Source organism: Pseudorca crassidens, chromosome 19 (genome assembly GCF_039906515.1).
Source record: "Pseudorca crassidens isolate mPseCra1 chromosome 19, mPseCra1.hap1, whole genome shotgun sequence".
NCBI lineage: Eukaryota > Metazoa > Chordata > Mammalia > Artiodactyla > Delphinidae > Pseudorca > Pseudorca crassidens.
This window is the reverse complement of record NC_090314.1, coordinates 9,298,720-9,539,117: the sequence shown is the minus strand read 5'-3', so window position 1 is coordinate 9,539,117 and position 240,398 is coordinate 9,298,720. Positions and strand designations below refer to the sequence as shown.

At 42.7% G+C, this 240,398-nt stretch overlaps 5 protein-coding genes and 1 long non-coding RNA gene across 7 annotated transcripts; 1 reads left to right on the top strand and 5 right to left on the bottom strand.

Annotated features, from left to right (window-relative positions):
• The first annotated feature begins 11,968 nt into the window (after positions 1–11,968).
• LOC137212305 (uncharacterized) lies at positions 11,969–193,908 on the top strand. Of its 2 annotated transcripts, XR_010937440.1 has the most exons (5): positions 11,969–12,027; positions 33,505–33,608; positions 141,745–141,839; positions 188,295–188,372; positions 190,864–193,908. It is a non-coding gene; the product is annotated as an uncharacterized lncRNA (long non-coding RNA). The 2 variants fall into 2 exon arrangements; XR_010937441.1 differs by lacking the exons at positions 11,969–12,027; positions 33,505–33,608; positions 141,745–141,839 and adding an exon at positions 185,152–185,486.
• Positions 19,008–46,235, bottom strand: MYH8 (myosin heavy chain 8). Its single transcript, XM_067715540.1, has 38 exons — positions 46,026–46,235; positions 45,188–45,331; positions 44,946–45,102; positions 42,570–42,597; positions 42,361–42,469; positions 42,185–42,277; positions 41,987–42,050; positions 41,224–41,322; positions 41,029–41,132; positions 40,517–40,655; positions 39,313–39,431; positions 39,086–39,235; positions 37,417–37,587; positions 36,213–36,522; positions 36,037–36,104; positions 34,312–34,399; positions 34,109–34,226; positions 33,626–33,749; positions 33,398–33,534; positions 31,660–31,915; positions 29,754–29,996; positions 29,485–29,661; positions 29,263–29,408; positions 29,088–29,178; positions 28,612–29,001; positions 28,051–28,177; positions 27,597–27,715; positions 27,274–27,470; positions 25,933–26,116; positions 25,683–25,848; positions 25,463–25,587; positions 24,209–24,517; positions 22,812–23,015; positions 21,705–21,830; positions 21,451–21,621; positions 21,162–21,266; positions 20,505–20,600; positions 19,008–19,272 (listed from the first exon to the last, which is right to left on the bottom strand). Exons 1-38 carry the CDS (start codon positions 46,233–46,235, stop codon positions 19,123–19,125), a joined length of 5,814 nt encoding a protein of 1,937 aa, XP_067571641.1. The 3' UTR covers positions 19,008–19,122.
• LOC137212301 (myosin-1-like) lies at positions 80,757–95,531 on the bottom strand. Its single transcript, XM_067715541.1, is given in 29 exon segments — positions 80,757–81,028; positions 81,824–81,919; positions 82,020–82,124; positions 82,209–82,379; positions 82,470–82,595; positions 82,924–83,127; positions 83,215–83,523; positions 83,897–83,975; positions 83,977–84,019; positions 84,110–84,275; positions 84,558–84,741; positions 85,462–85,568; positions 85,570–85,665; positions 85,825–85,943; positions 87,744–87,870; positions 88,481–88,870; positions 88,957–89,047; positions 89,293–89,392; positions 89,395–89,434; positions 89,517–89,693; positions 89,786–90,028; positions 92,168–92,423; positions 92,519–92,655; positions 92,744–92,867; positions 93,166–93,283; positions 93,364–93,451; positions 94,518–94,588; positions 94,683–94,989; positions 95,085–95,531. Coding segments are annotated over 29 exon segments (4,659 nt in total). The 5' UTR covers positions 95,517–95,531; the 3' UTR covers positions 80,757–80,875.
• LOC137212510 (myosin-4-like) lies at positions 95,593–100,337 on the bottom strand. The gene is given in 9 exon segments (XM_067716001.1): positions 95,593–95,732; positions 95,936–96,074; positions 96,228–96,330; positions 97,372–97,472; positions 97,559–97,673; positions 98,446–98,473; positions 99,370–99,523; positions 99,637–99,780; positions 99,880–100,337. Coding segments are annotated over 9 exon segments (1,128 nt in total). The 5' UTR covers positions 100,084–100,337.
• On the bottom strand, positions 106,424–132,191 carry LOC137212292 (myosin-2). The gene is made up of 40 exons (XM_067715524.1): positions 132,099–132,191; positions 131,906–131,948; positions 130,234–130,457; positions 130,001–130,144; positions 128,323–128,479; positions 127,306–127,333; positions 127,108–127,222; positions 126,929–127,021; positions 126,236–126,299; positions 126,018–126,116; positions 125,459–125,562; positions 124,746–124,884; positions 123,958–124,076; positions 123,720–123,869; positions 122,439–122,609; positions 122,003–122,312; positions 121,459–121,538; positions 120,513–120,600; positions 120,304–120,421; positions 119,530–119,653; positions 119,305–119,441; positions 117,220–117,475; positions 115,407–115,649; positions 115,117–115,293; positions 114,889–115,034; positions 114,715–114,805; positions 114,239–114,628; positions 112,972–113,098; positions 112,160–112,278; positions 111,822–112,018; positions 110,923–111,106; positions 110,676–110,841; positions 110,449–110,573; positions 109,972–110,280; positions 109,681–109,884; positions 109,227–109,352; positions 108,966–109,136; positions 108,778–108,882; positions 108,563–108,658; positions 106,424–106,708 (listed from the first exon to the last, which is right to left on the bottom strand). The coding sequence occupies exons 3-40, from the start codon at positions 130,435–130,437 to the stop codon at positions 106,556–106,558; spliced, it is 5,829 nt and encodes a 1,942-aa protein (XP_067571625.1). The 5' UTR covers positions 130,438–130,457; positions 131,906–131,948; positions 132,099–132,191; the 3' UTR covers positions 106,424–106,555.
• A 13,004-nt stretch (positions 193,909–206,912) lies between the features above and the next one.
• Positions 206,913–228,153, bottom strand: LOC137212299 (myosin-3). The gene is made up of 40 exons (XM_067715539.1): positions 228,098–228,153; positions 227,249–227,460; positions 225,382–225,525; positions 224,782–224,938; positions 223,710–223,737; positions 223,235–223,343; positions 222,556–222,648; positions 221,815–221,878; positions 221,634–221,732; positions 220,689–220,792; positions 220,464–220,602; positions 219,725–219,843; positions 219,492–219,641; positions 218,607–218,777; positions 218,205–218,511; positions 218,020–218,090; positions 217,355–217,442; positions 217,153–217,270; positions 216,642–216,765; positions 216,417–216,553; positions 216,075–216,330; positions 215,646–215,888; positions 215,377–215,553; positions 215,122–215,267; positions 214,952–215,042; positions 214,171–214,560; positions 213,953–214,079; positions 212,762–212,880; positions 212,394–212,590; positions 211,840–212,023; positions 211,062–211,227; positions 210,650–210,774; positions 209,834–210,142; positions 209,515–209,718; positions 209,313–209,438; positions 208,268–208,438; positions 208,071–208,175; positions 207,810–207,905; positions 207,572–207,709; positions 206,913–207,055 (listed from the first exon to the last, which is right to left on the bottom strand). Exons 2-40 carry the CDS (start codon positions 227,450–227,452, stop codon positions 207,029–207,031), a joined length of 5,823 nt encoding a protein of 1,940 aa, XP_067571640.1. The 5' UTR covers positions 227,453–227,460; positions 228,098–228,153; the 3' UTR covers positions 206,913–207,028.
• Between the last annotated feature and the right edge of the window lie 12,245 nt (positions 228,154–240,398).

Sequence of the window (240,398 nt, the reverse complement as noted above, 5' to 3'; positions counted from 1 at the left end):
TTGTCCTCCATCAGCATGTACCCTCACCTCTCCTGACCTAGGTGTCATGCCCGAGGTGGTGACTGCCCTCTGGCAGCCTCATCACACCAATGACTCACCACTCACTGTCAAGCAAAGCCCCTCAACGCACGCTGCGTGCGTGCGGTTGCTAAGTCAGATCTTGTCCCCATATTTATACAACTGGACTCTGGGACCCAGGGCTAAAACCATTTATTCTTGGCTGATAAAACTTTCCCTTGTTAGGTCTCATCCAACTCTCTTGGCATGACTCATGGTGTCCCTGGAAACTCTACCCCCAGAAAGTCCCCTAATTATCTTCTTCTTGGTTTTGAGAGCTTGACCTCCTTCCAACCCTACACAGCTGTGTCCCTCCAACCATCCCCTCTGTTCCTGTCTTTAGGGGTCTTCCAATGGGGATGGCCATCCCAGTCTACCTAACCTCCAGCACCACCTTCTGATTGCTCCCCAACCCCTCTTTCTGCTGTCAGTGCTCTATGACACTGCTCTCAACTTTCATCCCTCTCCTGGGAAGTTCTCAGCTACTGCATCTTGTCAGCAATGGTGTGGTCATGACTTAATTATACTTTGGTTTCCTTGGTCCTAATTCATCTAGAATTACTTCCAATAAACACAGATTTTGAGGTGGGGGAGTAATTTTTTTTTATTACTACAGTGGACATAGGTTTGAATCCATTTCTCCTTATTCTCTCAGCATTATTTGTGAGTGAAGACACAGCTGAGTGGATTCAGGGGTGCGGACTCTGCTCAAAAAACAACAAAGTTAGACTTGTGTGAAGACTGAATCTTGAGCCTACGAACATCATGTTTGGGGCCAACCTGAGTATATTGACCTGGAGCTCGTGTGTCACAGTTCTGCAGTGTGTTTTATTCCTGTTAGTGTGATGAGCAAATTTGGGAAGCCCTTCTTCCTTAGCTGCATATTTTGTAATCTGTCTTTAGAAATACTTAAGTAATGGATTTTAATTTCATCAATTTCAGATTCCTATGAGTGTGGCAAGAATGAGAATGTGTAAAACACTGTTTGCTAATTTCAGTGATTGTATTCCCAATCAAGATGAAAGTGACTCTTACCTTCTTGGTTTCCAAAGCAATGGTTAGTGTCTTTCAGGAATGAAGTGGCTTCTGAGAGAGTGATTCCAGAAATCAAAACCAAACCAAACAAAGAACAAATGAACTACGAAGAGTTTAAATAAATCTAGAAATTGTACTTTTCTAAGTTTAGCTACATTTAAATAGTACACAGCGGATGGTGTGGGCTGGAAATAAATTTTCTATCTTTCCCTTCGGTTAAATCATCATTCTTTAAATAATTGGGTAATTACAGCATTGATTAACAATTTTTTTGGGTCTCTTCTGTCTGTGCAAAGTACCATGTCAGCTCCTTAAGGGGGTATAAAAAAGGATAAAGACAGTCTCTACCCTAAAGGAAGGCAAAATTTAGGAACAGTTAAGAGAAATGCTCAAATAAATCTTTGAACAAGGAAGAATAATACAAATTCTGTAAGCATCTAAATCAAGTGTTATGGGGACTTAGAGAGATGATGCTTCCCGCTGAGGGTAGGGGGCTGTGAGGGGTCAAAAAACAAAGGAAGGACGGAGGGGAATGATCCGGATTGTAACTTGGATGCTTTTAGACCAGAAGTTGAATTCTTTGGCAATGAGGGAAAAGTTGTGAATTATGGGCAAGACTTCTTTAAGAGGTCTAGGAAGGGCACTCTCTTAAATATCCTACATTCTCTTGGAGAAGATGAAGGTAGGGTAGCTGATAACTTATTTGGGACTAAGGAATCTCAGTCCAGAAGTTTATAACCTACATGAAGATCTCAGGATACCATAAGAGTCTGAATAATTTTCAATATCAAATTTAACTTAAACTTCCCATTTGCCACACAGTACTTTTATGGAACCTGGGGAACATGTCGTGAAATACCATTTAGGCAGGAAGAGACATTTCAACACTTGCTTTCCTACTTTGGTTGCCTACCCTTGGTCTCTTCCTTTTATGAGTCTCTAATAATCTCCAGCTATATCCTGAAATTCTCACAACTTTCTCAGGAAAAGATTAAATGATTAAGTATCATATTCTGAATCCTTGGTTCAAACGAAATCACACTTGGAGGCAGAACCTCCGTTTTCTATTGCCAGCTCTGTAAAGTAGCTGTTGTAATTTCTTTGAGCTTTGGTTTCCTTCTGTAAAATGAGGCAGATGGACCAGAAAATCCCCAAGATTTCTCTTAGCCCTGTGAATGTATGACAGAAGGTATTCTGGTGAAGATGATGGCCAGAAGCCAAAGCGTCGCAAGTCTCCTAAAGCTATTAGAATCTCTCTGAGGGTTGCTCCTGCAGTGTCAGACATGACCCAGCCCAAAGTCCACAAGGCATGCCATGCATGAGCAGTCTGGAAACTGGTCATTAGTAAGCAAACTAGGATGCATTCTGAGATGGATAAAATGCATGAGAGAATTTCTTCCCGCAATCATCTCCCAGAGATCCTAAGAAAAAAATTTACGTAACCACAAAAATTTCAAATAATACTTCAAGGCAATCACAGAAGAGAGATCACACATTAGCATGTTTATTTGCTAACTGCAGTTATAATACTGACCTAAACAATTAGAGGGGTAATACGCATTATATTCAGCTTTATATCCTGCAGGTTAGTTGTGGGTTTTTTGGTGTCATAATTGCTTAGATTCTTGTCTTTTTACTCTTTGTGGAAGCTTCTTGAAAGGCCTCGCCATCTTGTCTCCCATATTGCCCTTAACACAGTTCCTTACGCTTAGTAGACCCTCAGCAAAGACTGCTGTGTTGCATTCTCTCCTCTCCAGGTAACCTGATCAGGTATGATCACAGCTACATGGAGCAGAAAAGCGGGCACTTGTGAGCACTTACCTTGCGATGCTGCGGTCGAAGCAGTTTCGAAAGTGTGGTCCCCCCAGCTCCCTTTATACTCCCCAATGTGCAAACCCAGCACTCTCACTTGGCTGTATTTGGGGGATCACCATTTACTCCTTAGATGTAAAGGCGTCGTAGCCCTGATCTCTCACTCTTGTTAGGTTACTTGGATAAATGACCAGCGGAGGCTGTGTAATGCCAGGTCAGCTGCGAAGGGATTTTGACGTTGGACACAGATCTTTGAGACTTAGAGAGTCCTAGAGGCTGAGCAGAACTGGGGCAGAGTGTGCTAAGAAGGTCAGTGAAGGGCAGAGGCACAGGGTGAATTGTCAAGCGATGGGTGATCAATAGCATGGATGCTAACTACATCTCCTTTACCCAGCATCGTAAACGTGAGGTGGTGTGCGCCTCTTCTCAGAAATCTCCGGAAAACCTAAGATTGGCCATTTAACACATCCATTCTTTTTTTTTTTAAACGTTATTTTTTAATTGAAGTATATTTGATTTACAATGTTGTGTTAGTTTCAGGTGTACAGCAAAGAGATTCATATATATATATATATATATATATATACACACACACGTATATATCTATATATTCTTTTTCAGATTCATTTCCCTTATAGGTTATTACAAAATATTGAGTATAGTTCCCTGTGCTATACAGTAGGTCCTTGTTGTTTTTCTATTTTATATATAGTAGTGTGCATATGTGAATCCCAAACTCCTAATTTATCCCCCCCCTTTCCCCTTAGGTAACCGTAAATTTGTTTTCTATGTCTGTAGGTCTATTTCTGTTTTGTAAATAAGTTCATTTGTATCATTTTTTATTTTTTTAGATTCCACATATGAGCGATATCATATATTTGTCTTTGTCTGGCTTTGTCTGTGATAATCTCTAGGTCCATCTAACACATCTATTCTTATCCATTAATTTATTTTGTTAAAAAAATCCATTGTAGATGGAAAACTTTCTAAAATATATTATATATTATCTTGATTTATTTAATCTAGTATCTTGAATAGACTAACTTTTCCTTGATCACTCAGGGGCCTGGGAGGTGATGTAATAAAGTTGTCAGGGATATTATAGTTTCTTCGTGGATTTTACCCTACACTAATTGTTCCTAGGTTGCAATGAATTTTTGTCACCTTTCTAGTTTTTATATCTACACCTTCAGGGCAAGATACTCAGCTGTATTCTGTCTGTGGTTAGTGTGTTTGCCTCTGTGAGCCCAATCTTCCTTTTCCTAATCTGCTATAGAATGGGAAACAGATGAGCAGACTAAAAGAAAAAAAAAAAAGAAAAAAGGAGTCAGAAGTTCCATGGGAAGTTCTAGAAGTTCAATGAAAAGACATGGTCTTTGTGACAACTCTTACGGTTGCTTCGGGTTGTTTTTTGGCTGAAACATAAGTAATGTTTGACTAGGTAGGAATTACCATACATTTTAGAAGTTAGAGCCATTTACAGCAATACAGTTTGACTTGTTTATGTTGTATATGATCAATGTGTACTGAATTATACTCAATATTTTGTAATAACCTATAACGGAATATAATCTGAAAACAATATAACTGAGTCACTTTTCCATACACCTGAAACTAACACAATATTGTAAATCAATTATACTTCAATTAGAAAGAAAAAAAGATACTCTAGTTTCCCAGTGGGTAGTCTCATATAGGTGAGGCATTTCCAAGGACAGTTTGCATTAGTCAAAATGAAATTGTGGACAAAGGAGAAACAGACGGGGATAGGACTTCCACGTAGCATTTTCCGAAGTAGATTTGACAGAATGCTGACTCTGAGAGAAACTGTGAAATAAAAGGTCCCGTGTCTAAATGAGTTCAGGAAATGTGGCCAACTCTATTCCCTGTTGTTGGAGATTCACCATAAATACTAGCATGTTAAGGGGCCTGAGAAGCCTTGCAGTAAAAAAACACGAAGCACTTTTTTGTACCTGGTGATTTGATGTTGGAACACCATCTTACTCCCTGCTTGAGAAAACAAGAGGAGAAGGCTGAAGGCTGCAATCCACAGAGAACTTGTCTCATTCTTAATACCATTTGGCCCAGAAGAAAGCAACAGAGAGTGATCAGGCATAAACACAGCTGCTTTTATTCAAGGGACAGTATTTTGTATGTAACAGATGCTCAGTCGATTTTGTTCCTGTGTGTAAATGAATAAGGACGATTCATGGGGAATCTGTGTTGAAAGATGGCTGAAGTGATAAGGCAGAAAAGAATGGAATCAGACTCAGTCTCACTTAATAGTAATAGTTTATATTTATTAAGAACTCACTACGTGCCAGGCTTTATCCAGATTGGCTCACTTAAGCATCATAATAGTTTTGTGGGGTAGGTGCTAACATCATTCCCATTTTTTTTTTTTTTTTTTTTGCACACTGCTCCACAGACTCATTTATTTATTTATTTATTTTCAACATCTTTATTGGGGTATAATTGCTTTACAATGGTGTGTTAGTTTCTGCTTTACAACAAAGTGAATCAGTTATACATATACATATGTTCCCATATCTCTTCCCTCTTGCATCTCCCTCCCTCCCACCCTCCCTATCCCACCCCTCCCATTTTATGGCTGAAGAAATTGGGTCACTGAGAGTTTAAATAAACTGGCTAAGGCCACACAACTAGTAAGTGACAGAAATGGGATTCAAATCCTCTCTGGCTCTAGAGCCAATGCCTATGACCTTTCACTTTTGCAAGCCCATCACTTTTGAGTGCTGGCAATGGGGAAAGGAGATATGAAATAGGGACATTGCTCCAAAGGAGGTGATAATGGACATGGGAAGAGAGTACATAGACACGAAAAGATAAATTACTTTTCCAAGGTTAAGTGCCAAGATGAGTGAGATGCACAGTGGACTAGATGTATGGACAAGGTATTTAAAACCCACAAGGTATGTTGTGTATGTAATATATTCTCAGAATTGTTATTAATGATAATGATACTGCTTTGGAGGAGAGAAGAGATCTGAAGGGGATGGTGACTGTGGAGATAATAATAATGCTTTTCGTAATTCTTTCCAGTTTACATAGCATTTTTGTATATTTTATTATGTTTATTTTTCTCTGCAAGCCTTAGGGGGTTATACTGTTTATATTCTTATTATTCCCATTGTCCATATGCGGAACTGAGGCCTAAGGGAGTTAAGTGATTGACCAAAAGGCCCCACAGCTAGTAGGCAATGGAGCCAGAATTGGCATCACAGGTTGCTGATTCCAAAGCCTCACCTTTTCCTCTATCCTCTACTCTCTCTTAAAGGAGGCAGATTTTAAGAGTACAGGGAGGAGGTTCCAGGCTTAGGGAACTTAGGGATTGTGGTTAGAAACGAGACTTCCCAGGGTGTGTTTCAGGAAGGTGGACTGGGCAAGCCTGGGTGGAAGGGTTGGGGGTAACATGGAGGTGAGGCTGGAGAAGTAGGCTGGGCTTGTCTGTGATGGGCTCCCAATGCCCATGGAAGGAGTCAGGACATTATTCTGAGATCATTGGGGAGCCTTTCAAGGTTTTAAGCAGAAAAGTGAACATGTGTGTGTGTGTGTGTGTGTGTGTGTGTGTGTGTGTGTGTGTGTGTGTGTGTGTGTGTGTGTGTAGACACACACATACATCTAAGATTAGTATAGAACTGATGGTAGAATAGAATGGAGAGGGAGAACCTGAGGTCCTAGAACCACTTAGCAACTATTTAGAAAATCTTGGTATACAACTTGCCAAGATGATTATACGGGCTCTGATATGATTTATGGGAGTAGGTGGGCAGTTAGAATTAACCCCTGGATGACCCTATAAATTCAGATCTGTGTTAAAACTCTTCATGGCACCAGAGGGCTGGCTTTCACAGTGATTGTGCCCTGGTATCTCCTGGTCCATCCAGTAGATTCAAGAAGCGTATTGTGTGGGCTTGAAGTTGTCTGCCTCACTGTCCCGTTTAGGCCTGGCAAAAAGAGAACCCCAGGAGGTGAAAGGAATATGTTTAGCTCATTTAAGACCTCTCTGAGCTCTAGACTTATTATTATTATTTTTAATATTTATTTATTTATTTAGGCTGCTCCAGGTCTTAGTTGTGGCATGCGGGATCTTTAGTTGTGGCATGCACGTGGGATCTAGTTCCCCGACCAGGGATCGGACCCGGGCCCCCTGCGTTGGGTACGTGGAGTCTTACCCACTGGACCACTGGGAAGTCCTCTAGACTTATTTTTTGAGGCCCTATCCCACATTAATATATTAAAATCCTCTCAACATATATTAAACATGCAAGTAATATCTATTTGCATTGAATATAAAAATAATCGTGGTGTCAAATGAAGAGGGCCTTGATTAAGCAGTACAGAAATGAGATGTAAAAGGAAAGAGAAAACCCAAGGGATACCCTGAAGGCAGGATCCACAAGACTTTGATGATGCTGGGTTTGAGGAGGAAAAAGGAATCAGAGGATCCTACCTTTTGTCCAGCCTTCATTGCAGCCTAGAAATCTAGGGGCATGATAGCAGCCCAGGAGAAAGACTGAAAGGGGAGAAATATGAATTTAGATTTTGGACAGATTGAGATGGAGATGATGGTGATATCCAGCTAAGTAGGTAGAGATAAGGGTTCAGAGTTTACAGGAGACATTAAGACTGAAGATGTAGGTCTGTGAGTGTGAGGGTGTCACCTCTATACCGTTGGTTGAACTTATTAAGGAAGTTGGGTTCTCAGAGAAAGGCTGCATGTTGAGGAGCTGAGAAGCGGAAATGAAGACAAAGAGAGTGGGAAAAAAAAAGGTTATTCTTCAGGTAAACAAATACCTGAGTGAGATCTTGTTGGAGTCGAAAGAGCCACGTGGATCCACATGTCACTTCTGTCATTTACTGCCGTAAATGGCAAGTCCCGTCACCTCCCTTCGCAGCTGTGATGTTTTCCCCTTCCGCTGCAAAATCAGAAACATAGTTCTGTTTCTGCCCAAGTCACGAGGATAGTGTGGGGATCCAATGAGGTACTGTCAAGATGTGGCTGTCTCCGCAGGCAGTCTGCTTCCAGCCGGTGCCAAACAGTATGCTTCAGTCTGTAACAACCTTGACACAGACCTTGGCAAATAATCCACTAGCACAAAAAACGTAAGTGAGCAATGCAGACATTACTGGAGATTTTGTAGAGCAGACTAGAAGAGGATTATATTACATCCCCTAAAGTATTCAGTTTCCAGCAGCAATGACTTCTGCGAAGTCCGTTTTCCTTCACACTGATGCAGGTGGTGATTTCCTTTCTTCCCCTGAGGTGTCTGCCCGACCCCAACGGGTACTCAGTTGTTCCTCTGTTACATGGAGCCATTTAGCTCTGCCACTGACCTGCATTCCTACTCATCTGGTTACTCAACAAAATAAAAGTCCTCAAGTAAAGAACACCACTTTTATCCTTAGAAAGTTTGGTGATCACCTATTTTTACTCACATATTCCCTTTGGGAGCTTCATCTTTATCCCACCACTATGCCCTGTAGTCCACAGCTCACACCCCACACCATCATTCCATCTCTCCCAGCCCTGAGAGGAGTTCTGTCAATGAGCGTTTTCTCCAGTCTTGTTACAGAATCATTTTGTCAACTCTAAAGTGATGGGAACTTTATTCTTAGCGTCAGAAGAAGTTAAGGGAGGTGGTATTTTCGAGAGGGTGGTATTTTCAAGAGAGAGGATGTAGTAAAAAGCTCTACAGAGAAGATGGAGAAAAGGAGGACCATGAAAAGGGCATTGGGTCAGTCAGAGAGGTGATCCTGACATTAATGTCAGCAGGATGGTGGGGGTGGAAGCTTTGAAGGCAAGGATTAAGGAGTGAGCAGGTGTTACGGAGGAGGAAAAAGTTTTCCTGATTTCCCTGGGAGCAAATCTCTCCACCAATCGTTATATAAGGTGCATTCAGAGGAAATGCAGATTTGGATGGAGAAAGCAGCAGCAGGGCCAAATAGAGAGGCCCAGGAAACAAGTGTAATCAATCAAGTTCATTCCGCAGAGAAGAAAGGGCAGTTAATTGTGCTGATAGGAGGCTCATCCCTTACCCTTTACAACTATCTAAGAGCTTATGTAACAGATGAAATTTCCAAAAGCAGCAAGAAGTTCCCCAGCCAGAAACAGACACTTCTGGGCAAAAGTCACAGGACAGGTACATTAGTGAATGATACAAATTTATATTTAATCGCCTAATTAAAAATATTGAGTGAGAATATTAGATTCCAGAACTAGAGGGGAAACTTGAATATTACCTAATCTAACCCTGATGGTACAGAATCAGAAACTGAGGCTCTGGACAGGTTACCTAATTCATGCTAATTAATTAGACAGACCGCCCCCCCCCCTTCCCATTCTACTCTCAGATCCAAGAGCGCTAGTTCAGAACTCTTTCAAGTGCAATACATAACCTTCCACACTGCTGGCATTTATACACTACAATTTTGCAAAGCAAAAAGTTGATGGGGGATTATCCAGAGAATTATTTCAACTGATTTTCCTTCAATCAGTGAGGACATAGATTTATCAGTTTTACAGGTTGGAAAACTGAGGCTTGGGAAGATCGACTAGTCATACGGCTAGTAAGCGGCAGAATGGGAGCTAGAACAAGTCTGGTTTGACTCCAAGTCCAGTTTGTGTTTTCACTACAAGACAGCTGTTTCTGGCTTTGCAAGATCCTGTTAAGACACTAACGCTCTCAGTATTATACATGCTTCTCAGCATTACACACAAATGAGGCATCCTTCTCTGAAAACATCATGGAGAGAGTGTGTGCATGGCGTGGGAACACTGTGTTCAGAGGAGAAATTCTACCAGTTAGGTCTGGCCAGTAAACTGGAGACTTTCTTGTCTGGCCTCATAATCCTGACTGATGCCTGTGAGAGTTAGGGTCTACGTCATTTGCCCTTTTTTGTCTAGTAGTTGTATTTTGGTTTCTTCAGTGCTTAAAGTCTCATTAGAACTAAGAAAAGCGTGATCAGTTACTTTTAATTTCAACTGTTGGGGTATGAAACAACATAGCCTAAAAAAAAAAAAGATTTATGCCCTTGGCTAGGCATAGCCCAAATGTATATTTACATTGTTAAGAGCTGCATGATAATGTAGTGACTAAGAGTGGAATTTTTTTTTTTTTGGTACTCGGGCCTCTCACTGTCATGGCCTCTCCCACTGCGGAGCACAGGCTCCGGATGCGTAGGCTCAGCGGCCATGGCTCACGGGCCCAGCCGCTCCGCGGCATGTGGGATCTTCCCAGACCGGGGCATGAACCCGTGTCCCCTGCATCGGCAGGCAGACTCTCAACCACTGCGCCACCAGGGAAGCCCTAAGAGTGGACTTTGAGAGTCAGAATACTGAGGTTCAAATCCTGACTTCACTATTTAAACTATTTGAATTGGCGCAACTTATTCTACTTTTCTGAGCCTCAGTTTCTTCATATGTAAAATGGGGATAATAACAATACCTAACTCATGGGGTTCTTGTGACAACTGAGTTAATAAATGCATGATAGGCTACTTTTTGAAAGTGACATGGAGTGGGTGAGGCCATGTCAACAGCAGAGCCTGAGACTTAGAAGCCAGGAACTTTCTCTAGAAAACGTACCAACCATTGCCTGTGCCAGAGGGCTCTGGAAGCCAGGACAGCATCTTCTACATTGTTCTTTCATCTCGTTTTTGTTTCTGTTTGGTAAGGCCCATCAGCTGACCACAGCCTGACTACTGTCCATCCAGTCCTCCCATTCTACCCACTACATATAGCCAATTTCCTCTCCAGATGGCCCAGAACACTTTTAAGTCACTGCCACCCCCCACCTTCTCATTCCACACACTCACAACCATAAAACAAGACGAGGAAGATGGAGCCTAGATACCTCAAAGCAGGGTTGACCAACCTTCCTAATTTGCTTGGAATTGAAGAGATTCTTGAGACTTCAGTTTTAAAATCAGGACAATCCTGGGCAAACCCAGATAAATTTATCACCCTACCCAAAAGGTGGTTGGGGGTATGATGGCAAAATCCTCAAACTTGACCAAGATGGGGCTAGATGGAACCAGCTTGAGATCTCTCACAAAACCAGGATGGTGATGAAATTCACATATGGAATTGCTAATTTTGAAGCTGTAATGCACAGAGCCGGTAACAGGGAGCATGCACTTATTCAATTGTTTATTCATCAAACATTCATTGAGGGCTTACTACATGCTGGGAAGATTTTAAGCACTAGGGAACAGAACAGGCAAAGTCTCTGCCCTCATGGAAATTTTATTCTAGTGTGTGCCTATGTGGGGACAGACAACAAACAAAGATATCAAATGTCAATTAGGGATAAATTCTCTGAAGGAAAGGACAATTAGGATAAGGAAACAGTGGCTGTGTGGGTTTGAAATAGATCAATCAGGATAAGTTTCTCTAAAGAGATGATATTTGAGCACTTAGAGAAAGAGCAAGCCAGGAGAATGTCAACGGGGCACAGTATTCCAGGCAGAGAAAACAAGTGCAAAGGCTCTGGGAGGGGAACGTGCCTGCACAGGAACAGAATAAAGGCCAGTAGGGCAGGGATTAAAGGAGCCAGGGATACAGTAGCAAGGAATGAAGTGGCAGAAGCGGCTAGGGGCCAGATGCTTAGAGCCTTGCAAACTAAGGTAAGGATTTAGGGTTTTAAATGCCAGCTGTTATTATAAAGGTAACGCTATGCTTCCATATTCTCTGCTGAGGGTTGGCTCTGTTATCTGCTGTTTTTCTACTCAGCTTTGCTTCGTTCTGTCAAACAAAAAGTTTAGCGTCTGCTCTTCATTTAACAAATGGCTTATAAAGACACTGTTCCAGGCATTGTGGATTAGAAATTGGTTCTCTCAAACAGCTTACCATCTAGTTAGGGGAGGGTGGGTGGAGCACATTATTGAAAACACGTGAAAAGCATCAGCGGCCGTGGGCTTCCAAGGAAACACCTGATAACTACCAAGAAGAAACCAGGTTTGAATTTCCCAGAGAGGTGAGGAGTTGCTTCCGGTGCGCCCCAGGGCATCATGGGAGGAGTGCGCCACCGGGGAAGGGAAGGCTGGACGGGATTCCGCCATGGTTGGGACCAGCCGGGAGACGCTGAGGGGCCGTAGCCGGTGAGTGTACGTTTGGAGTTTGTGAGAGAGGCAGGCTTTCCTGGTGAGCTCCGCGATTCCAGAGCGTTACTGTGTGTGTGGTGGGAGGGTGTGAAACTGGAAGTGGTGAGGGAATTCGAACCCCCGGCTCTTGACGTGACTGGGCCGCGAGGAAATTTCTGAAAATTCTCAAGTCGCCAAATTCCATTTGAAGTTTTTCAGTACGTTTATAGGCATTTGATTACATTGCATATACATATACTTAGGGCTAAATCCATTTTGGGGTACTAAAAACTGTGGGTATCAATAGAATTATTTTTCAGAATATACCGGAAAAAAATATGATTCTTTTGTTCCAAAGATACCACCTTCCCATCCATCCTCTTAACATTTTTCGTAATTTGAGGGCTCTTTCTGTGTTGTACCTCAGTTTCCCCGAGAGAGAGCCATAAGCCATTATTTCTGTGAGGAAATAGCCCCACCTCTTGGAAAGGTCAGGCTACTATAATATAAGAAAAGCCCTGTTTTGGGTGTGTTCCCCAAGGGGAATGTTTTTCTCCTTCATCAGCGAAGAGGCTTTTTTTTTTCTCTCGTGGGCTCCGGAAGCAGCATCTTGGTGGCGCTTGGAGCCAGGAGGGAGGAATCAGGCTGGTAAATTCCATCCTTAAGTAAGTTGAGGTTCTTTCCATCTGCCCACAGCTGATTCTTCAGCTTCCCACTTAGGAAAATGTGACCGGCTAAGTCCGCAGTGAAGGTGCCTGGGGACACTGGTGTCAGTGTAACATGTGCCCAAACCTCTGTCACAGCCAGGAGGCAGAATTTAAGTTTGCTCACTGACAGCTGCTGTGTTAGCCCCGGAATGTTAATGCTTACCGAAAACTTGGATGAAAGGCAACAAACAGCTTTTAGTGGTTGTGCTAATGGTCTCATCCATTAAATGACCCTTTCCTCTTCACCTTTCTATTGTCAGTTATACCGATGTCTTTGATGAGAATTGGATATGAAGTCCTGTTAAGAAGCACGTTACTTTTAGTGATTGTATTTAAAAAATATGAGCCTTTAAAAAAATTCCCAAAGTGAGGAACACATTGTAGAAAGATTGAAAAACATAATCAGACATACTGAAGGAAAAATTTAAATCACTTCTAAGATTTTAGCATAGAAGTAATCTCTACCTAAATTTGGATTAAGTCCTTTTACACCTTTTTTTTTATGTTTGTAAACACATACACACTTTTGTTTGTTTTTTTTAAACGTGCTTTAAACAAATACACAATTAGGGTATCAGCCTGTAAGCATGATTTTGTGTTCTGCCTTTACAACTTAACAGATTATGGGAAATTTTATAATATTAACTCTTCTTCTACATCATGATTTTTAATAGTTACATATCATTCCATCCTATGACAGTTTTCTATTTTGGGGCATTTAGGGTGAGCTAATTTGTTTTTCTTTTAAATATTCCTGTAAACATATGTGTGTATATGTTTATGCATATCTTTATGATATTTATAGAATAGACTTTCTGGGCAAAGGCCATGACTGTTTTAAGGTTTGCAGTAGTATAATGCCTGTTATTAGAGTCTCCACAGTAGTGATGTGGCATAAGAAAACAGTAAGTATTCTCTAATGATTGTTGCGGAACCCAAGCTCATATTGCTTGCCACACAACAGGTCAACAAATCAAGAGACGAGTTGTTGGGGCAGGGAATAGTGACTTTATTCGGAAAGCCAGCAGACCGAGAAAATGGTGGACTAGGGTCCTCAGGTGAGATGGTCCAGAACCAGCTTCCCTGAGGTAGAATTCAGGCTTTTTTTTATACTAAAAGGGAGGGAGTGTTGTTAGCTGTTGCAGACTTGGTGTCAGAATCCTTTGTTTTTGCAGCTGTCCAAGTAGGTCAGATCATGGTGTTTCTGTAAACCTCCAACAAGACAAATGTTATTCTCTGTTCTGCAACTTTTTACCTCTATATGAATGGAAAAGTGTTACACTTGTAAAGGCCAGAGCCTTGAGAATTGACTCTCTTGTATATTTCAGGCTATAGGCAACAATTAAGTTGTAGCAAAAACAATAGAGTAGGAAGGTTAAAGTAAAAGAAACAGATCTAATATGGAGTCAGTTTTGTTATTCCCTAGTACATGAGCATGCTGATTTTCAGCTGTTGTAAATATGCAATAGTCAGTGCAACATGACTGCAAAGTAAAATGACAAATACTGCCAAATTTTCAGAATTTAATGAAGTTGTTGAAAGTGGTATTAGACTGCTTGAATTTTGCAAAGCCACTGGCCAGGGTGATGCAGCAGCACTGAACTAGTTAATAATTAAAGTTCTGAACATTGACAATGATGATGATCCAATAAGTGCTTCAAGAGAGTGAGTTTAGGATCAAAGGATTAGGAAGACCCTTAAAATATCAATGAAGACATCATACAGTTTTTGCAAAAAAGGACATTCTTTATGATTGCATTGCAAAAGTTAAAGGGTGCCACATCATACAGGATTGTGAGAACGATGTTCCTTTCCTCTCAACTCCAACATTGATTCATTCTTTGTTCTAAGAATTAACAGAGATGCAGTTATAACGTAAATCTTGTGACGTATAAGAAAATAAATTTATTTCAGTACTTCTGGCTTTTTATGATAAATCCCAATCAGACTTTCCCCCCACAATTTACTGTGTAATTTTGGACTTCATTTTAATTAATTTAGATTCACCTTAAGTGGTTGTTTTCTGAGGTACATGATTGTTGATGTAGAAAATCACAAAGAATTTCCCCCCAAACTCAGAACTATGAAGTGAGTTCAGTAGGGTTTCAGGGTATAAACATACAAATATAAACAAATATAAACATACAAAAATCAGTTGTATTGCTTTATGCTGTATGCTAGCACTGAACATGTGGACACCAAAATTAGAAATACAGGGACTTCCCTGGTGACGCAGTGGTTAAAAATCTGCCTGCCAGTGCAGGGGATACAGGTTTGATCCCTGGTCTGGGAAGATCCCACATGCCACGGAGCAACTCAGCTCGTGCACCACAACAACTGAGCCTGTGCTCTAGAGCCTAAGAGCCACAACTACTGAAGCCCGCGCGCCTAGAGCCCGTGCTCCACAAGAGAAGCCACCGCAATGAGAAGCCTGTGCACCACAACAAAGAGGGGTCCCCGCTCCCTGCAACCAGAGAAAAGCCCATGCGCAGCAACAGAGGCCCAATGCAGCCAAAAAAAAAAAAAAAAGAAATACAGTACAATTTACAATTACTTAAAAACAAAAAGAAAGAAAAAGAAGAATTTAGATGTAAATCTAACAAAACATGTACAGGACTCGTATGCTGGAAACTGTAAAACAAGGAAGAAAGAAATTGAAGAAGATCTAAATAAATGGAAAAACATACTTTATTCATGAATTGGAAGAATCAACATAGTAAGTAAGCTAATTTTCCCCAAAGTGATAAATAGATTTAATGTAATTCCTATCAAAAATTATAACTCTGGCTTTAAAGTTTGACATACAGTATCCTAATTATTATTTTCCCAAAGCACTATAATTGTAGTATTTCCCCCAATGAAAAATTTTAACAGCTTTATGGGGATATAATTGATGTATGACGAACTGTACATATTTAAAGAGTCTCGACATATGTATACACTGTGACACCATCATCTGAATCAAGATAACGAACATGTCCATCACCCCCAAAGTTTCCTCCTGGTCCTTTGTAATACATCCTACTGTCCTTCTGTGCCTCCCATAAATCCTGCCTCTCTATCCCTAGGCAACCACTGGTCAGCTTTCAGTCACTATAGATTCATTTTTTTTCTAGAATTTTATATAAATGGAATAATAGAGTCTACACTTTTTTGGTCTGACTACTTTTCAATCAGCATCATTATTTTGAGATCCATCCATGTTTTTGTGTGTGTTAATAGTTTATTTTTATCATTTAAAAAATTATTTTATTTATTTATTGTTTCTGGCTGCGTTGGGTCTTCATTGCTGCGGGCGGGCTTTTCTCTCGTTGCGGCGAGTGGGGGCTACTCTTCATTGCGGTGCGCGGGCTTCTCATTGCGGTGGCTTCTCGTTGCGGAGCACGGGCTCTAGGTGCACGGACTTCAGTAGTTGTGGCTCTGGGCTCTAGAGCGCAGGCTCAGTAGTTGTGGTGCATGGACTTAGTTGCTCCGTGGCATGTGGGATCTTCCTGGACCAGGGCTCGAACCCGTGTCTTAACCACTGCGCCACCAGGGAAGCCCAATAGTTTATTTTTATCATTTTGTAGTATTACATTATATGGATTCACCACAATGTATTTATCCATTCACCTGTTAATGGCCATCTGGGTTGTTTTCAGTTTGGGGCTATTACAGATAAATATGCTGTGAACATTTGTGTTCAAAGTTTCTGTGTGGACATATGTTTTCATTTCTCTTGAGTAAATACCTAGAAGTGGAAAGACTGGAACAAATGGGTAATTTCTTAACTTTTTAAGAGGCTGCCAAACTATTTTCCAAAATGGTTATGCTGTTTTACATGACCACTAGCAGGTGTGAGAGGTCCAGTTCCTCCACCTTTTGGCCAACACGTGGACTTTTAGTCATTGTAATAGGTGTGTTGTGATATCTCATTATGTTTTAATTATTATTCTCCTAATGATTCATGATGAGCATTTTTCATGTGCTCTGCGTATATCTTCTTTGGTGAAATGTTTGTTTAAATCTTTTGGCTCTTTAAAAATTGGGTGATTGTTTTCTTTTTAGTGAAGATATAGATTTCTATATGTACTCTGGACACAAGTCCTTTATCAGGGGTATAATTTGCAAATACTTTTTCTCAGTCGGTGGCTTGTCCTTTCATTTTCTTTAACAGTGTTTTTCAAAGTGCAGAAACTGAATTTTGATGAAATCCAGTTTATCAATTTTTTCTCTCATGGCTTGTGCTTTTGGTGTTGGTATCTAAGAAATCTTTGCGTAAACCAAGGTCACAAAGATTTACTCTTATGTTCACTTCTAGAAGTTTTTGTGATTCTACTTTTGGTTTCCTCTTTGATCCAAAATTTAATTTAGGAGAGTATTTTGAATTTTTTTGTTTTAAACTTATTAATTTTAGACATTTTTGCGATTGAGGCCTGTGCAGTTTATACTGTAAAGGAATGAAGCTGATAGGGGTTGGGAGGCAGGGGAGTGTGGATGGTAGAAGGTGGAAGAGGGACAGGAGTGCATAAAGTACAATTTTTGTCTAGATTGCATTTTTGTTCTCCTGTGTCCTTTCTTTCTAGATACCAAACTCCTCATGTTTATACTGCACTAAATCTTTCTTGTCTTATTCTTCCTCATTTCGTAAGTCCTTTCTCTCTCTTTCTCTCTCTCACCCACTCATCCATTCAGTCTGTCGGAAAACCCTATGTGCACTACCTTCACAGTACATCTAGAATCCATCTGCTTCTCGTCATCTCCCAGTGCCTATCTCTCTGGTCTAAGCCACTGTCATTTTTTATCTTTTATTTTGCAGTAGGCTCCTAACTGGTCTCACAGTTTCTACCTCTGCCCCCTTCAGTGTATTCTCAATGCAGCAGAGTGATTCTTTTTTTTTTTTTAAAGACTTATTTATTTATTCATCTTGGCTGTGTTGGGTCTTCGTTGCTGCACATGGGCTTTCTCTAGTTGTGGCGAGCGGGGGCTACTCTTGCTTGCGGTGCAGAGGCTTCTCATTGCGGTGGCTTCTCTTGTTGCGGAGCACGGGCTCTAGGTGTGCGGGCTTCAGTAGTTGCGGCACGCGGGCTCAGTGGCTCGCGGGCTCTAGAGCGCAGGCTCAGTAGTTGCGGTGCATGGACTTAGTTGCTCCACAGCATGTGGGATCTTCCAGGACCAGGGCTCGAACCCGTGTCCCCTGCATTGGCAGGCAGATTCTTAACCACTGTGCCACCAGGGAAGTCCCCAGAGTGATTCTTTTAAAATGTGTGTTAATATCACTCCTCTGTTCAAAACACTCCAAAGATTTCCCATCTCACTCTGAGTGAAGAAAAAAGCCCTCAGGTGGCCCTGAAGCCCTGCATGATCCCTGGGGTCCCAGGTTCCTCTCTTATGCCATAACTATCTTGCTCATTCTCCTCTAGCCCTGCTGGCCTCCTTCCTGTCCCTGGGACATGCCAAACTGCCCCTGCCTCAGGGCCTTTGCATTTTCTTTTGTTCCCTCTGCCTGGAATACTCTTGCTTCCTTCAGGTCTCAGCTCAAATGTCTTTTTATTAGAGAGGCCTTACTTGACTCCTCTCTACAGAGTACTAACTGCCTCCCTCTTACTTGTTTTATTTCTCATGAGCACTTATCTGACACATTACACAGCTTCTTATTTTTTTTGTAGATCTTTTAAAAAATTTATTTTATATTGGAGTATAGTTGATTAACAGTGATGTGTTAGTTTCAGGTGTACAGCAAAGTGATTCATTTATACCCATACAAGTATCCATTCTTGTTCAAATTCTTTTCCCATTTAGGTTATTACAGAATACTGAGCCGAGTTCCCTGTGCTATACAGTAGGTTCTTGTTGATTATCTATTTTAAATATAGTAGACACAGCTTCTTATTTGTTGACTGCCTTGCTTTCCTTGCAGAATATAAGTTCCCAGAGGGAGGGAACTATGCTTTGTTCACTGCTATTCCCATAGTACTGAGAGCAGTGCCCGGCGCATAGTAGCTGCTCAGCAACCACCTGTGGAGTGGGTGCATGAGTGTGCCCTGTCTGAAGGGGTAACCTCAGTGAGTGTTTTCCTTAGTAATTGGTATCAATCTAGAGAGATTTAATAAAATTAAGTCCAGTGAAAGATAATTGTGTGTGTGTGTGGTGGAGCTGGAGATTGGGAAAGGGATGCTGGGTGGTGAGAGAGGTACAAATATTGAATGTTCCACAAAGCCATATATAATGTTAAAAAAATAATAGCTAGGTGAGAACTGTGTTTGAGAATAAATAATTTTGGAAATAACTGAGTCTGGTTCAGTTTATCAGTTCACTGTAGTTTTTATTTATTCAGCATTAAGAGAAAAACATCACAAAGCAAGTGACCCAAAATAGCACATTTTGTGCATTTCTTCAGCCCCTTGGCAGCATCATGCAGATGTGTTCACTCTGGACTGACTTTTGTGTGAACCTCCCGGCTCTTCACCCGCAGCTTGTTGACCTGGGACTCGGCAATGTCAGCCCGTTCCTCGGCCTCCTCCAGCTCGTGCTGGAGCTTGCGGAATTTGGCAAGGTTAGCGTTGGATTGTTCCTCCTAAGAAAAAAGTTGTGAGAGTTAGACTTTGTGGTTCTCATTGCACTTGTCACAAACAGGATTATTTCCTCAACTCAGATATTTCCTTCTTATGGTTTGTTTGTCATATCTGATTTCAAATCCAGACAGAGGGCTTCCCTGGTGGCGCAGTGGTTGAGAGTCCGCCTGTCGATGCAGGGGACACAGGTTCGTGCCCCGGTCCGGGAAGATCCCACATGCCGCGGAGCGGCTGGGCCTGTGAGCCATGGCCGCTGAGCCTGCGCGGCCGGAGCCTGTGCTTGGCAACAGGAGAGGCCACAACAGTGAGAGGCCTGCGTACCGCAAAAAAAAAAAAAAAAAAAAAAAAAAAAAATCCAGACAGAACTTGTAACTTCAATTACATTTTTCACTCTAAAGAATGAAAGAAGAAACAGTTTTGAAATGGAAGAGACAAGCTCATTATGTCAAATCCATGTATACGTGAAATCTATTTATGATGTATGGACTGGGTGGAAAGGAGGAAGAGACCCACGTACGCTTGGTCACAGGGGTTAGAAAGTAAATGTAAAGTCAAAGTCTAACTTTGGGAAAATGCCAGTTGAAATGTTTTTGCCATATATTTTGATTCTGGTATACAGAGATGCTGTGGGTGGGGGGATGGGGATAGGAAGAAAGTATGCCCTCTGTTGGTTGGACTTACTACCGTTCGTGCCTCTCCCTTTCGTGTTCCCTTTTCTTACCTCTTACCCACTACATTGTGTCTGGGAGAGTGGGGAACAACCAGGAAAAGTGAAGCTGGAGAATCTTCCAGCGCATCCTAATTTGCTACAGCGAATGTGCAGGGATAAGTCCCTGCTGATGACACTGGTAGTGAGGGAAGGAGTCAGCTGGGGTGAAAGATTTCTGTTTGGCTTTTGGAAACAGTTGATTTTGTGCATTTCTAGAGGGAGAGGAATATTTATCATGGTGGTAGATTTTCTGCTGGATGTTCTTTGCAGCTATCAAGTAAGGTGGGTTATTTGGAATTTTCTTTTTTTCCCCCGACCCCTACAAATTGCTTAATAATAAAAATGTCTTGAAGTCTTATTCTATAATTAGGATTTGGGGGGAAATTCATATTTATATCATCTCTTTTAAAATAAGAATGACGTATTCTTACTTGGTCTCTTTCTTTCTCATTAACACATTCTCTTAATACACTTTCTACCCTCAAAGAAGTTTTCTTCTTCCCTCAAGGGCTTAAAGATACTTACAGCCTCCTCAGCTTGTCTCTTGTACGATTTCACCTTTGCCTGTAATTTATCTACCAGGTCTTGCAGCCTGAGAACATTCTTGCGGTCTTCCTCAGTCTGGAAGTTTGAAAAAAATGGTCTGCATTGAATCCAGCGAAATAAACCCACTACAGGTGGTGAAGTAAATCACTTTGATATGATGGCAGGTGGGCCTGGGGTAAATGTGGTCAACTCTGAGGCTTCCTTCGTAGTATTAACAGTAGCCACTCTTGTTAAATGTCCACTGTGTGCAGGCACTATATTGGAGAGTTATACACGTCTCTAATCCTTACCTCCCTACTCTGGTGAGTAGATGTTTTTATTCTGTTTTACAGGTGATGAATTAAGGTTTAGAGTGTTACGTAACCTATCCAAGTTTATAAAAGTAAGAGAGGCCAAACCAGGACTAATACCAGTTCATCTGTCTTTGAAACCTATATTCTTTCCTCACACTGTTTTCTAAAGGCCTTCCTGATTTTCCTAGCTTAGGAAAGGGTCTGTGACAGGTGATTGTGCCATTTGCCCCTTACATATATATCAAGTTAATATGTAGCTATTTGTGAGTACCACATAGTCACCAGGTTTTCAGTTTCCCTTTGTGCAGGAAGTCTGGATATTCTAGAAAGCTCTTCCCCTTACCTGGTAGGTGAGTTCCTTTACTCTTCTCTCGTGTTTCCGCAAACCTTTAACAGCCTCAGCATTACGTTTCTGCTCACTTTCAACCTCTCCTTCAAGCTCACGTACCTACAATCAAGAAAGATATTTATATAGTCAGTCTTGGGGGATGTTAATTAACTCAGGACCTACTGAAGATACTGGGTGGCTGTCCCCAGCCATAGGATAAGGATGGGAGCCAATATACAAGAAGAGAGAAGGATGGGGGAGTGCCGTTTTCACTTCCCGGATTCAGAGAGATTGAGAGACGCACCCTGGCCTCCAGCTTCTGGATCTGCTTCTTCCCGCCCTTCAGGGCCAGCTGCTCAGCCTCGTCCAGGCGGTGCTGCAGGTCCTTCACCGTCTGCTCCAGGTTCTTCTTCATCCGCTCCAGGTGGGCGCTGGTGTCCTGCTCCTTCTTCAGCTCCTCGGCCATCATGGCCGCCTAATTAGTAAATAAACCAGTATAATAAACCTGGTAATGGCAGGTAACACACAGTTTCATGAAACAAATGCTCATTTGCTCACATCAGTGATGGCCTTCTTGGCCTTCTCTTCTGCATTGCGCGATTCTTGAATTACTTCTTCCACTTCACTCTGGAGTTGTGAAACATCATTTTCCAATTTTTTCTTGGTGTTGATCAGGCTGGTGTTCTGTTAAAAGTAGTGGAAATTTACAAGACCTGCAGTTTGCACACTTGGGGTTTTACAAATGTATTACTCGTTGGCTTATGCAGGGGACCTAATGGCAACATTTCACTGAACTTTAAATATTTGTTCAGTGCAAAATGTTAATCATTTGCACGGTTGGTTCCCCCCGCCCCGCCACTGCCCCAATGTCCATCTGATTTATGCATAAGGACGTGGAGGTTCAAGAATGTCTATATTAGTTAATTGCTCTTTCAATTATATGTCAACCAGACATTGCTAGTGTTCTGTCCTTAAAAGGTTGGAAATATTAGAATAGAGTAGATTCTTTTTGTGAGAGCCTGGTACTGAGAGTTTCTCAGTTAGAAGGAATCTATTCTCTGTTAACTTGAACGGTTTGCTCCCTTGGGGAATACTGAATTACTCTTACGAAAACACTTCCTTAAAATTTCAACCCAGTGGTTCTCTAAGGGAAGCAATATCACCTCAGTGGGTATTTGGAAATGTATGGGGGTGGATATTTTTGGTTGTCAGAATAACTAGGGCGTGCTGCTGCATTTAATGCCCAGGCTGGTCAGTGACGCTAAATGTCCTGCAAGGCACAGGGACTGTAGACATAGCAATGGTGAACGCTGAAGTGCTCCTGATGAGAAACACTACGTGGAACATTTTCAGATTTTGGAGTCAACAGATATCTTTATTCAAGTTTATTCCACACTATGGTTTTCAAAATAATCTAGAGTCAAATCTTATTTTTAAATAAAAAAAGTAATACCCCTGCCCCGTTTTGGTAGAAAATCTTAAAAAGAACACACAGCAAAAAATCATCTATAATCGCATCACTTCAGGGTAATTGCAATTAATATTTTAAAGCATCTCCCCGATCCTTTTAAATATACACATATTTATAAAAATAGAGTACTTCCATATTATAATTGAGTCGTCACTTTACGGTACACCAGCGTTTGTTTGATGTGAGGGTCTCACCTGGGTGTGCAGGAGCTGGACGCGCTCGCTGGCGTCCAGGAGCTCCTGCTCTGCCGTCTTCCTGCTCCTCTCCGTCTGCTCCAGGGTGGCCCGCAGCTCCTCGATCTCAGCCTGCAGCAGGTTGGCTCTGCGCTCCACGATCGCCAGCTGCTCCTTCAGGTCCTCCTGGCCCCGGAGGGCATCATCCAGGTGGAGCTGGGTATCCTGTTAAGTTAATAAAAGACTGAGACACCCTGAAGAGGATGTGCACATCCCAGGAGATGAACTGGAAGAATGGGTTGGTGCCAGGAGCGGGAAATGACAGGCCTGTCATTTGAATGAGCATGAAAATGGGGATGTCACCTGCTTAGGTGAGAGAGGATTATCAGGAGACTGATTCTTGTTGTGTTTTATGCCATCAGCTGGTTATTTTTCATGTGCGAGTCACCAGTATCTATAATTTATGGAGCATTTTCCATATGCTATACCCAGCACTTGACATCTGTCTTCTCACTTCATCCTCACAAGTAACCCTATGAGGTGGGTAGTTTCATTCTTAATTTGTAGAAGAAACAGAGGTTCTGAGAGGTTATAATAACTTGCCTAAAATCAGGCAGCTAGTAAGTGACAAAACTAAGACTCAACCTCAGGCCTATTGGTGCCAAAGTCTTTTCATTTCACTCGTATCATAGCTTATCTCTGGGCTTCTGTTTGTTCTTTTATATAACGTTTCTTTAAAAGTAATATATTCGGGGCTTCCCTGGTGGCGCAGTGGTTGAGAGTCCGCCTATCGATGCAGGGGGCATGGGTTCGTGCCCCAGTCCGGGAAGATCCCACGTGCCGCGGAGCAGCTGGGCCCGTGAGCCGTGGCTGCTGAGCCTGCGCGTCCGGAGCATGTGCTCCGCAACAGGAGAGGCCACAGCAGTGAGAGGCCCATGTTCCACAAAAAAAAAAAAAAAAAAAAATATATATATATATATATATATATATATATATATTCGGACTTCCCTGGTGGCACAGTGGTTAAGAATCTGCCTACTAATGCAGGGCACATGGGTTCGAGCCCTGGTCCGGGAAGATCCCACATGCCACTGAGCAACTAAGCCTGTGTGCCAGAACTACTGAGCCTGAGCTCTAGAGCCCGTGCTCCGCGACAACAGAAGCCACCGCAATGAGAAGCCTGCGCACCGCAACGAAGAGTAGACCCTGCTCGACGCAACTAGAGAAAGCCCGCCTGCAGCAGCCAAAAATAAATATATATTCTATGTGTATTTATTTTTAGCTACCTCCATACTATGAACTGTATAATTTGTTAAAAGGAAAAAAAAAGATGGTGTAACAAGAAGGTGTTGTGATGAATGGGAGATGGATGGGTCACTTCCCTGACTTGTCTGGGCTGTTAATGTGGACCCATCTACCTTCAGGATCCCTTGGGTGTTTCTGTAGTTCCTCAAGCTCTCTGCTGCCAAGCGGTTGGCGTGGTTCAGCTGGATTTCCATTTCATTCAGATCTCCTTCCATCTTCTTCTTGACTCTCAGGGCATCATTCCTGCTCCGGATCTCAGCATCCAGCGTGCTCTGCATGGTCTCCACGACTCTAATGTGGTTCCTCTTCAGCTGGTCAATTTCCTCATCTTTTTCAGCGATTTTCTTATCAACTTCAGACTTGACTTGGTTCAACTCCAGCTGGATACGCAGGATCTTTCCCTCTTCATGTTCAAGAGATGCCTTAACAAAACAGTGATCAATTAATTAATAATCAATTAATAATGGGAAATGAATATTTGGAGGGTATTCCCTTGTGAGCCAAACTCTTACTAATATCAGTTTGTCTAATATTACAAAGTACAATAAAAGAGCTCTAGGACCCTACTAGGTAAATCATCCTTTAATTTATTCAGTCATAGACTTTATTGGGCAACTCTTTAATAAGGGTGCTTTGTAAAGTATAAAGGGCTATACAAATATTATTCATATGAGTAGTAACGAAAATTATATGATTAAACTTATGTGTAGTAAACAGGAATTCTCTCCCGTTCTATAAATTAAAATGTTCACGTGATATTACTAATTCCTGTTGTAGAAATTCTCAGTTTTAAAACATATATATAATTTTGATTACAAAATATGTGTCCATTGTAGAATGTGGGGTAATTTATAAAAACAAAACTTTCCTATTTTTCCTCCACTTAGAGGCACAATTTTAATGTGGTACATTTTTTTCTAGTTTTTTTCCTATTTATATATATTTATACATGATAAAGTTATATTGTATATGCAAATGTGTGTCTTGCTTTAAAAATTATCCTCTACCATAAATATTTCCCCATATTAACTACATTTAATGGCTGTAGAAAATTGCATCATATGGATGTTCTATAGTTTGCTTTACCTTGTTTTTGGATTGGACATCTTGTGTTTAAACTTTGCCTCCATTTAGGATAATTTTCTTGGGATAGATTCTTAGAAATAGAACTGATAGGTCATATTATTACATTTTTAAGACTTTTGATAACTATTGCCAAATTGCCCTTCATAAAGGTTATATGAGTTCAGATTCTCACCTGCTCTGTAATAATGGATCCATCTCATAGTACCATTGCCCAATGAAAACAGTGGTGTTTCCACCAATGTTTATCTTTGATTTTCCCCCCACAACATCAATATACATACCTCTGCTTCCTCTAAGGCAGCCTGAATTTCACATTTCTCTTGTTCCACTTGCTTCTTTATTTTCTCCAGTTCATGGATTTGCTTCCCTCCCTCAGCAATCTGCTCAGTGAGGTCAGAAATCTCCTCTGTGGGTGAACAGAAGAGAGAAGTGGTCAGACTGATATAACATGGAAAGGTCTTTCCAGGGCCATATAGGGTAGGGAAGTTCAAGAGCACTCACGCTGCAAGTTCTTATTTTCTCTCTTTAGCATTTCAAGGTGTTCCAGGGATTCCTCGTAGGCATTCTTGACCTTGAACAGCTCCGTACTGAGAGAACGGGACTCCTTCTGGGAGCCCTCAAGTTCAGCCTGGGTTTCCTCATACTTCTGTTTCCATTCTGATAGGACCTGAAAAGCAGTAAATTGTCAGCTAATGGAAGGAGAAAGAGAGACTAAGTAAAACATCGATGGAGTTTGAGCAGGCTGGGCCACCTTGTCAAAGTTCCTTTGCTTCTTATCGAGAGCTGCGCAGGCAGCATTAGACCTCCCCATGTCAAGCATGAGGTCCTCCACTTCATTCTGGAGCCGCTGCTTGGTCTTCTCAAGGGAAGCGCATTTGGCGTTCACGGCTTCTACATGTTCCTCAGCTTCCTGCAGACGCTGGGCCAGCTTCTTCCTAAAAAGTTAGCCAGGCAGTTAAGGAGAGAGGTCAGGAACAGGGGCAAGTGCTAAACTCCTCAGCCCCCTTTCATAGTCCTTTTTTCTACAATGTCAAGTAGCATGGTTTTCAAAACTGTGGTAGCCAGAACTGCTTTCTAGATGGATTAAACTGTGAAAAGGTCCAAAGCGGTGAACAGCTGGACTCAAGTCCTTTTAGTTGTTGAATTGTTAGAGGCCATTGTTGGAGCTGACACTGTGTGTATGTATCTTACAGACATTGTGTGTATGTATCTTACAGCATATGATTTCAGGATTTTCAGGGCTTCTGATTGAGTACGGTATGGAGAATGATTAGCCAGGGCAATTCTATTGATTGATTTAGATCTCATCTCATTCCAAAAAGGATTTGAGACTAACTAGATATTTTATTGGTCACAGATATACTGGGCATATTCTTTTGCTTTGTCAGACTTTCCATTTTATTTTATATACTTTTCTTCCTAGAGAAAAATAGTCAGTTTCTTCTAATAATATATATTTGGTCAGTCTCACCTGAGAGGAATGGATAAATAAATCAGGATAATTCATGTAGTCTAAGCAAAGGCAGGGTTTTTCTTTTTATTCCTTCTGAATTGTCTACGTTCTTGCTTTACTCCCAATTGTGTGCCAACTATACATGCCTAATGTACACAAAAACCTTTAGCCCTGATGCTCTAGAAGATCTACCTGAAGGTCTCCTTTGGTCTGTACCCAGACTAAGGCTTTGCTTTATTCAGACTAACTCTGAACATTATGCACAGTTCGGATGGCCTCCAGCATGAGTTTTAAGAGATCTGTCTTTGTACTACAATACTTAAGAAGGTGGTCTCTGGAATCAGAATGTCTTGTTCTAATCCCAGCTGTACTATTTATTAATCATATGCTCTTGTGTTAGTTGGTTAACCTCTCACAGTCTCAATTTCCTCATCTGTAAAACAGGGATATGAATAATAATGCAATATAATGTTGCTAAGAAAACTAAATGAGTTAATATACGATAGTATTTGACACACAGCATGCACTTAGGGTAGCTTCTGCTTTTGTTATCATCATCACAGCTGTTTTCTGGGAGTTGCTGAGCTGGGCAGCTAGGAAACCATGTCATGTCCCTCCTCTAGAGTTCACAGCACACACTTGGCCTCCTCCAGCTCCTCCGTGCGCTGGATGGCGTCCGTCTCGTATTTGGTCCTCCACTGGGCCACCTCGCTGTTGGCCTTGGACAGCGCCCTCTGCATCTCAGCCTTGGCTTCCTGTTCCTCCTCATACTGTTCCCGCAGCAGGTCACAGTCGTGGCGGGAGGACTGCAGGGCGTGGGCCAGGGCGCTCTTGGCCTGTGGAGGTATGAGTTCAGTGACTTAAGTCATTTCTTCAGTGATATTTAACTTACACACTTAAAGGAGAACCTAACTGAATATGTTTAGATTTGATCAGTCAAGAATACTTTTGGTAAAACTTACTTTAGTTTCTTCCTCTAGCTGACATTTCAGCTCCTCAATCTGCTGCGTAGATGCTTGTTTGGTCCTTGAAAGCTGAGAGACCAAAGCATCTTTCTCATCCAATTGTCGGGAATATTCACCTAAGAATTACCGAAGTAAAGGAATTTGTTTATGGCATAAACAAACAAGCCTAAAGTTTGTATATATAATTATATGTACATGACAAATATATACTTTATCTAATTATAAATATTGTTACAGAACTGGCTAGATTAAAAAGCAGTATTGCTATTGTAGTGTAACAAATAAACTAGTCTACTGATTCTTTCTTGCTTTTTAAAATTTTTTTCTAACCCGCTCAGTAAATTCCTATAGTTGATTACTCCCCTCTAATATGGGAGTATTGCTATAAATTCAGAACCCCCGGAATTGCTTTTGTCTAGGCCATAATCGCGGGCCTGAGGGAGATCTCTACCCGCTTCCGTCTGCAGGCGTGCTCTCTGAGCCGTCAGGTCACTGAGCAGCCGCTGCTGCTCTTCCTCCTTTGTCTTGAGTTCACTCACTTGGTCTTCTAGAGCGCGGCACATCTTTTCAAGGTTTCCCTGCGGCACAGGTACCCATGAAAGATGAGACATTGAATACAGTAAAAAAAAAAAAAAAAAAAAAGTTACCACTGGATTCTTAAAGTATTTTTAGAGTGAATAAATTTACGTCAAGTGTGAGTAGCAACTGATGGCGCCAACTCTGTGGAGCATGCTAGGATTCAGCTATGACGGGTGCATAATCTCCCCAAAGTGCTCATTGTTGGAACTCATTCATTTATCCCAATGATACTTGACACTGACAAAGTAGATTTTGAAATAATCTTAACAGATTATATCCAGCATTTAAAAAAAATGAAATAAAATGGAATATATTAGAATACAAAATTTTAGATCAGTGCTATAAACTGCCTACAAACAATGTTTAACGCCAGAGAGCAATGAGGGTTCTTACAGGTTATTAACTCTGCTCATTTGAAGACAGTATTGGGTACCTTGGCTTTGGAAATGGTCTCTGCATTACTGCTAAGGTCGTCGATCTCCATCTTCAGCTCACTCTTCTCCTTCTCCAGCTTCTGCTTGACCCTCTGCAGGTTGTCAATCTGCTCCCCCAGCTCGGCCACACTGTCCGCGTGCTTCTTCCTCAGCGTGGCCGCCGTGGCCTCGTGCTGCAGGGTGGCCTCCTCCAGGTCCCTGCGCATTTTCTGGAACTCGGCCTCCCGCTTCTTGTTCATCTCAATCTGGGCCGAAGTGGCCCCGCCGGCCTCTTCCAGCCTCTCGCTGATCTCCTCCAGCTCCCGGGAGAGGTCCGAGCGCTGCTTCTCTGCTTTGGCGCGGGAGGCCCGCTCTGCCTCGATCTCCTCCTCCAGCTCCTCGATGCGGGCCTGGCAGTGACACAGCACATTAACATGAACTCACCTCAATTTCAGTGTTTTTGGGTGCAGAAACAAATGGAGGTGAGATGACTCACCTGCAGCTCTTTGATTTTCTTCTGTAGTTGAATTTCTACTGCCTGCTCATCTTCAATTTTGCTTAGCAGATTGCTGATTTCAAATTCTTTCCTTTAGACAGAAGAACAAGGTGTATTAGTGCCCATAAGAATTGAAAGATGATGTCGCGTAGAATTTTTTTTCTGGCGTTCCTACTTTTTAAATTTCTCATCAAGTTGCTGTTTGTCATTTTCTATATCTACTATGGATTCTTGGGCCAATTTTAGGTCACCCTCCAGTTTCCTCTTGGCTCTTTCTAGATCCATTCGAAGTTTCTTTTCTTGTTCTAGAGACCCTTCAAGCTAATGAGAAAATAAACTTTGTTAAAAATTTAAAGTATATTAAAAAAAACCTTTCAGATGGATATTAAAAACACACATCATCCACTTGCTGTTCTAGCTTGGCTTTAGCTTTGTTCAGGGTGTTCACTTTGTCCTCTTCTGCCTGCAGGTCATCCAGGGTCTGCTGGTGGGCCTCCTGGAGGGCCTTCTTCTCCTTGGTCAGCTTAGCTATGACTTCGTCCAGGCCTGCCATCTCTTCTGTGAGGTTTTTCACCTAGAAAGGTTAAGGAAGAGATTATCTCTGCTCTAAAGCAGCTTAGTTAGATGGCAGAGTCTCTATATGCTGTATACAAATATATTTCATACCTTGTTCTCTGTGGCATGTTTCTCCTTCTCAACCTTGGCCAGTGTCAGCTCAAGGTCATCTATGTCTTTCTTCAGTTCCGAACATTCGTCCTCCAGTTTCCTCTTCTTGGCCGTCAGCTCAGAATTGATCTCTTCCTCATCCTCAGCTCTCTCAGTCACCTCCTTGATCTTTGCCTCCAGCTGGATTTTGTTTTTAATCAGTTGCTCACACCTTTCCTCTGCATCAGCCAAGGCGTCAGCTTCCTGTGGAGAGATTTGCTGAGCTGGTTAGAGAATTTGTTACTTATTTTGAAATTGTTCTTTGCACAAAATAGTAGTGTTTACTGAATGCTAATGAATTTTTCAGTATGAATATAAATTAATTGAACATCATTCCATCGTCTGGAGAGACATAGCTAATTAGATATGGCACTATAGATTTAGAAGCAAATTAGCCTGAAAAATGACTGGATTGAAGCAATTGACTATTTTAAAAAGTATTGTGTAGAAGAGTGGAAGGACCAAAGGAAGCCTGGGTTCTTGTCTCAAATTTGCCTCCATATGTATGACCTTGCACAAATTGATTTACTCCTCTTACCCTCAGTTATCTCATGTAATTAAAGAGGATTGGAATAAATGATTGCTAAGAGCACTTCAACTATATTATTCAAAGATTTTTGACTTAGATTGCCTCAAACAACTAGTTGCTACATTGAATTTTAAAAAGAAAAACTACGTAACGTTATGCCTATAAATACATTTCCATGAAGCATTTTTCATATACTCAAAACCTCCCTGATAGACCATAACAGTGCTGTATAATTGCCCAGGGCTTCCATTTCCATTTCCATTTTAAGAATTACCTATTAGTCTCAAAATGAATATTAGACTATATAAGAACTTGTAATTTTGAGAAACTACATAACTCAGTGAGGTTTTTATAAATGATTAAAGGACTCATAAAAATCAGTTCAGCCACGACCTTATTACTCTGGGCTGGGGAATTTCTTTAACTTCTCAGTGTTTGTTTATATCTTAAGTTTTTAAAATGCTTAAACATTTGATAATGAGGACTTCGAGGGTTCCTTTGCTTTTATTTTTAATAGTTATACACTCAGTATATATTTACTCACTGACTAATGATAATACCTATGAAAAGAGGTTAAGATGAAGAGGCTGTGATTGGGAAAATGTAACCTTCATATAAGTGAGCTTACCAGAAGGAAAAGTTGAAAATAGCTTAAACGTTTTAAGAAAACTATCCTTTTTTTTTACAGATTTCTTCATGACATTGTTGGGCTTGTTGGGCCAAGGAAATGGGAGGTTGTATTTGGCCACAGTGCTGATACCAAGCCTGCCCCCACCCTGATGACAACTTCTTCTTTAACCAATGAACAGAGACCTTGAGAACTCAGGATCAGTATCACAGGAAGAATCACAGAGGTCACTAGCTCTGTCTTCCACTGTGGTAGTTCAGTTCAAGTAACTGCAAATGAATTTATTGAGCTAAATCCTGGGGGTTGAGGAAAAGAGATACAGAGAGCAATAAGAACAACTGTCTTTTATGAGTGTAAATACAATCTCATACACTTGTATTCAGGAAATAGGGCCCTTAAGACTGGGATGAAGCAGGCAGGGCAGATGAGTAAAATGACTGAGATTTGGGGGCTTTGCCTTTCAACTGCTTCCTTCATGCCTGTTAAATTTGTGGTATTGTTAAATAAATTCTTCAGTCTCCCATTTTCCATTTGCAATTTGGAAGTAGTTGGTGCCTTACTTCTTCACAGGAATATTGAAAGTTAAGTGAAATACTGAAAAAAGCAACTAGAAATTTTCTTTTAAGAAAAGGCCATTTGTAAATCCAGAGTGTATGTGAATTCCAGAAAAGCTTCCGTGACATGGTGCATTCAGCACACAGAGTACTCACAGATTGAACCTGGAGCTGCAGCTCATTTTTCTCTTTCAAGAGAGTCACCATTTTTTCCTCCAGTTCCTTCCTTTTGGCCTCTGACTTGGCGAGTTCATCTTTGGTTTTCTGGAACTCTTCCTTCATGGTGGTCATCTCCTTCTCGGTTTCTGCGCTCTTGAGGAGGGGCTTGATCTTGAAGAAGAGTTTCATCCAGGGCCAGTGCTTGACGTTCATGAAGGCACGTACATTATACTGGATGCAGAAAAGGGCTTCTCTGAAATGACCGAAAAGTATCAATGTAGGTTGATCCATTAGAGACAATGTTATTGTTAGTAGTAATTTTTTACATACAAACTGCCCTTTTAATGACCCCCCCCACCACATGTAAGTGATGTATCAAATTCTGTATATTTTATATGCAGGACACAAAACACACACACCCTCACACTCAGAGCGGTCCTCAGTATGACCACTTTGCTAATGTGCACTGCTCATACTGAACTATTGTGTGTTCTCAAGTCCCTGTCACATTAGCAAAGAAGCTGACTTTAGAGGAGGAATCCTTTGTATATATGAGCAACACATACCATTTTAAGAACATTTGAGAAATCACAATATTAGTGACTTGGGAGTGGGTGTGGCAGGTGTAAGTTAATTGTGCTGCTTGGCCTTTGGCATCCTGATGTGACCTGTGAAAGGGCATGGCTTGCTTTCCTAATTGCCCACCTAAATTGAGCTTATGGTTTACCCTGTTTTCCTTGAAACCTCTCCTCTTATTTTAATCACTGCCAAATTATCTACTCCATAAACAGCTTTTGTTAGTTTCTTCACATAATAGACTGGCTTTTCTCAAGTCCTTTCAAATGCCTACTTCTTACCTGCTCAGTTAGATTGTTAATGTCTGCAGAGCATTTAGCATGGATTGAGCTACGAAATTTGTTTTATTTAAATAACATTTTAAAATAGTAATAAGAGATATTCCTTCTGCACACTGTAGCAATAGACTGGCAAGGTTTACCTGCCTTATAACAATGTGTGTGCCTCTTCAGGCTTGTTAAAATGGAGATTCTATTTCTATAGGTCCAATTTATAAGAACCATATCTCTGAGAAGGCAGATATCATGCCATAAACCATAATGTTGACACATGGAAAAGACTTGGGAACACTTACACCACAGAAGTAAATGAGTACAGATGAGCAAAATGAATGCAAAACGTGTGTGTAAGGACAGCAGTAGTGCTGGGTGGATGGGTTGGATAACGTTAATTAGAGGAGGCGGAAATGGAAGTCTTGAATTGGTAAAGAGATAAATTAGGCTGAGAGGGGAGCGCTTGTGCAAACAGGAGAGAAGGAGATAAGCAAATTGTTTAGCCTGGCTGGAAAAGGCTGTGCGGTGGGAGATGATAGATGAGGTAGGGAATAGAGAGTGGCCTTGACAGACACACAGGCAACTTGGATTCGATGTGGGAGACCGTGGGGAACGGCAAACAGATACGGTATGATGGAAATAGTGTTTACTGCAAATGATTCCTGCTGCTGTATGTGAGATGAATGAAAGGGAGAAACTGAGGGAGGAGAGACATTTTGAAGAGAATCCCAGTGTGAGGGGTTAAGCAGAGGCTGATGTGTTGTAAGAGTGAGTTTGGAACTGGGTGAGAAGTGCATATTAACCACAAAATGAAAGAGTTAATGAATAAGGAAGAGCGAGGTAAAGTCCCTAAGAGACCTTACAGTCCTTATCCTCTGCATGGTTACCTCCTTTGCAACATCTTCTGATATTCTGCCCTCATTAGGAATCCCCTACAGATGGCTTGAGTTCTTGTTATAATCTGGGCCAACTTTTCATCTCTCATTTCTTCCAGAAGACCCAGCAGGCCAGCTTTGAAGAAAACCTGGAGAAAGGGAAAGTTACAAATCATCCCCAGACTACAGGAGATATGGCTATGGCAGAGGACTTGGATCAGGTGTAAGTAACAGCCATACCTTTGTATGTCCGAATTTGTACTGGGTGTGATCAATATCAATAGAGGCAAGAAGTTTCTCAGAAGCCTTCTTGCTGTCAATGAACTGTCCATCTGGAATAGCGCTTGCATTTAAAACTTTGTATCTGTTCAGTCGAAGAAAGAAAGAATGATTAGGAGGGTGTGATCATATATGAAAACCAAACAACACCAAAAAAAGTCAGTAAAAAGGGAAAAAGCAAAAGTAGAAAATCCAACTGTCCTTTTAGGTTCAGATAGTAAAACAATATGATTTTTCCACAAGCTAATGCATGCTTCTGTCCTATTTTTAAGAAATGCCACCATCTCTAGCCTGTATTCTGTTCTAGCACCACAAGACTATATTATTTGACTTAATTTCATCGTATTGATGAAGCAGGATACGTAAAAACAATGAACAGAGGGCAACAGTGAAAATGATTAATTAGTCACAGCATTCAGTGAAATATGACAGAGGGAGACTGGCCTTTGTTTAAAATCCCCATATAAGATTCTGCTTGGGAACCCCTTCCTGCAGATGCGGATGCCCTCCAGCACACCGTTACACCTCAGCTGGTGCAGGACAAGCTCATGATCCATGGCGCCTAAAAATAGATCAGAGTACTTACTACTGGGCACTGAATTTTCAGACTTGTGCCTGTGTGATTATTTCATGCTCTTAGATCTTACCAGGAGTTTTGGTTTCGTTGGGAATGATGCACCGTACGAAGTGAGGGTGTGTGCTCCTCAGGTTGGTCATCAGCTTACTTAAGTTTTCCTAGAAAACCAGGTAGAAGGGACTTGATGAGAAAGTTCTATTTCAGATTACTTTTTTTGGTAATTATATGGAACGAACCTAGGCATTTTCCTAACTATATTAGGTAAAAGTCTGTGAGGCTTCAGTTGCTCTGTGTTTTAAAGGTCTCAAGAGTTCTAGCCTGCCAAAAACTGAAAGGCTAAAGTGCTGGGAAGAAATGCAGCTCTCCCTGGTATTCATTTATGACACCTAGGATCTATCCTGTAAACAAACTGCAAATTCAGTAGCCTTGACACACAGGAAGTATTCTTGACCGGGAATCAGAGACAAAGGACTACAGTCTCACTTTGCCACTAATGAGCTGCTTGATTCTATAAAATCCCTTTTCTCTTTCTGGGCCTCATCTGAAAATAGTTGAGATTACCTCTAAGGCCTCTTTCATCTGTCTCAGTGCTAATATTTTTTACAGTAGTAGTTTACAGTGGTAACCTAGGTTAGCCACTGTCCCAATGTTTGCCATTCCTTCCTTGAGTGTATTATTCTCTGGGACCTGTAACCTCTTGGTTTTTGTTTTGTTTTGTTTTGTTTTTTTTCTGAAGAGTCTAAAATCATAAGACTGTATGACCTTGTGTGAGTGGATCTTGAGTACCTGAGAATGATCACAGTCTGAAGCATATGGGGGGAGTTATTCCAGAAATAGAGTAACTGACTATGACACACAGTGGTGTTTTACTCCACCACAGAAGACTAGCAAGTAGCTATTTCTCAGTATTTCTTAGGTATATTCGTTGAGAAGGCAGAGTTGCTTTATTTTTCATATCTCAGTTAACTATTAGGAAATAAACAAAATAAGTAATGTGAGTTTCTAATCTTGCAATTATGTACAAGGATAAGTTGATGAAACACGGGCATATTTGGTGAAATAATGCAAATTGGTAGTGAGAAAAAAAGAACAGGGCTGTTTTCTTGTTTAGGTCATACATAGTATCTGCATTTTAGTCTTAAAAAGAACGAGACTTAGCCACAGAAATCCTGACAAAGCAGCCATTAGACCAGATGCTCCATATGTTCCCCTGTAGAAGAGCCAGCTGTTAAGCCATCTAAGAGAATCACATTATTTGCAGTAATGTTATTATTACTGTTATTCTTAAGAGATATTTTTCTATCTTAATCATCCATCTAAATCACTAGGTTTGGCTTTAGATAATTTTCAGCTATTAGAAAAAATTAAATCCATCTCGGAGGACAAAGATGTGATTTGGTGGAAGGATGTCCTAAAGGGTGTCTTGGGCTCAATTCTCAAGGGGGGAACTCAGGAACATTCTCAAAGGGCAACATTGGTGGCTTTCCACAGGGAGACCTTTGAAGTTCAGCTGTGCTTCCTTAAAAATCGGCCTTATTATATAGCGAGAAAGCTTCTAAGGGCATTTTGGAATTCCTGAATACATTAGATGAGCATAGTAAGGAGTAAGAGGTAAAGCATTCAGCCCTACAGGAGGAGTATTGTTTTGGCTGTGCCCTGACAAAGAAGGAATACCTGAAGTCATTCCTATTAACGTTCCACTCCCTCCTAATTTATTCTAAATCCTTTATCCTTATCCTAATTATGATAAGTCATAGGAACTGAATAGATCTTTCGAATTAAATTTGTACTTTACCCTGAAAAGGGCTGACACAGTCTGGAAAGAAGAGCCCTTCTTCTTAGCACCTTTCTTTGCGCCGCTGTCTAAGATAAAAAGAAAACCCATCAATGAAAGTAGAATCCCAGAGGCTGGAATGGTATGTGAACATTCTGTGGGGATAGGTTAATTTAGATCAGGGGCTCAGAAAGTACCGGCTTCAGCACTAGCATATGTGGAAAAGAGACTGGCCAGAGTCTTCATTGCGGACTTCTGGTACAGCCCAACCACAGTGTCGTTCAGGGGGTCCTTGTTCTTGTCCAGCCAGCCGGCAATGTTGTAGTCCACGGTGCCCGCGTAGTGGATCAGTGAGAAGTGGGCCTCGGCCCTGCCCTTGACCACTTTGGGCTTCTGGAAGTTGGCAGACTTGCCCAGGTGCTGGTCATACAGCTTGTTCTTGAAGGAGGTGTCTGTGGCCTTGGGGAACATGCACTCCTCTTCCAGGATGGAGAAGATGCCCAGTGGCTGAATTCAGAAAAGTAGACATTGGTGTCAACCTATCTTGTCTCAAAAGATATAGACACAGTGGTTGTCATTTGATTGAATTATGAGCACTCCTAATTAAATACATTTATAAAGTAAACCAGGGTCATAGCTCAAAGAGGTCTTTTTGTTGTCACTAGAATGACTTTTCCACCATTCTTTCTCACATTAAATCCGTAGCATTATTTTCAATTAAAAGAGTAGCTGGATATAAACTCCAAATGTCAGCACTTCATAAGTGGGGACGACTTATTAAAATGTTCTATGATTACCACATTTTCCCCTGTTTGGTGAATTAATCTATTGTCAGAGTTTTGTTTTTCTATGCAAAGGACTTACTGACTTAGAAGGATGTTTACTTTATATGCAATAACTTAACGGTATAAATAATGCAAACCTTATTTAAGACATTTTGTGCCTTTAATCCCTTAAAGATAGATTATGAAGAAGCATAGCAATTTGACTCTTGACTTCCAAACAGATTACCTTTGATATAAGCCCTAGCTGTGTTACCTGTGCATTAATTTTGATTTAGAAAATAGTTATTTCTATTGTTGACATCTTGGATCATAGTGGAGATAGATTTAGAACAAATGAGGTAGTTCTTCTAGTGAAGCAGACCATCTCAATAGAGATGCTGCTTTAAACTTGGATCTGAGCCAGTGTTAGAACAGAACTTATTATGACATAGTGAAGGTAAACACTTTCTGATTCTTCTTACGTAAAAGTTGAAAAGAGAAAGTCATTTCTAAAGTAATTTTCTAACTTGTTCTAATATCAGTCTAGTTAAGATTACAGTAATACATTCTGGAGTTGCTTAAGGCACTTGGGAAAGTTATCCTTTCAGTTCGGGTTTCCTTTAGAAGTCAAGCAGACCTTCTCGATGAGCTCAATGCAGGCGGCCAGGTCCATCCCGAAGTCGATGAACTCCCATTCGATGCCCTCCTTCTTGTACTCCTCCTGCTCCAGCACGAACATGTGGTGGTTGAAGAACTGCTGCAGCTTCTCGTTGGTGAAGTTGATGCACAGCTGCTCCAGGCTGTTGTACTGCACAAAACCAAATTTCCAACATTAAGTGGATTCTTATAGCAGTAGAATTCATTACTGAAGAAAAATCTTTTATCGAAAATATGTGGAATACAGTAATGAAATAAAGTTTAAACTGATTGTTGTCTCTTCAGAAATCCCAGGGAAAAAAATGATCATTTTTGACATGAACCCTTTTCATGATTTCTGAGCATTATTTAAAGGCACAGCTGTCAATCACATAGCAAGAGTTCTGGTAGAATCTACCTCTTTCCACCTCTGAAGACTGCATGGGCAAAAATGTGCATTAAAAGTATAAGCATGATCCTATGAGTTATGGTTCAGATTTAAGGGTGAAAGTAATTCATTGCAAAGCCTCACTTCTTTTACCACCACCCCCCCCCCAATTCAAGATAAAGGTCACATTTTCACTTTTGGCGTCACATTATTAAGGAAAGCTTTTCTTAAGACCTTTAGTTGATGTGCAGAGTGAAATTAATAGGCTAATTGCTCTTCTATTCATACCAAACATTTGGTAAATCCTCATTGTCAGGTCTGTGAAAGGGGGGACCTGATGTGGTATAGAAATTGAAGATCTGATGGAGTCTTTTTTTTTAAATTTATTTATTTAATTTATTTTTGGCTGTGTTGGGTCTTCATTGCTGCCCACGGGCCCTCTCCAGCTGCAGAGAGCAGGGGCCACTCTTCGTTGTGGTGCGTGGGCCTCCCACTGCTGTGGCCTCTCTTGCTGCGGAGCACAGGCTCCAGGCGCACGGGCTTCAGCAGTTGCAGCATGTGGGCTCAGCAGTTGTGGCTCACGGGCTCCAGAGCACAGGCTCAGCAGCCGCGGCGCACGAGCCTAGCTGCTCGCGGCATGTGGGATCTTCCAGAACCAGGGGTTGAACCCGTGTCCCCTGCGTTGGCAGGCAGACTCTCAACCACTGCGCCACCAGGAAAGCCCCATGATGGAGTCTTTATAATAATTGACACCCTCATTTTATAGATGATAAAGCTGATGGCCCAGAGGGGAAATGGTGTGTGTCAGATGAATCTGGAAGAGGGAAGACTATGAACTGTCACTGCGCTTCTACCTCTAGGCCGTTTCTCCTCCACGGGAGGTGCCTTGTGTATGGACCAAACGTTGCATAGCCAGGTTCCTTTCGTGGCTTTGCCTTATATGGCTGGAGGATCTTTAGCAAGTGTTTTGATTTTCTTGCATCTGTTTCTCCACATGTAATTAGAAGTAATATTAGTTACTCCTTCATGGGTCGTTGTGAGGATTAAATGAGGTAACATTGTGAAGTGCTTAGTAGAGTGCCAGAAATACAGGCTTCGTGATAAATGTTAGCTATTATTATTACTTCTGTTATTATCTAGTTATCTCCTAGCTGTTTCGTCCTAGGTGCCATGCTGGAGAAAGCAATGTAGACACTACAAGTGTAAATGAATAATAATACTCAGTATATCAAAACCCAAATTGCCTTTCTCCCACTTTTTATTAATATGAAGATAAACTCACATCAAAGATCTCAAAGCCAGCGATGTCCAAGACCCCGATGAAGTACTGCCTGGGCTGCTTGGTGTCCAGCTGCTGGTTGATGCGGGTGACCATCCACAAGAACATCTTCTCGTAGACGGCTTTGGCCAGAGCGCCCACTGCATTGTATACCTTCATGGACAGAGTAATGTTTGTTGGCACTATGAAAGGCCTGGGATGTGTGTGATTCATTGAGGTTGTGCACTTACCTGCTGCACAGTCTGGCCTTTGGTGACGTATTCATTGCCGACCTTGACCCTGGGGTAGCAGAGGGCTTTGAGTAGATCAGCAGAGTTCAGACTCTGGAGATAGGCAGCTTTGTCAGCAACTGCAGAGACACAATTCAAGGAATGTTGTTTAACAGCAGATACTTCTTCAAGGTAGTCTTTCCATTTCCTCCACCCACTTTCGTTATTATTTAAATAGAAAGGTTTAAATAATTCTAGAGAAGATCAGGTGAGGCTCTCTGTATATTAGAGCATATACTTGCTAATAAATGGTCAGTCAGTTACACTGGCCTTTAGTGATTTGTTGCAAGCAACTCCTGAGAAATTTAACAACAATAAAAATATGTCCAGTGTTTATGGAAATAATTTATGTAACACAAAAGCCAGAGTCCCTGCTCTTAAGACACAGTAGGTGGGGGTGGAAGGTAAGATAAATACACCTTATCTCAATTTAGCTCCTCCCAATTTAACCTCAGCGAATTAGTTTCTTTATCTGAAAACGTGAGGATTAAATTTTAGTGCATGATTCCTACAGAGTCCCCTTCTAAAATTTTGTCAATGACTATGATGTAAATGAGGGAGAGAGGATGTCGAGCCAGGGTGGTCAGGAAAGGCTTAAAGGAGCAGATAACTTTAGCTTCCGTGGTGGATCCTGTAAGTTCCATGTTCTTTCCATACATAGAGTATGATTTTTCTTTCTCAGTTTCTTTTTTATCTTGTTGCCTAGATTGTCTGAGGGTTAAATGTAGACAACACACACACACATGTGCACAGATGTCCTCCAACCCCAGCTCTGTGTTTGGGCAAGACCCTGTATCCCTCCACTAGGTTTGCCCAGCTGGTGCTGAAATAGACCAATATGCCAAGTTATCCTATATACCTTCTCGCCATTGCTAAGGCAAAGCAAGCTCACGGTTCTGTCTCATTCCCTCTCTAATGATCTGGCCCCAGGTTGTGCTTTTTAGATATATCCTTACAAGTGGCTGTTAGGGTTCATTTGGGCTGCATAGAAAGATGGAGATATGGAGATGTGAGGAGGGAAAGGGGGTGAGGAAAGCATGCAGTGTGTGTAAATGTGTACATGCCCCTCAGAAGTCCAGCTACAAAGGAAATGTGAGTTTAGAATAACCTGTTTTTTTCTTGCTGTATTCTCTAATTTAAACCCAGATGGAGGTTCATTTGGTACCTTCGGTGCCATCTGGCTCCGCTTGCTCCTCACGCTGCTTTTGCTTGAATTTCATGTTCCCATAATGCATTACTGCCCCTGTGAGCTTGTAGATGGACACTTTCTCCTCGGGAGTAAAGCCCAGGATGTCAATGGCTCTCTGCCAGGAGAAATGACAGGGCAAAGTTAGGGCAGAAGAGACTAACATATTTTGGAGAATTTACACTATATTCTAAGGTAACCACACTTATGGTGTGGTTGCTATTGTCATTTCCATACATAATGGATTTTTTTTTTTTTTTTTTCCGGTACGTGGGCCTCTCACTGTTGTGGCCTCTCCCGTTGCGGAGCACAGGCTCCGGACGCACAGGCTCAGCGGCCATGGCTCACGGGCCCAGCCGCTCCGCAGCGTGTGGGATCTTCCCGGACCGGGGCACGAACCCGCGTCCCCTGCATCGGCAGGCGGACTCTCAACCCCTGTGCCACCAGGGAAGCCCCATAATGGATTTTTTAAAAGTGAGTGTGTGTCTTACATCAGTGGCCATCAGCTCTTCTTGGTCATCGATGCTAGGGACTGTGATCTCCCCTTGACTGACGAAGGCATAGTCATACGGGTTGGTGGTGATCAGGAGCATGTCTGGGTGCATAGAATTCAGGGTGTATGGTTTACATTAGAAGTTGTTAACAAAAATATTAACTTTTGTCTGTGAATTTAAGTTCATCCTTACCAATCAGATCTGGTTTCTTATTGGAAGTGATCTGATAAAAAATATGGTAGCTTCTTTCTGCCTTTAACTGGAAAGTAACTCTAGACTTTTCTAGAAGATCTGGAAAGAGAGGGAGATAGACACTGAATTAGAAAAAAATATCAATGCTGCTGAGATATTAAATGAACTTCAGTGTCTTTGGCTAAAATTGGGGCCTAAATTACGTTAGGCTCCATTGAGATTTCAACGTGATGATCGATCCTGTTGGTACTACATGTAAGAATTCCAAATACGTATGGCAATTACTCAAGGTTCTCGCCATCTAAGAGCAGAGAGTGAAGTATGCATGCTCTAGTAAAAATCAACTTTGCACATGGATGACCTCTGTATTATAATTGATCCTTAATATCCCCTCCTTCCTCAGATCACCTTGGATTCTTTGGTGAGGGACTACCTTGGAAACACCTACCAAAGCCCAGATCAAGAGCAAATCACAGAAATGTATTGTAAGCCTATAGATAACTCATAGGAGTCCATAGATAGTCCTACTGCTTTCCCTGGAGAAAATGTCATAGTTGCTTCTGAGGCAGGAATTGCAGAATGTGTTATAGAGCCATCAGTCTGAGACTGAGGTGAATAGAGCACACAGCGATTATGGATAAGTCTGGCATTAGCTCCCGGGCAACACTGCCAGCAGGCTCAGTGCTCAACAAGTGTTGCAAAATATCCCTGCAAATGACATCACTTGTTTCTCTGTTTGATTTTCAATGGTCCTGTTACTCACATGTTTCAATATCAGCAGAAGCCAGTTTCCCTGTGGTACCAAAGTGGATCCTGATGAATTTACCCTTGCAAGTGAGAAAGATGATGTTATATACAAAACTGTTAGCACACGAGTAAGAAGAGATTGAGTTAATAACTCAGACATGCCTTTTGGGGCATTTAAGGCCTGAGAAAACCCTTCTGTGACCCAGAGACTCACAAAGCGAGAGGAGTTGTCATTCCTCACAGTCTTGGCGTTGCCAAAAGCCTCCAGCAGGGGGTTGGCACTGATGATTTGATCTTCCAGAGTCCCCTGTAAAGGCAAGAGCAGTCCTCACATCTGGGGCTTCCTGTGTGCCCTGCCAGTCTTGATTCTGACACACCTGTCAGACCCACCTGCATTTTGCCAGTTTCATCCTTCTTCTTCTCTCCAGTAACTGCAATTGTTGCAAAGTACTGGATGACACGCTTCGTGTTCACAGTCTTTCCTGCCCCAGATTCTCCGCTGTCAAACAGAAACCAGAGAAGAGATCAGAGCTACAGCTCACATTGTCGACATCTAAGACAATCACCACAAACCAGAGAAGAAGAAAAAAGTCACATACGTGATCAGGATGGACTGGTTCTCACGATCTGTAAAAGAGAAATCAAGACCATCAGTTTTTAAAACTAGTACGCATTCAATACAAAGATTATTGACTCTGTAAAGATTAATCAGTTTATCCTTTTTAACATTTTGAAGATGTTGCCTGTGATCTTGGTTTTGTGTGTAGCTCCCAGATAGTACTTGCCTCTTGGAGTAAAATTTGTGAAAATAAGAGGCAAAGAATCATGTGTTTCTTCTTAAAGTATTATTAATTTTAAAACTTATGGGAACTTTCAAACGTATACAGAGGTAGAGGCAATAACGTATAAAGAGCTCCTATGTACCCATCATACATACAGTTTCAACAGTTATTATTTGGCCAACTTTGTATAACCTGTACTCCCATCCTAAACTCACTTGGTTATTTTAAAGAAAATTCCAGGCATCATATAATTTCATCTGTAACTACTTCAGTAAGAATCATACAATTTTGAAGTTTCATTTAACAGATGAAGAAACAAACCCAGAGAGAAATAAGTGACTTTTCTAATAGTTACATAGCTTATCAAGATGTTTAGGTCTATTTGACTTCCAGCTTATATATTTTTCTGCTACCTGGCCTCCTCCCGGTTTTTCATATTAATTTGACAGCTGGTAATACTAAAAAAGGAAGGGATCTGGAATTGTAAATGTTGGTGTTCATTTACTTATTTTCCTTTTTATTTTATACACGTTTCTAAGTAATGAAAACAAAAATTGTCACTAGTTATATGACTGATACGTTGGATATATACCAATTTTCTGATTTGTTAAATCTTTAATTCTATACTGATACAGATTTTAGAGCATTCTCAAATCTAAAAAAATCTATTCAGAGAAATAGATGCTAATTTGGGTGCTATTTAGATGTAGATATAGACTTTAGAGAACTTCAAAGCTCTATTCAGGGAAGTAGAGACAGATTTTGGAACATACTCAGATTGATTTCTTTTTCCAATAGAAGAAAAATCAAGAAAGATCATATCACATCTAGTGGGAGCATAGATAAGAAAACAGTGTTCTAGTCTCTAACCGGTCAAATGCCACAGTTTTGGGTGTTTTTTTTACAAAAATCATGTTTGGAGATAAGTAATCTTGAATTCAGAGCAGGCCCAAAACTTGGGGGAGTGGGGACCTCTGTAGGGGTGGTGGTGTACATAGCAGTGTAAATGCAACTGCTAAGTGTTAAAACCTCTGGAATGAGCCCACATTTGGATAATTTCTGGAAGGTAGCTAGCTTCTGCTGACAACCAAAGAACAGGTTCCTGGTATGATATCCTTGTAGAACTGCTGGCCAATTTGTAATGGAAGATTCCTATTTTATCACTTTCTCTTCCCTCTTCTCCTTTAAAAGACAATTTAAAAACAGTGCATAAAAACAATCAAATAAAAAAACAAAAAGGAGCAAAATCCTCTCCAGTTTCTAATATCTCATGGAAGAACAGGCAACTCAGGAATTTAGAATATTTCCAAAGGCAGTACATTTGGTGTGTGCCGATAAAAGGTTTTCATGCTGTATTTGGGCCTACATTTTGCATCAAAGCCATTTGTTTATGCTTTGATAAGACAGGAATAACAGACTTTGATATAATTTTTAAAAAATATTTTCAGGACTTCCCTGGTGGTCCAGTAGTTAAGACTTTGCCTTCCAACGCAGGGGTTGCAGATTTGATCCCTGGTCAGGGAGCTAAGATCCCATATGCCTCGCAGCCAAAAACCAAAACAGAAGCAATATTGTGACAAATTCAATAAAGACTTAAAAAAAAAAATGGTCCACGTCAAAAAAAAAAAAAACTTAAAAAAAAGTATTTTCAAAGAAAGAGGGATTTCTATTTTCTTCTATTCTTGTAGGAAAATGCTTCAAAATCTTTGAGAGGAAAGTCATGGCTCGCTCTTTACTCCTGTTCTACCCCAAGGCTAGTGATATTAGCTGTGTCTTTTAAAGATAAGGAATTCACAAAGCTTTCCCACTATGGCTGGTAACTGTTTTCCTTGATTGCTGTAGATGTGGATATTTAAAAAAAATCTACTTGAACTTTTTTTCTGTCCAAATCAGAAAGTAAAAAAATGTAAGAAAGCAACAACAAATATGTTTACAGAGGTCTACTAATTATTTCAACAAGGCTTCTGGTTACCAGCTGGGTTAGCTTCAGTAGGTCAATGAATTCAGTGAGCTTCACTTTACTCATCTATAGAATGGCTGCAGGGAAGAATATGTGATATTACAGCTCTGAAAGTTTCTTGAAAGCAGTGAAGCCCCATGTGGCTGCAATGTATTATTGTAATCAAAGCCCATAGTCTGTTTGTTAAAGATTCTATTTCCACATTTCTGTAAATAGATGCATCACTCACTCACCAGTCAGCATGAACTGAAAGGCGTTGTCAGAGATGGAGAAGATGTGGGGCGGGGCCTCCTGGCGCTTTTTGCCTCGGTAGGCAGCCACCACCTCAGGGTTGTACACCGGCAGCCACTTGTAGGGGTTGATGGTGACGCAGAAGAGGCCCGAGTAGGTCTGAGAAAATCAGAATATTCAACATGTGGGATTTGTTTTTACTTGGAGAGATAGGTGGAATAAAGAGATGTTGAAAGGCGCTCACATAGATCATCCAGGCTGCGTAACGCTCTTTGAGGTTGTACAGCACTGCTGGCTCGTGCAGGTGGGTCATCATGACCATGTCCTCGATCTTGTCAAATTTGGGAGGGTTCATGGGGAAGACTTGGTCTTCTCTGACAGTTAGAGTCTGGCAAGTAAAGTAAGAGACAAGTTTGTTATTAATGGTTGGAGGGAGGATTTATGTTTATCTGCTTTAATTATAAGACTGCAGTTGTGGACACTTTCCATTATATTATTCGGTGTCCTTTAAATAAAGGCATGAAAATACATTCATCTTAGCGTTTGATGGTAAGAAAATCTGTTTCCTCTGATGAGCTAGAATACGTACTACTCTTTAAAAATTACTTTTCTCCTCCCACATTTCCTTGTCCCAGGTTTATTTATCAGTTTATATCATTTTACTTAAATGGGTTAAAATTTTCACTTTTCCTGGCCATTTATTACAAGAAACTTCAATTTGGGGGGAAGTAATGGGGATATTAATACATTGTTTATCTAATTAGATAGTAATTGTTTTGATAGGAGAAGCTAGTTTTTATTTCTCCCAAGTTTGGGGATTTAGACTGGGAAGTGAGGAATTGAAGGAAGATGCTGGAGGCCAAGCCTAGTGGCTTTAAAGTCCTTTGGGTAGTTGGGAAAGGGAGAAATGAGGTTACTGCTGAGAATTTCTTTTACCTCCCAGATCTGATGTCTGTTAATGGACCAGAAGGGTGTCTGTATTGGCAATAGGCTTAGAGATTCTGAGCAAGGAAGGCTTCAACTTGAAGCGAGGAGGTGGAGGAATAGGGCGGGGAGTATTTTCTCCTTATGTTTTTACTTACTGCTCCACATTCTGTCTTTACAGTTACTTTCCCTCCTTCTTTGCTTTGTATGATGCTCTTCACATAGGATTCCTTGGGCTCCACCGCAAAGACTGATGATTTAGCATCGAAGGGCTTGTTTTGGGCTTCAATCCGCTCCTTTTCCGATTTTCGAAGGTAGGGAGCAGCTTCGCCAAAAACAGCCATCTCGGCGTCCAAACTCGCACTCATGGCTGCGATTTATTTAGAGAGAATTTTGCCTTGGGGAAAAAATCAGGGAGAGGAGACATAGAAACCGGAAGTTATACATGTGAGCTAGGATTTGAAATGAAAGAAATGTTGAGGCTCCATCGCCTGCCTGGGCTGTAACTGTTCTTCCAAGCTGTTGCTGACCAGTGGTTCTCATACAGTAACCCTAGCGCAGCGCTGCTTTGGAATGAGACTGCAGTCTGAGGCTGCACTTTCAGGGCTTTGAAAATGTCCTTCCCAGATGGCATGTCTTGATCTTCAGGGCTAGGGCATCGACAACTGAGTGAGAACGGAATCCTTGCATGTTTTATTCTCTAGACTGTAACAATATCTATAGCTAAGACTGTTGTTGATGGATTGTTTTATAGCAACTGTCATTCTTTAATCCCCACTTTTCCTTCTGCATAATGTTTGCATCTGCCATTTGCCAGGACAATCATAGAGTTAGGAGGGAAAGTTTGTTTTGTGCAAATGGGGATTGATATTTTCCAAGCTATCGAAAACATCTTTGCCTTTTAGGTGGCCATTTTTTCTCTCATAAGCCAAATAATTATTTTTAACATCTACTTTATGTTGATATTTGGTGTTATATCTCTCGGTGGGGCATTAAAAACCCCATACTAAATTCTTGTCATTCTAGGTTTTTTGTTTTTTTTTTAATCATTTGGCTTGTTACCAAGAGACTTAGCATTGCCTTAATTCCAAAATCTCTTTTAACATTCTCCTTTTGGCATGAGAGATTTCAACTGTCAGTTAACAGATCTAACCACAGAGAAATGAGAGCTTCAGCACGAAGAAGTTTCTTCATCCCACATAAATTCCACAGGCTTCTTTTCTTTCCGTCCAGAAAAAGAAAAGAGACAAAAATTTAAGAGTTCATCGCATGTATGTGAGCCACCGTCCTCCGTTGATAGATGTGTCTCTCAGTGTTGGCGTGTTACTTCGGTTGGGTCTTTCCTTTGCTCTCAGGCAGTGAATTACTTGGGGGGAGGGCCAGGATCTCTTCTAAATTAGGTACGATATTTAGCCCTCTGTGGGTGTAATACTTGTGATTTTTTAAACGAACAATAACAAACCTTTCTAAAAACTACAGTGAATCATGAAAAGGTAGCTAAAATACTATGGTTTTAATAAGATGTTTGTTTTTGTTTACATTTTTACATTAAGAATTTTTCTGGGTATTTAAAAAATATTGGTAAAGTGGATAAGTATTCATTGCTTGTCAGGAGGGGGAGGTTAGCATGGAATAGTCCATTGCCCCTGGACAGTTCTAAGTGCAGCTGAGAACTCACTGTCAAAATTCATTCTTTCCTAAATGGTCCTTTAATCCTGGAATTCAGATGAGGGTGGTCTCTGAGAACAAGACATTCTGAAAAAATGATTTCCCAGCATTTATAAGCAGACATTTGGAAGCACAATCTATTTACATAACTGCAAAAATATGGAAATGCTGTACAGTGAAGAGCTGTTCCCAGCATCGTTAGCCTAAATAAATTCCCTCTGTCATCAATAAATGAATAAAGCAGAGTCTTACCTCTGGATTCCAGATGAAGATGCAGGTTCAGAAGCGTCTAACACTGTAAAACAACAAGTTTCTTATTAGTGAAGCTCTGAAAGTCCAGTAAGATAGTTATAGAATTAAAATATTTCCCTGGTCTAAAACTTGGCTGTATGAAAATAAAAGTCAAAGTTGGGAGGAACAGTCTCATGCTCAGAGATGGGCCACGGGGTAAGCTGTTTCTGCCCCCAGAGTCCTTCAGGTCCCAAGGCCCCCATCACTTACCTCTAGGTTCTTGGTGGAGATGAAGCAGGAGGGCTCCTTCGTGCTTATATAGGGGCTGATGTGCTGATGCTGCAGCTACCTCCTCTTTGTTAGAGCAAGACATTTGGCAGCATGAACCCTCAGAATAATTTGTACTGACATTTGTCACGTTTGGATATAATTAGAAGTATTCATATTATTTTGAGTATGTGAACCAATCTCCTATAAATAACTTGACAGCGACCAATATGCTGGCAGAGAATGCTTTCTAGTGTGCTGGGAAGGTAATCTTTGACAGTGCCTGGTGGGGCCTCCTAAAAGCTATATTCGTTTTGGCAAACTCTCTCGCACATGCCTGTGGTGACTCAGTGATCACATACTCAGCGACGCATTGCTTTCAGGACCCTATAACCACTTTTCTTTCTTTGGTACCACAGGAACCCCCACCTCCTCCACACCCTTGGGCCACTGCCAAGGCTCCCCCTTGGAGTCTGGGCTCAGGCAGCAGGGCCAAGGTGAGAGGAGATGCTATCCTGAGTCTCTACCGTCGGGTCAGTGCCCATCCACCCAACACTGAAAAAAATGATTATTTATTACAAAATAATACGTATTCATTGTAGGAAAAAATACAGATAAGCAAAGAGAAAAAATGTCTATAATCCCAATATGCAGAGGTAAGATATAAACATATAAGTGCATATATGTATAAGATATAGACATATAAGTACATATATGTCTTACAACCTACTCTAAAAATTATATCACAGGTAATTTTCATACCACTAATGAAATTTACACCCTTATTCTTTCTTTTTTAAAATAATTAATTAATTAATTTTGGCTGCGTTGGGTCTTCGTTGCTGCGGGCAGGCTTTCTCTAGTTGCGGCGAGCAAGGGCTACTCTTCGTTGCGGAGCACGGGCTCTAGGTGCGCGGGCCTCACTAGCTGTGGTATGTGGGCTCAGTAGCTGTGGCTCGCGGGCTGTAGAGCGCAGGCTCTGTAGCTGTGGCGCACGGGCTTAGCTGCTCCGTGGCTTGTGGGATCTTCCCGGACCAGGGCTCCAACCTGTGTGCCCTGCATTGGCAGGCGGATTCTTAACCACTGCGCCACCAGGGAAGTCCCTACACCCTTATTCTTTAAACAAATTATATTATGATCATTCTTTTAAAATTAGAATCTTTTCTTTTTTTAATGGCTAGGGATATTGAGGTATAATTTATATACAGCAAAATTGACTCTTTTTAGGTGACGGTTATATATAAGAGTTTTTCTGCTGCTATTTAAAAAATATTTTTAAATTTACAATAAAATTCACTTCTTTTGTTTTATAGTTCTATGAGTTTTTGCATGTGTACTCTTTCTTGTAACCACTGGCATAGACAGGATGCAGAACTTCATTTCTGTGAGTTTCGATAAACATGTGCTGTTGTGTAACCTCTTACGTTCTAATTATATGAAAAATTAAAGCCTTGTAGATTAGACAAAAATTAATTGGATTGCATCTAATGTCTCATAAAATATGATATTTGATGTATACTTTATATCTGGTTTTCGAATAATTGTAATCATAAATGTGAATTAAACTGTTCCATTCGTAGATATAAGGCCAAGAGAATTGAAAACATACACTTATACAGAAACTTGCACATAAATGTTCATAACAGCATTATCCATAATAGCTAAGTGGAAACAACCCACATGTCCATCAACAGACAAATGGATAAATAAAATGTGGTATATCCATACAGTGGTATATTATTCAGCCATGAAAAATAATGAAGTCCTGATACATGATACAACATGGATGAACCTTGAAGACACTAATGCTAAGTAAACGAAGCTGGATGCAATGTGTTCATATTTGAATAACAAGAACAGGCAAATCCACAGAGACAAAAAGTAGATTAGTGGTTGCCAGACAGTGGTCTGGAGAGGAGAGATTAGGGAATGACCGCCAATGGGGTTTCTTTTTGAGGTGATGAAAATGTTCTCGAATTAGGTAGTGGTTATGGTTGCACAACTTGGTGAATCTCCTAAAACCACTGAATTATTCATTCAAATGGTGAATTTTATAGTATGTGAATTATATCTAAAAAACTGCATTGGATTTTACCAGTGTTTTTTCTGTATCTATTGAAATTATATTTTTTTCTTCTCTCACTTGTTAATATAATGAACTGTGTTAGATTTCCTCACTTTTACTGTTCTGCAATTCATGAAGTACAACCTATTGATGTAATGTTTAATTTCCTGCTGCTTTTAAGTTTATGCATTTTTTTAAAAAAATGTGGGATTTCTGCATCTGAGTTCATATGGGACTAGGCCATAGTTGTCTTTTCTTGTGCTATCCTTTTCTGGTTCTGATATAGGATCGTGCTAGTTTTGTAAAATGAGTGCCTCCCATTTGTTTCTATTTTCTTCAACAGTGTGTTTAGGATGTGAATAATCTGTTCCATGAAGGCTTAGAACAGTTCCTTCAGGAAACTCTTTTTACCTGTAGCCCCTTTGGAGGAGAAATCTTTCACTGTAATTTAAGTTTTTTCATGACTATTGATTAGTTTGTTCAGAATTTCTACCTTTTTTTTTTTTTTTTTTGCCCATTTGGAGAATTTATATTTTCCTAGAAAATTGCCCATTTCATGTGGGTTTTTAGATATTTTTATGCCTTTTTATAGTTAAAAAACCTCCTGTGTAGGCATTTATTCCTTATAATTTTTTAACGTATTTTAATTTTTTTCTTTTTATTTTAAACCATATTTGCCAAAGTTTTGTCTTTTGTGTTGGTCTTTTTAATTTAGATTTACCAAATAAGTTTTTTTCTATTTTATTATTTTCTGCTTTTAATCTTATTCATTCCTTTATTTCTTTAGGTTTATTATATTGGTCTTTAATCTAGCATCTTGAACTGAAAGCTAACTTCATTTATTTTCATTCTTTCTTATGATCTTGCATGTTTATATATGGTTATGAATTTTTCTTTGGTTACTACTTTGGCTAAATCCCATGGGTTGATATGTAGTACCCTTGTATGATTGTCCTTCAATTATAGTTGTTTTAAAGCTTCTATTTCCATTTCAACTCCCAAATTATCTAAAGTATTTTTTTTTTTTAATTTCCAGATGTATAAATTTGGGCTTTGGGAGGAGGATTCTCTTTTAGCTGATAGTTCCTTTTATCGTATGTGTGTGTGTGTGTGTGCGCGCGTGCGCACATGCAGTTTATTTCCTGGTAGGTCCAGTAGGAATGAGGGATCTCATGTGTTTATTTTTGTGCATGTAAGTAACACAGTAATTCAGATAGCATCCAGAGCAGAATATTATCAGCACCCCATAAACCTCTCTTGATCCTCCTCATTATAACTCTTATTTCCCTCTCCTAAAGGTAACTATGATTTTTACTTTATTTTTTATTAAGAAAATTTTTTTTACCATCTTTATAGGAGTATAATTGCTTTACATTGTTGTGTTAGTTTCTGCTGTATAACAAAGTGAATCAGCTATATGTATACATATATCCCCATATCCCCTCCCTTCTGCGTCTCCCTGCCACACTCGTTATCCCATCCCTCTAAGTGGTCACAAAGTACCGAGCTGATCTCCCTGTGCTACGCGGCTGCTTTCCACTAGCTATCTATTCTACATTTGGTAGTGTATGTATGTCAATGCCACTCTCTCACTTCGTGCCAGCATACCCTTCCCGCTCCCCGAGTCCTCAAGTACATTCTCTACCTCTGTGTCTTTATTCCTGTCCTGCCCCTAGGTTCTTCAGAACCATTTTTTTTTTTTAGATTCCATATATATGTGTTAGCATACAGTATTTGCTTTTCTCTTTCTGACTGACTTCACTCTGTATGACAGGCTCTAGGTCCATCCACCTGACTACAAATCACTCAATTTCATTTCTTTTTATGGCTGAGTAATATTCCATTTTATATATGTGCCACATCTTCTTTATCCATTCATCTGTTGATGGACACTTAGGTTGCTTCCATGTCCTGGCTATTGTAAATAGTGCTGTAATGAACATTGTGGGTACATGGCTCTTTTTGAATTATGGTTTTCTCAGGGTATATGCCCAGGAGTGGGATTGCTGGGTTATATGGTAGTTCTATTTTTAGTTTTTTGAGGAACCTCCATACTGTTCTCCATAGTGGCTGTATCAATTTACACTCCCACCGACAGTGCAAGAGGGTTCCCTTTTCTCCACACTCTCTCCAGCATTTATTGTTTGTAGATTTTTTGATGATGGCCATTCTGACCAGTGTGAGGTGATACCTCATTGTAGTTTTGATTTGCATTTCTCTAATGATTAGTGATGTTGAGCATCCTTTCATGTGTTTGTTGGCAATCTGTATATCTTCTTTGGAGAAATGTCTATCTAGGTTCTGCCCATTTTTGGATTGGGTGGTTTGTTTGTTTTTGGTATTGAGCTGCATGAGCTGCTTGTAAATTTTGAGATTAATCCTTTGTCAGTTGCTTCATTTGCAAATATTTTCTCCCATTCTGAGGGCTTTTTGTCTTGCTTATGGTTTCCTTTGCTGTGCAAAAGTTTTTAACTTTCATAGGGTCCGATTTGTTTATTTTTGTTTCCATTTCTCTAGGAGTTGGGTCAAAAAGGATCTTGCTGTGATTTATGTCATAGAGTGTTCTGCCTAAGTTTTCCTCTAAGAGTTTTATAGTGTCTGACCTTACATTTAGGTCTTTAATCCATTTTGAGTTTATTCTTGTGTATGGCGTTAGGGAGTGTTCTAATTTCATTCTTTTACGTGTAGCTGTCCGGTTTTCCCAGCACCATTTATTGAAGAGGCTGTCTTTTCTCCATTGTATATTCTTGCCTGCTTTATCAAAGATAAGGTGACCATATGTTCATGGGTTTATCTCTGGGCTTTCTATCCTGTTCCATTGATCTATATTTCTGTTTATGTGCGAGTAACATACTGTCTTGGTTACTGTAGCTTTATAGTATAGTTTGATGTCAGGGAGACTGGTTCCTCCATCTCCGTTTTTCGTTCTCAAGAATGATTTGGCTATTTGGGGTCTTTCGTGTTTCCATACAAATTGTGCAATTTTTTGTTCTAGTTCTGTGAAAAATGCCATTGGTAGTTTCATAGGGATTGCATTGAATCTGTAGATTGCTTTGTGCAGTATAGTCATTTTCACAATGTTGATTCTTCCAATCCAAGAACATGGTATAGCTCTCCATCTGTTTGTATCATCTTTAATTTCTTTCATCAGTGTCTTACAGTTTTCTGCATACAGGTCTTTTGTCTCCTTAGGTAGGTTTATCCCTAGGTATTTTATTCCTTTTGTTGCAGTGGTAAATGGGAGTGTTTCCTTAATTTCTCTTTCAGATTTTTCATCATTAGTTTATAGGAATGCAGGAGATTTCTGTGAATTAATTTTATATCCTCTTACTTTACCAAATTCATTGATTAGCTCTAGTAGTTTTCTGGTAGCATCTTTAGGATTCTCTATGTGTAGTATCATGTCATCTGCAAACAGTGACAGTTTTACTTCTTCTTTTCTGATTTGCATTCCTTTTATTTCTTTTTCATCTCTGATTGCTGTGGCTAAAACTTCCAGAGCTATGTTGAATAATAGTGGTGACAGTTGGCAACATTTTCTTGTTCCTGATCTTAGTGGAAATGGTTTCAGTTTTACACCATGCAGAACAATGTTGGCTGTGGGTTTGTCATGTATGGCTTTTATTATGTTGAGGTAAGTTCCCTCTATGCCTATTCTCTGGAGAGTTTTTATCATAAATGGGTGTTGAATTCTGTTGAAAGCTTTTTCTGCATCTGTTGAGATTATCATATGATTTTTATCCTTCAATTTATTAGTATGGTGTATCACACTGATTGATTTGCGTATATTGAAGAATCCTTGCATTCCTGGGATAAACACCACTTGATCATGGTGTATGATCCTTTTAATGTGCTGTTGGATTCTGTTTGCTAGTATTTTGTTGAGGATATTTGCATCTATGTTCATCAGTGATATTAGCCTGTAGTTTTCTTTTCTTGTGACATCTTTGTCTGGTTTCGGTATCAGAGTGTTGGTGGCCTCGTAGAATGAGTTTGGGAGTGTTCCTCCCTCTGCTATATTTTGGAAGAGTTTGAGAAGTATAGGTGTTAGCTCTTCTCTAAATGTTTGATAGAATTCACCTGTGAGTCCATCTGTTCCTGGGCTTTTGTTTGTTGGAAGTTTTTTTGTGTGTGTGTTACGCGGGCCTCTCACTGTTGTGGCCTCTTCCGTTGCGGAGCACAGGCTCTGGACGCACAGGCTTAGTGGGCATGGCTCACGGGCCTAGCTGCTCCGTGGCATGTGGGATCCTCCCAGACCGGGGCACAAACCCGTGTCCCCTGCATCGGCAGGCGGACTCTCAACCACTGTGCCACCAGGGAAGCCCTGTTGGAAGATTTTTAATCAGAGTTTCAATTTCAGTGCTTGTGATTGGTCTGTTCATATTTTCTATTTCTTCCTGGTTCAGTCTTGGCATGTTGTGCATTTCTAAGCATTGTGCATTTCTTCCTGATAAAGTCTTGGCACGTTGTGCATTTCTAAGAATTAGTTTCTTCCAGGTTGTCCATTTTATTGGCATAGAGTTGCTTGTAGTAATCTCTCATGATCCTTTGTACTTCTGCAGTGTCAGTTGTTACTTCTCCTTTTTCATTTCTAATTCTGTTGATTTGAGTCTTCTCCCTTTTTTTCTTGATGAGTCTGGCTAATGGTTTATCAATTTTGTTTATCTTGTCAAAGAACCAGCTTTTAGTTTTATTGATCTTTGCTATCGTTTCCTTCATTTCTTTTTCATTTTTTTCTGATCTGATCTTTATGATTTCTTTCCTTCTGCTGACTTTGGGGTTTTTTGTTCTTCTTTCTCTGATTGCTTTAGGTGTAAGATTAGGTTGTTTATTTGAGATTTTTCTTGTTTTTTGAGGTAGGATTGTATTGCTATAAACTTCCCTTTTAGAACTGCTTTTGCTGCATCCCATAGGTTTTGGACCGTCGTGTTTTCATTGTCATTTATTTCTAGATATTTTTTGATTTCCTCTTTGATTTCTTCAGTGATCCCTTGGTTATTTAGTAGCATATTGTTTAGCCTCCATGTGTTTGTATTGTTTACAGTTTTTTTTCCCTGTAATTGCTATCTAGTCTCATGGTGTTGTTGGAAAAGATACTTGATATGATTTCAGTTTTCTTAAATTTACCAAGGCTTGATTTGGAATCCAAGATATGGTCTGTCCTGGAGAATGTTTCATGAGCACTTGAGAAGAAAGTGTATTCTGTTGTTTCTGGATGGAATGTCCTATAAATATCAATTAAGTCCATCTTGTTTAATGTGTCATTTAAAGCTTGTGTTTCCTTATTTATTTTCATTTTGGATGATCAATCCATTGGTGAAAGTGGGGTGTTAAAGTCCCCTACTATTATTGTGTTATTGTCGATTTCCCCTTTTATGGCTGTTAGCATTTGCCTTATGTATTGAGGTGCTTCTATGTTGGGTGCATAAATATTTAGAATTGTTCTATCTTCTTCTTGGATTGATCCCGTGATCATTATGTAGTGTCCTTCTTTGTCTCTTGTAATAGTGTTTATTTTAAAGTCTATTTTGTCTGATATGAGAATTGCTACTCCAGCTTTCTTTTGATTTCCATTTGCATGGAATATCTTTTTCCATCCCCTCACTTTCAGTCTGTATGTATCCCTAGGTCTGAAGTGGGTCTCTTGGAGACAGCATATGTATGGGTCTTGTTTCTGTATCCATTCCGCCAGTCTGTGTCTTCTGGTTGGAGCATTTAAGCCATTTACATTTAAGGTAATTATCGATATGTGTGTTCCTATTACCATTTTCTTAATTGTTTTGGGTTTGTTTTTGTAGGTCTTTTCCTCCTCTTGTGTTTTCCTCCATAGAGAAGTTCCTTTAGCACTTGTTGTAAAGTTGGTTTGGTGGTGCTGAATTCTGTTAACTTTTGCTTATCTGTAAAGGTTTTAATTTCTCCATCGAATCTGAATGAGATCCTTGCGGGGTAGAGTAATCTTGGTTGTAGGTTTTTCCCTTTCATCACTTTAAGTATGTCCTGCCCTCCCTTCTGGCTTGCAGAGTTTCTGCTGAAAGATCAGCTGTTAACCTATGGAGATTCCCTTATATGTTATTTGTTGTTTTTCCCTTGCTACTTTTAGTATTTTTTCTTTATATGTAATTTTTGATAATTTGAATAATATGTGTCTCAGCGTGTTTCTCTTTGGGTTTATCCTGTATGGTACTCTCTCTGCTTCCTGGACTTGATTGACTATTTCCTTTTCCATGTTAGGGAAGTTTTCGACTAAAATATCTTCAAATATTTTCTCAGACCCTTTCTTTTTCTCTTCCTCTTCTGGGACCCCATAATTTGAATGTTGATGCATTTAATGTTGTCCCAGAGATCTCTGAGACTTTCCTCAATTCTTTTCATTCTTTTTTCTTCTGTTCCACGGCAGTGAATTCCACCATTCTGTCTTCCAGGTCACTTATCCGTTCTTCTGACTCAGTTATTCTGCTATTGATTCCTCCTAGAGAATTTTTAATTTCATTTATTGTGTTGTTCATCACTGTTTGTTTGCTCTTTAGTTCTTCTAGGTCCTTGTTAAATGTTTCTGGTTTTTTCTCCATTCTCTTTCCAAGATTTTGGATCATCTTTATTATCATTACTCTGAATTCTTTTTCAGGTAGGTTGCCTATTTTGTCTTCATTTATTTGGTCTTGTAGGTTTTTACCTTGCTTCTTTGTGTGTAACATATTTTTTTGTCGTTTCTTTTTTTTTTTTTTTTTTTTTTTTTGATGGGTGGTGCTGTATTCTCATCTTACTGGTTGTTTGGCCCAAGACATTCAGCCCTGGAGTTTGCAGGCAGTTGGGTAGAGCTGGGTCTTAGTGCTGAGTTGAGGACCGCGGGAGGCCTCACTCCGGGGTCTCACTCTGATTGATATTCCCTGGGATCTGAGGTTCTCCGTTAGTCCAGTGGTTTGGACTTGGAGCTCCCACCACAGGAGCTCAGGCCCGACCTCTGGCCTGGGAACCAAGATCCCGCAAGCGTGCGGCAGGCGAAGTAGTGGTCCTCCAAAGACATGGACATCCGTATCCCTCGAACTGCCTGGCTGATGCACGGCGATGGGGACCTGGCGCCACTGGAGGGTCAGGTGGTGGCCTGAGGCACACAGGGTGGCCTGGTGTCCTCGGGGTCAGAACCGGGCCATCTGTGCCGCCCGTGCTGACCAGCGTGCCAGGGACGCTGCATGAGCTTGACAGGCATCTGCACCCCGGATTCACATCCGATGCCCCGGATTTGCTCTTAACATTTTCTTAATTGTTTAGGGTTTGTTGTTGTAGGTTTTTTCCTTCTCTTGTGTTTCCTGCCTAGAGAAGTTCTTTTAGCATTTGTTGTAAAGTTGGTTTGGTGGTGCTGAATTCTCTTAGCTTTTTGTGTCTGTAAAGATTTTAATTTCTCCATCGAATCTGAATGAGATCCTTGCTGGGTAGAGTAATTTTAGCTGGAGGTTTTTGCCTTTCATAACTTTAAATATGTCCTGCCACTCCCTTCTGGCTTGCAGAGTTTCTGCTGAAAGATCAGCTGTTAACCTTATGGGGATTCCCTTGTATGTTATTTGTTGCTTTTCCCTTGCTGCTTTTAATATGTTTTCTTTGTATTTAATTTTTCATAGTTTGATTAATATGTGTCTTGGCGTGTTTCTCCATGGATTTATCCTGTATGGGACTCTCTGTGCTCCTTGGACTTGATTGATTACTTCCTTTCCCATGTTAGGGAAGTTTTCAACTGTAATCTCTTCAAATATTTTCTCAGTCCCTTTCTTTTTCTCTTCTTCTTCTGGGACCCCTATAATAAGAATGTTGGTGTGTTTAATGTTGTCCCAGAGGTCTCTGAGACTGTCCTCAATTCTTTTCATTCTTTTTTTTTATTCTGCTCTGTGGTAGTTATTTCCACTATTTTATCTTCCAGGTCACTTATCCGTTCTTCTGCCTCAGTTATTCTGCTATTGATTCCTTCTAGAGACTTTTTAATTTCATTTATTGTGCTGTACATCACTGTTTGTTTGCTCTTTAGTTCTTCTAGATCCTTGTTAAACGTTTCTTGTATTTTGTCCATTCTATTTCCAAGATTTTGGATCATCTTTATTATCATTACTCTGAATTCTTTTTCAGGTAGACTGCCTATTTTCCCTTCATTTGTTTGGTCTGGTGGGTTTTTACCTTGCTCCTTCATCTGCTGCGTATTTCTCTTCTTCTCACTTTGCTTAACTTACCGTGTTTGGGGTCTCCTTTTTGCAGGCTGCAGGTTCGTAGTTCCCGTTGTTCTTGGTGTCTGCCCCCAGTGGGTAAGGTTGGTTCAGTGGGTTGTCAAGGCTTCCTGGTGGAAGGTATTGGTGCCTGTGTTCTGTTGGATGAGGCTGGATCTTGTCTTTCTGGTGGGCAGGACCGCATCCAGTGGTGTGTTTTGGGGTGTCTGTGAACTTAGTAGGATTTTAGGCAGCCTTTCTGCTGATGGGTGGGGTTGTGTTCCTGTCTTGCTACTTGTTTGGCATGGGGTGTCCAGCACTGGAGCTTGCTGGTTGTTGAGTGGAGCTGGGTCTTAGTGTTGAGACAGAGATCTCTGGGAGAGCTCTCACCAGTTGATGTTACGTGGGGCCAGGAGGTCTCTGGAGGTCCAATATCCTGAACTCAGCTCTCCCACCTCAGAGGTTCAGGCCTGACACCTTGCCGGAGCATCAAGACCCTGTCAGCCACATGGCTCAGATGAAAAGGGAGAAGAAAAAGAAAGAAAGAAAAATAAAATAAATAAAGTTATTAGAATAAAAAAGTTTTAAAAATATTATTTAAAAAAAGAGCAACCAAACCATTAAACAAATCTGCCAATGATAACAAGCACTAAAAACTAAATTAAGATAAACATATAAATCAGAAAGTAGTTAGTCACATACAGCAAACCCCAAGTCTACAGTTGCTCCCAAAGTCTACACCTCAGTTTTGGGATGATTTGTTGTCTATTCAGGTATTCCACAGATGCAGGGCACATCAAGTTGACTGTGGAGTTTTAATCCGCTGCTCCTGAGGCTGCACGGAGAGATTTCCCTTTCTCTTCTCTGTTCACACAGCTCCTGGGGTTCACCTTTGGATTTGGACCCACCTCTGCACATAGGTCGCCCTCTGGTGTCTGTTCTTCGCCCAGACAAGAGGGGGTTAAAGGAGCGGCTGATTAGGGGCCTCTGGCTCACTCAGGCCGGGGGGAGGGAAGGATACGGACTGTGGGGCGAGCCTGCGGCAGCAGAGGCCAACATGACATTGCACCAGCCTGACACGCGCCGTGTGTTCTCCCAGGGAAGTTGTCCCTGGATCACGGGACCCTGGCAGTGGCGGGCTGCACAGGCTCCTGGGAGGGGAGGTGTGGATAGTGACCTGTGCTTGCACATAGGATTCTTGGCTGCAACAGCCGTGTTAGCATTTCATGCCCGTCTCTGGTGTCTGCGCTGATAGTCGCGGCTCGCTCCTGTCTCTGAAGCTCTTTTAGGTGGTGTTCTGAATCCTGTCTTCTCACACACCCTGAAACAATGGTCTCTTGACTCTTAGGCAGTTCCAGACTTTTTCCTGGACTCCCTCCTGGCTAGCTGTGTCGTCCTAGCCCGCTTCAGGCTGTGTTCATGCAGCCAACCCCAGTCCTCTCTCTGGGATCTGACCTCCGAAGCCCGAGCCTCAGCTCCCAGCCCCCGCCCGCCCCAGCGGGTGAGCAGACAAGCCTCTCAGGCTGGTGAGTGCTGGTCGGCACTGATCCTCTGTGCGGGAATCTCTCCACTTTGCCCTCTGCACCCCTGTGGCTGCGCTCTCCTTTGTGGCTCCGAAGCCCCCCCCCCCCGCACACCCCCCATCTCCACCAGTGAAGGGGCTTCCTAGTGTGTGGAAACTTTTTCTCCTTCACAGCTCCCTCCGAGAGGTGCAGGTCCTGTGTCCCTATTCTTTTGTCTCTGTTTTTTCTTTTTTCTTTTCTCCTACCCAGGTACATGGGGAGTTTCTTGCGTTGGGGAAAGTTTTGAGGTCTTCTGCCAGTGTTCAGTAGGTGTTCCGTAGGAGGTGTTCCACATGTAGATGTATTTGTGATGTATTTGTAGGGAGGAAGGTGATCTCCACATCTTACTCCTCCACCATCTTGAAGTTCTTCCCAATTTTTACTTTTATGTTAATAGTTTCTCTGCTTTTCTTTATAGTTTATTATTTTGTATGCTTCCATAAACAATGCATATACATTTTCCTTGCCCCCACCCTATGCATATACATTTTTTACCTGTTCTTAAGCTTCATATGAAGACAACTTTATTTATTCTTTAGTGTCTTGCTTCTTTTGCCCAACATTATTGAGAGATTTTTTTCCGTGAAGTTACATGTAACTATTTTATTTTCATTACTGTACAGTATTTGATAATATAATTTATTTATTCATTCTACTCTAGACAGAATTTGGGGTTGTTCCCAGTTTTTTCTATAGTTTAAATTTTATTTATATTTTGCAAGATGAATAGTGACCTTCACGTCTGTGATATTTTGTTCTAGAAATAGTTGATACTTCTTTTGTGGCTTTGTACGTGGGTCAGGTGTTGTTCCTCCCCTTCCTCCTTCTCCTCCTCTTCTTCTTCTAACAGGTTCATTCAGGTAGAATTTTATATACCTTAAAAGTCATTAATTTTAAGTATATAGTTCAGTGAGTTTTAATAAATTTATGCAGATGTGCAGCCATAACCACAATCCAGTTTGTTTTTTTTCACAATCCAATTTTATAACACTTTCATCAACTGAAAAAGTTCCCTTTGCCCATTTGTAATCACATTCCAGCCCAGACTCCAGGCAACAACTCATATGCTTTCTGTCTCTATAGTTCTTTTTCTAGAAATTTCATATAAATGGAATCCTACAGTGTGTAGTCTTTCCTGACTGGCTTCTTTCCCTCAGCATGCTTTTGAGTTCATCCATGTTGTTGCATGTATCAGTAGTTCATTCATTTTTGTTGCTAAGTAGTAGTCTATTGTATAGATGTGCCGCATTTTCTTTATCCATTCAAGTTGATGGACATTTGAATTATTTCTAGTTTTAGCTATTATGCATAATGCTAATGATAATATTCCATACAAGACATTGTGTGGGCATTTGTTTTCATTTCTCTTGGGTAGATAACTAGGAGCTGAATTGCTAGATTGTATATGGCTACTTTCTTAAGAAACTGCCAAATTCTTTCCCCCCGTGGCTGGACCATTTTACATTTCCACCAATAATATGAGGCTTCCAGTTTTTTTACATATTCACCTACACTTGTATTGTCCTTCCTTTTGGTTATAGCCATTCGAGTGAGTGTAAAGTGGTATCTTACTGTGGTTTTAATTTGTATTTCCTTAATGAATAATGATTTTGATTACTTTTCAAGTGTTTATTTGCCATTCATGTATTTTCTTTAGGTGAAGAGTCTATCCAAATCTTTAGCCCATTTAAAAAATTGGATCATTTTCATATTTACTTATTAGAGGTCTTTATGCATATATACATATATAGATATATGTTTTGATATAAGTCCTTTATCAGATATATGATTAACAAATATTTTATTTCAGTCTGTGGCTTGTCTTTTCTTTTTCTATTTATTTATTTATTTGCATCTGGTCTTAGTTGCAGCAGGCGGGCTCCTTAGTTGTGGCATGTGAACTCTTAGTTGAGGCATGCATGTGGGATCTAGTTCTCTGACCAGGGATCGAACCTGGGAGCACAGTCTTATCCACTGTGCCACCAGGGAAGTCCCTTCATTTTCTTAAGGGTGCCTTTTGAAGAGCAAAAGTTTTAAATTTTGATGAAGTCCAATTTATCAATATTTTCTTTTATAGATCATGCTTTTTGTGTCATATCTTACAAATATTATGCTTCCTTTATGCTTTCTAAGTAAGTTTTAGAGGCAGCAAACTGGCTGGTGTGCGCATTTTATGGTGTGCACAGTGTTTTAAATATCCATGTAACTAGCCAGATGTTATTTTTGTATAATTTTAGGCAAGTCACCTAACCTCTGTAAGTTTCAGTTTGTTCATCTGTTAAAAGAAAATTGTAATAATTTCCCACCACCTCACAGGATTAATGAGAAATATAATTAATCCTCACAGGATCAGTGAGAAATACGTGTAAAGTATCTAGCATAGTATCTGGCACTGTAGAAAGTATTTGATAAATATTGGCTATTACCACTCTATTTAAAACCATGTAAAAGATAGGGCTCTATCACCATGGGTCATGGGATATCACTGGAGTCTTTTAAACAAGGAACTGATGTTATAAGATTTCCATTTTAAACACAGTTATGGTGGCAGCATGGAAGATGGATTAGAGGAGTGCAACAAAGATAAAGAATCTCTGCAGTTGTTGTACTATTTTAGGAAAGAGCTAAGAACCTAAACTAAGCCAGTAGCTCTTGGAAAAGAAAAGAGGTGGGGAGTGGGGAATTGTAGACTTGACTGTGCTTGTTGCTGGTGACATAGAAATAATTTTAGATGTTTAGGAATCCTTTAAATTTATCCTACCCCAAGACAACGAAAACTAAACTGAATTTCCTGAGATTAGGGTAATGTTTCTCAGTGGAAAGGGAACAGACTTGGAACTAATAGGCGAAGGATAGAGCTATAATTCAACGGCAAATTGCAATATTAGAGTTTGTAGTAAAAGAACGAAAGTTTCCAGGAATAATAAACTTTTACCAGACGATGAAGTAGCAAGCCACCCTACCTGACATCAAACATATTTTAGAAATGTGGTGATGAAAACAGTGTGAAGTTAGTGTAGGTGAAGACAAGTAGATCAGTAGAACATAATATAGTCCAAAAATGGGTTCTTGCACGTATAGAAATTTAGTATATGAAAAGGTGGCTTTTCAAATCACTTGGAGGGAAAGAAAGGACTATTCAATAAATGGCATTGAAATTTAAAAAAAAAATTAAATTAGGTCCTTGCCTGACACATTTATAAAAATAAATTCTAAATGAACTGAAGTCTTAAGCATGAAAACAAAGCAAAACCGTAAAAATCAAGAGGAAAGGGAGAGACAAGCAAATAGAAAAAATAGCCAAAAGATACAAATCGACAGTTAATGGAAGAGGCAATATAAGTGGTCAATAAACTTGAAAATACTCAACCTCAGGCAGTGTAAGACCAAATAACAGCTGGTATATTTCACCTCTCAGGTTGAACAAAACCAAAAACAACCAAAATTTCAGAAATGGAGACTTGATTGAAATAAAGAGGCATTATCTTGGGATTTACTAGGGCTGTAGCCCAGGAGACACAAATCCAAGAAGCACTTGAACGGTGTTCCGCTGGACTACACAATGGGGCCGGCGTGTATAGGCAAAACCCCCACAAGGTCGCATAAATTGTTTGTCAGGAAGTAGGATTGGAGAGGTAAGAAGTAAGGTGCTTGTTAAGCAAGGATTGGTTGGGGTCTGAAATGATTACATGGTGGGGAGAGTACTTTGAAACTCTAAGGTTGTAGCTAGTAGCTGCTAGCTGGTATTGTTTTGAAAACGCCTGTTGGTGTCCTTGAGTTTGATACAGTTCAGAGAAAATTCAGGTTCTTTTGTAGGAATGTGTCTGAAACCACATCCACAATGTCTGCCTGGCTCCATTTTGGATGCCTGAACCATGGTTACTCCATTTTAATTTTTCAGTGATCTTAAATATGTCATCAAAATTGATAGTAGCAAAGGATGGTGTGGGGGAGTGGATGCTGTCGTATCCTGTGGATAAGGGTGTAAAATTCCAGGGCGATTTGTTATATCTTTTGAAATTTAAAATTGCAATAATTTCCCTCTTACTCTCTTTTCTATGGAAGCACAGGGGGACAAGAAGTATGCCAAGGTTATGCATTTAGCATTTCTTCTAATAGCAAAACTTTAGAAACAGATGTCCTTTCAGTTACTTTGTAATAAATTAAGTGGCCACCTGTTGAGTGGTGGTGCTCTGGTTATGTGGTGAGTGGTTGAAACCTAACACTTTAATCTAGATTTGGATCAAGATAATGTATTTTCCACTTGTTTTCTTTGAGATACAGCCCTGAAAATAGAAAACCTTATTTAAAATGACAAACGATGAAGTAAAGAGTTTTAATGGGCAATGTTTAAGAAAACTAAACTATGAGCTATATTTTGCTAAAGCTTATTTATTGGTATATTCCAATCTTTCTCCAATGCAGATCTCTCTCTTTTTAAAAAAATTTGTTCATTTATTTATTTATTTTTGGCTGCGTTGGGTCTTTGTTGCTGCATGTGGGCTTTCTCTACTTGCGGTGAGCCGGGCTACTCTTGGTTGTGGTGTGCAGGCTTCCCATTGCGGTGGCTTCTCTCATTGCGCAGCATGGGCTCAGCTGCTCCGTGGTGTGTGGGATCCTCCCGGACCAAGGCTTGAACCCGTGTCCCCTCCACTGGCAGGCGGATTCCTAACCACTGCGCCACCAGGGAAGTCCGCAGATATCTCTTATATAATTCTTGTGTGACAAGTCATTTCTTTTAACTTAGAGCAAAAGCTCTTCCAGGGTCTGGCTTATATCCCTTGTCCTTGCTCTTCTCGCTGGTATGTGCTTACAGTTAAGCCCAGAGTCAGCATTAGGTTACTGTATCTAATGATCCTTCTGCTCTGAGAGCCCTTGCCAAAAATTAGTTTACAATTTCCAAGACTCTCTTTGCCCTAAGGATTTCTCTATATTTCTCTCAAGTGAGGAAAAGCAGAGGAATTATAGCCACTTAAGGCATCTCTACCTTTCTGATATGAGACTGTAGTTATCTCATCTTCAGCCAAAGGAAACAACTACTCTCTTTTCATGACTCATGCCAAAGAGGGATGTTCTTTAGATACATCTATGTTCTTCCATGTAGTTCATTTCTTTTTATTGGTGAGTAGTTTTCCATCGTGAGGATTTACCGTATTTTTTTCACCTATTCTCTTGCCAATGGATATTCTTCCTTTCTGTGGACATATGTTTTATTTCTTTTGGTTGAATCCAAGGAGTGGAATAGCTATATCAAAAGGTGTAAAAGTATGTATTTAATTTAAAAGAAATGGCCAAACAATTAAAAAATACTTGAACCATTTTACATCCTCACTAGCAATATATGAGAAATGTAGTCGCTCAGAATCCTTGTCAACATTTATCATTGTCAGTCTTTATAATTTTAGCCATTCTTATGGACGTGTAGTGGAAGCTCCTTGTGGTTTATTTTTTAAATTTTTTTTTTTTACATCTTTATTGGAGTATAATTGCTTTACAGTGGTGTGTTAGTTTCTGCTTTATAACAAAGTGAATCAGTTATACATAAACATATGTTCCCATATCTCTTCCCTCTTGCGTCTCCCTCCCTCCCATCCTCCCTATCCCACCCCTCTAGGTGGTCACAAAGCACTGAGTTGATCTCCTTGTGCTATGCGGCTGCTTCCCACTAGCTATCTATTTTATGTTTCGTAGTGTATATATGTCCATGCCACTCTCTCACTTTGTCACAGCTTACCCTTCCCCCTCCCCATATCCTCAAGTCCATTCTCTAGTAGTCCATTCTTTATTCCTGTCTTACCCCTAGGTTCTTCATGACATTTTTTTCTTAAATTCCATATATATGTGTTAGCGTATGGTATTTGCCTTTCTCTTTCTGACTTACTTCACTCTGTATGACAGACTCTAGGTCCATCCACCTCATTACAAATAGCTCAATTTCGTTTCTTTTTATGGCTGAGTAATATTCCATTGTATATATGTGCCACATCTTCTTTATCCATTCATCCGATGATGGTCACTTAGGTTGTTTCCATCTCCTGGCTATTGTAAATAGAGCTGCAATGAACATCTTGGTACATGACTCTTTTTGAATTATGGTTTTCTCAGGGTATATGCCCAGGAGTGGGATTGCTCGGTCATATGGTAGTTCTATTTTTAGTTTTTTAAGGAACCTCCATACTGTTCTCCATAGTGGCTGTACCAATTCACATTCCCACCAGCAGTGCAAGAGTGTTCCCTTTTCTGCACACACTCTCCAGCATTTATTGTTTCTAGATTTTTTGATGATGGCCATTCTGACTGGTGTGAGATGATATCTCATTGTAGTTTTGATTTGCATTTCTCTAATGATTAATGATGTTGAGCATTCTTTCATGTGTTTGTTGGCAGTCTGTATATCTTCTTTGGAGAAATGTCTATTTAGGTCTTCTGCCCATTTTTGGATTGGGTTGTTTGTTTTTTTGTTATTGAGCTGCTTGTAAATTTTGGAGATTAATCCTTTGTCAGTTACTTCTTTTGCAAATATCTTCTCCCATTCTGAGGGTTGTCTTTTGGTCTTGTTTATGGTTTCCTTTGCTGTGCAAAAGCTTTGAAATTTCATTAGGTCCGATTTGTTTATTTTTGTTTTTATTTCCATTTCTCTAGGAGGTGGGTCCAAAAGTATCTTGCTGTGATTTATGTCATAGAGTATTCTGCCTATGTTTTCCTCTAAAAGTTTGATAGTTTCTGGCCTTACATTTAGGTCTTTAATCCATTTTGAGCTTATTTTTGTGTATGGTGTTGGGGAGTGATCTAATCTCATACTTTTACATGTACCTGTCCAGTTTTCCCAGCACCGTTTATTGAAGAGGCTGTCCTTTCTCCACTGTACATTCCTGCCTCCTTTATCAAAGATAAGGTGACCATATGTGCGTGGGTTTATCTCTGGGCTTTCTATCCTGTTCCATTGATCTATGTTTCTGTTTTTGTGCCAGTACCATACTGCCTTGATTACTGTAGCTTTGTAGTATAGTCTGAAGTCAGGGAACCTGATTCCTCCAGCTCCGTTTTTCGTTCTCAAGATTGCTTTGGCTATTTGGGGTCTTTTGTGTTTCCATACAATTTGTAAAATTTTTTGTTCTAGTTCTGTGAAAAATGCCAGTGGTAGTTTGATAGGGATTGCATTGAATCTGTAGATTGCTTTGGGTAGTAGAGTCATTTTCACAACGTTGATTCTTCCAATCCAAGAACATGGTATATCTCTCCATCTATTTGTATCATATTTAATTTCCTTCATCAGTGTCTTATAATTTTCTGCATACAGGTCTTTTGTCTCCTTAGGTAGGTTTATTCCTAGATATTTTATTCTTTTTGTTGCAGTGGTAAATGGGAGTGTTTTCTTGATTTCACTTTCAGATTTTTCATCATTAGTGTATAGGAATGCCAGAGATTTCTGTGCATTAATTTTGTATCCTGCTACTTTACCAAATTCATTGATTAGTAGTTTTCTGGTAGCATCTTTAGGATTCTCTATATATAGTATCATGTCATCTGCAAACAGTGACAGCTTTACTTCTTTTCCGATTTGGATTCCTTTTCTTTCCTTTTCTTCTCTGATTGCTGTGGCTAAAACTTCCATAGCTATGTTGAATAAGAGTGGTGAGAGTGGGCAACCTTGTCTTGTTCCTGATCTTAGTGGAAATGCTTTCAGTTTTTCACCATTGAGGACGTTGTTGGCTGTGGGTTTGTCATATATGGCCTTTATTATGTTGAGGAAAGTTCCCTCTATGCCTATTTTCTTCAGGGTTTTTATCATAAATGGGTGTTGAATTTTGTCGAAAGCTTTCTCTGCATCTATTGAGATGATCATATGGTTATTCTCCTTCGACTTGTTAATATGGTGTATCACGTTGATTGTTTTGCGTATTTTGAAGAATCCTTGCATTCCTGGAATAAACCCCACTTGATCATGGTGTATGATCCTTTTAATGTGCTGTTGGATTCTGTTTGCTAGTATTTTGTTGAGGATTTTTGCATCTATGTTCATCCGTGATATTGGCCTGTAGTTTTCTTTCTTTGTGACATCCTTGTCTGGTTTTGGTATCAGGGTGATGGTGGCCTCGTAGAATGAGTTTGGGAGTGTTCCTCCCTCTGCTATATTTTGGAAGAGTTTGAGAAGGATAGGTGTTAGCTCTTCTCTAAATGTTTGATAGAATTCGCCTGTGAAGCCATCTGGTCCTGGGCTTTTGTTTGTTGGAAGATTTTTAATCACAGTTTCAATTTCAGTGCTTGTGATTGGTCTGTTCATATTTTCTATTTCTTCCTGATTCAGTCTTGGCATGTTGTGCATTTCTAAGAATTTGTCCATTTCTTCCAGGTTGTCCATTTTATTGGCATAGAGTTGCTTGTAGTAATCTCTCATGATCTTTTGTATTTCTGCAGTGTCAGTTGTTACTTCTCCTTTTTCATTTCTAATTCTGTTGATTTGAGTCTTCTCCCTTTTTTTCTTGATGAGTCTGGCTAATGGTTTATCAATTTTGTTTATCTTGTCAAAGAACCAGCTTTTAGTTTTATTGATCTTTGCTATCGTTTCCTTCATTTCTTTTTCATTTATTTCTGATCTGATCTTTATGATTTCTTTCCTTCTGGTAACTTTAGATTTTTTTTGTTCTTCTTTCTCTAATTGCTTTAGGTGCAAGGTTAGGTTGTTTATTTGAGATTTTTCTTGTTTCTTGAGGTAGGATTGTATTGCTATAAACTTCCCTGTTAGAACTGCTTTTGCTGCATCCCATAGGTTTTGGGTCGTCGTGTCTCCATTGTCATTTTTTTCTAGGTATTTTTTGATTTCGTCTTTGATTTCTTCAGTGATCACTTCGTTATTAAGTAGTGTATTGTTTAGCCTCCATGTGTTTGTATTTTTTCCAGATCTTTTCCTGTAATTGATATCTAGTCTCATAGCGTTGTGGTCGGAAAAGATACTTGATACAATTTCAATTTCCTTAAATTTACCAAGGCTTGATTTTTGACCCAAGATATTATCTATCCTGGAGAACGTTCCATGAGCACTTGAGGAAAATGTGTATTCTGTTGTTTTTGGATGGTATGTCCTATAAATATCAATTAAGTCCATCTTGTTTAATGTGTCATTTGAAGCTTGTGTTTCCTTATTTATTTTCATTTTGGATGATCAGTCCATTGGTGAAAGTGGGGTGTTAAAAGTCCCCTACTATGAATGTGTTACTGTCGATTTCCCCTTTTATGGCTGTTAGCATTTGCCTTATGTATTGAGGTGCTCCTATGTTGGGTGCATAAATATTTACAGTTGTTATATCTTCTTCTTGGATCGATCCCTTGATCATTATGTAGTGTCCTTCTTTGTCTCTTCTAATAGTCTTTATTTTAAAGTCTATTTTGTCTGATATGAGAATTGCTACTCCAGCTTTCTTTTGGTTTCCATTTGCATGGAATATCTTTTTCCATCCCCTTACTTTCAGTCTGTATGTGTCTCTAGGTCTGAAGTGGGTCTCTTGTAGACAGCATATGTATGGGTCTTGTTTTTGTATCCATTCAGCCAGTCTCTCTTTTGGTGGGAGCATTTAATCCATTTACATTTAAGGTAATTTTCGATATGTATGTTCCTCTTCCCATTTTCTTACTTGTTTTGGGTTTGTTATTGTAGATCTTTTCCTTCTCTTGTGTTTCTTGCCTAGAGAAGTTCCTTTAGCATTTGTTGTAAAGCTCGTTTGGTGGTACTGAACTCTCAGCTTTTGCTTGTCTGTAAAGGTTTTAATTTCTCCAACAAATCTGAATGAGATCCTTGCTGGGTAGAGTAATCTTGGTTGTAGGTTTTTCTCCTTCATCACTTTAAATATGTCCTGCCACTCCCTTCTGGCTTGCAGAGTTTCTGCTGAGAGATCAGCTGTTAACCTTATGGGGATTCCCTTGTGTGTTATTTGTTATTTTTCCCTTGCTGCTTTTAATATGTTTTCTTTGTATTTAATTTTTGACAGTTTGATTAATATGTGTCTTGGCGTGTTTCTCCTTGGATTTTTCCTGTATGGGATTAGCTGTGCTTCCTGGACTTGATTAACTGTTTCCTTTCCCATATTAGGGAAGTTTTCAACTATAATCTCTTCAAATATTTTCTCAGTCCCTTTCTTTTTCTCTTCTTCTTCTGGAACCCCTATAGTTCAAATGTTGGTGTGTTTAATGTTGTCCCAGAGGTCTCTGAGACTGTCCTCAGTCCTTTTCATTCTTTTTTCTTTATTCTGCTCTGCAGTAGTTATTTCCACTATTTTATCTTCCAGGTCACTTATCTGTTCTTCTGCCTCAGTTATTCTGCTATTGATTCCTTCTAGAGTATTTTTCATTTCATTTATTGTGTTGTTCATTGTTGCTTGTTTCATCTTTAGTTCTTCTAGGTCCTTGTTAAATGTTTCTTGCATTTTCTCTATTCTATTTCCAAGATTTTGGATCATCTTTACTATCATTATTCTGAATTCTTTTTCAGGTAGACTGCCTATTTCCTCTTCATTTGTTAGGTCTGGTGGGTTTTTATCTTGCTCCTTCATCTGCTGTGTGTTTTTCTGTCTTCTCATTTTGCCTATCTTATGTGTTTGGGGTCTCCTTTTTGCAGGCTACAGGTTTGTAGTTCCTGTTGTTTTTGGTGTATGTCCCCAGTGGCTAAAGTTGGTTCAGTGGGTTGTGTAGGCTTCTTGGTGTAGGGGACTAGTACCTGTGTTCTGGTGGATGAGGCTGGATCTTGTCTTTCTGGTGGTGTGTTGTGGGGTGTCTGTGGACTTATTATGATTTTAGGCAGCCTCTCTGCTAATGGGTGGGGTTGTGTTCCTGTCTTGCTAGTTGTTTAGCTTAGGGTGTCCAGCACTGTAGCTTGCTTGTTGTTGAGTGAAGCTGGGTGCTGGTGTTGAGATGGAGATCTCTGGGAGATTTTCGCTGTTTGATATTATGTGGGGCTTGGAGGTCTCTTGTGGACCAGTGTCCTGAAGTTGGCTCTCCCACCTCAGAGGCACAACACTGACTCTGGCTGCAGCACCAAGAGCCTTTCTTCCACACGGCTATGCGCACATTATGGGAAAAGGAAGGCTTTAGACACCGAAACTCGCCCCTGCTGAACCCCGCAGGCCCTCCTTGGAGAGGGATGGAAAGGGGCGCTCGCTCGGGGGTGGGACGCCTCCAAGTCTCGGGCTGGGGGCGGAGCCTGCTCCTTGTGGTTTTAATCTGTATTCTCTAGACCAGTGATACTGAGCATCTTTTAATTTGGTTATTGGACCTTCACATATCTTTTTTTTGAAAGTGTCTGTGAAAGTCTTTTGCCCATTTTTATTGGACTGTTTGCTTTTTTATTGGTTTATAACATTATATAACTTTTATGTGTACAGTATTACATTTCAACTTCTGTATGCACTATGGTGTGCTTACCACCAAAGGTTTAGTTTCTATCTAGTCACCATATAGTTGACCCCCTTTACCCATTTTTCCCTCCCCCAACCCCCTTCTCCTCTGGTAACCACTACTCTACTCTGTTCTCTGTATCTGTGTTTGCTTTTGTTTATTTTGTTTCGGTTGTTTTTGTTTGTTTAGTCCACATATTAGTGAAATCATACAGTATTCGTCTTTTTCCATCTGATTTATTTCATTTAGCGTAATACCCTCAAGGTCCATCCATGTTGTTGTATATGACAAGATTTCACCTTTTTTATGGCTGAGTAGTATTCTATATATTACCACATCTTCTTTATCCATTCATCCATTAGTGGACACTTAGGTCATTTTCATATCTTGGCTGTTGTAAATAATGCTGTGATGAACATAGGAGTGCATATATTTTTTTTTTTTTTTTTTTTTTTTTTTTGCGGTATGCAGACCTCTCACTGTTGTGGCCTCTCCCGTTGCGGAGCACAGGCTCCAGACGCGCAGGCTCAGCGGCCATGGCTCACGGGCCCAGCCGCTCCGTGGCATGTGGGATCCTCCCAGACTGGGGCACGGACCCGTGTCCCCTGCATCGGCAGGCGGACTCTCAACCACTGCGCCACCAGGGGAGCCCCGCATGTATCTTTTTTAATTAATGTTTTCATAATCTCTGGATAAATACCCAGAAGTGGGATAGCTGGATCATATGGTAGTTCTATTCTTAACTTTTTGAGCAATCTCCATACTGTTTTCCGTAGTGGCTACACTAATTTACATTCCCATCAGCAATGCATGAGGGTTCCCTTTTCTTTACATCTTCACCAACACTTGTTACTTCTTGCCTTTTTGATAATAGCTGTTCTAACAGGCTTAAGGTGATGTCTCACTGTCGTTTTGATTTGCATTTCCCTGATAGTTAGTGATGTTGAAAATCTTTTCATGTGCCTGTTGGCCATCTGTATGTGATCTGTGGAAAAAATGTCTAGTGAACTCCTCTGCCTATTTTTTAATCAGGTTGTTTATTTTTTGGTTGTTGAGTTGTATGAATTCTTTATGTATTTTGGATATTAACCCATTAATGGACATATGATTTGCACATATCTTCTTTCATTTGGTAGGTTGTCTTTTTCTCTCTCCTCTCTTTCTGGTACTCCCATTACACATATACTGGTGTGTTTAATGGTTTTTCATGTTTCTCTGATTTTTTTTTTCCATTTTTTTCTCCTCTGTTCTTTGGTTTGCATAGTCTCTATCACTCTGCCTTCAAGCTTGCTTATTCTTTCTTTCTGTTCAAATATACTGTTAAGCCCCTCTAATGAATTTTTTTTTTTTTTTTTTTTTTTGCGGTACGCGGGCCTCTCACTGTTGTGGCCTCTCCTGTTGCGGAGCATAGGCTCCAGACGCGCAGGCTCAGAGGCCATGGCTCACAGGCCTAGCCGCTCCACGGCATGTGGGATCTTCCCGGACCAGGGCATGAACCTGTGTCCCCTGCATTGGCAGGTGGACTCTCAACCACTGCCCCACCAGGGAAGCCCCCCTCTAATGAATTTTTATTTGTTATTGTGCTTTTCAATTCCAGAATTCAATTTGGTTCCTTTAAAATAATTTCTGTCTTTAAAAAATATATATTTATTTATTTATATTTTGACTGCACTGGGTTTTTCTTTTTAATTTATTTATTTTATTTATTTATTTTTGGTTACATTGGATCTTTGTTGCTGTGTGCGGGTTTTCTCTAGTTGCAGTGAGCGGAGGCTACTCTTTGTTGCAGTGCGCGGACTACTCTTCGTTGCGATGCACCGGCTTCTCACTGCGGTGACTTCTCTTGTTGCAGAGCTCGGACTCTAGGTGCCCGGGCTTAAGGAGTTGTGGCTTGCTAGTTCTGGAGCGCAGGCTCAGTAGTTGTGGCGCATGGGCTTAGTTGCTCCATGGCATGTGGGATCTTCCTGGACCAGGGCTCAAACCCATGTCCCCTGCATTGGCAGGTGGATTCTTAACCACTGCGCCACAGGGAAACCCCTGCACTGGGTTTTAGTTGTGGCATGCAAGCTTCTTAGTTGCAGCATGTGGACTCTTAGTTGCAGCAAGGGAATCTTAGTTGCGGCGTGCATGTGGGATCTAGTTCCCAGACCAGGGATCGAACCTGGGCCCCCTGCATTGAGAACGTGGAGTCTTATCCACTGGACCATCAGGGAAGTCCCAATAATTTCTGTTTATTGATAGTTTCTATTTGATGTGAAATTGTCATCGTGCCTTCCTTTACTTCCTTTTATCATGATTTATTTTATCTCTGTGAACATATTTATAATTGCTATTTTGATGTGTTTTCTGTTAAATCCAACATCTGGTTACTGTCACAGGCAGCTCATGTCACCTTCTTTTTTCAGTGTACAGGTCATAATTGTTTCTTTGTATGCCTCATAATTTTTTGTTGGAAACTAGACATTTTAGATAATATGTTGTAGCAACTCTGGGTGCTGCCACCATTCTCAGGGCTTGTTAGTTTTATTTGCTTATTTATTTTTTTTAACTGGCTGACTTATTTTAATGAAGTTTATTTCCTACCGATAGGCTTAAACCTCTGATGTTACTCCCCTTAGAAGTGCAGTTTTGGTATGCCTACAGTCACCTTAGGATGGCGGTGGTTTTGATAAAGCTCTTTTTCTGTCTTTTCCTGACCACATCTGACTGTTAAACTCCACTAATTTCTGGCTGATTACTTTATTGTTTTTAATAATGCCCTTGGGCATAGATTGTTCTACAGATTAATCCAATAAAATTCTGGCTCCTTTAAAAAAATAGCTTCTGAGGTCAGTGTTTGATATTTGTTCTTACACCTGTAGGATTCCTCCTAACTAGTATTCCATAGTGTCTCCTGAATGCTAGCTGGCCTACAGGTTAACCTGTATCATGCATCTTTCCCAATTTCCTTTCACAACTTCTGCTGTCCTTGAGAGTGAAGTTAGGCTTGAACTTCTCTGCCCTCTTTTGCAAATGAAATCAGTTCCTTTGGGCAAATATTAGGAGCGCTCTGTTTTATGACCTGCTTCTCCCCTCAGGCAAAGTCTCTGAGCCAAGGCTTTGGAGCTGGTGGTAGGCACAACTGTTAACTTCTCTGCTAGTGACACTCCTACTCTAGGAGCTGAGCACTTGCTGGTGCCTGAGGTCCTCTTGGCTTATCCCTCTTGGAGTGGAACCAGCACCTTAGAAAGCAGATGTAGGTTTAATCAGGGCCTCAGTGCTCTAAGCACACTGGATCCATGAAAGAGCCTTTATTCCATGAGGGATGGCTGGGAAGGAGAGAGCCCCCACCTCATGACTGCACTTTCCAAGGAGTTAGCCTCAGAAACTGGTAGCTGGAGGGAGAATGAGAAATACTGATGTCTTGTCCTTCCTGGGAAGAAAGTGCTCTGTCTGGGAGCAGCCTGTGTTCTTCTTGGCTTTAGTAATTGGGAGTGGAGTCCCTTTTTCTCTGAGCTGGGAGGGTGGAAGAGAGGAAGTGATCTTGATTCAAATATTGCAGACCCTTAGGGACTTCCCTGGTGGTCCAGTGGTTAAGACTCCACACCTCCAATGCAGGGGTCGGGGAACTAAGATCCCACATGCTGCGTGGCAAAAAAAAAAAGTCACAGACCCTTACCTTTCTTACAGAATTTTTATAGATTTTCTTGATAGACATTTCTTCATTTGCTGTTTTCCCTTAGGACCATTTCCGAAGGCTTTCAATATTGTTGTTTTTAAAGTAATTTTCACCAGTTTCACTGGGCAAAGGGTCAGTGGGACTCCTCAGGCTGTCTTACCAGAAATTGGTCCTTCCTATAGTATTGGGGTGTGTGTGTGTGTGTGTGAGAGTGTAGGTGTGTATTTCTTTGCATGTCATTTTTGTAGTTGCTTTAGCTATGTATATAGAAAACTTACCATTGTCTTCTTTTGTTGTCATGTTATCAGTTCAAGTGAAATATAGAAACTTTACCTCCCTATAAGTCCCTTTACTCTCCCCTATTTATTGATACAATTGTCTTAAATATTTCCTCTCACATACATTTATAGCCACATCAGACAGTGGTATATTTTTGCTTCAATCATTAAACATAACTTAGAAAACTTAAGAAGAGAAAGCCGGTTGTATCTACTACTATTTTTGATTCCTGTGTTCTTTCCTTTTTGATGTTCCAGGGTTTCTTCCTTTATTGTTTCCTTTCTATTTAGAGGACTTTCTTTCGCCATTCTTTTAGGATAGGTATGCTGATGACAATTTTCTTAGTTTTCACTTTTCTGAGAATGCCTTGATTTTCCTTTCATTCCTGAAGCATATTTTTTTTCCTGAAAACAAAATTCTGGGTTGACAGTTCTTTTCTTTTAGCACCTGAAACATATCCTATCACTTCTTTCTGGCCTCCCCGGTTTCTGGTGAGAAATTCTCGATTATTTGAATAAATGGTATCTCTGGCTGCTTCCAAGGTATTTTTCTTTGCTTTTAGTATTCAGAAGTTTATGATACGTCTTGCTGTGGATTCTCTGAGTTTATCCTATTGGGATAAACTCCCTATTAAATCTGTAGGTTATGTCTCTTGCCAAATTTAGAACTTTTCAGCCATTATTTCTTTGAGTACTTTTTCACTCTCTTCCTTCTCTTTATCTAGCACTCTGATAACATGAATCTTATATTTTTTTGTTATGGAGCCACAGAGCCCTTAGGCTCTGTACATTTTTCCTTTCCATTTTCTTTCAATTCTTTAGATTGGGTTATTTCTGCTCTATATTCCAGTTCACTGATTCTTTCCTCTGTCCCCTCCACTTTTCCATTGAGCCCATTTATTGAGTTTTAAAAATTTGTTATTTATTTTTCATTTCTAAAGTTTCCATTTGTTATTTTTAGATCTTCTGTTTCTTTGCTGAGACTTTATATTTTTACATTTGTTTTAAGCAGGTTCATAATTGCTCCTTGAAGCATTTTTATTGTAGATGCTTTAAAATCTTTGTCAGATAATTCCGATATCTCTATCATCTTGATTTTGGCTTTTTCCATTCATTTATCCTTTTTCATTCAGTGCGAGATCTTCTTGAATGGTGAGTGATCTTCAACTGAAGCCTGGACATTTTTGTATTACATTCTGAGATTTTGGATCCCATTTAAACCTTTTATCTGGTTTCCTGTGACATTGTTCTGTCAAGGTAAGGGGGGTGGTGGCAATTCAATACTTCCAGGTACGCGTCCAGGTTTCCTTCTGTTGACACCTGAGAGGGAAGTCTCCTTATTATTCGTGAGTGGGGATAGGTGGCTCCCATGTGTTCTCCTCTGACACCGCAGTTGGGAGGTGGTGGCCTCATTACCACTGGGCAATGGTGAAAATGCTGACTTTCTACTAGGCCTCCTCTGACAGGGAGAAGGACAAGAGGTGCCTTGTTGTTGCCTGATGGTTGAGAGTCAGGGATCCCCATGTCATTTTTTTTTTTTTTTTTGAAAAATATTTGGTAGCATGGATACATGTTCACAACACAATCTTAACTGAAAAACACAGCATATAACATTCTTTATTTATTTTCTTTTTTCTTCCTACTATAATGCATGCTCACTGTAGTAAGTCACATCACATGTTGTAGTAAGTCAGTATCACCCCATGACCCAATTAATATAGTTAGTGTTAACAATTTGGTCAGTTTCCTTCACACCTTACTTCATGCTTATATAAACATACACAATTATATACATATATACAATATGTTTTTAATTTTATAAATCTATTTATAGATTTTAAAAGTACTGGGTGGAATCCAGTACTGTATGGAATCCAGTACTTTTAAAATCTATAAGTAACTTGGATGGAATCCAAGTTATTTCTGAGAAATTGGATTAGGAAATATTTTTTTATTTTTCTGTATTTTCCAAATTATCTCTATAGAACATTAAAAAAACACTGAGTGAAGCCATACCTGAGTTAACCAGGTATTTTTTGTTTTGTTTTGTTTTTTTAACATCTGTATTAGAGTATAATTGCTTTACAGTGGTGTGTCAGTTTCTGCTTTATAACAAAGTGAATCAGCTATACATATACATATATCCCCACATCTCTTCCCTCTTGCATCTCCCTCCCTCCCACCCTCCCTACCCCACCCCTCTAGGTGGTCACAAAGCACCGAGCTGATCTCCCTGTGCTATGTGGCTGCTTCTCACTAGCTATCTATTTTACATTTGGTAGTGTATATATGTCCATGCCACTCTCTCACTTTGTCCCAGCTTATTATCCTTCCCCCTCCCCATATCCTCAAGTCCATTCTCTAGTAGGTCTGCGTCTTTATTCCCGTCTTGCCCCTAGGTTCTTCTGACCATTTTCTTTTTTTCTTTTAGATTCCATATATATGTGTTAGCACACGGTATTTGTTTTCCTCTTCCCCATGTCATCTTTACTGGCACCATTTGTGGGGTCCCATTACTGGCTAGCAAGCATGAAAGTCTCATCTTCCGTGAATGCTGTGAAACTGTCTAACTCCCTCAGTGCTCTTCTGGGCCTTTCTTTATACCACTGTTGGAACCCTGCTTTCATTCTGCGTTCTTATTAATTTCTGTCATTGTCATCTCTAATGTGGGGCTGTAGTACATTATATGTAATTCCTTTGTGAAATACTTGGTCATGATATAGAGCTGTGGTTTTCAGAATGTAGTCCCTGGACCAGCAGCATCAGCATCACCTGGAACTTGTTAGAAATGCAGATTCTTGGCCCCAACATGGACCTACTGAATTAGGAACTCTGGAAGTGGGACCCCAAAATCTGTGTTTTACCAAGTCCTCCAGATGATTCTGATGCATGCTACACTTGAACACCACTGATGTGGAGGTTCGCATAATCCCTTGGCTCATGAGGAAGGATGCTGGAGGTCTTAATGCTCAGAGTCACCCCTCAGCAAAATTGTTAATAAATGGCCTTTGTGGACATATTTTCTTATCTCCCCCTTGCCCTCCCTCAGGGTTGCCTTCCTTCCGGCACATCTCAAGAGACCTCTTTCTTTTAGATACTTTCTTAGTTGAATAGCCAATAATTCTAGCTAGGGTATTAGCTGAAATTAGTATATTTTCAATTTAATAAGAGATTAAAGTGAACATCCTCCAAGATGCCAAGTATTCAGTCTCTAATAGGAAGCTATTTAGATATAAGATTGATAGACAGGGAGGTAATGTTTTGGAGTAATGTTTGGAGGTAATGTTTTGAGATTTCTTCTGTTCTTGGTATCTCTTGGTTATGTGAACAGTTACGAATTGAGCCGAGGGAAGAAGATTCATGGTATTTCCAAGTATCAGTATGTCAGTGGTCCCAGATTTTGCTTTCAGTGACCATGGCCTTTAAGGCCTCAGAACATAGAGTGGTAAAGAAACTGGCCTTAGTATAAATTCTTAGGAGATTTTATTAGTTTAATGATACCTGGCTGGATACCAAAAGCACTAGGGCATGGTTGTCTCTACCTAGTTCCCTATGTGTATATTTTAAATAGGTTCATCAATAAGTTAGGGAAAATGTCCCTTGCCCTTTGTAACTTTTCACAGTCTTCTCCCAGTCTCAATTTCTTTCCAATACAGTTAGTCTAAGAGCTACTTATCAGGGAGGAATCACTTAAACTACCTCTACTTTTCCTGATTTAAAGTTGGTTTTGGAGTCAGCCTCCTGCTCTCTCCTTGCTTGTATCCTGTTTAGATTCTCTTATCCAGTATCAATAGTTTAGAAACAGTTCCCAAATCTCAATGATCCCTCATATCAATTAAAGAAAATACAAAGAGTGTTATAAGTATTTATAGATGATCATGTGTGGTTTTCTTGTAAGATATAAGGAAATAGGTCTATGAATCACTTAATCTGTGAGGAAGATGAAGAAGAATATTAACTAGCATAGTTGTGACTCCAAATCCTTGCTGCTTTAATCAGGGACACCAGAGTAATTGACCCCTAGATAATGAAATCCACTCTCAACTCTCTACATAAGCAATTATTTAAATAGTTAGGAGACAGAATAATAAAGCAGTTGCTCATTGCTTTTGAGGTCAATAGGTTAACTCTGCAGAGTTTAATTAAAATTTGATAATAAATGCTTACTCTAGGCAGGATATTTCATTAGTCTTCATCGTGGCCTAGGTAAAATATTCCTTATAATTATTTTCTACCCCTTTTAAATTCTCTTCTCATGAAGCAGGCTTCTTACTGCTAATTAGGATTCTCACACCGGGGAAAGAGATTCCCCAAAAGCAGCCTCCTCATTAGCAAGGGGTATCCACCACTGTAAAAGAATAAATTGGTATTCAGCTATGTTATTTTTAAAATGTCTACACAGCGAAGCCAAATTGTACGCTTTAAACAAGTATCACTGCTCCCCATCCCCCACTTTGGCAACAGCTATGATAAAATTTCAGTCACATTCTTTTTGATATTAAGAAATTATTTGTCTGGTTCCTGCTTAAAATATGTATGGTACTGAGAAAATTCAGGTTCCTTGGTAAGCAGAATTGTATGTAGAAATTAGGTCAACAGGAAGATTTATCTAAAAAGTTCTGTCCTTTTTGTTGGAGAGGTATGTGGTTCAGAGGAAAAAAATTTCCCCCCAGACAGAAATAAAAATCTATAACCACAAAGTAACTGGGAATGCTGTCAAACTGTCTAACCTCCCCAGTGCTCTCCTGGGCCTTTCTTTATACCAGTGTTGGAACCCTGCTTTCATTCTGCGTTCTTGTTCATTTCTGTCACTGTCATCTCTGGTGTATCTCATTTAAAAAGCCTCCATAGTATTTCTAGGGTCTGGTCTTTCCTATCCTCCTTCATCCTCCACGCTACTGCCAGAATTGCGTCACCTCTCCTCCTTGTGAAATTTGACCGGTTAGATACGTGTCCTAATTCCTTAGCCCTGCATGTGAGGCTGAACCCCTCATAGTCAGGTCTCAGCTTCTATCTCTGGCCTTCTCGGATGCCCTTTGTTCATGGAGCCTCTGCTTCAACTACTCTGAAATCTCATGCTTGTTTTCTCTTCTTAGAATGGCCATCTCCTTTTCTCTTTCACATGATAACTATTTACTCATCTTTTAGGAGCTAATTCCATCTCCCTTGAGAAACCTTTCTGGATTCCCCAGGTTCACATCTCACGCTATGTTATTACCACACTTTGTTTTCATGCTTCTCTCAGAGTACGCAAATTGTACCAGCATCTGTTTGAATTGCTGTCACTTGCTGGCTTGAGCTCTTCAAAAGCAGGGATGGTTGTCATATCCTTGGTACCAATTTCTGTACAGACACGTTCTTGACACTCAATAAAATTGGTTGAATGGAATTGAGTATCCCATTAACTACCTTTGCATCCTCTTAGACCACTTCATTTCATTTGCCTTCTATTAAAGTTGGTTCCCTGACCACATTCGTTTTTTGTCATTGCCTCTGACTGCACACAGTAGGAGCATAACAAATGTTGAATAAATGAATTAGTTCTAATAGCACTATTGAGCTTGTAATGAAGAGACACATGTATTTTTAGATTGCAAAATTCTCTGCAGATTTATTTCCTTGACATTACAATGACATATGACAGTGACAAAGAACTTCACATTTTGTGCATTTCTTTGGTCACCTTTCAGCATTTGAATGAATTACTCTTCACTTATGACTTTTGTGTGAACCTCCCGGCTCTTCACCCGCCGCTTGTTGACCTGCGACTCGGCAGTGTCAGCCCTTTCCTCGGCCTCTTCCAGCTCGTGCTGGATCTCGTGGAATTTGGCAAGGTTGACATTGGCTTGTTCCTCCTGAGAAAAGAAATGCATTTGAGAGAACAAGAAAATTTGACATTTTCTGATTCTTACTGCCTTTGTTACTAAGAGCAGCTATAGAATTTGCTTCATGAGTGAGAAAGCAAAAGGTTCTGTTCTTTGATGATGTACCTATTTGGGGTAGGGCATCCCACATATTCACCTCTGTGTTGGTGGGCTTACAACCCCCTGTTCACTCTCTCTCACTTGACTCTCTTCCTGACAAACTTAAGATGCTACAGTGACAACAGGGATATCAAAGTAGCAGGAATTTGAGTCAGCCTTGTTTCTGTGGAACAAACTTTAAAAAGTAGGCACTGTGGTAGTATTGGGTGTGGAGAACCTTAAGGAAGGTTTTAGAATTAACAGGATGAGAAGGATAACTGCAGCCAAATGGAAAAGAAATGTTCTGAGGTCGATTCATCATGTACTTAAATAAGGCTTAGATTCAGAGTGCTCATTTGCACAGCCCCTATGGGTGCTGGGAATTGCTGGGAGTAGAGTGTTCTAGTTAGGGAGGGAGGTGGGTTGTAACCAAGATGCATCTCTACACTGCTTTGTCTGGAAAACTGCTAGAGGTCTCAGAAGAAATGAACCCGAATCTCTAAGGATCCAATAATTAGTGGTACGATTTTTTTCATTCTAAATAAATACTCATTTTCAAACCTAATTTTGTGTTCCCAATTTAGTCTTCTTTGCCTTAATGAAAGCCTCTTAAATTCTATGAGCTTTAGTCTCCACAAATCCTGGCCCTGTTCCTGAACCTTTCTCTCTCACTGGGGAGGTACTTACAGCCTCTTCAGCTTGTCTCTTATAAGCTTTAACTTTGGTTTGTAATTTGTTCACCAAGTCCTGTAGCCTGAGGACATTCTTGCGGTCCTCCTCAGTCTGGAATGAAAGAGGTAGCAAATAGTGTCATTGTTTGAAAACAACTCATTTTTATTTTCTTGAAAGCAGTAGGCTTGAATTATATGGAAAGGCTGATCACCTAGTAAGTAAGTTCCTTCACTCTTCTGTCATGTTTCCAAAGACCCTTGACAGCCTCAACGTTGCGCTTCTGTTCATTTTCAACCTCATTTTCAAGCTCCCTCACCTGGAAGAGGACAAAGGTGTTTAGCCACTTGGCTGTAACTAGCAGCATGAACAGGCTGGGAATTGAACAGGCTGGGAGACCCACCCTGGCCTCCAGCTTCTGGATCTGCTTCTTCCCGCCCTTCAGGGCCAGCTGCTCAGCCTCGTCCAGGTGGTGCTGCAGGTCCTTCACCGTCTGCTCCAGGTTCTTCTTCATCCGCTCCAGGTGGGCGCTGGTGTCCTGCTCCTTCTTCAGCTCCTCGGCCATCATGACCGCCTAATTAGCAGTAAAATAAAACCAGTAGAGAGAGCTGAGACAGCCCATCAAGATTCTAACTTGACCACCCCCATGTGGCCCTCTGCTCACGTCAGTGATGGCCTTCTTGGCCTTCTCTTCTGCATTGCGAGCTTCTTGGATAATGTCCTCCATCTCTCCCTGGATTTGGGAGATGTCTGTCTCCAGCTTCTTTTTCGTGTTGATCAGGCTGGTGTTCTGGTTAAAATATCAAATTTAGAAATACTGAGTACATGAGAGCAAAATTACAATGTCCAATGTTCTAATGAACCCACAAACTAATTAATTAAGGTAACTAATTAGTATCCCTTCTTGTTCCATAAATTATCTGAGTTGACAATATACTTTTACAAGACAGTCAACTCTGAATGTCACAGTTCATATAAACAAAAATATTGTTAATCCAAAGATATTTTAAACTTTAACCTCCATAAAACATTATGAATACATTTTTAGATAGTACTAAGATTTGAGCAAGAATTTCATTTCCAGTCCACTGTATTTTTTACTTTTATGTTATACTCACCTGGGTGTGCAGGAGCTGGACGCGCTCGCTGGCATCCAGGAGCTCCTGCTCCGCCATCTTCCTGCTCCTCTCCGTCTGCTCCAGGGTGGCCCGCAGCTCCTCGATCTCGGCCTGCAGCAGGTTGGCTCTGCGCTCCACGATCGCCAGCTGCTCCTTCAGGTCCTCTTGGCCCCAGAGAGCATCATCCAGGTGGAGCTGGGTATCCTGTGGAATGAACGATCATTGAGACACCTTGTTCTCAGGGCTGCAGTCACCCCAACTGCCCTGGGACCATCTCCTGAGCCCATTTACCTTGAGGATGGCTTGGGTGTTCCTGTAGTTCTTCAGGGCCTCAGCAGCCGTGCGGTTGGCGTGGTTCAGCTGGATTTCCATTTCATTGAGGTCTCCCTCCATCTTCTTCTTGAGCCTGATGGCATCATTTCTGCTCCGGATCTCAGCATCCAGCGTGCTCTGCATGGACTCCACGACTCTAATGTGGTTCCTCTTCAGCTGGTCAATTTCCTCATCCTTTTCAGCAATTTTCCTGTCAACTTCAGACTTGACTTGGTTCAACTCCAGCTGGATGTGCAGGATCTTTCCCTCCTCATGTTCAAGAGATGCCTTAATGACAGCAAGGGGTGACATTAGCAGGGAATGGAAGTGCATGGTATTCTAGAGATAGGAATTAGTTCCTACCTTTGTGCTACTATAATGCATCTTTTTTCCATTGTTACAGAAATTTCTGCCATGTGGTGTTGTTGGTTTTGTATAATTCTGTCTCCCTAGCTAGCTAATGCCCATGGGGGCAGGGCCCTTAACTTATTCATCTTTGCTTTCTCGGTGTCTAGCGTACCGATGTCCAGTTATGTTAGTTGTATGCATGGTCAGTTTTCCATCCTCATATTTATTACCCAGAGTAAAAATTATTTTTCTTTTCTCTTGATTCTTGCAGGTATTAGATCTTAATTCCTCTCAAAATGGTTTTAGAGTCTACCTCTGCCTCTTCTAAAGCAGCCTGAATTTCAGACTTTTCTTGTTCCACTTTTTTCTTTATTTTCTCCAGTTCATTTATGTTTCCCTCCTTCTGCAATCTGCTCAGTGAGGTCAGAAATCTCCTCTGTTCATGAAAAAAAAAATTAAAAATTCATTCAGTGAGGGAAAACATTCTTTCAAATCTTTTGTTGAAGAAAAGGTAAAGTGTCCTCACGTTGCAAATTCTTGTTTTCCCACTTCAAGGTTTCACGTTGGTCTAAGGATTCCTCATAAGCATTCTTAACCTTGAACAGCTCTGTGCTGAGGGTGCAGGACTCCTTCTGGGAAGCTTCAAGTTCAGCATTAGTTTCTTCATACTTCTGTTTCCATTCTGATAGGACCTGAGGGGCAAGGAATGGTCAAGAAATTGAGTGGAGAAAGTTTGGTGGGATGAAAACCATTTATTCTGGCAACTTTCAAACAGAGTTGAGATGATCGGGGACTGAAAAATAATTATGAATGAGAAGAGTAGAAAGCACAGGAGTCCCCACTCCTCCCCACCTACTCGTGGAGCTGGAGCTGCTGAGAACAGCCCTCGGATGGTGTGAATAGGCACATGGAAGGTGGGAGGCTCTCCTTAATCACATGTTGAATGCTGAGACAGAAACTGGTGCAGAAATTACCTTATCGAAGTTCCTTTGCTTTTTGTTCAGGGCTGCACAGGCGGCGTTTGTCCTTTCCACATCAGTCATGAGGTCCTTGACCTCATTCTGGAGCCGCTGCTTGGTCTTCTCAAGGGAAGCGCATTTGGCGTTCACAGCTTCTACGTGTTCCTCGGCATCTTTCAGACGCTGGGCCAGCTTATTCCTAAAAAGTGAAATAAGGACAGTAGAAGTGAATGGTCACTCAGAAACTCTTCTAAGGCATCCACCAAAACATTATAATTCCTATCTGGCTCTACATTATTCACAGAATAAATGACTAGATCTCTCCTGAAACTTTCTCTTGAATGAGAAGGTCCCTTCCTTAAACTTTCTGTTGAATAAGATTCTCCCTCTTAAGTTCAGTGTTGAACCTTTGATTGCATTGAATATTTAGACCTTTAACAACAATATGTGTTATTTCTTAGTGTCTACTTTTTAGTCTTTAACACTGTATTCTTTTTTCCTCTACAGATAACCATGTTTTTACATCTCAAAAGGAGGAGCTGTGCTTTAAAGTCTGATTATTTTTCTCTTACATATCTGTCACCCTGGACCGATTTTTCCATTAATGGCTAAGACGGAGGAGCAGCACGGGAGAGTATAATTGACTCATTCTATCTACACCTGTATGGATAGGATGATGTCAGAAGTTCCCCTTTTAAAAAATAATCATTCAGCTTCCTCTTGCACTATGTCCTTTTTCCTTCTACCCTCTAACTTAACTTCTTTCCCTAGACAACCTAGAGTATTTGTTTTTCTTGCTTAGGTTTATGTCATGCATGATTTTTCGTAGGTTTTTATTTGGGGAGCAATGGACATTTGCCCATGTGGTATTTAATATCAGGTGCACTTTGATTGTTAACAGAGCTATTTTCATTCATACTTAGCCTCCTCCAGCTCCTCTGTGCGCTGGATGGCGTCCGTCTTGTATTTGGTCCTCCACTGGGCCACCTCACTGTTGGCCTTGGACATTGACCTCTGCAGCTTGCAGCTCAGCCTTGGCTTCCTGCTCTTCCTCATACTGTTCCCGCAGCAGGTCACAGTCGTGGCGGGAGGACTGCAGGGCGTGGGCCAGGGCGCTCTTGGCCTGAGAACATAGAGATTGGTGACTTAATTTTATATCTTTAAGGTGATGTTTAGTCCCTAAGCTCCTGTAGGCCACCAGAAGAAAATCTGTAGAAGTAAGCAGAAAACAATCTCAAAAGCAAGGATAATGACAGAAACAACAGCTGTAAGTAGGGCTAACCTTTCTCTCCTCTTCAAGCTGCCTTTTCAGTTCTTCTGTCTGTTGTGTGAATGCTTGTTTGCCCCTCGAGAGCTGAGAAACTAATGAGTCCTTTTCATCTAGCTGTCATGAGTATTCACCTATAAAGATCTAGAACCAGAAAACTCAACCTTACTTTGGAAGTTAAAGCTCTAAATTACAAACTGGAGCGGGGAAAGGGAACTGGGTCTGAAACGTGATGGAGAGTGTGGCTTTTAGCAAACCACCAATTTCCACTTCAACCCTGGTGAGGACATCTATGTGAAAATGAGAAGTAGGGAAGACTGAGGCAGATTACACGCTTCTGAACAACACAAAAGATTTGGGGAGCTATTTCAAATTATTTGATCACAATAGAAACTGGTGAAGAAATACGTGAAAAAAAATGTAAATCAAACCAACAAAAACCATTCCAGTGTTTTTTGTGTAAGGCAACAGTGTTGTACTAGTTTACCTTTCACTGAAACTTGATTGAAACAGAATTTATTCTTTGGAAAATAGGAGACTTTGAGCAGTCCCCTCTGAAATGATGTTTGAAGGAAAATCCTGGAAGAATTTTTATATTAAGAAACAATCAAGTGTCTTTCCACCCCAAGAATGAGTTGGTTTGTGGATAACTAATTAGTTCTTAAACTAAGTGGCATTTAAATTTGTCTCCCATTCTTTAAGCACCATAATTCAGAAAATACACTATATAGTTGACCCTCGAACAATCGGGGTTAGGGGTTTCGACCCTCTGCGTGGTTGCAAATCTGCTTATAACTTTACAGTCAGCCCTCTTTTTTCACATCCATGGATTCAACCAACTGTGGATCATCTAGTACTGTGGTATGTTTTTATAGGAAAAAAATCACGTATAAGTGGACCCACACTGTTCAAACCTATGTTGTTCAAGGGTCAACTGTATTATGTTAAAAAGAGAGAAAACACTTTCAGCACCATTTTTGAACTGGTTACCTGTAAGCCTTATCTCTTTAACATTTAATAAGAATCACAGCTTTCATTTTTTTTTTTCATACCACTAAATTACTAGGAGTAAACATGTAATGAGGAAAAGGAACTACAGGGAGCATTCTGATTATTTGCGAATACAGTTTTTCCTTTTCATAAAGTGTACTTATCAACTGTATAACAATAATAAAAGCCTTACTTGAGCTTTGTTCTAGAAAGAACAATATTTGAATGAATATGAAAGAGTAAAGTGGTTCTCCAACAATTTGATCTACCTATTACGTTAATGGTCCAAATGACCCACAAAACAATTTCCATCTTGTTACCTCTCACTTGGGGAGAAGAACTTTAGTAGAAAGTTGGACAAGTTGATAGGGGGAGGAGTAAATGCAGAGACCCTCCAATTTGGATAATCAAAACTCTGTGTACCTCACTTGAATGCTCCTGGCTGGATTGTGGTCCTGCATATTTCCCTACTTAACTGTGGTGCTACCGGCAATTGGCAAGACTTCAGGGAAAAGACTGGAGTAAGCGTTCTTGGACAGGTCATTTCACCACTACCATAATCCGACATCTTTAAAATGGAGATAACATTACACAGACTAATGAGGGTAAAAAAGTAATTAACTTGTGGAAGCACTTTGAAAAGCAAAAGTAAATACTGTCAGGATACACTTTTTTATTAGATAACTTTTAGATTAGAGTGAAATCTGCTTTAAAGTGTTAAAAAATAAGAGAGCCTGGGTCTCTATTTAAAAGAAAACAAACCCAAAACCAAAAAGACAGAAAGGAAGAAAGTAGTCCATGCTGGTGGTCAATAAGGTGTTCATATGAGCGGCTCCTCCCAGGGAAGTCATAGGTGAGCTCAAATAACTCAGTGTAGAGTTTTTCAGCAACTGGATAGCCAAGATAAATTTATCATTCAAGGTCAACACTGGTAGATGGCCCACCTGATTCCGTCTGCAGGTGCGCTCTCTGAGCCGTCAGGTCACTGAGCAGCCGCTGCTGCTCTTCCTCCTTCGTCTTAAGTTCACTCACTTGGTCTTCTAGAGCGCGGCACATCTTTTCAAGGTTTCCCTGCATTCAAAAAGTGGTAAATGGCATCTTAAGCAAGTATTTGGACCATAGAAATTTGCAATAATCTAAGCATTCCATAGGAGCTGCAGTACTCACTTATTTTGAGAATAAACTACCTTTACAAAACAACAACAACAACAACAACTGAGGCCTTAGTTTGTGATGGAAAGAGTAACAAGACACATAGTCTAAACGTACTGCCACGAAATTGCTTTGTGAAACTAAGCCTTTACTCAGTTGGCTTATCTGTGATATGAGAATAGTGATACTTGATGACTCAGCTCATGAAATTTCTTTGAGAAGCAGGTTATGTATTTGTGCTTAAGGGAAAAACAAAAAGCCTAGTCAAGGTGAGGTGTTTCAAAAATTTCAAAATACATCATTGAATTGTATTTTTTATTGGAAAGAACTTGAGTTTTCAGGATGCATATTCTTTGGGGACAGCTCTTCTCCTGTAAAGAGGGAGCACTTGGCCCCATGACATGGGAGTTGCCCTTCCTGCGACCAGCCTCCTGCCATAATCTCCTTCTGCCAGTTACTAGTGATTCTTGAAAGGCTCACTCACACCTGTCCTACAGAAATCTCTACAAGACTTAAATCATGATTGTACCTTGGCTTTGGAGACAGTCTCCACGTTGCTAGCAAGGTCATCAATCTCCATCTTCAGCTCACTCTTCTCCTTCTCCAGCTTCTGCTTGACCCTCTGCAGGTTGTCAATCTGCTCCCCCAGCTCGGCCACACTGTCCGCGTGCTTCTTCCTCAGCGTGGCCGCCGTGGCCTCGTGCTGCAGGGTGGCCTCCTCCAGGTCCTGGCACAGCTTCAGGAACTCGGCCTCCCGCTTCTTGTTGAGCTCTATCTGGGTGGATGTGACGCCGCCCGCCTCCTCTAGCCGCTCGCTGATCTCCTCCAGCTCCCGGGAGAGGTCCCAGCGCTGCTTCTCAGCTTTGGCGTGGGAGGCCCGCTCTGCCTCTATCTCCTCCTCCAGCTCCTCGATGCGTGTCTGGCAGTGGGGAAAAGCTCAACGTCAGCTCCTTTGTGTTAGTATTTTGTCATGTTGAATGAAACTGATGGAAATCATGGACTTACCTGTAACTCCTTGATCTTCTTCTGCAGTTGAATGCCAGGTGTTTGTTCATCTTCAATCTTGCTTTGCAGGCTGCTCATTTCAAACTCTTTCCTGTTAGGAGAGCAACACATTAGCTCATACTCTGTCCTCTTGCCAGTCTTCTTCTCTATGTGTAACTGAACGTTTTTGTACTGCTGGTGTTGAGGAAGTGCTAAGTGCATGTTTTACAAGTCAGTACTATACCATTTTCATTAAATACAAAAGTTAAAGATGTCATTATTTGTTTTTTTCTGTGTGCTGCGAAGTAATATTTTTGAGATCCAGACAATGAGCAGGTTACAATTGAACTCTCTCACTTTCGGAGTTTTTCATCAAGTTGCTGCTTATCATTTTCTATATCCATTGTGGATTCTTGGGCCAATTTTAGGTCACCCTCCAGCTTCCTCTTGGCTCTAAGTCCATTCGCAGTTTCTTTTCTTGCTCCAAAGACCCTTCAAGCTAAATACAAATAATGTTGCGTCAAAAGGATTGCTTAGCTTCCTTTCAAAGAAAATAAGTTCCTTGCTAATCCTAGACTTACGTCATCCACTTGCTGCTCTAGCTTGGCTTTAGCTTTGTTCAGGGTGTTCACTTTGTCCTCTTCTGCCTGCAGGTCATCCAGGGTCTGCTGGTGGGCCTCCTGGAGGGCCTTCTTCTCCTTGGTCAGCTTAGCTATGACTTCGTCCAGGCCTGTCATCTCTTCTGTGAGGTTTTTCATCTAGAAAGGTTAAGGAAGAGATTATCTCTGCTCTAAAGCAGCTTAGTTAGATGGCAGAGTCTCTATATGCTGTATACAAATATATTTCATACCTTGTTCTCTGTGGCATGTTTCTCCTTCTCAACCTTGGCCAGTGTCAGCTCAAGGTCATCTGTGTCTTTCTTCAGTTCCGAACATTCGTCCTCCAGTTTCCTGTTCTTGGCCGTCAGCTCAGAATTGATCTCTTCCTCATCTTCAGCTCTCTTAGTCACCTCCTTGATCTTTGCCTCGAGCTGGATTTTGGTTTTGATCAGCTGGTCACATCTGTCTTCTGCATCAGCCAAGCTAGCTGTTTCCTGAGAAGGGACAGTAGACACTTTTAGATCTTGTTCTGTGGACATTTTCAGATTTTATTAAGATTTTGAAACCAAACAAGTAAATGGTGCTTTAAAGCTTTTGGTTAATTTTTATTAGCTTTCCATCATTTAGGAAATATTTATTGGGCACTCCACTTACGGCACTGGAGATTTTTAAAAAAGGAATTTGTCATAATTCCTGATGAATTTATAATAAAATTATACTTATTAATGATGGGGTTCAGGATACACTATCCCAAAGTATGGTACCTTGGCGTAATGAATATCTTAAGCTAAAGGAGTTTGAGAAAAGAGCAGAAATAGGAAGCCCACCCTGACCCATTCCCCTCAGCCTTCTTCCCTGAAACAGGTCATAAAACTTCCATGTGGAAGGTCCCCTCCCTGTACTGGGAGGAAAGAAGACATTCTTATCACAAGAGGTGGGGAATTTAGGACTGAGAAGGCTGTATAAACAAACCTTGTTAAACTAACCCTTATCTTCCTAGTTATTTCTTCATCACTTACTACCCCAGTCCAGACCCCTTTGTCTTGTCAGTTCTTCACATATTTATCATTTCTTTGTCTAAAGGGTATAAAAGCTCCATGCTCTGGCCACTTCTTTAGGTCTTTATTCTCTTGGAAGGCTCCCATGTACACATAAAAATTAAATAAAATTTGTTTGTTTTTCTCCTGTCATTCTTTGTCAGTTTAAGTTTCAGACGCAGCCAAGGAACCCTAAGAGGGTCAAGGAAATTCTTTTACTCCCCTGCATGATAACCTGTGTTTAATGTGTTGGTATATAACTTCAGTTAGTTTTATTTATTTAATATTATTTTCCAGAACAGTTTAGTATATGGAAAGCAAAGGAAATGGTTGGATATTTAGCAGAAAAGTGAATTAAAGGGAAGATACATGCTGCAGTGACAGAATGGGTGGAATTAATGGGAGCATGCGGAAGAACTAAGGGGAACGGAACATTTTCGAAGGTGGTGCTAGAGAAGTAGCAAGCGTGTTTCTTAGGAGAAGAAATAGGAGTTGGAATATAAACCCTCTGAGGGCAGGGACTATGTCTCTTGCTCAAGGTTGTATCCCTAATGCTTGGAACTTCATGAAATATTTATTAAATGGGTAGTTGATAGAATAATGTTGAAAAGAAGTCATATTATTCTGAGAAGAGCATACTTAGATCAGTTATACTGATTATACTTGGATCATACTATACTGAGAGAAATTAACTTCCATACAATTATCTCTTGATTCTTAATGGTGTGATGAACCCCTCCTCAATTTGGAAAACCATTGTCTCCTAAACCACAAGGAAAGTCACAGTGCCAGCCTAGGTAGTTATAATTCATTTTTCTTTAATTTTTCTAGTTATGTGTCTAAAACCTGTGCGCCCACTGGAACCAGTGCAGATTCCCTTCTAAATTCAGAGAACTAGAGAGTAGCTTTTAATGTTTCTGTTGTTGATTTCAGTGGTGGCAGCTGAAATTTTCTTGGCATTTGGGTCACAGAAATGGGTTAGATAGTGGTGTTGATCAAATAGTTCTTCTCAAGCCTTTGGATATTTCTTGGGACATCAAAACAAGAACACCAGTACTATTTCTCATGCTTTGCCTAATTGACACTATTTATAGAAAGTATTGCCATTATCTTTGCGATGATCTTATTCTTTCAGGTCCTAGAGACTTTCTAAAGATATAGTTGAGAGGGAAATTGCCAGGGGACCATAGATTTTAAAATTCAGAATATGGGTTTTGAGTTGATACATTCTCATCATAAAGTCTCCTCGCTCTTCACTGTCAACATTGTTCTTTCTTCACTGCTCTTATTTGCATTTTTCAGCGGAGAGAATCTTAGGGAACAAAGATCACTTTCTTTACTGCCCATATTTTGGTAGGAGAAACAACAGGGGGAAAGGAAAAATGCTTTTATTTTTCCCTTCTCAACAGAAAGGAATCCTACCACAGAGCTTTTTAGTAATATTGTATATGAAATTTTATGGAACATTCAGAGGAGTTGTGAATTAAGAAAGATTGATAATCAGTCCCTTAATAAGGTGGAATTTAGACTCTCTCCTAGCAACTGCTGAATTGAAATTTTAGCATCAGATTGCAAGCAAAGGCTTCTGATACTCACAAATTGAACCTGGAGCTGCAGGTCATTTTTCTCTTGCATCAGAGTTACTATTTTCTCTTCAAGTTCTTTCCATTTTGCCTCTGACTTAGCTACCTCTTCTTTGGTCTTCTCAAATCCTTCGTTCATGGTGGCCGTCTCCTTCCCTGTCTCTGCACTCTTGAGGAGGGGCTTGATTTTGAAATATACCTTCATCCAGGACCAGTCTTTCACATTCATGAAAACACGAATATTGTACTGGATATAGAAGATGGACCCTCTGTGATAGGAACAGAAATGTTCAAAGTCAGGTATAACAGGAAACAGAATTAAAAGGCCTAGGCTGATGGGGTTTAGTAACATTTCCTATTTTACCTCCCCTCCACCATCTTCTGGTACTCCACTCTTGCCAAGAACCCTCTGCACCTGGCCTGGGTTCGAGTAATCAGATGGGCCAGCTTGTCATCTCGCATCTCCTCTAGGAGCCCCAGAAGGCCAGCTTTGAAGAAGACCTATGCGTGGGCAGAGTTGCAGATCAGAAACTTTACATAAACTCCAAAGCGACAGGCATAGGGTCTGGTGGGCCTTAGAGACTATTACCTTGGTGTGACCAGATTTATACTGGGTGTGGTCAATGTCGATGGACCCAAGGAGCTTCTCAGAAGCCTTCTTGCTGTCAATGAATTGTCCTTCGGGAATTGCACTTGCATTTAATATCTTGTGTCTGTTTAAGCCAAACAAATAAATGATAGAGCTGTTGTCACCAACAAGAAATCTTCCTGCCTTATTATAGAAACAACTTAACTGTTGGGTAGTCTAACACAGATAAACAAGCGATCGTATCTATCTCTTTATCTAGTCTTTGTATATTCAAAGGGTGTCAAACTTTTGGTATATCAATACGGAGTCTGTTAAATTTGTTGCTCTTCAATTTTAATAGAAGTTATAAAGGATAGGATTATTTCATTGAAAAATGAAATAACAAGAACCTTGTAAAATAATTCACAGTGAGAAAGTCTGACCTGTGTTTGAAGTCTGCATACAGGATTCTGCTTGGGAACCCCTTCCTGCAGATGAGGATGCCCTCCAGCACACCGTTACACCTCAGCTGGTTCAGGACAAGCTCATGATCCATGGCCCCTAAAGGGAGATACATTTTCCATATAATAGTCTGATGAGAAATTACACTAGAGCTTGTCTGGATATCAGAAGTATCTTACCAGGGGTTTTGGTTTCACTGGGAACGATGTACTGTGCAAAGTGGGGGTGAGTGCTTCTCAGGCTGGTCATCAGCTTACTCAAATTCTCCTGTGGAACCATGTGAATATTTGGTTTAAAATACACTATTTTTGTACATTCATATTTATAGACATAATTATCATGGTCCATGATACTGTTTTAATTTCAATGATTAGTATCCAGATTGAATTTGCAGAGGGTTATCTCTGGAAATATCTCTATTTTCCCTATCTTTGTGCATTATAAACTCGCTGTTGAAGTGGTTATTCATTCCTGTTGAATTTCCTAGCATATGTTATAAAGTTACGGCATTTTAACATATGGAAATACTCTACCCATAATCTTTTGCCTAGATAATATGGTCCGATTTACAAAAAACTCAAAATCTTCTTCCAGCTCTCCCATTTCTTTCTTTACCCAACTTTCAATTGTATCTGCTTCTCTAGCACATGCTTATTCCTTATAATTACGTAGCTGTGTCTTCCTGCTGGTTTCGTAGAAAGGGGCCTTTTAATGCCTTGTTCTGCGAATTGGCAGAAAACGGATAGCCATCTTGCCAATGTGAGAGGTTTTCCACCCTATGGAAATCCTGATTTTTCAGAATAACTAGAACTTCAGTTATTACAGATAGGATTGTCAAAAGTAAGTAAATTTTCCTTAAAAAGCTATTTCTTGTCACACCTGATTTCTTATTTTCTTCTTTAGATCAGCCTCCAAATCCTACCACTATTTTTCTATCCTCACCTTTCACAATCTACTCATTTCAGTTTTACGCCAGTATACACCTAAGCACCTACCCCATTTGGATGCTCCCAAAGAAAATCTCATGTTTTGCTTAATCTTCTCCCAGAAGCAGCTTTTAAGTGTCAAATGACCTTATTTCCCAGCCCCAATATTGAATTTTACCGTCTCATACTGACTCTGACCTGGCACCTGTGTCTCCTATATACTGAGCTCTCTCTTCCAAGCTACCCCACACCTTCCTGTGAGAGTCAATGCTACCACTACCTGCTGACCTGTCTCCTGGAGCCATATTTAGTTCTAGAATCCTTGCAAGATTATTTACCCTTCCCCACATAGTAAAGTAAAATTTAACTTCCTGAAGCTAAGTAGAGAGAGAAAGTGAAGTTTGTACCCTGAAGACAACTGACACGGTCTGGCAAGAAGAACCCTTCTTCTTGCCGCCTTTCTTTGTACCGCCACCCTCTAAGGGGAAGAGAAATCACAAGCACTCATAGTACAGGCTTTCTCTGCCTCAGTTTTATACATGAAGTAAAAGATTAATTCTGTTGATAATTACCTGCTTCAGATGTTTCCTCAGAGAAAAGGAAAGCCAGAATCTTCACTGTGGAATTCTGGTACAGCCCGACCACCATCTCGTTCAGGGGGTCCTTGTTCTTCTCCAGCCAGCCGGCAATGTTGTAGTCCACAGTGCTGACGTAGCGCACCAGGGAGAAGTGGGCCTCAGCCCTGCCTTTAACCACCTTGGGCTTCTGGAACTAGACAGACTTTCCAAGATGCTGGTCATACAGCTTGTTCTTGAAGGAGGTGTCTGTGGCCTTGGGGAACATGCACTCCTCTTCCAGGCTGGAGAAGATGCCCATCGGCTGGACCAAGGCAGAGTGCATACAGGGCGGGTATGAGCTGCAGTGTCAAGCAGCAGGTCGGCGAGGGGCGGCTGCTGAGTGCACACAGCAGGTACCTTCTCGATGAGCTCAATGCAGGCGGCCAGGTCCATCCGGAAGTCGATGAACTCCCACTCGATGCCCTCCTTCTTGTACTCCTCCTGCTCCAGCACGAACATGTGGTGGTTGAAGAACTGCTGCAGCTTCTCATTGGTGAAGTTGATGCACAGCTGCTTCAGGCTGTTAAACTGGGTATTTCGAATACCAAAGAGTTGGAGTGAGTTTGGAAAATCCAGTGGAGACTCAGCAAAGCAGACACAAAGCAGAAGGGTGCTTTGAGGCTTGTCATTGGTGCAAACAACTCGCGTCAAAGATCTCAAAGCCAGTGATGTCCAAGACCCCAGTGAAGTACTGCCTGGGTTGCTTGGTGTCCAGCTGCTGGTTGATGCGGGTGACCATCCACAGGAACATCTTCTCTTAGACGGCTTTGGCCAGAGCGCCCACTGCATTGTACACGTTCATAGACAGAGTAATGATCGTTGCTGTTATTAAAGACGTGTCCTGAAGGCCTGGGAAGTGTGAGATTCACAGAGGTTGTGCCATTACCTGCTGCACAGTCTGGCCTTTGGTGACATACTCATTGCTGACCTTGACCCTGGGGTAGCAGAGGGCTTGGAGCAGGTCAGCAGAGTTCAGACCCTGGAGAGAGGCAGCCTTGTCAGCAACTGCAGAGACACAATTCAGACATCCAGCATGACCCACTATGACCCCACCGTTCCTAGAGGCAGAGTAAGGAATGAATCATTCCTGTGTGGGGTTATATTTGTATGTGGCCATCATATGCTCAGGTGCAAAGGAGCCATGAGTTTGGAGTGGGCTTATTTGCCTCTATTCTCTTATTTAACCCAGATGGAGGTTCATTTGGTACCTTCGGTGCCATCTGGCTCTGCTTGCTCCTCAGGCTGCTTTTGCTTAAATTTCAAGTTCCCATAATTCATTACTGCCCCCGTGAGATTGTAGATGGACACTTTTTCATCAGAAGAGAAGCCCAGGATGTCAGTGGCACTCTACCAGGAGAGATGAGAGGGCAGAATTAGGGCAAAAGACACTAACTTATTTAGAAGAACTTATACTGTGTCCTTATTCACACCTACAGCAGGTTGTCGTTGTCATTTCCATACACAATGACTTATTTTTAAAAAACTTCATGTGTAACTGACATCTGTGGCCATCAGCTCTTCTCGGTCATCAGTGTTAGGGACTGTGACCTCCCCTTGACTGATGAAGGCATAGTCATACGGGTGGTGGTGATCAGGAGCATTTCTGGGTACATAGAATTCAGGGTGTATGGTTTACGTTAGAAGGTGTGCTAATAAAAACATTGGCTTCTAACTTAATAAATTTAAGCTGCTTTGTACCAATTAGTTCTGGCTTCTTGTTAGACATGATCTGATAAAAAATATGGTAGCCTCTTTCTGCCTTTAGCTGGAAAGTGACTCTAGACTTCTCCAGAAGATCTGCAGTGGAAAGTAGACATTGGATTAGCGGGAAGAATTATAAAGTTCCTGGAATGATTTTGGAACTTGGGGTCATAAGCTCAATCTCACTGGCCCCATAAGATTTCAGCTGAATGGTCCCGTGGGATATCACATATTACGTCTCTACCACTGTGGTTGCTCTTGCCACCTCTAGAAGGAAACTGAAGTTGCCTGGCTCAAGACATATTCATTTCTCATACAGAAGATTCTTGACATTTCAAATATAATTGATTCTTGATAACCTGTTCCTCCTCAGGGTCTCTTCTCGCTTTATAACAGGGGTTACTAAGAGCAACATTTATCAAGGCTCACACTAGGAAGAAATCACATACACTAAACCCAAGTTATATACCCCCAGTCTTAGTTTTTTCTTAGAAAAATTTGAAATTTCTTCTGAGGCTGGCATCCTTCAGATAAGCCCAGCAACTCCTGGCAGTTTCTAGAGCACCGTTGGCTCCTGACTGAAGTGGATGAAGCACACTGTGGGCTCTGGTTAAGACTGGCATTACCCACAGGCATGTTTGGCAGTGACTGGTGTTTCACAGGCTCCAGGCTCAGCAGGAGCTGTAAGATGTTCCTCCCAACCATCATTTGTCATTCTTGGATTCTGTTTAGGAGGTCCTGTTACTCACATGTTTCAATATCAGCAGAAGCCAGTCTCCCCATGGAACCGAAGTGGATCCTGATGAATTTACCCTTGCAAGTGAAAAAGATGATGTTATATACAAGACTGTTAGCACACGAGTAAAAAGAGATTGAGTTAATAACTCAGAGAGCCTTCTCTGGCATTTGAGAGGACACCTGAGAAAACCCTTCGGTGACCCACAGACTTACAAAGCGAGAGGAGTTGTCATTCCTCACGGTCTTGGCATTGCCAAAGGCCTCCAGCAGGGGGTTGGCACTGATGATTTGATTTTCCAGAGTCCCCTGCAAAGGCAAGAGCAGTCCTCACATGTGGGGCTCGGGAGTTTCTTACTTGACAGCTTGGATTCTGACGTGGCAATCAGACCCACCTGCATTTTGCCACTAGTACCTTCATCCTTCCTCTTCTTCCCAGTGACTGCAATTGTTGCAAAGTACTGGATGACACACTTCATGTTCACAGTCTTCCCAGCCCTGGATTCTCCGCTGTCAAGCAGTGATCAAATATGTGTGAGAAATTAAGCTCTGTGACAAAGGAAACTACTTCCTCCATTAGCATTTACTCTTATGTGCCTGTCTTTATATGTCTTTGTCAGAGTCCCCTAGATCTTTCTCTTCAGGCCACATTTAGCCCATATTATTTCTGTTGCTTTGCACTGATAAGCATCTGAGACAGTCGATCATTAACCATGTAGCACTTATTTCTTGAGTGCTTAAAATGTGTCAGGCTCTCTTCTAGGTGCTGAGGCCGGGCTTCAGGGGTCCAAGAAGCAGCTCCTCAAGCACTATGTAGTAAATGAAACAATTAGTAAAAAACTCTCTGAAGCAATGCATGTGTTCTTCAGCTTCCTTAGACTAAAGATATTCCCAAGTTAGGTCTTTGAAGGAATAGACATTCCTCAAGTAGGCCTTGAAAATGAACCACTGGTAACGTTCGCAAACTGCCCAAACTTCAGAAGGTGTGTGTGCTCACGGTCCGGTACTGGGTTCTGGCCATGTGTGGACATGGTGTTTTATATCTCCTAATCCCTGGCAAGCTCTGGAACTTTTAAGAATGGGCTAGCAAATGATGTAATTTGCGACATTGTTATTTTATATTTGGATACAATCCGAGCCCTATAATAAGTGATAGCAATATTTAGTTCCAGGCTGATTATGCCATTGCTTTACTATGGGGCATGAACTAATTTCTTCTTTTGGATTGTGATTTTCCCAGTGAAAATAAAATAGGAATAGGTCTCAGAATAATAATACATATGTGATTAAGGTAGACTGATTCTCTCGATCTAGAAGAAAGACAGTGGACAGTCAGCATATCTACTAGTTACACAAACAAAACTTTCTATAGGGAAACACTGAGGGCATTGAGTGTAAGTGTCACACTCAGTGGGGTTTTTCCATATATTATTGTAAAGTTACATGTGGTGGTGTTATTATGTCTCTTAAGTTGGGGAAGAGAAACATTAAAATGTGTAGTGTTTTAAACTCCTTATACCCCACAGGAAGTGTGTCCTTCTGGTTTAAAAGAAAGAGCAATCCTTTCCATAGACACATTCCCTAGTTGTCATCTATAGGTTCCAGTGGCCTGCTCTTTGCTAATGAATGCATATAACTGAAGAATGCACAATATTCTAAGGATTTGGACTGTATTTCATAGTTCAAAATAGTGTTAATCAGGCCAAGATTGAGATTAAGTTTCTAAATGGATCAATTACACACACACACACACACACACACACACACACACACACACACACACGCCCCCCCTCTGTCTCAAGGTCCCAGACTGCAGCCCTAATTCTGATCAGCTTCCCAAAAGCATGCTATTGGGTCAAAGAAAGATCAGGTAAGAGAGGGTGCCTCAATCAGAATAAAGTCCTTTTAAGGGGGGACAGTGACAACTTCCTTTTGAATGAAGTAGTCCCCGAATACCATTTTCATTCAGAGAGAGGCTATTATCTCTGAAATGGGTTCTGATGACTTTAAAGACAATACTTCTTAAAGTATCTAATTGAAAATCAACAAGAAACATAGGTACTAAAATGATTGAGCTGTGCTTTAGTCACCTCTTGTGTGCACCTAAGGGGCTGGATTTGAGTATTCCTAAAGGTCTTTTTAACTTTTCCATGTTGTGATTATAGGTGGTGAAATAATTTGTATGAAAAACAGTCAGGCCACTCACCAGTCAGCATGAACTGATAGGCGTTGTTAGAGGTGGAGAAGAGGTGGGGCGGGGCCTCCTGTTTTTTGCCTCGGTAGGCAGCCACCACCTCTGGGTTGTACACCAGCAGCCACTTGTAGGGGTTGACGGTGATACAGAAGAGGCCTCAGTAGGTCTGCACCGTAAAGGAAAAAAAGGAATATAATTATTTCATGGGGACCTTCATAACATACTATTTTTCAGAATATTAACCACCTGCATGAGCAGAGGCCATGAGAACAAACTCACGTAGATCATCCAGGCTGCGTAACGCTCTTTGAGGTTGTACAGCACTGCTGGCTCATGCAGGTGCGTCATCATGACCATGTCCTCGATCTTGTCAAATTTGGGAGGGTTCATGGGGAAAACTTGGTCGTCTTTCACAGTTACTGTCTGTCAAGTCAAGTAAGAGAGGCCAGGTCGACAAAGGAGTGTCAGCTCCCCTAACTGGCAGCGGGGCCCAGTCTAATCCCCTCCAGTTGTTTTGCTCACAGCTCCAGCTTCGGTCTTGGCTGTCACCTTCCCTCCTTCTCTACTTTGCACGGTTGCTTTCACAAAGGACTCCTTAGGGTCTACCACGAAGATTGAGGACTTGGCATCAAAAGGCCTATTCTGGGCCTCCATGCGCTCCTTTTCAGGCATTCGGAGGTAAGGAACAGCCTCCCCCAAAATGGCCATCTCAGCGTCAGAACTCATGGCTGTGGGTTATTGATGGCAGCCAAATCAGAGACACTGCCTGGCAGAGGAAGTAAAGATATTATAGAAAATCAGCAACTGGGTCATTCGATTCACGTTAAAAAAACCACGACATTATTCCTTGACAAGTTGAGCACTAGCATCTTTTTGGGTATGGTCAACTCCCTGGCTTGGCTGGAGGTGAAATGTCAGTCTCCGTGTTCTGTGCCAGTGGTGATAGATACTTATTCTTGCATTTGGAAAGAGACAGTTGTTTCTGGCTCATCTACTGTATGATATTGTAGCTCCTTTCTCTGTTTCGTTTGCATATTAATCTTAAGAAGCCTCCTATCATCAGCTTATACAGAACGCCATGCTAAGATGACTGCAGGATTTCTCCAGCTCTTTCACTTGTAGTTCTTATCTTCCAGTGGGATTATAAGCACCTTGCAGACAGGGAGTGTTTTCCTTCTACGGCACCCTTCACACCTCTTAGAACACATGTTGGGTGTGGGGAAGGACCAAAGTTGGCTTTATAAATTAAAACATCAATAGAAATACGTTGCTAAAGTTATAGGAACTATTTAGTACCTGGTGAAAACCTTTTCATTATAGATTTGGGATTTACAAGGACTACCTAATAAAGGAAAGCAGAAATGTGAGGAGCCTTGTTTTGCATTGTTTAGTTAAAAATATCCTATTCTACATCAACTTCTCTTGTTCCTGTGTCATAAGTTTGACAAACTCAGTTTCTTCACCTGTCTTTAGTATTTCTCAAAGGCATTATAAAATGTTATTACCTATGTTTTCTTGCTTTATTACTAGTATTCTCATAAAAATTTCAGAAAACTTTTTCTTTTCAAGATCTGTCTCCTGCCACTTTAACATTCATCAATCCTGTGCATAATGGTCATATATAACCTATTTTATAATAAAGATCTTTTTTTAACATCTCTATTGGAGTATAATTGCTTTACAATGGTGTGTTAGTTTCTGCTGTATAACAAAATCAATCAGCTATACATATACATATATCCCCGTATCCCCTCCCTCTTGCATCTCCCTCCCACCCTCCCTATCCCACCCCTCTAGGTGGTCACAAAGCACCGAGCTGATCTCCCTGTGCTATGCGGCTGCTTCCCACCAGCTATCTATTTTACCTTTGGTAGTGTATATATGTCCATGCCACTCTCTCACTTCGTCCCAGCTTCCCCTTCCCCCTCCCCGTGTCCTCAAGTCCATTCTCTACATCTGCATCTTTATTCCTGTCCTGCCCCTAGGTTCTTCAGAAACATTGTATTTTTGTTTTTTTACATTCCATATATGTGTGTTAGCATATGGTATTTGTTTTCCCCTTTCTGACTTACTTCACTCTGTATGACAAACTCTAGGTCCATCCACCTCACTACAAATAACTCAATTTCGTTTCTTTTTATGGCTGAGTAATATTCCATTGTATATATGTACCACATCTTCTATATCCATTCATCTGTTGATGGACACTTAGGTTGCTTCCATGTCCTGGCTATTGTAAATAGTGCTGCAATGAACATCGTGGTACATGACTCTTTTTGAATTATGGTTTTCTTAGGGTATATGCTCAGTAGTGGGATTGCTGGGTCATATGGTAGTTCTATTTTTAGTTTTTTAAGGAACCTACATACTGTTTAAAAAGATATCTTTTCCAGGAAAACTCAAAAGCACTTGGTTATCTTCTCAACATTTTTCTATTCAAACTACAGTGATTTGGATAGCATAATTAAAATCCTTTATCTTGCTAAAAAGGCTCACATTTTTCATATTATATATTTTAAAATGTCCATTTTACAGAGTGTGAAACAATATGCAGTTTTCAGCCACTTTTCCAAGGGAAGGATTCAATCCATTCTATTAATCCATTTAGACAGCATCTCAAGGTTTTTTATATTATATACAGCGGTGAGTAAAAGCTGTGTATAGGAAATTTATTGATTTGGCCAAAAAGTTTGTTCAGGCTTTTCCATTAAGATGTTACGGGGGCTTCCCTGGTGGCGCTGTGGTTGAGAATCTGTCTGCCAGTGCAGGGGACACGGGTTCGAGCCCTGGTCTGGGAAGATCCTACATGCCGCAGAGCAACTGAGCCCGTGAGCCACAACTACTGAGCCTGTGCGTCTGGAGCCTGTGCTCCACAACAAGAGAGGCTGCGATAGTGAGAGGCCCGCACACCGCGATGAAGAGTGGCCCCTGCTTGCTGCAACTAGAGAAAGTCCTCGCACAGAAACAAAGACCCAACACAGCCAAAAATAAATAAATTAAAAAAAGATGTTACGGAAAAAACCCGAACGAACTTTTTGACCAACCCATACATTTTCTCTGTAAATGAACAGTAACACTGTGAAATGTTGTATTGCATGTTGTAATTCAATTATTTAAAATACAGTCTGCAATGCTGGAAATGGAAAAAATTGTATCTAAAAACTCCTAAAGATTCTGAGAAAGCATTTCATTTATTTCAAAAGATATAAATTAATGAGAACCAGTTTCTAAAGTCTCCCTCAGAGTTTTTCAAGGGAAGCATGAACAGCCCTGAAATTGAAATGCTTTTATTTTATATCCTCCACCCCTGCCCCCGCCCCCGACCACTCTCCAAGCCACTGCAGATTTCTTGCTCCCTGCGAGGAATGAGAAAAATCAGTATCTTACCTTAGAGGTGCAACCTTGAAGTGGGTCAGAACTGTAAGAAAAAGAGCAAATTTCTTCTCATTAAATGCTAACAATTCCCAATAATAGCATGAAGGATTCTGAATTAAGCAGGAAATGACTGGGAACAGCAAAACGTCTAATTAAAATTGCCACGTAGTAAGTTGGTAATTCCCTGGAAGGGCTGCCATGGGCAGTGCGGGCCAGGATGTGTGGCATGCGTGCAGGCAGCCAGGCATCCCTGTTGGCCCTTCAGACAGAGCCCTGTCCTCACACACACTTACCTTGAAGCTTTATGAGGAAAGACAAATCATACTCATTCCAAGTGTACTTTTATAGGGTCAGATATGGAAAACACGTAGCTTCCTCCCCTTTCTTAAATCATATTTGGCAAAACCTGTTTTTGGCGATGAAGGTCTCCCAAGTATAATTCCCCTCATATTAAAGATGTTTGGATATAAATAGAAATATTTCTTCTCACATTGGGTTGAGTGTATAAATCAATCTACTATAAATAATTTGAGTTGTTGGCAACCTGGAAGTGACTGCCTTTGGAATAATGTAAGGTGTTGTTTCAAAACCAGCTGTGATCTGTATTCCCTGAACTTCGCTGCCTGCTGCTCTTGTGTTTTGCTGAATTGCCCACGTGTAGTCTTTTCAACTGCCCACACAACTGCAGATATTATACTAGGGAGGAAAGTTTCTGCTCTTTACCAGAGAGTCAGAAAAAGATTGTTAATTTCTTCCAAGAAACCATGATTTTTCCCCCCATTCATTGTACTTTTTCAAGGATGCTTGGAAATTTAATTTTAAAACTTGCTTCATGAAGAGCAGCTAAAGATAGACAGCTTCTTTGTTTCCTTCAGTCAGTCGCCTCTGATTCATTGTCAGATCATTCCAGGGCTTCGCCAAGCTGGGTGGTCCTGCTTCTTGCACTTTTGTTTTTTAAATGTAAGTTGCTTGTGAAATCTCTTTTCCTCTGTGAAACTCAACATAGGAACAAACTAGAAAACAGGGTATTTCTCTGTCTAATTATGCAGCATCTGTGACTTCTCCATCAGTTATCCATGGTATATATTTCACATTTTGCTTGTAAACAATACCTGCACGTTATTTTCTATTCTGATGTTTAATTTAAAAAAATATTTGTTTTATTGTCTCTGTGGTCTTGCATCTCTTATGTCAGCATTGTCTATCTGGGACTGAGACAAAATTTGCTTAATATACCCTGTATTACAACCATTCATGTATTATTGTACTTATATTTCAGTTGATTTAATGGAAAGAGGCTGCCTTCTGAAAGCAGATATCTGGAGACACTGTTTGTAATGGTCACAGGATTTTATTGCTGTAAGGGACTATCTAATCCATATTTCTCATTTCACTAATAAAGTAACTGAGATTCAAAGAACAGAAGAGAGTTCACAAATCACACAGCAGTGTAGACCTTGGTTGCCTGATTTGCAGTGCAGTGTGCTTGCTGGTAACACTCTTCTACCTCAGTAGGTTAAAGCTATCAGGAAGGGTCTTCCAGGAAACATGCGTCTGAGAGGGGCTTTCCTAGCCAACTCTTAACCTGCTTTGTGACCACAGGTACATCATTTTATTTTCTTAGACACTTTCTTTATCAGGCATCTGCAAAATGTCACAGTGTTCTCAGAAAGAGAGAACATTTTAATAATGCTCTCACTAGGATTTGATGGGAATTTTAAGACAGCCTTTTGACTGCTCTGGATAGATTCTCCAATAAGTAGAGAATAGATGTTGGTTTTGGTTATTACTGCCAAGTTCTGAGGCACTTAAGCATTTACGGGTGACATGGGAACACAGTGAAGGGGGCCAGTGCAGCGAGGAGCAATTCTAGTCCCTTCCTAAGGCCAATGTGAATCCAAATTATCTGTGAACCTACTTCCACACATCTAATTAAGTCGTTCTCTTGTAGGGCCATTTAAACCAACATGCTCTTGCTTTCTATTCAGAAGGGAAGTCACCATTCAGTTTTTCCTTTACGCTGTCCAGGAAGGCTATACTTTTGGCTATGCATCGCCACTAAATCCAGCTTAAAAAATCTTGATTCTCAGGCTTCCCTGGTGGCGCAGTGGTTAAGAATCCGCCTGCCAATGCAGGGGACACGGGTTCGGGCCCTGGTCCAGGAAGATCCCACATGCCGCAGAGCAACTCAGCCCGTGCACCACAACTGCTGAGACTGCACTCTAGAGCCTGTGAGCCACAACTACTGAGCCCATGTGCCACAGCTACTGAAGCCCACACGCCTAGAGCCTGTGCTTTGCAACAAGAGAAGCCACCACGATGAGAAGCCCATGCACTGCAACGAAGAGTAGCCCCCACTCGCTACAAGTAGAGAAAGCCTGCGTGCAGCAACGAAGACCCAACGCAGCCAAAAATAAATAAATAAAATAAAATTTTATTAAAAAAGAAATCTTGATTCTCTCAGGAAGCTCCTCTGAGTAACTCAGGTTGCTACCATAGCTAGGTTTTGCACCAAATTCATATCATACGTATCATTATGTGGGTTTAATATACATTTGAATAATTTATGTGGGGATCATATTTTATCGATACTTTTTTTTTTTTTTTTTTTGCGGTATGTGGGCCTCTCACTGTTGTGGCCTCTCCCGTTGCGGAGCACAGGCTCCGGACGCACAGGCTCAGCGGCCATGGCTCACGGGCCCAGCAGCTCCTCGGCACGTGGGATCTTCCCGGACCGGGGCACGAACCTGTGTCCCCTGCATCGGCAGGCGGACTCTCAGCCACTGCGCCACCAGGGAAGCCCTATCGATACTTTTATTCATTTATTTTGGCTCTTTACCTGATTACAGGGGGCCATGAAGTCTGAAAACATACTTGCCTATTGATAATAATATATAGAATAATAGTTCCTTTGTCTCCAGACTTTATAGCCACTTTGTAGCTTTCATATGGAGAAAGGTCACATCTCACTGTTTCATGTGGTACCTATTATCCAGTGCATATACTATGAATATATTGTATATATTACATGTATTAATGATGAAAATCTTCCTGTGCTAATAATACTACATTGAATTTGTATTAGTTATTAAGCAACGAGAATTAATGATATAGTTCAGGAGGCATCCCCTGTGTGAAAATGTAACTAGTGCCATCCTTTGTATAGACCTGGAAAATAGGTTCATGTTAGGGGAAGCAGAAGCTTTCTAAGATCCTACTATACCCCACTATTAGGGAAAGGTTAGAAATAAAAATAACTTCCGTATTTCTGTGCATCCGGACAGGCTTCCCTGATCAGTGACAACTTTATGGTCTTAAAGTATTACTATAGACCTAAAATAAAAGCAAGTACATAATTCCTTCTTAGTGGCAGGTCAGATGTGATTGTTTGATAGTCTTGTGATTATTCAAGTTTTTTTTTTGTTTTTTTTTTGCGGTACGTGGGCCTCTCACTGTCGTGGCCTCTCCCGTTGTGGAGCGCAGGCTCCGGACGCACAGGCTTAGTGGCCATGGCTCATGGGCCCAGCCGCTCAGCGCCACGTGGGATCTTCCTGGACCGGGGCACGAACCCGTGTCCCCTGCATCGGCAGGCGGACTCTCAACCACTGTGCCACCAGGGAAGCCCTGATTATTCAAGTTTTGACGTCGCTTCAGGAAGAGAGAGAGAAAAGAAAAGACCAGTCTAAGGATATTGCTTGCACAGTGCCCTACGCTCTTTATTTCTTTTGCAGTAGGGCAGGATAGACAATAATTACAGAGAGAAATGACCAAAGACTTCACATTTTGTGCTTCTCTCCAGTCATTCCATAGCGTCAGGACATGATCACTCTTCACTTATGACTTTCGTGTGAACCTCCCGGCTCTTCACCCGCAGCTTGTTGACCTGGGACTCAGCAATGTCAGCTCTTTCCTCTGCCTCCTCCAGTTCATGCTGGAGCTTGCGGAATTTAGATAGATTTGTATTGGATTGTTCCTCCTGAGAATAAAAATGGAATTGTGAGGCACCCATACCGGGCATCTTTCTAGACTCTGTAGGCCTAAGGGAAGAAAGGACTTGCCATCTGCAGAAAAGTTAAAATACCCAGTGGGAAACCTTATTGTCTTACCACCTTCTGAATTTTGCTTATCATTAAAATTAACTTTATGATTTATTTGGGGCTTCATGTCTCATAAATAATCGCAACTCTACTTTTGCAACCAAAAGGTGGAAAAAAAATATGTACTACAATTAGAGTAAGAAAAATATAAGAGCAGAGAAGAAGGCAAGGATAAAATCATGCTTGTTAATGCTTGCTGGAAGATGACTATTCTCTTGAATTAGATATTCTTTATCATTAGGATGAATTTCTTAATACCTTCTTTATATTGAAATAAATGTTGAATTTTATCATATATCATTTTGGCACATTTCAAAACAATCACTTTTTTCCTCCTACTTTGGATGTAATGATTCTATTGACAGACTCCTTAATATTAAGTAATCCTTACTTTGTAGGAATTAAGCCTATTTAATCACTGATGGACAGTCTCCTTAATATTTATTTATTTATTCTTATTTGGTTGCACCGGATCTTAGTTGCAGCAGGCGAGCTCCTTAGTTGTGGCATGTGAACTCTTAGTTGCGGCATGCATGTGGGATCTAGTTCCCTGACCAGGGATCGAACCCAGGCCCCCTGCATTGGGAGCACAGAGTCTTAACCAGTGGACTGCCAGAGAAGTCCCGACAGTCTCCTTAATAAAAGTAAGGGTTGCTATAACTATACTCATGAATAAAACTGCCTTTAGTATCTTCCCCCCTATTCTCTTTTGGACAGGTTTTGGTATGCAGGTTATGCAAGCTTCTTAAAATGATTTGGAAATCTTTTCATCTTTTCCCATGCTCTGGAATCAGGGATTATCTGTTCCTTGAAATTTTGAAAGACATATCTGGACCTGAGTCTAGTTTCAGAAGTATTTCTGAAATAACTTATTCAGCCAACTTAATAATTAATATTCTCTTATTTCTTTAAGATTTTAACTGTCTTAACAGATTTATATTTTACATTTAAAAATAACCTTTCTACCTGTATGGTTTGTCCCATTTCCCATTTGTAATGTTGTGAGTTTGTATTTTCTCTCACTTTTTCCTTGATTAATCTAGTTATAAGTGTATTTATTTTATTAATTCCCTAGATGTTAGTGAGATTATCAAATTAGAAAATAGAATACTCTAATTCATTAATTTCTACCTTTATCTTTATCAACACCTCTTACTTTTGTTATTTTATTATTATTTATGATTTCTTTATTGGACTGTCAGTTTTCTTCATTTTTTAAAATTCTTGATTCATAATGAAAGCATATAAAGCAATGAATTGTCCTTCAAGGACAGCTTTGGTTACATTCTAGACTTATAAATTCTAGACTTCTTCCTTGAAATTTTATTTACAGTTAAAAATCATTCAGTAATTATGTTTTTATTTAATTTAATCCAAACATTTTTTAGGAAAGTTAGTTTTTTAACATTTAAGTGCTTGGAAATTTTTGTTTATATGTTCTCATTACTTTACAACTTTATCACACTGTGGCTAGAGAATGTGGCCTGTATTATTTCTGCTTTGAAATTTTTTGATTCTTTGTGGATTGAATGTTAACTTTAAAAATCAATCTATTAATATTACAAATAGTAAACAATGAGTTAAAAACATGCAAATGTTTTTAAGAAGTACACAGTCTTCTATGAAGCAAACAGCTTATTTACTACAAGAAGTAAATAGTAAATCTAATTATTTATTTATTAGTTTTTCTTAAGAGAGGACTTCTCCCTTCCCTCTGTCTTAAGGATACTTACAGCCTCCTCAGCTTGTCTCTTGTAAGATTTCACTTTTGCCTGAAGTTTATCTACCAAGTCCTGAAGCCTGAGTATATTTTTCCGATCTTCTTCCGTCTGAAAGATGATAAAAACCACAGGGCCTTACTTCAAAAGCACATGACTGTTGGATCATCTCATGTGAGTGTTTCCTGTATATGCAAGGAGTGCTTAGCTGATAAAAACGGTTGCTGTACCTGGTAGGTGAGTTCCTTCACTCTCCTCTCATGTTTGCGCAGGCCCTTGACAGCTTCCGCACTACGCTTTTGCTCACTCTCAACCTCTCCTTCCAGCTCACGCACCTGCGAATGAGTAGGCTCTTAAGAACTTTGATCCAGTAAGGCATTGGGAACAAATGGAAATAGATAGATATTGAGAGACCCACCCTGGCCTCCAGCTTCTGGATCTGCTTCTTCCCGCCCTTCAGGGCCAGCTGCTCAGCCTCGTCCAGGCGGTGCTGCAGGTCCTTCACCGTCTGCTCCAGGTTCTTCTTCATCCGCTCCAGGTGGGCACTGGTGTCCTGCTCCTTCTTCAGCTCCTCGGCCATCATGGCCGCCTAATTAGCAGTAAAATAAAACCAGTAGAGAGAGCTGAGACAGCCCATCAAGATTCTAACTTGACCACCCCCGTGTGGCCCTCTGCTCACGTCAGTGATGGCCTTCTTGGCCTTCTCTTCTGCATTGCGAGCTTCTTGGATAATGTCCTCCATCTCTCCCTGGATTTGGGAGATGTCTGTCTCCAGCTTCTTTTTCGTGTTGATCAGGCTGGTGTTCTGGTTAAAATATCAAATTTAGAAATACTGAGTACATGAGAGCAAAATTACAATGTCCAATGTTCTAATGAACCCACAAACTAATTAATTAAGGTAACTAATTAGTATCCCTTCTTGTTCCATAAATTATCTGAGTTGACAATATACTTTTACAAGACAGTCAACTCTGAATGTCACAGTTCATATAAACAAAAATATTGTTAATCCAAAGATATTTTAAACTTTAACCTCCATAAAACATTATGAATACATTTTTAGATAGTACTAAGATTTGAGCAAGAATTTCATTTCCAGTCCACTGTATTTTTTACTTTTATGTTATACTCACCTGGGTGTGCAGGAGCTGGACGCGCTCGCTGGCATCCAGGAGCTCCTGCTCCGCCATCTTCCTGCTCCTCTCCGTCTGCTCCAGGGTGGCCCGCAGCTCCTCGATCTCGGCCTGCAGCAGGTTGGCTCTGCGCTCCACGATCGCCAGCTGCTCCTTCAGGTCCTCTTGGCCCCGGAGAGCATCATCCAGGTGGAGCTGGGTATCCTGTGGAATGAACGATCATTGAGACACCTTGTTCTCAGGGCTGCAGTCACCCCAACTGCCCTGGGACCATCTCCTGAGCCCATTTACCTTGAGGATGGCTTGGGTGTTCCTGTAGTTCTTCAGGGCCTCAGCAGCCGTGCGGTTGGCATGGTTCAGCTGGATTTCCATTTCATTGAGGTCTCCCTCCATCTTCTTCTTGAGCCTGATGGCATCATTTCTGCTCCGGATCTCAGCATCCAGCATGCTCTGCATGGACTCCACGACTCTAATGTGGTTCCTCTTCAGCTGGTCAATTTCCTCATCCTTTTCAGCAATTTTCCTGTCAACTTCAGACTTGACTTGGTTCAACTCCAGCTGGATGCGCAGGATCTTCCCCTCCTCGTGTTCAAGGGATGCCTTAATGACAGCAAGGGGTGACATTAGCAGGGAATGGAAGCATTCAGAAGTTTTTCTGCACATGTTCCTTCCACTAATTTTGTGCTATTTCTTTTTCTGTTCAATATATGTGGCTAGTCCTAATTTTTTTTTTTGAATCTGTTTACAATGCACATTTTTGACATGTACCTCTGCCTCTTCTAAAGCAGCCTGAATTTCAGACTTTTCTTGTTCCACTTGTTTCTTTATTTTCTCCAGTTCATGTATATGTTTCCCTCCTTCTGCAATCTGCTCAGTGAGGTCAGAAATCTCCTCTGTTGTTTGGGTAAAAGACAGGTAGAGGTTTGATGAGACAGAGGACATAAGAGGAAGGTTCCTCCAAGGCATGAAAATTATTGAAAGTGAAAGGGACTCACGTTGCAAGTTTTTGTTCTCTCGTTTCAAAGTTTCTAGCTGATCCAAGGACTCCTCGTAGGCGTTCTTCATCTTGAACAGCTCAGTGCCAAGAAAGCGGGCCTCCTTCTGAGCGGCCTCGAGCTCGACATGAGTTTCCTCATACTTCTGTTTCCATTCTGCCAGGACCTGAAACACCCACCAAGAGTGGTTACCTCCTGGAAAGGATAGAGGACAATGGTGGAGAGCAGAGACTGCTGTAGAAACTACCTTATCGAAGTTCCTTTGCTTTTTGTCCAGAGCTGCGCAGGCAGCGTTTGTCCTCTCCACATCGAGCATGAGGTCCTCGACCTCATTCTGTAACCGCTGCTTGGTCTTCTCAAGGGAAGCGCATTTGGCGTTCACGGCTTCTACATGTTCTTCAGCAGCCTGCAGCCGCTGGGCCAGCTTCTTCCTTGAAGATTATGTATGTTTGTAGAAAGAAGTGAACCAAACCAAGAATTATGAACTATTACCATGCTGAAAAGTATGGGGAACTTCATATTAAAAATATCCAATCATTCACTCAACAAATATTGATGAGCTTCTTTTATGAACCAGATGCTGAGTACACAGCAGTGAACAGGACAGAAAAGGTCCCTGCCTCGTGAAGCTTCCAAACAAGTGAGAAACAATAAGCAAGTGAGAAAATGCATAACAACATCTTGCAGATATAAGTGCAGTGAAGGAAAATAAAATGGAGTATGGCGTGGCCAACTATTCTAGATACTCAGGGAAGTCCTCTCCGAGGAGGTAACATTTGAGTCAAGATCTAAAAGAAGTCAGAGTGAGCCAGAGGGAGATCTGGGGGGAGAGTATTCCAGACACAGAGGGGCCAACAACTGCAAATACCTGAAGCAGCAATGAGCTTGGTGTGCTTGACAACCAGCAATAAGGCTGATTATCTGTATAATTACTTGTTATTCTTTGTTTCCTAGCCTAGAGTTGAGGCTAGGAGGGTAGTGATGGTGTTTGCTTTATTCATGTCTTATTCTCAGGGCCTGAGTGCCTGGCAAGTAGGAGCTAATTAATGAACGTTTATGGGCTAATTCACTGAATCTTCAAAGGTTGTGTCTTTCTGATTCAACATCCAGTGTTCTCTGCACATTCTCTCCTATCTGTGCACATACTTGGCCTCCTCCAGCTCCTCCGTGCGCTGGATGGCGTCCGTCTCGTATTTGGTCCTCCACTGGGCCACCTCACTGTTGGCCTTGGACAGCGCCCTCTGCATCTCGGCCTTGGCTTCCTGCTCCTCCTCATACTGTTCCCGCAGCAGGTCACAGTCGTGGCGGGAGGACTGCAGGGCGTGGGCCAGGGCGCTCTTGGCCTGTGGAGGTAGTTACGCCTTCTTTTTACTGTACGTTTAATTGTTTAATTATTAAGTTTCAAAACATTTTTAAAGTTGGTGTAATGGACTCCAGTTAGGGTCAGGTTAGGGGAAAAAAATGAGTCTTAGAATGATAGTTACCTTTATCTCCTCTTCAAGTTGCCTCTTTAATTCCTCAGTCTGTTGAGTAAATGCTTGCTTGCCCCTTGATAGCTGAGACACCAAAGATTCTTTCTCATCTAGCTGACGTGAAAGCTCACCTGTAGGCAGAAGGAATGGCACCACTTTTTAAAGCAAAGGAAAAGTTTTGCAAAAGCCCATATTAGAAATAAGTTTAAACTCTCAGCACCGCCTTCCAGTTGAGTACCCAGGTGATTCAATTCTCTGTTGACACCTTCATGCTAGTGTCAGATTTCTCATCTTTATGGTGAAACTTACATATTAACCTGAATGAATAAATACAGCTTAAATTCTCTTTGTTCTCTCCATAACTGATTCTTTCAGGGTTATATAATATCGTGCAAAACCTGTTGATAACTGTCAAAGACGGTAGCTAAAACGTCTAATTCTACATTGTCCCTGTTTCATAAGACATTTGAGGGACTGGGTTATCCATTGCCCTATTCAGGAATTTGGTTCACTCTGATCTAGACAAAAAGAAGCTTAGTCTAAAACAGAAGCCCTGGACCCATGCTGGAGTGACTCCTGATACCAAGCATCCCCTCCATGTGACCAAATCCTCAAGGCCTTTGTGGAGCAGAGCTTGACCCAGTCCTGTGGAAGTCTTCATCTCCAGCACTGTCCCCAAGTGACCTTGCATGTAGGATGAGAGCCTGAGCTGTTTGGTGAATCACACATATTCTCAGTTGCTTTTATTAGGCTCTCACATCACGATATCAGTTGTTTTTGACCACATCATCTCCACTTTTAGGCCTCATAGAGGAGAGAGTTACCAGATTCTGTCTGCAGGCGTCCCCTCTGAGTTGTCAGGTCATTGATCAGCCGCTGTTGCTCTTCCTCCTTCGATTTCAGCTCGCTCACTTGGTCTTCCAGGGTGCGGCACATCTTCTCTAGATTTCCCTGCGAGAGAAAAAGTAGAAGAAGCAAATGAAGACATTTTAATAATATTTTGCTATTTCTTCTAAAACAGAAAAATATTTATTTTGACATATAAAATAAACTTTCTTATATGTAATACGATATATTAGAATTTTTTCTATATATTTTATGATTGCTGTCCTAAGTTGAAACTATACATTGGGGTTTTTAAAAAGCTAATTGTGAAGCTTTGTTCAGTATTCCAGGCATACCTCATTTTGCTGCTCTTCACAGATAGTATGTTTTTTTTTGTTTTGTTTGTTTGTTTGTTTGTTTACAAATTGAAGGTTTGTGGCAACCCTGTGTCCAATAAGTCTGTCAGCGCCATTTTCCCAATAGCATTTGCCCACTTCGTGTCTCTGCATCACATTTTGGTAATTCTCACAATATTCAAACTTTTTCATTATTGTATTTGTTACAGTGATCTGTGATCAGTGATCTTTGATGTTACTACTATGACTCGTTGAAGGCTCAGATGATGGTTAGCACTTTTTTAGCAATAAAGTATTTTTAAATTAAGGGATGTATATATTTTTTAGACATAATGCTACTGCACACTTAATAGGCTACAGAATAGTGTAAACATAACTTCTATATGCACTGGGAAACCAAGACATTTGCGTGACTTGCTTTATTTTGATAGTTGCTTTATTGTGGTGGTCTGAAACCAAACCCGCAGTATCCCTGAGGTATGCCTATAATAAAAAAATTAAAGATCATGTACTAAATTTAAGATTTTTTGAGCATTGAATGGCACGTTTTCTAAAAGCATGTTTATAAATACTTGATTGTTTTTATGTACCGTGAAACTTTGCTAATTGGATAATTGAGAATTTTGGAGACCTGTGTTCTCCAGTTGGAGAAGAGAACACTCACAACCGATGCTCACTGCTGGTGCTGTCATTTGTTAGTAGTGTCATGGGGCCGATGCGCTTATTAACTTCTTTGAATATTAGTTTATTCATATGATTAAGTGGAAATAATACAAATACATCTTTCTTGCTTACCTCCTGGATTACTACAAAGAACAAACGACATGTTGTGTGTAAAGGGCCCTGTGCAAACTGTGACATGCACATAAAGGGTCATTGTTGTTAATAACAATTTCTCAGACTGCGGTACCTTGGCTTTGGAGACAGTCTCCACGTTGTTAGCAAGGTCATCAATCTCCATCTTCATCTCACTCTTCTCCTTCTCCAGCTTCTGCTTGACCCTCTGCAGGTTGTCAATCTGCTCCCCCAGCTCGGCCACACTGTCCGCGTGCTTCTTCCTCAGCGTGGCCGCCGTGGCCTCGTGCTGCAGGGTGGCCTCCTCCAGGTCCCTGCGCATTTTCTGGAACTCGGCCTCCCGCTTTTTGTTCATCTCAATCTGGACCGAAGTGGCCCCGCCGGCCTCTTCCAGCCGCTCGCTGATCTCCTCCAGCTCCCGGGAGAGGTCCGAGCGCTGCTTCTCTGCTTTGGCGCGGGAGGCCCGCTCTGCCTCGATCTCCTCCTCCAGCTCCTCGATGCGGGCCTGGCAGTGGGGAAAAGCTCAATTTTAGCCTTTTTAATGTCGTAACTGTGCCTCTTTGAGCCAGACTGATGGAAATATGAACTTACTTGCAGCTCTTTGATCTTCTTCTGCAGTTGAATGCCAAGTGCTTGTTCATCTTCAATCTTGCTTTGCAAATTGCTGATTTCAAACTCTTTCCTTTTTGCAAAGTAGCAGAGGATAACAGTTGAGTTCATATGCAACATTGGAAGCAAGTTCATAAGCAATTCTTTCATACTTACTTTTTGAGCTTTTCATCAAGTTGTTGTTTCTCATTTTCAATGTCCATTATGGACTCTTGGGCCAACTTGAGGTCACCTTCAAGTTTCCTCTTAGCCCTTTCTAGGTCCATGCGAAGTTTCTTTTCTTGCTCCAAAGACCCTTCAAGCTAAATACAAATAATGTTGAGTCAAAAGGATTGCTTAGCTTCCTTTCAAAGAAAATAAGTTCCTTGCTAATCCTAGACTTACGTCATCCACTTGCTGCTCTAGCTTGGTTTTAGCTTTGGTCAGAGTGTTCACTTTGTCCTCTTCTGCCTGCAGGTCATCCAGGGTCTGCTGGTGGGCCTCCTGGAGGGCCTTCTTCTCCTTGGTCAGCTTTGCGATGTTTTCATCCAGACCTGCCATCTCTTCTGTGAGGTTTTTCACCTTAGGAAGTAAAAACACTTTGCATTACATGTTACATTTTGGTGGCTTCAGTTTTATGCTTGTATTCCCTAATAATAATAAAAAAGTAAACTTTCCTTGTATACGTTTCCTACCTTATTTTCTGTGGCATGTTTCTCCTTCTCAACCTTGGCCAGTGTCAGCTCAAGGTCATCTATGTCTTTCTTCAGTTCCGAACATTCGTCCTCCAGTTTCCTCTTCTTGGCCGTCAGCTCAGCATTGATCTCTTCCTCATCCTCAGCTCTCTCAGTCACCTCCTTGATTTTGGCCTCGAGCTGGATTTTGGTTTTGATCAGTTGGTCACATCTTTCCTCTGCATCAGCCAAGCCTTCAGCTTCCTTGAATTGGCAACAAAATCAAAATTGGGAAGTAAGAATGAAGTATTTCACAGTGATAACAGTGTAAATCACCACTATTGGTTCTTTGGCTTAAACTTTTATGAACCACCTGCTGTGTGTGATGCAGGACGCTTCACATTGTGAGAAAAACAAAATGTATCAGATATTGTCCTGTTCCTTTAGAAGAGTATATTCTACAGTAGATTAGAAAACTTAACCCCAACAAGCTACCATTAATTCAGAAACCAGTTAGTGACGTAAGAGATCAGAGAAGTTGTATCAGATATGGTTTCATGAATGAAGTGGCATTTGAGTTGGGCTTTGAGAATGGGTAGGATTTGGTCTTGTAGAGATGAATATATTGGGAGAAGGATCAGGGGGAGAGAAGGGGTTCCAGCGGGAGAAACTCTGGATGGAGCTGCCACTGGATTATTTCCCTTCGTAGTCTTGGCAGATGATCCTGGTTAAGATGCCCTAAATTCTATCTGAGGCATACAGTGATCAAGAAATTCCTAGCAACCTATGTTTCTACTTAAGAGGGTTGGGGGTGGACAGGAAATGAGAGAGAAATTGATAGATACATTCATCAGTGAGCCTCCATACCAGTCTTTGAATACATAAAAGAATAAAATGTGCCGCACATAGCCAGGTAGTGAGTATAGTGGTGTAGGACGGAGTCTAAGTGATTATCTAGGGACAAGAGAAGAGAATTCAGGATAGATTTGAAAGGGGTGGGGACAGAAAAACAGCTCTCTTCCCTTCTGTAATCTAAAAGAAGGAATTATTACACTGCCCAAACTTGACAGAAGAGACCAATCTTAATCAGCAGGAAACACATACGATTTTGTGATGAGTAAATTATACCAGACCAATTCAGTTCACTCCAAATGAAAGACAGTCTCATAAATTACATTTCAGAGTTGATGGAAGCAATTCTAAAACACTTGGTTTGGGAGTAGCAGCAGGCTGGATGGAGGGAGAGAGTTGGGGGTAGGCAGAGCGAGTTAGGTACTGATGCAGCAACCCGGGTGTGATGTGCTACAGCACTGACTATGGAGACGGATTGGAAAGAGCAAATCTCAGTTTTGGAGATCAAAAACAATAATTCAATAAAAATTGATGTAGAATACTGTCATTTGTCAGCTATACAGCTGTGATTTAAGACCCATAGACATATAGACATCTAGAAGTTCAGGGAAGTTTCAGAGAAAACAAATCACTCTCTCCATGCTATCCTCTCCTTAATATTTTATTTGGGCTAGCTTCATGTTAAAATCACTTTCAAGGACTGTCTTCATAGGGAAAAGAAGTTGTAAACCCTGTAGTTTGATGAAATTGTACAGAATGGAAGAAAATGGTCAGTTCTAGCTCATTGCCCTGGTTCTGGTTTGGGGGCATTTATTGGGTGATGAAGGAATAAGGACTTCATTAGTACCATCAGAGTGCTTTAACCTTCTCCCTCCAGTGAGTGTCTCTCACACTGACTACCCAACTCCCTGCCTCTAGTTGTGGCTAGAGTCATAGCGCTTGCGTCCTGATTAGCAGTGCACAGGATGATACCACTACTTACAGCCTGAACTTGGAGCTGCAAGTCATTTTTTTCTTTCAACAGTGACACCATCTTTTCTTCCAGTTCCTTCCTTTTTGCCTCTGACTTGGCAAGTTCTTCTTTAGTTCTCTCAAACTCTTCCTTCATGTTGGCCATCTCCTTCTCCGTCTCCGCACTCTTCAGCAGGGGCTTGATCTTGAAGAAGAGTTTCATCCAGGGCCAGTGCTTGACGTTCATGAAGGCTCGGATGTTGTACTGGATGCAGAAGAGAGACTCCCTGAAATTTAATTGATGCAAATTAGATATTGTGTGGATGATGAAATGAGATGAAATCTTGGCAGTGAGAGTTGGAGGTTCTGCCTTCCACCATGTTCCTCACCTACTTTCAAAAGCACAGATGAAAGAAATTATATTTGGGGATGGTGGTCAAGGACTCATTAATCATTCCTTTCTCTACGTTGGTGCTTCTCAAACTTTGGTGTGCATAAGAATCATTAACCTCTTTTTTTTTAATTTATTTTATTTTTTTGGCTGTGTTGGGTCTTCATTGCTGCGTGTGGGCTTTCTCTAGTTGTGACAAGCAGGGGCTACTCTTCGTTGCGGCGCGCAGGCTTCTCATTGTGGTGGCTTCTCTTGTTGCGGAGCACAGGCTCTAGGCGCACGGGCTTCAGTAGTTGTGGCACGCAGGCTCAGTAGTTGTGGATCGCAGGCTCTAGAGCGCAGGCTTAGTAGTTGTGGTGCACGGGCTTAGTTGCTCCGCGGCATGTGGGATCTTCCCAGACCAGGGATCGAACCCGTGTCCCCTGCATTGGCAGGCGGATTCTTAACCACTGCGCCACCAGGGAAGTCCCTCATCTAGTGTCTTAATGATCTCATCTCATCAAATACTGGTTCCTGGACCCTTTCCCCAGAGATTCAGATTCTGCAGATATGAGGTGGGGTCTAAAATTTGCATTTTTAACAAGTTTGCAAGAGATGCTGATGGTGTAGGTCCAAGGACCACCCTCTGAGAAGTACTGCTCTGCTTTAGTGCTTTGCAAACTTTCCTACGTGAATGCCACTGAGAGCAGTGAAGGGGGAACCAGACCCCTCAGGGATGTGGGGCATGGGATAAAGGGACTCATTAAAAACTCAGAATTTCTTTGAAAAATCTCTGGTTTTATATTTTAATGTTGTATGATTTTTGCATTCTACTCTAATCTCATCACATTTGTTTTCATCTAAATTATTTTTAAAAATTAATTACCTTCATATATGGGCAATTAATTGCCCCAATATATATCTATATATATATCTACATATATCTGTCTATATAAATATATATATAGGTTCATGACCAAACTTATTATTTTTAATGAAATAGAATACAGTAAAAGATATTAGCAGAACTACAGGTGATAGAAAATCTGTTCCATGTAAATTATTTATATATTTACACACACATACATGTATGCATGGATATACAGGTGGCAATATAAAATGCATTTCTCCCTATGGATCCCGTTCATATGCGTCCTGCAGTTTGAGACACCTGACTCGTAGTCTTAGAACTCTGTCCCTGCATCAAATTAGATCACTAAAAAGCCAGGTACCTCAGTGAAATTGTATTAACTTACTGAAAAAATATTTTTCACCAATTTTGCCCTTAATAATTTAAATCATAATAATTCAATAATAGAAACGATCAGATGAAGAAGTTGTTTCTGCATGTTGAGTACAACCACTGTTGAAAATACTGTCTGCTATGCAGTTCAGTGTATCTTATTTAATGATCTACCCAGTAAATTCATATTAGAACCAAATGCTAGGGCAACACTTTGTCTCTGCTTACTCAATGGTATGTTTTCTCTTGTTAGATAAGACCTACACATCTCTCTTTTTTATTATGCTTCCCTCTCTTTTTTATTTTTTACCCGAGCATTCGATGTATTCTGTGGTGATGATTCCTACCTTAACTTTTCTGGTACATGTATATCTCCACTTCAGCATCAGACTCTTATTCATTCCTTCTTACTCTGGTGGCCTTATCATATCTGAGCCTTAACTGTAAGCCACCTCAAATATGCTTCTGAAGGATGTGAGTAGACAAGCAATATGTTTGTATACCTCCTCTCCACCATCTTCTGGTACTCCACTCTTGCCAAGAACCCTCTGCACCTGGCCTGGGTTCGAGTAATCAGCTGGGCCAGCTTGTCATCTCGCATCTCCTCTAGGAGCCCCAGAAGGCCAGCTTTGAAGAAGACCTGTGTGTGGGCAGAGTTGCAGATCAGAAACTTTACATAGACTCCAAAGGGACAGGCATAGTGTCTGGTGAGCCTTAGAGACTATTACCTTGGTGTGACCAAATTTATACTGGGTGTGGTCAATGTCGATGGATCCAAGGAGCTTCTCAGAAGCCTTCTTGCTGTCAATGAATTGTCCTTCAGGGATTGCACTTGCATTTAATACCTTGTATCTGGTAAAGTAAATATAGTTTTTTAAAACTTGGTTTATTGATGAGACTAGTAGTAGCTAAGTATTAAATGATCCATTAAAAAAACCCAGAGCTTTAAAACAATTATTCTTTCTTCACAGGAAGGACGTTGTATACATAGATGGTCAATCTAGTATCTACTGTCTATTTTTATTCCATTTTACCTTCCTGCACAGTTGCAACTTTCCTTTCTGCCTCATCAGACCCTGTTCTCAGGAAAGTATCCTACAGTTTTGTTCCCATAGTGTGTAGATGAGCAACACAATGTAACATATTATCCTTGCTAGATGCATTTGCTGTTGATAGTGCTTCCCTCTACTGAGGTTTTGGAAGGATTAAATGAAATAATCCAAACATATCAAGCACTCAAAAATGGTTGTTCTCATAATTATTGACGTTAATGTAGACATCTATGAGCTAAGCCCAGGAGCATGGTAAATCCAGTGAAAAGTCTCTAGAGTGCTTAGTATGTGGTATATCTGTGTTTTAAAGGTGTTTTGAGGCTTATAATTTTTTACTCTTTTTGTAGCAAATTAAAAATAACAAAGGCATAGTTTTCACTAAATTGTTTTGCTTGCACTAAATATATTTACACTAAACTCCAGGAAACACCATAATTAGGAGAGTCTGACCTCTGTTTGAAGTCTGCATACAGGATTCTGCTTGGGAACCCCTTCCTACAGATGCGGATGCCCTCCAGCACACCGTTACACCTCAGCTGGTGCAGGACAAGCTCATGCTCCATGGCCCCTAAAAAAAACCCATATTTATTTCACTGCAGAGTTTTGTTAAAAGGAGGTATGGCAGTCATGCTTTGTGCTTCCACTCTAGAACTTCTTACCAGGCGTTTTTGTTTCATTGGGGATGATGCACCGCACAAAGTGAGGATGGGTACTCCTGAGGTTGGTCATCAGCTTGTTCAGATTCTCCTGTGAAATCAGGGAAAATCCTGTTATCTAAGATTTAGACATGGTTATGAGCATGTGGTGATGTCTATAAAATCAATGTCCGTGGCTGAGTTGAATGATCCTTCTGGACCATTTTAACTTAAGGTACCACCTTGGTAAACTTTTCCTGAGATGCAGTTTCCTCCTCAATACCTCTTTCTCCACTTGAGTTGGCAGGAGTTACACATATAAAGCAGGCTGTCAGGTGATTCTTCTCAGTGTATGCAAGCACCGTCCTCCTTCCTACCCTTGTCCCTGGCCACCCACGTACATTTACAAAGCCATTGCCTTCCCATCCTGGATGGTCACCCTTCTACCAAACTCTGTGGTTCTCCAGGAAGGAAATACAAGCCTACACTACATTTGGACTTATTCTCATAAATACAGCTTCCCCTTTCCAACTCTGTCAACTTCTAGGGCATAAAGATTATCTATAGGGGGAACAATCCTACCAGTTAAATTGAGAATTGACTAGATTATGAACATGGATACCATATTAGGTTCCTTAAGGCCTAGCTGTTAGATTTTCATTAGTCCTACTGATGATTCAGTCTCTTGGAGCACGTGCCATTGTTTATTTGCATGACTCAACTAGATTATGCATAGCAGAGCATTACGTTTTATAACATTTCCTATAAAATATTTTTTATTATTTGGCTTAGCATGAAAGATGACCTGATAATTTCTGAGTAATTTAAAGCTCTTCTCTTCAAAGCTAGATGAACAGAAGCCATTAGTTAAGGTCAGTCCTTTCCTAAATGACTTGTGGAGAGAAGGCTTTGTGCTTTTAAAAACGAATTCCCAAAATAACAAGAGTGTCAAAAACAGTTTGTTTCTTACTCTGAAAAGGGCAGACACGGTCTGGAAAGAAGAGCCCTTCTTCTTACCACCTCTCTTGGCACTCCCACCGCCACCCGCCTCTGGAGAACAAATAAGAAAAGTTGTCATTCAAACATAGTTTGGAATTGACAGGGCTATTTCTTGCCTATTTGTTGATTTCTGTGCTCACATGGAACATTTTTCCAACACAGATGACCTCTCTGTTTGAGCCTGAATGAATCTTATATGTCAACTAAGTTTGCATCCACTTTTCAGTGGTACTCAATAACCAGCAGATACGGAGGAAAAAGCAGGAGAGAATCATAGAAGCCAAGCCTTTTCATTGGTTGAGATGTTGAAAGTTCCTTTCTGACTCTTTGCAGTAGGGCCTCCATCAGTGCTGGAGTGAATGTATAATCACAATGCAGCCTACGTACTCAGGACTTGGAGGCACAATAGATTTGGCCCTGCAACGCTTCAGCCTAGGCTATGATATCACTAGCCTCAATCTAACATCACATTTTGTAGTATCAGGAGAACATGTTGGGATTTTTTTGAGCATTACCTGCTTCAGCACTTTGAGCCCCAGAGAAGAGGCAAGCTAGAGTCTTCATTGCAGACTTCTGGTACAGCCCGACCACCGTCTCGTTCAGGGGGTCCTTGTTCTTGTCCAGCCAGCCAGTAATGTTGTAGTCCACGATGCCGGCGTAATGCACCAGTGAGAAGTGGCCCTCGGCCTTGCCTTTAACCACCTTGGGTTTTTGGAAGTTGGCAGACTTTCCAAGATGCTGTTCATACAGCTTGTTCTTGAAGGAGGTGTCTGTGGCCTTGGGGAACATGCACTCCTCTTCCAGGATGGAGAAGATGCCCATCGGCTGGAAGCAGACCACAGCACAAAGTTACAATTCTATATAAGCATTTTTCTTTGTCTATAGAATTAAACAAGATGCAGTGAATAATTTAGTTCTCACAAAACATAGTTTCTAAAACTTGAAACGGACCTTCTCGATGAGCTCAATGCAGGCGGCCAGGTCCATCCCGAAGTCGATGAACTCCCACTCGATGCCCTCCTTCTTGTACTCCTCCTGCTCCAACACGAACATGTGGTGGTTGAAGAACTGCTGCAGCTTCTCGTTGGTGAAGTTGATGCACAGCTGCTCCAGGCTGTTGAACTAAATAAATGGATGCGTTTACTTTTCTCTTAGCAAATTGAGCAGTTTAAGATATAGGGCTTCTTAATTTAAAAATGTAGACTAGCCTTTAGATTATGGGTATCAAAGTCCTTGGGGGGCTGTGAAATCTACTGTTTCCTCTGCTGCCATTTTATACAAAATCCTAAATCATCATCATTATTAACTCTCCTTTCTTGCACTTGCTTAAATTGACTCAGGTGTTTTTCTGAGTTCCTACTTAATCATTCCATGTTTATTCCCATCATCTTCTGCATTTTCTGTTGACTCATTTGACAGCTAATTTGAAACCCATTAGAAGCTGACTGGGAGGAGTCTTGTGTGGAAGCCATCATGGTCAGCATTGCAAGGGAGCAATAATTGCCACCCCTACTCTTTGATGTGAAGCGAAAAAAATCAAGATTCCAAATATTATGTACAGTATATTAACACACACTCATATTTTTTTAAAAGCCAAAATGTTAACATTAACTAGATATAAATAGCAGAATTAATATGGACTCCTTTTCCTTCATTTTCCATAATTTCTGCCATGCCTAAGTTTTGCATTTATAATTAGAAAAAGATAAACTTCTTTAAAACTATAAGCAGGAAAAATGTGTCTTATAATCAAATATGAGTTTTTATCCCATATCACATTGATGAGAATTAAGAGTTCCTTGCATTGAATTTATTAATGCTGACTCTAAATTGCTGACCTTTTCTCAGCTCTTACTATCTGCCTAAGTGTTTCTGAATGGTTTCCCTACCATATATTCAGAGCATATTATGCACTGCACAGGTTTATTTTGATATTTTTATATTAACTCCACTTTGCATTGTGGGATTTTTAAACCCCTCACTACAACAACCTAATTCCCAACTCCCTTTGGATCATGTAGCAAGTTAAAGAGTCCTCAGTAAGTAGCTTATTTCTTATAGAAGTGGGATTGCCACTACAATAAATGATTAGCTGCCCAATCAGTGTCTTTTAAGTTTTAGCATAACTTTTTGACATTGGTAATAAAAGGTTATAATATTCACAGATTTCTTCTTATTGATGTTTCCATTGCTTTACTGTAAAAACCCCTTAGCAGCGTACTACCAACTCACATCAAAGATCTCAAAGCCAGCGATGTCCAAGACCCCGATGAAGTACTGCCTGGGCTGCTTGGTGTCCAGCTGCTGGTTGATGCGGGTGACCATCCACAGGAACATCTTTTCATAGACAGCTCTGGCCAGGGCGCCCACTGCATTGTACACCTTGAAAGACAAAGGTGTATCCCTTGAGGTTCATAGAGGACCATAAAATGCTTGCATCCCTGGCTGTGAATTTGAATTATGTACGTACCTGCTCTACAGTCTGGCCTTTGGTGACGTACTCATTGCCGACCTTGACCCTGGGGTTGCAGAGGGCTTTGAGCAGGTCAGCAGAGTTCAGACTCTGGAGGTAGGCTGCCTTGTCAGCAACTGAAAGGAAGAAAGGATAGAATGATGTTATGGTCCAAAGCAACCCGCTTCCTCAAATAAAAAAAAAATTTTTAAGCTACAGGCATTTTGTGCAGTGTTTTCAGAATATCTTTTTGAGTATTCTTGCCCATTTTTTTCACTAACTTCAAGACCTTGGTTATGGGTAGTGTTCCCTAAAGAACTTCAGAAATTGTAGGGACATATGTCTAATACCCGTGCCGCACATATCTTATATAGGTATACTTTCAAATGCAATTCTTGGAAATGAATTTGTCTTCCCAGGAAAGCTCAAGGGTAACAAGTTAAGAATGTGATTTTTGGGCTTCCCTGGTGGCACAGTAGTTAAGAATCCACCTGCCAATGCAGGGGACACAGGTTCGATCCCTGGTCCGGGAAGATCCCACATGCCGCGGAGCAACTAAGCCCTTGAACCACAACTACTGAGCCCGCGTGCCACAACTACTGAAGCCCGCGTGCCTAGAGCCTGTGCTCTGCAACAAGAGGAGCCACCGCAATGAGAAGCCCCTGCTCACTGCAACTAGAGAAAGCCCGCACGCAGCAACGGAGACCCAATGCAGCCAAAAATAAATAAATTAAATAAATAATTTTTTTTAAAAAAGAGTGTGATTTTCAAACAGACATGAAGTCAGGTGGATACTCAGTTGATACCTTCAGTGCCATCTGGCTCCGCTTGCTCCTCACGCTGCTTTTGCTTAAATTTCAAGTTTCCATAATGCATCACAGCCCCCGTGAGCTTGTAGATAGAGATCTTCTCATCATTAGTAAAGCCCAAAATATCAATAGCACTCTGCCAACACAACCAATAGAATGACTGTCAGGTTATGATCCATAACCTGGTTATGTTGTTATGTTAATAGTTAACATGTTTATAGTTAATATGTTTACTATTAATAGTTCACATTTGGATAATTCCTGATTTGTTGGTCAGACTGAGGAAACTGCCAGTACTGATGGGAGCAAGGAACTCCTTAGATTGGGTGTCTAGGGAGCTAGTCAACTGGAAGCCAGCACAGAGCATTGGAATCACAGGCGCATACTCTCTGAAGATGCAAAAAGTAAACTTAAAATAGAGAACAAGGATAGTAAACTTATTATTTTGAGAGGTGGTATGGATTTAATGCAAGTAGATTATTAAAAAATGGTTTAGGGAAATTCGGAAAGGATAGTTCTTTAAAAGACTATCATGGGCAAGTGAGATGTTGCAGGGGCACATCCCAGTCTTTTCAGTTGACTCCAGGTGGCACATCCACGCCCATCTTTGAATCTTCTTTTGTGATTTCTACGAGAAACTGAGGATTTATCTAGCGGGACCGTTGCTCTGACCCCAAATAATCATTCTAATTTTCTTGTGTTCTACTTACATCCGTGGCCATCAATTCTTCCTGATCATCAATGCTGGGCACGCTGATCTCCCCTTGACTGACGAATGGGAAATCAAATGGGTTGGTGGTAATCAGAAGCATTTCTAAGTACATGGAACAGAGAAAAGGTAAGCAGAAATATCCTCTTCATTAAAATAACAGATTTCTAGACAAATTCTAAGGCACTAGGATGGAAAAAGCCGTGATATGTTATTGCCCAATGAAAAAGATTACGGAAGAGCATGTAACTGTGATTCCAGTTACTGTATGTATGTATCTATTTGTAAAGATATATCTACAGAAAATGACTGGAATGATATTCATCCAAGTGTTTATAGTGATTATTTTCATAGTGATAGGATTTGGAGGTGTTATTTTCAGTTTTCCCTTTGAATTTTTATAATGAGCACACGTAAATTTTTACCAAACTTACAAAGCTGTTTTCAAAATCAAGACAATATGTACAGTTGACAAAATTCCATCGTGGAATATTGAGTTGGACCAGGCATTGCTAGGTGCGGGTGTAGTAATTTTGGAAAGGAATTATTACGTTTCTTACCAATTAGTTCTGGTTTCTTGTTGGATGTGATCTGATAAAAAATATGATAGCTCCTTTCAGCCTTAAGCTGGAAAGTAACTCTAGACTTCTCTAACAGATCTGGAAGGAAATAAATGACAAAGAGGAAAAATGTAAAAATTCATATGAGATGCAAATTTTAGTCAATATTATAGGTCATAAGAAACAGAAATTATTGTAAGGTATATGTAAGCACTTACACGTTTCAATATCAGCAGAAGCCAGTTTTCCTGTAGTGCCAAAGTGAATTCTAATGAATTTACCCTTGAAAGAAAAATTAACATTACTACTTTGTTTTTGAATCATATCAAATCTTTGAGAAACTCAGAACACTTGAAGTGCTGACATTTTAATATTAAATCAATTCAGAGACAATTTGTTTCAGGTAGAAAAAGGTGTATCTCCTATTTTTTAGGTAAGATAATTTTATCTTTAAAATTTAAAAATTGTGGATAATTGTAAATAGTGAAAGATGAACTCAGATATAGGGTCATATATCTTTTTTTTTTTTTTTTTGTGGTACGCGGGCTTCTCACTGTTGTGGCCTCTCCCGTTGCGGAGCACAGGCTCCGGACGTGCAGGCTTAGCGGCCATGGCTCACGGGCCCAGCCGCTCCGCGGCATGTGGGATTCTCCTGGACCGGGGCATGAACCCATGTCCCCTGAATCGGCAGGCAGACTCTCAACCACTGCACCACCGGGGAAGCCCGGGTCATATATCTTTTTAGACAGAACTTGGATCCATGTTATTACATGCTCAGAGGAAAAGGAAAGAGCCATGGTATAATATAATTAAATTAGAATGGAATGAAAAAGACTCAGAGAATGTATTCACAAACATCCCATAAATTTTGACCAGTGTGCAGTGTCTGTAATAGTGTCCAAGAGACTTACAAAGCGAGAGGAGTTATCATTCCTCACGGTCTTGGCGTTGCCAAAGGCCTCAAGCAGGGGGTTGGCACTGATGATTTGATCTTCCAGAGTCCCCTGCAAAGGCAAGAGCATTCCTCACATGTGGGGCTCGGGAGTTTCTTACTAGACAGCTTGGATCCTGACGTGGCAATCAGACCCACCTGCATTTTGCCACTAGTACCTTCCTCCTTCCTCTTCTCGCCAGTGACTGCAATTGTTGCAAAGTACTGGATGACACGCTTCGTGTTCACAGTCTTCCCAGCCCCAGATTCTCCGCTGTCAAATAAAAACCAAGTCAGTAGGGGTCCCACAGCTGGTAGCTATTGCAGTCATGAAAAGAAAGCATCAAATCTACTTACGTGATCAGGATTGACTGATTCTCACGGTCTACAAAAGAGAGATTAAGGACGGTCAGTACTGCCTAACATCCTACGGAAAAACCTGAACGAACATTTTGGCCAACCCAATATTTGTAAATGGAGAGTACATAAAATGGCATGGACTTAGTATTTTTTTTTTTGCGGTACACGGGCCTCTCACTGCTGTGGCCTCTCCCGTTGCAGATCACAGGCTCCGGACGCGCAGGCTCAGCGGCCATGGCTCACGGGCCCAGCCGCCCCGCGGCATGTGTGATCTTCCCGGACCGGGGCACGAACCCGTGTCCCCTGCATCGGCAGGCAGACTCTCAACCACTGCGCCACCAGGGAAGCCCCATGGACTTGGAATTTTTCAGCAGTCCCGAGGACTTGGCGGCCCTAGGCCTAGCACCTTTGCCAGCACTGCTCTCTCCTGCTCCCTGTGCCCACCCCCGCCGCACATTAGTGTACAGACTGCCATTGAAACAGAACGCTGCAAAGAAGCAGCAGACTTTCTCTTTTTATACTCCACCACTAAATACTCACTGAAAGTGGACTTTGGGGTTTTCAGGTGGATTTAGATGACAAGTTAGTAACATGTTTATTGTAGGTACAAGAAGTAATGAAAAATAGGCATTAGAGATATTTTTAGTGCGTGAGAAGGAGTAAATATGGTAAAGGTGGTACCTTTGGAAATAATCATGGCCTTAGTCATATTTTTAGGGAAAGTAAAAGTTCATTTTGATGTTTTACTCTCTCTGAAGGGGAAATCTTTCAGCCCTTTCCCCAGGTTACCTTTGTACCTTAGACTGACCTAGCTGAGACAATATTCTAGGAATAAGATGTACGGTATAACTGTTTTAATACCAGATACACCTTAAAATCTGGAGTGTGTTTAGGTTGGTTCTGGGCAAAGGGCAATAGCATTTAGGGGACCACCTCAAAGAGTGTGCTGAGACGGGTAGAGTCTCTTTCTCCTATGGTTCTGTTCTAAAAAGATGCACAAAACATCCAACTCACCAGTCAGCATGAACTGGTAGGCGTTGTCAGAGATGGAGAAGATGTGGGGCGGGGCCTCCTGGCGCTTTTTGCCTCGGTAGGCAGCCACCACCTCAGGGTTGTACACCGGCAGCCACTTGTAGGGGTTGACGGTGACACAGAAGAGGCCCGAGTAGGTCTATGCAAGGGAGTAAGAAAGAATAACTAGCTGAACACCTTTCCTGTGATTTGTGCAATTAACTCATTAAGTGAATTTTCACTAAAAGGAACACTTTAATTAAGTGCTCTACATGTCTTCAAGGCATCAGCACAAAAACTAGTTGAAAGGTTCAACAAGACAGCAGAATCCTTGAGGGAAGGGACTATAGCTTAGACTTCTCATTATTCCTTTTGGGATTTGTCACAGTGATTTTCACATAGCAGGAGCTCCAAAGTTGTGGGGTTTTTTAAATGTAGTATAAGACATTTTTTACTGTAGTTTAGAAAATGGGCATATATTTCCTTTGTAGCATTAAGATATTCAAATTCATAAAAACATAAATTTGGTACCGAAGTACTCAACAGTATGGAAAATCTTCTTAAGATACTGTGATCCAGTCATTTAAAAAGGCACACATGAAGGTATGCAGCAGTACTGGGGAGATATTTGTAAAATACTACTGAGTTATAAAGATACAGAACACAAAATGATGTAAATACGTTATGATTACAACAGATGGATTTCCAAAATCTTTGACAACTGGTCTAGGATAAGTACAAACCAATCAGAATGGATGCTGACTCTAAACACCAGGTACACTTGTGTAGGTGTTGTCCAGCTGACTAGTAGCAGTGGCTAAACTATACAGAAATGACAGGAATTCCTTGACGGTCCAGTGGTTAGGACTCTGAGCTCCCGTTGTAGGGGGCGCGGGTTTGATCCCTGGTTAGGGAACTAAGATCCTGCAAGCTGTATGGTACGGCCAGAAAACAAAAAACAAAAAACAAAAAAAACCCTGTACAGAAATGTCAGCCTAACATAATAGATTCAATTAGAAAGTACTACTGAGTTTGTATTATGTGCAAAGCCTCTGCAAGGCCCTAAGAATGAAACATAAATGAGATGTTGTTCCTTGAGGAACTTTCAGTCTATGTAGGAGACAGACGCGTAAATGACTGATGGTGGAAAAACATTGTCAGTGTTATTGCAGAGACAGAAACAACAGGACATGACATCCAACTTTGCCTGGGGAAGTTGGGAAGTTTTCATCAAAGAGGCATTCCACCCAGAAGGGACCAGAACACAGAGATACAAATTGTGGTTATTTTGGAGGAGTGAAAATTGGTCTTTAGAAACATTATTTTTAAGTGTTAATACATGAGTTTATATTTTCCTTCTGAATGATTCTGCATCAGGAATGGGGATGAGGGGAGATGTAAGCACGTGGTTGAGATATAAACAGTAGCTGCTCTAGCGTTTGTTCAAGGGCTCTCTGGCAAACCCAGTCCTTGTGGACAACGGCCTTGCCTGACTTTGGATGAGAAGACAAAGGATTAAGTGCCAGCTGTTGGGTTGAGCCTTACAACAGCAACCGTGAGCCTTTTAACTAGTGACATTACTAGTGAGAGCGCAATGAGTCACTACTTGTAACCCATTTATACTATAATGGACTGACAGGGTCCAGTGATAAAGCCCACTTTGGGGGTGGGGGGCACTCACGTAGATCATCCAGGCTGTGTAACGCTCTTTGAGGTTGTACAGCACTCCTGGCTCGTGCAGGTGGGTCATCATGGCCATGTCCTCGATCTTGTCAAACTTGGGAGGGTTCATGGGGAAGACTTGGTCATCTTTCACTGTCAGAGTCTGGTAAACAGGAAGGGTAACTGTTTGTCAACTGAGTGACCACACAAAATAATCAGTAGAATGTGGTTGGCTCCTGGGACTCTACTCACTGCTCCTCCTTCGGTCTTCACTGTCACTTTCCCACCTTCTCTGCTCTGGATAGTCCCTTTGACAAAGGATTCCTTGGGCTCGACCACAAAGACAGATGACTTGGCGTCAAAGGGCCTATTCTGGGCCTCAATGCGCTCCTTTTCAGACTTTCGGAGGTAAGGAGCGGCCTCCCCAAAAACGGCCATTTCCTGGTCTGAACTCATGGCTGCTGAACTCAGAGGTCCTAAAGGAGATGAAACATTTCATACTAGAGATTCCGGATTGTCATCTATATCCATAAATCTCTATCTTGATGATATTTCAGAGGCCCAGTTGAAAATTCCATCAGGCAGGTGCACTGTACTCCACGCTACAGTTATTGAAACAAACATATTACAAGGACTCAGAGGCATCAGGGGTCACTGTGTACCCAGCATTGTACACAGTGGCTTTTTTCTTCTTTCATCCTTCAAGAATGACATTCTAATAAGAGGGCTGGGTGGTGGATGCTGCTAAGGAGCTTGTGATCTGGGCTTGCACCTGATCTTTCTGAACCTCAGTGTCTCCATCTTTAGAATAGGGATTATAATATTGCCTTTCTGAATCCACAACCCATGAGATAGAGTGAAGACACTTTGAAAAAGAAAAGTTAAAATAATGACTGAGAAAGCAAATTGAAATAGTTGAGGCTACTAGATATAAAATGTCATTTATTATAATGCAAGAGAATTCTATTTCCTGCCATATAACGTAAGAGAACTTTATGTTCTCCGTGAGACGTTCAGCTAGAAGTGCTCATGTTCAGTGGACTTGGCGGCGAGTCAGATTATAATTGTGTTTACTATTTTTTTTTTTTAGCTGGGTGCTTAGTAGAGTTTCTCTAACATAATTTCTTTGCATATTAAATCCCGTTAACCAGTTTAACCCAGTTAAACTAATTGAGGATAAAAGCCACAGCAGACATTATCCTCATTCTTCCACATTAAAGTCTCCCTCTGCTATTCCACATTTCCTTCCAAAAGAGGCAGGCTCCGGCTGCCCCATTCTGTGTTGTCAGCAGGTTGCCAGTGGCATCAGTAGAATGAAAGGTTTAGCAGAGGATGCTACTTCAGTCATTACGTGATCAAATTACTTGAAACTCATTTTAATCATCTTCCCACCAGTCTCTCTCTTTAGAAATGCAGTGTGTAGTAGTGGGGCAGACTAATATCTTTACTATCTATGTAACAAAAATTTCATAGTGTTTTGGTTTCATACAGCACTCAGCACTGGATAAAGTAACTTTTTAAAAGTCTTTAAAGAAGTAAAAGAAGCATTTTCCTAGGTACTTCTCATTTGTTAGATATCATGTTTGCTAAATGAATTCTAAAAGCAGGACACATTTTTATCAAATTTGAGATTTTTAGCCAGGGAATCTTAGCGCAGATTTTTTTTTCCTACAGAAACAAAATAATATTCTATTAACAACTGTTCTCTTGTAAAAATATTGTCCCACCAGTGCCTGAGTCCTAAGACTAGGTGCATCAATCTAAAAGGCAAGTCCTCCGTCTCCTTCTCCCACACCTTTCCTGAAATACAGTTGTTAAGGTATATTTCCTGAGACAATCACTTTCTCAAAGGTTGCTAAATGACACAAGTCTCTTCTAGAGGTTCTCGCCTTCTCCTCCAGGGACTGGTTAGTCCAAATCTTACCTTGTTAGCAAGTGAGAAGATGCAGCCTGGAAGTGAGACAGTTCTATAAAAGAAAAGGAAAAAGTACTTGATTAGTTAACCAAAAAGAAAACAAAGCAAAACAAAAATCCCATTTGTGGCATTACTTGCTGTTGTAAACAGAAGGCAACAAAAGTCATGGACGTAAAATGTGCAGTATCAGAAAGAGCAGTACCCCAGCCAGCAGCTGCAGCTGACACTGGGCGGTGTAGCTAGCCAGTGTTCCTCCTGAAAGTCCGGTCCTGTTCCCACTTACCTTGGAGCTTTTTAAAGCAGGACGAGTCAGCCTCATTCCAAGGGCTCCTTTATATGGATAGCTATGGAAACAATGCAGCTGCTTCTTCTTTCTTAAGTCAAAAGGAATTGTTTGGCAAAAAAAGTCTTGGCAGTCTTGTATCCCCACATAAATCTCATTCATGTTAAGAATGGTTGGATATAATTAGAAATATTTTTCTTATTGAGTATGTGGATAAATCTCTTATGGATAATTTGAGAAGATGATCTGAAAGGAAGGTTCACACTGGTGGTTAAAGGCAGTGGCGGGGCAGCGAGAATACCTGGCTTCTCTCATAAATTCCTCCTGGCCTTGCTGGGCATGTCTTTTGGGGTTGTGTTGCATCACTTTACATACTTAACAGATGAAATGATAGAAATAAAGGACAAATATTTATTTTAATTTTGTGAGGGTTAATTTTTACCTGTCGATCTTTTTCTTCCAGCCCTGCAAAATTAAGCTATGTGCCTTGAGCGATTTAAAAAGAAAGTCCTCCCTTCCAATATTCTTGTAGTTTTGGGAATACCCTTACTCTCTCACTGTTCTGCTTTTGCCCAAGCTAGTCCTTACACAGCACACTATTTCCTGTCCACCTACTCATTTGACTTGCCTGCAAAAAGAAAGGCTGAATATTTAAAGGTGCTTTTAGGGAGTACTTTTCAATATTTTTCATGTGAGCACACTGGAGAAAAAAATGATAACCTTCGTGTAGCGTGCTAGAAAAACGTGGGCGTGATTTGGTTATGTATATAAATAAAGGCCGTGGTGAGAACGTGTCTTTATTTATGTAACATAAATATAATATACATAGCATTAAGGAATATATTAAATACTGAATGTGTCTAACACTTCCAATTTTCTTTTTTTAAGGAGAAATTTCAGCTAGGTGCCATGAACAAAAGTTATTTATATCTGACTTTGTACTTGAAGTAATGACACGTTTCCTGATCAGAAATTTTTAAAGAGGGCATAGAGTATGTGCATTCTTAATAATTACCACTGTGGAGAAACTTTGCCCAAGAAGGCTATAAAAATGTAAAACCATATATATATATTTTTTACAACTGTTGAAATTGTATTTTAAAAATTTATAGTTTTTCCTTCATTGACAAATATAATGCTGAAATTTGTAGGATAATGAGAATAAATTTTGAATCCACTTGAACTCTTTTTTTATATCAAATATTTCAAAAGATGGTGAAGCCCTAATCTTTAAAACATCCACGCGTTAGAGGATTCATCCTGCATCTAGGCTGGTCACTACTGGAAGGGCACATCGACCACAAATACACAGAAGTGTCTGATAGAGTCAAAGGCCCAAATTTGGAGCTCCCACTGTGAGCTGTTTGCACTAAGACAACCCACTTGGCCTTCCTATACCCCTGCGTGGTCTGGCTGCGCTCTGGCTGCACGCCTTGTTCCAGGCATCCTGGAACATCAGCCCTCCCAGAAACTCCAGGGGTCTCTTGCCTACAGCTGGCAGCATCACACTCTCAGCTGGCTTCTGATGTACATGCCTTCTTGGTTCCACTCAGCACATGCTTAATGCCACTACTGTGCTTGCCTGCTTTGAGGATTGTAGAGTACGCTGTCATGTCAAACTCTAACTCAGCCCAGGCTACCCTCTGAGGAACCCCTGGCTAACTTCTCACAGCTAGAGAGCACCTCCCAAGGCACTGGCCTCTCTGCCCATCAGCCACCCTGTGACTGATGGGATCAACATTGCCTGGCACCTCGGTAACCTTTTTGATGCTAAGATTCACTGGCTGGCAGCTCTGCTTTGAGGTGAGCTGTGGTTCTATTTCCCCATACTAAGCAGCCATTTTTACTGCTCAGACCAATATTTTGATAAGTCTTGTTCTATTCCTGATGCCCGTGGGCATTTTCTCTATGCTTTATTAAATATTTCCTGTCTTATGTTGTTTACAAAATGCCCTCCATTTTTAAGTCATGTCATGGTTATGTATTCTGCTTCCTCGGTTTGTAAACTCCTTTGGCAGATACCGTATTTACTCACAAAAGTGTCGAACATATATATATATATATATATATATATGTTACATATATATATATGTATATATGTATATGTGTGTGTATATATATATATATATTTTTTTTTTTTTTTTTTTTGCGGTACGCGGGCCTCTCACTGCTGTGGCCTCTCCCGTTGCGGAGCACAGGCTCCGGACGCGCAGGCCCAGCGGCCATGGCTCACGGGCCCAGCCGCTCCGCGGCATGGGGGATCTTCCCGGACCGGGGCACGAACCCGTGTCCCCTGCATCGGCAGGCGGACTCTCAACCACTGCGCCACCAGGGAAGCCCTAACATATATATTTTAATGTAAAGAAGAAAATGCAAAGCCTCATTGCCATTGGTTGAGAAATACTTCTAATTATTCCCTTTGCTATGTGGCTCATGACTTGTCCCTGGTTGATGTTCTCTGCGAACTAGGGCTTAGGGAATATGTCAGCCAGGATAATCTGCTTTTCCGTTCCGCAAACAATTCAAAGACACACATATTCTTCTGGAATTTTTCTTGATTTCACCAATATTTTGGCCACTGTTCTAATGTGTCAGGAGCTTTTGACTTTGTTGCTTACCCCTTGGGATATGTATCACACTTAGGAATAGTGACAACTCGGGAATAGAAGGAACTCAAGAGTGAATACTTAAAGAAGGTCCCAAGGGAATGGCAGCCACTGACTGTCTTCAGAAGGTTATAATTTAGCTGGGAAACTAAAAAAGCATAATGAAGTGGCTTGGGTCACCTTCTAAACAGTGATTGCAGGTTTAAAAGTACAGTGTACAAGTTATTTGCAGGGAAGGAGCCATATTTTAGGCATCTGTTTGATCTTCATCAACACCTAGAATGGTGCAAACATACAGAAAGTGACCCCGGTTCCAGCTTACAAATTCCCGATGTTCCAAGTTTCTTTAACCTGATCATTCTTGTTCCCAGCAACAAATTGGAATCTGGATTTGACTTGAATACACACAAGCTGGGTATCGTTGGGTATTTACTAAACCTCCCCAGTAGACTCCACTTCCTGATCTATAAAATGGATAATGAAGGATACCTCATAAAGGTGTTTGAAGAATAAATAATACAATGCCTTAAAACTTAGAACAGTGTCTGGCACCCATTATTAATTCCATAGATATTGACAATTGTGATTTCTATGCCCCCATCTTTTGTTACTTCTTACTGTGAACTCTCTGTTGCAGTGAAGTAGTTTCCTTTCTGATTCATGTATGAAACAAGACATGCTTGTTTCACCGATTATTTCAGCTACCCAGTAAACATTTCCAGAACATTCCTATATGCCAGGCTCTTAGGTAAGCTCCCCACTGCCACCATGGAATGTCTGCCTCTCTTTTGTATCATTCACATATCTCATGTATAATCAAAATCCAGCTCAGGACTTACCCAGACATTTTTTTGCAGTTATCCTACCTGCTAGAGGAAGGGTAGTTGGCCTGGAAAGAGACAAGCTGTTACATTAAGATAGTTGTGAAGAAATGAGAGTCCAGTCTAGAGAGTTGGTGGTAGAAATGAAAAGAAAGAATGCTCAAGAAACTGGTTAACTGGTGCTTTCCTGGGGGAGGAGAAATTAACGTTTGGTAGCAGTGTCGAAGGGAGACTGAGGTTTCACACTATACCTTTCATACCTTTTGAATTTTTGTGCTGGGTGCATGTTTAATTGCTTTAGAAATAAAAAGTGATGATTTGTCAAAAGTGGACCCCTCTAAAAAATGTAACAAAGAACGGATGTAATTGAAAGAATTGCAACCACAGAATTAAAGAGATAAGAGACAGAGGAGTCGAGATCCAAGAGGTAAGTGTTCAGTGGCCACTTCTCTCTCTCTTCTGTAGATTAGGCTCCATCAGTCAGCATGTTGAAAACTGTGGACGCTGAGGTGGTTTTCTAGGAATGTGTTGGCTTTCTGGTTCAGATTGGTCCCTTTGTACTAGCAACCCACATGTGTAAAGTCCCATCAGTAGAAATCTGCACTTCCAAGTGTCTAGTCATAGAATTCCCTGAGAATTTGCTTTATAAAGAAAAAAGGAAATGGCTATCAAGAGGCCTATGGGAGTGCTCATAATTCAAAGTTATTGAGAGAGATGGTGAGGGTCATTCAAAAGCCGTTTATAATTTGGTTTTGTCACGTATTACATGGCCTCCTAAAAAGAGGATTGAGTTTGGAAATAATACATTACTTAGTCCTAATTTAAAATAGGTGTGGGAGAGGGAAAGTTTGTATCTGTGAGCATTGGTGGGTAGAATTGTTCAGGAAGTTGCGGGAACTGTGCTGTGCTAAAACGCAGGAATCCAAAGGCTTGTATGTAAAGCATCCTGTTAAGTGCTTAGCAGAGAAGAAGGTGGGCTATATTTGGTGCCTGACACCCTGCAGTTCCACCAGCACAGAGCATGTAATCTGTGTGTGGATAAGGGAGTTTGGTGACCCTTCGTGGAGAAATTTCAGAGAAGAATAACTAACTCCCTTAAGACTAAACCAATGTTTGTTTGTTTTCCTAATGACAAAAGTTAATATCGGTATGTGGACATTCTAGAAGTTTGGAAAAAGAACAACAAAAGAATGAAAGTCAAGATAATTTCTTAATGGTGGAATTAGAGAAAAATGTATTCACTTCTGCACATCTCAACATTCACTTACCAACTTGTATCAGGTTAATTTAATTATGCAATTAAGAGGTGTAATAAGTATGTTTTGGTCTCAATTATCCTCCTGTTTATCAAATAGTAGACATCAATTCATGTTAGTCAAATGATTAAAAATAAACGAACATTATTTTCGTAATGCCACTATGTTCATAGCATTTTACAGCCTGTAAACATCTTATGGGCATTATCTTACTTTTGTCTTTCAAAGCTCTGGCATGTGGATGGGGCAGATAAACTCTCCTCATTTTATATTTGAAGAACCACGATTCAGAGGGTGCATGAAATGGCTTGCCTAAGCAGAGTGGAGCTCAGATCAAGATTTCCTGCTCCACTCTCCATTGCTTTTAATGCCTAATATATGTAACTCTGATTGCTGTTCATTCTAGAACTGCTCTAACTCCTTTAGGTGGACTATTAGGATGTAAGTCAGTAAACTGCTAGCCTTCACCAGACATCTTACAACGTTCTGGGGAAGGTAGGAGGATATACTAAAATAAATTTACCAGTAGTTATTCTGGAATGCAGACAGTTTTAAGTGTGCACCCCCAGAGGAGATGGGATGGAATAGTCCTTGCCCCCAACCCTTTGCTACCCTGTTCTCTCAGTCACCTGGAAGTTACTGCACTGACTGTAACAGTACACACACATTTCTTTAGTGCAGGGATGGGATCTGGTAGAGGAATGAGGGAAGGCTTCATAGAATTGACATCTGAGATGGTCCAGGAAGGAGTGGGTAGGATTTGACAGGTGGAAATCCAGGAAGAAAGAAATTCTGGGTGCCAGAACGGAAACAGAAAGAACAGAGGCGGGAAGAGGGGAAGCCTGAAGTCTGTCTGAGGAAGAGGGAGCTGTCTTGTCTGATGCCAGCCGAACAGATGTGTAAGGGAGACGTCGAGGAAGACAAACTGAGACTAGATTTGTCAGAAGCTGTTTCTGCGACTAACCCATTCAGAATGAAATGTCTTCTAATCCCAAACTGAAAACGAGGCTGTGACCAGAGCACCTGCTGCAGGAGCTCTCTGCCTTTGTCCCCAGACCACTGAGCCCCTGCCACCCCGTTTCCTTATTTTTCATTCAGTTCTGCACTGTCGTTGGTTTTCCATCCCCCATATCCATACTCACCACAATAGCCTTTCACTGTTGGGCTCCTCTTCTGCCCTTGATCTGCCCTTGCTCTCTTCCTCCCTGGACCATGCTGGCTTATACTGTCAGGACACCTAGCTCCTCACCCTCTCCCTTGACTAGGGACGGCCCTTTCGCCCACTGAGGCCTCTCAGAGCTGGAAACAGCTGTGACTACTACTCAGCTCCTACGCTGTCTTCCCAAACCCACTCACAGCATGTGATGGCAAGGGGCCTTGAAGGCTAGACACAAGAGTTTGACTTGAATAAAATAGATATTTAGTCCCCCAAGTATGCGGCTATTAACCAAAACAATACTCCATGAATTTAGAATGCTGTACCATTGAGTACTAAAATCATCTCACACATGGTTTAAAGTAAAATCTACCCAATGTTTCTCTGAGAAAGTTTTATTTTATTTGACTGTGAAAAGATTTCTAAAGTCAATTTTTAGGAATGGAAAACGTATTCAATTAACCCAATCTTGTTTTCCTTTGTACCAGTTGCAAGGAAAAAAGCTCAATCAAAATAATTTTTATTCTGTCCTACCAAGATCATCCCCCTCAAAAAAAAAAAAAAGAAAATTTAAAAAAAAGTGTGAGTTTGGGGTGGGAACAGAATCCTCATGGTCAGAGGAGGAAAGATTCCTGCTCTTTCTGTGAACTGGACATTTCGAGGAGAACCTAATGTGATTCAGCTTCCTCAAAACTGCTGCTTTTTGTTTGCTCTTGGCTTGTCCCAGTTGAGCAACTGGTCCAGTGGACAGGCGTTGATGAAAACAAGGCTGAGCTCCAAGGCTAAGGAGTATTTTTAGGTCTCGAGGTAGCAGGTTTTTTTATTTGAAGGAAAGGATGATAATGTCATCCAAAGCACTAGTCCTGTGCAGAAGCCGCACTTGGCAGGACTCGGGAAGCATACTTCAAAAGGAATGCAGCGAAAGGCCAAGCACTGAGAGACCGAGTGCTGTGGAGGGGGCCAAGTTGTTCTTCTGGCCTGTCCCAAAGACTTGACGGCAGATGTTTGAGTGGATTTTCTCATTCTTTGTCCCTTTTATAAACCGTCAATGAACACAGGCATTTGCTCTCTTTTGATTGCCCCATGGGAGACTGAAGCCTCGTGTCCTGTATTTTTCCCCATTGAGCAATAAGAATAAAAATAACCATTGAAACCCCCAAGATACATCATATCCTCATGGAAAGTGTTAGCTGGCCAATCTTGAACAATCCTGAAAGTAAAAATTATATGAATGGGTTGAAGATTGGATGCCTGTGTGTGTACACACGTGGGTGTATTGTGTGTTTACATGTACCCAGCGTGCATGCATGTGCTTAATAAAAAGTGCCCTGTGCAGTCAGGAAAAAGGCAGGAATGAGAGCTGTTCAAGACTCATCACGGGGTAGCTGGGTGTTTAGATAGGCCTTCTCCCCTGAGGTCTTACTAGAACAAATGATTCTAACTTAGCATTCAGGAAAATCAATAATGTAGGTGAAATAAGGAAATTGAGCTTCTAGGAGCTGTCTTCAATTGAATCTTCTGATGTTTGTTGAGCTACTCAGGACCCATAGGCAAAGGCTTATGAACAAAAATTCTTTATCTGCAGACTGCTTTTAACAATCTCTGGTATCGTGGGGAAGTTCTTCCAAAGGTGCCATAGACCAGCTTTACTCAAAATGTGTCCTGAGTCCAGCACGACTGAAGAGAAAGGGACTTTGTGGTCACATAAGCTTGGGACACGCCGCCTTCCATGCCCTTCTCCTGAAGAGTGACTGTGCACATTGGCATGGATGAAGGCTCTTAGCATAAGTGTGACTTTATTGTTCTAAGTTTTTCATATACTTATTTAGCTATGGGGCTTTTTTCTTTCCCACTTTGTACTTGCACCATACTGCTAATGGCAGAAAGTATTTACACAACACGTAGCTGTTCCTGAACTTGATTTTTCTGTGTGTATGTCATTAATTACATCAGAGGTAATCAAAGTGGAGTCTGTGTGGACAGACCGCTGTATGTGGTCAGAGTCACCTGGGAGCTAATTAGAAATGCAGACTTGCCCCCCCCCCCCCCCCCGCCGAGACCTACTGAATCAGAATCTCTGCAGGTGGGGCCCAGGAATCTATATTTTCATAAACTCTCCTTGGATTCTTATCTATACTAAAGTTTGAGAAGCCCCAGGGCAGCTGTTCAGTTAGAACTGAGGCTGACGATTACGTGTCTTAATGACAACCAATCCGCCATACCTTATGGATTCTCTCCTTGGCTTTTAAGCCCTCACCCAACCAGTCCAAACTTAGTTTACTTTTATCCCCAGCTCCACACCCTGCTTCCCTGTCTTCTGTGTGTACTCTGTTCTCACAGCCACCAAGCCTTGCTAATGCTGTCTTCACCTATTTTTATGCCATAGACCCCTTCTCAGAATGTTTTTAAATGCATACAGTGAAATACGTAAAATTTCGAAAGAAACTTATACTAAAGTTATACTGAAATAGTTATCAAAATATTTTGAAAGCTGTGTTGCTAAAAGAAGCAAATATATTTGCACTTCATATAAAATCTAGAGGCAGATCTGTAACTTATAATTTCAAAGTGGTGATGTCTATAATATCTTGTAGATATTTTGAAATATCTGCAACCACTGAAGTATGATATGAAAATATCTATGAATTCTTTTGGTGACAAAGTCACACGTACTGCTACTAGTAGTGCGGTTTGTCACCATAGTTGAAGGAAATGGACTCTAAGTTAATTTTCCATGATTAACTTGCCAATTTCTGACTACCTCTCCAAACACCACTTAGTTTTCAAGATCCAGCAGATTTTTTCACCCATTCCAACCTCCACTGAGAACACATATTTCTGGAGTTTTTGTGTAAATAATAACACCCAGCAAGGCACTGCAGCTGTTCATAAAATTCGACTTTGTGTTTTATCTCTCCCGTCTCAGTGTAGGTTTCTTGGAAGCAGGGACCGGACTTGTGCTTCTTTTGAAATTCCTTGATCAGTGGCAACCAACCTGGTGATGGGCAGATGTACTCTAGTGGTTCTCAAACCTGGACACACATCACAATTATGTGCAGATGCTTGGGTCCTATGCCCTAGGCCAGTGGTTGTCAAAGTGTGGTCCCCAGACCAGCAGCATCAGCATCACCTGGAAATTTGTTAGAAATGCACATTTTTGAACCCAACCCCAAACCTCCTGAATCAGAAACTCTGGAGTTGGAGGGGACAGCAGTGTGATTTTGATTTGCACTAAAGTTTGAGAATCACTGCCCTAGGGATTCTGATTCAGCAAGTATGGGGTGGAATTCAGGAAACTGTATGAAAAAAGTACCATCATTCAGTAAACTCCATGAGGTGAAGGGTACGGTTTAGTTTTGCTCACCATTCTTTCTCCAGTACCTGTCTCAGTGCCTGACATATGGTCAGGACTCAAAATTATTTGTCAAATAAAAGAAAGAAATGTGATGTTTTTGAAGCCCACTAATTAAGTAATAAACAGCTGTATGTCTTAGTGTCTGGGGACTTTTATAGAAATTAGGTCGAGCAAGCCTTTTGGAAGATGAATATTCTCTCCCTGTCATTTATTGCAGGGCAGCATCAACTGTTTAATAAATGATGCACTTGTGACTCATCTAATAGTTCTAGCTACTGATTTAAGTTGTGGGAGAATTTTGAGAAACAAGACTTAAAAAGTAAAAGTGTTCAGCAAGTTAAATTAAATTTTGCATTTTTTCTTTCTATCAGGAGAACTTGCCATGTTGAGCTTGTTACCAAACCAAACTGGGTCCATCTCCTGACGTGCAACAAAGCCACTCTTCTGACACCAGACTGTGATGAAGGTAAGGACAGCACTTACTGCAGGCACCAAGCAAGGAGGATGCGCAGCTCGTGCTCAAAGACCTGAACTCCCTGATGACTTTCAGGAAAGAGTTTTTAAAGACAGTGTGAAGGAGGGGGTCGCAGGTGTGTGATCAGCTCATGCACAGTTCTCTCATTGGTTGATGGTGAGGTAACAGGGTGATTTTTCAGGAATCTCAATCAACCTTCTGGTTCCAACCTTTCTGAGGTCTGTGTGCTAGTGGTCAGCAGTTTTCATCTGGTGGGAGTTTGGTTTCTGTAAAAACAACATATATGGCTCAGGATTTTATCTGTAGCCCTTGAGGAGGAACTAAGATTCCTTGACTTTGTTTTATGGCTAAACTATTATCGATTTGTCTTTCTTGACTGCTTTCCTTTGTTTTTGCATTTTGTCACTTCTCTGATTAAATTTGCTCTCTGGAACTCAGGGAAGGCCTAGGAGGCTAAAGGTTTTCTACAAACAAGAGGTGAGGGACAGAGGTTGGGGGCTTTTCCCCAGGAAGGCCCCATAGGGTCCTGCTCGTTTCAAACTCTGGGGTTTTCTGATCTTTCTGACTACAGTGAGTATGATATGAGCTCTTGTACCCTATAGAATGAAGGAGGAAAATCCTTCTGCATGCCACCTTCAGATATAGGTAGAATAAACTGAAGCTACAAAGGGGTATAATTTCCAGATAAACCGTAATTTACATTCAAATAAAAGGTCATCAGAGAGTATACTTTGCTCTTTAAATAGTGTGTCACTGATGTGTTGATCCTACTATGTGCAAATCATTGTTTAAGACCAATCAGGGAAATCTGAAATGTATTCTTACTCTCCAAGAGCTCAAACCCAGGAGAGAAGGTGGGGCAGGAATACAACTAGAATCCCTCCTCATCCTCAGTAGTGCTCGACAGAGCCCTTATCCAGTGTATTTCTTTTTTTATTTATCTGTTCCCTTGTTTGTGAGGTTATTGTCTAGTGTCTTGACACTAGAATGTAAGCTCCAAGAATCTCATCCACCACTGTATCTGACCAGCAGTTAGGGTATTTCCTGGAGCCTGGTGGACACAATAACTATTTCGTTAGTGAAATGCTTATAAAGAAAACACAAAGTTAAATGTGTGAGTTACCAATTTTCAAGTGTTAGATCCCACATTTGGGTCTTTATTTTCACCAAACTCTGGATTCATATGGCTCTGCGAGGTTCAAGTCTTGGTTCTGAAATTTACTGCCATGTGGCCTTGACCACATTTACTTAACTTCTGACAGTTTCTGTTGCTTCCTTCGCTGTAATACTGTGCAGACTAAAGGACATAATGCAGATAAGGCTCTTAGCACAATGCATGGTAATTATTAGCGGTTATGTAAACAGAACATTTTAAGCTTTGTCTTCTTAAATTCAACCCTAACTAGAAATTATAACTGAAGACAGAAACTACAGACCCTGGATGGCAGTTTTAAACAAAAAAGTGAAGGGGCTGGGGGGCTGTGAGAAAATGAGCTCTCACCTGGTCATCACATGCTGTCAGAAGAAAAAGATAAGCACATATTTACATAGGATTTAAGATAAATCAGTAGTCCCTCTGCACTGTCCTGCTGACGTTTAATTTCTCTCTAAGTCTCTTTATTAAGATGAGCAAAGAGATTTCCTGTAATATTTAAAAATGTGTTTTGCTAGTTCCAAGGATCTTTGACTCATAATTGTGAAGCTATGAATGTTTTTATAAGAAACTGTATACATTACAAAAATTTTTTTTCTTGGTGCAGCCGCTGTGGAGAACAGTATGGAGGTTCCTTAAAAAGTAAAAATAGAGCTACCATATGATCTAGCAATCCCCCTCCCGGTCATGTATCTGGAAAAGATGAAAACTCTAATTCAATAAGAATTATAGGGCTTCCCTGGTGGCTCAGTGGTTGAGAGTCCGCCTGCCGATGCAGGGGACGCGGGTTCGTGCCCCGGTCCAGGAAGATCCCACGTGCCGCGGAGCGGCTGGGCCCGTGAGCCATGGCCGCTGAGCCTGCGCATCCGAAGCCTGTGCTCTGCAACGGGAGAGGCCATAGCGGTGAGAGGCCTGCGTACCGCAAAAAAAAAAAAAAAAAGAATTATATATACAATAGAATGTTAGCCATAAAAAAGAATGAAATTATGCCATTTGCAGCAACATGGATGGACCTAGAGATGATCATACTTAAGTGAAGTCAGACAGAGAAAGACAAATATCATATATCACTTATATGTGGAATCTAAAAAAATTATACAAATGAACTTATTTACAAAACAGAAACAGACTCAAAGACATAGAAAACAAACTTATGGCTACCAAAGGGGAAAGGGTGGGGAGGGAGGGATAAATTAGGAGTTTGGGATTAGCAGATATACACTACTATCTATAAAATAAACAACAGGGACCTATTGTATAGCACAGGGAACTATACTCAGTATCTTGTAATAACCTATAATGGAAAAGAATCTGAAAAAAATTAATATATATATATATCTGAATCACTTTGCTGTACACCAGAAACTAACTCAATGTTGTAAATCAACTATACTTCAATTAAAAAAAATTAAAAAATTTTTTCTTATCATTGTTTGTAGAAAGCTGATTTAGCTCACTTCAAGTGGTAAACTGTGTCATAAGAGGAAATTTTACTCAATGACCTTGTGATAATTAAACTCACCATGACTTCCAAATATGACTCCAGTTTACTCCAGCAATATTAAAGGACTTTAAGATTAGGAGGGCAGCTAAAGGAATTCCCTCCTGAGGCAAGGTGTTTTACACATAAAATTAAAGTGACTGAGAATAAGTTTAAAACACAAGGCAGGGCTGAATTTACCTTGAGAGTATTATTGTTTATTCTGTTGAAGTAATTTCAAGTTCTAGTCTTATTATTTGAGGCTTCAATAATTCTACCAAAGGGAGTTTTTATGTGTCTGCATAAATATATGTGTTATATAATCACTAAATAGCATTTTTCAGAGCCATGTTTTTCAAACTGTTTCTTTCCATTGCTGAGGTGAGATGGACTTTTCTGTGTGTTTTTCCAAAGAAGCTGCAAAGTCCCCGCTGGTGTGTTCTGTGAGGTGCACCTTCTGGTGGTGCAGGTACCTCACCTATGCTGGGGCACCCACTTGGGACGGCCGTGAGACCTGCTGAGAGAACTGTCAGATCATGAAGCTCTTCAAGCTTCTAGTTTCTCATCTGTCAAGTCAGGATAATAACACCTGTCCTCCTTTAAGGGTCACATACAAAGTTGTGTGCAGAGGGTTTTGTAAATGGCAAAACACTGTATAGCATTATATGTACGTATGTGTGCATGCATATGTATGTATATACATGTATACATACACATTACATATATGTAAACTATTAAATATACACGTGTAAGTTATTTCTGCCAATGTTCTTTAATGGTTTACTTTTATAAATCCCTCGGGAGGTGCTCATCAAGGGATTTCTGTGGGTCTAGAACTTGCTGTTCACTCTCTAAACCTCAGTTAGTAACACTGAATATGACTGGTCCTCATCTTTAAGAGCACAAGATAGAGCATTCTTTTCACAGTTTAACACTACCTTGCTTTTTCTTTTTCTTTTTTTTTTTTTTTTTTGCGGTACGCAGGCCTCTCACCGCTATGGCCTCTCCCGTTGCGGAGCACAGGCTCCGGACGCGCAGGCTCAGCAGCCATGGCTCACGGGCCCAGCCGCTCCGCGGCATGCGGGACCCTCCCAGACCAGGGCACGAACCCGCGTCCTCCACATTGGCAGGTGGACTCTCAACCGCTGTGCCACCAGGGAAACCCCTTGCTTTTCTTTTTCTTGCGAAAAGTATTGGGAAATGCAAATTAGTAAACACTTACTAACCCTGGATCTTCACAAGAAGAGTCTTCTTATTCCTTGACAACTACTTCTTACTGGGGGAACTGGGCCTTGGATGGCAAAGGGACAGGTCTGGCCTGAACAAAAAGCCCTGCTGGCCAGGAAGGATCCGGCTGTCACTTGGCACAAATGTCTCTTCTCTTGTGACAGCCTCTCTCAGACTTGATGAGCCTGTCTCCAGACTTCCAAGGCTCTTCTCTCAGACCTCCTTCTTCCTGCAGCTCCATGCTGGTGAAGTTAGTTGTTTCAACAGTAAATAATACATCACTCTCTGTAGTGATAAACTGTTTAAAATGAAGTGTGCAGAGTAAACACGAACCACGCCCTCCCCTCTGTCCCTTCTATCCCCCCGTTACTTGGAGCACGCCCTCCAGACCAGTTGACGTGCAGCTTCAATATAAAGACATCTTTCTGTACATTTTGCTCTACGTTTTCCAGATCTTTTCATATCAGAGTATATGTCGATACACCTATTCCGTAGTATGACTGTATATCGTTTAACTTCTGATGGATATTTCTTTGTCTTCTTTCTCACTGTTTCTCTTTGCTGTTACAAATGATGCTCCCAGCAGACATTCTTGTACACACACGTGCACACACACACACACACACACACACACACACAGATTTCTGAAGAACATTTACAATCTTGTTTTATGCAATTTGTTATTTCATGTAGCTAAATTTTATTTTAATACATAATGTGATGTAACTGTACTTTGAAAGAAATAGGTATCCATTCGTTCCCAAGCATTTATTGAATAGACCATCTTGTTCCTGTTGGTCTAAGACGTTAACTTTATCCTGAGCTAAATTTGCACATATACCTGCTTCTGACTCCCCTGGTGATTTATTTGTCTTTCTACAGATCTGTTTGTCTGTACCAGCCATACTTTCCATGTCATACAGTGGGGATAATCTTATAGGAAGTTTTCAAATCTGGTGGGCCAGGTCTTCAAACACTGTTCTCAAAATGTTTTCATTATCCTTGTTCATTTTTTTTCTCCTGGCTGAGCTTGGGTGTTAGCTTCTCAAGTTCCATTTTAAAAATTACATTGGAAAATTTTTTAAATTAACATATAGTAGAACTAACTTTGGGGGGAATGTACAGTTCTGTGAGTGTTGACGTGTGTAGACTTGTGTAGGCAGCACCACAGCCAGGATACAGAAAATTTTATCAGCCCTTTTATTGTCAGACCCTTCTCCAGCCATAGCCCCTGACAACCACTGTCTGTTCTCTGTCACTATAATTTTGTCTTTTTGAAGATCTTATATACATGGAATCATATAGAATGTAGCCTTCTGAGACTGATCTCTCACTCAGCATAGTGCCTTTGAGATTTACCCAAGTTCCTGAGTTATTGTTAAGTAGTATTCCATGGCATGGATGTACCCCAGCTTATTCATTCTCCTCTGCTGAAGGACATTTAGGTTGTTTGCAGTTTGGGGACACTACAAAGAGAGCTATCTTAGACATTCATATACAGATTTTTGTGTGAACATAAATTTTCACTTTTCTTGGCTAAATACCAAGGTGTGGGATTGCTGGGTCGCATGCTGAGTTTATGTTTAATTGGAAAAACTGCCAAACTCTTTTCCCCAGCGGCAGTCCTATTTTGCATACCCACCAGCGATGTATGAGAGTACACGTTCTTCCGTATCCTCGTCAGCAGTTGGTGTTGTCAGTACTTTTTATTTTAATCATTCTGATCAGTGTGTAATGGTATCTCATCATGGTTTTAGTTTGCATTTCTCTAATGATTAATGTTGAACATCTTTTCTTGTGCGTATTGGCCATCCTCATATCCTCTTTGGTGAAAGTGTTCAAATCTTCTGCTCATTTTAAATTTATTTATTTATTTATTTATTGGCTGTGTTGGGTCTTCATTTCTGTGCGAGGGCTCTCTCCAGTTACGGCGAGCGGGTGCCACTCTTCATTGTGGTGCGCGGGCCTCTCGCTGTCGTGGCCTCTCCCGTTGCGGAGCACAGGCTCCAGACTTGCAGGCTCAGTAGTTGTGGCTCACAGGCCTAGCTGCTCCGCAGCATGTGGGATCTTCCCAGACCCGGGCTCGAACCTGTGTCCCCTGCATTGGCAGGCAGATTCCTAACCACTGCGCCACCAGGGTAGCCCTGCTCATTTTAAAAATGGTGTTTTTTTCCCTTACTTTGAGTTTTGAGAGTTCTTTATATATTCTGGATACAAATCCTTTTTGTGTAGTATATATGATTTAGGTTTTACATTGGAACTTTGATTGGCAATGTATTTAATTTGTAGATTAATTTAGGAAGCACTGAGATCTTTACAATGTAGCATCTTTATATCCAGGAACATGATAGTGTTTTTTAAATGATTCAAGTCTTTTATGTCCTATGAAGTTTTATAGTTTTATTCATATGCATCTTGCTCATTTTTAGTAGTTTTATTCCTAGATATTTTGGAGTCTTTGTTGATACTCGAGTGAGATTTGTTTTCCATTATATTTACTAATTCATGTATAGTTGATGAATGTAGTTGAAAAGAAAGCTGTTGTTTTTTGTGTGTTGATCTTGTGTCATAACTACTTACTAAAGGGTCTTACTAGTTGTTTTCTTTAGGCAGGTTCCCAGAGACAACTCCTTCCCTTTCACTTCCTGTCCTTCTCTTATCCAACCTAGGGATGGGAGTGGAGTGGGGTGTTGGTCCTGTGAATTCTGCTGAAATGACAGATGCTGGCCATCACTGAGGGTCAGGAACTGGCCCCAGTTGCTGTGAGGTACTTAATGCCATTGTTCTCAGCTGTGGGGTTCAAAAGCTAATCGCATCAGACAAACAATAAACACATTTTATCAGTTCATATTTATTTAGCTCAAGTAACAGACTAGTTAAGTGACATTTACTTTTTAAAATGTGTTTTCTTTTTCTCACGTAACAAGAAATCTGGAGGTAGGCCACTGCTGGTGTTTGTTCACTGCTTCAGTAATACCATCGGGAATCCAGACTCCTTTAGACTTTTAAAATAAACCTTTTACATTGGAATAATTTTAGATTCACAGGAAAATCACAAAGAAAGTACAAAGAGTTCTCATATACCCTTCCCCCAGTTTCTCATAACATTAATGTCTTCTATAACTAAAGAACATATGTCAAAAGTAAGAAATCGGTACATTTCTATTAACTAAACTACAGGCTTGTTTGGAATTTGGAATTTCATCGGTTTTCCCAGTAATGTGTTAGTCCTGTTCCAGAATCCAGTCCAGGCTACCACATTGCATTTAGGCTTCATGTCTCCTTAGGATCCTCTTGTCTCTTTCTAAGTCTTCATTTGTTTTTCATGACCTTGACACCTTTTGAAGAGTACTAGTCTGTTTGCAGAACGTTCCTCAATATGGTTTGGCTGGTGGTTTCACATACTTAGCCTGGAATTTTGGGTTTGGGGGACGATACCACTGAGGTGGAGTGCCCTTCTCACTGCATCAGATCGGGGGGTACATGATATCAACATGATTAATACCTGGTGATGTTAGCCTTGTGATTGTCAACTGATAGTGTTGAACTTGATCACAGAAGCAGTGTCTGCTAAATCTTTCAGTCTTTGTATTATGGAGAATTTGAAACACACACAGAAGTAGAGAGAAGATGCATGTATGTCTGTCTTCAATAGTTATCTATTTGTGATTGATCTTGTTTCATCTATACCTATACTCACTTTCCCAGCAGCCCCCACTGTTGAAGCAAGTTATAGACATCATAGTATTAATGTATAAATATTTCGGTATGCATCACTAAAAGATAAGGACTTCTAGAAAACTAGCCACAATATCATGAACATTTCTTAAAAATGTCACTATAACTTTGAAGCTGTTTCTTTTTTCCCACTCTGCCCTCCTTGGCGTGTGGTTCTTTATCTTGCTGTTTAACAGTTGCAAGAGCTTCTCTGGCTTCAGCCATCACATCAAAATTCAAGGCCAGACACTGGGAGGCAGAGTAGCAAGAAATCAGCTTTCCCAGACCCCTCCTTCCCTCACTTGCACCAGCAGACTTCCGAATGTGTTTCATCGGCCAGAACTATGTCACGTGGCTACCACAAGTAACAAAGGAAGTTGGAAAAGCAAGCGTTTGGCTTTCCAACCTCTGTAATAGAGGATTACGTGGAATAATAAGGTAGGGCACAGTTGTTAAGTAAGCCATCATACAGTGTCTTTCACACTAATTTGGGAAGAGAACAATTTCACTTGGTCCCTCTCTCCATTCTGTGAAACTAGCCATTAGGACTGGACGAGGACAGAGTGGAGTTGGCAGCAGGAATAGCTGAGCTTGCTGAGCCATGGCCATGATCATGTGCTACTGCCCTTGACTGGATGCGGCCTTCAGGCTGGGACGCGGCTGAGTCTGTTAGTGGAGGCTGGAGCCCCAGCTGTGGATGCTGGAGCCGCATGGGGCTGGAGCCAGGCAACCTACTTGAAGAAGTAGGTGACATTTAAAGAATGTCATTCCATAGGACATAAAATTGGGGCATTTCTAGATTACTGAATAGACTAAAGTTAAGCATGTGCACTACCAAAGTAGTGAGTCTGTAAGAAAAGTTTTATTTTATTTTTTCTTTTTGCGGTACGCGGGCCTCTCACTGCTGTGGCCTCTCGCGTTGTGGAGCACAGGTTCCAGACGCTCAGGCTCAGTGGCCATGGCTCACGGGCCTAGCTGCCCCGCGGCATGTGGGATCTTCCCGGACCGGGGCACGAACCCTTGTCCCCTGCATCGCAGGCGGAGTCTCAACCACTGCGCCACCAGGGAAGCCCCTGTAGGAATTCTTAATCTCTTCTGGGTATTGAGTTCTTTCTCATCTATACATTTTGCAAGGAACAATCACTTAAATGAAGGAAAACCATTAGAGCTGAAGCAAGTTGTGAAACTGAAGTCAAACTAACATTTACTGAATGGCTACCAGAGAGTAGACTCTTCATGGCCAATATTTCCCCTCATCCTCACTATGCAGGGGGAGAATTATTTTCTTCACTTTTGCTCTATGATCCTGGAACATAGAAAGGTTCAGTAACTTGCTCAATGCTGCCCAGCTTTAAAGACTGGGATTCAAAAAGTTCTGTGTGAATCCTTCCTTTAAAAATACTTCTTGGGAATTCCTTGGCAGTTCAGTGGTTAAGACTCAGTGTGCTTACTGCCATGGCCCAGGTTCAATCCCTGATCGGGGAACTAAGATCCCACAAGCTGTGTGGCACAGCCAAGAAAAAGAAAGAAAGAAAAAAAACCACAATAAAATAAAGATCTTTAAAACAGAACAAAACAAAACTTCTTAAAAAGGAGTAGACTTGTATTAGGTGGCCTCTATTTCCCCTTTTATCTTGAATTATATAGAAGGGACATTTAATTTTTTCAGTGCTTGGACCTCTAGAATCCTTTTCTGTCCCTGAATTAGGGCTAGTATTCTTCACAGAATCAGATTATGGGCAATGGTGGATTTATAAAAAACAGCAACGATCCAGGATAAGGAGAACCAAGGAAAAAAATAGAAAAAGGAATCTGAAGCAAGTTGAAAAGACAGTTTTTATATTCAGAGAATACTGAGGCAGAAGCTCAAGATGAAAGAGCAAATCAAAGCCAGGTCAGAAGTTGGAAGCTGGCAAGTCTCCAAAAGCTGGAGGTCAAGACAGAGCAGGGCTATAAAGTCAGGGAGGAGAAACAGATGCTGAGGGATAAAAGGGCCGTGAAATTCACAAGAAGCCTGCCTGAAACATGTAGTTTTCCTGCTATAACAAGATCAACCATAAGCCTCCCAAAATGTGACTATCCCAGATCTAGAAGCTCAAGGGGGCCCTTCAGTTCAAGAACCTGCCGTAACTGGCAGGTCCCATCAACATAGATGCCTGTGAAAACCTCCAGCCTTGTTCAGTTGGGACTCTTAGCTGTCAAGTTATAGAAGAAATGCAAATCTAATTTGGCATTAATTTATGCCAACAAACAAAAAAAATGTGTTGGTCTGTATTATTCAGAAATTTAAGGGAGTGAATCTGACTTCAGGCATGCTTCAGTTTTGGGATTCAAATGATGCCTCCAGGAATGTCCCTTTTTCTTGCTTTCTTGGCTATGCTTTTCTCTGTATTGGCTTCATACCTAGACAGTCTCCCACTCAGTGGTGGGAAATGTAGCCAGAGACAGTGCTAGCTTTTTATTGTCCTTCTGATTAGAGAGCTCGGAGGAAAAAGAAAACCTTTGCCCAGGAGTCCCAGTACCAATTTCGATTGGCTGGCTCATGTCACCTTTTCTTCCTTAAGTAAGGTTACCAGATAAAATATAGGACTCTCAGTTAAAACTTAATTTCAGATAAACAAAGAATCATTTAAAAAGTATTTTAAAAGTCCTCTGTAATATTTGAGACATGCTTCTACCAAGCGATTAATCCTTTATTTTTCTGAAATTCAGACTTAAGTGAGCATAGTATATTTTTATTTGCTAAACTTGGCAACCCTGTCCCTACCCCAGTCACTTGTGACCAAGGGGATGGTGGACTCCTGAATCCTGGGAGTAGAGTTAGTTACTGAATCATGGGGATTAGGAATGGGGGAGAGTTAGTTGCCTAAAGAGATTCAGGGCAGACAAAAAGCTCGTGTCCACTCTACCTCCTCTTCCTTCCTGGAGTCCCAGTTACGTGTAGACCTTGCCAGGATACCCATCTCACGTTAAAACTGAGATCATCATCTTCACCTTCTTTTTGATAAAACTGCCAATTACTAACAACAAATGTCACCGTTCCTCTGGTTCCTAGTTGCAGAATTTTAAAGTTTATGTTCTTCATTTCCTGATTCATCTTTGGTACCTAAATCCATAGCGTGAAAGCCCAGTAACTACTTATACCTGTCTTACCAAAGGAAGTCTTACATTGCAATATCTGACTCAGTTACAGTCTAGTGCTAGCTCAAAGGTGCTCAGAGCAGTCCCCTTGGCAGTCAGTATGAACCTGCGAATTCAGATGCAGCACATTTGTTGATTTGAGAGATCATTCTGCTTTTTATAAAAATTTTAAAAATTATTATTTTGTGAAATAATGTATTGTGTCATAGGAGCAAAATTTAGACCTTAGCTGGGGTGGGGAATGAATCAAGAATTTTTCCTGTTTGTCAGGATTACTATTACAGCACTTTTATATCACCTTGTCATCTTCTCACCTGTGAACCTCAACCATCTGTATGCATATCTGATAACCTTCAGAAGACATTCTTTTATGTCCAGTTATGTCAGTTTATATCATTGGCAACTGTTCCTTCAAAATTGTCAGAATTCTTAGTAAACTGGGTTTACTCCCTTGGAAAAGTTCGTGTGATAGTTGCTGAAAAAACAGGCTATTTTATGGAAAAGTTCTTACCTCTGGGAGCTATTGGATTTGAATGAGCCATATGTCTTCTTTTGAGCAGGTCACCCAAGAAATGGGTTGACCTTTGAAGGAAATTTCACAGTAATCTTCCTCTGGCTAATCTTCGGCAATCAAAACTAATAAAATCAAGAGCTAGGGAAGCACTGACTCGCCCTTTGAAATCTTAGGTTTATGTTGAGATTAGAGACAGTATAGGAATTTGAAGCTTCACATTAGTCTACGGGCTGGTGCTTTGATAAAAAACAAGCAACAACAACAAAAAGCCCATGTAGGTGACAAAGATGGAAGATAAAATAGACCAATATCAAGAAAAATGGCATTCTGAGTTTTGATCTCAGGGAACTAGGCCTTTGTGTTTCAGGAATGAGAGAAATGACGTATTTCAAACCCAAGTTAATGTTTTCCTTTTAGTTAAATTGTTCATGACTGAATGGTCTTTGTATGTGTGAAGAAAATGATTCCTTCTCTCCCTTACGTTCTATTGAAAACAGTGGGACAATTATTATTTTTTTTGGCTGCACCACGCAGCATGTGGGATCTTAGTTCCCCAACCAGGGATCCAACCTGAGCCCCCTGCACTGGAAGTCTGAACCATTGGACTGCCAGGGCAATCCCATAATTAATTCTTTCTACTGATTAATCTGATAAAACAAACTTTTAAATGTGTGGAACCCAAACTTAGAGCTTCTTGTAAAGATCAGATATTCAAAAGAAGTGTAATTCATCAAGAATTCCCCTTTGGGGGAAAAATGCTTAAAAGGTCCGTCAGCTCTAATTAGATACGTACAGTGGTCATAGGATCTAAAATATTAGATTTTAGAAGGTAGATTCGATTCGATTCCATCAGAAGGTGGAACAGTTGAGAGGGTCTAAGGAACGATTAATGCATGAGAGTGGAGTGACCGTGCCAATCGCAAAAAGGATTTAAAAGGACACATTTCAGGTCCGTCAGTGGGAAATGGTGGAGACGGCATGGGGAAAAGGGGTTGGGCCCCTTTTACAAATATTTTCTTTAATAGAGGGACCTTGTGGAGGAAGAGTGACCTACAGCTTGTGTGGGAAAAGGGGAATCTGGTGAATTCACTGTGACCTTAAGTGCCCAGAGGAGCTCATGACCTTGGTTCAGGAAGCAACATGATTATATGACAGACATTTCCTATAAATTCAGTGAGTAAAATCTGCTGTTCCAAGGTTTCTATGAAATAAATTTAAGGCATGTGATAAATATTTTATTTAAAAAATATATTGGTAATGTTTTATTGAAATTAGCACTATTTGGGCTTCCCTGGTGGCACAGTGGTTGAGAGTCCGCCTGCCGATGCAGGGGACACGGGTTCGTGCCCCGGTCCGGGAAGATCCCACATGCCGCGGAGCGACTGGGCCCGTGAGCCATGGCCACTGAGCCTGAGCGTCCGGAGCCTGTGCTCCGCAATGGGAGAGGCCACAGCAGTGAGAGGCCCGCGTACTAATAAAAAAAAAAAAAAAAAAGAAATTAGCAGTATTTTCTACAGTATATCAGGGTATATCAGGTTTAAATAAAGTATCTTTCAGAGAAAGAATAACTAGTATAATTAATAGTCACTTGCTCTCTAGGTAAAGCCTTTTTGGTATAATTCCCCAAAATTGAGAGAGTAAATGACTCTAACTGGGAAACAAGCCCATTAGCAGGACATGTGATTTCCAAGTCTTTGTTTCCAACAAAATTAAAGAAAAACTCTAACTGACCTACCAACCGATCGTTAAAAATAGTTTTTTATAGACCACTGTGTGATTTTAGGTATATAACTTGTGCACATAATAATAAAATATTAATTTCTATGATGAAATTCCTTTTCTTCTGTTTATATGAATGAAGCTTCAGCACTTGCATAAAAAGAAAAAAAAATAACAAAAGATTTAATTCTGGAAACTATTTCTCAAAATTAGTAATACTTATCCATGGATTTATGAACTCATTAAAATATTAAAAAGCCACATCCATGTCATTAAAAAATACCTTTCCAATACAACTTCACTATTTATGTTCGGTCATTATTTATCAAAACCTTTCACATATTTAGATTTTTTGATCAAATTTTTACTAACAATAATTGTAGTAATAGCAATGCAGAAAAGCCTTACAGTCACAACAAATCTCAAATAATAGACATATTTTATTGCACAGATGAATAATAGCTTACTTAATAATAGCAAAAAGAACATTACATTGTGATCAAATTCTGGGGAAGAAATAGGATAGAAATACAATTTTTAAGTGATAAAAAGAACAGTGGAAAATTTGGCCTGTTATAGAAGAGCTCATTCATCTATTTTAGATGTTGGAAACCACTTGCCATTTTATTTAAATTCTATTGTGTACACATAAAAGAATAAATTAACAATTTTATTTTAAAATATCAAAAGTTACACAAGAATATTTCTTTCGAGGGGAATTCCCTGTGGTCCAGTGGTTAAGACTCTGGGCTCCCAATGCAGGGGGTACAGGTTCAATCCCTGGTTGGGGAACTAAGATCCCACATGCCACACGACATGACCCCCCCCCACACACACACACAAATCTTTGGGACTTCCCCGGTGGTCCAGTGGTTAAGACTCCGTGCTTCCACTACAGGGGCACGGGTTCGATCCCTAGTTGGGGAAGTTCCCCATGTCGTGGGGTGTGGCCAAAAAATAAAAAAATGATTTATTTTGCAATCATCTAAAACTGATAATGAAAGATTTTAGATGTCAACCTAAAAATGTGTGAGGGGACACGTAGTTTTTCAAAATTCTTTGAGTTGTACATCAACAACAACAAAAAATTGATCATGGCTTCAACTTTGGCTCAGGCCATGTGCCCCATCCATCCCTGGAGGTCGCAGGAGGGGAATCACCTTCCCTGGAACTGTCTAGATACCCAAACAGAAACCGGAGAATATTGGGATGGGTCAAAAGAGATTGGCTGATTCAGAGGCAAGCAATCAAAAGTATAAGGGCAGAGACAATTGAAAGGTCAGTAGAGTCAGTAAGGGTATATGTGCTTGTTTGAAGGCAGAAGGGAAGAACCAGTGGTGAAATGGGCTCTAGAGGTCCAGTTGAGGTATGCTGGGGGAGGAGGGGAAGGGAAGGGATTTACACAGAGAGAGACAGCAGGTGTGTGGCTTTGTAAATAGGTTGTAGCAGCTAACTCTGACGTCCGTGAACTTGAACTGCGTGATAGCTGGATGGGCACAGCTGGTTATGGCTGAGCAGAGTCTCCTGGGGATTGCTGTGGTAACAGAGCAGTTTTCTTCTGCAAGGTCTAGCCATAGCCCTACCCCCAAGCAACATGAGAGCAAAACCCAGCTGTTGGATTATTATTAAATGGATATTCTTCAAAGGGTCTAAACTTCCAGTTGTAAGATGAATAAGTTCTGGGGATCTAATGTACAGATTATAGTTAATGATTCTGTATCATCCACTTGAAAATTGCTAAGGGAGTAGATTTTGTATGTTCTCCCCACAGAAAAGAAATGGTAATTATGTGACAGGATGGAGAGGTTAGCTAAGGTTAAGGAAGTAATCATTTTAGGGTACATAAATGTAACAAATCAACACATTGTGTACCTTAAACTTACACAGTGTTGTATGCCAAGTGCATCTCAATAAAACTGGGGGAAAAAGATGTTGTTGTTTATTATGCTTGTACATGCCCCCACAAATAAAAATGGACTTGCAGGGCATAAGATTGGGTCCCTGAACGTACCCTTTCTTGGTTTCAAGCAGCAACCATGGGAATTCCCTGGCAGTCCAATGGTTAGGCCTCCACGCTTCCACTGCAGGGGTGGGCACGGCTTCGATCCCTGGTCAGGGAACTAAGATCCTGCATGCTGCATGACCAGATAGGCTGCTGGTAAGTCATATCCACGGAGCTGTCTAGGCCTCTTGTATCTTTATGTGAAGATAGCATGTTTACTTTTAAAAACTCAATATAATACAAACACAAAACTTTTATATATTTGTATATAATTTATATTGAAGTATAACACAGATACAAAAAAATAAACATATCATAAGATTATAGCTTGATGAAATTTTACAAACTGAATACACCAGGTGGTGAGCATCCAGGTAAAAACAGAACATCACCTGCACCCCACATCCCCTTCTCTGTGTTAATCTGCTAGTGTTTAAACTCAGCTTAGGCCTGAGACTATGAAAACAGAAAACAAATAGGAGTAGTCTGCCTTTGAAATAACATAATGGCAGTTTTAGAGTAAACTGTTAACTTGGTTCTATGAGTATTTCACTGCTGGAAAACTCTGATTTCAGAAACGCTTTGCACCTAAAAACCACATCTTTAAGCAAAAATCTGCATTGCTCATAGACATAATTTTCTTCTTTTGGTACATCAGCAGAATCTGTCAAATGAACTGGTAGATCGGTGAGAAGTAGAGGATGTGAGTTTTTATTAAGTAATGATGAATGAGCAAAGAAGCAAAATGTTGGCCAAAAAGTGGGGACTCGACCTTAGTGATTTGATTTAGGATACTACTTTATAAATGTGCTCCGTGAGCAAAGTGTACCTATTAATAGCTTTGTAAGGTGATTATTTTCTAAGGGTGATTATTATTGGAGAAACCAGTTTTCTTTTCACCTCATTGTATACTAGTAATAATGTCAATAGTATCTAGTTCCCAGTATTTAGCTTTATGTTTTTATAGAGCATCAATATGTTCATTTTCATTATTCTAATTCTTCCCTTTTTGTTTTGTATCTATGCAGATCTGATATCCGTCTATCTTCATTCATTCAAATCAGCATATGTTTGTTTATGTAAATGGAGGGTGGGACGTGTGCTTATGGGTATGATACCTGTCTTTTAAAACATCGGTGGATAGCTACAGTTTTATAGTTTTTTTCTTTTTTTCTGGGATAGGGTAGAAAAAGCAGTTGAGGGTTGGAATGGGAAAGGGCAGGATTGAAAGGGAAGAGATAGGAGGCTGAAAGGTCATGGGAGTTGTTTCTGCTGAAGTCTTTGTTAAACCAGGGGACCATATGGCCAAACTGAGGTAGACAGGACGCTTCCCCAGTGTCCTGGGCTCCCTTAACCCTGCCTGGCCTCTGCTGGGACTGGGGACTAGGAGGCAGATGCCATTGGCTGGTGCTTTCCTGTTCCCTTTCCTCTAACAGTGCACTGGCTCCTGGGGCTAGGCCAGCTGTGTGTATATGTACGTTTATTCATAAGTGCACATCCTCATCCTAGCACATCTCGTTATCAGAAAAATAGCAAACATTGACGTTTGTTTGTTTGACTTTCAGCAGTAGCCAAAGAAGTCTGGTGAGTGTCAGTTTTTTTCTTTTTTGGTAGTTAGAACATTTAACATGAGGGTAGCCTCTTAATAATTTTTTCAGTGTACAATACAGTACTGTTAGCTATAGACACGATGGTGTACAGCAGATCTCTGGAACGTATTCATCTTGCATGACTGAAACGTTGTACCTGTTGAATAGTAACTCCCATATCCCCCTCCTTGCAGCCCCCTGGCAACCACCATTTTGCTTTCTGCTTGTATGAGTTTGACTACTTTAGGTTCATCATATAAGAGGAATCATGCAGTATTTATCCTTTTGTGACTTATTTCACTCAGCATGATGTCTTCAAGGTTTATCCATGTTGTAGTATGTGTCACAGTTTCCTTCTTTTTTAAGGCTGACTAATATTCTGTTGTATGAATAAAACACATTTTCTTTATCCATTTATCCATTGGTGTACATTTAGGTTGTTTCTACATCTTGGCTATTGTGAATAATACTGTAATGAACATGCGAGTGTAAATACAATCTTTGAGGTCCTGACTTCATTTTTTGAGGAACCTCCATACTGTTTTCCATAGCAACTGCACCATTTGTGAATATGTGATATGTTTACTTAAGTTACTTAAGTAACTATCTCATTGCAGTATGGTCACCATGGTTACAACTTCTACTTCCCAAGAAATACCTATGCCAGTAGTTGGGACTTTCTAATCATTTCACTTTTGATAAGAAAGGAACTCGAATATAAGAAAGGAACTTGGAAATTGGGAAGATCTTGCTTTTGATTCTCAAAAAAATGAGTTTTTTCTATCAAGGGTAGTTACCACTAGCTTTTCCTTTTTCCTTCCCATAGTGGTTTAAATTCAACACTTCAGGTTTATGACTTTTTGGCTTCATTTAAATTTCCACTTAAAGTAATTGAAATGTAATAGATGGCCCTTGACACTCTACCACTTTCTGTCAAAATGGAGTACTGAAAATAGAGCCTTTCACGGGGGAAAGTTTGAGCCCACAGTAATAGTGAGATTGTATTAACACTCTGTGAAACAAAAACAGTGATTTGGAAGCTCAGGATTGTAGGTAACTGACAAGTTGAGGTCAAGAAAGTCACAGATGTGCTCCTGTTAATGGAAAAGTGTGAGGGTGACTGGTGACTGGAGACCAAGTAAAATATAGAGGGAGGCGTTAAGGCAGCAGGGTGAGACGTTAGAGAGAGGAGGCTGTAGGAGCTGAGGACCAGTGCTGGTTTTAGGAGCAAGGACACTGGTGGTGGGAGAGTAGGGCTTGGAGGGTGGAAAGGGGTGGAGGAGGACAGGACAAAATTAGAGAGAGTGAAGGAAGATGCGAGGCGGTCCCTGGAATATGAGAGAAGACCTCATGATACTGTAGAAGGAGGGATGGAAGGGGGGCTGAAGCGAAGGATGGCAGGGCAGAGAGAAAAGGGGGAAGGGGGCAGAGAAATTAGTTTCCAGCACACTCACCAGCATTCTACCTGCCTGTAGAATTATGGCCTTGAAATAGCTCCCATGGAAAGCTAGAATATCTAGAAAGGTACTTGGATATGGAGCATCTGTCAGTTTACTGAGCTTCGGGAAAGGCAAGAGCTTGACTTCCTGACTTGTGAATAAACATTTACTCTATTAAGAAAAATTAAGGGACTCTATCTCATCCAAAGCAAAGTGAGTCTATTTTTTTTTTGATCAGCTTAAAGAAATCTTTTCATTTGTCAAGTGTTCCAGAAGTAGCACGTAAGAATATTGGTATTAAATATTTTGCTAACATCTAGTAATAATTATGTCAGACACCTACCTTAATAGAAATAACCATACCTTATGCAGAGATTTCTTCTTTATTAATCGGTTCCTCAAAATAAAAGGGTTTAGCCAAAGAATTAAAATATGAAATGTCCCCACTGTTACCTCCCTGAAGGAATGAAATATGTTCATATGCGGGAGAAATGCCTCAATATAAGACATGAAATATGTCTGCTAATAATGAAAGAATACTATCTGTCCTTATTTCTTCTGGGACTTTATGATGCCCAGGCACGTCCAGAACCTAGAGTGCTAAGTAGCATGTTGCCCTTGGGAGGCTCATGATCAACCCAATGAAAGATGACTTGTGTTGAAAGACAAGCCACCTTCATCTGGAACTTGTAAATTTGAGCTGGGGATACATTTGTCACAGAGCAACCTTGAAGTAAACAGGGTGGCTGCTCACCCACAAAAAGCATTTTCATTTGCTGAGGGGTTGGATTGGGTGATCTTTCTGGTCTTAGTGCAGCTCTAGTCCTCTGTGGCCCATTCTTCTGCCTTTTAAATATGCCTGTGGTGAGGGGTTCTCAACTCGTGCTGCTGGTGGTATAAACTGGGGTGGTATCTCTAAGAGGGCAACTTGGGAGTATCTATTAACGCTTAAAATGCACAAATCCTTTGGCCAAGCAGTTCTGCTTCTAGAAATTTAACTTGTATGCTTAGTCATACAGGTGCATCAGTATATACACAGAAGACTCATTGTAGCAATATTTGTAACAGAAAAAAAAATGGTGGAAAAAACCTATATACCCATCAATGGCAGACTGAATGATTATGTCATGAATACCCATTCAATGAAACACTAATCAGTGTTAAAAAGTATAAGATAAATTTATATGTGTTCTTACCTCTGTGAAGGCATATATTTTTGTCTTTTTCCCCTCCAACCCTTAAAACAGTACCCGGAACATAATAGGTGCTTGTAATTTTTTTTAAGTGACTAAAGGAGTGATGGATGAGTTTTAAAATGAATTTAAAGATACCTGTTATAAATGCCCAAAGAGCTCTCTGTAGTTCCCAGGGCATTTCACAATTGGATCCTTGGACTTTTCCAGTTGTAGTTGCAGGAGCTGTGACTATTTTACACTACTGTAGCCTTGCAGAGTAGAGGGTTTTGTTTAGTCGTGATTTAGGCTTCATCCCAAATGCCGGTGACATCCCCTGGGGTTGTAGACAGGGAAAGAACCGTTGAAGAGCCATGCAAACACTGTTCACCATGCAGAGTGTTCCACAGACAAGATGCTTATGGCCACAGGTGGCTTTAACTGTGCTCGAAAACTGAAGAGCAAAGAAATTGCCAGCTGTTCCATTGAAAGACATTTTACTTGATTCCTTGTTAGTTTTAACACAAACTCAGCAAAGTTCACTCCTTAAATGACACAGAATATTTCAAAAGAATATATTTTTGCAATGAGCATGATGAAGTTTCGTATCAAGGAGTTTGAAGTGTTAAAAAGAAGCATCAGGCCCCAAATGGAGTCATGCTAAGCCCCAGCAAGACTTAATACCTAACCTATAATAATTGCAGTTTCAGCCGGGAGTAGAATTTTAAACCAGTCAACCTGGAATTTCCTGATCAACACTAGTGAGGTCATCTACTAGAGAAGACCGCCTGCCTTCCCCTAAGGGAAGATGAGCTTGCCTTTAATCTCTTCGTCCCTCCTTCCTTCTCCCTATGAAAGGCTTCCGTTTTGTACAGCTCCTGGAGCACCCTTCTCTTTGTTAGATGGGTTGCTACCCTATTCAGGACTCTTGAATAAAGCCAATTAGATCTTTAAATTTACTTGGTTGAATTTTGTTTTTTAATGGAGATACATACTTAGTGAAAAGAAAATAATTTAAAATGTTCTTTTCCTGAATTAATAATTTAAGAGACTTAAAAATCCTGCCATGAACCTAATTGTTACTTATTTTGAAAGGTTGGGAAGCATGATTTCCTTCCCCTTTGCTATTTTAGTTCTTTGCCTCATGTTCATTTTTAGTTTCTATTCTGTCCATTTCAATAAAACACCTGGGGATATACTCTTAGAGGAATTTGAAATTTATAGGGCCACACTCCCAAGTCCTTTATAGAAGAAATCATAAAGCCTAATAAATATAGCCACACCTGTTGGTTAAAGATACATGTTACAGAAAATAAAACTGCCGCTCGTTTTCCTTTGCGTGTTCATGAGAAAAGTTAAGGACTTATTTCACAAGAATTTCTTAAAATGTGGAAACTTGACATCATCATAAAACTTGCTGAGATGCGTGCTGGGTGCTGGGTTTACAAGTGCACTCCCTCAGCACCCTCACTGCAGTGGATAAGCCAGTCTTGGCTGCCTATCGTGGCCACTGAGACTCATATGACTGTCGTGTGGTCCGACTTAGAAATTTAGAAGAATACAGCTTTGGATTGGCAGCTCTAGGACTGTCAGGACCATGGTATTGCCTTCTACAGCCTTCTCGTTCGGGGAGACAGGATTGAAGGAGATTAGCCACTTCACTGCTTACAATTAGCTAAATCCTGCTTCCACCTCTCCACCTTTCTAATGGACTAAAGGAGGAATGTGAAGAAATGTATTGGAAATTTGGACTTATATAAATGGAGCCGAAGGCCCCATTGTCAGTTTATTCTATGGTAACAGTCCCTTTTTTCTTTTTTTTCTCCAACTTTTTATGTCTTTAAAATATCTAGTAGATTTTATTTTTTCACCTAATATCCCTTTCCTGTTCCAGGATCCCATCCAGCCACCACATTTCACTGAGTTGTCCATGACTGTCTAGGCTGCTCTTAGCGGTGGCAGTTTCTCAGACCTCCTTGCTTTTGATGGCCTGGACAGTTTTGAGGAGCACTGCTCTGGTGGTCTACACGCTAGTCCTCTAGTGTCCGATGTTTTCCTGTGATTAGGCGGGTTATTGGTCTGGGCATTAAGATCACAGAGGTAGAATGCCATTTTCTGTTAACATTGACTTTGATCACCTGACTTAGATAGTATTAGCCAGGTGCTTCACTCTAAACTTACTCTTTTTTTCCCTTTCTGTGCTGTATTCTTTGGAAAGAAGTCACCACGGGCAACCCACACTCAAGGAGTGGGGAGTTATGCTCCCCCTTCTTGAGGGCAGAGTATCTCTATAATTTACTTGGAATTCTTCTGCTTAGGAAATTTGCCTCTTCTCCCCCTTTATTAATTTAATCAATCATTTATTTATATCAGTATAGATTCATAGATACTTATTTTACACTTTGAGTTATAATCCAATTATACTTTCCTTTTGGTCATATTGTTCCAAATTTGGCCATTAGGAGCTCTTTTAGTTGTCTTCTGTGCACCTTTGACATATTCCCATTATTGTGTATGTGTGTGGGTGTAGTGTCTGTGTGTGTGTGTGTTTTATTTGTTTGTTTTATCACTTCCTTATTTTTTAGCACCACGAGATGCTCCAGGCTCATTCTGTATTTCCCTCCTAATTCTTCATTCTGCTCTTTCCCCGATAAATCCTGGTTCCTTTTATTGGAGAATGGTATTAGAATCAAATATGTAGGCTTAAGGTGTGCTTGTTGCTATTAGGGTGTCATTTCTTTTAGGCCTTTGCAGCTGAGAGAGCAAAGAAATATATGTGTAACTACTAACCTGTGTGTATACACATATCTATATGTAACCATCCATCCATTGAGCTAAACATGAGTTCATCCTGATGAACTTTACCACAGGGCTCGTTCTAGCCTCCTTCCTTTGCTTATCTGTAAACTGTCAGTCCAAGAGGAGAAACCTGGCTCCCAACATTGGCCATTTACTTCATTGTTCAACTTCAATATACATGTATAGCAGTATCAGAATTATCACCCTGTACCCCCATGAAACAATTTTATCAACTAGAGCACTGTGCTTATGTTCAGGTCCTTTTGCTTTTGGTCTTGTAGACTCCATTCATTTCCAAATTACTTAGGTCATCATTTTTTAGCCTGACTCCCTTCAGTGAGATTGTTTCATACATTTGAAATATAGTTATAGTCTCTTACAGTCTGCATTCTTACTGGGATCCCCTGACCTCCTAAATGTTTTTTTCAAATTGCATACATCAAAGTTCACTCTTTGTGCTATAAGTTCCATGGGTTCTGACAAATGGATAATGTCGAACAAGTAGGGTATCATAAAGAATAGTTTCACTGAATAAGTCAGGCAGAGAAAGACAAATATTGTATGATATCACTTATATGAATCTAAAAAATGCAACAAACCAGTGAATATAACAAAAAAGCAGCAGAGTCACAGATACAGAGAACAAACTAGTGGTTACCAGTGGGGAGAGGGGCCAATATAGAGGTGGGAGAGTGGGACGTACAAACTATTGGGTGTAAAATAGGCTACAAGGATGTATTATGCAGCACAGGGAATATAGCTAATATTTTGTAATAACTGTAAATAAAAACTCTTGAAGTAAAACTAAAAAAAAAGTATATAACAGATACACTGTGGGGAAAAAAGAATTGTTTCACTGGCTTACACATCCCCTGTGATTCACCTATTCATGATTCTCCCTTTCCCTGAGCTCCTGGCAACCACTGATCTTTTTACTGTTTCTGTAGTTTTGCTTTTTACAGAATTCCATATACGTAATTGGAATCTTACAGTATGTAACCTTTTCGAACTTTTTTTTTCACATAACAATATGCATTTAAGGTTCCTTCATGTCTTTGTGGTTTGATAGCTCATTTGTTTTTATCACTCAATATTATTCCATTTCATGGATGTACCACACAGTTTGTTTATCCATTCACTTATTGAAAGACAATTTGACTGCTTCCAGTTTTTGGTGATTTCATACAGCTCTTATAAACATTTATGTGCAGGCTTTTGTGTGGACATAAGTTTTCAAGTCAGTTGGGTAAATCAGTTTCTTTTTGACATGAAACTCACAGAGAAGTGTGAATGTTTTTAATCTAACAATGATAGGAAAGAAGTCACTTCCCGGTGGTTTATGACTCTTTCATTTCTGTCTGACTTCTTAAAGTGGCCATGTGATCAACATTTATCCTCTTCTTCTACCCCCCATCACCCTTAGTTTTAACTAAAAGCAGCTGTACCAAGGCATTCCTCATATGGTTAGGACTGGGTAGTTTTCAATAATATCTGTTTGGGCATGAGTACCTAAAGTATGAACATAAGGATGGACAAATTTAGCTCTTTCCTAGCTACACCACCCCCCACCCCAAGCAAAACTTGCCTGATGCAAGAAGCATCCAATGAGGAATGCTCCAGTGGAAATGCACTGGCCTATCCTGGCTTCCAGTTAAAGGGGTGGAGGTCTGAGTTCTGCCACCGTGTCAAGCTCACCTTTGTCCGTGTTCCCTTTCCCTGTAGTCTCCTGGATAGTGTTTTCATCGTACTAACACCCAGGGTTTCCTCTAATAATAGGCTCCCTGTTGTGACTGGGGAAACCTTCATTGAATTGTGATGGTTGCCTGATGCTGCGTACTGGAGAGATGAGACCTCTCCGTGCTCAAAGGCAGAAGCCACAAGCAACAGGGTACCAAGAATTCAAGAAGAGAGTCATCATATGGGAACCCAAAGACGAGCACTTCCACACCAGGAGGTGGGGGGCTGCATTTGCGCGCTCAGCATCTCTTTCTCTTCTAGTACCCCTGCCCTTGTGGTAGCTAGTGGTCTGCTGTGGTGACGGGAGAATGTGTCATTGGGAATGGCTTGTGCAGTGATGAGCTGGCTCATAACCTATATAAGCCTCTGTCAAAATTTACTCCTTCAGTGTGTACTTGAGATGTCCATCGCCTGTTCCCGGGATGTCAGCAGTGTCATATTGCAAGAAAAGTTTCCAAAGATTCTGGGTGTCAGACTGATCTGTATGCTACCTTGGGACCCCACAGAGGTGTAACTACTAAGGAAAGGCTGGAATTCCTTTCAGTTCTACTATGAAATCTTTGATTTCATGTCCCCATCAGATTATGATTTGTATTCTACATTTACAAGCACACAATTTGCCTTATTTTTAACATATATATTTATACTGGTAATTAAAAGCCTCTTTAGGGGTTCATGCCATGAGGTGCATATTTGGCAGACATCGACATCCTTGTTCTTTAGGAAATTGTGACTGGCCCTATATACAGATTAAATAAGATATTAACCTAAAACCAGAACATCAACTTCTAACTTACCAACAGTGACACCATTTAACTGTTTAAATAATTGTTAGTAATATGAAGCATATCATACATATAAAAGCATATACAAAGTATATGCATTGTTTAAATAATAATAATAAGTTTTCTTTACATTGAAGTTGTGGTCTTTCACTATGTCGAAGGACCTCACACATGTCACGTTGGGATCTACAGAGGCTTCCTGACTCTCCAGCGACAGGATTGGTGCCTGGTTCTACTGATTCTTGATCCAGTGGGCTTTCACTGTTCAGCTATAGAATGCTATTACATCTTCTTTTTTTTTCCTTCCACTTTTACTGAGATATAATTGGCATACAGCACTGTATAAGTTTTAGGTGCACAATATAATGATTTGACTTACATACACCATGAAGTGGTTACCACAGTGACTTTAGTGAACATCCATCATCTCATATAGAGACAAAAAAAAGAAAAAAAATTTTTTCCTTGTGATGAGAACTCTTAGGATTTGCTCTCCTAACAAATTTCATATATAACACACTGCAGTGTTAATTTTATTCATCATGTTGTACATTACATCCCTAGTACTTATTTATCTTATAACAGGAAGTTGTAGTTTTTGACCACCTTCATTCAATTCCCCCTCTCCTGCCTCTGGTAACCACAAATCTGATCTCTTTTTCTATGAATAGTATATCTTAAAGAGTAAATATTAGTTTTGAACAAGGACCATCTTTCAAGTCAAAGTAGGTGCCTAATGATTATCTACAACCATCCTCTATTACTTTTCAGTTGATATAAAAGTTCGTTCCCTTTTTCTAGACCCTCAAAGTAGCAAAGACCCAAAGATTTCGATCTCATTGCATAATGAAGGAAGTGAGTGAATAGAAATAATTTCTTTTCTTTTTTTTTATAAATTTATTTATTTTTATTTTATTTGTTTTATTTTTGCCTGTGTTGGGTCTTCGTTGCTGCGCGTGGGCTTTTCTCTGGTTGCGGCGAGCTTCGTTGCGGTGCGCGGGCTTCTCATTGCAGTGGCTTCTTTTGTTGCCTAGCACGGGCTGTAGGCACGTGGGCTTCAGTAGTCGTGGCACTCGGGCTCAGTAGTTGTGGCTCGCAGGCTCTAGAGCGCAGGCTCAGTAGTTGCAGCACCCGGGCTTAGTTGCTCCATGGCATATGGGATCTTCCCTGACACAAACCCGTGTCCCCTGCATTGGCAGGCGGATTCTTAACCACTGCTCCACCAGGGAAGCCCATAGAAATAATTTCTAAATACTAGGAGTGATGATCTTGTGGCTTTTAAATAGTGATAGATTCTATTAAAGTGCTACTTAGAATCCTCTATATTCTGGTGCTACTCAAAGGTGGTCCACAGACCAGCAGTATCCACATCACCTGGGAGCTTGTTAGACATGCTTTTGGCCCTGCTGGATCAGAATCTGCATTTAGCGAGGTCCCCATGTGATTCACATGCACAGTAAAGTGTGCTTCCTAGCCCAGTGTCCAGGATGCATAGTAGGATGTTCACCCAGTTCACATTTAGGGCACAAAAATCATTCCCCAAATTCTGGAGTCTCATGAGGAAATAAGAATGGGGTTTTCTACAATGGTTTTATCTCCTAACATACTGTTTCTTATATACACATATTAATGTATACCTTATACCCTTTTACTTATCCACCTGAAGCTGTCCTGAGATTAAACATCTAAGAGTAGGAGCCAGTCTTGTCTCTGCAGGGCTTTGGGGCAGAGGGATAGCCTATGAAATTGCAGATTACATCAAATAAGCTGAAGTCAGCTTCATTCGGTGTCATTGTTAAATGACAATTTTGAGGACACAGTGATAAAATAAGGAAGTCTATTGAGTCAGCAGTGCAAGCCTCAAAAATGAAATGCTATACAGTATAACAGGGAGTATGAATCTCTAAAATTAATTCTTATGTCTGAATTTTTGATTGTCAGTCACATGTCAAACCCTGAGCTGTAAGTCATGCGTTTGATGGGTTGTCAGCAGATTGACTTGAAGTAACACTTGAAATACATTTCAATATCTTAAGTATATTTTGAACAAGATGCTAAGGCGGGATAAAGAAAGCAACTTTGATCTCTGTACTCCAGGGTTTCTTAGCCTCTGCACTGTTGACACGGTCACTCTTTGTTGTGGAGGCTCACCTGTGTGTGCACTGTAGTACGTTCAGCAGCGTCCCTGGCCTTTCTCCCACTAGGTACCAGTAGCATTTACCCTCTTCTGAGATGTGACAACCAAAAATGTCCCTAGCCATTTCCAAATGTCCCCTGGGGGGCAAAATCGCCCCCAGTTGAGAACCACTGCTCTGTGCCAAGGTAAATATTCACAACAAAGATGGTGTCTCTTCTTAAGGGTTCTGTTGAGATCATAGCCACAATATATCAGACCATGAGGCTTCTGCATAGTGCCCAGAAGTATCTGGAAGGTTGAATTCGGAGGATGAGGTCACTTAGCTAATAGGCTTGCAATCTGATAACATCAGCATTCATGGATGTTCTTTCTACCTTTGACATGCAGGTATAGTTTGTATAGCAGTTTCTTGCGGAAGATCTGTGGGAACCTCTACAGTCTTTGGAGATCCTGGGAGACAGCTGTAAACCAGGTCAGGGCATTGCTTGGATATGCAGAGCAAGTGATTCTCAAGAGCAGAATGGTGACTCTTTCAGAGCTTTGCAAGCATGGTAACCCTTGGTCTTGTCCTCCTTGACCATAGCCCTGGACTCCTGGTAACCCTTATAATTTCCTCGTTCAGGCTGGCTGCTATAACAAAATACCATAAACAGGTGGCTTATAGACAACAGAAATTTATTTCTCATAGCTCTGGAGGCTAGAGGTCCAAGATCAAATCACCAGCAGATTCAGTGTCTGGTGAGAACCCATTTCCTGGCTCATAGATAGCTGTCTTCTCTCTGTGGCCTCACATGGCAGAAGGGGTGAGAAAGCTCTCTGGGGTCTCTCTTATTAGGGCACTAATCCCATTCATGAGGGTTCCACCCTCATGCCTACTCACCTCCCAAAGGCCCTTCCTCCAAATACTATCACGTTTTATCACAAGGGGATTAGTTTTCAACATAAGAATTTTGGAGAGGGTACAAATATTCAGTCTCTACAGGGAGATAAAGTCAGAAAGCTAACTCATTCCCAGCTGTTTTAAAGCAAAGCTCTCCTGTCAGGGGTGTTGTAGAAAGAGCACAGTGTTGGATTAGAATTGAACCCAATCATTATTCTAAAATCCTCCCCGACTCTAAGATTCTATGTCCAGTCCAAATATCCTCTCTTTGACAGAGCTGTAGGGTCAGCTGGTAACAGCAACAGCCCCTAAAATGGCCTCTAGGACTTTGGCCTTCTTAAAACAGAGCTGCCCTGGCCACTGGAATTCACGTAAGCGATGACTCAGAGGCAGTTTCTTCTGTTGTCTTCTCACTAGCCCTGGCTTTCTTCTTAGATGTTAGTTGGGTCACAAAGATCATCCCTCTAGTCCCTTTGTTCCACCCCAGACCCCTTCAATTCTTCCAAGTTCACAGCTCTCCCTACTTCCTTTACCTGCCTGCTGCTTTTGCTCCTTGCCTGCCATCTGCCCGAGACCTATCTCGGTTTTCATTTCTCCGAGATCCCACTCGCACTCCTTCCCAAGCTGCTTGTGTGGAAGGAGACTCTGACCACCACTGCCCCATCCTCCCATCCTGGTTGTACGGCCAAGCCTCCTGGTGCCCCAGGTGTGAACACTGATGTCATTGTCTTCCTTCCCAGAGCTCTGTGCCTCGAAGTTGCAAACTGCTCCCAACCGCATCTCTTCACCCTCGCCGCACTTATCCATCTTTTTAAATTGTGGCTTTCATCATTTGCGTGAAAATAGGGAAAAATTACATCCCTCTAATGGATGGTATGTACGGTTGGTCCTCATTTTTTGATGATTCTGTATTTGCTAGTTTGCCCAGTTGCTAAAATTTATTTGTACCCCACCCCCCAAATCAGTACTCATGAACTTTTGTGGTCATTTGTGGACATGCTCAGGGTGGTGACAAATTTGAGTCACCAAACTTGCATATTCTCAGCTGAGGGAGGAGAGCAAGGTGATGCCCTGCTTTCTTGCTTCAGCTCATACTGTAAGTAAGTGTCTTTTTCAGGGTCTATTTGGTGACATAGTTGCATTTTTACGACTTTGTTGGTGATTTTGCTGTTTAAAATGGCCCCCAAGCATAATGATAGCATTCTGTGTCATGTTCCAAAGTGCAAGAAGGCTGTGATGTGTCTTATGGAGAAAATATGTATGTTAGATAAGCTTCCTTCAGGCATCAGTTGTAGAGCTCTTAGCTATCATTTCAAGGTTAACGAATCAACAGTGTATATTAGATAAGATGTCTTTAAACAAAAACACACGTAAAACAATGCTATGTATTGATCAGTTGATGAAAATGTGACCAGAAGCTTGCAGGAACAAAACCCTGTATTTCCCCTGGGAGCAGTCATTCAGTATTCACTAACTCAGTGTTCACAGCAGCAACTTTATCGTACATAACTACCACGAATGATGAGAATGAACTGCATGTATATATATATATGTTCACTTGAAGGATATGCAAACAACTAGTAGCGCTGAGTGACTGCTCCAGAAAGCAAAACCAGGCAGCTGGGGGACACTGATGGGAGGAGACTTCTTACTGCAATACCTTTTGTATTTTGTGCCATATAATTATACCCATCAAAAAACTAAATTAAAACATTTTAAAAGCAAATAATAAAATGAAAACAATACAGTTTAATCATTTTTCTCTTCGATTTCAGGAAACAAAGCAACTCCTACCAAAAATCCAATCACTCAGACTCCCTCCCTGGTCTTCAAGGCCCTGCATAAGCCACTCCCATGCTCTGCCTTCCCAGCTCTGCTTCTCACCACTCCCTTCATGAATGTCGCAGGTCATCCATCTGGTCTACTCATTGCTCAGTACTTCAGTGATTTTGCCGTTGCTCACTCCGTACTTAGCAGAAACACTTCTGTCCCCTCTACCTAGCAACACTTTGCTTTTCCTTCCAAGTCTTTGATGACTTTCCTGATCACTTCACCCAAAGAGATCTTTCTCTTTTCCTTTCTGGAACCCCTTAGAGTTCACTGCCATACAGGGCAAGAACGTTTTGAGACGGCCTCAGGCAAAGCATTGTATCACTAGGACCTATGCTCTTTGCAGGGAAATAGAATGAAGGACCTTGTCCTCCTTCAGAGCACTAGTGTCAGCCAGCAGTGGCCCTCACTCCTGGCTGAACATCAGACCTGCCTGACAATCTTTAAAAAATACAGATGGGCGAGTTCCCTGGTGGCCTAAAGGTTAGGACTCGAGGCTTACACTGCCGAGGCCCAGGTTTGATCCCTGGTCAGGGAGCATCCCGCAAGCTGGCCAATAAATAAATAAACAAACAAATAAATAATTTAAAACAAAAAACAGAAAAAACAAAAGAAAAAACAGATGGGGAGACCATTCTGACCTAAGTAGTCTGGAGTGGGACTCAGGAGCCAGGACTTTTATAAAGCTTTCCAGATGATTCTTATATGCAACCAGGGTTGAGACTGAACAAAAGAGAAGTACAAGGCCCAGGCAGTTTCTCTAGTTCGATGATTTTAAAGTCTGGTCCCCATACCAGCAGCATTAGCATCACCTGGGAACATCTTAGAAATGCACATTCACAGGCCCCACCCTAGACTCACGGAGTCAGAAACTCTGGGGTGGGGCAATCGTGTTTTAAACCCTCCGGATGATTCTGATGTATAGTAAGATGTGAGAACCACTGCTCTCGCAACAGACAATTCACTGAAAAGGAAATACATATAGTGAATAAACAAATTAAAAAGCACTCAACCTCACAGTTAGGTAAGTAGAAATGAAAACGACAAGGAGATACACATTTTGTCTTTCAGATTAGTAAAAATTTAAAAGATTGATAAAAATCTAGTGTGGCAATAGGAGCCAGGAAACATATTCTGGTATTCCACTAGAAGCATAAACCAACATAACGTATTTGGGAGGGAGGTTGGCAGTTGAATTTAAAATTTAAAATATGCATATCTCACAACCAAGCAATTCCTCTTCCCAGCCTCTCTGCTAGAGAAACACTTGAATCAGTGCATAAACAGACACATACAAAGACATTCATAGTGCTGTTGTTGGCAATGGGAGAAAGCTGGAAACAACTTAAACGTTCATCAGTAGAGGAATGTCTAAGTACCCCAGCACAGCTACTGTGGAATACTATGCAGCAGGTAAAAAGGATGGGGTGGCTCTGTATGTACACATATGGAACTCACTCTGAGACATCGTGGAACACAAAGACAAGTTTCAGAAATATATATAAAATATGGTACCATTTAAGTTAGGAAAAACATGCGCATGCGCTAAATCTTCTCTGTGAGGGCATAATTACGAAAGTGCATAGAAAAGTAGGACAATTATTTCCTCCGTAGGGGGCAAAAGTAAGGGGAACAGATCTAGAATGGAAGTGTGAAAGAGACTTCCAACTTATCGGTAATTTTTAAATTTCCGGGCTTCCGTGGTGGCACAGTGGTTAAGAATGGCCTGCCAGTGCAGGGGACACAGGTTCGAGCCCTGGTCCTGGAAGATCCCACGTGCCACGGAGCAACTAAGCCTGTGTGCCACAACTACTGAGCCTGCACTCTATAGCCTGTGAGCCACAACTACTGAGACTGCATGCCACAACTACTGAAGCCTGTGCACCTAGAGCCCGTGCTCTGCAACAAGAGAAGCCACCACAATGAGAAGCCCCTGCTCACTGCAACTAGAGAAAGCCCGCGTGCAGCAACAAAGACCCAACACAGCCAAAAAATAAATAAAATAATTTATTAAAAAGAAAATTTCTTATAAGATTTATGTATGCAAATGTTTCTTGACCAATGAAAAACAATTTTTGAGAGTGAAAAAAATATCTGTGGAAATAATATACTAAATTGAGGTTCTTTTTTTTTTTGGTCATGACTTATGAGAATTTGATGAAAGTTTTCCCCCTAACTTCCACAAAGGTACAAAAGTTTTTGTTTAATTTCAGGGAATTTCTAGACACCCTGAAGCCCACTCGTAGACCTCTCAGGCCTTCTGGATCTCAGGCTGAGAGTTTCTGGCCTGCATGAGCTTTGAGGATCCTACTTTGCTTTCTGCTCTGGGCTCCGTGACCCCTCTTTGGCATCTGTGTCCCGGAGGAGTCATAATGTCTGACAGCTATTTTTATGAGTGTCAGCAGCCCTTCTTAGGCAGTTTAAATTTCCACAGAAGGTAGATTTTCGCTGACGTCTGAATACTTGGAAAGGAGCAGGTGATCCTTGAGGAGTGAGTGAATATAGCATATGGTTTGCTGAGCCACAGACGAAGCTGATCTGTGTCAGGGAAGCTTCAAGTGCTCTGCATTTGCTCTTGGAGATCATCAGGTTCTTTTTATAAGTCCTGCCGTGTCATTTTGCCATTACATGCACACAGACCCTTTTACAGTGTTTTCCACTTGCCTGTAAAAATAGATTTTGTTTTTCGCTTCTATGCTTTTAAAGGAGAAAGGGTTGGGAAAAGGGTATCTCTTCACTCTTCCTAAAATTTTAATCAGTTTTCCTTCCACTATTTCAAAATGGTTGCAGAAGGAAGGTTTTTTTTTTTTAGTTATTTCTGAGATACACATTTTTAAAAAATTAATTAGTTATTTTTGGCTGCGTTGGGTCTTGGTTGCTGCACGCGGGCTTTCTCTGGTTGCAGTGAGCAGGGGTTACTCTTTGTTGCGGTGCGCGGGCTTCTCATTGCGGTGGCTTCTCTTGTTGCGGAGCACGGGCTCTAGGTGCACGGGCTTCAGTAGTTGTGGCGCATGGCCTCAGTAGTTGTGGCTCGCGGGCTCTAGAGCGCAGTCTCAGTAGTTGTGGTGCACGGTCTTAGTTGCTCCACGGCATGTGGGATCTTCCCGGACCAGGACTTAAATGGTGTCCCCTGCATTGGCAGGTGGATTCTTAACCACTGTGTCACCAGGGAAGTCCCTGAGATATACATTTTAAAATAATAACTAGAAGTATGACTTATAACATTATACCAGAACATATAAGATTTTTAGAAATTTCATGTAATGTCTGAAACATTTATATTAACACATTTCCATACAAATAACCCAAAGAAAGTTTAGTATTAGTTGGGTTTTTGTTTGTTTGTTTTTTTATACTGCAGGTTCTTATTAGTCATCAGTTTTATACACATCAGTGTATACATGTCAATCCCTATCGCCCAATTCAGCACACCACCATCCCCACCCCACCGCGGTTTTCCCCCCGTGGTGTCCATACGTTTGTTCTCTACATCTGTGTCTCAACTTCTGCCCTGCAAACCGGTTCATCTGCACCATTTTTCTAGGTTCCACATACATGCATTAATATACGATATTTGTTTTTCTCTTTCTGACTTACTTCACTCTGTATGACAGTCTCTAGATCCACCCACGTCTCAACAAATGACTCAATTTCGTTCTTTTTTATGGCTGAGTAATATTCCATTGTATATATGTACCACGTCTTCTTTATCCATTCGTCTGTTGATGGGCATTTAGGTTGCTTCCATGACCTGGCTATTGTAAAGAGTGCTGCAATGAACATCGGGGTGCATGTGTCTTTTTGAATTATGGTTTTCTCTGGGTATATGCCCAGTAGTGGGATTGCTGGATCATATGGTAATTCTATTTTTAGTTTTTTAAGGAACCTCCATACTGTTCTCCATAGTGGCTGTATCAATTTACATCGTGCAAGAGGGTTCCCTTTTCTCCACACCCTCTCCAGCATTTGTTGTTTGTAGATTTTCTGATGATGCCCATTCTAAGTGGTGTGAGGTGATACCTCATTGTAGTTTTGATTTGCATTTCTCTAATAATTAGTGATGTTGAGCAGCTTTTCATGTGCTTCTTGTCCATCTGTATGTCTTCTTTGGAGAAATGTCTATTTAGGTCTTCTGCCCATTTTTGGATTGGGTTGTTTGCTTTTTTTAATATTGAGCTGCATGAGCTGTTTATATATTTTGGAGATTAATCCTTTGTCCGTTGATTCGCTTGCAAATATTTTCTCCCATTCTGAGGGTTGTCTTTTCATCTTGTTTATGGTTTCCTTTGCTGTGCAAAAGCTTTGAAGTTTCATTAGGTACCATTTGTTTATTTTTGTTTTTATTTCCATTACTCTACAAGATGGATCAAAAAAGACCTTGCTGTGATTTATGTCAAAGAGTGTGCTTCTATGTTTTCCTCTAAGAGTTTTATAGTGTCCAGTCTTACATTTAGGTTTTTAATCCATTTTGAGTTTATTTGTGTGTATGGTGTTAGGGAGTGTTCTAATTTCATTCTTTTACATGTAGCTGTCCAGTTTTCCCAGCACCACTTACTGAGGAGACTGTCTATTTTCCATTGTATATATTTGCCTCCTTTGTCATAGATTAGTTGACCATAGGTGCGTGGATTTATCTCTGGGCTTTCTATCATGTTCCACTGATCTATGTTTCTGTTTTTGTGCCAGTACCATACTGTCTTGATAACTGTAGCTTTGTAGTATAGTCTGAAGTCAGGGAGTCTGACTCCTCCAGCTCCGTTTTTTTCCCTCAAGACTGCTTTGGCTATTCAGGATCATTTGTGTCTCCATACAAATTTTAAGATGATTTGTTCTATTGTAAAAAATGTGCTATTGTAAAAAATGCCATTGGTAATTTGATAGGGATTGCATTGAATCTGTAGATTCCTTTGGGTAGTATAGTCATTTTCACAGTATTGATTATTCCAATCCAAGAACATGGTATCTCTCTCCATCTGTTGGTATCATCTTTATTTTCTTTCATCAGTGTCTTATTGTTTTCTGCATACAGGTCTTTTGTTTCCCTAGGTAGGTTTATTCCTAGGTATTTTATTCTTTTTGTTGCAATGGTAAATGGGAGTGTTTCCATAATTTCTCTTTCAGATTTTTCATCATTAGTGTATAGGAATGCAGGAGATTTCTGTGCATTAATTTTGTATCCTGCAACTTTACCAAATTCATTGATTAGCTCTAGTAGTTTTCTGGTGGCATTTTTAGGGTTTTCTATGTATAGTATCATGTCATGTGCAAGCAGTGACAGTTTTGCTTCTTCTTTTCCAGTCTGTATTCCTTTAATTTCTTTTTCTTCCCTGATTGTCATGGCTAGGACTTCCAAAACTATGTTGAATAATAGGGGTGAGAGTGGACATCCTTGTCTCGTTCCTGATCTTAGAGGAAATGCTTTCAGTTTTTCACCATTGCGAATGATGTTTGCTGTGGGTTTGTCGTATATGGCCTTTATTATGTTGATGTTCCCTCCATGCCCACTTTCTGGAGAGTAGTTATCAGAACTGGGTGTTGAATTTTGTCAAAAGCTTTTTCTGCATCTATTGATATGATCATTTGGTTTTTATTCTTTAATTTGTTAATATGGTGTATCACATTGATTTATTTGCGTATATTGAAGAATCCTTGCATCCCTGGGATAAATCCCACTTGATCATGGTGTATGATCCTTTTAATGTGTTGTTGGATTCTGTTTGCTAGGATTTTGTTGAGGATTTTTGCATCTATATTCATCAGTGATACTGGTCTGTAATTTTCTTTTTTTGTAGTATCTTTGTCTGGTTTTGGTATCTGGGTGATGGTGGCCTCATAGAATGAGTTTGGGAGTGTTCCTTCCTCTGCAATATTTTGGAAGAGTTTGAGAAGGATGGGTGTTAGCTCTTCTCTAAATGTTTGATAGAGTTCACCTGTGAAGCCATCTGGTCCTGGACTTTTGTTTGTTGGAAGATTTTTAATTACAGTTTCAATTTCATTACTTGTGATTGGTCTGTTCATATTTTTTTTTCTTTCTGGTTCAGTCTTGGAAGGTTATACCTTTCTAAGAGTTTGTCCATTTCTTCCAGGTTGTCCGTTTTATTGGCATAGAGTTGCTTGTAGTAGTCTCTTAGGATGCTTTGTATTTCTGCGGTGTGTGTTGTAACTTCTCCTTTTTCATTTCTAATTTTATTGATTTGAGTCCTCTCCATCTTTTTCTTTATGAGTCTGGCTAATGGTTTATCAATTTTGTTCTATCTTCTCAAAGAACCAACTTTTAGTTTTATTGATCTTTGCTATTGTTTTCTTTGTTTCCATTCCATTTATTTTTGCTCTGATCTTTATGATTTCTTTCCTGCTGCTAACTTTGGGTTTTGTTTGTTCTTCTTTCTCTGGTTCCTTTAGGTGTAAGGTTAGATTGTTTACTTGAGATTTTTCTTGTTTCTTGAGGTAGGCTTGTATAGCTATAAACTTCCCTCTTAGAACTGCTTTCGCTGCATCCCATAGGTTTTGGATCGCTGTGTTTTCATTGTCATTTGTCTGTAGGTATTTTTTGATTTCCTCTTTGATTTCTTCAGTGATCTCTTGGTTATTTAGTAACGTATTGTTTAGCCTCCATGTGTTTGTGTTTTTTATGTTTTTTTCCCTGTAATTCCTTTCTAATCTCATAGCATTGTGGTCAGAAAAGATACTTGATATGATTTCAATTTTCTTAAATTTACTGAATCTTGATATGTGACCCATGATGTGATCTATCCTGGAGAATGTTCCATGTGCACTTGAGAAGAAAGTGTAATCTGCTGTTTTTGGATGGAATGTCCTATAAATATCAATTAAATCTATCTGGTCTATTGTGTCATTTAAAGCTTCTGTTTCTTATTTATTTTCATTTTGGATGATCTGTCCATTGGTGTAAGTGAGGTGTTAAAATCCCCCACACTATTATCGTGTTGCTGTCAAATTCCTCTTTTATAGCTGTTAGCAGTTGCCTTATGTATTGAGTTGCTGCTATGTTGGGTGCATATATATTTACAATTGTTATATCTTCTTCTTGGATTGATACCTTGATCATTATGTAGTGTCCTTCCTTGTTTCTTGTAACATTCTTTATTTTAAAGTCTATTTTATCTGATATGAGTATTGCTACTCCAGCTTTCTTTTGATTTCCATTTGCATGGAATATCTTTTTCCATCCCCTCACTTTCAGTCTGAATGTGTCCCTAGGTCTGAAGTGGGTACCTTGTAGACAGCATATATTGGGTCTTGTTTTTGTATCCATTCAGCAAGCCTGTGTCTTTTGGTTGGAGCATTTAATCCATTCACATTCCAGGTAATTATTGATATGTATGTTCCTATGCCCATTTTCTTTATTGTTTTGGGTTTGTTTTTGTAGGTCCTTTTCTTCTCTTGTGTTTCCCACTTAGAGAAGTTCCTTTAGCATTTGTTGTAGAGGTGGTTTGGTGGTGCTGAATTCTCTTAGCTTTTACTTGTCTGTAAAGGTTTTGATTTCTCCATGGAATCTGAATGAGATCCTTGCCAGGTAGAGTAATCTTGGTTGTAGGTTCTTCCCTTTCATCACTTTAAGTATATCATGCCACTCCCTTCTGGCTTGTAGAGTTTCTGCTGAGAAATCAGCTGTTAACTTTATGGGAATTCCCTTGTATGTTATTTGTCGTTTTTCCCTTGCTGCTTTCAATAATTTTTCTTTGTCTTTAATTTTTGCCAATTTGATTACTATGTGTCTCGGCGTGTTTCTCTTTGGGTTTATCCTGTATGGGACTCGCTGCACTTCCTGGACTTGGGTGTCTATTTCCTTTCCCACGTTAGGGAAGTTTTCAACTATAATCTCTTCAAATATTTTCTTTGGTCCTTTCTCTCTCTTCTCCTTCTGGGACCCTATAATGCGAATGTTGTTGTGTTTAATGTCCCAGAGGTCTCTTAGGCTGTCTTCATTTCTTTTCATTCTTTTTTCTTTATTCTGTTCCGCAGCAGTGAATTCCACCATTCCGTCTTCTAGGTCACTTATCTGTTCTTCTGCCTCAGTTATTCTGCTATTGATTCCTTCTAGTGTAGTTTTCATTTCCGTTATTGTATTGTTCATCTCTGTTTTTTTGTTCTTTAATTCTTCTAAATCTTTATTAAACATTTCTTGCATCTTCTCGATCTTTGCCTCCATTATTTTTCCAAGGTCCTGGATCATCTTCACTATCATTATTCTGAATTCTTTTTCTGGAAGGTTTCCTATCTCCACTTCATTTAGTTGTTTTCCTGGGGTTTTATCTTGTTCCTTCATCTGGTACATAGTCCTCTGCCTTTCCATCTTGTCTGTCTTTCTGTGACTATGGTTTTGTTCCACAGGCTGCAGGATTGTAGTTCTTCTTGCTTCTGCTCTCTGCCCTCTGGTGGATGAGGCTATCTAAGAGGCTTGATGGGCGGGACCGGTGGTGGGTAGAGCTTACGGTTACTCTGGTGGGCAGAGCTCAGTAAAACTTTAATCCACTTGACTGTTGATGGGTGGGGCTGGGTTCCCTCCCTGTTGGTTGTTTGGCCTGACGCAACCCAACACTGGAGCCTCCCTGGGCTCTTTGGTGGGGTTAATGGCAGACTCTGGGAGGGCTCATGCCAAGGAGTACTTCCCAGAACTTCTGTTGTCAGTGTCCTTATCCCCACGGTGAGCACAGCCCCCCCACCCCCGCCTCTGCAGGAGACCCTCCAACACTAACAGGTACGTCTGGCTCAGTCTCCTGTGGGGTCACTGCTCCTTTCCCTGGGTCCCGATGTGCACACTACTTTGTGTGTGCCCTCCAAGAGTGGAGTCTCTGTTTCCCCCAGTCCTGTCGAAGTCCTGCAGTCAAATCCCACTAGGCTTCAAAGTCTGACTCTCTAGGAATTCCTCCTCCCGTTGCTGGAACCCCAGGTTGGGAAGCCTGACGTGGGTCTCAGAACCTTCACTCCAGTGGGTGGACTTCTGTGGTATAAATGTTCTCCAGTCTGTGAGTCACCCACCCAGCAGTTATGGGTTTTGATTTTACTGTGATTGCGCCCCTCCTACCATCTCATTGTGGCTTCTCCTTCATCTTTGGATGTGGGGTACTTTTTTGGTGAGTTCCAGTGTCTTCCTGTCATTGATTGTCCAGCAGCAAGTTGTGATTCTGGTGTTCTCGCAAGAGGGCATGAGAGCACATCCTTCTACTCCGCCATCTTGGTTCCTCTCAGAAGGAAGGTTTTTATTTGCCCTTTTTTTTAGTGTCCTTTAAGCTGTGTTAAATGGCGGAGTCAGTTCTCAGAAAAGAAAGCTCCCTGGTCGCCTACTCCTTGTTAAGTCCAGGAGCTGCCGGTAGGTTTAGAGTCCTTATGTACTGAGTCTGACCCTAAATGTGCTGTGCATGCCTTTGCCATGAATGCCTTCCACATGGGTTCTCTGGGGAAGCACTTTGAACATCCTCTTTGCCCAGCGCAGATCCCTACCGCTCCACACACCGCGGCAGGTTTGGGAGAGCCCTGGAGAAGCCGGCTGTGGCTGGATTTATTCATCCTTTCCTTAGCTTCTCATTGATTTACTTGCATTCTAAGTAGGAAACGAGAGGCCTAAACACTGTGTAGACTTTTCTAAGAAATGTGACTTTTTAAGGTCACTTCTTTAAAATGACAGCAACAGCAACAGCAATGCACTGTGGGCTTTGTTCAGTAGGGATGCAGCTGAACATTCTTGAGTCCCTTCTCCTCTTGGAGAACGCTTTCTGCACCTGGCATTGAAGGCTCTCCATGGGCTGGTCTGACCTGTCTTCTCAGGCTCCCTGCTTGCTTCCATGAACTCTTGGGTCCAGCCACTCTTTTTTTTTACTTTATTTTTCTTCCACTTTTATTGAGGTATAATTGACATACAGCACTGTATAAGTTTAAGGAGTGCAGCATAATGATTTGATTTATATACATCATGAAGTGATTACCACAGTAAGTTTAGTGAACATCATCTCATATAGATGCAAAATGAAATAAACAGAAAAAAATTCTTTTTCTTGTGGAGAACTCTTAGGATTTGCTCTCTTCACAACTTTCATATGTAACATACAGCAGCATGAAGTATATTTATCATGTTGTACTTTACATCTCTAGTACTTATTTATCTTATACCTGGAAGTTTGTGCCTTTTGACTGCCTTCATCCAATTGCCCCTTCCTCCAACCTCTGCCTCTGGGAACCACAAATCTGATCTCTTTTTATATGAGTGAGTTTGTTTGTTTGTTTCTTTTTCTTTTTCTTTTTAAAATTTACTTTATTTTTGGCTGCATTGGGTCTTTGTTGCTGCACAGGGGCTTTCTCTAGTTAGGTGAGCAAGGGCTACGCTTCGTTGCGGTGCGCAGGCTTCTCATTGCGGTGGCTTCTCTTGTTGCAGAGCATGGGCTTCAGTAGTTGTGGCTCGTGGGCTCTAGAGCACAGCCAGCCACTCTTTAAAAAACCCCTTCCTGCTTCTGAGTCTTTGCTCATGACTTTCTGACCCTCCCTCATATGGCCCCAGACACGTCTATCTTTTCTTTATTCATCGTGACCCAGATCCCAATCTAAGTTTTTCAGAGAGTGTTTGCAGATGAACCCAGATGACCATTCTCATTTGAGTGTTTACAAAACTTCCTCTTTTCTACTCACAAGGGACTTCTCTGTGGAATGTTTGTTGTGTTGTAGCTGCTGCTTGACAAATGTGTGTTGTTCGGTAAGATGCTTGGGAGGGTTTCTGTGAGGAGAAAGCATTTGAGTTGAAGTCTGCGTGATCAAAGGTACCAGCCATGCAAGAACCAGAGAAAGAGTGTTAGGTTGAAGGAACAGTAGGTGCCGAGGCCTTGAGGCAGGAAGGAGCTTAGCATGTGGGTGATCATAGGTTTCCTTTTAAAAAAAAAGGACTTTTATAAGAGGACTGCATTTCCCTACAGCATCTAGCATATAGTAAGGCAATCAGCTGCTACACTGTCATCTCCATGAGGGTCGATTCCACACCTGTCTCACTTTCCATGACCAGGACAGCGATTGGCACATACCAGACACTCAAACTGATGGAGGAATGGATGGCTGCTCATTGAGTAACTGAATGACTTATCTCTGGTCTGATGGCAACTTTGCATCAAAGCCAGAATGGACCAAAGATCTCCTTCACACCTAAATGTGGGCCCGTGCTGAGCCATCTCCCGTTAGCTCTCTGGGTGGTTTAGTGTCACTGTGCACTCAATGAAATAAGAACAGGGCACTTACTTCCTTTCTGGAGGAAAATTGTCCACATGAGTGAGATCTCATCTACCGAATGTTTGGGACTTTTGGAAGCTGCTCAGTAAATTCAGGCGATTCCTACAGTGTGGCTTAGCCGGTGCGCAGCCAGAAGTCACCATATATGAAGTTTTACCCCAGTGGCAGTGGGAATATGCTGCGACCAGTCCCTGTACTCGCCCCTGTAGGATTCCGAGGCTCGCACCTCTTTTAAGCTTTTGCAATGTGGATAAAGCATTCCGTCATGTTAGCAGGGCACTCTTACCTTCCGTGCTGCTCAGTTTATTGTTGTCCTTCCAAGGCTCCTTTCTGTCCCTTGTCTTGCATCCTCTCAAGGAGAAGCCTCTGCTACAGTCAATCAAAGTAAGCCCTAGTGGTTGTTTTTAGCATATTGAGGAGACCACCCATTCATAGAAGCAATACTGTAGTAAGATCAGTTTCCAAGAGCATCTGGTCTAACAAAGAGTATAATCAAAAGCTTTGTTAATAATGAGCCTCCCTGATACCTTCTCTCTGAAACAGCAGTAGCAACCACAGCATTTGAAACTATAGGCCTACGTCAGCATTCGGTATAAGGGTGAGGAGTGTAAAGTACTCTAAACATCTTTGAAATGCTAAGTGCAATGTATTCTTCCAGTGCTCTACTTTTCAGTATTACTCTATAGGATTATAAAATAGTAGAGATAGTGGCCACTTGTCCAAATAGGGAAGTGGGTGAAGCGCTTTGATGCTCTTCTTCCAATATATCAAGACACACCAGTTCACCCTACCAAGGGGTCAGATGTTTTCTAAACAGCAAAAGTAGGTACCTTTGGAGTGATATTTTTTGGAAAAAATTCTTAGCCCACTCCTATTTGCAAACCCATTCTGCTGCTATTACCACTGCCGATGGCCGGCCAGACCTGAGTACAAGTGCAGAGGCCATCTTTATGCTCACGGCCTATCCTGTGATTCACGAGCCAAGCTAAACTCATGGCTCAGCTTTATTTTTGCACAGCAACAGATGACCCAGGCTGAGTATTTCTCAGCCCACAACCTAGTTGTTTTCACCATTCAGCTTGAAGTGTCAGGTCCGACGCTGACCTGGTAGAGTGGTCAGAGTTTCATGTTGTATGTATACTAATATATAACCGATGAGGGTGGGAAGAAGAGACAGGTTAGAATGGCAGGGTCCCTTTTACCAGCTCACAATTACTATCCAAGAGGACAGTGCCTGGGATGCAGTTTGACCTTAGACAGAAACATGGTAGCACTGGATCTACCATGTAGAGGTGAAAGACAAAGGGTCTTCACTTAGTCCAGTTCTGGACACTATGAAACAGGTAAACTGCTAGTAAAACCTGAAGGGCTCTCCCACACATTTTTACCCATAATATTACTGAGACCCAGAGAGCAGGATTGAAGAGGTAAGAGCACGGACCTTGGTGTGTGTCAGACGAGCTGTTTTTCTTCTTGGCTCCAAAACTCACTGTTACTGTGGTTTTAGAAAACTGTTAACGCTCCCTAAACCTCAGTTTCATTATCTGTAAAAGAGGGTAAGAGAAGCACCTCCTTAGCAAGGAACATAAGGAGCAAGTTGGAGAATATATAACACAGTCAACAAATACCGTTGACTGGGGCACTGTGTGTACTCAGCAGATGTTGAGTTCGTGATGATCCAAGTATACTACCTGGTAAGTAACATATGCTGGATGATAACGTTTCCTTGCTCGGGTCAGCACAGAAGCCTGGGGTCGGGTAGATCAACTGAAGTTAGATGACCCCACCACTTGGTTTTTGAGAACAGCCCCACGGGGATTTACAGCTTCGGCCCCATCTCTCAGCCGGATTTGCAGTGTCAGGCGGACACTGAGCAGGCTCATTCTGTGCTCAGGTTTCTTTCCCTGTGGGGATTGAGGAGGGGGAGCCCAAGTCTTGGATCAGGAAGACATTCTTGCCGCTCCCTGTGTAAGATGATAATGCCAAGGGTGCCTGGCCCCAAGCAAGGGAACGTGTCCTCCCTCCAAGACTCCTTGACCCTACGCGATTACTAGGTGCCTGCTGGTATTAGACCCTGGGGACTCTCCTGAAAACCCGTGTTTCTCTCCCCTTTTTTCTTTGTTTAATTAGCTGTGTTGTACAGTGGGGTACGGGATGCATTTCTGCTTCCTGGCAGTGATTGTTACCGTAAACAATTTTTCATAGACTTTTTTTTTGGAGCAATTTTATGTTCATAGCAAATTGGGCAGAAAGCACAGAGAATGCCCATATACTCCCTACCCCTCAAACACACACAGCCTCCCCACTAGAGGGTACCTTTGTGACAGTCAGTGAACCTACAGTGACATGTCATTATCACCCAGATTCCATAGTTTACTTTAGGGTTCACTCTTGGTGTTATACCTTCTATAGGAGTTGTTGACTTTTTACCCCAGAAATTGTCCCAGGAAAGCCTATTCCAGTCATTTGGGGCAAGGCTGGTGATGCCAGTCTGTTTTCAGATAACCTGTTTTGGAGAAGAACGTTTAAGATTGAGTAGAAGTAGAAAAGAAAGAAAGATACTATGGAAGGAAGGAAAGAGAGAGAAGAGAAAGGACCTTCCACTTACCCAGGCAAGTCCCACCCCCAATCTCTGAAGCTCATCACCAACAGCGGTTAATGATTGTTCTTACCTAAAATGTCCATACTTTTCCCCTGTTTCCTAAATCTGTGTCTAGCATCTCACAGTGTCTCTGGGCCTTCCTCTTCCTGGAGAGAGAATTCTACCTTTGAATCTTTTCCTTGAAGCTTTTTCCTGCACATCCTCCAGGGCTCCATGATGAGGGCCCCAAACTGTGAAAGGGGAAAGTTTTATTTTGAAATAGAAGGCTCAGAAATGGACGGGGGCAATTCTGCAGTCTTTTTCAGCACGTAAGATAACTTATTTTAATTGCTCTTGTAAAGTTCTTATAAGGAAATCTAAGTCAGCCTCCTGCACTGACATGAAACTTTGTGGGAAGTTGGCTGCCCCCGGAGCCCCGGGCAACGCTGAGATGTTCTTCCAAACAGGGACCCGGACAGCTGGAGGGCTCCAGTTACCCAAGACGTGAGTGACATGGACACTTGGGCAGTTGGAGAAAGGGAAGGAGGAGGGCAGGGGAGCTGGTGGAGAGGAGGACAGAGGAGAAAGAAGGGCAGTGACATGAGGGTGGGAGTGAGGAAGGAGGGAAGCAGGGCCGGCTGAGCCATGGCGGTCAAGCAGCCTGGGGGAGGAGAGTGAAACGTCCTCTTACCACACCCCCTGCTGGACTTTGGGGGACAAGGGTGGTGCCCTGCCTTGAACCTGAGGGTATGATTGGTGGTTTACCAACCCAAATCACGCCTGAAGTGGAAACCACTCTGGCCGTCATCATTAAGGTCCCCTTATGGCAAGCGACTGTTGTAAACGAAGCTGGCCATCTTTGAGCTGGCAAGTGGAGTTTGTCCTAAACCTTTGATTCAGTGTTTAAAGATGTATTAAGATTTTTTCAAACAGTGAGTTAAAATGCACACCCATTTCCGTGTTTTTATTCTATGTCCTTTCTGCTCTTTTGCACTTCCTGTACTCTTCTAAAATAATAATGGGTGGCATTGGCAGTGATAAAAATTAATTATTTCCCATTATAAACATTGAATTGGTTTGAAAAAATTCACAAAATAATTTGTAAGATATTATAGAGAAAGGGGCGATAAATCAAAATTTTAACCTTGGTTAATGTGCGAGACGGAGGTGGAATTGGAAAAAGAGATGGGACTTACCAACTTTTTAAACTGTCTCTATATTGTTCGACCTGTTAAAATGAGTGTATATTACTTTTGTCATTTTTTTTTAAAGTAAACTCAAAATAATTTAAAAAATTTTGCCATGTGTTTTTTTTTTAAAGCCTGCTTCATTAAGTGAAAACCTTTTAATTCACTCACTCTTTTTAATTGTATAACATTTTGTTAATTAAATGGTATTTTCTTAACTATTTAGCAAATCCTTTCGGCCATTTTTTTTTATTTATTTATTTTTGGCCGCATTGGGTCTTCGTTGCTGCACGCGGGCCTTCTTTAGTTGCGGCAAGCAGGAGCTACTCTTTGTTGCGGTGCGCAGGCTTCTCATTGCGGTGGCTTCTCGTTGCGTAGCATGGGATCTAGGTGCGGGGGCTTCAGTGGTTGTGGCACGTGGGCTCAGCAGTTGTGGCTCTCGGGCTCTAGAGCACAGGTTCAGTAGTTGTGGTGCGTGGGCTTAGCTGCTCCGTGGCATGTGGGACCTTCCCAGACCAGGGATCTAAGTCGTGTCCCCTGCATTGGCAGGCAGATTCTTAACCACTGCACCAACAGGGAGGCCCCTTTCTGCCAATTTTATATGTCAGCCCCTCTGACAAAAGTTGAATTTGGCATTTGTCCCTTATATGGGCCATATAGGCCTTTCTGTCATGAGCAAATGTTCAGTGTGTGAATTCATATGTGTGCATTTACTTCAGAGCTTCAATAGCTTAAATAACTTCTTTTCAACTATGAAGTTTCAAGCTGACAGAAAAGTCTGGAAAATAACAAATATCCATGATCCATGATTTAGATTTAACAAATGTTTTTCCATATTTGCTTCAGATCCTTAAAAATAATCACAGTAGGGACTTGCCTGCTGGCGTAGTGGTTGGGAATCTGCCTGCCAGTGCAGGGGACACGACTTAGATCCCTGGTCTGGGAAGGTCCCACATGCCGCGGAGCAGCTAAGCCCGTGTGCCACAACTACTGAACCTGTGCTCTAGAGCCCGTGAGCCACAACCACTGAGCCCATGTGCCACAACTACTGAGCCCATGTGCCACAGCTACTGAAGCCCACACGCCTAGAGACCGTGCTCCGCAGCAAGGGAAGCCACCGCAATGAGAAGCACGCGCACCGCAACCAAGAGTAGCCCCCGCTCGCCACAATTAGAGAAAGCCCGTGCACAGCAACGAAGACCCAATGCAGCCAAAAAAAAATTACAGTAGTAATAATAATAATAAAATACTACAGTTATTTATCCTCTGCTTTCATCTCAGCAGCAGCTGTTTCCCTGAAGTTGGTCTGTATTTTCCTGTCCAGTGTTTTACACTTTTATTTTATGTGTGTATCCATAAACAATATGTACCATTATTTTATATTTTTAAATTAAACCAAAATATTTTGGTGCTGTATACATAATTACTTTTTGCTGTTTTTCGGCAACTTTTTTTTTTCTGATTTGTCCAAGTTAATTTATGGGTCCTTCACTTTCATTGCTGTATAGCTATTCCATTGTGTGACTACTACAGTTTATTTATCTATTTTGTTATTGATTCAAGACATTTCTGATTTTTCCCATTGTAAAAAATGCTGCAATGAACATCCTTGTCTGTGTCTTGTGCACTTGAATCAGAGTGCATCCCTGGGTTGTCCTAGCAGCGGAACCGACGGGTCCTTGAAACACCTTTCAGAATTTAAGAGGGAGAGACAAAGAGAGAAATGTGCAAAGTCTTAGGTTTTCTTCTGGAAGGTTGGTTTTAATAATGATTCTGGGTCATCTCCTCTCAGCTGAGGATGAATTCTCCACTTCCATTCACCACTTCTCTCCCAAATTTGAAAACTGGGAAACCTCTTAATCAAAGTCCTGATTATGAACAATATGTCAGTCAGAACTCAAAAGAACTGGGAATTCCCTGGTGGCCCAGTAGTTAGGACTCCACGCTGTCTCACTGCCGAGGGCCTGGGTTCAATCCCTGGTCAGAGAACTAAGATCCCACAAGCCATGTGGCCAAAAAAAACCCCAAAAAACAAAAAAGAAAAACCTCAAATAACTAACTCATCCTGAAGCTGAACTAAAGAGGAAACTGGTGAATAAGTTACTTTTTCTTTCTTTTCTCCCAGAATATTGCACATCAATTTGGAATATATTAAAGAAGACACCAAGATCAATGAGCTTATTCAAAAAGAAGATAAATCTTGGTAAGTAGGATGATGAATTTAAAATCCTGAGTTGTTATGAATCAGACTGAAGGATGGCCCTGTGCTGTTACTTGACGGGCATCCCATGATGGTATTTTCCCCTCCTTCTAGATCAATTTCAGAGTGTGGGCATCATCAGATTCCAGGTGATGGATAGGCAACTTCATTTTAATAGACTGTTGGTTCCAAGTGACCTGTGGCCTTTCCAGGAGAGCTAAAATAAAACCTCTGGTCTTTGCCCCCTTCCTGCCTCATACCAACCCTGTCATGAATCAGGCCTCCCAATCTGAGTGCACCAAGGGCTGACAGACCCACGAGGACCAGCTGCTGCCTGGTACCTTTGCTCACCTGAGGTTTCTTCAGCCCCGTCCCCCCGTGTGAGCACCTGCTGTGAAGGTGTACAGCACCTGTTCCAGACCTTCCCAAGGCTTCCCAGTGCTGCCAATAACTCAGCCCTCTGGGTCCCAAAGAGTGCCACATGCCCTAGGTGTGCTGCAGCGTGGAGTCAGCTGGCCTATGGCTAAATGTGCTGCATTACAATTATTAATTTCCAGGCATATTTCACAAATCTTATTGCTGAGGACAAGGCTGAAATAACACTTACATTTAAAAATCGTTAGTAAGTACATGAAAGTGCATGTGTCTGTCGCAAATACTATGAAGAGCATACACAGGTAACTAGATTTAAGAGACATCGCCTGGCCAAATAATAGTCTGGAGGAAGGGCTATAGCCCCTGAATTTCCATGGGCATCACAGTCGTGTGCGTGTTGGTTTGGGCCTGTCTCTTCAGTTCTTTGAGTCTCTTTTTATCCAGCAGGAAAATACGGGAGTTGGACTAATTTGTGATTCTCAGCCCGGTCTTTACCTTTGAATCCCCTGGACAGATTTTTTAAGCACTGATCCTGGCGTCCTCTCCAGGCCCACTCAGTTAGCATCTCTAGCTCACTGCTGTCTATGAGGTTCTCCAAGTAGTTGTAGGCAGGCAAGACTGAGACCCACTAGATATGATGATGTATGAGGTTCCTCCAGGTCTAGGATTAATTGATTTTCTGATCCCACGGATAGAAAATAAATACAAAGTAAGTGCTGATTCAGTAACAGTAGAGGACACTCATTGTCCCCTCAGTCTCAGCCACAGCAAGTGGGATTTTTAGCCACTGTCCAGGCCTGGGTCGCCACTGGGCTGGAAGGTCCCTGAGAGCGGGGCAATGCTGCTTTCTCTTCTCTCCTTTCTCTGGGTTTCACCAGTTCCTGCCACAGCACTTGGTGTGGAGGAGACGGTTAATAGATGTCATATGAAGGACTGAGAAACTGAAGTTAAGGAATGCGACTTTATCCTGGCCTCTAGGATTGGTCACGTGGTCAGAGATGAGTAACCACATGCACAAGAGATGATTTTTGTCCCAGAATTCCAGTCTATCAGTTTCTCAAGGGATCTCTCCTGGATCCAAGAAGTGGAACCAGCCTTTGTCCCAGTGTGGTCTCTTCCTGGTGAATGGGATCAGAAGGTTACTTGGTGAGCACAGAACCAAAGTTGGACCTTCTTATGTGCCTTTTCTCTCCAGTTCTGATGACCCAGTGGCCTGGCCTCCATTTCTTTAAGGCTATCTTTGTGTAAAGGGTCCGGATCAATCATCCAGAATCAGAGTACCTGTTGGACCTGCTGGTGACACACTGATAGGTTTTCTTCTTCTATTTTCCCTTTTCGAATACTCATGCAGAGCCCCCCACCCCACCGTTTACACTCGTTTGTTACCACAACAGCGTCTCCTAAGTGTCAGATTGTTTTGCGTTGAGCTGGTCTGCTTGCTTATGACATACTTCGGACAGGCTCTTTAATCTCCTCAGTATGGCTGCTCAGATCACTCTGCAAGACAGGTTACTTCTGGAAAACTGTCCTGAGACAGCTAATCCCATCCTTCTCGCAGGCTTGACTTACGGGAGTGGCATGTGCTGACCTTACGTTTTGAGAGCTGTCGTAGTTTGAGGACTGCAGTGCTTCATCCACCTTCTACAATTACCACGATTAAAAATACTTCGAGGGTGAAGAGTCTTCAAGGGAACTTTGCAGCCTGGCCTGTCCTCCTTGTATCTTGATGCCATGTTATAAGGCAGTCGCCTTGTTACTGTGCTAAGCTGCATATTACCTGCTAGAGCAATATTTCAGGTGACAGTTGATTGTAGGCCAGCCCTTACACTGAGCTTTCTGATCATTTTGGCTTTTCCCTACAGACGTACCCAGTAGTTATGTTGCTGTGATGTTCTTGATTGCTGTAGTACCACCATTTGGCCTCCACATGCAGCATTAGCCACCTCCCCTGTGCCTCATGCCAAGGCTTCACTTTTCTCACACAAATGTGAGCTTCCATGCATGTGTGTCAGCCATGGTCCCCTACATGCCACCTCCCTCTCCCACCACCAATAGTATAATTTGGGGGCTTCCAGATAAACCTAAGACCAGAAGAACAAAGATGTATGTGTGTTCACAGGTGCTGGAGTTTTCTAGAGAAAAGTATGAAGCGTGCTGCGGCAGGTCCAAACTGAACTCTGGGTATGTTTACACGTTTGTTTGCCATTGATTCTGTTACTGAAAAGAACTTGGGTCAGCTCTCCTGACGTGCAGCAAACCCAATCTACTGCCACTGGGTTGTGCTGAAGGAAAGTACGGGGTGCCGAGCAAGGAGAGTGGGCAGCTCATGGTCAAAAGACCCGAACTCCCCGAAGGCTTTCAGGGAAGGGTTTTTAAAGACAGTGTGAGGGACGGGGCTGCAGGTGTGTGACCGGCTTGTGCATAGTTCTCTGACTGGTTGATGAGGAGGTAACAGGAAGATGTTTTGGGAATCTCAGTCTTCTGGTTGCAACCAGTCTGGGGTCTAGGTGCTGGTGGTCGGCACGCAGTGAATTTCTTCCACCTGGTGGGGGTTTCAGTATCTGCAAAACTGCTCAGGGACACGGCTCAGGATGTTATCTACAGCCCTTGCGGAGGAACTAAAGATCCTTGGCTTTGTTTTATGGCTAAACTATTATCGTTTTATCTTGCTTGACTACTTTCCTTTGTTTCTGCTCTTGTCACTTCTCTGATTAAACTCATTCTTTCAGACTCAGGGAAGGCCTAGGAGGCTAAAGCTTTTCTGCAAACAAGAGGTGGGGGACATGGGGGAGTCTGTCCCTGGGAAGGCTTCAGTCTGATGAGCGGGGTGAGTGTCGCTCAGAGTCACTCACATGCCAGTCAGTTGCCGGTCCTGGATTTCAGGCATATATTTGTCAGGCTCCACCCCTGGCCGCCCCTGTTTGTTAGTGTGCTTGAATGAAAGCAGGTGCTTCCACTGTACAGAAATGGTAGAGTAGCTTTAAGGACTTGCTCTTGTATTAAGGAAGCTCTTCCTTAAAATTAATTTCCATTTTTCTTCCTGCACTCACAGTCTAATTGCACTATAGGGTGTGCATGTGGTGTGTGTGTGTGTGTGTGTGTGTGTGTGTAGGTACTTGCACATGAATAGAACATTTACGGAAGGATATATAAGAAACTGGAAGCAGTGATTACTTCAGGGAAGAGTACTGATGAACTGGGGTAGGAAGAGATATCATTTTTTATTTTTAACCTTTTGTACTATTTTAGACTTCTTTATTCATTAAATAAGACATTATCTGAATGATCGTATGATCTCCTGAGTCCCTCCGCTAAGAGTCTTAATCCTCTTAGAGGGTATATTTTGTCCTTTCTTTCTCCAATCTCTTTACTAAATTCAATTCTGTTGCCTATATAGAAACCTCATTTTTCCAGCATTGCCTGAGAATGAAATTTTGCACACTGTGAATTCTCCTGGTAAGTGGTTCTAATTCCTTTATATTGTTGAAGTTTGGAGCAATTACTAATGGAATCTTTATAAGTTGTATTACATCATACCCTCCTGTCCTCTCCTTAAACAGCTTTACTGAGATACATTCACATACCACGACGTTCACTGAACGTTAAAGGTTCAGTGGTAGTTAGCACATTCACAGAGGTGTGCAGCCATCACCAGTCTGATTTTAGAACATTTCAACCCTCCAGAAAGAAACTCCGTACCCACGAAGCTCCTGCTAATCTAGTTCTGTCTCTGTGGATTTGCCTATTGGACATTTCACATAAATGAGATCATATAACACGGGGTCTTTTGTTCCTGTCCTCTTAAACTGAGCAGAGTTAACAGTGTTTTACCTTTTTCTGATCATTTAGGCTTATTATTATTGACAGTATGCTTATGATGACCTCAAGAAATACCGAGGCAGGGAGGCTGCTTGCCTTTGCATTCCGTGGTCCATTAGGATGTACATGACTCTCTCTGTTGCCCAGGCCATTAGGCGACTTCTTGAGTACCTTGTCTTTTGACTTTTTAACTCTTGTTTTAACCATCATTTCTGATTCTCCCATTTTTGCAAAGTTGGACCATTAGTACCTAAAACTAGATGAGACCCACAGTCTCATGCCTTCTCTTGACCCAGGCTTACAACATAACTCCAGTGTGAACCTCTTTCATGTGTTTCTCTCCTTCTGGAGTGATTAAACAGGCAGACACCTCCCCTTCTTTCACTGCTATCTTGAGCATCTTGTATCATTCAGTCAGCTAAATTCCACCTTAGCAATAAATCCCCCACAAGTATTTTATGATCTCTCTGGTTTCAGCGGTGTTAAACCCTTTGATTCCTTGTATGTTTCCTCTCCCTTTTCTTCAAATAGTTTGTAACCCTCATGTCAAGAACTGTGTCCACTTCCCTTTCTCTAAAATCACCTAATTGTAAAGGAACACCTTCCTTTATTTCCCTTAAGAGCATGCATAATCAAAACATTCTTGAACGAAAACCTCCAGGCAGGGTGGGGCAGAGCAGCCCCTAAGTCAATGGGGCACTTGTCTGCGGAAGTCCAAGAGCATTTGCATGTTTGACAGGGAGAGAGGATATTTGACATCTGAACTGACCTGGGCAGTAGAGTCTCTGTAAGTATTTTCTTTATCTTTCGGTAGGATGGCGTGAGGAGGGGGAGTTTAACTTGGGGCACTATTTCTGGTCTGGGTCAGACTCTTACAGGGCTGTTTGGGGCTTGAGTCAGGGTGGCAGGGAGGGAGTTGTCACCATTCTGAATTTAGCCAGAGGAGCATGACAGTCTGACCAGGAGTATGTCACAGGAGTTTGAGATTTCGTGGCTTCTTATCTTTTGCTCGTTGTCAGGATAAGCCCAGAAGTTTGGGGCACCCTTGCTGACAGCAGTTCTGAGTCACATTGAATCTGGAGACCCAAGAAAATTCAGTCTATGTCAGGGAAACCAACCTTTCATCGGGCCTGACTTGGGCAGGGAAAGGATGACAAGTTGAAGAGTGCCTGGCACAGAGCAGACTCAGGAAGTATCTGCTGAATGACTGAGTCTCAGGTGTCAAGTGTGAGCAGTTGGTAGCGACTTTCTGACATGAGATGCTGAGAAAGATCTTCAGGCTAGGTTCGGTGGGAAATGCTGTAATTTAGGGCTGATCTGCCAGGGGTGCAGGTGAGCAAATGGAGAGAAGCAAATGTGCGTGTTAAGTCCTAGCATGGGAAGAACAGAATCCGAGCTTGAAAGCACTGAGGAGACCCTGAATTGCGGGGTGGCCACCAGGACGGAGTCTGGGTGCATCCAGCTCTGGCTGATCTGATAGCAGGGTACCCTGCTCATCTCAGACCTGGACAGAGAGGGCACGGTGGCTCAACCCGAGATAAGCAGAGTCCAGGCACTCCCCAGGCCGCTGTGCTTGGTGGGCTAGCATTTGACGGACCAGGAAGCAATCCCTCCATAAGTCACCCAGCACTCCCTCTGGCAGTAACCGCCATCAAACGCCCACTGGCTTAAACAGATTCCTTTGGGAGCCTCTTCTATTTACAGCCTCTTAGTGGATGCTCTCAGCATTTGGGCTTTGGCACTTACTTTACTGACCTCCATGAACCCAGTCCTGCTGTGATGTGAGTATAATAATCAGGAAAAATTTACTTCATGCCTGGTTCCACCAATGGTCTGAGATAATTCAGTTAGCCCTTAAGAGCTCCCACCTAGTAAACACTTAGTGTGTGCTTACAGGATTGTGCTGGGCCCTTTACTTGTGTCATACTAGTTTGTAATCTCTAGGAAGGGCGCGCTAATTATTCACATGTTGCCGATGAATCACCTAAGCCTAAAGAGGAGCTCTCGCTCTTGCTGCAAGTATATGACCTTCAGTTCTGGGTGCTTCCAACCTCTGAACCACGGTAGCCGCACACACACCCCCCCCCCCCCCCCGCCCCAGCACAGGAATGAGAGGGGAATGGAGTGGCTGGGGACACTTGTATTTGACGTTTAGCTAACATATTTTTATAATGAGTATGTATTACTTCTCTATATATATTTCTAAATTTAGACTGAATTCTGGGTGTCCCGTGATGAAGGGATGTTGCCAGTCTAGCAAATCCAGACGAGGACAGCCAGGAAGAAGGGGCAGGAAAAGTAATGGGGCTCTTTCGCCTTGAGAGGCAGGGATCCAAAGGAGTTTGGCATCTGTTTTACGACCCCTGGAGAGCAGGGGTGGCGGGGTAGGTTTATTCTGTGTGTGTCTCCACGGTGCAGACCCAGGGCCAGGGGAGCAGAGTTCTCAAGGCAGGTTTCAGCTGCATGTCAAAGCACGTTGCTAACCTGTAGGGGCTGCCCCACGCGTGAAAATGGTGGCTCTTGGAGGTGAGACACCTTTGCAAGGGCTTTGACTGGAGGCCACTGGGAAGTTTATACGGGAGACTCCTTGGTGGGGCAGGGGAGACTCATTAGAAGGTGGGCGCTCAGTCCTAAAGCCTCTGCTGTCTGTCTGCCCCTCCCATCTGCCCTCTTACCACTGGGCAGCAGTGCGCGCTCTCGCCTGTAGATGGCAGCCTAGGCTCAGTAGGGGCCCAGCCTGCTCCATGCAGGGATTCTCACCCTTGGCCTGGTATCTTCTCACCTGAGAGGGCTTACAAACTCCTGATGCCTGGAGGGTGAGAGGTGGGAGAGGGGAGAAGGACTGCACCCCCAGAGTGTGATTTAATTGCTTTTGGGTGTGGCCTGGGTCTGGGGATTTTTAGAGCTCCCAGGTAGCTCTAGAGGGAGTGACTGAGTGCTTTGACTCTGCCATTTCTGTGGGTTCAATGGCTGGTTTGTTTCACATTCTGTGCTTTCACTGTACTCTGCAAGGGGTGCCTGGGTGCCCATGAGAAGAGGTGTCACCAGAAGCTATAAAAAATAGAGCTCATTACAGGAGAGAAAATAAAAAGATCCCCCCCCAAAACAAGAGGGAGAGAGGAAACAGGAGCCCACACAGTGCACAGGAGGGAGTGATAGGCATTTGATTCCCTCAGGAAATGAATTCAGCCAGGCCACGCAGGGGGCAGGGAACCCTCTGGAAGGCAGGTCTGGGGCCTGGAGACTGGTCTCCTCCAGTAGCAGGGGCTTTGGCTTGTGGCCAGGCGGTGGCATTTCTGGGATTCAGGACTCTATGGGGACTCAGCAGAAGTGGATTCACAGGGAGTTTGAGGGGCCTCCTGAGGCAGACCTTAGCCTGGGAGGAACTGGGCTCCCGCCATGATGGTGAACTGACCCCAGCGTCTGCCCTAAGATCTGCCGCAGCCTGGCGTCGGGATCCACAGAGAAGGTGCCCTCTGTCCATAGCAGCAGATGCAGCTATTTCCATAGCGCCTCGGGATACTGGGGCATAAACCACGCTGCTCTGGCCCAGGCTGGGACTACGGTGAAGCGAGTGAGTGCACAATTTAAGGAGGCAACAAAGGACTCGATCGTTAATGAGATTAATAATATTTCAATGCAATATTTTAAAAATCAAAATTAATGCAAAAGAATGCATGATGAACAAAATAGCAACATTTTAAATTAAGACGGGATGGGATTAGTGGGTCTTCTTTTGCCTTGGTTCCACTGTGGCACGGCTTTTCTCTGGGCTCTCTACCGAAGCGCAGGCAAAGGGCAGAGGGGGAGGCTTCTCCCACTTTCCACCTGCACTTTGCCAGAGCCACCCATCAGCTTTGGCCCCTGGAGAACTTTAGGTCTTTAGTCCTGCTGGGGACTGTTGTGGCCGGCAGAGCAGTGGTGCCACCTAGCGGGGACTCCAGGTAGAGCACCAGAGATGCCCAGATGCTGTCCACAAGAGGGCTTGTCAGGCATGTGGAAGACATGGCTTGGGGACTGGCACTGGTGGCAGTGGAAGCGGGTCAACCGGGGGCATGGGAACAGATGGACCAGGAGGTGGGGAACTGTGAAGCAGTGTTGCTGAGATGCTGTTAGTTCTTCCGTGCTGGGTACCCCTAGGGGAGGGTATTCCCATTACACAGCACCAGGAATCTGAATTTTAAAATAGCTGCTTTAAGAGTTTACCTTTAGGGAGATCATTAGAATGAACAGGGGAGGCTTAAAAGCAGATCCCCAGGCTCTAGCCCAACCTACTGAATCAGACTCTCCAGGCAGAACTCTAAATTCTGTGTGTTTTAAAAAGTACACCAGGCAGCCTGATGTCCAGCTCGGTTAGGAACCCTGGGGTCGTGCGGATCGTTCGTTTCCCGGGTGAGGACCCGAAACCTGGAGAGTGAGCTGACCAAGATGATGAAAGAAACTGGAAGCAACGTTAAGACTGGAACTCATACTACACAAAGCAATCTACAGATTCAGTGCAATCCCTATCAAACTACCACTGGCGTTTTTCACAGAACTAGGACAAAAAATTGCACAATTTGTATGGAAACACAAAAGACCCTGAACAGCCAAAGCAATCTGGAGAAAGAAAAACGGAGCTGGAGGAATCGGGCTCCCTGACTTCAGACTCTACTACAAAGCTACAGTAATCAAGACAGTGTCAAGACTGGCACAAAAACAGAAATATAGATCAATGGAACAGGATAGAAAGCCCGGAGATAAACCCACGCACTTGTGGTCACCTTATCTTTGATAAAGCAGGCAAGAATATACAGTGCAGAAAAGACAGCCTCTTCAGTAAGTGGTGCTGGGAAAACTGGACAGCTACATGTAAAAGAATGAGATTAGAACACTCCCTAACACCATACACAAAAATAAACTCAAAATGGATTAAAGACCTAAACGTAAGGTCAGACACCACCAAACTCTTAGAGGATAACATAGGCAGAGCACTCTATGACATACATCACAGCAAGATCCTTTCTGACCCACCTCCTAGAGTAATGGAAATAAAAACAAAAATAAACAAATGGGACCTAATGAAACTTCAAAGCTTTTGCACAGCAAAGGAAACCATAAACAAGATGAAAAGACAACCCTCAGAATGGGAGAAAATATTTGCAAACGAAGCAACTGACAAAGGATTAATCTCTAAAATATACAAGCAGCTTATGCAGCTCAATGTCAAAAAAACAAACAACCCAATCCAAAAATGGGCAGAAGATCTAAATAGACATTTCTCCAAAGAAGACATACAGATGGCCAAGAAGCACATGAAAAGCTGCTCAACATCACTACTTACTAGAGAAATGCAAATCAAAACTACAATGAGGTATCACCTCACACCGGTCAGAATGGCCATCATCAAAAAATCTACAAACAGTAAATGCTGGAGAGGGTGTGGAGAAAAGGGAACCTTGCACTGCTGGTGGGAATGTAAATTGATATAGCCACTATGGAGAACAGTATGGAGATTCTTTAAAAAACTAAAAACAGAACTACCATATGACCCAGCAATCCCACTCCTGGGCATATACCCTGAGAAAACCATAATTTAAAAAGAATCATGCACCACAATGTTCATTGCAGCTCTATTTACGATAGCCAGGTCATGGAAGCAACCTAAGTGTCCATCCACAGACGAATGGATAAAGAAGATGTGGCACATATATACAATGGAATATTACTCAGCCATATAAAGAAATGAAATTGAGTTATTTGTAGTCAGGTGGATGGACCTAGAGTCTGTCATACAGAGTGAAGTAAGTCAGGAAGAGAAAAACAAATACCGTATGCTAACACATATATATAGAATCTAGAAAAAAAAAAAAGGTTCTGAAGAACCTAGGGGCAGGACAGGAATAAAGACACAGCCATAGAGAATGGACTTGAGGATATGGGGAGGGGGAAGGGTGAGCTGTGACAAAGTGAGAGAGTGGCATGGACATATATACACTACCAAACGTAAAATAGATAGCTAGTGGGAAGCAGCCGCATAGCACAGGGAGATCAGCTCGGTGCTTTGTGACCACCTAGAGGGGTGGGATAGGGTGGGAGGGAGGGAGGAGATATGGGGATATATGTATACGTATAGCTGATTCACTTTGTTACACAGCAGCGACTAACACACCATGTGAAGCAATTCTACTCCAATAGAGATGTTAAAAGAAAAAAAAGATGAACTGGAATTTTCTTACTCCTAGTTCTCACCCTAGTACTTCCAGTGACTAAGCTCGTGTGTGTGTGTGTGTGCGCGTGCATGTGCGTGCACGTGTGTGTTTGAAATACAAGGTATGGGGATAGGAACTGTGATACAAAGATGAGGAAGACAGGAAGTCGCAACTCCTCCTTAGGGAGAGCAGAGGGAATAAAAACGTACCCCTGGAAACGTGTGCCAGGTCTCAGGTCATGACCACTGGTGGGTGCAGAGGACCAAGAGGGCCCGAGATAGGTTAGGGTTTCAACACGTGGAGGTGGCCGGGTGGGAGGAGCACGTTTGTGGGCATGTGGGGCATAGGCAGGGCGTGTGTGCTCAGCTGGTAGGCAGAGGAGAGCACTGATGGTGTCTGGGCAGAGCAGTGACAGACTGGAGTTGGGTTTCAGATAGGAGGACTCGGGAGGATGAAGCCCTATCGAGTAATTTGCGTGGACTTGGCTGTGGCTTTGGTTGCCTTGAACCCTATCTTTTGGCCAGATGACTTGTGACCCGAGTGAACCTCAGATCCCACATCTTCACCTCACCAGCCTTCACAACTCAGGAGGGGTTTCCATGCAACCATGAAAGGCAGGAAGAGACAAAATTGCTTCTTCCTTTGCTGTAATGATTAATATTCAAACTGTCTTTTTATCTCAGGAGCTCACGATGATTTAAAACATGGAACTACTATTAATATTTCCTTTCAGAGATGGCTCGGGCCACAAAAACGGCCCGTGTTCATCTTTAACCCCATATTTCAGAGGATGAAATGACGGTAGTAGACCGCTCAGGATTACAAGGCAGGACAGGTCGAGCGAGCGTGAACTGAGTGTCAGCACCGAGCCACTCAGGCAGCGGAAATGTCCCTGGGACCAGAGCTGGGAATTCGAATCCCAGCTGTAGAGCTGTCTGGGGTCCAGAGGTTTGGGGGTCCCTCACGGCTGACAGGACTGATTGTAGGCCTGGGGGCAGCCCCGTGGGTGCTGCCAGTCTGCCCCCTCCCTAGGGCGATACGGACGAAGGGGGAGAGGCAGGTGGCAGAAGACGCTATTCACGGCCCCTCCGATTGCACCAGGACCAGCTGATCCTCCCGAGGGGCCTCCCAGCGCCTGTGCTGCCGTATCCCTCAGAACCACTCAGAAGGCGAGGATGGGCCCCGTGGGCTGCACGCTCTCGGCCGTGGGAGGTTGCTTGTGGCCACGTCACACTGACTCAGTGTATGTCTGTTGGTCACTCGTGACACTAGACCTGAGACCCTCTGTGGTCTGGATTTACCGTGGGACTGGAGGCAAGTCACTTAAACAGAGAAGAACTCGTGTCCTTTATTCTCCTTTCCAAAAGGGACCACCCCGCCTTCGCTGCCTCTGGGCTGCTGTGGGAATGACCTGGAGAGCACCTTTTAGAACAGAGCCTAAATGGTGTCCAGTCCCAGACATGTTCCCCTCATCCCCACCGCTGGGCACCGGGACGTGACCACTGGGGTGGCTGGCGAGAAGGGTCCGACTTCTCTCTGCCTCCCTGACTTGACTCCACTTGGTGGGCGTCTCAAGCCAGCCTGGGGGTGGAGGGGAGACAGGCCAGTGGGCCCCTAGGGAGACAGAAGGAGGTGTTGGGTTTCTAGCTGCGGACCTTTATGTGAAAGGCTGGCTCTGACCCCTGGGCATGAGGCCAGGAAGCCCCGAAAATAAGCCCACATAAATGCCTTCTTCCTCATGTCTCCACACCTGTTGCCCAGGGGACAGAGACCCCCCCAGGCCCAGAATAGGTGCAGCTGCCGCGATGCTAACCCCGCCCCGCGCTGAGGCTGCGCCGTATTTGGAAATGTTCGTGCCGCCAGACTTGGGACCTCAGAGCAGGAGGCCTCTCTCCCCTTTCGTGGTCTGGCTTTCTTGGAGACTTCTGTCCGCCCCTTTCCTGTTCCTGGGCACGTAGTAGGCAGCTGGTAAACGACAGGTGAATGTGTCAGTGTGTGAGACCACAGACCTGAGACGGGTGGCGGCAAAGCGTGGGGCGATGCCGGCTCCACACTGGGCACGGTCTTCACACGGCAGCACCTCGCCCCCCTGGGCCTCCTCGGGGGTACTTGACTCTTTCTCCAGGCTTCTGAGCCAGTGTGAGCTACAGATAGCCGTGCCCACAACCGTCGTTTCAGGAAGCCAAGAAATTCAAGTGTATGGTCAGGATTGCTGACAGATTGGTAAAGACCAGCTTCTGGGTTATTATTGTCTTTATTAGTGACAGGAGAAGCAGAAAATCAGAAGAACTGGTTTTCCCCAGGCACACAGAGTCCCCCACCTCTTTTCCCTTCTTACTAGGAATTCAGTTCAGCACATGCGTTGAGCACCTGCTGGGTATAGAACACTACTCACTGCTAAGGGGATTGACTTTCTTTTGGTTTCTGATTATAAAAGCATGTCACCCGCTCACCTTCCTCAGTCTCCCATGCCTCTGTGTTTGGTTTTGATTTGTTTTCCATCATCATTATTTGAATACTTATATTTCCTTGACGGTCCTTGCGGTTCAAGGTTCCGTCTAATTTATTTGTGTATCTCTGGGTCGCTGAGTAACCCTCTGCTGATGACAATGGTCCATTTTCTTTATCTGAGATGCTCCTTCTCTCCACAAGCTGGTGTCAGGTTCTGACGAAGGTGGCCTAAGGGTGACTCTCATCTGCTCCCTGGACCTCCTCAGGGCTCCTCAGGACCACCTCTAAGTTGACAGAACGTGGAGAAGGCCACCAAATGCCCAGGCTTCTTGCCGCTCACTGCCGTGGAAAGCATGAAACATCTTAGCTAAAAATAATCGGTGCCCTCCTGGGCCGCAGCTGCTGCACCTGTGGGCACAGGGGCCTCCGGAATGTCTCGGCCTTGCTCAGCCGTAACCGGATCACGGCTCAGCCCCAGCAAGCAGCCTCGGGACCTCTCAGCCTCAGATGTTTTTAGCAGTGGGATTATTGGGAGGGGTGGAAATAGGCCTCTGTGTTCTGGGCAGCTTCCTCAGCCCACATTCCCAGGCACACTTTGCTTTATTAAAGCGCTCAGCTGTCGCGGGGACCAGGCGTGGAGGAAGGGAAGGCTGCCCTCCCCAGCAGGAGGAGGCTGCAGGCTGCAGCCAGTTGCTCCCCATGAGGACACGTTGCTCTTATTAGAAGCTGAATCCCTTGCATGTTGTTAAGAAGGGGGCCCTCTGCAAATCGTAAATCAAGATCTCATCACTTCCAAATAAAGGAGTCCTAGCCCGCGGTCTCTTTAGAGTTGACAGATATGTTTTTTAAATCCTGTGTTGAGCACATATTTTTTGTATAATTAAAAAATTATAAAAGTAATAAAAAATAGAAATGTACTGCCAAGAGATTCGAGGCTCAGTAAAGAATCCAGGAAGAGTTTTCTGGATAGTGTAAGAATTACAGGGGAAAAAGTAAATTCTATGTCCAACTACCAGGAAAAATACAATAGAAGAGAAAAGTGAGTCTATTTAGAAAAAGGAAAAGTAACTTGAACTGGCCCTTAATCTGGAGGTCGTGGGATTCCACCCAGAGAACTTATCCAGAAGGGGGCACCTTCACCCTTTTTTGCCATCCTGTTTTGGGATTCATGTGCAAAAGGACCAGGAGATACTGCAAATGAGCTAAGTCACCCAAGTTCCTACTGAACTTGGTCTGTCTGAGGGGAGACTGTCTGAAGACGGGGTGGGCTGGGTTGGTGGTCGAGAGAAGGGCTATAGTGGAGGCCTGGAGGAAGTTAACGGAAATAGTCTAACAGTCAAAAGGAAAAACATTACACTGTGAGTTTATCCATCCAATTCTGATGGACCCTCACCCCTGAGCCCACCTCCTCAAGCTATTATATTTCTTGCATCTGTTTCCCAGCTGCTCAGGTAGGCGGCACTTTGTAGTGTAAAGCAGTCTTGGAATCTAGAGAGAATCCCAGCTCTGCCATCTTGACCTCGAGCAAGCTACTCTGTGGTTCCGTTTCTTCATCTGTAAAGCAGGGGCGGGACGATAGTCCTGTCTTGTCATCACTGAGTCAATATGCAGTGCTGAGAGCCCGGGGAAGGAGTTCAGGGACAGGGCCTGAGTCCACCCTCCTCCTCTCCGTTCCCAGACACACCTGCTCCCACGTGTGTCTATAGATTAAATAAGGCAGGGCCTTATTTGGAATGAGATTCGTGCTTTCTCTCCACAGTAACAGGGCTTATATTTTCTATAGTCACAGGCATCCTTTGCTTCATGGAATAAATGAACACTGGCACAGTTGGTCACAATATGAACTCACAGAAAATGAATTTTTCCATTTTATCCTTCACAAAATCAGAGCCTAAAAGAGATAGTTATGGATCGCTTCCAGAACCCATCTCCTCATCTTCTCCTTCATGGGAAATACTGCACTTTGCCAGTGTGTGGACGTGTCAGGTCCTACAGTCTCAGAGGTTTTCAGGTTTGTAGCCCAGTTCTGCATAAAATGCATCAGGGACCTCTTTTTTTCAATCCTTTGTCTGAAATTCTGTGAAACAAGTTCACTGCAAAGGTGGACATTCCTGCTTACCTGCCTTCTTTTTTTCTTTCTTTCTTCCTTTCTTACCTGTATTTTTTTTTTATATTTATTTATTTGGTTGCGCCGGGTCTTAGTTGCAGCAGGGAAGCTCCTTAGTTGTGGGAAGCGGGTTCCTTAGTTGCAGGCAGCACCAGCTCCTTAGTTGCGGCACTTGGGCTTATTAGTTGTGGCAGGTGGGTTCCTTAGTTGTGGCATGCATGTGGGATCTAGTTCCCTGAGCAGGGATTGAACCCTGGGCCCCCGCATTGGGAGCTCGGAGTCTTAACCATTGCGCCACCAGGGAAGTCCCTCTTACCTGTATTTTATTATGTATTTTTTAAAGATAAGGACTATTTTAGAAATCATAATCACGATATTACCTTGAAAATGAACAATAATCCCATATCATCGTCGAATATCCCGTCAGTATTCGAATTTTACCAGATGGGATATGCATGTGTGTGTCCTAACAAGGTCCAGGCAGAGCAGTTTGGGGGGTAGGTCTAAGTCTCCTTTAATCTATAGTGTCCCCCTTCCATTTCTTTAATGTATTTCTCCTTGCCATTTATGTATTGAAAAAACTAGATGTTGTGTTCAGTTGAGTTCCTCGTATCCTGGAGTTTATTGGTTGTATCTTGGTCTGTTTCTGCTTTTCCTGTAAGTTGGTGGACACATTTAGGGTCTTGATCAGACCCCTGTTCGATTGCTGGCAGGAATTCTTCCTGGGCGGTGGTGTATATACTTCTGTCAGGAGGCGTGTCACGTCCGGTTGTCTTATTTTTGTGACGCTAGTAGCCATAATTCATCAGGGGTTCATAATTCATATTACAGTGGTGACATACCAGGTCTTTCATTTTCATTCTTCATCTACCAGTTTGAATACCTCTGTAATGAGAAGCTTCATTTTCTTTTTCTATTCCCCACTTTCCCCAGAAGGCAGCTTATAGCTGTCCTTGTACAGACTGAGAGGCTCTGAGCAACTGCAGCCCTTTGGGCCCAGCCTCAGGCCAGGGTCGGGACCAGGCCTGTTCTCATTGCTGTGATTTCCTCTCAGTAACAGCCACCACCAGGAGGCCACACCACTTTCTAGTCACATTGTTGCCAGAAAGCATTGAAAGCACATCAAAGAGATGTGGTGTTTGAGGTAAAATTATCTGAAATCACTGATAGGCCAAATCTGACATCCGTAGTGACCTTCTTCCTGTAGAATGACAAATCCCAGGAGGTGCTGAACTCCCCTAGGCCTTGAACTCCTCCTGAGTCAAGCTGGGTCATCTAATCACCTAGAATCAGATAAAGAAGGGAGCTTGACAACTATTTCTGATAACGACGAACAAATGATTCTACGTTTGAAGATGCTGTTTCCGGTAGTAGGTCGTCCAGGTAGTTTTCTGACTTCCTGCTGTATTTTCCCTTATGCTAAAGACAGTTTTACCCTGGATAAAGGGTGAGATTTTCTGTTGCGTGGCTTTGAAACAGTGGAGACTGAGCCAAGAACTCAGTAGTTTTTTAAAAAAATTTTTTAACATCTTTATTGGAGTATAATTGCTTTACAATAGTGTGTTAGTTTCTGCTGTATAACAAAGTGAATCAGTTGTACATATACATATATCCCCATATCCCCTCCCTCTTGCATCTCCCTCCCACCCTCCCTATGCCACCCCTCTAGGTGGTCACAAAGCACCGAGCTGATCTCCCTGTGCTATGCGGCTGCTTCCCACTAGCTATTTTACATTTGGTCGTGTATATATATGCCCATGCCACTCTCTCACTTCGTCCCAGATTACCCTGCTCCCTCCCCGTGTCCTCAAGTCCATTCTCTACTTCTGCATGTTTATTCCTGTCCTGCCCCTAGTTTCTTCAGAACCGTTTTTTGTTTTGTTTTGTTTTTTTACATTCCATATATATGTGTTAGCATATGGTATTTGTTTTTCTCTTTCTGACTTACTTCACTCTCTATGACAGACTCTAGGTCCATCCACCTGACTACAAATAACTCAATTTCGTTTCTTTTCATGGCTGAGTAATATTCCATTGTATATATGTGCCACATCTTCTTTATCCATTCATCTGTCGATGGACACTTAGGTTGCTTCCATGTCCTGGCTATTGTAAATAGAGCTGCAATGAACATTGTGGTACATGACCCTTTTTGAATTATGGTTTTCTTAGGGTATATGCCCAGTAGTGGGATTGCTAGGTCATATGGTAGTTTTTAGTTTTTTAAGGAACCTCCATACTGTTCTCCATAGTGGCTGTATGAATTTACACTCCCACCAACAGTGCAAGAAGGTTCCCTTTTCTCCACACCCTCTCCAGCATTTATTGTTTGTAGATTTTTTGATGATGGCCATTCTAACTGGTGTGAGGTGATACCTCATCGTAGTTTTGATTTGCATTTCTCTAATGATTAGTGATGTTGAGCATCCTTTCATGTGTTTGTTGGCAATCTGTATATCTTCTTTGGAGAAACGTCTCTTTAGAGCTTCTGCCCATTTTTGGATTGGGTTGTTTTTTTGTTTTGTTTTGTTTTTTTGCGATACACGGGACTCTCACTGTTGTGGCCTCTCCCGTTGCAGAGCACAGGCTCCGGACGCGCGGGCCCAGCCGCTCTGCGGCATGTGGGATCTTCCCGGACCAGGGCACGAACCCGCGTCCCCTGCATCGGCAGGCGGACTCTCAACCACTGTGCCACCAGGGGAGCCCGGGTTTTTTTTTTTAATACTGACCTGCATGAGCTGCTTGTATATTTTGGAGATTAATCCTTTGTCAGTTGCTTCATTTGCAAATATTTTTTTCCCATTCTGAGGGTTGTCTTTTCGTCTTGCTTATGGTTTCCTTTGTTGTGCAAAAGCTTTGAAGTTTCATTAGGTCCCATTTGTTTATTTTGTTTTTATTTCCGTTTCTCTAGGAGGTGGGTCAAAAAGCATCTTGCTGTGATTTAGGTCATGGAGTGTTCTGCCTATGTTTTCCTCTAAGAGTTTTATAGTGTCTGGCCTTACATTTAGGTCTGTAATCCGTTTATTTTATTATTTGTGTGTATGGTGTTAGGGAGTGTTCTAATCTCACTCTTTTACATGTAGCTGTCCAGCTCTCCCAGCACCTCAGTGGTAGATTTACCGCGAGTTCTTGGAGGGACCAGATGCTGTTTTACTCATTTGTGTATTCCTAGTAGTTAGTTAGCACGGCACTGTGGGGAGCTGCCTGACAAACTTTTGTTAGATTCCAGGGTAGTTCTCTGAGAAGATGTAGGGGGACTCTGGCCTCTGCCTTAAAACCCTATTCAACTTGAGACGGGGCTTTCCTGAACCAAACCTTCGTGTGTCCCCCTTGTCATAGTTGGGAGATGACTCTTTGGACAATCTCCCCCTCCTCCCACCAAAGCAGTGGTTAACCTAGGAGTACTTTTTATTTCTGCCCTAATCTCAAATTTAAACCAAAAGCAGTCTCTCCCTGTCCCCACATACATGCACCTGAAAATAGGCCAAATGACTTTATTGAGTCATCTGCATACCGAGATTTCAACATTGGGCATAAATACCACCAACGAACCATTTCCACACCGGGAAGAGAAAACAAATACAATGACACAGCCCCAAATTGAAAACAAAGCAAAATTTATTGCATGTGAAAAGCAATCACATGGAAATTAAGGGTCAGGAACCATGAAAATACATATTTCGCATATTTTCTGTCCTGTTCCAGCGTAGGATCACTCACTCTTCGCTCTCATGGACCACCATCTGGGGAGAAAGTGGGCATCTTGAGTTCTGTCAGATGGCAGAGCCGCATTTCCGGGCACGCCCCCTCCCAGCGAGCATCTGGGGTTGCTTGCTTGTCTGTTTCAGCGGGACACGGGATATTCCTTGGATCGCAGGCGGATACACGAGTGCAGACGTGGCGGCAGTCACCCCACAGCCTGAGAGCCTGGTTCTCAGAATAGCCCAGGGATCTAGGAACCTACACCTACAGTGGGCGCAGAGACGGCGGGCGGCCGGCAGAGGGCGCCCGAGCCCACGCAGGAACCGCTCGCTGCTTTTCAGGACGGTGTTCTACTGGGACTCACAGACCGGGGTTTAGCCAGGCTCTACGCCAGCTACGTGGCTTTAAGCAAATCCTTTCCTTTCCTGAGCCCGAGACTGACCAGTTCTAAAGTCGAAGGTTCTCCAAGGTCCCGTCCATCACGGCGCGTTCCTCCCCGGGGGGGCCGCACCTCCCGCTGCATCGCCCTCCCCACCCAGTGCCGCAGGGCCACCTACTCGGCTGGAGGTGAAGTCTCTGGTCTTCGCGCGGAGCTTATTGACTTGAGATTCGGCAATATCGGCCCGTTCTTCAGCCTCCTCCAGCTCATGCTGAGCTTTCCGGAACTTGGTGAGATGAGCGTTGGCTTGTTCATCCTAAAAGCAAAGAGCCGGGGCGGGTACGATCAGCGAGCGCCTCTCTGGGGCTCGCAGGGGGAAACAGGCCAGGCGCTGTGCTGGGGTCCTGCGGACTTACAGCCTCCTCGGCCTGCCTCTTGTAGGACTTGACCTTCACTTGAAGTTTGTCCACCAGATCCTGTAATCTCACCACGTTCTTCCTGTCCTCTTCGCACTGAAAGAGAGAACATGGGACAGACTTAGCCAGGGGCCGGCAGGGATGCAAGAGGTCCCAGTTCTCTCTGGGGCTAAAGGATTTCTCCCTGTTTTCTGGAGAGAGGATCCGGGATGGTGTTCGCACTTCACAGAGGAAATGCCCGTGGGGTTTCTTTCCACTTGCCTGGTAAGTTAACTCCTTGACCCGCCGCTCATACTTCCTCAGGCCCTTGACAGACTCGGTGTTCTTCTTCTGCTCCCCTTCAAGCTCAAACTCCAGCTCTCGGATCTGGGGGAACGTGTGTAAATTAGTCTGGGGCTGGAGTACGAACGGGAGAGGCCAGAAAGCTCTGTGTAGGCTGGGGCCTGTCCTGCAAGTACCCGCGCCTCCAGCTTCTGGATCTGCTTCTTCCCGCCCTTCAGGGCCAGCTGCTCAGCCTCGTCCAGGCGGTGCTGCAGGTCCTTCACCGTCTGCTCCAGGTTCTTCTTCATCCGCTCCAGGTGGGCGCTGGTGTCCTGCTCCTTCTTCAGCTCCTCAGCCATCATGGCCGCCTGAAAAGCACATCATCCCACTCAGATGCAGACCAAGGTCAAGTGCTTGGAGCTGTTGAAATCTGGGTACCCGGAGGACCAGAGCCATGCTGATGACAAAGGACAATAGGTAACGGGATGACTGAGCCCACTGTTCCACCATGGGATCTGAGAAGAGCTGCACCAGGCATGTAGCATAAACTAAGAAGTGAAACCTTCAAGGGCTGGATGGGAAATAGTTTCTTCCCTTTCTTAAACTGGCCTCCTTGGGACCTCCTTAGCTCCAAGGAGATTCCTTCTTTCCTTATCACCATTATCACCAACCCGTGACTTAGAGAATTCTGAGTTCATAACCTAGCATCACGGGTGTGGGGTAATGGGGCTAAGGGAAGGCCTCTAGGGAACTGGGGGTGCCTGAGCAAGCAGGGAGGAATCGTCACGAGGTTGTGCCCTCCATCGAGCAGCAGGTGGCGCTGTGGGGGCCACGAGCCCAGAACCAAGGCCTCTGGAGCAGGAAGGCTGGGTGCCGGTGGGAGGGAAGCCAGGTTCCTGTAAGGTGACATTTGGTGGGATCCTGACGTCTGAGGGTCTCATTTTTATATTCGGAATCAGTCATACGTTGAAGGAAAGAAGAGCATACCTCTCCAAGGGCATAAGAAAGGAATATAATTCCTTCTGGTCTTTTTTTATCCACACTCCCTTATTTCTCATGTCCACTATTTAAACGTGCGGGAGGAGACATGCTGACTGTCCGGGGAGGTGGGGAGTGCTTCTGGAGCAGAACTCACACCACATGTGCCCTGGGAAGGCCCCACCCTGTCTAATGGGTTGGAGAGGAAGGGGGCTTGGATGAAATGCAATCCTGGCAGCCACGCAGGGCAGGGAGGAGCCTCACGTCCGTGATGGCCTTCTTCGCTTTCTCTTCAGCGCTCCTCGCGTCCCTGCTGGCATCCTCCACCTCGCTCTGGAGCTGCAGGAGGTCTGTCTCCAGCTTCTTCTTGGTGTGGATGAGACTGGTGTTCTGGGACGGGAGGAGGGGGTTTAGCCAGGCGCGCCCGAGCGCAGGGGCCCCGCCCCGCCCCCCTCCCCTCCCCCACCTGGGTGTGCAGGAGCTGGACGCGCTCGCTGGTGTCCAGGAGCTCCTGCTCCGCTGTCTTCCTGCTCCTCTCCGTCTGCTCCAGGGTGGCCCGCAGCTCCTCGATCTCGGCCTGCAGCAGGTTGGCTCTGCGCTCCACAATCGCCAGCTGCTCCTTCAGGTCCTCCTGGCCCCGGAGAGCATCATCCAGATGGAGTTGGGTATCCTGGCCAGACAGTAACAGAAACGTCCGGCTGAAGTTGAGGCCTGAGGACCATGAGCCCAGGCGACAGCTGGCGTGTCTGAGAATGGGAGAGGTTTCCCACCGGGAGTGTGCAAACCTTCAGCTGCCCCTGGACGCTCCGGAGGTGTTTGAGGGTCTCTGCGGCCTGGCGGTTGGCGTGGCTCAGCTGGATCTCGATTTCGTTCAGGTCCCCCTCCATCTTCTTCTTGATCCTGATGGCCTCGTTCCGGCTCCGCACCTCGGCGTCCAGGGCGCTCTGCATCGTCTCTACTGCTCTCTGATAGTTCCTCTTCAGCTGCTCGATCTCTTCGTCTTTATCGGCCACCTTTCTATCGATTTCTGATTTCACTTGTGAGAGTTCCAGCTGGATTCGGAGGATCTTGGCCTCTTCATGCTCAAGAGCGGCCTTTGAAGAACAAGAACAAGACAGAAATGGTACCAGTGATGGGAGAGAGCCTGCTACGCTACTCTTTGGGGCAAAAAAACCTCCAATAGAATGTTTGTAATTCTAACTCTGCAATATTCAAAACTCTTTTTTAAAAAATCCCTAACTTACCTTCAGTGCAGAAATAAGATGTTTCATTGCACTTTGTTTTTATTATACTATCAAACAATAACATTTAAATCATCACATTTCTTAGGTGCTTAAGGCACTTTATAGATATTTTGAATTCATCTAAGATTTTTGTAAAATCTCATTTTTAGACCTATTTTAACATCATGATTTTCTCCAGTAAGTTCAAGATAATTCACAGGTATTCACAGGTATTAGTTCATGCAAGTTGATAGGAAAGGGGCCGGTGTTAGGACTGTGACTTTACAGACCCAGATCGGGGCCGCCTGGCCTCCCAAGCTGGAGCCCCACCATCATAGTCTCTGTTCCAGGCCAGTGCCTCGCCGGCGTTCTGCTCACCTCTGCTTCCTCGAGGGCCAGCTGGATATCAGCCTTTTCCAGCTCGATCTGCTTTCTTGATTTCTCCAGTTCATGGATGGTTTTACCGTTTTCGGCAATTTGTTCTGTGAGATCGGCTATCTCCTCTGCAAAGAAAGAGGTTTGGTTGCCTCGGAACGTTCTCCGTGCAGTTTTCCAGGCAGAGTAAGCACCAACTGAATGCTTTTAACTAGTTTATCATAGTTCTAAGGATGCTGTTTCCTAGAGATAAGATACTGTATATAGAGAGACTCAGAAACAACCCCTCGGATCTGAACACTCCCTGTGTGTGCAGTAACGGATTCTCGTGTAGGGGTTTGGGTCCTGCAGTCACGGACCTCCAGCCCCACGCTCTGGCAATAGCATGAAACAGAATTTCAGACAAATTGCTTACGCTCTAAATTCTTATTTTCCCGTTTCACAGTTTCAAGTTGATCTAAGGCTTCTTCATAGGCATTTTTCAGTTTGAAGAGCTCAGTACTCAGGGAGCGGGATTCCTTCAGAGATGCCTCCAGCTCTGCCTGGCTCTCCTCACACTTGGTTTTCCATTCAGCGAGCACCTGCAGCACCGGGGAGGAAGGCGGCACCTCTGTTGACGAGCGCCTCTCGGCTAGTTTCTATCTAAGTACGCCCGCGAGGGGGAGCAGTCTGGGAGCTGGGGCCGCCTCTGCCATGTCGCTTGCCTAGCCCCTTGTTCCTGACTGCTGGCTAACCAAGATTTCCAGATCAGTCACTGGTCAGTAACAACTGCCCTCGATGAAAAGCAAGTGGATCCTTTGAGAAGGAATTAGCTGGGCCGAACTGCCCTTTCCCAATATGAAAACGGCCCTGTACTTCTAAGTATTTCATTAAAACTTTGTTTCAAAGCAACCTTACCTGTCATACTAAAGGGGACGCTGTCACAAAGCCTCGCAGTGGGACCTGAGTTGGATTCCCACATCAGCCCCCCAGACAGACCAGCCGTGTGGGGGTACAAAAACGCTTGGGACTGGACAGCACTGGAGGCGGTGGCTTGTTTCCACTGACAGTGCTTGAAAGGGACCCCCCCCCCCGCATCCCACTCCCGTTCTGTTTCAGGGGCTTGCCTGAGGTCACACTGCTACTGGGGCAGTCAGGTACCACCAGGTACCCCTGTGTCACGGTGCTCAGCCCGCATGGAGCTCACCCCACACCTTGTCAAAGTTCCTCTGCTTCTTGTCCAGAGCGGCAGCCAGGGAGTTGGCTCTGTCCACATCGCCCATCAGGTCCTCCACCTCTGCTTGCAGCCTCTGCCTGGTCTTCTCCAGGGAAGCGCACTTAGCATTCACCGCCTCAACCTGCTCCTCGGAATCCTGAAGGCGCTGAGCGAGCTTTTTCCTTGAAGAATGTGAAAGAGAAGCAGATGCTTTAAGTTTCAATCCTCCTGAACATCACTATTCACCAAGTTGGAATCACTAATTTATGTGATTCAAACGCCGATTTCCTTTCATAAGCCCAGGAGAACTTCCTGTCTGCTAAAAACCAGTGACCAATAACCTGCCTTTTCTCTAACCAAGGTCAAAGTCGTTTGTCTCAATGAAATGTGCTAACACCGGCTCCCTCTACTGGCAGAGAACTGCCTTAAAAGACATAGAAGGTGGGGAAACATCGTAACAAATTCACTCGCGAGTAGTTCTAAAGTCGGTGCCTTCTGTCACTTGATCATCTAGGAGTTCTATTTCTTCTGAAGACAGATAGGGTTGTGTACTTGGCCTCCTCCAGCTCCTCCGTGCGCTGGATGGCGTCCGTCTCGTATTTGGTCCTCCACTGGGCCACCTCACTGTTGGCCTTGGACAGCGCCCTCTGCATCTCGGCCTTGGCTTCCTGCTCCTCCTCATACTGTTCCCGCAGCAGGTCACAGTCATGGCGGGAGGACTGCAGGGCGTGGGCCAGGGCGCTCTTGGCCTGCAAAAGTCAGGACAGAGGAGAGGCCCCAGTGGATGACCATTTTAGTGCCGTGTGCGTGATGCAATCCAAGTGTGCTCCCGCTGTCATCACCTATGAGTAGAGCTGCCTTTTGTTTCTGCAGGTGGTACTGGAAGGCTAGGTCAGGGAGCACTCCCTCTGCGGACGTACCTTGCTCTCTTCCTCCAGCTGCCTCTTGAGCTCTTCTACTTGCTGGGTAAATGCTTGCTTGCTTCTGGAAAGCTGCGATACTATGCTCTCCTTTTCTTCCAGTTGACGACTCAGCTCACCTGCGTCCAGAAGGGAAATATTTTCACTTCATTCACTCACTCACCAGGTTCCTACTGTATGTAAGGCACTGTGCTGAGATCTGGGGAGAGAGTAAATTACAAGGTGTGGTCCTTTCTTGGGGGTGAAGGGATGTGTCCGTGAAGAGGAAACTGAAAGCACACCCTGGTGAGATACTGTTGTAAAATTCCAGAAGCGTGGAGTAACTTTTGTCCATAAAACTTAAGAAGAATTGTAAACCAAAACCTCACCACCTAAACACTCCCATCAGACCTTTCAGTGGCTGGCGCTTCCAGCAGCTTGCTGATTTATCACTGGGGGAAATACTGCATCTCTTCGCTGCGTTCCTTAGGACTTCTAGCTTCAGTAGTTTGAAGCTGGATTTTTGGGTGGCTACAGTGGTTCTGGTTTATATGCTTACGTAGAGGCAGGAGAAAAAGAAGGTGGGGGAGAGGCCTTCGGACTCCAGGGGTGAACTCCCAAGATCATGGCAGAAGTGGCCCCTGACCTTCTTTTTGTCACCGTCTCGGTCGAGCTGCTACAAAGGACTGGCTCACCTGTGATGATGGGCTGGAGGACCAGCGCGGGGGGAGCCACGTTTTCTAGGTGGAAGTCCCGGATAATGTTCCCCTGTGTTTTTATCACACACCAAGAGCCTATACAAATTGGCCGTGTTTCTTTCTTTACTGTTTAAAATGCTCCATTGCAGACAACGAATCTGCATTACTGTGCAGCGAGAAGTAGAAAAGCCATGGGACTTGGTTCCTATCCCACTTCTGCCCTCTAGGTTCTTTTTGAGGCAGGGTTACATTAATTTTGAAAGCGCTTGAAGCAGGTGGTGTTTTGGGTCCCTCCTCATTCCAGTCCATGTCTCTCTCCTTCTTACTGAACTTTCAGTGCTCTCCTCCTTTGGGACATTCTAAATGGCGCTTTCGTGGGTTATTCTGATTGCCTCTCTCCTGAAAATCTGCTTCCCTAGAAATCCTCCCCCAAACAAACCCTGCCTTTCGTTCTGACCAGTTGCCCTCTGTGGGTGTCCAGGAGGCACCGCCCCCGCCGTTTCCCGGCGCTCACCGGCCTCCGTCTGCAGACGTGCCTTCTGTGCGGTCAGTTCGCTCAGGCTCCTCTGACATTCCTCGTTCTTGCCCCTGGCCTCGCTTAACTGATCCTCCAGAGTGCGGCAGATTTTCTCCAGATTCGCCTGCAGGGTTGAGAAGGGGGAGGAAGCTGAGTCAGCGATCAGGTGGGAAGGACGCAGGGTCCCCCTCACCTGAGGACGAGGCACCCCGCACCTTGGACTTGGACACGCTCTCCACGTTGCTGCCGAGGTCGTCGAGCTCCAGCTTGAACTCACTCTTCTCCTTCTCCAGCTTCTGCTTGACCCTCTGCAGGTTGTCAATCTGCTCCCCCAGCTCGGCCACACTGTCCGCGTGCTTCTTCCTCAGCGTGGCCGCCGTGGCCTCGTGCTGCAGGGTGGCCTCCTCCAGGTCCCGGCGCAGCTTCAGGAACTCGGCCTCCCGCTTCTTGTTGAGCTCTATCTGGGTGGATGTGACGCCGCCCGCCTCCTCCAGCCGCTCGCTGATCTCCTCCAGCTCCCGGGAGAGGTCCGAGCGCTGCTTCTCAGCTTTGGCGCGGGAGGCCCGCTCTGCCTCGATCTCCTCCTCCAGCTCCTCGATGCGGGCCTGTGAGGGCAGGCCGCCCCACGACACTCCTGACTTCCAGTGTTAACACCAGGCTAGTTTCCCCTCCCATTAGACAAACCGCTCTCGGACTGCTCCGCGAACGATACCAATGCTGCAAATTTCCTCTGACACGAGTTTTTCCTGCCTCGACACAGGCATTACCCCTGCAGCGGCCACCCAGGATATAGTCCATTCCAACTGCACGTGGACTTGAAATACTTCAATTATGTGCTTTGTCAGCAGTTACGGAAAAACTGTTCATCACTACTGTGTCAGCCTAGCAGAAAGGAGACCCACAGTCCTGCCCGCTTTGCTCTAATGACGTGCAATAGACACCCCCCACCCACTGTACGTGACCACGTGTGAAAGAAAAGTCCCAAACGCCTCCTACCTGTAGTTCTTTGATTTTCTTCTGAAACTGCAGGCCCAGAGTCTGCTCATCTTCTACTTTGCTTTGCAGCTGACTGTACTCGAAATCCTTCCTGTGAAGGGAAATGCAGAACGTGTGAAGACCAAATACCCGGGAATTGGAAAGCTGAACTCGGTGGTTTCGGGGCGCACTTCTTGAGCCTTTCATCCAGCTGTTGCTTGTCATTCTCCAGATCCAATATGGACTCGTGGGCAAGCTTCAGGTCTCCCTCAAGCTTCCTTTTGTTCCTTTCCAGGTCTACACGAAGCTTCTTTTCTTGTTCTAGGGAGCTTTCCAGCTGCAAAAGGCACCGTTTCCTTTTGAGAAGAAATGCTTTCCACCAGAGGGTTCTCGGGGGCTCTTCCCACCCTGAGGCCCAGGCCTCCCGACTAGCATCCTTTACTCACGTCATCCACCTGCTGTTCCAGTTTACTCTTGATTTTGCTCAAGGAATTGACTTTGTCTTCTTCAGCCTGGAGGTCATCCAGGGTCTGCTGGTGGGCCTCTTGGAGGGCTTTCTTCTCCCTGGTTAACTTTGCAATGGTTTCATCCAAACCAGCGAGTTCCTCAGTAAGGTTTTTAACCTAAGAAGAAGCCACAGGCAATTATAAGAAGAGATCAAGTCAGGTTTGCATTGACCACATCAAGCTGGAAGGGCCCACAGAGAGTGTACCACCTTGTTCTCTGTGGCATGTTTCTCCTTCTCAACCTTGGCCAGTGTCAGCTCAAGGTCATCTATGTCTTTCTTCAGTTCCGAACATTCGTCCTCCAGTTTCCTCTTCTTGGCCGTCAGCTCAGCATTGATCTCTTCCTCATCCTCAGCTCTCTCAGTCACCTCCTTGATCTTTGCCTCCAGCTGGAACTTGGCTTTGATCAGTTGATCACATCTTTCCTCTGCATCCAACAAGTTTTCACTTTCCTTAAAAAAAGAAAAAAATACATCATTTCCTTTAATGGTTAAAAGATTTGTGACATTCCAGTATTTTGTTATATATGAAGTCCTTTACGAAGAATTGCAACTAAAAAGCAAAACTCCCACCAGAAGTCATTTTCTTAAATAATCAAATCTAGAAGGAAAGTTTTAAAAAAATTCCTAAACACCTACAGCTTGTACTTGGAGCTGCAGGTCATTCTTCTCTTGTACTAGAGTCACCAGTTTTTCCTCCAATTCCTTCCTTTTGGCTTCTGACTTGGCGAGTTCATCTTTAGTTTTCTGGAACTCTTCCTTCATGGTGGCCATCTCCTTCTCAGTTTCTGCGCTCTTGAGAAGGGGCTTGATCTTGAAGAAGAGTTTCATCCAGGGCCAGTGCTTGACGTTCATGAAGGCTCGGATGTTGTACTGGATGCAGAAGATGGACTCCCTAAAAAACAAAACATCAGTGTTTTTCTAAGAGAGACTCCCCACTTCTCCCGAAGAGCTCAGGTCTGAGCACAGACCCCGCTCGACCTTCTCTGCACCATCTTCTGGAATTCCACGCGCATGAGGAACCCTCTGCACACAGCTTGCGTCCGGGTGATCAGCTTGGCCAGGCGGTCATCCCGCATTTCCTCCAGGGTTCCCAGCAAGCCAGCCTTGAAGAACACCTTGAGGGGAGAAGGATGACTTGAGTCAGTTTTCCAGAGAAGTCTAACGGGGACCACCCGCCAACATCTGTCAGAGCTGATGCAGTACCTTGGTGTGTCCAAACTTGTACTGAGTGTGATCAATGTCGATGGATGCCAGCAGCTTTTCACACGCCTTCTTGCTGTCGATGAACTGCCCCTCAGGGATGGCGCTGGCATTCAGCACTCGGTATCTGCCGTTGTGGACACAGAAACATCGTAGACCATTAGCAAAGACGTGAACTTTGGAAACCAGTTCAGGTCTCTCTTCCAAGAGGCAAGAAGGCCAAGGTCCAGAGAGAGAAGGAAGCTTGCTCTTGGTCACAGGCCAGATAGTGGCCTAGAATCTAGGCCTACTGACTCTTAGGCCAGGTGTTTTTCTGACGTGTTGTATATCAGATAAGCTCCTGAGAAAATGTGGGAGAAACTGTATACCTTGGCCGAGTGGTAGGTTAATCATTCTACGTGGAGTCCATAGCTGTTCTTTTGAAACGGGTCTTTTCATACCACTATTCCTCCCTCTCAAGTTCCAGCATTTACACATCTTCTCAAGAAGCAAATAGAACATTTTTATCACACACCTTTGTTTAAAATCCCCATAGAGAATCCTGTTTGGGAACCCCTTCCTGCAGATGCGGATACCTTCCAGGACACCATTACAGCGCAGCTGGTGCAGGACAAGGCTGTGCTCCATGGCCCCTGAGAAGAGAAGCAACAAATATCAGCTTCACACAGAACCTCCTAAAACCTGAGTGCCACCTTCAGAGCCAGCGGGTGTCTTACCTGGGGTTTTGGTTTCGTTGGGAATTATACAGCGCACAAAGTGAGGGTGGGTTGTTCTTAAATTTGACATCAGCTTGTTCAGGTTTTCCTAAAAGAAAAGGATTAAGTTTGATAGTGAGCCTACTATAGGCTTTTACAGACACGGAGATATATTGTAACAAAAAAGTAAGGTATGTATTTTAAATTTATCATAAATTCTAAGGAATAAAGGTATTATTTAACTTTTTCTTTTAATAATCTTTTGGCTAGAAGTGTAGGCAAATAGCTGATATAACAGACTTTTGCTTCACAGTGAACCACCAGAGACTAACCAAGTACAAAATGCCTCTGAAAGCAACTCAAGAGGAGTATCCAGCTCCACTGGGCACCGGACATGCTACTGCCTGTGTCCTTCAGGCAAGTCGGAAAGTCTGTACTGAGGACTTGCCTCCCAGGCCGGCCGGCACACGCAGCTGATGCCGTTTAAAGGGATAGTTCAGTTCTGGTCCTCCATTTATTAGACCTCATCTGTATATCATCATACTGCCACTCACCCTCCCTAAGTGACAGTAACCAGATTAAGGCCACATCACTGTTCTTGAGTGAGTCAAGTTTAGCATCTCTGCGTTGCTCGTTTTGAGATGACTTAAACCAATTACAAGCAAATAAATCTGTATCTTTCTTACCCTGAAAAGGGCAGAGACGGTCTGGAAGGAAGAGCCCTTTTTCTTGGCAGCTTTCTTCTTCCCACCGTCAGCTGAAAGAAAGAAAAGACGGCGTGTGCTGCTAGCAGACCTGCAGAGCCGCTCCAGCCCCGTGGGCTGGTGGAGTGAAAAAGTGCGGGTCCAAGGCACCCCGTGGAGTCTGTTACCGTCTGCCGTGGCGAAGGTGGCGTAGAGGTGTGCCAGGAGCCTGTTGGAGGACTTCTGGTACAGGCCGACCACCGTCTCGTTCAGGGGGTCCTTGTTCTTCTCCAGCCAGCCCGAGACGCTGTAGTCCACGGTGCCCGCATAGTGGATCAGCGAGAAGTGGGCCTCGGCCCTGCCCTTGACCGCCTTGGGCTTCTGGAAGTTGCTCGACTTGCCCAGGTGCTGGTCATACAGCTTGTTCTTGAAGGAGGTGTCTGTGGCCTTGGGGAACATGCACTCCTCTTCCAGGATGGAGAAGATGCCCATCGGCTGGACCAAGGCAGAGTGCATACGGGGCGGGTATGAGCTGCAGTGTCAAGCAGCAGGTCGGCGAGGGGCGGCTGCTGAGTGCACACAGCAGGTACCTTCTCGATGAGCTCAATGCAGGCGGCCAGGTCCATCCCGAAGTCGATGAACTCCCACTCGATGCCCTCCTTCTTGTACTCCTCCTGCTCCAGCACGAACATGTGGTGGTTGAAGAACTGCTGCAGCTTCTCGTTGGTGAAGTTGATGCACAGCTGCTCCAGGCTGTTGTACTAACACCAAAACATAAGGTTCACATGAAAAGTTAGACTTCTTTCAAAACCAAACACGCATCAGCCTTCCTCCTCATGGTCTCGGGCTCTCGCCAGCTCGTTTATGCTTTCAGGAATGGGCACACTCTTGGGCTCAGCGGAGACCACACGTCCTTGGAGTCTTCTCTGATTTCCAGCTGGAAGATGCTTCTCCTGAGTCCACGGTCGGGGCCTCTCCTGGGCGCTGGCCACGGCCTGCCTTAGCTGTAGTTGGTCTTCTGTGTGCCTTACGTACTTCTCGTTGTCCTCTACAAACTACAAGCTCAACTTTTTTTCACCTGCAAGTCTTATACCTGGCAGACATCAAACATATGCTTCGATGAATGGCTACGTGCTTCTAACCCAGAGCCAGTAGGATATTTATGTAAAACATCGCATGGTTGGCTTATTGTCAACTTCTTCTCTGTTTCTGGCTCTCCCTATTGTCAGTAATTGCATTTGATTTTTTGTTTTCTTTTATCCATTTGAGGATGTCTTTAAAATTCCACTTGACACAAGCCTTCCTCCCTCTTAAAATAATACAAACCCTTCCACGTTCTCTTCTACCTGATCCACCCTCCGTCTCGTTTTCCTCCAAGATGTGATGCTGGATGACGTGTGGGCTGCCTTGACATCTTGCATATAGGATCACGAAAACCAGCCCCCAGCACAAAGCCAAACGAGTATAACACAAACCTCAAAGATCTCAAAGCCCGCGATGTCCAGGACGCCAATGAAGTGCTGTCTGGGCAGTTTGGTGTCCAGCTGCTGGTTGATGCGGGTGACCATCCACAGGAACAGCTTCTCGTAGACGGACTTGGAGAGGGCGTTCACGGCATGGTGCACCTGTGCAGAGGGGCCGGCCGGTGAGTCTGGAGGCAGCGGCCGTCGGGTGCTGTGTCCTTTCCCAGCCTGTGGCAGCCACTTACCTGGTCCACAGTCTGGCCCTTGGTAACGTACTCGTTCCCAACTTTCACTCTGGGGAAGCACAAAGCTTTCAGGAGGTCCGAAGAGTTCAGGCCCATCAGATAGGCTGTCTTGTCAGCCACTGGCAGGAAAAGAAGGCTGATTACAAGGGAAACCCCTGATGCTTGGCAAAGCGGAAGAACCACTCTGAAAGTCATCCGGATGTTTCCATGCTCGGCTCAGCCCATCTTCATGTGTTTACATTCCGTGTCTCTAAACTGCTTACCTGTGGCCGGTGGGAGCTGAGTCACTCAGAGAATATGATAGATTTTATGAAAAGGCGGCACTGGGTTCCAGAAAACCCTGGTCACTCCTTACTGTATCTGAAGCAGGACGATTCTAGTGATTCAGCAGACGGGGCAGTAACCGTGCCTGTAGGCATCTGAGCCCTGAAGAGGTTCGCCTCTCTAGGCAGGAGGAGTAGTAAGCGCTTTCAAAAGAGGCCCTGAGGAGCTTCCCTGGTGGCGCAGTGGTTGAGAGTCCGCCTGCCGATGCAGGGGACTTGGGTTCATGCCCCGGTCCAGGAAGATCCCACATGCCGCGGAGTGGCTGGGCCTGTGCATTCGGAGCATGTGCTCCGCAACGGGAGAGGCCACAACAGTGAGAGGCCCGTGTACCGCAAAAAAAAAAAAAAGAGGCCCCGAGCGACCTCAGCTGGACGCCCCCTGGCCCTGGCGCGCGGCCCCCGCGGTGACGTGGTACCTTCAGTGCCGTCTGGCTCTGCCTGCTCCTCCCGCTGCTTCTGCTTGAACTTCATGTTCCCGTAGTGCATCACGGCGCCTGTCAGCTTGTAGAGTCCACATTTCTCCTCCGGGGTGAAGCCCAGGATGTCAATGGCGCTCTGGCATCGGAGGACAGCACGTCAGCCGGTTGACCCCAGTGTTGGAGGAGCAGCCCCGCACCCACCCCTCCCCCCCGTCTGCTTACATCCGTAGCCAGCAGCTCCTCCGCATCGTCAATGCTGCCCACCAGGATCTCACCCTGGCTGATGAACGGGTAGTCATAAGGGTTGGTTGTAATAAGCAGCAGCTCTGCAACGATGACCATTTAGAGGAGGTCACATGGATGCAGAGAAAACATCCACTAGGGGCTTTCAGCTTGTGTCCTCAGCTGAGACTTTTGCTGCTGGGGCCCAGGCTGAGGGTAGAGTTAGAAATCTCTTAAACAGTCTCTCGATACTCAGGCTGTGGCTGAATATAAAGTCCAGGGAAGACTCTGCAGCCCGCCCAGGCCATGTAGGGTAAGAACCACAGAGAGAATATTGAAATTCTCTTGCTTTGCGTGCAAAGGGCGCAGATCCATGTCGGTGGGGAAAGGTTAATCGGGAAAACTGGCCAAGTGTGGGCCAGGACAGAGCCACGGGGAGGGAAGAACAGATCATTTGGTAGAATCAGTCTTTTCCAAAACCTGTTGAAAAGCTGCAGCCTGTTTCCAGGCTTGGGCCCAGAAGGCTGAGCAGACACAGCCAGGGAGCAAAGAAGGGCACGAGGCCCCTGTTAGGTGCGGGACAAAGGGCAGGGTGGACATCCACCAGCTGGTTGTTCATCTGATTTTGCGTTGGCCTCATAGCATTTGGTGAAATGTTGGTTTCTGTGCTAGAACACAAGGGGGCGCTAGAGGATCACTACATGCTTGGTCATTCGGCCAGTTTCTATAAACCAGAGCTGAATAAACCATGTGCCTCAGCCTTTTACTGTCCATTGGATTGCGTTTTTCAAATTGGCACGTCACTGTCAAAACAGCCGCATCCCATTTCTAAAGCAAGCTTCCTCTGCTGGCTGCCGAGTCACCTGTGCATACACACAACTCTCTTTGGTCCACTCACCCAAAAGCCGAAATGCCTCAGACCAACCCCTCTGGGGACGTCCTCACCTATGAGCTCGGGCTTCTTGTTGGAAAGAATCTGGTAGAAGATGTGGTAGCTCCTCTCAGCCTTCAGCTGGAAGGTTACTCTTGATTTTTCCAGCAGATCTAGGAACACAAACACAGGACTGTTTTCCAAACTGCTCCCCTGATGTCCCGAGACATCATCTGATCCCAGGGATCTACTTACACGTTTCAATATCTGCAGAGGCCAGCTTGCCCGTGGTACCAAAATGGATTCGGATGAACTTGCCCTGTGGGGGAAGGGAGACCAGGTGTACCGTGACTCCAGGTGTTCCTACCCATCTCCTGGGTAATGTGAACGGGAACCTTATTCCCCAGTAATTTGAAGTGAAGCATGTCCTCCTCTCCCTCTCCTCTTTCCGGTTGGCTGCGTCTCCCTTCTCCATCCCCTTGTTCCACACTGCCTCCAAACGCCACTCCCCTACCCTCTCACCCCCAAGACGGTCAACAAAGTAAGAGAGATTGTGTTCAAGATGCGAATCACACCATATCACTTCCCTCTTAAAGGATCCCTCAGTAGCTTCCTGAATGAAACCCAAACCCCTTCTCCTGGCCTAGAGACTCCGAGGCTCCAGGTCCCTCCCTACCATCCCTCCCCACCTCCCCTCATGCTGCCTGCCTCGCTGCAGCCCCTCTGAGGTCCCTTGACCCCGCCAGTCCCCTGTCCTCATCCTGTGGATCTTGGGCTTCCCTGCCAGCCCTGTCTAAAGGAGACCTGGCTCACAGTTACACTACCACACGCCCTCTTTACTGCACTGTCTACCAAAGAATCCTTGTCCCAGACTGTCTTGTTGATTGGTTTCCTTCTTTCGCGGTCCACCCCCAGGACTGCAGCCTCTTGGAAGCAGGGCCCTCGCCTACTTGCGGGCCTCAGAGGAGCTCCCAGCTTGAGCCGGTGCAAACTCACAAAGCGGGACGAGTTGTCGTTCCTCACGGTCTTGGCGTTCCCGAAGGCCTCCAGCAGCGGGTTGGCGCTGATGATCTGGTCTTCCAGAGTCCCCTGGAGCAGGGGGTCGGGGCAGGAAGAGCCGCACGCGACAGTGAGCTCCGCGGCGCCTGCTGCCTTCGCTCCTGCAGCCCCGGGTCGCCAGACCCTCCCTGCCTTGCTTTCCAACCTGGGGCCCAGCCAAAGCATCAGCACGCCTCACGCTTGCCATTCTTAGATTTGGCTCAAGCTGGGTGTCTTGACCTAAACCTCCTCACTTAACCCTTCAGCTCCTTGATTCTCCAGGTAGCTAGGTCATCGGTGTTCATTTCATACTGTTATATTCGTTTTGAAAGGCAAGTAGACACTACAGTTCTCTCCAGTTGGTGTGTGTGATTCTGGTGTATGTGAGCTGCTCCCAAACTGACTTTTCTTAGTGGAGCCTTAGAAGCTTGTTTTCTAGGCAATCACAGGAGCTGGTCCTGTAACATCAACCACATGCTGGGTCGTCTAGGAGAACTGGCTGTCCTGCGAGACTTTAGATCCTGGCCTGCTCTCCCTTCCTTGTGGAGGTGGGGTGTCGCCTCCCCGTGCCCCCTCGTTCTGAAGTTAAGACAAAGGTTGGCAGTGGAAGCAGAACAAGCCTTTCTCCTCTCCATACCCTCATTTTGGAGTCCTTCTTCTTGGCGAGGTCTCCAGTCGCTGCAATTGTTGCAAAGTACTGGATGACCCTTTTGGTGTTCACAGTCTTTCCTGCCCCGGATTCTCCGCTATTCAGAGCAGTCGAAAGAGAGAGAGACAGAGAAACAAGTTCCGTGAGTGTAAATTGGCCCCCTAAGATGTCACCCGAGCCACAGCAGACACACACCTCCCAACAAATGTGAGACCACTCGGAGAGGCAGGGGCCCCGGGGGAGACCGGCACGGCTGAGCGGGCTGGATGGGGAGCTCCAGCTTCCTGAGGCCTCACAGGCCTTCCTGCCCATCTCTCCCCAACGCCCAGCCCCACATAATTGCATCACAGACTTTGTTCTCGGTACTTTCTCATTAACAAAACAGAGTAAGTGGCATCTTCCTCTTCTGCACTGGGGACAAAAGGCCACAGCTATGAAAACACTCTACACCTTGGATACTTACGTGATCAGAATAGACTGGTTTTCACGATCTGCCAAAGGGAAAGATAAAATAGAGTTGAGAGCAATATAAAAAGAGCTTCCTCAACCTAAATGTCCATTGACAGAGGAATGGATAAAGAAGGTGTGGGGTGTGTGTGTGTGTATACACACACACACACACACTCTGGAATAGTACTCAGCCATACAAAAGAATGAAGTGTAATTTGCAGCAACACGGATGGACTTAGAGATTATCATACTAAGTGAGAAGTCAGACAGAGAAAGACAAATGTCATATGATACCACCTATGTGTGATTATGTGATACAAATGAACTTATGTATAAAACAGAAACAGACTCACATAGGTAGAAAACAAACCTATGGTTACCAAAGGGGAAAGGGGGTGGGGGAGGGATAAATGAGTTTGGGATTAGCAGATGCAAACGACTATATATAAAATAAACAACAAGGTCCTACTGTATAGCACAGGGAGCTATATTCAGTATCCTATAATAAACCATAGTGGAAAAGAATCTGAAAAAGAATATATATATATATATATATATAAAACTGAATCACTTTGCTGTACACCAGAAACTAACACAACACTGTAAATCAACTATAGTCCAAGAAAAAAAATTGTAATAAAAAGAGCTTCCCAGTTTTCCGCCATGTCGCCAGCAGTCAGAGTTCACTGCACAGTTCACTTTCCCACTACCATCCTGTTTAGTCCTAGGTGGGAGCTTGAAGAGACTCCTCTTTGAGAATGAGGCCCAGAGAGGTTAAGCCCCCGCTTACAACCAGCCACGGGCTTCTCACTGTATTATGCTGAACCATATGAAATTGTCAGTCTTTGTTTTGGGCCCACAGAAATGTCAGTTTCGTATGCGGTAACCCATGCTTGCACTAAATCCAAACTTCTCACCAGGGCCTGCAAGCCCCTAAAATCTGTGGCCTCTTTCGTCTTTTTTAAGCACCTCTACCCTCCTGTCCTTTGTATGGAGGCTGCACACTGGACGGGGCGGGTGCAGGATCGCATGGCAGCTTCCCTGAGCCCTCTCCCCGCCTCCAGGCTTCCTCCTTGGAAACCTACCTGTGAGCATGAACTGATACGCATTGTCAGAGATGGAGAAGATGTGGGGCGGGGCCTCCTGGCGCTTTTTGCCCCGGTAGCCCTCCACCACCTCGGGGTTGTACACCGGCAGCCACTTGTAAGGGTTGACAGTGACACAGAAGAGGCCCGAGTAGGTCTGGGGGAGCGTAAAAAGTATATATGTATGTATACACGGGTGTGTGCCTGTACACATAAAACCTTCTTTTTGTTATTTGACTTTTCTTTACGAGAAACTTGTAAAGGAGGCAAGATACGACTTCTCTTTATAGGTGAGGCAGCTGAGACTCAAGAGGGTTGTAACGGACCTCCCACCGCTGGTGGGTGCCGGCGCCAGGACCCCAGCCTCGGACCCACCTCGCCTGCCCCCGCCCCTCCTTCCAGCTGCTCTCCTCCTGCCCCGTTCATCTCTCACCTTCTCATCCTGCATCACTCTTGTCGCCCTTTCTTCTTTTCATTCCCCCTCTTTTGCTGAGCAGCTCAGTCAGCACCAGTCCTTCTAGAGCCCATCCCACCACAAGCAGCTCAGCCCCACCCCACCCCATCAGAGGTCCCGGGAACCCAGCAAACGCGGGCACTGACGTAGATCATCCAGGAGGTGTAGCGGTCCTTGAGGTTGTACAGCACGGCCGGTTCATTCAGGTGCGTCAGCATGGCCATGTCCTCGATCCGGTCGAACTTGGGGGGGTTCATCGCGTACACGTCCTCTGGCTTCACCACCAGGGTCTGAAAGGGAAGAGGTACAGTGCACACCTGGGCTTCTCTGTGCGTTTTGCCCCTGCAGCTATCTGTCTCCCACGCCCAGATCAGAAGAAGCAGGTGCTGGAGAAAACGCCCGTTTGACAGGGAGGGAGACAGGGCTGGGGGCGGCTTGAAGTGGTGGTGATGGAATGGGATTTGTTTCTGTTACTTCGGCTTTTGTTTTTTTCCATCTCCGATGGGCCTGAGGTGAGGGAAGGATGCCAGAAATGAGAAGAGGGTCTCTGTGGGTGGGTGCGGGGATGACGCAGGCGCGGGTGCCAGCGGGAACCTCTCAGCTCCGTGATGCCGGCTGGGCCGAAACCCAGCTCCAGCAGCTCATGGGTTTCTGCTGTCTACTCAGGGAACACGGCAGGTCCACTGGTGTTCCTGAGGCAGGTACCGAAGAGGAGGCCGGTGGCCTTGGGTCAGCAGGCCGGTGCCCAGAGTCAGCCGGCCTTCTGAGCTCTCTGGAAGCAGCTGTCAAGCCCCCACCCTGCATCTTGCCCGTTCACCCCCTCTGGCCCTTGCTTGTGAAAGAGAACCAGCCCCGCTCCCTTTCTGGGGCGGGAGTGTTACAAGCCAGGAGGAGGAACCACGAGGCAGAGCGGTGGTTCCAGGCACTGGCAGGCGCCTTTGTGCTCCCCTCAAGAGAAGCCCCCTGCCCCAGTGCCCAGCGGGGCTGGAGGACCCTGGCATAGTGGGCGTGGAGCTCACCTTCCTCTCCCCTGCTCTGCCCTCACCTCCTTCCTGAGACCTCCTTTAAAGATGGTCATTTTCCCCACCCCGCCTCTGGGCAAGGCAGTGGAAAACCTGCCTTTAAGTAGAGATCCACTTAAACCACCCATGCCATCAGCCCTCCCTGTGAGGGTCTAGACGTCTTAGATTGTCATTCATCAGGTCTACCTTCCGTGTTTCCCTGTGGCTTCATAAGCCCGTTCTTAACTCCATCATCTGAAATGTACTGAGAGCTGCCCTCTGGAGCTCCAGTGCTTGCAAGCATCACAGGACAATTTCAGTGCCTTTTTCCTTCACATCCAACCCAATGACGCTATTTCCTTTACACTTCTCTTTTGGATACCACCCCCCCTGCCATTTTTTTTTTTTAACTTTTCTTAGAACATTTCCAGATTCTTCTGCTCTAGATTCCAGAGAGTAGTGAAGTCCAGAATTCCTCCCAGCATGCCCACAGTACCTGGGCCAGAATGTAGTGGGCTACACTGCTCATTGCCTTCATGATATGGGAGGGCTGCTATGTCACATCGAGCTTGTGGTCCACTAGGATCCTTTACTCGCTTTCCTTACTTCCTTAGATGGCTATTGCTAGAAGAACTAGGGGGAAACCTAGGCTACCAAAGGAGAGTGTTCTAACAGAGGTCCTCCTACTGTTGGACTCCCAACTCCACACCCCTGGGATGCACAGGGCTGGTCCCCTCTGACCTAGAGTGACACAAACATTAACAAAAGCACCCGAATATGGATTGTTTTGGCCAAACCACAACCAGGTGGTTCTCCCACCGTGCAACCTGAGGCCAGTGTTCACTCTGCTTCCTCCGAGGACACCTGGGACGCTAAGGCGGTGATGCCAGGTGAGGCATTCCGGTGCCAGAGCCACGTCTGGAGATGGCTGGGTATGGACCGGACGCACAGACTGGGCAGCCATGGGGAGCAGAGGCCTGGCCGGCCTGCAGAGGGTGTGGACGGGGCTTACCCTGTTGTCTTCGGTTTCCACCGTGACCTTCCCTTCCTGGGTACTCTTAATTTTCCCCTTGGCGTATTCTTCCTTTGAGTCGACCACAAAGCAGTAGGTTTTGGCATCAAAAGGCTGGTTCTGAGCCTCGATCCTCTCCTTTTCTGACTTCCGGAGGAAGGGAGCGGCTATGCCGAACACTTCCATTTCGGTGCCGCTGCTCATGGTGTCGGCTGGAAGGCGAACCCACCAGGTGAGCCCTGCTGCCCCCAGGCTTCAGCCCTGCCCCGGAGGGAGCCCTTCAAGGCGGAGCCCCGGGAGCAAGGCTGCCCTCCATCGACCCCCAGGAAAATCAAATGCACACATATTTATTGAGCAGCTACTTTGTGCAAAGGGCACGGAGCGTATGCAATCCAAGCTCCCCCATTAGCCGGGGCTTGGACGGGCGAAGGGACCCTAGAGGCGGGTGCAGTTCTCAGGACTCACTTTCCTCTTCTGCAAAAACCCAGGTGTTGCTGAGGGAAGATTTAAAAATAAACACCATCAGAAATAAACGCCATTCTTCAAAGAGAGTGCGCTAAGTGGCAAATAGCTGAGGAATTTGGGGACCTTTCTGGCTCAAGGTGGCTACCTCCTCACAGGAGGAAACCGGCTTTTGCTTTCTTCGGTTCTGTTTTGAGAACAGAAGCAGCATCTGACATCAGCATCTACTCAGAGCATCTCCCCAGGTGCTGCCTCCTCTCCACTCCGCTCCAGCCTAACCTGTCCTGGTCTAAGCTCTACAGGGCTCTCACCCTCCAGGCCATCGGAGGTGGGAGGAACTGGTAGCCTAGAGACCTCTGAGCCAAGGGACCCGACCGGCTTCCTCACCTGAGGGTCACACCCACAGGAGATCAGCGGACAACAGCAGTCGTGGGAAATCAGACCTGCGATAAATACGCAGAAAGCAAGCTCAGGACACGGGAGTGTCTGGGTCGGTTCTGAATCGGGTCCTGATGAACTAACCAAATAAGGATAAAGGACTAATAACTTAGAAAGAGTCTTACCCCAGAGACAAGCTGGAGGAGCAGATGGGACGTGACCCACAGGTGAGCCACGAAGGTAGGAAAAGCCCCCAACCGCCCCAAACCTGGCTCCTACCAGCCCAGCACGGCACCCTCCTCAGTCTGCAGTGCCTCCCATTCAGAACTGGGCAGGAAGGACAGAATCCCTGTTAAAAAGGCCAGTGGTTCCAAGCCGGGATCAGGCCCCCTGTCTTCGGTGAACAGGGAGAAATCTCAGATTGGCCGACGGACACCCGCCAGGCATGCAGCGCAGGTGGGGAAGGTGAGGGCAGGGTAGGCGGCGACCCCACTGGCCTCTGCACAGATCGGAGGGGCGAAGGGCAGGCCGTGGCCCACGGAGCGTCGAGGGGAGAGCGGGCCGGAGGACGGTGCTGCAGGCAGCGGGGTGGGCCTTTGGGCCCGAGGCCCAGCTCCGCCTCTAACTAACCTTACCAAAGCCAGACAGGCCCGCACCAGGTGGCGTCCTCCAAGCCGCACTCGGAAAAGAGCCAGCGAGGGGCGCTGCGACTCTCCTCCACCCACAGAGCAGCTACAGAGGGGCTGCTGCCCGCGGACTTTTATACCCCCCGCTAACGCCACCGCTCATTCCTTCTCTATATTTGGAAAGAGAGTGACCGACACCACAAGCTGAGGACCAGCTCCTTCCTCACTTTTTTTTTTGTCGTTGCCAAGGGAGAGGTATATATAGAAATGAGCGGGATCCACAACCATTTTCCCATTGGGGAAAGCTGGAGGTTTGAGATGCCTTCCTTTGAACTTGGGCCCGGGGTGTCCTCACTCAGTGTGATGGGACAGCCTCGCTGGGGCTCCTGCCTAACTCCATCCTGCGGGCGCCACGGGCTCAGACATCAGTGTGCAGCCCTGGGCAGCAGGTACTTAGAAATCTTGTCCTGTGGGAAAAGAGAGGAAGCCAAGGACAAAACTATTAAAATCCTCTTGGAGTTTTGAGCAAGACTTTTGTCACAACACAGGGTGGTGTGATTGTAAAACTCAGCCAGAAACAACAACAACGATCCTCTTCCTCCTCCTCCTTTCACTGTGTAACTTTCTATCTCATTAGTATCATTATTAACTGAATCCTTTCTTAAGTGCCAGTAACAGCAACAAGTAAATTAATGATGGGGGAGCTACCCGGCCAGACAGTATCCACAGCAACAGCTGCTTTAAGGACCTGTTGTTATTGAGATATACTATGGATTAGGAAAGACCAGCTGCTGGCCTGGGTGGGGGGTAGGGAGAAGGCATGGCCTGCAGAGAAACGGGGGGTGACTGGGGGGGGCTGTCTAACAAGTCTGGTTGTTTCTAAGTCAGGGTTGGAAAAATGAAGCTTCCGGAGAAGAATGAAGCTTCTTCCCCTTCTACTTTATGTCTGTTTGTTTTTTCCCTATTTTTCCTGACAAATCTTTGGGAGGGTGGCCAGCAGGCACCCTCGTTAATTGGTCATTAATTTTAAAGAGTGTCAGCAGTTCCCACTTGAGAATAAAAGCTGCCCCTCCCAACGCACCCACACCAGGCGTGGATACGGAGGCCACTCGAAGAGGTGTGGGTAGGGCAGGGGGAGCAGGACTGTGGTCCCCAAGGTGCAGGGACATTAAGCACCCACTGTATGCTGGCCCCAATGCAGAGCGCTTCAAGAAGGCACACAAGAAACGGAAGATGCAGCCTTTACCCTTAATGGTTTGTAGGATAAACGGTGACTCAATCGTTTTGACATTTAGGGGACTTTAGATCAAAGCGCACATTTATGAAGTGCCTGCTCTGTGAAGGCCAGAAAGGTGAGTGGCCACCAGCGGGGGAGTCAGGAAGTACGGAGCCCGCTCGCTTGCCCCCGCAGCCTGCTGTGGGCTTGCTGCCTGTCACACCCCCCCAGGCCACCTCCTTGCTCCAGCTGGGACTGAAACCCCCGTCCCTAGAGCCCCTCCCCATCCAAGAAGAGAGCCCGACCCTCCTAAAGGGTGCATGCGTGCTCTGAAGGGGAGCGGTCTGCCTGAGGTCCTGTCCTGCCTGCCCAGTGACCTCAGTCCAAGTCTCTGTGCCATTGGCCAGGCATCTCCTTGGAGGCCTGGTCAGGGCAGGTGCATGTCACCTGTGGGAGCAGAGGGTTAGCAAGCCCCACGGGGCTGAGGGACAGTGCGAGGGGCCCTGACCACACCTTGGGCAGTGACGTAGCAGGGTGGCCACGGGACAGGGAGAGGTGCTGGCGGCTCCTTCTTAAACACCTAGAGTTACGGCTGGGAGGGGCTCTGTGGGCAACGGGAAAAGGCTCAGTTTGCTCTTTGCCTTTTGTCACCAGTTTACCTGTCTCTCTGTATAACCATATCCATACCCACCTCCAGGAAGCCGAAAGGATGTTTTCCATACAGGTCTTCCCTGAGTTCGCTGTAAAACAGCCCCAGGTCACATTACTGAGCCCAGCCCCAGCTCTGAAGTGCCGACGGCCTTCCACCCCAGCTTTTCCAAATCACGCAGCCTGTCGTCGTCCTTTCCATCACGCTTCTTCCTCCTGCAGGTATAGAGTGTTCAGCTGGGGGATCTCAGAGGTTGTTTGCTGGTCAGCCTGCTTTTGCATAGGAGGAGCTGGAAGGCAGGAGGGGTAGGAAGCTTGCCCAAGGCCAGAGAAGGAGGGTCAGGGTTAGGCAGAGAGCTCCACTCTCCAGAGGACAGAAATGACAACAATAACTGCCACAGAGAAAAGTTTTAAAACTAGATACCAGGAATCAAAAAGTACGGCCGTCTGGAAAATTATCTGTAGGAGGGAAGAACTGCACGTGCAGCAGCAGCTGCGGGCTGTGGAGCTTTGGAGTCAGACGGGCCTGGGTGTGAATCCCACCGCTTGCCCTCTCATTTACTGTGTGATGGCAGGCATTGTGCCTAACTTCTCTGAGCCTCTGTTTTCTCATCTGTAAAATGGGGATGATACAGCTGCCTCACAGACTAGTTATGTGCATTTGATAGGATATTAAAATGTCAGGCACGCCCTGCCCAGTGCTGTGTTTATAGCACATTGTAGATTTGAAGTTTTCTTCCCTGTCTGAAGGTTTCCATGTGTTACACACAGTACGACTGGTTATATTGATGACATTGAGTAGATCATATTGGATATTTGTTTTATCGATATGAGGAGGCAGAAGGGACATATATATATGTGTGTGTGTGTTAAAAAGATTTCCATCCAAAGAGAGAGAAATCTTAAAGAAGAAGACCTCTTGGTGCTTAAATAGGCAGCTTTCAGGGCTAACTGGACCCTCGGCTGGTGCGGAATTCCTCCTCTGATCAGCTGGGGGACAGATGACTTACCAGTGTATTATTAGCCAGCTTTATGGGAAAAGGAGGAGCCCTTGTTCTTTCAGCCATCACCCAGCGAGAACTAATCCCCACAGCCTGGACACAGAGCTGCGTTTATTCCTGGGTGCGCTGGAAGAAAATGTATTGTCTCAAGAATGCAGGCAGCTCCGGAGGCGCTATTTGGAGAGTGGCTGAGTCCCCTCGTCAGAGCCGGCAGCTTGCTCCTGAGCTATTTTCCTCTACTTCTGTTTGATGTCTGATCCACATGTGGACATGGAGCCCCTAGGACAGCGCTCTGTCAGAGCATGACGTCAGCCGCAGGAGCAGATGCCTCCGGGATCAAGTGCCTTCTCCATGTCCCGCTTGAGGGGGATTTGGTGTCAGTGGAAGCAGGGAACTTGGTTATTCTGAGCGAAGGCAATCCCTGCCAGTGAGGTGAAGGTGGAGGTCCTGAACCAGTGTCCAGAGCCCCAGGTAATAAATAAAGCCGAGAGGGCCCATAACTCTCCTTTAATTCAATTCAACAAACACCTGCTTTCCCCACCTTTCTATTAGGAACAAAGTCAAATCTGTAGGTAAGCACAAAGCACAGTCGTGCACATCCAGGGTTAAAATGCAGTTGGAGTTGATGCCAGAGCCACGCTACCAACCACCTCACTAATTATACGAGAGGGCTTCGGGAATGGATGCTTCCAGAATTATGACATGAGCCAGAAGTTTGTGAAGTCGATCAGAACAAACGTTTTAAAAGGTCAAACCCCAATCTGTGAGTGAAAGGGAGAGCTGGTGCTAAAAGGTGACCAGGAAAAGGGAGGATGCCACGCACAGAGAGTCAGAGGAGAAGACTAAAGATGAGAGTGAGAGAAGGTTTGAGAGACAGTCGCTGGCAAAGAAGAGACGAGTCCCATACCTGAGATGGGGCAGCTGCGGCTGCTGTCCGAAGTCTGCAGATGGTTCAGAAGATTGATGGGCCCGTGTGGTTGGGAGCTTGGAGCAACATGATTGAAGCAGGGAAGAATGCTTTGAGAGGGACAGGAGAAGACGGGCGTTCCAAGGAAAGGAGTTTATAAACAGCAGGCATGACCCAGGGCTTTGCCAGGGTATTTGAGGACAGGAAGGAAGAATAACATATGCATCTGAACAATGCCACAGAGAAGGAGGCAAGCAAACTAGTCCACCAGGTGCATGTGGATGTGGAACGTAAAGATCAAAGATCACCAGGAGGTCACCACTGGGAGGAAGTAGAGAACAAATGGCTCCATAATAATAGAGAACTTGGAAGAAAGGTGGCCAATTTGAGGTGTGGTAGTTGATTAATATTTAAGCCATAACCTTCAAATTGAAGGATAACACTGAATTTTCATTTAAAGTCGTGCTTTTCGAGAGAAATGACCCAAATAAACAAAATAAGAGGAGAAATAACGACCAATACGGCAGAAATACAAAAAAAAAAAAAAAAGTAAGAGAATACTATGAACAATTATATGCCAACAAATTGGACAACCTAGAAATGGGTAAGTTTCTAGAAACATACAGGCTGTCAAAACTGAATCAAGAAGAAATTGAACACACCAACCACCAGAAGTGAAATAGAATCTGTAATTTAAAAAACTCCCTGCAAACAAAAGTCTAGGACTGTACGGCTTCACTGGGGAATTCTACCAAACATACAAGGAAGAACTTATATCGATCCTTCTCAAACTCTTCCAGAAGACTAAAGGGGAGGGAACACTCCCAAAGTCATTTTATGAAGCCGCCATCACCCTGATACAAAACCAGACAAAGACACTACCAAAAAAGAAAATTACAGGACAATTCTTTGATGAAAATAGACGCAAAAATCCTCAACAAAATATTAGCAAACTGAATCCAACAGCACATAAAAGTGATCACGCACCATGATAAAGTTGGATTCATCCTAGGGTCGCAAGGATGGCCCAATATACACAAATCAATGTGATACACCATGTCAACCAAAAAAAAAGACAAAAGCCACATGATCATCTCAATAGATGCAGAAAAAGCATTTGATAAAATTCAACATCCATTCATGGTAAAAACTCTCACCAAAGTGGTTACACAGGGAACAAATCTCAACATAATAAAAACTATTTATGACAAACCCACAGCCAACATGATACTCAATAGTGAAAAGCTGAAAGCCTTCCTGCTAAAATCTGGAACAAGACAAGGATGCCCACTCTGACCACTTCTATTTAACATAGTATTGGAAGTCCTAGCTACAGCAATTAGACAAGAAAAAGAAATAAAAGGTATCCAAATTGGAAGGGAAGAGGTAAAACATGGAGATGACATGGTAACTCTACATAGAAAACCCTAAAGGCTCCACACAAAACTATTAGAACTGATAAACGAATTCAGCAAGGTAGCAGAATACAAGATTAACATACAGAAATCTGTTGCATTTCTTTACACTAACAATGAAGTATCAGAAAGAGAACGTGAAAGCTCCGGTGGAAGATGGCGGAAGAGTAAGACGTGGAGATCACCTTCCTCCCCACAGATACACCAGAAATACATCTACACGTGGAACAACTCCTACAGAACACGTACTGAATGCTGGCAGAAGACCTCAGACCTCCCAAAAGGCAAGAAACTCCCCAAGTACCTGGGTAGGGCAAAAGAAAAAAAGAAAAAACAGAGACAAAAGAATAGGCACGGGACCTGCACCAGTGGGAGGGAGCTATGAAGGAGGAAAGGTTTCCACACACTAGGAAGCCCCTTCGCGGGCAGAGACTGCAGGTGTCAGAGGGGGAAGCTTCGGAGCCGCGGAGGAGAGCGCAGCCACGGGTGCGGAGGGCAAAGCGGGGAGATTCCCGCACAGAGGATGGGTGCCGACCAGCACTCACCAGCCCGAGAGGCTTGTCTGCTCACCCGCCGGGGCGGGCGGGGCTGGGAGCTGAGGCTCGGGCTTCGGTCGGAGCGCATGGAGAGGACTGGGGTTGGCGGTGTGAACACAGCCTGCAGGGCGTTAGTGCACCACGGCTGGCCGGGAGGGAGTCCCGGCAAAAGGTCTGGAGCTGCCGAAGAGGCAAGAGACTTTTTCTTCCCTCTTTGTTTCCTGGTGCGCGAGGAGAGGGGATTAAGAGCGCTGCTTAAAGGAGCTCCAGAGACGGCCGCGAGCTGCGGCTAAAAGCACGGACCCCAGAGACGGGCAGGAGATGCTAAGGCTGCTGCTGCCACCACCAAGGGGCCTGTGTGCGAGCACAGGTCACTATCCACACCTCCCTTCCAGGGAGGCTGTGCAGCCCGCCACTGCCAGGTTCCCGGGATCCAGGGACAACTTCCCCGGGAGAACGCACGGCACGCCTCAGGCTGGTGCAACGTCATGCCGGCCTCTGCCGCCGCAGGCCCGCCCTGCACTCCGTGCCCATCCCTCCACCCGGCCTGAGTGAGCCAGAGCCCCCGAATCAGCAGCTCCTTTAACCCCGTGCTGTCTGAGCGAAAAACAGACGCCCTCTGGCGACCTACACGCAGAGGCGGGGCCAAATCCAAAGCTGAGACCCGGGAGCTGTGAGAACAAAGAAGAGAAAGGGAAATCTCTCCCAGCAGCCTCAGGAGCAGCGGATTAAAGTTCCACAATCAACTTGATGTACCCTAGATCTGTGGAATACATGAATAGACAATGAATCATCCCAAATTGAGGAGGTGGACTTTGGGAGCAAGATTTAGGATTTTTTCCCCTTTTCCTCTTTTTATGTGTATGTGTACGCTTCTGTGTGAGATTTTGTCTGTATAGCTTTGCTTCCACCATTTGTCCTAGGGTTCTATCCGTCCGTTTTTGTTTTTTTTTTTAATTTTTTTTCTTAATAATTACTTTTAATAACTATTTTATTTTACTTTATTTTCTTCCTTCCTTCCTTCCTCCCTTCCTCCCTTTCTTTCTTTCTTTCTTTCTTTCTTCCTACTTCTACTAATTCTTTCTCTCTACTTTTTCTCCCTTTTATTCTGAGCCGTGTGGATTACACGCTGTTGGTGCTACAGCCGGGAGTCAGTGCTGTGCCTCTGAGGTGGGAGAGCCAACTTCAAGACACTGGGCAACAAGAGACCTCCCAGCTCCACATAATATCAAATGGCGAAAATCTCCCAGAGATGTCCATCTCAATGCCAGCACCCAGCTTCACTCAACGACCAGCAAGCTACAGTGCTGGACACCCTATGCCAAACAACCAGCAAAACAGGAACACAACCCCACCCATTAGCAGAGAGGCTGCCTAAAATCATAATAAGTCCACAGACACCCCAAAACACACCACCAGACGTGGACCTGCCCACCAGAGAGACAAGATCCAGCCTCATCCACCAGAACACAGGCACTAGTCCCCTCCACCAGGAAGCCTACACAACCCACTGAACCAACCTTAGCCACTGGGGACAGACACTAAAAACAACGGAAACTACGAACCTGCAGCCTGAAAAAAGGAGACCCCAAACACAGTAAGATAAGCAAAATGAGAAGATAGAGAAACACATAGCAGATGAAGGAGCAAGATAAAAACCCACCAGACCTAACAAATGAAGAGGAAACAGGCAGTCTACCTGAAAAAGAATTCAGAGTAATGATAGTAAAGATGATCCAAAATCTTGGAGATAGAATAGAGAAAATGCAAGAAACATTTAACAAGGACCTAGAAGAACTAAAGATGAAACAAACAACGATGAACAACACAATAAAAGAAATGAAAAATACTCTAGATGGGATCAATAGCAGAATAACTGAGGCAGAAGAACAGATAAGTGACCTGGAAGATAAAATAGTGGAAATAACTACTGCAGAGCAGAATAAAGAAAAGAGAATGAAAAGAACCGAGGACAGTCTCAGAGACCTCTGGGACAAAATTAAACACACCAACATTCAAATTATAGGGGTTCCAGAAGAAGAAGAGAAAAAGAAAGGGACTGAGAAAATATTTGGAGAGATTATAGTTGAAAACTTCCCAAATATGGGAAAGGAAATAGTTAATCAAGTCCAGGAAGCACAGAGAGTCCCATACAGGATAAATCCAAGGAGAAATACGACAAGACACATATTAATCAAACTGTCAAAAATTAAATACAAAGAAAGCATATTAAAAGCAGCAAGGGAAAAACAAAAAATAACACACAAGGGAATCCCCATAAGGTTAACAGCTGATCTCTCAGCAGAAACTCTGCAAGGCAGAAGGGAGTGGCAGGACATACTGAAAATGATGAAGGAGAAAAACCTGCAACCAAGATTACTCTACCCAGCAAGGATCTCATTCAGATTTGATGGAGAAATTAAAACCTTTACAGACAAGCAAAAGCTGAGAGAATTCAGCACCACCAAACCAGCTTTACAACAAATGCTAAAGGAACTTCTCTAGGCAAGAAACACAAGAGAAGGAAAAGACCTACAATAACGAACCCAAAACAATATAGAAAATGGGAATAGGAACATACATATCGATAATTACCTTAAATGTAAATGGACTAAATGCTCCCATCAAAAGACACAGATTGGCTGAATGGATACAAAAACAAGACCCATATATATGCTGTCTACAAGAGACCCACTTCAGACCTAGAGACACATACAGATTGAAAGTAAGGGGATGGAAAAAGATATTCCATGCAAATGGAAACCAAAAGAAAGCTGGAGTAGCAATTCTCATATCAGACAAAATAGACTTTAAAATAAAGACTATTAGAAGAGACAAAGAAGGACACTACATAATGATCAAGGGATCGATCCAAGAAGAAGATATAACAATTATAAATATTTATGCACCCAACATAGGAGCACCTCAATACATAAGGCAAATACTAACAGCCATAAAAGGGAAAATCGACAGTAACACATTCATAATAGGGGACTTTAACACCCCACTTTCACCAATAGACAGATCATCCAAAATGAAAATAAATAAGGAAACACAAGCTTTAAATGATACATTAAACAAGATAGACTTAATTGGTATTTATAGGAAACTCCATCCAAAAACAACAGAATAAACATTTTTCTCAAGTGCTCATGGAACATTCTCCAGGATAGATTATATCTTGGGTCACAAATCAAGCCTTGGTAAATTTAAGAAAATTGAAACTGTATCAAGTATCCTTGCTGACCACAACACTATGAGACTAGATATCAATTACAGGAAAAGATCTGTAAAAAATACAAACACATGAAGGCTAAAAAATACACTACTTAATAACGAAGTGATCACTGAAGAAATCAAAGAGGAAATCAAAAAATACCTAGAAACAAATGACAATGGAGACACGACGACCCAAAACCTATGGGATGCAGCAAAAGCAGTTCTAAGAGGGAAGTTTATAGCAATACAATCCTACCTTAAGAAACAGGAAACATCTCGAATAAACAACCTAACCTTGCACCTAAAGCAATTAGAGAAGAAAAAAAAAATCCAAAGTTAGCGAAGGAAAGAAATCATAGAGATCAGATCAGAAATAAATGAAAAAGAAATGAAGGAAACGATAGCAAAGATCAATAAAACTAAAAGCTGGTTCTTTGACAAGATAAACAAAATTGATAAACCATTAGCCAGACTCATCAAGAAAAAAAGGGAGAAGACTCAAATCAACAGAATTAGAAATGAAAAAGGAGAAGTAACAACTGACACTGCAGAAATACAAAAGATCATGAGAGATTACTACAAGCAACTCTATGCCAATAAAATGGACAACCTGGAAGAAATGGACAAATTCTTAGAAATGCACAACGTGCCAAGACTGAATCAGGAAGAAATAGAAAATATGAACAGACCAATCACAAGCACTGAAACTGAAACTCTGATTAAAAATCTTCCAACAAACAAAAGCCCAGGACCAGATGGCTTCACAGGCCAATTCTATCAAACATGTAGAGAACAGCTAACACCTGTCCTTCTCAAACTCTTCCAAAATATAGCAGAGGGAGGAACACTCCCAAATTCATTCCATAAGGCCACCATCACCTTGATTCCAAAACCAGACAAGGATGTCACAAAGAAAGAAAACTACAGGCCAATATCACTGATGAACATAGATGCAAAAATCCTCAACAAAATACTAGCAAAGAGAATCCAACAGCACATTAAAATGATCATACACCATGATCAAGTGGGGTTTATCCCAGGAATGCAAGGATTCTTCAATATACGCAAATCAATCAACATGATACACCATATTAACAAATTGAAGGAGAAAAACCATATGATCATCTCAATAGATGCAGAGAAAGCTTTCAACAAAATTAAACACCCATTTATGATAAAAACCCTGCAGAAAGTAGGCACAGAGGGAACTTTCCTCAGCATAATAAAGGCCATATATGACAAACCCACAGCCAACATCATCCTCAATGGTGAAAAACTGAAAGCACTTCCACTAAGATCAGGAACAAGACAAGGTTGCCCACTCTCACCACTCTTATTCAACATATTTTTGGAAGTTTTAGCCACAGCAATCAGAAAAGAAAAGGAAATAAAAGGAATCCAAATCGGAAAAGAAGAAGTAAAGCTGTCACTGTTTGCAGATGACACGATACTATACATAGAGAATCCTAAAGATGCTACCAAAAACTATTAGGGCTAATCAATGAATTTGGTAAAGTGGCAGGACACAAAATTAATGCACAGAAATCTCTGGCATTCCTATACACTAATGATGAAAAATCTGAAAGTGAAATCAAGAAAACACTCGCATTTACCACTGCAACAAAAAGAATAAAATATCTAGGAATAAACCTACTTAAGGAGACAAAAGACCTATATGCAGAAAATTATAAGACACTGATGAAAGAAATTAAAGATGATACAAATAGATGGAGAGATATACCATGTTCTTGGATTGGAAGAATCAACATTGTGAAAATGACTATACTACCCAAAGCAGTCTACAGATTCAATGCAATCCCTATCAAACTACCACTGGCATTTTTCACAAAAATGGAACAAAAAATTTCACAATTTGTACGGAAACACAAAAGACCCCGAATAGCCAAAGCAATCTTGAGAATGAAAAACAGAGCTGGAGGAATCAGGCTCCCTGACTTCAGACTATACTACAAAGCTACAGTAATCAAGACAGTATGGTACTGGCACAAAAACAGAAAGGTAGATCAACAGAACAGGATAGAAAGCCCAGAGATAAACCCACGCATATATGGTCACCTTATCTTTGATAAAGGAGGCAGGAATGTACAGTGGAGAAAGGACAGCCTCTTCAATAAGTGGTGCTGGGAAAACAGGACAGGTACACGTAAAAGTATGAGATTAGATTACTCCCTAACACCATCAGCAAAAAATCTAGAAACAATAAATGCTGGAGAGGGTGTGGAGAAAAGGGAACAGTCTTGCACTGCTTGTGGGAATGTGAATTGGTACAGCCACTATGGAGAACAGTATGGAGATTCCTTAAAAAACTACAAATAGAACTACCATATGACCCAGCAATCCCACTCCTGGGCATATACCCTGAGAAAACCATAATTCAAAAAGAGTCATGTACCAAAATGTTCATTGCAGCTCTATTTACAATAGCCCGGAGATGGAAACAACCTAAGTGCCCATCATCGGATGAATGGATAAAGAAGATGTGGCACATATATACAATGGAGTATTACTCAGCCATAAAAAGAAACGAAATTGAGCTATTTGTAATGAGGTGGATAGACCTAGAGTCAGTCATACAGAGTGAAGTAAGTCAGAATGAGAAAGACCAATACCGTATGCTAACACATATATATATGGAATTTAAGAAAAAAAATGTTATGAAGAACCTAGGGGTAAGACAGGAATAAAGACACATACCTACTAGAGAATCGACTTGAGGATATG

Coding starts and splice junctions, on each gene's coding strand:
- MYH8 (XM_067715540.1), bottom strand. CDS start 46,235: ATGAGTGCGAGTTTGGACGCCGAGATGGCTGTTTTTGGCGAAGCTGCT. Junction 36,523..37,416: donor GCATTGAGCTCATCGAGAAG/GTCTGCTTGACT, acceptor TTCTGAATTCAG/CCACTGGGCATCTTCTCCAT. Junction 21,622..21,704: donor CCAAGAAGGCCATCACTGAT/GTGAGCAAATGA, acceptor TTTACTAATTAG/GCGGCCATGATGGCCGAGGA.
- LOC137212292 (XM_067715524.1), bottom strand. CDS start 130,437: ATGAGTTCAGACCAGGAAATGGCCGTTTTTGGGGAGGCCGCTCCTTAC. Junction 120,601..121,458: donor CCGTGTCTGCCCTTTTCAGA/GTAAGAAACAAA, acceptor CTGATTTCACAG/GAGAATCTGAACAAGCTGAT. Junction 110,574..110,675: donor AGAGAACAAAAACTTGCAAC/GTGAGTCCCTTT, acceptor CCCAAACAACAG/AGGAGATTTCTGACCTCACT.
- LOC137212299 (XM_067715539.1), bottom strand. CDS start 227,452: ATGAGCAGCGGCACCGAAATGGAAGTGTTCGGCATAGCCGCTCCCTTC. Junction 217,271..217,354: donor CAACGAAACCAAAACCCCAG/GTAAGACACCCG, acceptor TTCTCTTCTCAG/GGGCCATGGAGCACAGCCTT. Junction 210,143..210,649: donor TGGCCCTCGAGGAAGCAGAG/GTGAGCAGAACG, acceptor TGTTCTTCAAAG/GCCGCTCTTGAGCATGAAGA.